This window comes from Sturnus vulgaris, chromosome 5 (genome assembly GCF_052056855.1).
Source record: "Sturnus vulgaris isolate bStuVul1 chromosome 5, bStuVul1.hap1, whole genome shotgun sequence".
In the NCBI taxonomy this organism is placed as follows: Eukaryota; Metazoa; Chordata; class Aves; order Passeriformes; family Sturnidae; genus Sturnus; species Sturnus vulgaris.
This window is the reverse complement of record NC_142247.1, coordinates 52,471,457-52,715,249: the sequence shown is the minus strand read 5'-3', so window position 1 is coordinate 52,715,249 and position 243,793 is coordinate 52,471,457. Positions and strand designations below refer to the sequence as shown.

General features: G+C 37.8%; 2 protein-coding genes and 1 long non-coding RNA gene across 23 annotated transcripts; 2 read left to right on the top strand and 1 right to left on the bottom strand.

The window, feature by feature from the left end:
* The first annotated feature begins 301 nt into the window (after positions 1-301).
* Positions 302-29,142, top strand: AASS (aminoadipate-semialdehyde synthase). Of its 3 annotated transcripts, XM_014877710.2 has the most exons (24): positions 302-364; positions 2,172-2,392; positions 3,473-3,649; positions 4,302-4,386; positions 5,109-5,176; positions 5,290-5,436; positions 6,429-6,507; positions 6,598-6,725; positions 6,896-7,044; positions 8,836-8,958; positions 9,109-9,220; positions 9,741-9,800; positions 9,894-9,961; positions 13,681-13,802; positions 15,983-16,112; positions 16,948-17,058; positions 18,204-18,312; positions 18,694-18,834; positions 20,700-20,867; positions 23,571-23,666; positions 25,268-25,383; positions 25,561-25,649; positions 25,979-26,155; positions 26,600-29,142. In XM_014877710.2, the coding sequence occupies exons 2-24, from the start codon at positions 2,180-2,182 to the stop codon at positions 26,716-26,718; spliced, it is 2,787 nt and encodes a 928-aa protein (XP_014733196.1). In that variant the 5' UTR covers positions 302-364; positions 2,172-2,179; the 3' UTR covers positions 26,719-29,142. The 3 variants fall into 3 exon arrangements, with proteins under 3 accessions (XP_014733196.1, XP_014733195.1, XP_088021840.1); XM_014877709.2 differs by lacking the exon at positions 302-364 and having other exon boundaries at positions 1,896-2,392; positions 26,600-26,851; XM_088165714.1 differs by lacking the exons at positions 302-364; positions 2,172-2,392; positions 4,302-4,386 and having other exon boundaries at positions 3,515-3,649; positions 26,600-26,851.
* Positions 29,143-34,126: 4,984 nt separating this feature from the next.
* Positions 34,127-167,495, bottom strand: PTPRZ1 (protein tyrosine phosphatase receptor type Z1). 6 transcript variants are annotated; one of them, XM_088165708.1, is made up of 31 exons: positions 167,329-167,495; positions 125,261-125,326; positions 91,499-91,678; positions 89,559-89,710; positions 88,055-88,150; positions 87,732-87,798; positions 85,113-85,270; positions 84,420-84,570; positions 78,680-78,864; positions 77,863-77,989; positions 71,541-71,584; positions 65,410-68,962; positions 61,642-61,786; positions 54,668-54,759; positions 51,242-51,327; positions 48,958-48,978; positions 48,699-48,795; positions 47,196-47,278; positions 46,341-46,475; positions 44,908-45,042; positions 43,761-43,924; positions 42,973-43,056; positions 41,380-41,515; positions 40,279-40,425; positions 39,575-39,668; positions 39,253-39,326; positions 38,143-38,271; positions 36,854-37,000; positions 36,395-36,537; positions 35,671-35,806; positions 34,127-35,169 (listed from the first exon to the last, which is right to left on the bottom strand). In XM_088165708.1, the coding sequence occupies exons 1-31, from the start codon at positions 167,384-167,386 to the stop codon at positions 35,029-35,031; spliced, it is 7,026 nt and encodes a 2,341-aa protein (XP_088021834.1). In that variant the 5' UTR covers positions 167,387-167,495; the 3' UTR covers positions 34,127-35,028. The 6 variants fall into 6 exon arrangements, with proteins under 6 accessions (XP_088021834.1, XP_088021835.1, XP_088021836.1 ...); XM_088165709.1 differs by lacking the exon at positions 167,329-167,495 and adding an exon at positions 140,031-140,076; XM_088165710.1 differs by lacking the exon at positions 42,973-43,056.
* Positions 167,496-168,367: 872 nt separating this feature from the next.
* LOC148223710 (uncharacterized) lies at positions 168,368-217,811 on the top strand. Of its 14 annotated transcripts, none has more exons than XR_015804022.1 (8): positions 168,368-174,207; positions 177,401-177,508; positions 179,680-179,780; positions 182,980-183,115; positions 215,830-216,036; positions 216,147-216,318; positions 216,970-217,088; positions 217,614-217,811. It is a non-coding gene; the product is annotated as an uncharacterized LOC148223710 (long non-coding RNA). The 14 variants fall into 14 exon arrangements; XR_015804017.1 differs by having other exon boundaries at positions 217,330-217,811; XR_015804020.1 differs by having other exon boundaries at positions 168,368-169,338; positions 174,086-174,207; positions 216,147-217,811.
* Positions 217,812-243,793: the final 25,982 nt, after the last annotated feature.

Sequence of the window (243,793 nt, the reverse complement as noted above, 5' to 3'; positions counted from 1 at the left end):
CTGGTAAAGATTCCAAACCTCAAGGAGTATTCACAGTTGACAGCTCTTGGCAAAGGAAGCCCTCTCCTCTCTGGTCAGCATTAAGTTCAGGCAAGTGCCTCCTCCTAGCATGCTCCGCTGAGTCGCCGGGATGTTTCCTGCTCAGTTCCCATAAACACGTTCCCAGAGCATTTCCTTGAAGCGCCGGCCCGCAGGAGCGGGGGGCGCGGGGCGGGCGGGCCGCGCGGCGCCATTGGCGGCCGGGGAGGTGTATCCCGCGCCCGCCTCGCGGTTGGCTGCGGCGTGGGGCGGCGGCGCCGCCGGACATCGGCCGGAGGAGGGGCCGGGGCCGCACGGCCGTGCCTCCGCTGCCCCGCTGCCCGAGGTAGGTACGGCGCTGCCCGGCGCTCCGGGTGTCAGCGAGCGCTGCCCGGTGCCCTCCGCCCTCCCTCCGCGGCGCCGCCCGTTCACACCGCTTCTCCCTCTGCCCGCCGCCGCCCCTGTGCCTTTCTCTGCCGCTCTCCAGGGATTTTTTCCCCTCCCGTGCGTCGCCCCTGCTGGCGGGAGGCCCCTCGCTGTGCTGCTGGGCACTGCCTCAGCCCCAGTGATGCTCGGGGTGGTGTGACCCGCTCCCAGCACGGCCGAGGAGGCAGCGGCGCGGTGCGGCCCCGCGGTCACTCGACGTGCTGGGGAGGTCGGGGAGGGTTCCCAGCTCTGCAGGCTTGGAATGCTGAAGTTAGTTTCACTTTTACAACGGGATATGGATATCGCTGTGACTGAGGCTGAGCACACACAGGGAGGCATGCAGACGAACTCCTGGCCTCCCAGGGGTCACCCGACTGTTTGCTCCCTGCCCGGACACCGGCGATCCCGGTGCAGGGCAGTGCACTCCCGCTGGAAGGCGTCGCTTCTCTCCCTGTGCAAGTCCTCAGTGTGAGGGAAATTTGCTTCACTGCAGGTTTGGATATGAGGTGCAGTGTTTTAGTACAAACTGCTCTCGTCTTTATGTTTTAGTATGTAGAGATAGTGACATGGTGTGATAAGGCTTCCTGTTTTTTGGGAGGGATCATTATGCTCTTTGAGAGCCCTCTTAAGCATGCTGAAGAGAAGTGTCGCAAAATACCTCCAACTTCAGTACAGTAACCTTTGCTGGTGGACAAATGTAGCCATGGTAGGAAGACCACACCTGGAATTGTTATAGATGACTGTGTGCTTCCCTTCATGCCGTCCTTCGTGTGCTGGTCCCTCTGTTTCAGCAAGCCTGGAGTTAAACAGGACCTCTGAAGTCTTCAGGTATATAGAGATTTTACAAGTTTGAGGCATGAGGACAAACAGGATTTTCCAAATGATTCAGATAGAGAGATTCATATATTATCAGTTAAAATTGTGTTGGAAACAAAGTTCACATTTTTGAAGCCTATCTCTGAGATTCACGTCTTTTAATCACACAAGTATCTGAAGGCCCTAGGCTCCCAAGATACTTGATGCTGGACCTGGCAGTGTCCCTGCACAAATAAGCAGTGGAATGTAGGCTTCCCTGGGAGTGAAGAGGATTGGATAGAAGATAAAGGGGTTTTCCTCTGCAGTGGGAATCTGTTCTAGGGAAGCTTTTCTGTTTTGCAGAAAATTAAGGCAAAAACTTTGTCACATGTATGCTGACTGCTACTCAGTAGTTAAGGTCTTGACCTTATCTTGAATTATTGGCAGGTATAAGCATTAGTTATGTAAAAATACTGTTTTTTAGTCAACTGCCTTCCATACAGCCTGTGTTCTGCTTTCTTTCTGTGTGTTTGTTACTTCTGACTGTTCTTGATGCAAGTATTGATGGTCTTTGCATGGTTTATGGTGGCAAATAAATATGATTGGAAAATCTAAGTTTCCAGAATTCTTTTTAAGCCTTGATAAAAATTAGCTGTATAGAAGGCATTAAAAGCCTTCCTTTACAGTAACCAAAACAATTATTCAAATTGGAAATTTGACTCTAAGGATACCTTATCAGACTGAGATGGAAACAAAATTCACTGAAACAAAATTCAATTCATGTCTCACAAAAGTAGGATTTAACTGGAATATGAAGTATCTGGTTTGTGTTTTACAGCAGATGCTAAAGGAGACCAGAACTTTCACACAAATAATGTCTGAATCGTACACGTACCTGTATTGTTTTATTACTTTGTCTTTGCTGCCATCAGGCTTTACCATGCTCCGAGCCTTTAGTCACACAAATGGTAGGTGTGTGTTCCACTACACCAAGTGTTGGCATCATCGTAAGTCTGTGCTGGCAATCAGGAGGGAAGATGTCAATGCATGGGAAAGAAGAGCACCTCTAGCACCAAAGCATGTTAAGGAGTTGACAAAGATGGGATACAAGGTCTTGGTGCAGCCATCAAACCGGAGAGCCATCCATGAAAAGGTAAGATCCCATTTCAAAAGACACAAACAACATCATAGTGCAGTTGTTAACCATAATAAAGGAAAAATAATATTCATGGCCATTCATGAGAAAACATATCAACCCCTCAGAAACATGTAAATTTTGTTGTTAAATGAGGAGTCATGTGCTAGTGGAAAGGAAAAGGATTGGTTTGTTTAGCCTTTAATGTAATATTGGTGCCATGGTGGGTTTTTGGAGTTGTTTTTATGAATTTCGTGTCCTGTCATCACTCTCCCTAGAAGTTCTAGGTTCTTTTGAAGTAGAAGCTTGGGAATTCCTTTAATATTGGTGTTTTTGTCTTCTGTTTGTGAGAAGGCAAGAACTCTAAAAAATCCTGTATTTTTTAAAAGATCAAGAAAGATGAATCTGGTGACTTCCATTCTTGCTTCAATCCTATTCCTCATGTGAAATGAGGAGGTTTTTTTCTTTAAGCTGTGAGCTTCAGGACAGAGAGGTTTTACAAGTTTTGTAGTATCAGTAATACTCCGCTGTAAGATGAACTGAGAAAACAGATGAAACTTGATACAAAAGTAGGGAATTAGTGATTACTTGCACACTTTTTAATTAAGCCACGGTGCTTTTTTCATCAAAGCACAGATCACACTATGTAAACACATTTCCTTAGATATTGCTCTTCAGCTTGGACTTGAGCTTATACAATTTTATAAACTCATATATTATCAGTCTTCATGTTTTTGAATTTTTCATATTTCTCTAAACTTATTTCCAAGTATTTGAGCACCTTACAAAGGACTGTTCATTATTGCAATACTACAGATTACTTTAAATTTAGTAAAATATTCTTTTGTAGTCTGTAAATTTAAGATTAAGTACTTTACGAATACATAATTGTAATTTGGCATCATATAATAGGATAATAGCATGGGAATTCAATTTGGTACTTGATACCTCTTTATCAAAAAATTTTGTGAATGTATCACATGCAGTAACTTTTTTCTGCTTGGTAGAATTATTTATTTTTCCTCTGTTCTAGTTGCTAATATCCAGAGATATGAATTTAAGAAAACAAAAATTTTCTTTGATTTTTCTCTTTCATAGGAATATGTCAAAGCAGGTGCCATTATTCAAGAAGATATTTCTGAGGCTTCTCTGATAATAGGTGTGAAGAGACCTCCAGAGGATAAATTAATCCCCAAAAAGAACTATGCCTTCTTCTCTCACACTATTAAAGCCCAAGAGGCAAACATGCCCCTTTTGGATGAGATTTTAAGACAGGTAAATTATGTCATGTTGAAGATCGTTGTCAGTTAACATGGGTTGGACACTGGACTTAATGCTTAAGTGTGATCAAAAGCTTGGTGCCTAGTATGTTTACTTCCAGCACATGTACTTGTAGATAGCTAACAAGGACAGTTTTCAGTATCCTTTCCTGAAACTGTGTATTTCTCAGAGGATTTTGTGTTTGCAGTGTTACTCTCTTTATGTGCATAAGGCAGATAAGTTGTGAGCATAGTGTGCTCAAGAGAGGCTCTTTCTCTCTGAGTGCAAAGAGTTGTTGGTAAGTTACTAAGCTGGAGTGCGTATTGGCGATTTCAGAGGAAGGCAACCAGTTCACGCAGAAATGAGCAGCCTCTTGGCAGAGGATGTGAATGGGCCTGCAGCAGCTGGAGTGGCACATTGGGAAGCTCTGTGCAAAGAGAACAGAGAAAGTGCAGGGACTCTTTCAAACAAGAATCCAGTGCAACTGCTATGTTTTTTATTTTAATGCTTAAATCTTGTTAGGATATATTTGCTTTTCCTATATTAGCCATCAGACTCTATCACAAAGAATGACAAAGGCATGTGAAAAGGTAGTTCCTGGGAGAGCAACGTGCCACAGACTGCATTCACTGAAAATTTTAATACTCAGTTTGCTGTGTATTTTCAGGAAATTCGACTGTTTGACTATGAAAAAATGGTTGATCATAAAGGAATGCGAGTTGTGGCCTTTGGAAAGTGGGCTGGTGTAGCAGGTATAGTGTATAAAGTAAAGGCAGGCTTGCATCAAGTGACTTCCTGTAATACTTCTGGTTGTCTGTGCTTCCTGAAAGTTGAGGCTTGCAATGTGTTTTTAACTGCATTTTAAAATCTTGCTTTTAACAGCCTTTTTCCATTCTGGTTCGTGCCTCCTACTTTGACATGAGACGACATGTCAAATAGTCATGTGGATTCCTGACAAATCTAATATTTTATGCTGTTGTCTTGAAGTCCTGTTTGTCCATTGAACTACCTGGAGCAGACTAAATATCAAGAGATCAACTGATTAGGCTTTTGATTAAAAAAAAGGCTGCTGTCATTCCCGAGAGCTTGAACAACATCTGTTTGTCACTGTTATGCATTTAATCTGATTTTTGGGTGGCATGGTTCTCATTTCTTTCTACTGAACTTCAACACTGTTCTTCAGGACACTCTTTTATTTCCTTCTTTGGAATCTGGTAGTGTGGATACACCTCATAAAAGGATATTAATGGTGCCTAAAGGCATAATGGGCCAAGAACAAGTTTAAGGTCACAGACTGCTATTAAATTGCTCCCTCTCTGGTTTTGTGTAGACTTTCTTTAGACGTGAAGTATTAATGTAAAAACATAGGAAAAATATCTGGGCTGATATGAGGCTTCAGTCAGTCTCTGCAGTTTCTAACAATGCATTTTTGTAATTAAGACTGATGGTCCAATTTTCTTTTTTTTAACAACAGGAATGATCAACATTCTACATGGATTGGGTTTACGATTTTTAGCTCTGGGTCATCACACTCCCTTCATGGTAAGAGTATGTTTGTATATATTTTTCTTTAGCTAAATAATATTTTGGCATCTGCTAATTATTTGTATTTGAATATGGAAAATATCTTGATGGTTCTGTGCCTTTGATTTCAGCACATTGGGATGGCACATAACTACAGGAATAGCAGTCAGGCTGTGCAGGCAGTACGGGATGCTGGGTATGAAATTTCACTGGGACTGATGCCAAAGTCAGTGGGGCCCTTAACGTTTGTGTTTACAGGCACTGGTAATGTTTCCAAGGTAAGAATTGTCTTCAAGATGAAATGCTATATAGTTGTTAATAGAAATTCTTGGCATTTGATTTCTATCAGGTTAAATGAGTTGATGGGTTCATTTTGTTTGCTTTTACTTCACATTTTCCTTTGACAGTAACAATTTTTAAGTACCATAAACTAAAATGTTTAATATGAGATCATGCTTGACCAGGTTGACATGCTAACTTCTTATCAATGAAAATGGATTAAATCTTACTGATTTAATTTGATTTATTTACTGATGATTTCTATCCCCTTCTCTCCCCAGTGTTGACTCTATGCTCACAAGATAAATGAAACACTCCATTAAAGTTTGGGGGAAAGAATTTTTTTTCTCCAACACTGGCTGAATTTTTATGTCTGCATATCATTGACTTGGCTTACAAGTGCTTGACTTCAGGGCTATTTTCTGTGACAGGGAAAAGACTTACCCCTGATTTTGGCAACAAAGATCAGTTAACAAGGCTCCAGCTATAAAGTGAAATCACTGTCTGCATAAATGTGTTCTTTCTAGCCAAAAGGATGGTGTGTCTGAAAATCTTTTGGTTGTGATTACAGTTCATTGAGGAAGTAATTTTGTAGTTCCTGGCTTTAGAACAGCTTGTTTGAGGAAGAGTGGCTTCAGGGATCTTTCCTAAAGAGAAACTGCTCCTCAGAGTGGCAGCAAAACCCTCTTGTGGCTGAGTGGAGGCCTCCCAGCTCAGCCACTAGAAATAAGAACCAGGCATTGGATTGTGGTTTAGGAATTCTGCAGTAATGGCGAATGATGTAAATTCCTTGCACACAATGCCCAGGCAGCTTAGTTTTGGGTGAGCAGGGGTATGTGTGAAACAATGTGTACATCTCTGGAGATGTTCTCTGGGAGGGCTGTCAAATTGTATGTGGCATTTTATATATTTTTTCAAACACCAAATGAGCAGTGTTACATAACATTTATGATCTACTTATTCTATTCTAAATCCTACTTCATGATTTCAGGGTGCTCAAGAAATGTTCAGTGCTCTCCCATGTGAGTTTGTGGAACCTCATGAGTTAAAGGAAGTTTCCAGATCTGGAGGTATGCAGTGACAATAGTGATTAAAAACACTGAAGCCCTTTTTGTTCAAGTATAAAAACTAATTTTTAATTATTGTTTTTTTAACTTCAGACCTTAGGAAAGTCTATGGAACAGTATTAAGTCGTCACCATCATCTTGTAAGGAAACGTGATGGACAGTATGATCCAGTAGACTATGATAAACATCCAGAAAATTACATTTCTCGCTTTCACATTGATGTGAGCATCTCTTTTGTTCTTTTATGAAAGGTTTTCCATGAATGTTTGTACTTACTACACTTTACCTATTCATCATTTGAGAGAGCATTAACTTAAAATGCTAGACCAGGTGCTTTCAGCTTCTGAAAGTACTAGGTGAGAGCATCAGGCATCTGTAACTTTCTTTGCAGATTGCACCCTACACAACTTGTTTAATTAATGGCATATACTGGGAACAAAATAGTCCTCGCTTGCTGAGTCGGCAGGACACTCAGAAGCTGCTGGTGCCAGTTAAATCTGCTGCTGGTGGAATGGATGGCTGTCCTGAATTACCACACAGGTAAGACACTCATTTCACATGTAACAATTTTGCAGCACGATGATTAACTTGTAATGTTGGGCAGTTTCACCACAGTATCTAGTAATTATCCTGTTTATTTTACATTGTTCCTTTTGCACATTTTACAGTGCCCCATTGATTTTGCTCTTGTTCTTTTGTGCTTTGCAGTCTTGTTTTCATGGTTTGAAGTTTTTGAAAACATCACAGTAGAAATGGTTAGCAGGTATCAGCTGTTTTTCTGCAGAGGTAATTCTGCCACTGATCTTCATACAGAATCCAATACAAACAAAAGTTTGATATCTGGGAATGTACCTGCTGCACTGGTATTGGTTGAAGTTTCTATGCCTGAGCAGAGTTTTAGGGAACGTTCTTCCTACCCTGTCATTTGTCTTGTACAAGTTCAATAGCTGTTCCTTAGCACCTCTTATTTCTGCAGCAGATGGTGGAAATGCTTCACAACCCTGAATAGTTTTAGGGATAGAATATGAGGTGCAAATCAAGGGTTAGTCTCCTTTCAATGGGGGTGGGAGCTACCCTTTCTTTAATAGCCCTATCATAGATTTGGAGAGGACACAAAAATATCACCATGGTGAAGAGTCAGGTCTTTGTCTCTTCTCTGCCAGCTCTTTGTGGGCAGCGGTGCAGGGGCTTTGCACCGCCTAATTAGTGAATTGTCTCATCTGTCTTCTTCTCAGAGCCAGGATTAACAGAAACACGGATGAAACAGTTTTTCTCATGTTCGGGCTTGGATGTTTATTATATCTTATCAGAAAGTACAGAAAATATGACAGCACTTCCAGCTCCTTGCTAGAAGTAAGGAAAATGGCTACAGAGGCAACTACTACAAGGTCTTTTAAGGCTAAGCAGTCCAATAGAGAATTAACACCTATATTATTTATACTTTTGACCCAATAACTACATTCCCATAACCCTTAGAGTGATACTAACTGACCAACCAGAAACTACTACCTGAAATCCATGAAGAAGAAGGAAGAAGAAAGATGAACAAAGTAAGAGACAATGCCCGAAAATCTCCATCTTGTCCTATACCTATTACTATACGATAAAAACCCGAAATTTAAAAGCCATCACCCTGTGAAAGCACACATTTCTAATTCACTGCACACTCGTGATTTCTACTTCACCACTCATATTTAGAACCATCTCCAAGGCCTCAGGTCAAAAGCAGTGTTTTGCAGGGGGTTTGTGCCTGAAAGCACAGAAAGCTCAAAAACTCCAAATTTCTGGGATCCAACAGCTCTTGACACCTTTCTTTCTCTCACATGACAAAGAGTTGAAGAGTTGATATTCAGTGGAGCCAGAGGTTGTGCATTAGGCTAATGAATGCTCCACCTGCACCTGCTATCTGTGAACTGGTAGAAGGCAGCCACTTCTTTAGGCTTCCCTTTAGGATGGGTAATTTCATGCAGGACTGCGCAGGCTTGAGGGAATTGGTAGATGGAAAAGGAATGAGAGGTGTTGGCAGCACATGGCATAGAGAGAAAAGATCATGGATGAATGGATTCTGCAAGTCTTTCCATGAAATTGGATGCTGTTGATATGAATGCAAACCTAATGACAACAGTAGGGCCAATTTCCCATTATATTTCTGGATACCATTGTTTGTGTTTTGTTGACATCTAAATTGGTTGAGATGAAGAAGGCTTCAAGTCCCACAGATCTTCTCACATTTCTTTTATTTTCCTGTTCACTTGTGACTTTACATACCTGTGTTTCTTAGCAATTTCTATAATGCTTTATTCCACTCTCTGTTTTTTTAAATTGCTTTAGACTTCTGGCCATATGTGACATTTCAGCAGATACTGGAGGATCTATAGAATTTATGACTGAGTGTACAACAATTGACAACCCATTTTGTATGTATGATGCTGACCAGCATATTACTCATGACAGGTGGGAGAGCCCTTACTTTTTATCGTTTCCCATTGTAACTTGTAGAGTGAAACATTATATTGAAAAAATCATGCATTTATAACACTTCTGAAAGGTAATACCTTTCACGTACTAAGAAGTAATTTAGAAAAGCCGTTTTCTCTCTTTCAGTGTTGAAGGCTCAGGGATTCTGATGTGTTCCATTGACAATCTGCCAGCTCAGCTTCCTATAGAAGCAACAGAGTACTTTGGGGATATGCTTTTCCCTTATATTGAGGAGATGGTAAGATCTTATGTACCCGACAAGAAGGTAAAAGGCTCAGAACTTGGTCTGCTTGTTTCTTGCTTTTCTGGTCTCCTGTATACATTCAAAAGGAATCTGCTGTAGAACATAACTGACTCTGTTCTTCAAAAAAAAAGAAAAGCTTTTGAAGTCTTGAGGCAATCCTTTGAAAAGGAAACATGTGAATGAGACATGAGTGACCTGGATGTCTTAGGGATTTGTCAAGAACCCTTTCTGTAGGCAGAAAACAGGCGCTGGCAGTTCATTGCTTCTGGACTTTGCACCAGATGTAAACATCTGATTTTCTTGGGCACTCCATAATCCCTCACAGTTAGGCTGCTGTTTGAGTTCTTGTATTTTCCTAAAAGTCAAGTGATGTTGATTGCAGCCGGAAGTATTTTAAATGTACAAGGTATTGGTATTGTTGCATGCATTTAAATTTTGCTTAAAATCTTAATATTTTACTTTGAGACATAGCTGGTGCTAAAATGAACTGATTTGAAATAACATATCTCCACAGCTATTATCAGAAGGCTCAGAACCTCTTGAGAAACAGAATTACTCACCTGTTGTTCGAAATGTAAGTTTTGCAACTTGGCACTCCTCTTGTCTTCCCCTGCTTTGAAACATGCAGACACATAAAGCCCTCAAAATCTGTTTCATGTGTTTCCAGGCAGTGATTGCATCCAATGGCACGCTGACACCTAAGTATCAATATATCCAGAAACTGAGAGAGAGCAGGTAATGTAGGCTCTTAAGGTTTATTCGATTCAGGATTTAAAAAGCCACCCTTCTGCATTCTGTCTCCCCTTTTACAGTCATTTATTCTTGCGTCTTGGTGTAATACATCTGTATTGCACTGTGTCTAAATGTCTTCTAGGGTGATCATTTCCTTATTTCTTCATGGACATTGCCTAAATCATTAACGCATGTTGTTAGTAACTTATATTGAAGTTGAGAAAGTGGTCATTTTTCTCTTTCTTGTATTATGAAAACTGTTTTACCAGAGGCAGAAGGCAGCCACATGCTAGTATCATTCTGTTACTCCTTGCCCTTTTGAAATGGATGTAGCATCCACTCATTTGAAAGGAATGGCTGAAAGCAAAAGGCTCTTGAATATTCCTTGAATCTAGTTACTTCTTGTATGGCTCAAGTGCTGTTCTGTGTAGCATTGTTCTGTGACTGGATGTATTGGGGAGACTCTGAGAGTCTCAGACTCAAGTTATATTCATGCACCTACAGCTTCAGCTACCACTTCATCCACACCCCGTCACAGCAGTTATGTGCCAGTGACAGCCTAGAGTGAATTAAGCTAGCAAAAGTATAAATAACCTGCACATCCCTTCCATTCCCCTTACTCCCTTACTCCCTTACTATTAACAAACATCTATAGTTTACATATGAAAAATGTTAATTTCACCATAAGTGGGTTCATGTTAATGGTCAGTGGCAGTTATACTGTAATTCTTATAAAAATTTCAATTGGTCTGACCATAAGCACTGCCGGCACTACACACTAGAAGTAGTGTGTTGACTTCTGCATCTCAATTTCCTTTGGGAACTTTAGGGCTTCTAGTTATGAACTTGTGCACGATGAACTATAGGTGAATTTTCCACACTAAGTGATGTGCTATTTGCTTCTCAGACGCTTCAGCTCATAGTGATTTTTGTTCTGTGCTCTTTGATAGACCCTCTCAAGAGGCTATCTTAATAACTAACTTTTTAATTTCTCACACAGTGCAATGATCTGATATTTTTTTAGCTTCCTCCATAATCACTTGCATGGTCTTGTGTGAACTACCATGAGAATCTGGAAATTATTTCCAAGGGTGTTTTTGTGGGTAGATTTTTGATATTTCTGGAAATCTGTGTGCTATATGTGATGCTCATTTGTTCATTGGTGTTGTTCACTTAGCTGTCAAAAAAGCAGGACCTGCTAACAATACCCTCCTTTATTTTGCAAACTTCAGAGGTGATGCAAATGAAAGAAGGGGTTTACTGCTTAGGGTGTGGTGGTTTAAATAGAGATGTGCTCTTGTCAGACCCTATAGAAATTATGTGGCTTTACCCTATAGGAAGGTATTATACTATGTCCAGTTTAGTTTCTGAGGGTTCTATTCAGACTAATTGCTAATACTCCTTTAAGTCTGTGGACATTCCAGATACAGGGCAGCCAGATTGAATAAGCTGAACTCTATTGAGTGCCAAGATTTACCAAACTCATCTACATCTTTGCACCCTTACTTGCTTCTTAACTCCTACTGGTTTCTCACCTGCAGCTGCAAAAGCACATCACATTAACAATGTAGATGTTATTTGTGACTGAATTATTTAAACTTATTTATAGAGAATAGGCATAATCTGGAGCTGTGTAGATTCTGTTCCTATACTTGAGGAGTCATTTGGCAGGTCATGTTTTTGCCTCTCCTAGAGTAAACATGCTGTGTTTGATTCAAGTGTGACTTCATTCTAGACACTAGAAAAATTTTTGTAAATATGACAAGTTGGATTGCAAAATCCAGCTTGCTTTCATATAAGAATTGCTCCTTCATCAACACTCCAAGCTACTTATCATTTCTGTTCCGTAAAACATGGAGAGGAATTATTTTCTTCTTCTCCTCTGTACCATAAGGGTACAGCTGTGGAAGATGTTATGATAGGGGGAGGAGGAGAAGGAGGAAGTCCTTGGATTTGCAGTATAAAAAGACATGGGCTTAGGAGACTATCTCTGAATGTATTAAATAATGATTTAACTTTTTTTTAAAAAATATCAAATCTGCAAAACTTTTATGAAGGTCAAAATTCACAGTAATCAACAGTAATATTTTATTAGAGACTTGATACATTGATACATACCATTCAGATTTAATTATCTGAAAAGAATGAAAGAAAGCCTTTTTAAAAAGGCTCTGAAATAGGAGGAAAGGAGGATGGAACATCTGAAATTTTGGAGAGTAATTAAGGCTTTACAGTACTGATACGGTAGGCTGGAATGTGCTTCAGACATATGATGTAGATGTATTTGGCATTAACTCTCTTCACTTAGAATAGTCTTTCAATGGTATTATTTGAGGCCTTGTGCCCTTAAATGTGCTCAGATACGTCCTGCCGTGCTTTAGGTTGGGCAATAGTGCTCTGTTTGTCTTGCTATTAGGTGTTGCTCTGGCAGACTTCTACATCATCTATCATTGTTACAGCTACTTTTGAAATGAAGAAATACAACCAACAAATTGACTTTCGGCTTCTATGAGAAGCCTCAAAAATATCCGAGGCAAATATTATTTAGTAGACATGTGGTAAGTCCTCTTCTAAGGTCAGCAGGTTACAGCAGAGTGGACATCAGGTAAAGGTCAGGATTCTTTCTGAGGCATAATCTGCAATGCTGGTATAAACTCTTAGTGGACAAAGGGGAAACTGAGGATCTTGCTTATATGCTTATGAAGATTCCCATGAGAAATCTTTGTATCTTTGAAAGTCCTACTTATTTATTGAAATTTATTTTCAAGGTATGGGATAAGAAAAGCCAAACTTCAACATCCATTAATTATATTAAACAGTAGGGCAGTGAACAGCTTTCTTCAAAAATAAGAAGTGCTTTAAGAGTTTTCTCTTTTGCTAAATAATTTTTGTCTATGTAGTAATATGTTAGACAGTTTCACAGTCCCGATTTTGCAACTTAATGCAAATTTAGGCTAAAAGGAAAAAACTAATTATAAACAACCAAAATGTGTTGATTTATGCATTTCTGATAGCCTATTTAAACAACTGCTGAGTGCATTATTCTGTTTGACAGAAAGAAATGCAAAATCTGATGTGAATACATTTTATATTGAAAGTCAACAGATCTACTTAAATTTATTTATGAGACTAGTAGTAGTTAGGTTGAAACACTGTGATGGTTTTCAAATCTGAGTCCTTCTCTGCGATGATGATTTCTTAGTTGGGCATTAACTTTTATTTGACTTTTATTGATTATCACGTTCCTGTAACGGCCTTATATGAACCTAGTATAATTTACACAAAATATGCTTTCACCAGCATAATTCTGTGTCCTTTAACAGTTACCTGTGATGTAAAGGGAGCAAGTTAGAGCTTGGACTCCCTTTCTGACAGCCTGACATGAAACCAGCGACCCTCAAGTTCTCAGATTACAATAACTTGGCCACTGGGAAAAATACAACTGAGGAAAGCTTTGATGAATAGCTAGAAGAAATTGGAGGAGCAGTGGGAATGTTGATGGATTTGATGATGTTTATGTTAGAGGAAAGAAACTAGAAGTTATGCAGCAGAAGAATGGAAGCAGTACTAGATACTCCTGGATCAGATAGCTAGGACCTTAACTCTTGGTCTGAATAGAGCTCTTGGTTTGCAGACTTACTAAAACATACTTCTTTTGTTAACCCTGGCAGATTACAGTTTCCTTCTGTGCAATTTTTAATTTTGCCTGTAATACCTTCTAGGGAACAGGCTGAGTCACTGAAGATGAGTGTTGAGAAGAGGGTTTTATTGCTTGGATCTGGCTATGTTTCTGGCCCTGTGCTTGAATATCTCACTAGAGATTCCAACGTTGACATCACAATTGGTATGTAAGAATTTGTTTTCATTTCAGTATTATGTCTTACTGAAGCATGTGGCAGAACCCTTCTCATAAATAATAAATTGGTGTGGTTCTGAGAAGAGATAAAGAAAATCTTTGTTATTATGCACAGCAGAAAAGGATTTTTTAGCTTTATGAGCATTTTGAATTTATATAATTGATTTGAAAATGACATAGCCATGTTAAAAGTCAACTGTTTGTAGGGAAAGTATTTTTTTCTTCTAACCTGCTTTGGGCTTGGGATTGGTTTTGTAGATAGTCAGTCACTTTGTTGGTGTTTGGCTGTGTTTTCAGCCTCACACAACAAGAATATGAAAATGTTTTTATAGACATCTGTATGAATGAAGTATCTGCTTTTCTTATAACAAGCGTCATGGTGGTAAAACTTCAGACCCCAACTTTCCCATGAGCACCAAATGCCAGCTTGTTTATTCCTCTGTTTTGGTTTTATCTCTAGTTTATTTCAGGCTGAGCATCTCAGTAATCCTTTTTTGTACCCTCAATGATGACTTAGGACTTCAGATTTAAAACTCAATCTCTATTGCCTTATTGCCTGAAAGCTACTTTTTCTGGGAAGTGGTTTCCCTTAAAACTTATTTTTATCACTCTTCATGTTGTTCCTGGTTTTAATATTTTTTTTTTCTTTATGCTATTTTCATACTTGGCTGCTTTCACTACATTTCATGTTCACAACCATAGTACTTTTAACCCCTGGGAAAAGATTTACTAGGAGAAGACGGGAAATCTAGGAAAGCTGCACCCTTGTTATGGGCAGTGCCAGAGATGGTGAAGAGGGAAGGATTATAGCAATGTGCAGTGCCCACCCCCTTGTCACTGCAGAGGTTGCATCCACTCCCTGCAGTGCAGTAGCAGGAAGGGAAACCAGGTGAACTGGAAGATCTGTTTTTCCAGGCACTGAACAAACATAGCCTCTTATCTGGGTAGCTTAAAAACATGCAGTTTCTACAGCACACACACACACAAATAGCATGGAAGGAAAGAGACACAAAGATATTACTTGTTTAATATTTGACAGCAGGCAATTAGGTGCAGAAAACACAAAATGCACATCACAGTGCCATGTTTGGTTTCCTACTTTTGGGCTACACCACTTTAAATCCACATGATGAAAACTTTAATTGGGAAACCTTCATGTAATCAACTTTTTTTAGTTTGAATTTGTAGATGATTTTGCCTAGCTCTTTTCCCTCAGCACAATTTGATTTGTAGGGTATAAAGAATCACCTTCTGGTAATGTTTATTTTCCATTTACTGTGAAAGGGCCATAAAGAAATAAGGCCCTAACTTAGCGGTACAGATGCTTTTAATTCTCCAGAAGCTTGTGCTCTGCCTGCTGTCTTCTTTGATTGTTGCTTTTCCTGCCTGTGTTCTCTGGTTTGTGCTGGCAGCATGGTGAGCTATGAAAGGAAATTAGTCAGATGTAACAAATACTGGTTGTGTTACTGTGGTTCTCTTTTTCAGTTCTGCTTTCCTTACAATGGTAAGTACTGATGCCTTTTAATTCCTCAGAAGCCTGTGCCCCACATACTATCTTCTTTGGCCACTCCTTTTTTGTTCTCTCTGGCTTGTTCTGGCAACATGGTGAGCTGGGATGGGAAACCAGTCAGTGGTGGCAAATACTGGTGGTGTTATTATGGATCTCTTTCAGTTCTGCTTTTTTTATAATGGTGGTTAAGTGAAGGCAGGCAGAGACTGGTTTGTCCCATTTAGTTGTAATACGCTATTTGGGATTGGGAGAACTAAGCCATATATAAATATTAAAAGTAGTCAGTTTGAACCTTTTACTCACACTTGACCTAAGCTAAAGCTTAATGTTTCTATCTTTGTCATGTTAAAAACGGTGATTGATATGAATTGTTTTTTTCTTTAAGCTATTTAGCTGTTCTTTACTGTAAATAGGAATTCTGCTAAAGTGTATTGAAAGAGTTTAGGAGTATTTCTTTTTAAACATGTGGAATGAGGGATTGAGTAAGTTTTTCTGAACATGTTTGTTTACTAAATGCCTGATTTTTCTTCAACTATTAGTGAAGGAACACATGCATGCAACTGATTCTCTTTGGGAAATATGGCACAATTATACATGGGTGTGCTTTGGACTTAGCTTCATCTGTAGCTAACAGTTTATTGTTTTACTTTTAAAACAGTATCTGTCATGAAGGAGCAACTTGAACAATTGACAAAGAAGTACAGAAATGTTACTCCAGTTCATATGGATGTCCTTAAACATGAGGAAAAGCTGTCCTCTTTGGTGAAAAAACACGACCTTGTGATCAGGTCAGATTTCTGTGTAAAACGTGATAGGCTCAACCCTAAGTCGTGCTGCTTCTTTCTCCTAGTTGATTGACCTAAATCAGCACAAACTTTTTTTTTTAAATGGCCAAGATGTGGGGTCATATTTGTGTATGTAGGTAGTTGTAACTGGCTGCTGCCTTCTCATGTAGGGGGACAGCAGAACTTTAAAAGAGATTTTGACTTCTTCAGAAGTGTTCGCCAGTTAGGTGGACTCCCTTGTTAATGTGAAGGGCCAGTTGCATCCACAGCTTATGTGTCATTCACAAGAGGAGGCAAAATTATGACCTCTTGGTAATTTCTTCTGAATATCCCATTAAGAAAGAACTCATTCCAAATATTGATACAGTGAAGGAACTTCATAGTCCATTTTGTTTCTTTTGCCGTGGTTGTCATGAGTGTTGCTTCCATTCCATGTAGGGTGTGCTTTTCACAAAATAGTTCACCAAGATCTTTGTAATGCAAGCTTTCTCAAGGACAATTTTGCATCTTCTAAACCTCCAGCATGCTTGTTTAGAACATGTCTTTGGAAAGAGGTCAGTGGTTTGTGTTTTACTGAGAAGTGTGACAAAAGATGCTGTCTCAAGGATGACTCTCCTATTGTTCAGTGCCCTGTTCTGAGTGCATACAGCAATGCTGTCCTGATGGTGTAGTTTCACTTTCATAGGTATGGAACTGCTCAGGGCAAGGCAGGTATGACTGTGTTTTGAACTATTACTTGAGCTCTTTTGTAGGCGTTAAAAACATTTGAATGTCTTTCCAGTGACAGGATAAGTAACTAGTTGGATTTTGATGTTGCATGATTCTCCTTCCTTTGTAGTTTGCTGCCTTATTCAGCACATCCTTTCGTTGCTAAGAAGTGTATTGACAACAAAGTGAACTTGGTAACAGCCAGCTACTTGACACCAGCCATGAAAGAACTTCAGGAAGGGTAGGTGTGAAAGTAGCATCTCCGTGGTGTTGCTTCCTTCTTTAGTGTGTTATCTGAATATTTTGCAGTCTGTTACACCTGCAGGGCTAATTGTGAATTACTGCTTTCTTAATTCTTTCTGCTTCTCTTTCTGTGACGGAGGACCAAGTAACTTTCCCAAAGGTGCATGTTGCAGAGTGGAGCAATAGATGCATACCCCAACCTGGTTCGACTAATGCTCTAAATAATTGAATATATTTTTCTGCCTGCATCATCCTATTTCATGTGCCTTTTCCTCTTCCCTCAGACCTATTAAGATGTTTGAGCTGGGCTGATATTCAAGCTGAGTAGCTGTTCTGTCATATTCTACCAGAAAACTTGTTTGTCATCCTTTGCCTTCCCTTAATAAAAACTCCTTCTTGACTTATTGTACCTACAGTAATCTCCTCCTTCATGTTCTTCTTTTGGATATGGCTACTGTATAATTTTCAAATTTTCAAGATTCTAACTACGCTAGTGTTTCTGTTGTCCTACTTGCTATATGCTTGGAAGTTGTTCTGTGCAGGGAGCTTCATTTAGGTGCTCCTCTGATTCACAGTACTGGAAAATCTGAAGTGCATTCAAGTGAAGAATTGTGCATGTTGTGTCTTTACAAAAAGAATATAGAAAAAGCTAGACTGGTAGAGAATCAGTGTTGCAAAAAGTGAGCAATATTTAGGGGCCTCTCCTACCATTCTTATTGAGACTATAGCATGCTCTCAGGAAAAAAATTAAAAAGGGCACTTCTCATTTGTCAAAAGACAAACTGATTTTGAAAATAAAATAAATCCTCAGATTGTGGTGATAAGTGAACTCCTCTGGAACTGTAGGAAACTTCAGGAAAAAAAAACCCCAAATACTTGTAATTTTGGAAAGCAGGCCTTTTTCTTTTTCCACCAGCACTTATGTTCAGAGAAGTAAGAGAAACAAAGATTAGAAGACTCTTAGATGGTTGTCACTTTTCAGGATTTAATATCTGCTTTTGTTTCTTTATTCTCACAAGCTGCAGACAGTGCCCAGAATTTACTGTGTTGGAGAAGGTTCACTGTGCAGATTGGACAGCTTTACAGAATAAAAGGCCAGTAATAGTGAATATTCTGATGGCTCTGTATTTCTGTTATTTTTAGTGCAGAAGCTGCTGGTATTACAGTTATCAGTGAAATGGGCTTGGATCCTGGTCTTGATCACATGTTGGCGATGGAATGTATTGACAAGGCAAAAGAAGTTGGTGCTACGGTAAGATTAGCGGGTAATGCGTAGTTCTGCCAAGATTATATTAGTGAAGTTGTTCTTTTAATACCATGCAGGTTTAGAGCATGTCACTGATGCCTAACAGACTCTGGACATTTTACTTTTTCGGATGCTTTGGATTTCATAGCTATTAATTCACTTGGCAAGATCATCAACTAAGATGGCCTTGCCCTAGTGTGTTCCTCTCCTGTACAGGCAGTGCCTGCAGTTTTCCCCTCCCCACTGTAGATCCTTCTGATCTCGCCTGTTTGGGGGATAACACAAACAAAAATGTTGAAGAACTGATGGGGATTCTTCAGGGTAGATCTCTATGCATCCTGATCTGTCTTCTCTTCATTGTTTCTTTCCTGTGGGTAAATCTGACAGGTTATATCGTACACTTCTTTCTGCGGTGGCCTACCAGCTCCAGAGCACTCTGACAATCCTCTGAGATACAAGTTCAGCTGGAGTCCACAAGGAGTGCTGCTGAATACAGTTCAGTCTGCTACATATTTAAAAGATGGAGAGGTGAAGTAATGGGAAAATTTTCATTTAAAACCAGACAAAACCCGCGGTATTTGGCTAAGGAAGGAATTGGGACTTGTAAGATGCTGTGTTTACTTTCAAGCCAGTGGCAGTCAGTTGCCTAAGCCAGTTGTATAAATCACTTAGTCCTGTGTTTGGAGCATGATGATACCTGGCTGCTGCCAGCCTTATTCTTACTTACTATGTGGAAACTGATTGCCAGGAAGGAATTTTTTCTAAAGACTAAAGCACTGGATTGGAGTTGATTTTTCAATTCCTTTTGGGTATTGCTTCTGCTACTTAATTGCCCTGTCTTTGGCTCTGTGAAGCAAAGGTGAGGGTGCTTTTCTACCTAGTTGTGTTCGTAAATCAAACAGCTTCATTTTGTACTTGTACAATGCATAGTAGAACTCTTGTTTGGTGCAATGTGTAATACCAATAACCCACTGAGTGGGTTTTGTGAAATGCTTTTTGGTCTATTTTATAGAAGCTCTGTTTTTCTGTTTGTGCAGGAGTCATTACACTTAACCTCACAAATGTCGGTGCTTCTGTTTTATGTAAACATTGTAATTGATTTGTGCAAAGCTATTGCAAGCCATTATCACATTTCTGTTTTCCAGCTCTATTTCCACTGCCACTTGCTCGGAGTAGATACTGCAATTGTCAAGGAGACTACCTTGTATAACCACTGTAAAGTTTAGCTAATTACCTAAAACCCTTTGATCTGCAAAAGTTAGAAATCTTTTGAAATGTAATATTTTATGTTTTATGACATTTTGGTGCTCTATTGTTCTTATTGAAGTAAGAAAGGAGAAATTCAGGGATTGTACCTTGGATCATTATTTAAAAAGCAATGAAGTATAAGTTTCAGATGAAAAGGGTTCTTGGAAAATGTTGAAATATTTCTAATTTAATTCTGATACGGTTCACCCATTGGTAGGAAAAATTAGATCATGCATATGAATGAGTCATTATGTGAGCACTAGATGAGCTTGTCAATAAATTCTGCAATTTTTCCTTCTTGCTACTAAATACTTGTGTCTTTGACTATTGTGTAGGATTCTTTCACACACCTGTCTTGCCTGGCAAACATAACAAGATCTTTTGGCATTGCTGCAGGCTTCACTAATTTAGTATTTCTTCTATAAGTAAACCTTGTCACTTTGCTCAGAAGTCAGAAAATGAGTTTGTATTGATGCTGCATAGCACATCTGGATTTTAGGTGCTTGAAGGAAGCAGGGTTCAAGGCTGTGGCTGGAATTGGTAATAAGAGAGCTAGTCACACATTTTTTTGTTTTCCTTCCATGGTGCTTTGTAGCTTCAAGTAAAGATACACATGAACAGTGATTTTATATCTATGTGATATCACTTGATCTATTTTAATCTTTTAAAGAAAAAAGGAACAAACATCCATCATTCTGTTTATATCTGCCTTCTCTCACATATAAAAAACACCAAACCAACCCTAAACAAAATTATAAATTCTTTGACCAAAAAGCAGGGAGCTCACGGGTGGAATCTCCTATCACACTGGTGCAGTTAGGGACATGCTCCAAAATGATATTAATGTAAAGTGAAATGGGAGCCTGCCATTTTAATATAAGTGCAGCAGAAATTAACTGTGTGTGAGAAGAACATGGCTTGTTTTAGCCCTTTAATTAGTAATGGCTGACAAATTGCATGCTCTTCCTGCATCAGATGAGATTAAATGGCTTGGGCAACTGCTTTATTTAGATTGAGCCTTTGTTTGCACTTGGAAGACCAAACATGTTTTTCCTGTTTTTGAACGTACTTTATCTTTTCTGTTCTAAAATAAGTTGAATATGACTGCAACAAAATAATATTTGCTGTTCTTTCACAAACTTTAGATTATCAATATTCCACCTGGAGGAGCGTTACTGGATTCTGTTACTCCAATGGATTTTTTCCCAGGATTAAACCTGGAAGGTTTTCCTAACAGAGACAGTACAAAATATGCTGAGCCATATGGTATTCAGACAGCTCGCACTTTACTGAGAGGCACCTTAAGATATAAAGTAAGTTGTTGGTGTTACTAGCAATTATTGTTTTCCTCAAGAGATTAATGTTATATACAAGAAAACTGTGTATTTAAAACTCAGCCTTTTATAAGCCTGCACTTGCTATTTATGAACTCCCCATTATCCCAGTTGAGAGACAACTGAAAGCAGTTATCTAATTTTTTAATGTATTTTACCTGCTGTATTTAATAGGTATTTGTTGCAAAATGGAAAAATTGTTTTATTTGTTTTAGACAGTTGGTCAGTTTTCTTGCATAATCTTTGTTTCCTCTTTTTATTCTGGTTCTGTATCTCGTGTCAGATCAGTAGATTTTAAAAAATTAAATAATTCTGTTTTCTTATATTCTCAAGAAAAACACGATGTAAAAATACTACAGAAAATTATGATTTTCCATCAGTCTGAGAAAGTTTTTCATTAAGTAACCAGAAATATTAAATTTGAGAAGCTTTATAATTTTGGTCAGCTAAGTAAAATGTTAAGAGATAAATGTGTTTTTTTTCTAACTGATGAGTCTTTTCCTTTCATTTGTTAGATGTCCAAAGCAGAATCAAAACAAAATATTTTTTTATTTCAGAGTTTTTTAAAATTTTTTTTTCTGTCAATATACATTAAGAACAAGTAAACCTAAAACCATATTGAAGTTTTGAAAAAGCTTTTATGGATGCTGTATTATGTCTGTTAAGGCTTATGCCAGGGTTTAAGTTATTGTTATTTGTCCATAGCCTGAGGAAGGTGTATGTCCTTTTTGTCTTAATTCCTCTGTTGCAATTCAGTAGGTTTTTTTCTGTATTTCTGGGAGGGAGGCTTGCTTAGATAAAGGCATGGAAGAAGATGGAAGGCCAATATGGGGGAAAAGGGTTATAAATTGCAAGAAACTCTCATTCTTTTCAGAATGTAAAAATATGTGGGGGGCATCTATCTTGTAATAGAATCCTAATATGACAATATCTATTCTACCATTTGGTGCCTGGTAAAACTTTCTTCTTTTGTATGTGCATGCACAAGGAACTGCAAAAATGTCAGGGTGACAGGTCAAGTGGTTGTCAGTGTGCTGCAAGAATGCTGCATGGTACTGACATGCCAGCACAGAGTGCTGAGCAGGACAGAAGTTAGTGTTGGCCCTTTGCACATGCTGCAAAGCATGCAGAGCAGAAGCCGATCTGTTCACTGAGGAGGCAATCATCTCCTGAAAGTGCCTTGTAGATAAGTTTACACAGCTAATGGAGTCAGTTTAAAAAGAGGTGTCACACAGAAGGATCTCACTACAAGGCCATCTAAACTGTTAACCTAGTGCTCGTGGAAGTGACTCCTAATTTAATTAGTCTTCTTTCCTCCATTCTACTTTTTTAATGTTTCTAGTCACTTGCATGTAAGTGCCCTCACTATCAAGCAGCTGTGTGGGAATGTTAATGGGATACAAAAAAAAGCAGAAATCAGTTAAGACTTCTTTTATTGTGCAGCCTAATACCATCTTTGCAGTTCCTTTTAAACCATTCTACTGCTTTGTCTGTCTGATATTCCTGAAGATGAGAAATAAGCACACAGGATTCTTACCTTTAAAAGCAGCCTATGTGAGGTTCCCACAATCCCAGTGGTGTGAAACTGGGTGAGCTGAGTTATGTGTTGTGCTCTATGTATTCAGTAGTTTCTTTGTGGGCCAGCTGGCTGATACAACCCCACAGTGACGGCCTGGGATTTCGACTAGTGCTGGCCAGCTGAGCCCTGTGATCTCAGCAACCAATGGTACTTGCCATAGAAGCATTCATGACAGAATAAGCCATTAAAAAAGATATTGAAAAGTGGGGAAGGGGTAGAGAGGGGCTGGAGAAGACATTGCTCTGTGGTAGTGTCTTGGTTTGAAAGACAGGTATTTGCTAAGAAAAGGCAAGAGCCCCTTCCCTGAGATAGAGAATGCAACTCCCTTCCAGTTACTACAGTTTTGGAATCAGGGTCTCTCAGGCAAAAGATACGGGGATAGGAATAACAGTTCTTCACTGATATCTAACAAGGCAGAAAACAACAACAGCTATAAAAATTGACAACAAAACAGAACAGTGTAGCTCAGTTCCAGTCCCTTTTGGCCACAGGCCCTCTCTCCCTGCGCTCAGTTCCCGGTGCTGTGGGCAGGGCAGGGCCCGCGCAGCTGAAGGCGCTGGGTGATGGCGGCAGGGCCCAGGGCTGAGAGGGATGGAGGAGCCGCTCCCCCCTCACGGTGTCGGTCGTGGTGCTCGGCAGAGAGTCCGGAGGTAGTAGGGTGAAGCGGGAAGGCAGCAGGGCGATGTCTGACAGCAGGGAACGTGGCTCCTGGCGTTGGGATTGCGGGAAGGGTGCTCGGTAGCAGCACTGGCTGTCTTCTTCTGACTCCAGGAGCGAGCGAGAGAATGAGAGCACAGGCGGCTGCCCCCACCTCCCTTTGCGGTGTTCCCCCTCTCCCCACCCCCTTCGAGAGAAACTGTTACTAGCTAGGGTGTAGCCACAAACACTTAGCATAACAATGGGAAAAAATTCCACAGAAAGAAAAGGGAAAGAATCAATCCCCAACAGGCAGTAACCTCACTGGCATCAGGTTGTTGTGGCCGACTTCCCAAGAGAGTAATACTTAACTGCCAGGATTATGTCTATCACTGCATTTAAACCAAGGAGAAATACCTCAGTTTCAAGCAATTAATATATTTAATGGTATTATTCTTTTGTTTCAGGGATACTCCAGAGCTATGGGGGGCTTTGTAAAACTAGGGTTAATTAACCCAGATCCTTATCCTTTGCTAAGCTCAACTGCGCCACCTCTAACCTGGGTGAGTTACTCTGCTTACTCTGCCTTCTTTCCTCTGTTTTATTGATGGTTTTCTTATTGCTAGACTTGGGTGTACTTAGCAATGAGAATCTTGTATTGCATCCTGATCTTTGATTTTTTTTTCCTGGAAATTAGGAAGACTTTCTTCAGCAGGAATGAAATAAGGTGCTGGAACAGGTTCCCTGATAGATTCTGGAATGTCTGACATTGGAGGCTTTCAGGCCTGAGCTAGACAAAGTCATCGCCATATTTCTGTGAATTGTCTTAGGTTTTTCATTAGTTACAGTCTAGTCCTCAGTGCTCTTGAGTTTTCAGAGTTCATATTGTTACTGGCTTGTGATCTTCAGTAAAAGTATTTTTTAGAGCATCAAGAAATAGGAGATCATGCATAAAGGAGTATATTATCATTTTTTTCTATTGAAATTCTGTACAAGCATTTTTATTGGTCTTCTGTTATACTGCTTTTTCTGTCTTATTTTGGGTGCCTTACCTCATCTTTATCTCCAAGCCAAGACATGACTCTGATGTGCTGCTTTTACATTTGACAGTCAATATTTTCATTGTCTCTGTGGACAAACATGGTATTTCATATTTCAGTATGGGGTGAAGAGAGCTGAATGTCTTGAGTGTTCTCAGAACCAAGAAAGCAGAAGGTGAAGAGGCCACAGTCTTGCTTGTATCTGACTAACATATAGTATTGGGAAGATGAACAAACTCTAGGAGTTTTTGGGTGGCCAGATGAGAATTACGTTTTTTTATTATTATTTTGAGATTATTTTTGTCTACTTTCAATTTTAGAGTTGATGTTTTCAAATTTTCTTTGTAAAGACACTGGAATTTCCAGTTCTTCTAGCCAATGAATAAGTATACAGTGTTATGTAATCTGTAAAAATAGCTATAAACCCATTGTTCTCACTGCAAATATTTTTTTTTAGTGATGTTTTTACGTCTTGGTACTTTACCTGCTTTGCTGGGGAAGTAGAAGACAAGGATTAACATGACTCTGCAGTTCTTGCTTATTTCATATCTTGCTCATAGTTCTTTTTATTATCCACTTTGCTGTGAATGAAGCAAGTAGTGATTAGCATCTAGGTGGCACAAAATGGCCTTCAGATATGCACAAGTATCATGAGAAATCTCTTTGGTAATACTAACAGGATTGCCAGAGCCTTGTTCATCCTATTGGTCTGTTTCCTTCCTTTTGAAAAGGACATTCTCCATTTCTAGACCAACTGAAAAATATCCCATTTCTAAGTTTTCTCTCTGTCAGTCTCCAGGTGGCTTCTCTTTCATTCTAATATTCTCCTAGTGTTCCTTGTTTATGTAGGTTGCTATGTTCTTTCTTTGCTGCCAGAGGAAGGGATAAGACTGAAAATGTAGGGGGAAGCAGCTGAGGGGTGGGGTACAAAGTCTTTTAGGGAAAGATAAGCCCCATTTTCACCTGCTGTGATTAAAATTCTCAAACTTTCTCATTTTCCCAGCTGTCTTCTCAGTAGTCCTAGATTTTTACTGATCTCAGTCGAGTAGTTCTCAAAACCTTGATGAGATGGAGTGGGAACAGATATGGTCAGGCCTTCATGAACGTTTTTTGTTTTCAAACAGAAAGAGCTCATGTGCAAACTGGTTGGAATTAAGTCACCTGCTGAGCACCATGTTCTTAAAGAAGCTGTATTTAGCAAACTGGAGAAGGACAAAAGTCAGCTGGAAGCAGTGGAATGGTAAAATGTTCCAGTGATTTTGAAACTTTAAAAATAAAAAAAGAAATGTTTGCAATTCTAGCCATTTTGGTTCATGCTGAGACTGTTAAACTGGCATGCTGAACAACTGGAAATTAAAAAACGGAGATGGAAATGCTGACAGACAATGATGTATGACTTCCTCATTTTTTCTGCCAGGTTAGGTTTATTGGGAGATGAACTGGTTCCAGCGGCAGATTCCATTGTAGGGGCTCTTGCAAAGCACATGGAGATGAAGCTGCCCTTTGGTATGTGAGAAATTCCTTTTCATGGATTTGAATGGAACAAGGCAATATATCTTTTATAAGCCTTAATTTGATTAGTTTGCTCACCTTCATTAATAAACCTTCATGATAGGTTTTTCAATGTACTGTGATGTTCCCTACTTCCCCAATTTATCCTTTTCTTTCCATGTTACGCTTTTAGTTTGATCTTAGTATTCTGTTCTTAATAGTCCTTTCCTTCAGTTGCTTCCCTGATATACATGCTGTGTATGTGTAGTGCCTGGTTCTTCAGGAACCTCATCTTCATGTGACTGAAATACAAGTAATGAATATTTTGTGTGCTTTTCTCTTAGGCACTGGAGAGAGAGATATGATTGTTATGAGAAGTGAAATAGGTCTCAGGCATCCTTCTGGCCATTTGGAAGACAAATTTATTGATCTGGTTGTCTATGGGGATAACAAAGGACATTCTGCAATGGCTAAAACAGTAGGATACCCCACAGCTATTGCTGCTAAAATGGTTCTAGATGGTAAGTGGCTATTCCAACTTCAGTAACAGTATTTCAATCATCTGTTATCTTCCTGCCTGTAGAAAGTAAATATATAGTCTTTTTAAAGTATATTTATGTGTATTTTTAAAAATTTGTCAGATTCTTCATATCTTCTTTACAGGAATTTTTAATTTGCGTGTTTGGCTGTTCAGTGACAGCTCTTAATTTACTGCTTAATCCAAAAGATTTTAAAATCATTTAATATTAAATGTTACACTAGTGTAGAGAACTTTTAGCTTGATAAATTGTAATTGATTATGCCACAGGTCTGAATGACTCAGCAGTTCCCTGCACCTCGATCTGGCTGTGTGCAGCACAGCAACCCCCACCTTGCCCACAAAAACCCCACTGTGCAGCTAGCAAAGCCTTTTCAAATAAACCCAGTAGAACACTAACACTATTGTTTTAATGCCTTTATTTCAGGTGAAATAACTGCCAAAGGCATGGTCATACCTTTGACAAAGAATGTTTACGGGCCAATACTTGAACGTGTTCGGGCAGAAGGCATTATGTACAGTACTCGCAGCATTATCAAACAGTAATTGAAAGCAGTGGATTTAATCAGGTTTTGGCTTTTTTTTGGTTCCCCCACCTCCCGTTTTAGAATCTCAGTTTGGACCAGCTAAAGGCAGCACCTGCCATTTCATGTGCAAATATTGTCTTCCATAAAACCTGCCACCAGGCTTGATATGGAAACTGTAGATACTCACAGATTGTGGTATTTTCCTCTTAAAATTGTTAAGCTTTCATCATGTTTCAGCATCAATTAGATCTTTCCTTATATATTTTCTAAAATATCTCAGAAAAGTTTTTTTTTTTGGTTACTAGAGTTTATCTGTTAATTGTATAGGGTAATTATTGTGACAAATTTAAGCTGAAAGAAAAATCTATTAGTGGGTTATTTTCTGGTGGAAAAAAATCTAGGTAATGAACTCCATTGATGAAGTTTGATTGTTCATGTGGTAATAATAGTTTTTCAGAAAAATGGAGATGAACATGATATTTAAATTTTAAGTCTGGTTGTCCCTTTCACTTTCGCAGTATTCATGAATGTTTTCACAATAAAAATATGCAAAAAATAGTTTAGAAATTCTGCACTACTAGCAAATAAGATCCTGTTGAATCTTGAAAATGTTCAGTTCTTAAATATTTGAAACCTAGATCTTAATATTTTTGATCACTTTATAATGAATGTAAATTTAAATTAATTGGAGGAGGGATGAAATTTAAAGCAAGCTTCCTCCATACCCTTTCTTGTTACAGAGTGGAAGCTGGTTGCAATATATTGAAATATCTGCTGTTACGTGTTGCCTTGTGCTGTGGAGAGAGCACATTAACATTTAGTTCTGCAGCTAGGAAGGGCAATCTGAAATACAACACAGTTACTGCGCTTAGAAGATGCTCCAAATGATGTGTTTGCTCTTCCCCCTTACACTGCGTGCCTCATCCAGGTTAAGTACTGTTACAAAGGGAACACACTGTATAGTATATGCAGCTTTGGAATGCACTAGGTTAAGAGGTTTAAATTGCCACTTTTTGAATTAGCTTCTGTCCTTCTGCTATCACAGTTTTGAAGCGTTCATTTGGGAACCTATGCCTACTACTCATTACACTGCCACTTTAGACTGATGGAGTTTGTCAGTGTACCAGCTCATTTGCTGCTGAATGCTGTGCTGTCAGGTGTGTCAGCCCTGCTCTAGCTGCAGTTTAGCCACATCAGTCCAGAACTGAACTTTAGCCCAAGTGCAGCTTCTCTGTAAAATAGCACCAATTACCTCCTTTCATTTCAGGGCTGCTTCTCTGGCTTTTGCTTAGGGATTTCTGCACCACCTTGTGAGTCTAAGCATGGCTTAGACTTCACCAGTCAGGTCTGTGAGGTGTAATGCTGTAAGCAGGTTGTTTTTGCACTGGTACCTGTGCACTTGCTTAGAGCTTACCTTTTTTAAAGCTGAATACCGATGCAGGAAGCTGTCTGCTTTCAGCTTTGCTCACAAATGCACTTTGCTGATAAATGCACAGCCTTTTCCTTCCTGAGAAACAGTGCTGTAATCACAGTTCTGAGAGTCTGGAATTCCAGATGTTGTTTTGCATGGTAGGAAAAGCAGCCATAACAAAAATTAAAGTTTTGATCTCCAGGTTTTGCTACTCAGGATTTGGATTTTCTTTGTGCAGATGCGAGGAAGCAGCAATTGCTAGAGTTAGGTGAAAGGAACCGAAGGCAGAATGAAGGGCAAAGTGTTGCTGTGAAAGAGAATACTTTTTATACTGAACCAGTGCTTTTGTAATGTAATATCAAGTTTGGATTCAGTTACAGTTCCATGCATATATCACATTATGCTCTGTCTCTACAAAATTGCTTTGCTTCCCACTTACCTTTGAGGCAGTTAGTCTGTTGTCTGGTTGGTAGATGCAGCTGGGGTAAAGATGGAGCCTGCAATGAATGTTCTGCTCTCTGCTGCCTCCTCCTTCTCCAGGTAGATTAATGGCCTACAACTAAGAGTTAAAGTTATACTTTTATCTTTTGGTCCGTTCCAGTCCAGTGCTTGGTAGGACCAGGATTTTATTTGAGAATTCTCTATTCCCTCCCTTAGCCCACAAATACTCAGCCACGGAGTTATTCCTCTGTATATATGTATGCACTGTACTTGCTTTTCTCCTTGGAAATGCAGTATGGGATGAAAATCAGACTTTTTACAAGTATCTAATATTTTTGGAGCACTAAAGAATGAGCACTGCAGTGTTTTCATCAAGAAACACTGCTAATATTTTTGAAACATTTTATATTGGAATATATTTCAAATTCCCAGGGCAATGCTGCATTTTTTTCCTATGTTTAAACTTAAATGAATTTATTGCTTATCTTTTTGTATGGAGATTATACTTCTCAGTTCTCTTTGCATATTACTGGAAAGATAATTGTATCTTATACATGAGATTGCTTGAAAAATAAATCTGAAATCCTCTGCTTTGTTGTCATGTAATCTTTACAGTCTAATAATATGTACCTGTATGTGATTTTGCTTTTCATATAGATGGTTATATTGAAAGGATGCCTACACATGGACTTCTCTATGTGCATGAAATACCTTTGCATACTTCTTGCTAGACTCACAGGAGTGAGGATTGTTTAAACATGCCCATCTATATATACATATATATAAATATATGTATATCTGTATCTAGATAATTTTCATCTATAATCTCAAGAGACTTTTTTTTCAGCATGTTTTATTCTTGGGCACAAGGATAACTACTGAAGTGGTAAGCTACAGAACAGTAGATGTGTGCAATCTCTCTGTGCCCCAGGAAGGCATGGAACCTTGGTGTCTCACAGCCTGTCTCAGCTTGAGGACCTTGCTCAGCTGAACACATGGCTTCTGCTATCACTGCCTGTGCTAAAAGGCTCTTAGGAAAAGATCAGGTTTCAAGGAAAAGTTTTTTTCACTGTGTGTCTCTCATTTTTTAATTTTGGAATTTATGCTATTGCCAGATCTTCATGACATGTAAAACACTGTTTCTTTCTGAGATGAAGATGCTTGAGCTCCATTACACTCAGACTGGCTTCTTTACCTCTGTGTTTTGCACCCTCTCAGCCCCAGATACTCCTACAGGTGGGAATTATATCCCTTGGAGGGACTGGAGTACAAAAGTGACATTGCCGGAAAAGCGTGTGAGCTCATAGCAAAATAGCTGTTTATGGGAGGGAAAAAAATGGACTCTAATGGTTGTGATTAGGCTGGAAAACTAAGAAGGTGACAGGGAGAAATAAGAAATTTAGCTGTGGGTGTCTAGCAGAATTTATCAAGGCAAATCACATCATCTCAAGTATATTCTTACTAAACTGGTGTGTACAGGTTGTGGCTTTCCGGAAACAAAGAAATTAAATCCATAAGCCATAAGAATTCCATTCCATAAGAGTTTTTTTTCTCCTCACTTGTTTTGGCTTTGAAGGGGAAGAATGCAATTTGAAATGGAGGGGAGTTGGACATGATATGGTCAAATATTGTGAGAGGCACATCTATTCCTTCTTGTCCCTTTGAAACCCTAATCCATCAATGCACAAGCCTGTGAGAAGTGGATGGTCAGACACCGGCCTTGCTGCAGGGAAGTAGTGAAAACTAAGACTGTAACCTATGATACCACAGACCTAGGGTAGCAGTGGCCTTTGTTTCTGTTTTTAACCCCCAACCCCCCTCTCCTCCTCAGCTATGCTTTATTTATACTTAAAAATGAGCAAGAAAGGAGTTTAACTTTGCTAAACTCATCTTGAAGTAAGCATTTACCACAGGGAATTTCAATCTGTCTGAAGTTACTCATGTTATCCTAGGACAGCAAAGAACTGTAAAGCCAGATAAAGCACTGTGATAAAACTTTGCTAACAAGGTTTGTCAACTGATTTTTGAAGTCCAATAATTTTTTTAAGTCTTTAGCTGATTTGTTGTTTTACTGATAGTGATGAGTTTATATGATTTCTGTTCACCACTTATTGCTGTTTCTTGTCAAGCTTTTCCATAGGTATTAAATCTCCACATCACAATCACTAAAGAGTTGGTAATAGTAAATTACCTGTTTTTTCTTTTTAAACTCTCAACTCTGTTATGATTTCTTAGGAGGAGCAATAATCAAATTTTCCCTGTCACACGTGACTTACAGCTTTGTAAAGAAAAAAGCTTAACCTGATGTTGTTTATTAATATCTTACTTTTTGCCAGAGATACATAACATCTTCTCCACACTTGACCCAGTTTGAAAAGGCAGGCTATATGTCTCTTGAGTCTGAAGCTTGGATTATAAAAAAAAATTAATTAAAATATGGCCTTTGTCTGAGGAGGAACTGACACGCATTTATTAAAATCTATAATCCACCACAGTTGAAGATTATAGAAGATTTTTTTTATTATTCTTATTTTTTTTCTAGATCAGAACCAATATGTGTGAGTAAAGAGATTATCTTAAGCACTTACGTTTTAAATAACTTGTCAGCCTGCTAAGATGATGAATGTGATTACTAACATCTCTGGAAGAAACTTTGAATGACAGCTGATTCCTTGGATTACAATTTTAAAATGTCTGCAAAACATTTAGGTTGAAAGGAACAGTTATATCAAGATGGGATTTTAGAAAGGAGGACTCCTTTTTTTGCTTTTGGTCCATAGATGCTTGAAAAAACATAATAGAATTAATTGGCCTAAAAATAACTTTGTATATACAACTATATGAAACTGTAAATACGTAAGCAGAAGGTAACTTCATGCTTGCTATTTGACATGTGAAGCAACAAGCCAGTTTTCCAGACAAGGCTGAAGAAATAGCACAATATGCTAATGTGGTGAACTGCATAAATATAGAATCTGCTAATAAGGTTATGGAATATGGTTTGCAATTGGCCATAAAATCACAGTTAACCTTTCTGGTATGTACACCTCTAGAGATTAGGATATCAAAATTTTTTCTATAATTATTGAATAAGAAGAGGGAAGTACATAATATTGCTGTCCTTGTTAGCCTAGATGTGCAAATGGATTCTGTCAGCAAATCTGAGTGCTTTAGAGGAAGTAGTAAGGAACCCTCAGGCCACCTGAAAAAGAAGATAATCCCTTTCTCAAAGCACAACCATTGTATGCACCCATTTTTGCCTGAACACTGTGAAAAATTTGTGTATGTAATTCTTACAAAAACATGCATCATTTGGTGCAATGCACCTGTACATTTTTAACTCCTGTCAATCCCCAGACTCTGCAATTTAAAATACTTCTAGATCCTATTCCTCGAAAGCATTTATCCACTTGGGATACATTGCATGTTTGCTTGCACTTAGGAGTCCTGTCTTAGTCCTGTTCTTCCTGAACTTCAGCATTACCAAATAGGCAACCATGTCAAGGACCACAGGATTAAAAAAAACCAAAAAACCCCCCAAAATAAAAACAACAACAAAAAACCTGAATAAAGATTTTTTAGCCCAGAAAAGTAGATTCCCTCTGAATTATTTAATGAACTTATTATAGCTTTGAACTAAAGAGATGAATACTTGTATCTGCAGGCACGTGGCAGGCACCCCTGGCCCAAGGCTGAGCTGCCTGTACAGATCCTGAGAAACTTGCTGGAGAGAGCAAGAATGAGCAGCTGACAGGAGTTAGGAAGTGTACCATAAAGTCTGGTGGTGCTACACAGGCAGTTCAGGGGAAGTTATATGAGGGAAGGCCAAGCTCTGGTGTATACCTTTTGGAAAGAAAAGCTTGTGAGGTAAGAAATACCAGGGAACTTCATAACACCATTGTGGCGAGATGACCTAAACGGCAGCATCTGAGGTTGCACATTTGGGTACAGGGTAGCAAAGCTAAGGTAACAACTTTTTTTACCTTCAAAGATATAGACAAGGTTGGAGAAACAGAGGCACTAAGGGGAACAAGGACATAATAAGCACAGGAACCAGGAGAGAAAAGGGGTAAAAGGTGCTTGCATGTGTATGTGCTGGCTGCTGGCCAGTACCTTCACCCATTCACACCTTGTGTCTGACAATGGCCTTCTGTCCTGCCTCCTTCTTTAGTCCTAGTCCTGTTCTCTATATTATGAATCCTATTTCTACCATCCTGTGTGTGTGTGTAAGCACGTGTCTCTCTGTGGAACATGTGCATTGCACGTTCCCTGGCTGACCTGCACAGGGCCATTGGGCTGACAGGGGAATCATCCTGCATGCAGCTCTGGTGAATGGGGAAAGGGAAACCTTCAGAGTCCTGAGTCAAATGGATTCAACCACTCTAAAACCTCTCGGACTGCATCGCTGTGGCTATAAAGAGGAGTGGTCAAAGGTCAAAGAGAATTCAAGCATACTAATACTTTAACACAGTTTTGTAAACCCCCCTATGTTACATGGTCTCAGTGACCTTCAGTGGTCCCTTCCAACCTTACACAATTCCTATGATTTGGTGATACATTGTTTTGTTTATATGATCTTTTTTCTTGTAATAAAAGAGGGTAAGAGCATGAAAATATCTCCCTCACTGCTAGCTATTTTGACATTCTGTGCTGGTCTGTCTCCTTGTCTAGGACCTTCACGCTCATTTCATGTACCAATAGTATGAGGATTCTTTAAAGTTTCTGCTGTTTAGATTCATCTAAATCAAAATTTATTTTGGCTTTGTTGCAGCTCCCACCAATCCTCAATCACACTCTGCTGAGGGGGTCTAGATCTGTCTGCTGACACAATGAGCTCCCTTACACATGCCTACTCTAGGAATCAGTCAAGTAAAATCTCCAAGCTCGTATCAGGCCTGTCCTTTCCCCTGCTTAATTTACATCTCAGATAGGGTCCATTATTTTCTGTGCATTCTACTCCAGAACAGTATTTCTGCTCTCAATATTTCTACATAGCAACTGTATATCCTATATAAAGTGAGAAAATAGTTGGTCTTGCTGCCCATGCTAGTTTTAAACAAAGATTTTACTCTTCTTCAGGCTCCTCCAGCTCCTCGGTGTTGCAACCTTCAGTACAATCAGTATCGTTTCTCACCAGTTCTGAAAGTTACAGAAAATGATTGAGGCCAATTTGAAACATTTTGCTTTTGTGCTTGGAGAGCCTGCTTGCTTTTATTGCTTCCCAAAGTTTGGCTGTTGCCTTGCCAAAAGAGGCAGCAAAGAGCTCAGGTGCTGAATGAATGACCCGCAGCCAAGCCTGCACAGAGATGTCTTGGGAGAGGTTCAGCCAAGGCGATTGGGACACCTGGGACAGCCCATTAACACGCAGGCAACCAGACTGGGAGATGTGGGACACTAGAGGTATGGGTAGGAACACAGATTTAAAAACATAGTTTTCTATAAATGTCTCCTGAACTCGTGGATTCCCTAGGAAGAGCAACTGTCTGCAGATCAGCCTTAAGTCCTTGCTCTTGCAGGTAAAAGCTCTTCTGCATGACACTGCAGACTGTTTATATGGAAGACTGCTAAGCAGAGATTGGAATATTTATATTTATTTTTGCAATACCAGGGTAAAAACAATTTAACAATGCCAAGTACAGTGTTAGTCTCATAAAAAGTTTTCATTTCAAAACAAAAGATTTCTAGTTCCCACAAAAAGTTAAAATCACATGCAGTTATATGAAGGTAGATTGCTTAAGATGCACAATTATATATCAGAAGACTTCGTTAAAGTAAAAACATACTGACTACATCATTTTAACAAGGCAATTACACAGAACTAGAAAACTGACTCTGTAGTAAAATATAAAAATCTACAATTATAAATATAAATTTGGTCCATGGATCACTACAGAAGTAGCAGTATTTACAGTAACTATCAGATTACTATTCTAAATGTCTAACTGAAGTCTTAAAATGTTGAATGTTATGTAGAACGGTATTTTATTTACAGCCTACTATATTAAAAGTTGCATTTCTACCAAATTTAAATTGTTATAAATACAGCAAATAAACCAAATACTAAACCCATGACGTTTGTAATTGAGGATTCCCTAAAATCTATAAATATGGTAATTTTAAGTTAAAAGTAAAGCCAGATAAATCAAAAAAAGTAATACTGAAAAAAACATACCACAATTCGATTATTAGAAACACTTTAAAAGTCAATCAAGTTAGTCCAGATGTAACAATGTATTACAAGAAATCTTTCAAGAAAAGGCACACATTGTTAATGATAAAAGTTCCACAGTAAAGTCGTATATAACAGAAATGACTTTGAGCAATGGTTTGAGAAATGGTTTGAGCAATGGTTGGGGTCTGATTATACATATACTGATTGGACAGATTCTCCCCACCCAAAGTATAAAACTGAAAATGGTAAACTCCAGGTGTGATTGGTGTGATGCAGTGATGTGCACATTTGATTTGATGTGCTAATTAAACTAAGGATTCTAAACTTTCAGCTGCATTTCCATCAGGTAAAGCTGAGCCATTACTGTCCATGGATGCTGAAGGGTTTTCTTCTTGTCTTGTGCTGACAAGGCTGAGAATAGCTTTGTACAGAAACTGGTACTGTTCCTGGAGAAGAAAAGAGGATACACTCAGGGTGTTGGCAGAAATAGTTATCTTGTGACACTGTTGCTCAAAATTAATTAACGGCTGATGTGACAGTCTCCAGTATTTACTGTGTTACTTAGCAGCTTTATTATTTTCTCACTAATGGCTCCCCCTGATCACAACGTAAAGGGTAACATTCGGGAACGCAGTAAAGGTAGGGGAGAAAACTGTATTTTAAAAGAATTACTATATGCTGAATCTGATCCTTGTTAAAATCAATTGCAAATTTGGGGATAGAATTAGAGTTACTGTTTGTCTGTTGGCTTTTTTCTTTTTTTTTCATCATCTGAATTCTTTTCAGGAAGATTTCTTTTTCTACAACACCTCTGGAAGACTGGAAGAGTTTTGATTAATTCATGCAGAAACTAAGATGCAAATAGTTCAGTGATGTTGCCCTAAGATCTAAGCATGCTAATAATGTCACACATAGGGAAAAAAGTGCACATTTTACTTATTACTTACAATGTCTGTAAAGATTCCAGGCCTCATCAGATTTATCATCTTTGCTACATGGTAAACATCCACTGAATTCTCATTTTCCAGTTGATGCATCAGAGTCGTTAATGCACAGAAAGTGCCTGCTGTCACCCCTCCATGCCTTTGTAAAGTAAAACAAAACAATAAAAACAACAAAAAAACCCCTCAAAACTGTAGAAACTGGGTCAGGTTTATAGCTGGAGAAAATACAAATTCTGGGGAAAACTGGTAAGATTAATTTCTGTCATGTGCTGTTTACAATATCTGAAACAGTTCTGCCCAGCACTGGCTTAAAATAACTTTCACAGCACCTTCATAGAGTTATTTCTGTACAATCCTCTACTAACCAAATGCTGAAGGCTTTGGGTCCTTCTGTCCTTTGAACATTTTGTTACTTTTTCTCATTATTGAACAGCTGGAGAAGGGTATGGTGCCTCATTTAGACTGTTAATTCTTTCAGTAAAAGGCAATGAAGTCTTATCTGACTTCCCTTCTAGTGACCCACCTGAAAACCATCTAGAGTATCAAAATGATAAAACTGAAATGAAGTATGATAAAATAAAAATGTTTCTCTTGTTGATGCAGCTGGAACAGAAACATCACCATTACTGTTAAGTGCAGACTTTGTGCCTTATTTCAGCAGGTTTGCCCAATGAAAGGATGGTTTTACAGAAAAACATTAAAGCAAACAGAAAAGTACAGTTCTTACTCATCATGTACTATCATGGGCCCATCATGGTTGGAAGCTTCCTCTTTGATGATGCTGATCAGTTCAAAAGTTTTACTAATGGGACTATCAGGATTTGGCCATTTTGGACACTGAAAATGCCTCACTTCAAGTACATAGTCATCCTAAATAATTAAAAACAAACAAACAAACAAACAAACAAACAAACAAACCCATAAATCTATTTTGTAAAAGATTGACTTTCTTTATTCTTTTCCTTCACCTTTTCCAGCTCCAGCCTCCAGATGCAGAACCCCACTGCTGTGGAGGCTGGACTACCCTATTCCCCATGTGATCATATTACCCTATAGACGTTACTCCCTCCATGGATGTTTCAAGGGCATGGACTGTTATCGGTCATTTACCATCAAAAATGTAACAAAATGTGGGCATTACCTTTAAAAAATTAAGTCCTGAGTTATATGTTTATGACAGTGTTACCTGTGTAGCTTCTAAAATGAAGTCTTGTATTATGAGCTTCTCTTCATTAGACAGACACTTGTGGTCTTCAGCAATCATAGTGACTTTGAAACTCTCACAGTTTATAGGCTCATCTTTGTTTGGCCAGTACACAAATTCATCTTCAGCCTCCAGAAAATAAAAACAAAAACTGGGTCATAAAATAAGTAACATTAAGCTCTTAAAATACAAAATCCAACATAATAATGTGTCACATATATAATCAATCCAGTCATCTAAATTGAAAAAATAAATTTGGAGTGGGATTACAATGGCAAAGTGATGGTTTCCAAACACCTCTGTAGTGATCCTGACCAGAAGATACTCTCTGGACCTACATAGCTATGAACCTGTAGTGCAGAATCATGCCACACATCTAGCCCGGCCTTCAGGCTGTGCTGTGCAGTGCATAGCCCTTGGTCATAAGTTAGATTTAGCTGGTGTGTTCTAATGTATGTGTGGTCTTGGGATTATCTGGAAGTGCAGGAAAAAGTTAATGGGAGCATCCTTTCTGTCAATAGAAATGAAGAGACTTTTTTTTAAAGAAAATCCCATAATTGTTGGAATAACCAAAATGGTCAGATGGATAGGGAATCCTCCCTGTCATGTGTCCTGTCTGCCAGCTATGTGTGTTTCAGGGACAGTGGGGTGGACTGCAGATGTGGTGGATGCAGAGCTCAGAGAGGCCATAGCTGTGTGCTGGGTGGATACCACTGGTGCCTGGTCAAGCTGGCAGGGCTTCAGTGCCCTTCCTGCACAACCTCCTGCAGGAACTGCTGCCCCATGCCCTGTGTGCCCACCATTCTGATAGTGCTCCTGGCCACTTGTACTCCCCACAGGTTTCTTTTATATGTGAGGAATGTTCGGCCACTGGTGGTCCTGGCCCTGCCAAGGTCCCACCAGATGCTGTCATGAGAGAAGCAACCTCACACTTCTGCCCTTATCTTAGAATGGCTAAGAAGCCAGATTACAAATAAGAAGTCATGTAGCAAAAACTAACCTTGCATAATGGTTACTTCTGCTGTTTGCTTCCTTGTATAAATTGTACAGAACTGATTCAGTATGTTTTCATTCCAGCCACAATCTGCCCAGACAAGGATTTCTAGATTTCTGATAAATTAATTGGGCATTTTACATTCAGCTTAATATTATTAATTTTTAACTGTTTTTTTGCAGAATTCAAGATATTTTCTCATATCCTTCATATTTCAAATTGGTAATATTAATAAAATTCATACATAACAATCATAACAATCGGCCACGGAACTCACCATATTCTGGCTATCAGGAAGCATGACTATTAACTGGGCATTATGATCCCATATCATTCTCCAGAAATCCTTTATAGTATGTAGTAAGGGATGCTGAGTAATAATGAATTCATTACTTTGATAATAACCCTGCAAAAAAAATACAATTGACAGATTCAGAATTGCTGCCCAAGCATTAACACTTAAAGGAGACTTCTAGTGGACAGAGCGAGAACCTAGAAAATACATTGCATACTTGTTCCTTTTTTGGCTTCCTGTAAATATTAGAAAAATATAAAACTTCCACTGAAATATTTTCCATATGAAAAGAATAAATTCAATTACATTGATACAATTTTTGAGACTTTAAAAAAATTGATTTAAAAAAAAGACAAAAGCGATCAGAGGAGACTCAAACAGCCAACCCAGAATAAAAGTAAATGATCCATAATTCCAGAGGAGATGACTACCTGACCAAATAAAAGAATACCTGAAAGATCTGCAAAAATCCCAGGCAGTTTCTTAATTTGTACAGATAGATTAATATCTTACCATGAAAGAGAGTTCCTATGCAGTAATGCACCTAAAAGATCATGTACACATACCACTGCACAGAGCTTTGCCATCTCTTTCCTGAATGTCCAGGAAGTATTTACTCTTCCCTCTCAGTTACTGAAGGGGGGAAGTGTTGAAGAAAACCCAGAGAGCAAAAAGATAATGGAAAGCTGATGAACTACAGTATCTTAGGCTATGCCAGTTGCAAAAGCACTGTGAGATGAAGAGGTAGGAAGACAAACCACAATACTGCCATTAAAAACTAACTTTTTAGTTAACACATTTAGACATCTAGTTCATCTCAAAAGATCTTTCCATAAACATTTAGCTTTACCAGTTTTCAAAACTATGATGTAATTTCTGTTTCTACAGATGGTTAAAATGCAATGCACTTAACCAAACTTAAAACCAGTGATAATGGTAATAGTACTTCCTGGGGGAAGTAACTCTTTCAGGCAGAGTGAATAGCAGAAGAAAGGAGCTTTCAAAATCAGGATTGTGCCACCCTAAATCAGCCAAATGGCAGCTCTGAAAACAGCTGTTCATTGTTTTTCACCAATCTATTAACCAACTTACCATAATATAGGAAGCATTGATGTAGTCCGTGCCTTCACCAGATAGTGATGAGATACCCACTCTAGATCTTTCCACTGTAAAAAAAGTTATGAATTCACAAGTATGTTGCAATTACTCATATAAAATTATAGTAATTATCTCACATCTCACAGTAATGATAATACTGGGCTACATCAATTGGAATAAAGTGCTATCCAGCCATCTATTTTGCTTTTCTATGTGTAATTCTTAATTCACTTCTTCTCTATATATACGCTACAGAACATCGCTCCAAACTAATGCAGGTGTCTTCATTTCTTGTTGAGGATTTGGACAAGCTTACCAGGAATGATAGATGAGGTTCGGTTCTTTTCTCTGTTACATTGTTTGAGTGCAGTTGAATAATCACACTGCTGTGTGTTAGACTGGCTCAGTAACTGAAACAATGAAGTTAAAAAAGGTCAGGTAATTGTAGAAAAGCCAATCCTACATAAGCTGCATTGAACAGAAGGCTCCATATATTGCAGGTATGCTGTCTCTCTTAATTTTAGCTATCTAGTTATCTGTCTAAACTACTCAGTAAGTCACCAGAATATTTTTTCTTCACTGTTCTTAGCAGTTCAAATTATTCTTGAACCCTAGATTAATAATCATATCTTTGAAGGTGAAGTCTGTCATCTAGCCAGTGCTGTACCCTGAGAGGAGTACACTGATTGATCAATATAGCTCATGACATATCCGCCACAATGGTATCTTTCCAGACTGCAGTTTTACCTTTGAGATCTTCCTGCAAAGACATGTAGTTAAATTTTCCAAAATCTACTTACTGTCCTATTTCTCATGATCTCTTTTTCTGGATCTTTTGGGTGGATTCCTTGTTTCTGTCCCAACTGACTGCATTCATTTGACAAATTTAATCTTAATTTAGACTCAGCAGTTAAATTTTAGGTAGAGAAAGCTGATGAAAGTTGAGTTGATATACCTACTTTTAAGTCATTCAGGTTTACAAACGTAAAGATTTTCACACTGCTATCTCAGAGAGCTCACCTTGAACTGTTTCTCCAGTCTGGTCTTTCCTGTTGGTCCAGGTATCAAGAGAGCATTAACATAGGCATGAATGTGAGTCTCAAGGACTTCTGTTTCTTTGCTGAGTATTGCTTCAACCAGTGCATCATGAATGAAGATATATTGCTCCTAGGAAAACACAACCAAACATCTGAGCTCTCATGATTTTCAGATTCCCCTGGACACCTCTGGTTAAGCTACCACTTCTGATGTGGTCAGTATTTTTTCACAGAGTTTTTCTCAAATGTGATCCTCTGCAGTGAAGGCTGTCCCTCTGCAATGACGGTACACACATTACAGGCACAATTGACAATTACACTTGCAATACATACACACACATATATATGTATGATATAATACCAAATCCTCATTACCTATGATCTCTCATGTTAACAGAATAGAGGCAAAAATGCAAGCACAGCCTTGAGCCAACTTTTCAAGCCAGTCCTACCCGTAGTTCCTACTGCTATACTCTATTTTCTCTTTCACATCCTTTGGAATAAGCACCCTAACTGTTGATTAACATTTTCTTTCTCTTGAAAGGCACAGGGGAATCTAACTCCCTGTTCTTGAAACCTGAAATAGGCTTTCAAATGCCCTGCTGTTGCCCTTATTTTTTTCTCTTGGTCTTTCAATATTCTATATATAATCTTCAGTTTAAAGCATCTATATTTAATTTTCTGTCTGAAACAGCTTTTTTCACATATTTTATTGCCTAATATAAACTGATGAGATTCATTGAAGATCTGAATGCCTGACAATGATGCTTCCTCAAAAAGCTCCATGACAAAAACACAAAGTCCTGCCAAGAAAGCACTGCTGTGGGAAGCATGATTTATACAGGCTTCCTTCTGAGTTCTCCTTAATAAACGGACAACAGCCCAAGGAAAGGTAATTTCTAATGCGCTTCTCTAAGCATGCCTAGAAGGATGTCTCTATAAAACCAAGGGAAGCAAAAGGGAAAATCCAGTCTGGCAACTGGTTTCTGTCTGTCTGGTGGTGCCAAAAAGAGGATTGCATTATCTCTCCTCCTGCAAACAGAAAGTTTGTAATAGTCTCATGATATTTATATTTTATTCTTACCTCAGTCTGCACCAAGTAGTTCCTTTGGGTACGTATGTGTTTTAAGAATCCAAATATGTTCACTGTCCCTTCATGTTGAATTTGCTGCAGCATGCTGTCTAACACTATGTATGTGCCTGTCCTTCCAACACCAGCACTATAAAACAAAAAAAAAAAGTAGTAGTCTTGAGCCTGAAGTAAAACACTAATGGAAAGAACTGCACCATACACATAGCTTTTTTAACAAACTGCTGCATACGGAAGATTTCCCTCTACAAATGAATTTATTGTATGATACACTTTGCTAAAGGTTCAAGGCTGATAATAATATTTTTCTTTGTGCAAGAAAAGATAATTTTCTCAAATGATTCTTAAACTATTGGCTGAAATAGAACTAAGGGATTTCCTGCAAGTCTGCAATTTTCATTCTTCTGATATTCCCTAGGATACTTTGCCAAGTATATCTAGAAAAGGTGGGCACAGTTAATGTGTTCAAATTCTTCTATGTTAAAACCCCACTTTAAAGCAAAAGTTGCATTATGCAACCCACTACAGTACAGGAGATTTCAAAAATAAACCCCAGGAAATGGCAGAACTGTTCAGAATATATCTGTAAAAGAAAAAAGCTTAGTGCTCTTTAGACAAAATTAATATGGCAAGCAATTTTTGAAAACCTTTTTTAAAATAGAAAATGGAGAAGACAGCGTTAATCAACTCATTCCTGTTATGAACTCTGATTAATGTAGTATAAACCCATCTGTATCATAAAATTAGAGAAAATATTTTCCTTTTATAAAATATCTGGGTAGGAAGTACAACGTCAAGAGTTCAGTTTTTGCTATCTAATCAGACATTGCATTTCCCCTCTAATATATGAAGGAACATCATGTATACTGTACACGTAACTTGAGAGCAGCACTGTGCTGGGTCTGCATGGTCCCCTATGGGCAGATCCAGCTCAGTACATACATGCTAATTCAGTCATCTCATTTCTGCCACAGAGGGGGCACAGAGCCCAGGTAGAGTGAGCTCAGAATGCTGTAATAAACTGTCTAAATAAGTATGATATGAAACTCAAAGGTCCAGGTTTTTAATACCTATTAGACACAAAGAAGTACGAAGATTACCAGACACCATCTGTACTTGTTATGAAAGACAAAACATGAAAAGTGCCAAATAAAAATAGCTAAAATAAGTTCCATTAATCTCTTCATTTGTCTTCCATATAGCCTGTAAATATAAATAAAATTTATATTTCAGGCACGAGATGATTCCTTTGAAATTCCATAGTGCATGTGGTCAGGCTAGCTAAAAACCATACGAAACTGCCAGAGGTGAGTCATACCTATAACCCAAAGAAGTCTGACTGAAGCCACACAACTTACCACTGTTCACTTTTCAAAAACTCAATTTTATTGACTCCTAATGTATTGCTGATATCTCAGCAATCTCAGACTTGACATTTTGAATTTCTCAAGAACAGGCAAGATGTAAATAGTAGCAGAACAACTGGACAATATGGAATTTTCATTTTCCGAGCTAAAAACAGATGTCAGATTAGATCATCCCACAAATAAAATATCTTCATTTGCAGCATTTGTGAGGTGACTTTACCTGTTGGCTTTCTCAGAGTCAGCTCCAGAAGGACAGAATTCATGAGGAGGTTCTCTTTCCAAATGTTCCATCAAAGGTGAGGTACTACAGTGGAAAACCAGAACCTGCTTATATATTTTACAATAACCTGGTCCTTCATGGGCATTGTGAAGTCATTCCAGGCTCTACAAGCCCTTTTTAACCAATTTTCCCTGAGCTGCCAGTTTTAGTGAGCACTGACAGAACACCTGCCTGCACACTGCGGCACATGCAGACCTCAACCATCCTCAACCACTCCCCAGAACTCTCCTGCATTGCAAATGATTGCTAGAACCCAGAGAATGTTAAGAACAGCAGAGTTGTAGTTCAGCCAGGAAGAGAGTGAGTCTTCTCTTGTGCATAGAGCTCCTCTTAGGATTACAGAGTATCCGTGCACCAAAGAAAGCGTGATCCAAAAGCATCCTAACAATATATTTGCAGAAATGAAACAATTGTGCCCACACATGTATCTGGTAAGTTCATACCATTCAAGATAGCAGTACAGAAATGTGAATAAAAAGATAAAAGTGGAAGCAGTTTAGCAAAAAAAATAAAAATAACATAGTGCCAGATTTGCAGAAGTGGCGCAATTGATTAGTTGGGCTTATGAAGAAGAGAAATATCAGATAAGAATATCAGCTAAGAAGTTAATCTTACTCCATCAGGAATCGTTAAATGCAAGAGTAAAATTTTGCTTAACCCACCACTGAAACATTATTATTTTCTGCAAAACAAAAGTGGAGTGAACCTTACAGCACTAAAAACCACACCTGCAATGAACCACAACAGGCCCAACAGCGTGGTGCTTCGCATGTGATGCCTTCCGCACGAAGGTGAGAACAGGCAGTGTGTATTCTGGAACACCCATGTCAGGCCACTGGGTATAATGGTACTGAGTCACTACACGTCCACTAGACCTCCCTTTCTGGGAGCCCTGCAACAAAAAAGAAAATCCACATGTAAGCAGCCCACATCTCCAGTACTATCCCTATTTAGTTCAAAACATGCCATCTGTCTCTGAATATTCCAGCCTTCAAAGAGAAGGGGAAGGACCAGTGCTTCCGTCTCACCAGCTTGCCCACTGAGTGGAAAAATGACCTGACACTGTCTCAGAAAGCCACAGAGAAACATTAAGGGCACTGGAGGGTAATAAGTTGCAGCTGCTCTCAAGAGTCACCAGCTCTTCCCTGCCACTCTGCTCCTCTGTTGAGTGAACAGAAAGAGTAGGATTCATCTTGCCCTGCTTTAGTGATCTACAAGGTAAGTAGCCTTGTGTAGGCTGCGTTTCTAGGCTCCCTTCCTCCATGGCCATTCAGAGGCAGGGATGCCTTCTGAAAGCAGGTCATCTCATTCAAAGATTGGTTCCTAAAATAGGCAGAATCAATTAATTGATTGTAAATGCTGAACGTTATGTATTATTTATGTAGGAAGGGCGAGAGGCTAGATGTCTCAAACATTTCTATGGCTGGAATAAATTAAGTTTTCAGAATTCTCCTCAAAGGAACTAACATCACCCTGCTGAGCTGAGATCATGCTGGTTCTGGTTACAATAAAACAAAGTGTGCATTCACCTGTCTTTAAAAAGGAAAATGGAGAGCTGAGGTGGATAACTTAACTCATACCACATTTTTTTCAAGTTGCTCTCTTTCTGAAAAGGTATCGTCCTGCTATCCATGAAGGCAAAGCTCACATCAGCTCTCCAATGTGATCACTGTTCTTTCCCTGATGGTCCTACAGTTTTCTGAGTTTGTTCATCTGGTCAAATTAACTGAAGTTGAGAAGCATCTTGGCTGGATGAGATCTATAGGATTAGGCTTTACATATATAGAAGAAAAGAGTTGTCAACTGCCTTAAAATTATTCTGAGCATCTTTTAACACTTGCTTTTGCCTACTTGTGTTTTTAGGATGCCACAAACCTTTTTGATCTTGGTGTTTCTAAGAGTAAAATTCCTCACAGTGTAATAGGCAAGTACATGAACGTTCTTCTGAGTAACCAAGAAGTTCCCATATTCTTCACTACCTTCGTCAGGCCAGTACTGGTCACATTTTCTCTGTTAGAAAGAAATTTTCTTTGTTAGAAAATGTCTCTATAAATGGACAGAAAACCCCTTAAAATGTCAAGCTAGTAAGCTGAAATGTTCAAATTTAGAGCAGATTAAAGCACAAAACTGTATCGGAACTGTCAATATACCCAGTTTATAACAGACATGATATTCTGTGCAGGAGAAGAGATGACAATTATTTTGTGCTGTGCAAAAAAATGCTCATTAGCAGTGCACAAATACTCTTTACCTGGAAAACTCAAAAAAGGGGTTTAAATCACACTATCAGAGTTAAAAGGGCCTAATATTGTGGAATTTTCTATTCCATAGACACTCTACAAACTAAAGAAAATAACATGATCTACAGGAAAATAGGAATATATACAAGTCAGTAGAGTTGTATGTGGCTTCTGATTAGTTTTTAATATGGGCAGAGTACATTTGTATCTGGTAGTGAGGGTAAGAGTGAGCCTGTGTATGGCTCAAATATACAGGAGAGAGCTGTGATACATCCAGCCTTTTAGTTGGGTGGTCATATAGCCTTCTACAAGAGTATTAGAAGAGTGCCTGTTTATAGCATGGTATTACAAGTGAAGTGGTATTCCCAGTGCAGCCCTCATCTGCAAATGTTGTCTGTATCATCTGAGAGATGCTTTATAGGTTGTATGATAGGATGTAGATTCATTTTAGGCATTGCTGCCAGTGTGGCAAGTGTGATGCAATGTGTCCTCATGTGACCCCAGGGTACAGGTATAATCCCATCACATAATCGGAAAAACACACACCCTGTGATGAGATTTGACCTAATTTTGTCTCACTGCACAGATGTGTGTCTAGTCATGTAGTAAGAAAGGAACTGTACCATGGAATGCTAACAGGGAGCAGACAGTGAATATCCAGAGAAGTTCACTTGAACTATGTTCTCCTTTCTGGGGTCCAAGGCAACCCTGACAAAGTGCATGATGGCAAGCAAAGCCATAAGCAGATTGGTAGCAGAATGTGGCATGTGACCCACAGTCTGTTCACTCATATTATATATAAGAAGTCGTTTTTTCAGTATAAGATTTTTTTTTGTGGTTAGAATATGGTATTTTCAAGATTTATTTAATATTTTCTTTAGTTTTATGCTACAAATCCTCAACAGGATGCTTCTGTAGCCAATCCAGGTACAAGTAACTACAAAAAACTATTGCTTTTTGCTCAATAATTGACTAAACCAGATTTTAAAAAGGAAAGACAGGAGTTTACTATAGGTAGATCTACCAACATCAGAGAAATAAAAAAATGGACAACAATGATACTCATACCCTTCCTTTCTCAATGAGATTAGTTATCATCACAATAACTTCCACGTTATGTTCCCATATCATTCTCCAGAAATCTTCTGCTGTTGATTTTAGTGGCCCTTGAGCTGCAATGTAGGCTTTTGGCTTGTTGTAACCCTAAATTGATATATAAGAAATGACACTTGTCAAATCTCTGTTCATGAGCAAAAGGAATTTGGAGGTGTACATGACATTTTATGTATTTATTTTTAAAAACTCTGAAAAGCTTTTAAGTGCTTTTGAATTTTTAACTATCAAAATTGCAGAAACCTCGTGGTATCAGATGACATATGAATACAACTGTTGCCTGTTTATCATTCCAACAAATAGGATATGTATGTTCAAATGCCAGTATTTAGGCAGAACATTGACACAATAGTAATTGTGAGACACATACATGTGTTGCAAATGTGGTTTAAAAAATGAATCATGATCATTCACATGTAAGTAATTATGTTATGAAAACTGGTAATGGTATCTTGGTGAGGCTCTGAGCCAAATGGCATCTTTCTCTCATGAGATTATCTCAGATGGGAGAATTAACCATTCAGACGAGATATACTTCTAAAATGACTCAGATGTGACAGGACATTTCTTTCTTTAAAAATGCCCCTCATTTAACTGCAGCTGCTACAATATCAAGATGGATTCAAGAAAGAATTGGCATTTTACCTTTGCTTTAACTTTGTAGGCCTAACTTAGACCAAAAAAGTTTTTTAACAGAATCTGTAATATTGTGATACTTTTTTTGAATTAAATCTATTAATCTCCATACATAATTTTTTTACAGAAAAGGCTGACAGAACCATAGGCTAATGGATTGAAAAAGGCACTTACATCGACGTAGTTGGCATTAATGTAATCAGTCAGTTTTCCATCCTTTTCAGCAAGCTGTGCTAACTTAACCCTAGTATGATCATCTGCAGTAAAACAAGAGAGAAAATAAGCAATTTTTGGTAAGAATTCTATCCTTTCTCATAAAAATAATGAAATGTATTTTTACAATATATAAGGCAAATGCAGTAACAAATGCAAATATTCTTTTAGGTATGAATTAGATTAAAAATTCGAATTGGCAGAATAATAAAGAAATGAATCCAAAGTTGGAAGGGATTCAGAATCTAGTGGCCTGAACAGCAGCACCTGGGGTCATTTTAGCCACTGTGACATACTTCCCCTGAGGCCTCTAGCTGCTGATATTAAAGGTGTCTTCCGTAGGTCTGTTTCCTGACAGCCAAGTCTGCTCAATGGGATGTCTCAAAATGACAGTAGGCACCAGTGTTGAGGAACTTTAATTCCAAGTTAGAAGAGTGGACTCTGGAAAGCAATGGGACTTTGAAAATGCTGGTCATCTGAAGAGTCAGCAGTGACTGCATCAGGGTGAGCTGAAGTGTTCTGTAGCCTGCACTGATTGTAAGAACTACACTTGAGTCACTTATAGAGGACAATTCTTGCTACTTTAGCTGCTCTAAGCTGCCTCTGCACTGCTCTTTAATAAAACCCCTGGGCTAACACCTTTTGTATGATCAGGTACAAACACAGTGGCAGAGGAAAATCCCTGAGTTTTTGTCCCTTTAGAGACATCTTTAGCGAGGGGGATTGACATTTTTTGTTGCTGGTTTACATTGTCTTCTGCCAGACAGCTGACTCTGCCAGCTTTTTTTTTAAGCTTTAGTGACACTGAATGCTGAAGATGTGTTTAATTTAGAGCTTTCTTGTAATCAGAACAAAGTTGACACGCTATAGAGAGTTTAAAAAAAAGTATTGAGCCACCAAATGATCGAAAACACAGAGGCAAAAGCTTAATAGAGATGAATAAAACTGAATAGATGTGTTTCAGAGAAGAAAAATCTGGAGGAGTGATGCAACGGGAAAACAAGTGTACTGGCTAATGAAGCTGCTGTATTACGTTGTTGCCAGGCATAATACAACATAAAACCAGAACACTTATGTTTATATATGAAAGTAAATATATCCAAGGATTTTGAAGCTCATAGAGACAATAAATCATCATTATTCTAAATCAAAGATGGATTAATTTTGACAATCAAAGCTTCTTTGGCTTTCTAATGGCATTATAATGAAATCTCCCAACTCCCTTTGGGTCATTGCAGAAGACACAAATATATGTTGCTAACACACGCTCACCAAAGCAGTAGAATATCAGAGGATTAACTTGAAGAAATGTGAAATCTGATGCTAACTCCTCTCCAAGGAGCACTTTACTGAACAGTAACTGGAGGTTTCAATGTAGAAATATTTTTGCTCCTGCTAACAATATATAAATCTATACTTGTTTATAATTTTTTCTCACCCAAAACAAGTGATGCCTTTACTTACAAGCCACAATGTTTATGTATCGATTCTTATTCTTGTTCTCAGGGTGATTAGAGGTGTCTGATGTAATACCTAGATCTACAGTACAGCTCTGGATTTCCTGAAAAAAAAAAAGTCACACTTTAGTAATTATTAAGATACATAAAATGTCTTTAAATATAGTAAGCAAGCATGAAAAGAACCACAACCTTATACCCAATTATCTATGATATTTTACAACTACTTCATTGCTAAAAAATAATGCAGTGAAATAATTCCTTACCTGATAAAACTCTTTCAGTGTCTAATGAGGGAATGAATGCAAAAAAAGTAAAAAAAAATCAAATTCCACAGCACAGAACAAATGGATAAGTGTTTATATAAATTACGATCACTATATGGAAAACAGTTATGGTCATGCAATATATCCATAATAACAAAACTGAATATTTTGACATAACTCCTAAAGGAAACGAGGTAATTTTCCCAGTTAAAATGCTGGCATTTCTTTTCCTATCTTGATCTTTAATGTTAGATATTAGGCCAATGAAAGCTTGTACATATGAGCAACATCACAGACTTTAGCCAGATTATCTATATATTTAACAGTTCACTGGAATTTTTTTATGTTCTTATAAATGCATTAGTTTCTCTGGGGAATGCTTTTGCTCTCTTTACATTCAGCTGCAAAACCTCCACTGAAGCAGGACTGTGTGCAGTTCTCACAGCACTCTGGGGAAACATAGAGTTACAGCCCTCACTCAGGCTGCCAGCGGTTTCACAGCGGTTTCACAATTCTATAAAGAGAGAGACAGACTTGACAAGACAGGCACAAAGCCTGTAAGACTCTCAAAATTAATTCATTTTATTGATTATTTTAGCTGGCAGGAAACTCAAGCATTTATAAGTTCCACAATTTTAAATAGCAAATACATTGCCATCACTAAAAGTACTAATGTTTCCCAACACCCTTTATAATTAATTTTAATGTCAATCACCTTAATCTACTTATATATGAAAAGTGGTTGTCAGTTTAAAAATTAGATTTTAAATGAATTCTTTTGTAGTAATATTAAAAAAACTTGCTGCCCTTCCCCCCCAAAAATCCGAACCACCCTTGTACTCTTCAAATATATGCTAATTATGCAAAGACAATTAGTATTTTTCAGTTTTTCCCATGCTTCTAATTTCTCTATCAGTAGAGAAAAGAACTTAACACTGTTTCCAGGGTAGTCCATAAAGCAAAAAAAGATCTCCAAGAAATGATGAGGACACTGATTTTTTTTGTTAAGTAATATTTAAGACCAGCATGAAATATTTCAGATGCTACTGCTGTAGTTCAGTGACATGCACTATACTTGGTCTTTAGATCATTGCTCCAATTTAGGAAAACTGAAATTGTAGGAAAATATCAATTTAGAATGAACAATCTGATTTCTGTATTGCTGTACTCACTAATGGTAAAAGAACTTTGTATCCATTGTATTTACATGCAGTCTTTTCAGCATCTGCTCTTATTTAATAGCTAATCAAGCTGGAGTCCAGTTCCATCGGTGCATATACACGTGTAATATATATGAATATGTACTGGACATTCACAAGTATTTACAAACTTGATCCCACAGGTAAATGGATATTCTGAATGTTAAATGAACTGAAGAAGAAATGCTGATGAATAAAGTTATATGAAGGATGTGGAATTTTTGATCCACTAGATCACAATACTGGCCGGGGAAACAAAAACAAAACCTAAAGATGCAAAACTCTGAATTTTTACTTTCATTATTGTTTTTGCAACAGGGATACTACAATTGTATTTTAAATTAATATAGATCTGTTAAAATACTTGTTTCCACCCCAATAGACTGATTTTATTAGAAATCTCTTGTAAAAATTGCTAATGGCACAGCTTTAATTACAGTATTTGGGGTTTTAATGTTTATGTGAATTAAATTAGAACATATTCTTATTTAATTGATTGCAATACATGAGTGTGAAAAACAATGAAGATCATTAGTTACCTATGATGATAGTAACATTATATGATTAGAGCATACATTTCAACATTTTGAAATACCTCTTATAGACCACATATTTTAGGAAAGGAACTGTAAAACTTTTACTACCACATATGAAGACTACATTAGCTCCCCTGTTAATCAGAAGTCTTGCCACGTGTACTCATTATTACTTCAATTTTATTTTCTCTGTAAATGGAACAAGCAAATGTGGGTAGTTTCTGCAAAATTCAATTGTCATTAGTATTTGACAAGCTTTAAATCTATTACTGTATCTGACAAACCCATACATTGCACTACCTTTGCACAGTTTATTCACACAGTTATTCAGCATTTTATCACAATAATAACCAGTCCCATTGTTAGCTATTGGGAATCTTGCTAGGCCTTATGCATAAACTCTATACTGGGCTCAAAGCACTCACATTTGCATGCATTCATGAAATTGGTGCTCAAGTCAAAATCTAATGCCCCAATTTTTGTTTGCAGGCATCTAAACTTAACATTATTGGTACGTGCTAATAAAAATATGACATCATAGAGCCATACCTCAAATTCTTCAGAAAAACCATTACTTGCATGTAAATCTGCAACATGTTTGGGAAAATGCTTTATTGGAATTGCTCCAACATCATCTTAGGGGTGGGAAAAGACAAAAAATATATTTATGTAGCATGAAAAGCCAGTAACATATAATGAAGTTCATATGTAGGCAATCCATATAACACCCTGAAATAAAATTCTTGGCATGAACTTTGGATATGCAACTCCCCAAAAAATACAACATTCTTTGACGCCATTAACATTTCTAAAATAATTACCTAACACTTGTACATTTCTAAGTTATTTGGAAAGAAGATAATGAAAATGCCTTCCTAGGTCTTGCTCTGTCTGTAAGCCCCCCAAATGAAGGTGCTGATTCTGCAAGATACTGAGCTTGTCTGTAAGTAGAAGAAAGCACAAAATTCCCAGTGAAGTCAAGGAGATACAGGAGGATTTTAGCTCTTTCCTACAAGATGTTCAAAAGGAGAGAGCAGAGCTCTGAATAATACTGATACAGTAGGAGTGATTAGGCAGAGTTGTCTGGGTGCTCCACGCTGATTAGTGTTGCACTGGAACTTGGATCCAGTATATGGATGAGCCACATAGTCCCAAGCCTACTAAATTAAAGCAGCATTGTGCCAGTATTTTCACATTAACTGACAGCTGCGTGTTTGCATTGGTGTCCAAAAGAAACAGGAATTAATTTTTGTCTTTTACTGCATTAGTGACTACCTTCTATACAAAATTTTCTCCCAGCTCTCCTTGTGATTCTATGATAACCTATTGATAATAATCTTATGTCTGATCATGGCAGTACTGACCACAGATTTCCACATCAGGCTTCATACTTCAAGGTTTAAATTAAAGATTTATGTTTAAGACTTTTTGGCTACCCACAAAGAAAAAATCTACACTCTTGAAGAATAAATGTGATTAATGTAACATCTCCATTTTACTTTAGACAAACAATACAAAAAACCTACTTGTGTAAAATATGCATCAGGAACCACATCAAAAACCTTTGGGACTTTTAATCTTCTCTTTACGACAAATACGCTGTGTAAACAAAGTCATCTCTTTTCTAATTATCTGCTAAAGGATGACATTATTTCACTTAATTTTGGTTATGAAGAATAATTTTGTTGGGGTTTTTTAAAGCATTTCATGGTTTAAAATATGTTTATTTCACAATCTGTAATTTCATCGCCATTTCATTTGTGAATGAAACGTCAGAAACATTGAATGAGGACCTATTATTCACATCAACAGATGTTCAGTATTTAGCCCACCTAATAATTTTAGCTTTCAGTTACCAAGAATTTGTTGGTTTGTACTAAGATCCATCTGGTCTTCCACTTATATGACTGGATCTGAATACAAAAAGTGAATTTATCCAGTAAAGCCTAAGAAAAGCTGAACAAATGTGTAACACAATCTTCACACTTTCGAGATGAAACCTAGCATGAAGTGTTTATCCTAATGATATGAAAACACAAAAACCAGAAGAGAAGGTAAATGACCCAGAGTGATTACAATAATGTAGAAATAGATCTTGGATTTTGTTTCCTTGGCTGTGGAAATCCCCCTGTTCAACCACTTCTGAACCTAGGAATGTATTTTATATCTGGATGACAGAATCACTTCAAACTACTTAAAAAGAGTTTGATAGTGGATCTGAATCCTACCCTGTAATTCATTACTATTTGAATTCGTCTTTGAATTGCGCTGTGAAGAGCCATGGCATTTTCTGTGAATAACTGCAGATCTCCTATCTCTGCCAATGAAAGGAAAGAGAACTTTATATAATTCTATGGAAGGAAAACTTAATACATAATGAGATCTGTGGAGTGTGCTTTTGGTCACAGCCATAAGAATTAAACTTAGCAGCTGGAAAACACTCTTCCTGCCTTACACTCTTTTCTAGTATTATATTGTAATTAGATACAATTGTAAAATTACATTGCCAAAACACTTGTGCAAGAGAAAACACATTAACTCTTCACTTGACATCCGTTGCATGCAAAATAAAACTATTTCCTCAATGCTTTCAGCTTTTTCCTTAAAATATTTTGTGTATCTTCAGTCACTTAGAAAAAAATTTCTCTTTAATATTTATCACTTCAGAATAATTAATATAATTAATATAATTAATTAATAATTAAGATTTAAATTAATAATTAATATTTATAATTTCAGAAGGCAAACCTCTATCTTCAAACAAGAATTTTAGGCATCAGAATAACTGTAAGTGAAATAATGACACAGGAAAACACTTTCCCCCTGAGGTGACCTGGTTAGGAAAAATTGTAAGAAAATTATACAGTTGTGGTGCAATATAGTTAATGATGGAGAGTTAAAGCAGAGATTTTCTATAATGATTGCCGCTTGTCATTCTTATATATTCATGCTTTCTGAAATCAAGCCATAGATCTGATTTTTAACCATTTAGTAAAAGATTATGCATCTATTAACAGCGGCAATCCATACAAGATGCATTTGAAGATGTCTACAATTCAGTTACAATGGAAGCCCAATGTTTGGGATTTATTTAATTAAATGTGTTTAATAGTTATTCACAAAAAGGCTGATTTTCTTCCTTTAGTCATTCCACGCAAATCCATCTCCTTGTATAATACACAATTTGCAAAAACATTACTTGTGGAACAAGACAACCTTGTCTCATAGGTGAGAATGTGGATTAGGATCTGCTTTGGAATTAATCTATTTTTAGTTTAAATAGATGAATGAAATTAATCTTTTTCACTCTACACTGAAAAAGCTGAAAGGTGGCACACACTCCTCTGATACACTTTGAGGAAAGAAAGGAAACAGTGTCTCCAAAGAAATATCGTGGATATAGAATCAGAAGATGCTAATAATATTCTGAACTTCTGTATTATTTTCATGAGAGGTTCAGTTAACTTTACCGTAGTAACTCTGCTAGTAAAATATGTAAGTACAAGAACATGCTGTAATTACAAGTGAAATGCAGACATATGAGGCACATCCTCATCCTGCTGCTAAAAAGAATAGGACATGTTCTATACACAGGTGACAAATCCAATTAAAGGCAGAAATACAACAGAGTAAGTTGCTGGTGTAGTCCCCTAGAGCTCAGATTTTAGTGTAGCTCAGATGGCTACATGAGCAGCCACTCTAATGAGGCTACACTTAAAATGGCTTACAAAGCACAGACTAACCTTGAGCCAACTCTGTAAGCTGAATATATTTCTCTTTTGCATTACCTACAGAAGAGACTATTAATAACACAAGTCTGCCCATATCAAGTGTACCTGTTTACACAGATTTGTACAAGAAGTTGCAAATCTCTGTTTTACAGATGTTATAGTATATGAAGAATTCATATTGACATATGTAAAGTAGCATCTTCCAACAGTTAACACCAATCCACACAACAGTTGCCAGAAATACCTGAGACTGGGAAGACTGGAGCTGGGGGAGCAGAAATCACTCTAGGGGATGTATTATCTTCTAAATAAAAATGAGCGGTCTGGAAACATTTCCTAGAGAGGAATAAAAATACAAAAATATTGAAAAAAAAAAAAAGGGAAGGAAAAAGAAACCAACAAAACCCCACCAAAACATTATCTGAGAGGATTTGGAATTCTGGCATTATTGAGTAAGAAAGAAAAATCATTGTTATGGAAACCAGTTTTCATGGAGTGTCAAATACTACTGCTACAATATAAATATTCCCCCAGCACAACACCAAATTATGCACATAACGTGAAGATACTACATTACCTCAGCATAATACATAGTTCATGCATCTTTACTTATACCAGAGGCAGAAGATAGAGTACACATCAGACATAATGACAGCTGAAAGAGAAACTGCATCAGGAGCTACTGTAGATGCTGCACAACTCCACGTACAAAAAACGCCACTGTCTTCCTTACTCATCCAAATTCGCTTAAATAATTACTGTTCCCTTTCATGTGATGGTGCTAGCCTGAAGATGGAGCAGTGTACGAGATCAGTTCTGCTAATTCATTGAAAGATGCTACTGCAGACATGGAAATGCAATAAAAGACAACATGCCATGTAACAGCTAAAACAGTGGCTCTAGAACTACTGGGACTGGGGCTAAACAAATTTTAATAATGTAATCACAACACTGAGGGACACCTTAACCAAGGAGGACTTCCCAAAGCTGACAGACAGAAACAGTGCAATTTCTAACTCCAGGAGATGCCAGCTTTGTTGCACAAACATTCAAGTACAAATACAAATGGAACCAACCTTAACTATGACCCACAATGTTATTTGTATGTGTGTTGCAATCCAGATGTGAAGATAATAGGAATAGCATCTGCTAAGAATCCAAGCTATTCAGGAATGAATAACCAACTGCTGCTGTAAGCATTGCAAAGCCTCTTTAATTAAAAAAATCTCCATATGATTAGACATGCTAATTGCAATCTTAACTTTGGGTCACTTAATCTCTCTGAAATATTATTCACTAATTATTAAATTTAAAAAGAAATACATGCATCATGAAAATACTAATCTCGTTTTATATTTACAAGATTCTGCTTCGTCAAAGCTGTTAGCTGCCACTGTTGTATGATTGTTTGTTACTTCGTGTAATCAATGTTATTTTAAATTCTGTACCATTCTTGGGTCATTGCATCATAAAAACCCTCATATAATTGCTATAAACAGAAATAAATTTTGAAGCTTCTTTGAGAAATACATAGGGAATACTTGTCTGTTGCCATTCTTTCCAGAACCATTAATATAGATAATAAAGACTTTGGTAAGCTTATTTGAATTAAGCCTCTGGGAAACATGCCCATATTCTTGGAATGTGTTGGGAATTTTCTATCAGTGTACAATACAGATTCTCTTAAACTACAATAAAAAGCAGACAGCTACCTAAAAGGGAAAACTGAGGCATGCAAAATAGTTCTGGTAATTCACATGACAATTAAATCTGAAGTCCAGCTGGAATTCTCTAAAAATGTATTTGTGATGTTCACAGAGAAACCTTGGCTTTGCATGAGATATTTGGAGCAATACTATCTGTTATGTATGTGGTTTTACTTAGAAGTGGGAATTTTGGATGCAGACCAAGCACACAGTCAGGAGGTACCTGGGAACCCCCTTCTAAATTTTGGAGTTTCTAGCATCAGAGTTAATGGCTGCTGTGAGAGGCTGTCTCAATGTTAGCATAAAACTCAAGAGTTAGTATCACAACTGTGTGTGAAATATCTGTGAGATGCAGGCAAGTCTCCAAGTCTTCAATTCATTAAACACTTTGGAAAGTCTGGCCCTGTCTGCTGGGCAGAGCAAATGGTGTATTGTGTTTATTAAAAACTGAAGCAACCAAACATGCCAAGCAGTCTGATGCTAAAGCTCCAAACCCAAAAAGTATCCTTCCCCCAAACGTCTACTGCTTGTGAATAACCATCATATGTAAGGTTTATATAACATTGTCACCTATTTGCTTGTGAAAAGATTGAGTTACAAAGAATTAGCGTAATGACTTTCACATCTAAAGCTGCATTAAAATGTCCTCATATTATGCCATACACTCATTATCCCTCACTGAGCCAAGGTATTTTTAATCTTTAAAAAGTTAATTGTAGCTGAAAATAAATTACACCCTTAACACATATGGGAGACAAATTCATAGCAGTTGACTTAACCTGTAATAAGACTCATAAATAGGCACTCCATCTGCTTCTGCAGCAGCACTGAAAGCCTTCATGGCTAAACCTAATGTTAATACTCACATCTCGTTAATTATCACTTGTTAACGAAAAAAGTGTTGACTATTTAAAACTTCTAGACAAAGGTTCCATCGCTCAATAACCTGATTATTTAATTTACACCTTTCATCACAGCACTTAGGTCTCCAACCTAAAACTGTAATTTGTAATTTAGACACTGCACTTGTTCGAACACACACTTTATATATGGTGCAGTGCTAAAGCATTGAATTAATTACAGTGTCTGTATCTGTACAGCAGCAGCAGCACTTTAGTCTGACAGGAGGGATACTAGTTCTGAATGAATACTTCAACGGGAACTACTTGAGACTACAAGACTAAGCCTCTGACTACGGGGGACATAGATTTTCTAGCATTTGAGCCCCTGGACCTTGGCTGAGAATGTCTGCTGACTTCTGTCGTGGGGGAGTGCTCAGAGCTTGGCTGGGATTGTCGTGGAGGCAGGCAAGGAGCACGGCACTCTGTGTGCACGGGGCTGTGCGTGTGTGCAGTGTTCCTGCTCCAGGCACTCAGGAAGGGAGCAGAGCTCTGCAAATCAGAGGATGTGTTCGTGCTTCTGTTGTGCATGCAGAATGGTCTTAGAGGCATTATTGCTTCTTTACATGAAAACTTCAGTGTCTTTTGAGCTCACAGGACTATCTGCCAGTAGGTATTCTCAAACACTTGCTAGATTTTTTTAAATGTTCAGATAATTTAAAGATCTGGTGAAACCAAAGGAGCTATAAGTGGATCCCCAATGGACGCCAATTATTCAGTTTTTAAATAGCTGCAATTAATTTTTATCTGTTTGTCAACTGGAATTTTAATTGTCAGATTTTATTAAGACTTTTCTTTATGTCATGGCACACTGTTGAGAAGATTTTCCTTTACGGAGAGATGAACGTAGCCTCTGTATATTTAAATCCAGTTGAAGTGTTTCTGCATGTGCAAGTTTAACTAATGCATGTGCATTAGTTCAAATCATGGCTAAGAAAATTAATGTCCTCTGACAGATATGTTTCAAATTATATAGGGTGGTAGAAGAAAATTAAAATTCAAATAACTACTCAGGGTGTTGTCTGCCATCAGGTTGGTAATTTCTGAAGTGTTGCTATCACAAAATGTCTAACAGGCTGCATGATAGGCAGCTGATAGTATATCTACAGATGCAAATGGACCTGGAACTGCATTAGGAGTTTGTGGTTCATGCCACATGTCTTTTACTACAACTCACATATGTTTGTTGAAAAAGAATTTTGAATGGTACAGCTCCCACTGATAACTGTTACCACGTTACTATTCTCCAAGCTCTTAAAATGTATATAAAAGTTGATCTGCACAAACATGAATCGTTAAGCAGAATGGTAATAATGAAGCCATCAAGAAAAGAAGAGATCAAGTATATTCAGGTATTCCTGCTGTATCTCTGCTACAAGAACTCAGAAAGTAGACAGATACTGAAAAAAATGGATGGACTCCAGATTAGGACAGGAAATTCTCTCTGAAGCTATTAAAAAAAGTCTATCTGGACAGCAAGACCACTAAACAGGGCAAAGGATCCCTTTGTTTATTCCACTGTAATCTTAATCATACTGAAGAACTGAAAGGAAGATGACATTGCTTGAAAATTACTTGAATTATGAAAGATACATAAAACCAGAGTATTTAAAAATTGTGTATTTTCCTACTGGTAATTATTCAATCTTTAACCACTATTGCCATTAGAAGTTTTAATCCCTGTCAGAGAAATATATATCTATCAAGAAAAGATTGAAATTGTGCCTAATGAGATAGTGAAGAGATTGGAGAATTTCCTCAAGTGCTGATTAACAATTTCATTTAAAAAAAAAAACCCAAATCAAAACCCAAACAACAGATGGTACAGAATTATTTTTCTGATACAAGTCATTAAATTGAAGAAATAAATATTTTTTTGCCTTTCTTTAACCTTGAGAAACTGGAACTTGTTGCTCTTGGTAGTTATTTGGTTTTAAACCAATACCATACCTTTTGCATATTCAAATAAGGAGCTAATAGTGGAAGCAACCCAAAGCACTATTTACTCAAGTGACCAGCTGAGAGAGACCAATAGTTATTCTGAACTACCATTGCAAAAGAAATATAGAATAACTTCTTATAAACCTAAATGTTTTTATGAACTTTAGTAAGGGAAAATAATTGGCCCAAATTAGGTGAAAAAAAGATGCATTATAAAAAGAAAAATTAACATCTAAGAGCAATTATTTCAAAACAAACAAAATCTAACTATTAGAAAAAATCTTACAGAGTTTATACTAATATTTTCCAGCTTAATGAAATCTGCATAGCAATGAAGTTAATATTCCGATTTTTTTTCCTATCTTTAAAAAGAGGTGAATGTTTTGGCAACTTTGAAAGAGGCTGTAAAGTCCTATCTATGATGCATAGTCTTTTTGTTGCATTCCCCTGAAATAAGAAATAGTTACTGGTGTTATCATACTGCCAAAATAATTTTGAGGATTAACAATAAAAGAGCTCCATATTTGATTTTGTAGTACACAAGAAATACAGAAAAGATTAGATTCAAGGCAAGAAGATGTTATTGCTAACAGGATTTTTGTTTTATTTTCAAAGATGTGTTTTACAAAATTGTTCATTCCCAGAGTAAGAATACAAAATGAACACAATGTTATTCGACAAAAACAAGCTTGTAACGTGTAGGATTACTAGAACTGCATTGTACAATCTGGGTCTTTAAATTCACGGCCTTCTTTGGCAAATAGAAGAGATTTCAAATACTGTTCAGTATCAGGGATGAAACCATTTGGAAGTTGAATATGAACAATCATGTTGCATAACATGAATAACAGGAAAAGATTCTCAGTATGCAAGTGGTTAGCTGGAAATCCTGGGATGGAGAATAGAGTTATCCAACTAAGCATAAACTAAGAAATCAGTTTTGCAATTATTATAGTAATTAACTACTACTTTGAAAAGCAAAAGAAATCTTTCTCAATGTTAATTGATCTAGTGACTTTAATCATGGCAAAGGTTGTCTGACTCACTAGCACACTTGCCTGGAAAAAAGGATGCTTGAGCTCTATTTCTCCAGCCTAGTCTGTTCAGGGATGGAATGAGTTCTGTCCCCAGGGTGGGACACACCCTGATAGGCTGACAGAAAACCAGTATCAGGAGACTAGAAGAAAAGTCAGTAAGCACAATCCTGACATCACAGCCTGGAGATTACAGTAGTCAGTAGTTTGGAAAGGGCCAAAGTTATTGGTTGTCCACCAATATTTTTTTTTCATTTTAGAATAAGCAGGATTATTTGGGATGAAGGAAGAAGAAACAAGCTCTGGAGGCATCTGAAAGAATATGTTTAGGCCTGTCTTCCCACTACTTTGTACAGTCCCTCTAAGAGCAAGGTCCTGTTTCTGGCTGCTAGTTTATATGTTAGCACAGCAGAAGCAGGATCAGGTTCCTGGCAATCGAAGCAAAAGTTTTTGCAACTTATTTCCCCCTTCTGGCCCACCACAGCATTTCCCCCCTGACAACCTGCACACTTGAGAAAGTCTTAGGCTGTGCAAGGGTTTTGAGAGCTTAAGCAGACATGTCCCTAGGAAGACTGACTTTAACTAGAAACAAGGGAAGAGTGCCAAAGTCTTGAGCATTGCCACACACTGCCATGTGGCTGACAAGGTTCCTGGTACATTTTTAGTTCAGGCATAGTTCACACAATGCTTGACACAGTTTGGGGGTAGCACAGGGCAGAGGCCATCCCCAGTAAGCAATATGAATGCAGCCACTCTTTTTATCCTCTCTGAGGGAAGTCATTACAGCTGTATGGAAGAGATCTCTGCCATGCTAGCTGGTCTGTTTTATTTCACAGTGTGGATACAGTTTTTTTGCTCTTACTGATTTTGTTACAATGACTCCTAATAACCATCAATTCTCTTGATCCTATTTTTGTTTTTACTGACTTATTAATTTATCAAATCACAGAGAAATGCATCCATGAGGAAACTGAGCACATGTGCACACGAAAAGCCTCCATAGTCATCCACTTGAAAGACTGGGGACTAATTTTAGTTTGTCAGAATCATAAAGCAGAATGACTTTTAATCACAGAACATCCTAAGAGCTACTCAGTAAGTGATCTTCAAACAGTTATACTATTATGGTATCATTAAACTATCCCCTTTCTGTCTTCCCCACAGGGTCAGCCACAGCACACTCCTACAGTACCATATTGATTATTTATATAGTCCTGTTGAGGACCATAGATTCTCATTCTAAAATGATAACTACCTTTTTTAAGGGATAAAGGACTGAAAAGATAGTAAACAGCCCCATGCCACATTTATTTTTCTTCTCCCTCTTTTCCCAATGATCTGTTAAGTCACTTGCTCTCTAGACATCAATCATATGTTATTGTTTACTAAGGTCTATCAATATGTGAATAAACTATTTGCAGTGGTTAAACCCTCTGCAAAAAACCCCCAAAAACTGTGGTTGAGTATTTTGGACAAAAACCACCTTATTTTGTCATTTCATGACAGTGAGCAATATGAAGACAAGATAAGAGACAAGATCCAGTCACCCTTCTGTAAACCAGCTTAATAATGCCAATCACATTTTTCAAATCACAGCTCTTTAGAACTGAAAAATAGATCAACGAAAGAACAACTTACCTCCAGTAAATGAGAATACCCACAAGAATCACTAGACAGATAAAAGTCAGGGCTGATACGACCACAAGTGGTATAACTGTCTTCTTCTCTGATTCCAGACTCTCAGCTAGACCAATACGAGACTCATGGCTAATATTACTTGCCTCTGCAGTCAGAGAAAATTGAAACAGTCCATGTTTAAAGAAATGCACAACACAGGTGAATGTGTCTTATAATGAGCCTACTTAGTATCACTTACCTCTATTTTTTTACTATGTACTGTGGAAAGTTTACACATTTGCAAACCAGCTTACAGAAGATAAGCAGATAGAGGGTAAAGCAAAGTGTTGAAGCTCATGTGACTCAGCCTTCCAGCAGTGGAGACTTCTTTGTAAGAATAGCAGACTGTTGTTAAAATTCAGAAGAAAGTTTTTTTTTTTTTAATCTGTTTTATTAGCTGAAAGCCAAATGAGTTAAGAAATCTGAATACATAATACTGGAATGTGCATTGGAGTTGATATTAATCTGTCAGTCATATAACACAAATCACTTCTCTGCCTAATAGGTTAACATGAAAATTATCTTGCAATAGTCTTTATGTGCTCGCTGTATCACAGTTTAGCTTTCTGTATTTTTATTCACTGCCCATTCTGTAAATTGCCTTATAGGTACACCCTGCTTCCTTTGAATCCAATTGCCTCTCTCAACTATACTGGAGCCACAATTAAATTTCCTGCCTCCATCTTTACAGGTGATCAAATTATTATTTAGACATTGCTTTGGTTTCATATTTCTGTGAGCCATATAATGTTGGATGACAGAAATATTCGGGCATACGAATCTGTATGAAGATAAAAACAATATATTTTATAATTTTATTAAAAAAGGAAACACAATGGTGAACAACACCAATACTTTATTTTTAGTTTTGCTCATACCTCAAGAAGTAAATATTTAAAGTTGTGACTTTGATGTAAAATAACTGACTTTTTTCAATCTGTGCAGTTTAATGTGAGCATTATTTGAGTTAAACTGTAGAAATAAGCACTTCTGCACTTTTTGGAATTAAACCCCTAGAATGTTTTCTGCTTTTGCGAACAGTCCTAATTCAATGAATTTTCTGTGTAAGAGCAGAATTTTGCTGTACGGAAACCATCTGCACTTCACTGGGATTTCAAGAGACCAGTTCTACACGAATGAAAAGCTTTTACACAAAGGGAAGAAAGAATGGAGTTTAATCTGGAAAAAAAAAAAGAAGACAGCAAATTACATGCTCTAAATAGGATGTCAAAAGACAAATGGCTTCACACAGTACAGATTTCCAGGCAGCTCTATTTGCTTCCATTTTCTTGAGTTCAGAGGCTTTTGGGATTTTATGTGCAAAAAAGTCTAGGCTCTAATTTTGCAGATGTCTTCTTAGTTTTAATTCAAAATACTGTTTAACACCCATATCAACCCCTTCTCTTTAAATTCTGCAGTTCAATGGGCAAAGTAATCGAAGGCACAAAGTTGCTTCTGAAAAATCTCCAAGTGTCTGTTGAGTACTTCCTATTGATTTCGGAGAAAAACTATGTGTATGCATGAGAAAACACAATCCCTTTGAAACAGTCAGACTTGCTTATCCAGCTCTGGACTAATTCACAGCATAAAATCCAATCCTATCTGTGTGATGACAGGGTTCCTTCAAACTTCATATTCTATTGAATGACCATTTCCTATTAGGGCTCCTCCAATGGGGAAGGAAGTGCAGGCTTCTCCTGTATCAGGAGGTTTCTTGCCTACTTGGCTATCACTCCAATGATGGCAGCTGAAAAGTCAGTCTCAGCTACAGCAGATTTCTTTGATTTCAAATAACTGATGTGTTTGGATCCTTCATATATTTCTTTCTATTAATTTGTCTTAGTTTTTCAACAGAAGTTGAAAGGTTTAGGTAGCCATAGAGGTCTTATGGTTAAAATCCTAGTTCAGACCATGCATAATTATGTATCGACTACAAGACTGGGAAAAGTTTAAGTGACAATTTTTTTCTGAAATGGTCACAACAAGAAGACATTTCACCAATTTCTGCAAAATCCACTGCAACGTATAAGTAAGTTCTCAGGTGAGAGATTAATTTTTGTTTGTTTCATTTCATTATAATTTAATTAAGCAAATATGCCTTTTATTTACAGGAGACCATGTTAGATGTGATGAAATTGAATGTTCAGTTTATTAAAAGCCAGCATTTGGCATCATGTGTTGGGAAAAAAGAAATGCACATGAAATGATACTATGGAGTGTTTTTCAATAATACCTAGAAGACAAACTAAGCCTGTTGTACTCCTCTTCCTCCAGCAGTGTATAATCCTTTTCAAGTTATTATAGGTAAAAATTCAAATTACACTCATTATGTAAACTCTAGTATTTTATGGCAACACTCACTCTTACCAATAACATAGGTTTTGAAATATTAACGCTATTTTTGCTTATTTTTGAAATAATGTTATGCATTTTACACAAAGTGGTAACTACTTATCAGAGAACTAATTGACTTATTGATTTAATATTGTAACACCTACCTTGTTAGGACTCTCAGTAATTTCAATGTGTTTTATTCTCTTAATTTTCATTTTCTTTTTTTCACATTCTCCTAGCCCCAACCATATCGAGTGCTAATTTAACATCTTTTCATATTATCATTCTGTTGCTCATAAGGAATACAAACTTATGAATTTCAACGGTTTTTATGTTATTTATTTGTAGAACTGGCTGAAACCTTCCCATGCTTTGTGAATCCCATTCCTTAATGGGTTTAGTTGAAGGATACTGCCCTCTACAGATGCTGCAAGTACATAACAGAAATTCACTTTATTTTCTAAAATACTAATTCAACCTTGCTTGTTGGTGGTTTTTTTGTTTGTTTGTTTGTTTTGTTTTTTTTTTTTCTGAAAGATCGACTATTTTTGGCTTGATTCTTTGATTTTCAATTCTCTAACATAAGAAGGAATGAAAATCATGTGTCTGAATATTTCAGATTTTCCACGGTGAATTTTTAAATACAAAGGAAATGTGTTATGAGTTTTGACTTCTGACTTTATCCTTGGAATCATGGGCTGCAAATACTGTCGCTGAATTTAAGAGGAATAAATAAAAAAAGAGCATTAAATACAAACAGCTACACGAGAATCTGACTCTACTTTGGGAATACACAAATCTGGCACAAAACCTCTGTATCTCACTGACATCTGAAAGTGGCATACACAAAATAAAAACGAATGCTTTTATGAGTTCAGAATCAAACAAGCATCTTCCTGTTCAACCTCTCAGAAAACCACAAAAAAATGTGCTGGTGTAAGTTTAAAAGAGAATATCAGAGGTATGTTTCCTCTGGCAGAGGCATGGTTTCATCTGGTGGTATTTCCATAAGGGCAGCACTTGTCTTTGTACAGAGAACTTAACCTAAGTCCCTCTCAAACCTTTAAAACTAAAAGCAACAATTAGCACAGAAACAATTCCGGTTTCAATTTTTGCACAACTCAAATTCTGCTGACAGTATGCATCTATCCAAAAGCAGAGCATCAATCATCTTACTGAAGAATATTTCAGGTGCAGTTTTAAGTAGCCAGAAGTAGCATTCACAAGATAGCCAGCTCGGTATGAACCCCGGTTCCCCAATGCTTCCTAATCACACTCATTGGAACTGTTATGCTCTCCCTTTATTATTTGTAGATAAACCTTCTCATTCTCCATGGCACAAATGTATCCCCTCATAGTTTCCCATGGTATTCATTAGACTTATCCATAACTAACCTGCCTCAGAGATGTTGAATACTGATGAGTGATCACTAGTAACAGATGAGGCTGATGACTGTGATGATCCAGGAGTTAAGTCTGAGTTACCTGCTTCAACTGCCCCTTCAGTGTCTCTCTCATTATGGTCAGGAAAACTGAAATCTGTTGAAGTTTCATTATCATTAAGGCTCTCTGAGGTACCTTGGCCAGAACCACTTTCTTCATCACTTGTCAAAACAGCCCAAGACTTAGAATCTGATGTGTTTTGCAACTGGACACTAGAAGTCTGAATGTGGTTCTCCAAAATTTTCAGGTTGTTGTGCTTCTCAGAAATCACATTTGCTGACAAAGTTGGTATGGCTGTATAATTATGTCTGTCCGTGGCATGGTTTATCTGACTGTTAGACGCAGCAGTAGAAAACTTCTCTTCTTCAGGTTTCTCAGAATGTGAACTTATAATTAGGTTACTCTGATCCTTGTTAACATTAACCTTTGTATTTTCATCCTCTACTACCATATCCTGATCTTCTCTATGGGAAGTGCATGAGATGCAGTTACTTACAGGGAAGCCATCATCATATTCATCGTAGTCATCCTCAACTACAGAAGACCATAAATCAGTACTGGACACGATACTAGGAGACAAACCAGAGGATTCTCTAGAAGGAACCAGTAACCTATTCAAAGTTACAGGGATCTCACTTTTGGAAGGAACAGCTGTAACTGAAATAAGCGTATTTGGTAAAGGAAGAGTATGATGAATGGACACATCAGAATCAGAAACAACTGCAGGCATATGAACAAGTGTGGAACTTGAAGAGACACTGTCAGCCTCACTTCTTTCAAAAACACTTGAAGAGATATGGCTCTCTGTAGGAGTAGCTACATGTGATGATGTGTCACCTGTTAGAAAGGGAGTTGTTACAGCATTCGCTGCCTGGGACGGAAAGGCATTTGTATTTTCTAAACTGGTCAGCTGGAATGAAACATCGCTACTGTACAATGAAGGCATAACCTTCTGAACATCTTCACTGTTAAATAAACTGGATGAAACGTATTTTTCACTTGCATAAGAAAAAGATAAACCTTGAAGTGACGCTGTGGGCTTACTAAAAGCGTTTGACATCTTATCAGCAACAGAAGGTGCAGAGGTAGAATGCAGCTTGCTTTCAGTTGTAGCAGAACCTGGGGCCATTTGATGCAATATTTGGTCAAATGCAGAACTATCTTTTTGAACCCTTGAGCTTTCAGCCAATATCGGATCACTAGGCACAGAGGCAGCTGTGTTAAGCAGAGTGCCATCGCCAGAAAATTGGAAGGAGGATTGCAGTAATGCTTCATTATTTAATGTAGCTGAGGTCTCATAGAAGTACAGCTGAGTCGAGGATAACATCTTGCTATAATCAGGGACAGAGTGAGCTTGATCTGAGCTTGCACTAAGCATAGGTTTAAGCAAAGTGTCATCAAAGGCTGGAGTTGTAACATGCAAAGGCTGAACAGAAAGGAGCTTTTCTGTAAGTTTACTAATATCATGATCAAATATCTTAGCAGTGGGAAAAGCAAGAGAGACTGGAAGGATTCCCTTTGTGCTAGAAACAGGAAGTGGACTTTCTTGCAGAGACATATTCTGCCCAATTGCAACATTATTAGAAACAGATGTAGAAAGTTCATGTATCACTTTACTTTCAGCACTGGAAGCCATTTCACTTAAAGAGGAGGAAATTTTCACTTCTCTCTCATCTGCATTTATAACATCACCTTTTTGAAGCATATTAACATCACTAAACCCAGATGATTCATATGGAATCTCATTAACAAAATCAGAGGAAGAACCATTAAGTACTGTCAGAGTATCTGTATCAGGCAAAAGGGACTCACTACCAGAGTATGCTTCAGACCAATCCGTGTCACTAGATAGAGAGCGTGTAGGCTGCAGCAAAGCATCAGTTTGTGATATTACAGAAGAAGGTTTATGCACCAGTACATTATTATAGCTGCTAAATAAAGGACCTCGATGAAATATATCAATAGAATCATGCACAAATTCTGTAGAGTCATAGGAAACAGTAAAGCTTTGGAGGGAGCCCACATTACCAGACAAAGCATAAGGAAGTTCAGACATTGTAGATAGTACATGCATATTTAAATCACTGCCGGATGGTTCAACTTGAGAAAATATGTGAGCTCTATTATGACCAAGTATCAGTGTCTCCGAAGCAGCATGAGTGGTCTGATGTGGCACCACATCAGCAAATTGAGCAAGGCTTGGCTGTATTAATGAATCACCCTCTGCCAACGTCAAAGAAGCATGCAGGGACACCTTATCGCTTGCGACAGCTGGAGTAGCACTTTGTGGAAACATTTGAGAAACTGTATACAAACGGTGAAACATTTTACTACTGGAGGAAGCAGAGGAAAATGTAAGCAAAGGTACATCATCATAGGAAGACAGGGTGGGTTCAAATGACACATCAACACTGGGAAATACAGGTGTAGCATGCAAGGTCACATCACTATCTGATGTAGCAGGGGTAGTGTCGAGCATCTGAGAGTCAAACAATAAAGGGGTGACTAGAGGAAACACTTCACTACTGTAGGAAGGTTGAAGAGGTATCTCACCATTATAGACTGGTTGAGTTGTCTGAGAGAGTACCTCACTGGCAGCAGAAGCAGAACCATATTCTCCAGAGCTTGAAGAGATAGAGTGAGGTGATAATTCAGCAGAGGGGAAAGCAAAGGTAGAATAATGTGGCAATTCTAAATCCGCATCTGAAGTGTCTTGTGGAACCACTGGGCTGCTTGCATAGGGTACTGTGGTTGGCTGTAATCCCTCCATATAAGCATCAGTGTAGCTGCTCTGAGACAATGGCCCGCTAGGCAATGTATCAACAGATTGAGTTGTTTGATCTGTAGTGTTATGAAACCATAAATTTCCATCAGTGGAAGTATGCTTTGGAGGCTCAACGGAGCTTGACAGTGCTACGACTTCTGAAACATATTTAATGGAGCCTTGGTTAAGAACATCATGCACACTTATATCTGGACTTCCTGAAGGAAGGGTATCTTCTTGAGAGGTCTCCTCTGTAACCAGCTGTGATGAAGAAGTAGTAGGAACTGAACTCCAAAAGTCATCAGATTCCTGATGAGGTTTAGAAGAAGACAATAAGACATCTTTGTCACTGTGACCAGTGGTGGTTGTTCTTGTTGGCTCAGTGCCTGAAGAAAGATATATAAACTCTTCTTCTCCGCCTCTGGTGGAGTCAATGAGTTGAGGAGGAATTCCAGTAATTGTTTGGGATTCCAAAAAAGGATCTTCCTCTTCAGAAATTTCATCAATAGATGGAGAAGTAACATAATAAACTGCTTTGAAAACATTATCCTTACCATGCAATTCTTCTCTTGTTAAGTATCTATTTGTTTTGGCTTCACTGGGTTTTGTTCCCATTTTTTCTTGACTGTAGCTGGATGTAATCACCTGAAAATCTCTCCTCACTTGGTTCATTGTACTGTCAGTGCTAGGAACCACTGCAGTTTCTTCATCCACCTCTATTTCCTTTTCATCAACTTCATCCTTTGAAAAAATATCATAGCCGAAGGCAATTAAAAATGTTTAGAGACTCTGAACATAAATGGAAACTAAAACTATAATAATACATATTCCTGGATCAATAAATCAAGAGGGGTAAAGCAAAACAACACTTGAGAAGACTGTTAGTCTTAAACTGAAAGTATTAACTGCAAGAACAGGTGTCCTCTTTTATCTTGAAAAATATTACTTTTTTGCAATAAAAACAGAAAAATGCTTTGTCCCAACAACTTCTTCAATATTGCATACTTAAATTGTGTTTGAGAGGCAAAAATCACTCACAGTATTTATTTACTTTATTAAAAAAACTCTAACTCTTTCCTAATAAAATGCAATTGTATATGCAATATATAGCATATATTGTATACACAGCAATGAAAAAATGGTTTTGCTATCAGAATGCCTTAGAGGTTTGCACTAATATTCTGATGGTAATTAAACTTTAATAATAACAGAATTTGTAAAATATATTTATGACCTCAATTCTTCTGAATGGTCAGAGTTTTCCGGAAAAGAAGATTTCACAATCCTCAGCATGACTGTCAGATTTTCACAAGTGTTTTGAGTCCTATCCCCTAGTCCTGTTATGACCCTTTGTTTCTGAATATGAATGATGATGAATAAAAATACTTTGTGCAAAATATGGGTTAGTTTTGTGTTTTAAGGACAGATCCAAAAGAAAAAAAACAATAAAAGCCTGAATGCAATCAGGACTTAGGCAGTGCTTGAGGATCTAAGGTCAAATCTTTTCATTCCTTCTCCAGTTTTCCCTGCACCAAATCAAAAAACATAACATCAAAGCACCTAACTCACTCAGCAAGTATTTTTGTTTTGATTTAGACACAGCAGTCACCACAGTTCTGTGCTGTGCCCCCATCTAGAGCAGCACCAGAATCAAACCTGTCCCAGCCCGACTCTGCAATCTAGATTGAGGTACACCTTCAGTTTCTGAAGGGATTTTGACAGACACACATAGCCCTAAGAGACAGAGCAGCACAGAGCCTCTTGCAAAATAGTAGTGGGGGGAGGGTTGGTTTTGTTTTGGGGTTTTTTGTTTTGGTTTGGTTTTTTTGTTTGTTTGGTTTTTGGGTTTTTGTTTGTTTGTTATTGAAAGATCTGGCTTGGTGATGTGGTGGAAATGCCACTGGTTTTTATTCAAAAGCATAATGCTGAGAGAAAACACCCAGTAGACAGGAGATAGGCACAGTTATCAATCTAACAACAACTCCTCAGTTTCCACTATAGTTTAGGTTGAGTAGATCTCCCATTCCCCCACTGAACAGGGCACAGCAGGGACAATGTAATGTAAAAAATCAACAGCCTTTGAAAGAACGTGCCCAAGATAAAGAGCTGCTGAATGCATTTTTGACTGAGGCACTCAGCAAACGGGAATTGTGAGCTTTTACCCAGTCTCACAAGAGCAGGGCTTTACCCACTAGGCTAGAGCTGGCTTCACATTGCAGTCCCTCTTTGAACCAGGAACCCCTCATGCATTCACACAACATAAGGTACCTCAGACATGACTGTCAGGTGTGGATTTCATTCTAAGGGCTAAATACCTAAAATGTAGGGACAGCAGCACCAAAATGATTGTCTTCAAACCTGGGCTGGACTGGCCAAGCTCTTTTTTTCTAAAGATCTGCTTTATGTGAGGCAATGTATGCACTTTTAAACTTTCTTGGTTCAAGTAAAAATCAGTTGATGTTCACTGGCACCTAACAGATGCAATATAATAAAGGATCTACATACATAGCTTACAAGAACAGAAAAATGACTGTATTACTGGTTATTCAGTGTCCACAAATGCAAGGGAGGGTAAATAGATAGGCTGTCTATTTAACTAAAAGGACTTGTCATGCAGTGAGAATATTGCAGCCATAGATTGAAACTAGAAATTAAAAATTCCGAGAGATTACTTGGTATTACTTGATAATATCAAGTACACCAGAAACCTAGTTACTGAATATGAAGCCTCCAAAGGTTATCGTAAGATCATAAAAAAATTTGTAAAACAGAGCTCTACTTTGAAGTTTAACTTGAGTTCAAGAAGCAAATGACCCTCCAAGAATTTTTGAGTAATGGTTAAACCAATAGCACACTGATAGCAGACACGCTTGAATCTCACTCTTCAGCACAACTATTGTCCTCTCTTACTTTCATTTACTACATAAGACCACCACAAAGCAAGGACAAAGCAAACTTCTGTTTAACTAAAAAGCCTAACACTAGATGGCAGCTTTGATTCTGTTAAATGAACAATTCTGTCAGACTTCACAGAGGAGTGATTGTAAAATGATGCCTCATCTTAAAAATATTTAGGAATATTCTGTGATATCCTTTACTACACCATGTATTTCCAGCCCCAGAGAAATACTGAGGTATTTCCAGTTATCTAGGGAGAAATATAGCTCAAAGGCTATATATGCAGGTACATATATATATTTATACATATATGCAGATAATACACTCAATTGGTTTTGTAAATTTTCACAGAATATAATTTCAATCTAGTTGAAATGTATTTATTTTAAATACTCTCTTAAAAAACAAATTAATGCTATACCTCATATTCTTCAGCTTCACTCAGTTCAGGAATGAGGTCAGCCTCTATAAAACAAAAATACATACTGTATCATCCACAATTTTAAGTAGACTGATTTAAATTCAGAATTCTGGATTCTGCAAGGACTCAACTGATTAATTAATATGGTTATTGAGACCATCTCTAAGATTTTTGGTAGGATTGTGTTTGGAGAAGTGGCCAACCCCCTGGATTGTGGACTACGGGTAGCAATGCTCACTCATCTAGACAGGACACATTCATTCAGCCATAACAATTTTATCTGGCTCTATTTTGATACCATTGGATTTGCACTTTTGGAGGAACCGCATGTTGGCTGGGGAAAGCCAAGTTTACAAGAATGTTTTCAATGAGAAACAGTTTAATGCAGAAATACAGAAGAGAGAAAAAGAGTAAGTCTGGGTATCAATTATTTCTCTACATTAAATCTGGAAGCTCTGAAGATATTCTTGTAAAATGATCTGTTCTGTAATTTTCATATAGAAAATTCCTTATTTGTGCACCCAGGCTTGGACTTAGGTACCAGAGCAGCAGCAATGCCATCATAGTCAGTATGCAGCAGGCTGCATGCTCCCAGCAAGGCAGACCAAAGAGACCCACCCTCCCCAGTGCTTAGAGCCTTTTTCAAACTCCCACCCTACTCGATTTAATATAAAGACATGAAGTCAGTTGAATCCCATCCCAGAAAAAGTCCCTAACAAACAGGTACTGCAAACTCTGTGAAGAACTACTCCAGAGGCTTTTGAGGCATTCCCTATTTTCAAAAATAAAAACCAGTTGAAACAGGTTGAAGAAATTAATTCCTACAACCTAGCTGAAAATCCATCTCTCCAAATTTAGAGATAGTCTCTTGCTTTCTTTCTCTCTTTTTGGCCAAATCCAATGTTATACTTCTGATGGTGGTCAGAAAGAGAGGCTTCAAAGCAGGTTGAAAGAAACATCCACCTCTCTGGTAGGAACTGGCACAGTGAGGAAATCTAAAACTCCTTCCAGAGCACTAATGCACCTTATTGCTCCTTTGGTCCACAGAAAGGCCCATATCCAACCTGAGCCTTTCTAAGAGTTTCTCCTAAGCCATGTTATAGCACTCAAGTGCTAATACATATTCTGAGGGCTGATTTGCTCTAGGTGAAAATGCCAAATCCCTTAGCCTGGAGAGCAATTCTAACAATACCATCACACATAGCTCCACAGTCTACATTTCGTCCACAGCTCCCAAATGTAGTTTGTTCATTACATTAGGATAAAGGTGCCATCTCTATATTTCTCATTTCTGCAAAGTCAGATGGGGATCTATGACTTAATCTGTATTCTATTTGGACTTCCCATATGTGCCTTTCAAAACAAATTGAGGTGTGCTATATGCAACATACATTAGATGAAGTTTATCAAACTAATAAGCTCATACAGTATTATTTGTAGGTTATAGTATGCAAACAAATTTTGACTAAGCAATTCTGCACAAAATCTTCACAAATTGTCCTTTACTAACAAACACCTATAAATTACCAAGTATGGAATTGACCTTTCTTTAGCTAGATAGATAAAAAAATTATCTTACCTCTGACTCCTGAGGCCTAGGAGGCTCTGGGGCAGGGTGGGGAGGGGAGTGGAGGGGAGGAAGGGGTGGACGAGATAATGATATTGCCTGGCTTCTCAATGATATAAATCAAGTATTGACATGAGTCTGAATGCCTTCCCATAATAGACCCATACCATGTACTAGGTATTCAACAGACTTCTCTTAAACTTTTCTTTAGTACAGAGGAATTCTATCCATTCTTTTTGTTGTCATTATTCTTCAATTGAGCTTTAATCAGACTCAGTCAGAAAAACAAACTGTACTGATTGTGCTAGAGTTTATATATTATATATATATAGATAAACTTGTTTATTAACAAAAACAAAAAAACCCCAACAAAACAAACAAAAAAAAATCTCCACGAACTTTATAAAGAATATTTAAATTTAGATGGTTATAGAAAACTTACTTGTCAAAAGTATTAGAGACAAACACTTACAGAAGTTCTGTAAATCCTGCTGCTGAGGTTTTGATTTGATAGGAGATTATAGAAATATAATAAAATCCCCCATCCAAGGTGAAGAGCCACACCCTCCAAAAAACAACCCATTGATATAGGTTGATGAACAAGTTTGTTTATTTTTTCTGGAACCACATATTGATTATTCTATAGTACACATTTTAAAATAAAATAATTAAATAATTAGAGTTCTGTAGAGGAAATTTCATAGTCCGTTTTAATGACAGAGGCAGAAACAATAGAAGAAATACAGAACAGGTAACTATTTCCCTACATTTTTTCAATGGAAATATTAAAAAAACCTCTTTAAACAATGTGATTTATAATCATAGAATAATGCACAGAACATAAACTCTTTTCATTTCTCTACTGACTTATGTAATAAATGGCATTGCAAGAACAAAAGTAAAGCCTGTTTCTTTTGATTAAATTAGTTTTCAGATTTCTACTTTTATCACTACAAAATTAGAAAAAAACATCCCCTGAATCAGACATTTAATATATGCTTAGTGCTTTTTAGGACAAAACTCACAAAGACTAGTTACAAAGAATTTGCATAGTTAGTCCCTCACAAAGCATTGCTGACAGCATGAGCTGCCAGGCAGGGGACAGCATTTGAGAGCTATATCCCAGTATGTTGGGTTTTTTTTGACAAACACCAACTGAAGTCTACACAAAGGAATAGGAGTGGGGACTTACATTCTTATTTTTCCTTCCCTATGTCAGCAAAAGCATGTAAGTACCACCAGTATTAGCTACACAATCAACTACTGCACAACCTTCAGTTCTGTACAGATGTTATCTAGAGACTCAAAGCACACATTTACATCGTTATTCAATCCAATTTTAGTGAAAAATTAAAAACTTGCAAGTAAAGGTTGGATTTTATCAAAGCTGATTAAAATACTCTGTACACGATTCCCTAAGTTTTTAATGGAAATTGTGTAGCTACATCAAGTAGTGCATATGTTGGCTTTTATTAAGTGGAGACTAACTGGAAAATAATTTTAACTTGCACACACAGTGTATTACGAGGTGAAGGGCTGCAATTCTGAAGAGTTCAGGAAAAACTGAAAGAGCAGAGGTTTCTGCTATGGTGGCTTGCCCAATGTCATTACATTACAGCTCCTGAGGCTTCCACAAACTGAAGCAGAGACTGTGGCCCCAAAGAGGTCCTTCATCTTTTACAAAGCATTGCTGAGAACAAGAGCCTTGGATCTGTGGATCACCAGAGCCTGCAGAGCCCTCACCAACCATATGATAGGCACCAGAATGAGTGGGGACAAGGCATGAGAAACACTCTCTTGCAAGTATCTCAAAAATGGAAGTCTAAAACAATTGTCTTGAGCTTTTTGAATACCAGATCGAATTAGAAGTGGCCACTCCAAGGATAGAATTCCTTCTGGAAAAGGGCCCATCTAATGGCTATGCATGACTCATGCATTGCTTTAGGTCTTAACAGGAAGACTAACTGATCTGTAGGAGACTGTAGTGAATTTCATCTTAATTAAACTGGATTACTCGAAGTAATTCTTGAAAATTAAAGATTTAATTTATGCTTTATGTGTGTCAACATTATTTCATGTCTTCACGGTGAAGATAACTTTTCTTTCATAAATTCCCAAGCAGGAGCTCCAAGAAATCCCCTTTTGCCTCAAGATCTATAAAGCAGATCACAAAACCAATTTGATGTTATAATTGTAGTCAGCAAGGTGCTCTGAAGAAATCTTTCTTATTAGATATTTACATTCTCATATGTCTGTTGTCTAATATTAGGTATATTATAATTAAATATGAAAATATTTGAAATATTTGCATCAGTTAATTCAGGTGTAAATAATTAGTAAAAGTAATTATGCAAATAAACATGAATGTTAGAAATTAATAGAAGTTTTTTCATATTTTAAAATTGTATCCAGAATTGACATAGCATGTAAACAACTTATTTATAGAGCAATGTGCACTCTTAGAAATCATACTAATTACATGAGAGGAAATTTTCCCTGGATTTTCTTTATTCAACACTTTCAGAGGTACCACTGTGGAAGTGCCTAAATAAAATAACCAAATTAAATTTAATAACTTTGTGTCCATATCAGATAAGGAAGCATGCCAATGAAACTTTTGTTTGTTTTTTTTAATAGGCAAATATTAATTTCAGTATTTAATTTTTATTTAAAAGCTTCACTCTCTTTTTATTCATATCGTTTAAAATTTAAAATATCAAAGTAGAAATTAATGATTTGTCTGTGTAGAAAGGCTTGAGAGTATCAAACATTCAGTCTGATACATAACATTTATTATAACAAATATAACACAGTCTGAAATATAACATTTATTGTACCAAATTCTCTTGTCTGAGCATACAAATGTCAGAGAAATTTCTGCTTATACTGGAAGGTGAAGTCAATTTTCCAGCATGTATTTCTCTCACTCTTCCTTCTACCAGTATGAATGCAAAACCTGTGTTTTGCATGACTTCGGTAGAAGAGCAGCAGGGATTCTGTGCTGGGCAGCACAGGCTGCCCATGCCTCATCATCCTCTTGCTGAGCCTGTTCCCCAGCAGCATCTGCTCATGCCACAGGTGCACTGACAGTGCTTGCCCAACCCCAGGGCTCTTGTCCCTCTCCCTGCCTCTGCAGCCTTCTCTGTCTCCTTCCACAGGGACTCATGGAACACAGGAGGAAGTATGCAACTCATCCTTACAGCAGGGATACAGCAGTAGCAGGAGGAGGGAAGTTTATCCTCTGGATATCAGCTATACTGGACTTTGTTTTGCAATATATATATCTGGAGGTTTTACATCTGTGATGGCAGCACTGTACTGACTTGATATGTTGAGCCGTTGCTAAATGATGATAACACTATGCTGCTTATTTGTCATTCCGTGTAGAAATGGATGTAGGGTATGAAGATAAACTCTCATCTGAGAAAACTCTTCATACACAAACCCAGCAAATTCTGGAAAGTAAGTGGAAGTATATACTATCTAAGAAATGGATAAAAGGTAGACAGAAGAAGTGAAGAAGTGAAGAAGTGAAGTGAAATGTTAGGCAGAATGTCACAACCTTGTTGTGGACTTTTTAGAAAACTAAAGAGAAATAGGAAAATTCTGGTAGGTATTAACCTAAGACCCCAAAATGCATTATTCTTAATATATTGTGTTTGAAAGACAAGTTAAATCTTTGTTAAAAATGTGTATGTACTGTACCTGATGCTGATGCTCCTCCTCCTACAGACAAACTCACATTATTACAAGCCTATTACCCTTATTAGTCCAGAATTCATGTGGTAGAAATTTCTGAGAATCACATTCTCTCTCACTGTAAAGGCATGTGGCTCCCTTGACATGAAAAACTGGCCAGTTTTCCCAAGTGTACCACAACATTTTTCACTAACATTTTCCACAGACATACAGAAGCATAAAACTGAATTTACAGAAGACATAAACAAACTAAAAAATCCAGGCTCTTAGATAAAAAAATAGCTCTTAATATAATAAAAAAGCATTTGACTTTTTTTCTATGATTAATTACAGTGTTCTTAATTAAAAACACAGCTCTCACTCACTTTCATAAGAACTGAATCTGATGCTAAAACTTACATCGAATTTAAGGAATTATTAAGGACAAGATCAAGCTTCATGCTATAATTTCAAATTATTTCATATTCACCAGCAGGCAAAAGAAGCAAATCTGGCTGTGAAATCATTAAGACTTGTTTGTTAGCCTTTTGATTTTTTTTGCGAGGCAGCCTTAAGAAGCAAGGGAACTCCATCATCACAAGCCTTTTGAAATCAAACTCCAAGTATAAGAAATCAAATTTCAAAATCATTAATCAGGCTTGTAAATCATATATTGGGGTTGTATTGCTTGATTCCTTAATAATCTGGCTGTGTGGATTAATTTTGAGAGGATGCTCGAGCCATAGAGAAATAATACCAAACATGGTTTTATTTCCCTACATTTCTAAAAGATACACTTGTGAGATTTGAAATCAAGTAGGTGCTTGATTGGTAGTAGAATATTCTTAGAATTAAAAATATTAACATGCAGTTTTTTATGGGTAATGCTTACAAGGAATTATGCAGTGTAAGATATCATTAGCAAGGGACATGCTGAAGGTTAACTGCAGCGATTTTGAAATTTCATTTTGGCATAATTTCAAAGTGACACATTTTAACTGCTTTGCAAACAAACTACTTCTTCAAATACAGATTTTTTCAGCTAAAAGGGATCACTAAACTCAAAAGACCACTTACCTGAGTCCTCTAAAGGCATATCGACAATAACTTGGTCACTGTATTTCCCATACAGACCATTAGAGCAAACAGCAACTATCTGAAGAACATAACTTGTATTGGGCAGCAGATTATTTAGAATAGCCCCCTAAACGAAAAAACACATTTAATCATTTACTTGCAAATAAATATCAAGTTAATGTTAATTTTTCTGTAACACATTTTTCTTATGGAACATAAAGCTCCTTTCTTCTACTATTATAACGTGTGCTTTTTATATTTTATTGTCACAAATAGTTTTCAGTCAAATTAAAAAAAAAAAAACTTGCGATGTTTTACATGGAGGATACCAAACCAAATAACCATTTAGCATTGAACACAAGTTTAGGTAACATTATGTCTGATGAGTCTTTGAAGAGAGTTAGAGAAAAAGATCTCATTAGTAAAATACCATGAAGATGTAATCAGCAACTTGGTATTTCTAGCAGTATAACTGAATTGAATCTCATTAGTTGCTTGTGTAGGTCATCCTTTCACATCTATGAGCAATGAAATACCAATTATTATTAATTGCAATGGGGTTATGGCTAAGGAGCTCTGTGATTGACATGGTCATGGCAAGTATATGAAATCAAAGCAGCAATCTGTAGAGTTTTTCCCTGTTCTAGACAAGAGAAGCGTTTTCTTTTGTTTTAAATTGTTTTTGTGGCTTTACAGCCAAATATGAGAAAATTTCTCTTCAATCAGCTCCCAGCTACATTTTAATCTGTCACAACAATTAACAGTGAGTTGTTACACCATCATCCCTTTTTATGAAACTTGAAGAGTTTACAGTTACCAAGTCCTGATACCCATCTGTCAGAAACTCGTGCTTAGTCTGGTCTTCTCCATCCAGCTGTTGATAAAAGACAGCAAATCTCTCAATTGTGGTGTCGTATACAATGCGAGGCCTTTCCCATGTAACAAGAAGACTAGTATAATTCTTTGGATCAGATTGAACATTTTCAGGTTCTGAACTGCAAACTGAAAGAAAGAAAAGTGAAAATAATATGTTATTTTTAAAATGGTACAAGTAACTCCACTAAAATATTGAGATATCTCCTGAGAAAACTAATGAAAGTCTTTTTGTGTGCCTCAGTTTTAGCTTTCTACTAAAATATTTGTAATGCCATACCATTATAAACAGAACAAATATTTTAACACTAGATTTCCAAAAGCAAATGAAGTTGAGGAATGAGTCTCCTCTCCTTGCCTCTTATATCAAATTTTGTGAAATAGTAGTTTCCAGTTCCCAAAAAATAAAATATAAATTATAAAACATAAAGATTCTTATATCTGTCCTGGGAATCAAAATAATCTCAACCATTCTGTCTTAATAGCTCTATCAAAGTAGCACTAAAAGAGCTGCACACTTTTGCACTAGCTATAATAGACTAATCTAGAGTAGATTGTTTTTAATGATTAAAGATAAACCTATCACCTGAATTTCCTCTCAAGGCAGTTTGAATCTTTTTATAGTACTTAAAGAAGAGAGAAAAGGCAAATAAGAAGAAGTTTAGTATTACATTAGCAGTAGTCATTTAGTGTTATTATATTTTAAAGCTTGTTACTGTATTTTCAGCTTGACTTTTGCACAAGCAATTACACAGTCATTCCCCATTTGGAATAAATGAGGAAGCATTTTTTACCTCTCATAATGCGCCTAGAGCAATATATGAGTATCTAGAAAAAGCAAGCAAAAAACCCTATTCATCTAAAGAAGAAAACAAGTGGATCCTTCTAAAAAGAAGCAAACATCAAGATGCCCCAACGCCTTGGGGGACAATGCTGCATTTTGAAAGGTCCTTCAGCTTTGCATTTTGCCGCTTGAACACAAGGGGGCACTCAAGCCCCGTCAAAATATGTGTCAAAATAATTTCTCCAGTTCCCCAGGGAAGGTGAGCAGCTCTGAGCAGCTTCCGCTTGAGCTAGTCAATACATAAAATAAGCAGCGAGGCTTTTTTAATTTTTGCGTTTGTGCGTGTAAGCTAATAGTAGAGGCAGCGTTAGTCTGTGTAATTTAGGTGAATTCTGTTGCCAGGTTTTGAATCTACCGTGCTATATAACTGATACACCATTTTATTAATTACACTTAATTATTTTAATTGATGCAAAGGAAGAGCAAATTAAAAAAAAATGTCTCATGTTGTGTCCATTCCATTCCTTTCCATACCATTGCATTGCATTGCATTGCATTGCATTGCATTGCATTCCATTCCATTCCACTCCACTCCACTCCACTCCACTCCACTCCACTCCACTCCACTCCACTCCACTCCACTCCATTCCATTCCATTCCATTCCATTCCTTTCCATTCCTAAAATTTATCATTCCTCCCTCTCCTCTTGCTATTTCCACCAGATTACAAGGAGAAATCATTAGACCAGCAAAGATCACCCCCTTGTCAATTCTGAGCATTAAGACAGATGATTTAAACAGATTTCATTCTTTTTCAATGAATCTAAAGACTCCTCAGCTAATTCTCTTCAAAGGTGTTTAAAATACTTGTCAAAATGCTTTTTTATAACGTAAACACCAAGCTTCTCTGTATTCCAAATTCTTCTCCACAGTCCTTTATCCTCTCTTCATCTTTTTTGCTTATGAGTGAATTTGGTTCTGAAATCTGCCTGTATTCAGACTCAGAGCAGTATTATAAAACTTTTAAAGGTACAAGGTTGGTGCTTTCAGGATTATTTCTTTGTTTTCTTCTTTCCTTTTCCAGATGGTTCTTCTATTTTTTCCCAAGAAAAAGTCTTCCCTTTTGTTCTCTTCCTTTTGATGTTCATCTCAGCAATGACTGACAATATTACTACGTGACAATAATCTACATATTATTTCACCTCCATTTCTTCCCAAAATGTTTTCTCTTACTCTTCTTCTGATGTCACTTCATAAATCATCCTGCCCATCCCTTTTCTTTCCTACCAGTCAGTAACACAGAGGTACTTTACTGCCTTTTCCCATTTTCCTTCTCCAGAGACTAGAAAAAAAAAGGAGACCATATGATAACTTACCTAATTGAGTACTTCTGATGTGATACTGACTTTTAGAAAATCTGAGCAAAGACACTGCAAGAAAGGGAGTTCTTGAGTCTGTTACTAGTCTGAAGCCACATATATTAAACTGGATTACAAGTCACAAGCAGAAAAATACAAAATAGCAAAAATTTCACTGGAAGTCAGAGGCCTACTCAAACCCATGCTAGACTTGAATCCAAGTCTCTGCTTCCTCCAGGTGAATACTTAGATTCTGGTTTTGCATATGACATCGTGGCATGGTAATGCATCTATCTTTGCTTATTCTTCTGTAGAATAAAATGCTACCTATTTTATTTTAAAGTTGAATTTAGGAAACTTAGTTGAACTTAAGTCCCACATAACTTGGGAAATTTTCATCTAAACTTAATTGCATCACGGAGAACCACTAGGGTACATCAGCCAAATCATTGCCAAAAACTGCCAGGGCTATGTTTTTGACCAGAAGACCTTTATAAGCTGCCCAAATTTGGCTTTTTCTCCCCCACATTTGTTGCTTTCTTCTACTTTTAGTTAAATCGAATTCAGCTTTTTAATTCAGCTTTTCAATTGTTGAAGTCATGAAATCACTCCATTTACATTCAGATATTTCAGGGCTTTGTAGATCCCTGACAGTGTGTGGCAAAAAACAATTTTTTATATTCCACATCTACATTGTCTCTGTAATGAAGGAGAGGTGGAGCAGCATAGCAGATGTGTGCTGGGTTGACCTTGGCTGGCCACCAGGTGCCCACCCAGGCACTTGTCCACTCCCCCTCCTCAGCAGGGCAGAGGAAGAAAGCATGATGAAAAAGCTGATGGGTCAAGGTAAAGGCAAAGATTGCTCGCCAGCCACCATCATGGGCAAAAGAGATTTGACTTGGGGAAATCCACCACTAATAAAAAGAGAGTACAATAGCGAGGAACAAAACCGAAACTACCCACGCTTTCCTTCTTCCCAGGCTCAACTTCACTCCTGATTCTTCCACCTTCCCGGTCCCAGTGGCACAGGGGAACATGGAATGGGAACTGTGGTCAGCTTGTAACACTTTGCTGCTCCTTCCTCATGCTGTTCCTCTGCTCCCCTGTGGGGTCCCAGCCACAGGACATAGTCTTTTGTGAATTTTTCCAGCCTCTGTACAGTCTTTTGGGAACAGATTGCTACACTGTGGGTCCTCTCTAGGGTCAGAGACCTGACAGATAATCTGCTCCTGCATGGGCTCCTCTCCACAAGCCAGAGCCAGGAGCCTGCTCCTGCATGTAGTCTCCATAGTCTGCCACAGGACAGGCTGCCTCACCATTATCTTTGCCATGGGCTGCAGGGGAATCTCTGCTCTGCTACTGGAGCACGCTCTCCCCTTCCTCCTTCTCTCACCTGGATGTGACAGAGCCGTTTCCCTCTCTCCTCACTGCTGCACAGCTTTGTTTTCCCAGGGGTGCCTCACCATGGCTCTCAGTGCCCTGAGATGGATGGGTGGGCTGGGACAGCTGGAACTGTGTGTGTCTGACTCGGGGCAGCCACAGGCTCTCCTCAGAGAGGGCCCCCCTGTACCCACCACTGCCAGTGCCTGGGCACCTGCACCCCACACACTGCCAATGAAGGAGTCCCACGCATGCATCTGGCAATCCGAGAATCCGGGAATTCACAATGAAGCCATGTGGGCTGAGGAACATGAAAGGGTAAACGCACGAGTCCTGACCCCGTGCCTCACTAGAGAATTTAACTGAAACAGCCACTGAACTTTATGTAGTTGTATCTTTCATGGGAAAATAGTCTAATACTTTTTATCAATGTGTATTGTCCGTCTTGATTTTTAAGAACCCACTCTTTTTTATACCTTACTAAATCCAAGAAGAGAAACAAGAGTTAGATTTCAGCCCTTATTCCCAGGGCCTTACCAGAAGGGCGGAGCAGATGGAAAGTCACCCAATGTGCCCAGCAGCCACCACAATGTTTTTCAAGTTAACAGGAATAAAAAAAAGATTTTTATTATAAATGGATTTGCATGCTAGTTGAAGTTGGTGGAGATTAGGCAGAACAATTTCAAAACACTTTTCTTAGGGGAATCCTCAAGTAGGGCTGTAAGGATTAGCTATTTTAATCTTCTTAAATTGCTACATACATATCACATAGGGAAATTACATGTATCACTAGGCAGGCTTGGGGAATGAAGCCCATGCCCTTAGTAGGACCATGCTTGTATACCAAAAATGTTGGGGATGGCACTGTGAGAAAATTCCTGAAAATATTTTGAAAATTCCTGAAATTACTTTGAGAATTCCTGAAATTACTTTGTAATGGAATAGAAAGATTCTTCTAGCTTTTCTAAGGAAACTTAGTTCTACTTTAGAAATGTCATTTCCTAATTACAGCAATAAATCCAGCATTTAATCCTACTGCCTAATGAGAGTCTGCACTGAACGCAACAGGAGAAAATTTGGATTCTAGGTTTCACAACACAAAATAATTTTTCAGTTATCTAATAAGTCAAAATCAGTCTTGGCATTTCTCATACATCCTCTAAAAGGATTAGTTTTTTCTGTTGACTACTATGCAATATTAAACATGACTAGGCCTATTGACTCTTAGAAACTTTGATATTCATGTTACAGCTCTTATATCTGAACCTTTAAGTTTAATGATTCCTTGGGTTTTAAAATTTATCTTTAAATGGAGGTAAAAATATAAATTCTCTAATGCTCTATGTTAAACAAATCCTATAGTAGCATCTATGGGTCGATATATATGTGCAATGACATAAATATTAAAAGTACATATATGACCACATTTCTAATCTGGAAAACACCTATAGCTTCTGTTTATGTCATCTGTTTGTGTCTAATTAAACATAGTTCAGTGAAATTGAGTCAAAGAATCTATAGGTATTCCCATCCAAGTAACAACATAGTGCTTCCAGTTTAGATGTTTCCTATATATTCTTTTATGCTTGTTAGTATAGGAATCATTGGCTTCTATATTTAGTGACAAATCTTGATTCCCATTACATAATGTACTATTTTGGTCACATAACCTTCACAAACTTCCCTGAAATTTTAGGTTTTGACTGAGAACAGCATCTGGCTTCTGGAATTCTCTCCATCTATCACTTTCTGAGCAAACTACATGAAATTAATGTGGTGACTTCACTTCAGTCTCTGTTGAAAAAGCATCCACTCTATATGATAAAGACCCAAATGGGTTTGTAAAAAAAAATACTCTCGCAGTCTCTGAAAAGGTAGCTTTGTTGAAGTCTCAAACGCATTAAAAGGGCAGTGTAAGAAAGCTTGAACTGACATGATCTTCACTGAATGCTTGGTCAAGACAAGCATTTAATTTTCCACTCCATTTAATTTGACATGTTTTATGATTGCTGTTTTTTTCTCTGAAGTGATAGATTTATGACTAATAACACAGTGTGCTACTTTCTACACAATTTAAAATGAGTAACTTCATACTTGGATGAATCTTTTACTGAAAATTGCCTTTTAACTTGTGAAGAAAGGATTGACTACTCAGTAAGTACCTGCTTCATGAATTTCTTCTTGTCCAGTGTAAGAGGAAAAGACTTGCCCGAAGAACTTATATTGCTGTTCTCTGAAGTTGTTTTGCAGGTAGTCCATCAGCATAACATAACCAGACTGCTGCATTGTAAGCACTTCACAGAATACAGCTAACTAGAAGATGAGAGGAAAAAAAGTTAGAAGTCATAAAAAAATGACCAGATTCTGCTAATAGACAAAAACTCTAGGGAAAAGATGTTGGATAAAGCCTCACAGTTGAGTTATCCTGCATGGAACTGAACTTCTGTTCTTCTGTACTATCAGTATATCTAACTCCACAAATATTGTACAACCACTTTGCTGTTGGAGCTATGCTCTGCTCAGCATCACCATGTGGCTGGGGGAACATCCAAAAAATATTTAGTACTCTTCTTTATCGGAGCTCCAAGACCAGACAGTTTGGAATATGTTCTTACCCTATTTTAAGACAAATTACTCCGATTCTAGTGTTAAATTATAAAAAAGGTAAAAGATAACACAATTAATATAGATGCTTTCTAATTTAATGGCTGCATGAAAAACTTCTAGCTAGATAAAAGAAAAGCTTTGTTGTTGGGCTGGCAGTGAATGCCATGAGCTTCTACCATATACATGGCAATTGCTTTTTCTTTGGTATTATGTATAGTTGTTTGGCTTTACTACATGAAACAAATTACCTGGTTTTCAGAAATACTTATGGTATCTTTAAACACAATCCATTCAACTGTTTCAGAGCATGGAGGAGCTGATAGAGACCCATTATAAGTGTAATATTTGTCTGTTGCATTTGGCAAGAGATTTAGCAAAATAAATGGTTCTAAGGCGGCCTGTTTTCCTGAAAAAAAAAAAAGAAAAATAGAGTTTTAATGTTTTTTTTTAAATTTAACTAATAGAGATAGTTAAAATACTATAGAAGCAATTAATAAATGCAAATCACACTCTCCAAAAGAACTACCATCATAGGAACATGCTTATTTAGAGGCTTTTTAAAATTACATCTCCAGAGAGACTAGCAGACAAATAAATAATGAAGTATTCAATTTATTTTGAAAGAGTACAGCTCAAACCCAACTTCATTTACTTGGGGAAGGTGTAGTAAGTTACTTCAGTAACAAATAGAGTAATTTTAGCATATTGGTTCACAAGAATTTTCTCACTTAGATGCAAGATGCCAAACCTTCGTCTTATTCTTGAATTTCAAAGAAAAAAAGCTTGTTATATCTTTGTTCTAGGTCTCATGACATGGCTTCAAACTCTCCTCAAATTTAATTGTTGAGTTTTTTGCAGCATCCAGACTGCTGCAGAAAATCACTGCCTGGGGAACTGTCACCATGTTAGACCCGAGGGTTAATATTACTCATGATTGCAGAAGCAGAGTTTCTGTGGATCAGGATTCTTTTTTAAATGGTGATAATATAGTGAAAAACTGTGACAGCTTTAGACAAATCAGGAAACAATGCAAAGACCCCCTCCAGGAGAATGTGTTCTGTGAAAATAATATCACATCTTTCAGTCCAGCAGTTTGGTGGGTACCTTGTCAGTTGGGAGAAAGCATGAGGGATTGCTGGAAGTCCATCCACAGAAAGCCAAGTGTCTGCTGGTATGGCAGCAGGGTCCAGCAACAGAAATTTGATATAAATGGCAACAACTTTAGCAAGGCAGACTTTTCAGACTGTGACAATTATATGCTTTACTGTCTGGTGCATCCAAAATAATTCTGCTTTTCACACCTTGCAATAGTGTAGATCCTTATACAACTTATTTCAATCTAAAGTTACTTATTTCAAGTTCCTCCCTAATTGGTAAGTATTTACTTCCGAATATCTAATAAATTTTCAGACTGTGAATTAACTCATGCTTTTACAGGTAGGTTACTTCTTCAGCTCTGTGAATATTTCTGATCTGTCTTTGTCTTCATAGTTCCTTACAAATTCGGTGGGAGCAGCAAATTGCATTAACAGTTGACTACAAGGGCTTGATGCTTTTCTGCTCTGCAGTGACTTCTCTACTGAGTTAAGTTTTAAGAGCTGATTCGTTCCCTCTCTCTCATTCATGTATTGTGAAGAGGGAACATTTAGCAGTGTCGAGAAAAGCACATCCTTACGTTTCTCCTGCCAAAATGCTAATCAGCCTTCAGACAGAAGCTATCATTGCTATCTGCTATGTGTCTAATTAACATATTCTTCCCTCAGCAACAATGAAGTCCATTTTATATAAATGGTTGGGGACATGAAACTTCTCATTCATAACAAGAATCCTGCCATACACTCTGCAACTTCGGATTTTAGAATAACCTTTAATGAGACTGACAGCTTAGATTCTCAAAATCAAACACCTACAAAGAATGATGAAAACCAGGAAGTTTGTCTAGAAGGAACTGGAGTGCTCCTCTGCAGAGCTTGAGAACTCAGCAACTGTGATTCAAATAAGCACAATACAAATATGGCTGACAAGGACAATTCATGTATATCACAGACAAGGAGAGACTGTGTGCTTTTCAGAAGAAACAACTTGATCTAGTCATGACCTGAATTTCCTGAGCTCATCTGCATTTTATTCAGGAAAATTTTATTCTAAGCATCGTTGAAGTGCCATGTAGTGGCTGTATCTTGAATCTTGCTGCTAATAGTTTTACAACTCCTTCCAAGGCTGTAGGACAGCATCTGTCTTGATGTATAACTAGTTCTCCTTTTTGTTTCACAGAAGATGACACACAAAAGTAATGAATCTTAACTACTTTATATCTCCATCTTCTATTTCTTTCTAATTTATGAAAGGTGTTCCCTTTAAAATTTGTTGAATAGTGTTTGTTTTCAAGAGGAAAAAAAATCTTGATCTTAGTGTAACACTTTTGAAGGCTTTTAAAACAGCTTTTTACATTCAAGCACCCTTAAATAAAGTAAAACTGAGACAAGGTTTCCTTAAAGCCATGGACATGTAATAATATATCCCTGTTCAAGACAGTGCTCATTCATATTTATTCTTCTGCAAAGACACAATGAAACTGAGTTGGAAACTTTTTCCTAAGGGATCCTCTTCAGATTGTCAGTCCTGGTTTGTATATATAACCAGGATTACACTTCCTCAGGAGCAGAATCTGGCACTTGCTTATGTTAGATTTCCTGTGGTTGGTGATTGTCCGGTTCTCGTCTATCCAGATGACTTCTGTAATTTCTAACAAAATAGACATGACTGAGCAATAGAGAACCATGCTCCTCAATGTCTTAAAGGTTTCATAATCACACTGAAGTGGAATTTAGTTAATGAGTAATCAATAAAACATAAGGCAAACTTACCAAAACGACTAACACTATCTACTCCATTAATGATTGGATTATAATCTGGATTATCTTCTAGTCCAATCTGTTAAAAAGAAATTGTATACGTTAACAGTACAGGCTTCATGCAAAAAAATTGGAAGTTACAGTTTACCACTAAAATTATAGATGATTTAAAGCCAAACGATTATTTTGCCCATTTGCTTTTCTGCAAGATTAAATTGGAAAGATACATGCAGTTTTTAAACTCAATGATCACACATTGGAGCCAGTTAAATTCAGTTTGAACAGCTGTTGTGTTTCAAGGCTTATTAAATGACACAAAGATATATTTTGTTTACCTCAAACAAAATTGATAAAGCTCTTAACTTTCCACTTCCTTTAACTGCCTCTTCAAAATCTGTAAATTCATCTGCATCATAGCAGTAGATTTGCATCTGCAATAAAAAATATATTCACATGTTATATGTAAAAAGTTTGTAAAGATTAAACAATACAATTATTGATATTCCCATTTTGAGGAAAAAAAATCAGAACAAAAAATTTTAAACAAGTGTAGGGATTTGTTACCTATCTCGTTTGTGTTATCTGAGAATGCAGAATGGAATTAATCCACAATTAGCTGTGTAAAAACAACCTCTCCTGGAAAACTATTAAGGATGCAGGAATAACCTTTTCAAGGAGCACAATTTTTTCCATGAAGTAAGCTTACTGGACAGCTGACCTAGAGTACTTGGTGAAATGAATCTTTACATCAGTGATAAAACATGAATGATATGTCAAGATGTCCCTGCTGCATCTGCCTTGCAGTAAGTGTAGAAAAGCACTGGAATATAAGATTACCAGGCACTTTGAGCCCACATCTGACTGCTGTCATGAGCATTGGTTTTGTTGCACCCCTTTCTCTCTTTCTCCAGATTCCGCTGGGAAATCTCCTCCATTGCTGGGTGACCAACATGTACAAGGGAGTGACCTGCTCCTACTAGCTTCTATGAGATGATGATGGAAGAGAGTATTCTCTGTGATGTCTTGTCAGGACAGATGGAGTGTGATTGGGAATTTTTAAGTGGTTAGTGAAGTAAAAGAAATTACACTGTCCAGGTACTGCTCCTGGCTTATCATTCTTCCCCATATATAGACCAGCCCTGGCACTATTGCTTTGCTTTCACATAGAAGTTTAAAATGCTTTGAACGAGGAATAGCACAGTTGCCTGCCACAACTGCCTCTTTTTAACTGGAAAATGACACAATGCCATGTTGAGGGAAGAGAGTTTGGCCTTTGAGCATCCCAGGAAGAGCTGCTTCTCTCGTCCACCCCATTCCCATGCTGCTGCAACCCATTCTGCCAAACCAAGGGGACACTGGCCTGGCTACCTATCAATGTGGCTGTACCCAGGACCTCCTCACATGGCTCTTGGCACACCACTACCAGCTCTTTCCAGCCCAGCAACGTGGGTCATGCTTTGTATCTGTAAGGCCCAGCATCTCCCATGGGCTCTCAGCAAAGCCCTGACTTTGAGGAGTCCATTATAATTTAAACAATGAACTGATGTGGAATATGATGGGCCAAATTCATAGGAGCTGAACATTTAGTGGGACCTTTGTCAGATTAGCAGAACTGAGATCTAATATCATCTTAGAAGATGGGAAAAAATGCAGTTTAGACATTCTCAACATGCCACTAACACATTATACTGCCCTTCTAAAATGCATCATTTATTCTTAATTTGGATTAAAGTCTATATTTGCAAATGGACTTAAGAGATAAACAAAGGAATTTTGTAGATTAGAAATGCACAGAAATGTCAAATGGTTGAAATTATCAAAATCAATTCTATACTTTACCTCAAGAGGAAATTTTTGTCCTTCTAGACTATGTTCTGATCCATCTGATGACGCATTGCATTTTCCCCAGTGAAAAATGATCTTGCTTGCTTTGAATATGGTGTCTAACCCACCTCCACTCACATAATAATCACTTGTCAGGTTAATTTCCACTAAAAAAATTGAGAAAGAGGGCAAAAAAAGGAGTGTCAATATAAAAGCCAGCCAAAGCATCTATAACTCTCATATTTCAGTGCTAGAAGTTAAATATGATATGTTTATTTCTCTGTGTTTCATAAGCAGTTCGACAGGAAATTGGTTACTTAAACTAAGTAACAAGTGTGGTAATTCACTATTAGCATGGATAATATGTTTCATTTCGTGCTGCAATTCATAAATAGTAATTTAATGAAGTGCACTTGATTTCCTGTTATCTGAAACTAGGCACAGAACTACACTAAAAAGCTCAGAAAGCTGGTCTAGCCACCAAGTGACTGTCTAAGAAAATAAATTACTGAAGTACATACTTTCCTGCAAGGGTCTGTGTTTCTAACCTGTGTTTCTAACAAAAAGGAAAATACACACCTGCCCCTAATTTTTACCACAATTCTATACACAAATCATGAAGATGACATGAAGAAAACATGACAAAGCAATATTTTAGCCAGTTCCTAGGAGGATTGTCTTGACATAAGACTCCTTAGCTGTGGAGCTGTCTCCCATGGGAAAAAGCAATGACAGATCTTCAGCTGGACTTAAACTGCATTTGTCTTCTGGAGAGAATAAGCAGGATGGGATAGACTGAAGCCCCACATTTTGGCTTTCCCATCTCCAGCGGCTGTAAACTGCTTGACTTCTTGATAAAACAGCACCAATGGAGTTCATTTCCACTACATTCCTTTCCCCAAAACCTTGAAGAACATTTAAAGAAACTTAGCAGTTCCTTGTATAATATCCGGATTGCTCTAAATGAGAAACTCAGTTCACTTTTAAGGACTTTAAAGAACATTTTCTCAGGGGCATCTTGAAAATACAAAGCCATATTTATCTCAGCTAGTAGGGCAGGAGGGAAGTAAGGGATTTGTGTAGTGGTATGTAGGAAGTACATGACAGAAAGAACAGAAATTAGGAACAATGATGCTGAAGTGAACTGAACTCAACTGAACTAAACCAAAAAGGCTGATCTGGGAGTGCCACTGGAACTGGTAGAAGGTCAAAGTGAGTTGTTAAGAGTTACCTTCCTCCACACTAATGCCCAAAACCAAGAACGGTAGTTCTAATAAGCAGCTTTTAGTTACTGCTTTCCTGGATTTATAAGTGGTTGTAAAAAGATATGTCTGACAATTTTGATGACACTGTAAGCTTTTTTCATGGCTGGGAAAAATGGGCACTTGTACTTCTTTCTAAAATGTAATTCTAAGATTGATAAGACAAATCAGAACACAAAAGCACCTATTTATTTTCTTTGACTGTTAGGGGGCGTCTATGTGAGTAATTCAGATGAAAGGTTCTATATTATATGTGTCTATGTGTGGGTGAGATGAATCTCAACCTGAGTTTTTTGTAACTTCAACTCATCCATGAAGTATTTTCAGATGAGTATGTAATTTATTCGAACTTTTAAAAAATCACTTTTGTCTACCCATTACAGACTCTAGATATATAGTAATAATTACCATAATTTCACAGCAAATGCCAACTTACTGTTTAGATTTAATGATGTGCCAATGATGTGATTGTATTGGTTGTATCTGTCCATGCACATAATTTTTGTTTGCATGATTTCTGTTTCATTTAGCTACTGTCATCACAGTTGTTTCGTTTATTTATTTAATAGATAAATTCAGAGTGCACCAGCTAAGTGAAATGAAAAGGATCCATTAAAAGTCCTTGGTTGGTTGTTCATCCTATATCACTTTTTACACCTCTTAACTCCAAACATGAAATCTGACTTTTTTTACCTGTTTTGCCAGTGTTGCGGATGAAAGTATCTTCCAAAGTTTCCTTTTCCCAGCCATGGAATTTAAGTTTCTTCAGATTCACATTAACTTGGGTAAGGTCTTCATCTATATTAATAGGTGATTGTTTGGCACCATTACAGGCAGAATATTTCTTGCCCCAGTTCTTTTGGTTCAAAGTTCCTAGAAATCAAAACATGTGGGGTAAATATGTTTAAATCCAAACTGCTATCCATACATTTTTTATTGTGGTAATGTTAAAACACAGCATTCAATTTGAGACCAGAGTACCTGCCCTTCTTTTAGACTTTGTCTGTAGCAATATTTAGCACTACTGCTACCACTGATTCCTACCTTCAGCAGTTAAGTCACACTCTGAGCACTCTAGACATCAGCACATACATTCTTATGAATCTCTAAGGAAAGCATAAAACAACAACAAAAACCTCATTAACAATATACATAAAACAAATAAAAGCTTCCAGATGAACAGAATCAGCATACAAAAACCCCATAGGAATTGCTGGAAAACTATCCTATTCAAACAACTTTTAATCATACCAATGTTCATGTTCCTTTTGCCCAGTGATGTCATTTATTCAGTAAAGTTTTTAAACATAAAGAAGCAGTAAGATGTTTTAAGAATTTCTCACCCAGAGGAGAAAAGGTAAACTGATTTTACCCTGGAAAAGGAAAAATTATGAGTAATTCTCTGTCTGGCTGCATGGCCCAACTGGGCACTTCCACTCCAGCCATCTGTCTCCCTGTGCAGCTGCCCAGCACAGAGGAGCTCCTGTGCTGCAGCAAGGGCTTTCTCCAGGGCACAGAGGCTGCGTGCCATTGCATTGGGGCCAGTCCAGACACAAAACAGGGACACAGACAGCATGCCCTTCACCAAAGCCTTGATTATTTTCAAGAAATGTGCAAGTACTCCACAAATCAGTATGATGCAGTAGCAGCAGCTCTGACATCTTTTGTTTATATAACATACTAATATAAATGGAACAATATTTTGTGTATGTTAATGTGTTTGAAAACATATAGATATTTTTTCCTGACATGGAATTCTGGCAACACTTCAAAATGCTAATTAAAATGTAAGAAAAAACAAATCTTACAGATGTAAGAAAATTGAATTACTTCATTTAACTTCCCACTTACTAGTAGTTAAGAATCAATATTAGTGTATGTAGTGCCTATATTTGAATTCTACTAGATATGTTTAACTAAACCAATGCTAATTTACAGGCCAGTGTGCCACATCCAAGTCTGTTCAGTGAAGATTTGTTATCTTGTACTCCAGGCAAGGACAGCTCTCATATTGCACTCAGAAAACTCATAGAGGGAAGAAAATATACAGTCAGTACTGTAGCCATGACAATAGGCAGTAATACAAGATGCTCACCTGGATAGCCAGCTAGAAACAAACCTGAACTAAATTATTGAACAAACACAAGTCAAGTGAGTTACCAGTATCACCTCGCTGCATCAGAATTACTGCAGATGGTATACAAACACATTTACTGCCTGCAAATAGCAACAGAAGAAACTGACAGGCACAACAGTCAAACAAGCTAAAAAGAGTTCAAGCCACAGGCTTACAAATGTCAGCATCCTACAGGTGGGGACTTTAGCCCTGTACCAAGCAAGCACTGGTTCCATTGGAAATGGCACACTGGTAAGCTTTCAGCGCCTCCTCAAGTCAGACTTGTCCTGGACTTTAGTTATCACTTATAATTTATCACCTGGTAAAATAATGCAATATCCTGATTTGTAATGTAATCACTTTCCCAAGAAAAGAGTGACTAATATTTAATCTCTTTCAAAAGTGTCCCTTATGAAATTCTGAGCTCGAGTCAACCAATACTTGGATATTACTCTGCTTAGATCTTCTATATGAATTTTCCAACAAATATTGAAAGCTTTTCACATCAAGAAAGAATTTTTTAAAAATATATGAATTATATTAGCTAACTTTTAAACAAAGTTTAAACGAAAATCCTCCAAACAGAGTCAGAAAGGACAGAAATAACAACTCTCAGCTTGCCCTGTGCATTGTTGCAAACAGGCTCCTGTTTCCAGGTCTGATTTCAGACAGCTCAGTGATTTTCCAAGCTGCAGGAAACTCTTTAAAACTCTCTCTGCCATGTTTCTGCCAGTTTGGGTTGAGCTGGCTGTCTATGGTCATCCCTTGGAGTTAAGCTGCACTCCCTACTCCATGCTCTATTTCTTTTGCTCCTTTTGCCAAAGCCAAACACTTCCCCAGACTCCTGCAGTTGCCCCAAGGCAGTAGAAATCTCCATTCTCTTTCCACTGACATACCTAATCCCATAGCCCACTTGCAGTCTCTCCTTCAGAACACTGTATTCTTTTTTCCAGCATGCATTTCTGTTATTCTGCTCTTCCCATCACTGACATTAGAACTGACGAAAAACATGACTCTTTTCTTTTTCCCACTATGGTGTTTTTGGGAAATTTCTTCCATGCTTCTTTTGATGAAAGACATTATTGCATTTTTTCATCTTGTCTTTAAATTCTCTACTGTCTACAATTATGTTCAATAATAACAAATTTTAACTAGAGAAACTATAATCTCCTTCCAACTTCCACAATTTTGTATTTTGTGGTTTTGTGTGTAGAACTTAAGTTCTTCAACTTGGTAGTCATTACTTGTGGCTCAGCGTGTAATAAAGTCCTAACATGCATCTTGTGATAAAATTTGCAATCTTTGCTCATCCCAGAAGACAGTGTGTAGTTGTAGCATTGATAAAAACTAGGGAATAAAATGTACAAGAAATCAATGGCAGGGTCTGACTGGGGGCAGGAACAAAGGGAATCCCCTAAGGAATGAAGTCTGAGAAGGAATGGAGAACTAGAGTCTGGCCACGATGACCCAAATTACATTTGAGCAGCAAAATACATGTTTATGCATGAATTCTGCAAATGCTGGAACAGGTATTGGGTGCGTATATTAGCAAATACTGCTGAACAATATGAGTAGCAATATAGAGGGAAACAGTTGAGGTTGAGGACCAGATGTCCAGACCAGATGTTTTTTCAGAGGCTTTTTATCTCAGTCTAGCTCTGGCCGGTCCCATGGGCTGAATGCCCATTGGCTGCTGAAGGGTGTAAGGTACTTGCCTGCAACACAATTCCTGTTTAATACCAGTTAAGATGAACCCATGCCACACACTGTGTGACAACTCCATCTTGCAAACCAAAGCTTAATAAGTGGGTTGTAGACAGAAGATTTGCTTCAAAAGTCCACTCCTGATCTGAATTAAAATCTTAATGTAAATACATCTGGTGTAGGCAGCAGGTAGAGGAACTGCTGCAGTTTACATAACTTGATGAAAGCCAAAGTAAAAGTTGAAAGAATTGAATGTTTTTAAACAGGGGCAGATTGTTTTACTATAGGTGTTACAATGGAAATCATAAATCAAAACTGTGCCAGCCATTTTGAAAAATATTGTTGGAAGTGAGCTTTGAAAATGAATTCTCCCGTACTGTACTTTGGAAATCTGAGGAGAAAAAATTATGCACAATATATCTTTAAGAGTGCACAGAGGAAGAATGTTTGCCAAAGGTGTCAGATCTGAAAAAGTAACTGGCAATTCACAAAAAAATGGAAATAAAACTGAACAAAGTAGATTAAATGGAGGCCTGCCTAAACCATAACCCTTACCACTTCTGTCCAGGGCAGAATGTCTGAAGAAAATTTTCCCAGCCTTTCTTTCTAGGAAATGTTCATATCTAACTCTGATCCTCGACCTTACTCTTGAAGATTCCACTCCTAAAACAAGCATCGAGTTCTCCTTTTGGCTTCCACTTCAGCTCTCACTGAAAGAAAGAAAGAGAGGTGCTGGAGTGTCCCAAGAAGGGCAACAGAGCAGGTGTAGGCTCTGGAGTCCAAATCTTATGAGGAGCAGCTGAAGGAGCTGGGGCTGTTTAGCGTGGAGAAAAGGAGGCTCAGGGAGGACCTTTAATAAAATGTATGTGAATCCTAGGGTTTATTTTATAGATGAAAGACAGCAGAAAAGACAGATGGATTCTTTACCTCAATTTCTTCCTCTCCATTTTTCATTAACATTTTCTTACATGACATTAGAATTACTTCTATAAATATAGATTGTATGCACATAAGAGATTAAAGATAACCCCTCTGTTTGGACTGTTAATAATGGATTTGTTTTATCAAAAAATGTTACTGACTTATCACTTCGAAGTTCTAAGTATTTAAATTATTTTCTTTTAGCAAACGTGTTTTATCTACGGTATGAAAAACCAGAAATAAGGTCACAAAGAGATATGCATACTTACACTAGGACAAAATTTAAATTTAGATGCCAAATCAATATTGCTCTGAACTTTAAAATATAGAGTTAGTATACTGAAAGTTGCACAATGCACTCTCTAATCCTCCAAGGCAGAAGAATAATTCTAGTTCCCAATCTGGATGAGTGCACTTCTGGCCCAAAGAGAGAAATTCTGCCAATATGGGTCTCTTGGGAATCTTACCACAGCTTGTATTCCAAAGGCTATAACATAAACTTTGCACTCTAGGGAAACACTACGGTCATCAAAAAATGGATGACTTAAGTTTTACACATTACTGAGTAGAAGGCAATACTTCTGTGTTATCCTGATCTTCACTGTAAGGGTTTCAGGGTTTTGTGTTTTTTCCCTCCAAAAGCCCCATCCACTCCTACAGCCTGATCATGATCAGTCTCGTAAGTTTAAAAAAATTCTTAAGATTGGAAAATCCCTGAATTTAATGGATGAAATTAATTGTCCAGGCAGGGTTGTAACTACAGAGAAGGAGTTTTGGCTTCCAGGTTCAGGCTTAGCCATTTATTATGCCTGCCTAGTGATCCAGTTGCTTGGAAGTTTTCCAAGGATTTCTCACCAACATCTCAGTCAAGTTTTCAAAAGTAAAATTGTAATGGTTTGGTTAAAGAAGAGTCAGCCACAGAGTAAATCCAGAAAAATTTAATAGCACTTAAACCCTTAAAGTTCAACACTAATAGAGTAACTTGCTTTTAAATGAGCAGAAGTCAATAATAAAGAAGTAAATAATATTTATCATGTGGACTTTTTCTGTCACTTGTACATGACAAAGAAATTAATTCGACACATTTTCTTACTGTGGGGTGTAATATCTCAAATCAAACAGAATCAACAGAATTCAAGCTGCTTTGCAACCAGATGCATTAACACAAGCCAAATTATCTAATCTCCTATTCCATTGAGCACTTTATTTGTCGTTTTTGTATCTAAGTATCAGCTTACCTAGACTGTATATTGTGCATTGTGTCTACGTGCACATAAACTTGGGTTATCTGTGAGAATACCCTGAAAGATGGCACAGCACTCACCTGTATTCAGCTGAACCCTATCATGTTAATCTTTCCTGCTCCTCATCTAAAATGTCCTACACCATTTATGTCTTATTAAAATCTGTCATAGAAGATGTGTCAGGAAAATACTGATTAAACATTTTGCTATCTTCAGATTATGGCTCTTTCCTCAATTTTTGTTTGCTTATTTTTTGAACATAAGCTATATGCTTTCTTCATATCTACAGTCATGGAGACATTGCTCAATAAAAGAGTTAAAAAACAAGCAAGTAAGAAAAAACGTTTTGGTTTTTTTCACTTTATCTCCAGATAGAATAAACTACAGTTGTTGAGATACAGTGGAAAATGAATCAGTTCTATTAACACAGAGGCTATCTGGTATTTTTTCTTCCTGGGACTCAGTCTGATGATTCATAGACTAAGTGAATTACTGAGCAAAATGCATAGGATAATGAATGCCAGTGGACAGCTTTCTTTCATAATAGTAAGCCTTTGCTGTTCCTCTTCTTTCATTGCCTAAAAGATCTGGCCATTTCAGATTAGTTATAAAATACACAATCAAATACTTCTGTGCTAGAGAAATGCAGATTATCACAGATGCTCCATTTGCAGGGCACTCAATGGGACAGCTGCTCAGACTAGGAGAAGGATTATGGGAGAAATTCAGTCAACCTTTTAAGGTACCTGTTTTCTATTATTCTCATCTCATTGCTGCTGAATCTGCATATGACTGCAACTAGAGATGCATGTAGTTATATATAATGAAAACTTGCCACATAATTTTTTATGATTACTGTAGTGTTATGATCTAAGCAATATTTTTCAACTAAGTATTAAGGAAGTTTGGTACAGTGCCAAATGAGAAAACGTCCAGTAAAAAGTAACATATTCTTCTTCCTGCTTTATTTAATTCTTGACAATATACAAAGCCCTAATTGGGCTTCATAACTTCTAACCTTGTTCCAAGGAATTCAGATTGTATCAGTTATTTCCTTTACCTTCAGTAATACATTAATGCACGAAATTGAATACAACACTGTTGAGTGACAAGGATCAAGACCATAAATAACCAGAGCTGAAAACAGAACTGGAATACATGGAACTGACTCACTTTTAGACTAAGAAATAAGCACCAAGAAACATGGCCTAAGGTTTATTTTCATATGACATACACACATTTTAATTAGCTGCCAGTGTGTCATGGCAACATTTGGTCTCCCACATGAGAGTGTTTGGTCTTCCACAGGAAGAGGACTCCCCACCTGTTTTTCAGCTGTTTCACATGCTGCTAGCAGGGAAGGAATAAAATGGGGCAATCACAGGCTTTTCCCCCTCAAACTGCCCCAGATTTGCAACACCAAACAACATTTTTCAAACATGGTGTGGCCCCATGAGCAGTTCATCTGTATTTCCTAGTAGAGCTTAGTCGCAAACATGCGACTACTGTACATAGAACAAGTGGATGTTTATTGTCTTTCTGTTGGTGAACACGGGCATAAATGAAGCTTATGGTGATATCTCCCTTTTCCCCATATCATGCAAGTACCATTTTATGAGAAATGGAATGGCTGCATATGAAAAAAATTGCATAGACACAAAGGTTGCACCAATTTTAAACAGGCCTAAAAAATGCACTTTAAAGGACTCTCAGCTGGAGCAAAGAAAGAGGAAGCTATAATCTACTTCAAGAACAGCATTTAGCACCAGTCTGATAAGTGATAGTTCATGCAGTCCCAGGAGATGAGCACAATGAAACTCATCTTCAGCAGCAAGAAACCTCATTTTTGCTGGAGTACAGATCACCTTCTATGTCTAATGACTCACATAATGGCACTATGTTAGTCTTCATTTTTCTCTCCTCATTACTACAAAGTAGACTATATTGTATTTTAGAAGTTATCTTGCATGACAGAGCCAGGCACTCTGTAAAGAAACAAAACGCAATGATAAATTTTAGAATAGAGTATATAGCTCAGCAGATCTAACAATATTGGCTTTCACTGAGAAAATCAATAGTCTCCTTTTGTCTTCTATTGCGGTATGACCTCCCTTCTGTCCTCTTTCTTCTTTCTTTCCCCTGCTTTCTTCCCTCTATTCTCCCTCCCTCTTGGACCATTAAATGTTAACAGGCAGTCTGTTTAGCTCCATGGGAAGTCCTGTTGTGGTATAGCATAGGGGCACTTTTTACTGTTATCAAACACATGCATTACTATGTCGCTACCACCTAGGAAAATAACTTGGGTCAGCACAAGCCTATCTAGAAGAATAATACATTTCACAAAGGCCATAGTCATGAGTTCTGATCCAAAGCCTCGTGAATTATAAAAATAATCCACAAGTAGATTCTCTGGGCTTTGAATCAGATAGGCTGTGAGTATATAAAACATCACTATTGAACAACAGTAGTGAAACTGTGAATGCAAAAGTCTCACAAATAGCCATCAAAAAGGTCAGCATTTAACTCTGAATAGCAAAAAGGCATTTATTTCAGCTGTAAATAATAACATAAAGATCATAAAAAGAAAGGAATAGATAGATATAAACCAAATAAAGACAAATATAAGTATAGAAGACTATCAGATTACATCACTGGCCAGGGAGTCCCAGAGGCTGCCTGCAGATAAATTACCTTAATGTCCAAAAGGACATACCAGTAATTCTGGTTCTTTGCTCCCCAGGTTCTCATTTTCACAGAGTTTCTATTTTTATAAAATGAAGTTCCTAAATACCTCCAGAAGAACATAATACCATAGGAAATTTGGATTACTTTTAGAATATTTTATCAGGATTTCATATAACCCTTCTTTGGGAATTTCAATGCACATTCTGTTTGCATAATAAAGATAAAATGAGGTGACGGGCAGAAATGTGTTATACAGTATTATGTTGAGCTATATGGATTTCTTACACAGAGCCATAGCTTATGCATGCTTATCTAAACAATTGCTTATCATATTTTATTTTCTACTTTAGAAAGACAATTCCAGTTCATAAAATGGCCTTCTTGGCAAGGATTTTTGATTACAATGACTAAAAACTTTAATTTTCTTTCTCTTATCTTCACAAAATAAAAGAAAATCCTTCAAAAAATGTTAAAAAATCAACCCCCTCCTAACATTACACAAAATATCCTTCACTAATGGCATTATTTTATTTGGACTAAATATAATTTCAGCATTACCATTATGTTTGCATTTTGTTCAAAAACTTTGTACAGCTTCAGAACTTCCATAGCAATGTCAGTGGATGTACATAACTGTTTCTCTGATAATCCATGTTGTTTAAATAATACTATTACCTGATTAAACTTTTTTGAGATTATCATATCCTCAAAACCACTCTTTTTAAACACTTCCACTGAGATATTTTACTCAGTCTTGATGTGATAACATCATTATGCAAATTACACAGTAGATATTTCTTTAAAGTACTTTTTGCATAAACAAGTCGTGCAGATCTCGGTTTTTCCTTCGCAAATGTATAAAAAAATCCTAACCAGCCTTTAAAACTTCTCAGTATTAAGAACTCTCAAAGTCACTTTCAATGCTGAGTAGTTATTCTCAAGAGTGCAGAGCTAAAAGCTATTCAGCAGTAGGTGTAATCCACCTCAGATTTGGAACTTGCTGCCATTGATAGCCTTTTCCTTCACAACTTTTCAATTCTCTCCTACAATGGGAAATATTTGAAATGAGGATGGAAGTAGAATTAGCTGGACAGAGGTACACAGCTCATGCATCTTTGGACAGTTGTGGTCTCACATCTATCTCAATCAGCCAGTAGGTAATTGTACTCTCTTTAGCCTCACTGTGATTTGCCTAAAATGTCTTGCTGCTTTTAGGAGCACAGCTTTTTACTTCATATTTTCTGAACTGAAGATTTCATTGCACTGCTTGTGTTGAGAAACAAATAAAAACTGTCAGCTACCTACTCCATCTAGGACAAAAGTTCAGAGTGGGGAAATTTTCATATCAATATTAATTTGAAATTCATTAAACTCTTAAACAGTTTGGTTGTTGTTTTGTTTTGTTTATAAATCCATGGCTAATACACAGAACTACACAATGTAATAGACAATCTTCTTCCATGAAGATTGCTATAATATTTTTTCTTTGTCATTTCTCCATGGAGAAAGAAAATATATTTTCATATACAAACATGAGAAAGTAGGAGGGGATCTATATGAGAAGGTAGAAGGGGATCTGAAGATCATGTTTCTTATTTTTGTCACATTATTACCTAGGGATCAAATATATAAGGTACACTCTGTACACCTGCAAATATTGCATTTTTACTTTTTACTAAATAAACCATTTAAGCAGGAGGAGATCTAGCATACTTTATCCCAGTGGTCTGTTTATCTATTTTAATCAAGAAGTTATTCTGGAAGGATCAAGAGTAACACATGGTATTCCTGACCCACTAACATCACCTAACTATCAAGTGTCTCCCCAGTGCAGAGCAGTAATTTTCTTCTGCACAGAATTATGCTATCACTCACATAAAGGATATTAGTGAGTCCTCACACAACTAACTTCAGTACCAAGTCATCCCCAGTACTGAAGAATCCAAACACTTCTTGATTTGTAGAGGCAAATTAAATATTAATGAATTCTTGCTCCTGTTGGAAAGTACCAATTTTATACTCAGGAAAAAAATTATACTAGCTGAAACATTATGAATTTAAATATTTTGAAAATACACTTACATATACTGAAATATTCCAGAATAAAATTTTTCAGACAAGAATCATGTCCATTCAGTTTGCAAAGAGTTGGACAGCCATAACTGAAGCAGGTCTGTAAACTGTTAGGACAAAGTCACCCCAGTAGATGTCTACTGTGCACCTAACTGAATTGCAGTTAATCAAGGTAAAGAGACCAAGCTACATTAGAGTTCATTGATACCCAAATTTTCACCAAAAGCTCCCTTAAATATTCTATCACTATTTGTGCCCTAAGGTACTGTCGATTTGACTAAGCTGAGGAATCAAAATCAAAGCTCATTTTAGATACACAGTCATCATCCCTTGCCACAATCTCTCAAGGCACAGGTCCAGCTGGTATGGGCCTTGTGACCATCAGAGTACACAGCCAACAGCACCAAGAGGTTGCAGCTGAGCCTCCTGCTCTCCAGGGACATTCAAGGCAATGCCCATTTTAATACAATATCCCAGCAGTTACAGCCAGGCAGTATATTTGGCACAATGTGATTATGCTCCTCAGCCAAAAGAAAATTATTCACCATCCATATTTTGCATTTCCTTGATAAGGCCTGAGAATAGTTAAAAGGGAAGGAGAATAAGTCATCTTCACTCATTCTGCCAGTGCTGCAGCATGGTGAGGCTAGAAATCCAAGCATCATTGGGCCTTAAAAAGATAAGGAGAGGAATGGCTGATTTTGTAGCCCAGCAGCTGGAGCATTCAATAGGGAAAGAGCAGGGATGACACAGATGGGCTGAGGCAGGCACCTTTCTGCTAGTTGGTATATTCTGAAAAAAATAACTCCCCCTTGTGCTATTTATGTGCCTAATGTAGGTGCCTAACTTTGATTTGTGAAGTTAAAGATATGCTATCCCCACCATCAGTACTACTACACTGGGACCTACTAAATCTTCGTGCTCTTGAGAAGTCTACACAGAACTTACTGCAAAATTCCTCATGGAATTGCCTCACTGGCACACATAAACCCTAAGTCAGAGTCTATTTCTTCTGTAGTAATTCTCTGGTGTTTTGGTTCTCATTTGAATTAGGTCTCAGCCTCACAACCAGTTTGATGTGCACAGCTATTCTGGTCACAGAATGTACGGATGGCCACAAAACACCTTGTGTCTGTTCATATAAATAAATCATATTTATGCAGCAAAACAAAATCTAATTAGAGCAAGTAATTGTTAAAAATTATTAAGTATAATCAATTTCTTGTTGATTTATAGTTCTTATTCCAGCTCAATGACTAGTGTAGGCAATATGGCAACAAATAGCACTGCATACATTTAGAGTTTTCTGACACAGTTCCAAAACTATTTAATCATTGAACCATAGAAGTCCAAGTTTGAAGGGATCTCAGTGATCATCTGGTTCAACCTTTCCTATCAAAAGCACAGTGTAGAAAAGATAGCCCAGCACCCTGTCCAGCTGAATCTTACAAGTGTCCAGAATGGGAAATCCACCACTTCTCTGGGGAGATTATTTCAATGTCTGACTGTTCTTAGAGTGCAAAATTTTCCTCTTGTGACCCAAGTAACAAAATCTCTATTGACCTAAATTTGCATTAAATTATGATGCCGAATTACTATATTCTCAAGCAAGAAACTCAGACTGCATACTGTCATGATTTAAGCCCCAACCAACAATTAAACACTGTGAAGATGTTTGCCCACTTCCCACACCCAAGTGGGATGGGAAAGATAATCAGAAAAGAGTAAAACTCATGGGTTGACATATGAACAGTTAAACTGGAAATTACAGTAAATGACAATAGTAATGTTAATAATACTAATGACAACAGTAATGAAAAAGGAGAGAATGAGAGAGAGGAATAAAACCCAAGAGAAACAAGTAATGCACAATAAACTTGTCATCACCCACTGACCCCGTTCCCCAGCAGCAATTGACTCCCACCCATCCAACTCCCCTGAGTTTACAGACTGAGTCTGAAGGTCTTTAGGGAATACCACTTTGGCCAGTCTGGGTTACCTGTTCCAGCTGCACTCCCTCACAGGTGCACCTCCTCACTGGGAGAGCATGGGAAACTGAAAAACCCTTTACTTAAGCACTACTTTGCGATAACTAAAACATCAGTGTGTTATTAACGTTATTCTCATACTAAATTCAAAACACAGCACTGTAGCAGCCAAGAAGCAGAAAATTAACTGTATCCAAGGACACAAAGCCAGGACACATGAAAAATAATCAGGGAAATTAGAGAAGAAACCTCACCTATTTTATGAAAAGTATAAACCAAACACTTACTGAAATATTTGAAATATCATTTCCTGTAAGAATTCATCTTTTGCTTACCATGTGTATTCTACACCACAATGTATCAGTTCTCTCCTCTCTTTCTAATTCTTTGAGGACCTGTGTATGTACCGTAATTAGGGTAGCTGTGGATGACTAATGCAGGCATTGATTACAATTGAGGTGGAAAAAGTGGCAAAAGGTTATGATCATTAAAGAGAAGATACAAGACCTGAGTTTCTAGCTAAGGCATATCACACAGGCAAGACATAGTAAAGCCCAGTACTGAATCTTCATCTCTTGATACAGTGTTGAAGATACAAAAATGTTAATCTCATTCTGGAAGAATTTTCACAACATTTACACAGATATCTGTCTGATGGACCAATCAGAAAACTCGATAGGTAAATTACATGATTCTTCTGCATCCATTCTAAAATAGTGAATAATGTATTACATTAGAAAAAGGTGGGAGCTTGAGGGTGGGAAAGCAAGGCAAAAGAACTATGCAAATGAAAGCTACTGAGAAAATGCAGAGACAGATTCCTGCATATGTAATTGTGAAGTCTTTGAAAATAATTTCTCTATGCTGTAGGCAACAACAACTTTTCCCTTCATAAGAACAAGCTCTATCTTGGAATATTACCCAGAATCTTTTGTTTCCAGTAAACCCAACCTCCCTGTGGGGTAACATCAAATCTAGAAGACTCAGACAGTGGAGTTTCCATAGAATTGTTTCTGCAAAAAAAAATATGTTTTCGGCTTCACAGAAAGTACTGCCAGTTTGTGACTGTGAGTCACAGGAGATCTGGTGAAAATTATTTTTTTCTATATTGCCTGTACTTTTGCTAATATCCTGTCACACTGCAGTTCTGATAAATAGTTCTTTGACTCGTTGTATTTGAAACTCTTATTCTGTGCAGATTTACCACTGTATTGAGACTTACTCACCTTTATCATCTCTTAGCTTGCCATGTTCTTTTATTTCCTTTCTTCCCTGGTTTCATAACGATCTTATTTTTGTGTGAGATTCTTGCTTGGAATCACAGAACCACAGAAGGGTTGAGGGCGGCATGGACCTCTGGGGCTCATTGTACAATCCCCCTGCTTAAATTAGGTCATCTAAAGCCAGTTCCCTAGGACCATGTGCAGATGGCTTTCGAATATCTCCAGGCATGCAGATTCCACAATTCTGGACAACCTGAGTCAGTGTTCAGTTCCTGTCACAGGAAAAAAGGGGTTTCCCAAAGTTTAAAGGGAACCTCCTGTGTTTCAGATTCTTCCCGTTGTGTTCATTGGACTCTCTCTAACCACAGAATCATAGAATCACAGGATGGGTTGGGTTAGAAGGGGCCTCAGAATCATCTAGTTCCAAACCCTCTGCCATTGGCTGGGGCACCTTTCACTAGACCACAATACATCCAGGAATCCTGTACTGAGGAATCTACAACAGTACTCCAGGTGTGGCCTCACCAGGGATGAATATAGGGGAAGAATCACCTCCTCCTTCCTGCTGGCATCACTCTACCTTATGCAGCCCAGTCAACATCAACCTTTTTTTTTTTGCTGCAAGGACACATTGTTGACTCATGACCACCAGGACTCCCAGGCCTTTTCTACAAAGCTGTTTTCCAGCTGGTTGTCCCCCAGCATGTGCTGGTGCCTGAGGATCTTCCTTCCCAGGTGCAGGACCCTGCATTTTTCTATGTTCGACTTCATGAGGTTCCTGTCAGCCTATTTCTCCAGTCTGATGAGGTTCCTCAGCACTCCTCAGAGTTGTATATCATCAGCAATCTTGCTGAGGGTCCACTCCACCCTATCATCCAAATCACTAACCAAGACAAACAGTATTATTCTTTTCCAGTATTACTCTTTTCCCAATAGGCTGAACCTTGTAAAGAAAAAAATAATAACTTAATAAATCAAGTAAGAAAGAAAATGTCTTCACCAGAACTACATAAATTGTATCAGAGCTAAGAGCTCCTGAGGTATTGCAGGTACTCTGCATGGCCATCCTGGGCCACTCTCATTTGTGAGATGAGTTGAGCACACTACTCCACAGCTTGGAAAATCATATTCCATGGGCACAGCCTGAAGAGCACTGTTCTTGCTTCTGCACTGTCAACCTGTAATATTACTGCTATTTCACCAAACTGAAATACTGAGGGACACTCTGAGGGTCTCATGATGCTGGCATTAAGTCTCTTATCAAGGAGGGATTTTTGTTGACAATTGTATCCTTGTCCAACTTCTTAGCTGAGCAGAATTTAATTAAAAATGTCTCCTGAGAACACTTGATCACTGTTCAAATAATCTGCAGCTTCCAGACACAGAGCACTAAGGGATCTTTACTCCCTGCCCTTGCCCACTTTGCATTCCCATGTCCTTTGACTTGGCTGCAGCTGTATATCTGCATAAACTCATCCCTTCAGATTAGGTCTGACAACTCCCTCTTTGACAATAAGTAGAGCCCATTGAATGACTGTAAAGCCTGATCTTATCTTTAATTTGGTACATAATTTAATTTGATATTAAGACAAACTCTTGGTTGCATAAAATAAGTATTGCCATTACACATATCACAATGGTTCCTTTGTTAATGATGCTGCTGATGATTGCTAAAATTTTGGCACATGTCCTTCTCCAGATGTGCTACTTAAATAGCCATTTAGGATAGAGGATTTCCAATCTTCTGCTTTATAATTTTACAGTTCTCACCCCTGTACACACTGGGCATTTTTCAGAGCACAAATATGTAAGAACTCACTCCATTTTAATTGGCTTCGAAAACAAAATGTTTTTTTACAAATACTGCAGTGTCATTGGCAGTATACTGTTGTCTCTTCTGTATCTGGCCAGGACTGAAATGGCGGTAGCTGACATTGAAAACAAATTTGCCAATTTTCAGCTGCAGTGGTCTAATGAGTGCTTAAGGGATAACTCATGAAAGCTGAAGAAAGGGAGAACTTGAGTTCAAGAAAGGTGATTAGTGTTGTGGGTTCCTGTGAAGCATTAACTTGACAACCATGTTCAAGTCAACAATATTTTTGTTCTCTCCTCCCTACTGAGAGTATTGTTCCAAAAAGGGTCATCAGTTTGCAAATCTGGCATCTACTTACATTGTTTAAAAATCTTACAAGACTCCCATTAGAATAATGGGTCCTGACATATATTTCCTAATTTGCTGTATGATATAACTACTTTGGACAACTATAATCATACTCCAATTGCTGCTTTCAAAAGAGGTTTTTAAAAATTGCTCTATTGATCTGAGATGTAAACTGCATCTGTGATGGTATAAACAGCATGTCTTGTGAGACAACAACATTAATATTTTATTACTAACTTCTTACATAGCCTCCTACATGAGCTGTGGAATGTAAAAACAACCTTCATGGAAGCAGAGGAGGAAAAACAAAAAATGTGTATATAAATAACTTCTGAGAAATATTTAGTGATTTCAAGATTGCATAAGCTGCATTTCTGCTTAAGATATTGGCTTTTAAACTGCAGGTTTGCTGCCCTGCATAGAATTTTAAGAATGCTCATTGCCAAATCAAAACCTGGCCAGCCATTTTCAAGAAAACCAGATTACTTGGTTCGAAGGAGTACATTTGTTGTTTGACATCACATTTTCTATTTTTAGAGGACGCTTTCTCATGAGCATTCATATGCCATTGTTTTACTCAAACAAAAAGAAGAAACTGAGGGGGAACACGGACAGAAGTTTCTGGCCATCTCTCTGCAGCAGTGCACAGGCTCAAGGCAATATATCTAATGCGTCTGGTAAAACACACTGTGCAGCTGGAGGCAAAAGGACTTGAAGGGGAGAGCCAGTGTTCATAAATTTATTGCCTTTTTCTCTTCACTGGCTATATTGAAGGCAGGCACCTTTCAAAGGTCAGTCCAAAATGTCCAATCTATTTTCTCTTAATGGCAATGGGAGTGATGGCCACAGATCATATTCCACGGAATCTGCACTAGTGATAAGAGCACCGGATGAGGAAGCAGTGACTTGAATTTTTGGGTTTATTCTTCCTGAAAGAGTTATGCCAAGATATTGATAAAAGGCTAACCAGTAAAAGAGAGAAGTGTCCATCCTTTCCAAGAAAGCTGGGCTGAGGTGGCCTCTGGGCAGCAAGAGACCCCGGTTCTCAAGCTGAAAAGAAGCCTGACTTCACCTTGTGAATTTAGGGTAGGGAAGGAGGACAAGGGATCAGTGTGAAGTTTTGTCTCCCCTTTTAGGTCTTGTTTTTGCCTTATACTCAGAGATAATATAATCTGAGAGATAAGGAAGCTTCATCTGGAACTTCAATTCCAGTGAGCTGTGCTAATTTGCAGGAAAATTGCACCATACTGTGGGAAGAAGAAAGGAGCTGTACACGGTTAGATAAGACAAGTTTCAGTTCACATAAGAGCTAGCAACTTTGTAGACTCTAAGGTGCAAATTTATGTGGAATGTGCAACACAGAGAGCACAAATATGTAAAAAGAAAACTGAGTATATCCCTGAGGGTCATTTCTAATGGAAAAGTTTTGCTTGGTTGTGTATTTTATGTCACTTTAACTAATTAATAGCAGTGGATGCTTCATTTGAAAATAAAGAAGAGGACAGGTGATACTTGAGCCTGATGAACATGATGCCCTTATGCAGAGATAGACAGCCCTGCTCCTCATACACACCAACACTTCTGTACTCTGCTGTCAGAAAATGCCCCAGTGATTACTAACAACTAGAATAGTCACTCCATGGGTTATAGAAATATATCAGAGGGAAGAATAAAGATATTTTGGCAGTGACAGACATTTTTTTCCTGACTGTGCCTCTGCCTTCCAATCAGCAAAGTGCATATGCCTGTAAATTGCATTGTCTTAAGTTTCCAGTAACCTCAAGGGACTGCATAGCTAGAATCAGATCCTGAATGTGTATATAAATGTATCTTAGGCTAAAAGAGCATCTGCTTAAATGTACTCCTATAATGTACCAGTTTACAATAAAAACAGTTTACAATAAAAACATGTAAAAAATTTACAGTCATGTCAGCGGTCTGGGCTGCTCAGAAAACAGAGAGTAGTTTGTATTTTTAAAGAACATATACAAAAAGTTTGTGAGGATATGTGGATGCAAGCCTGACATTTCAAAAAGTGACTACAGTTGTTTTTTTTAGATCTGCTATTGTCGTGTTGGCTTTGTTTGTAACTATTCCATTTCTAGGCATAAGTTCTGGCTCTATTATGCAGTATCATTATGACACAAAAAAGAAGCCTAACATTATCCTCATAGGGACGTGGATTCATCATACGCCACAGTGCAACTGCCTCTGGGAATATTATAAGGAATGTTTCAGCTAACCAGAAAGAAAAGGTGTGACATAAAAGAAAGTGATTCACCAACAACAAATGTGTGAGCACTAGTGATGCACAGTGATACTACTGAAGGAAGCTGTTGGAGGAGTTCTGAGACAGCAGGCTGGAAAAGCTGATTTCTCATTTCATTAAGATAAAATGTGAGTGGTAGAACAAATACAAAGCAGCCACTAGAAACTACTAGTTGAGTGAACCGGTGACTCAACTATTTATGGGCTCTGTGGAATAGGGCCCTGCTAGTCCACAGAGCACACAAACTCAGCCCTTGGGCTCCTCTCACAGTGAAGTCAGTACATTCCAGCTGCTGACAATCCAGATGATCTGAGCTGCTCAGTGGCACAAGAAAGAAAACATTGCCTGTCTTCACTGTTCTGACTGCAGGCTTGCAGTAGTCCAAGAGATAGAAAATTAAATTAAATTAAATTAACTGCATTTAATCTCAGATTTTCTGCAACAAAATGTCCAAAGAAAAACAAATTATTTTGGATTTCAAAAAGGCATCCAAAAATTTTGGAAGAGTAAGCGATTGATAAAACCCACAAAAAGTGATCAACTTAGAGTTACAAAAAATCTTTCAACATTAAATTTGAATTGTAGGTGAAAATCAGGCAAGCCCCAGAAGCAACTCTGAGTGACTTAAGAATTTGCTTTTCTCAGACAGAGGTTTCTATCCTACTGGATTCTACTGCAATTCCATTCAAAATTACCGTAGTCTAAATCACCCAGATAACATTAAATTATTTCAACAAATATTTAATGTCAGGGCACGGCATCAAGAGCTTGCCAAAGAAACACTTGCCTTGTATTGAAACTGATTTGATAAAATAAAAGCTACCTCATCCTTCCAGAATCCAGATCCAAAATAAGGACATACCAGGCTTTCAGAGAAAATTTTGTGCTTTTTTTTTTTTTTTTTCCAGAAGAGGGAACTTGTACACTTTTCTGTGTCTCCTTATAAAAACCCCATAATTTTGTCTGGAATACTCCCTGCAGCCCTTCCTCCCACAGCCTCAAAATGTCAAAATTGAGGAAATCACCCAGCATAGAAAAATATTTTCTTAGATAAATGTTTAATGATTAACAAAGTAGTGAAGGTTTGATAATCTGGGTAATTTCAGGAATGGTTGGTAGTATTCTCTTTGTCTAAGCAATGACGTAGACACAAGGTGCTGTTTGAAAAATGATTAAATTGGGTCTTACATTGCCCCAAAGCATCACAGATGTGAAAGACTGAAAGGTCATCTGAGTCCTTTCCTTCATTACAGGATCAAGTATAATCAGATTTAATAATCTCTCCCTAATGCTTGTCTTCCCCATTTTTTTGAAAGAACTTCAATAAGAGGGATTCCACAGCCTTCCTAAGCAACCTGAATGGAACTATTTCCACAGCTATATTTTCCTATTATTGCACCTCAACCTTTTCATCTTCGGATTAAACTGATTCAACCTTGTCACTTCAGTGGAATTGGGAGCAACTGACAACTCCTAAATATTTGAAAAATATTCTATTATCCTAACCCCCTTTTCTACACTAAAGTATTTCCTTCAGTTATGTTCCAAGGATTTTGGGCTTTCTTAGACACCAATCATTCTTTTTGGCTCTTCTCTGCACCTTCTCTCTATTTGTCACTGCCTTTTCTACACGTGTGCAGCCCAAGGATAAATACAGAAGTACAGCTGAGATATTCCTAGCGACAAATAGAGCAGAATAATTACCTCCCATGCCTTATATATAATTTGTTAATTCACCTCAAAATGGGACTGCCTTTTCTGCAATGACAACATATTGTTAATTCAGATGCAATTATGGCTAACTGCCATACAACCACCTAACCAGCCAATACCCATTTTGCATCTACATGTTTGATTTTCTTTCCTGGTGGGAGTAATTTGTGCTTGCTGTTACCACTTTATTGACAAATTCTATTTGATTAATTTCAGAACATTTCTCATTTTGAATTCTTAATATGTCATCCAAAATTCTTGCAACTTCCAGCATGGTATCTTCCACGAATTAGCAAATACCCTCCCTTCTGTTATCTGAGATACTAGTGAGAATGGTGAAGAAGATCACATCTAAGGGGATTCCTTACATAAGTCTTGAAAGGATTTATGAAACTATTTTTTATTCTCCCGTTACCATAAATTTTGTAAAAATCTCCATCATTCTTGATTGTGTAGAAAAGGCTGTATTTGCATGCATTAATTAGAATCTCATATTATGATAGACTCAAACAATAGCTCTGGAAAGTATAAACTTAGTTGTTCATCTTAGAGAGGTGCCAAATATGAAGTTTCATGACAATTTGATATCAATGTCAATTTTCACCGATGATTAACTTTGCAGAATAAAGCTAATATGCTTGTAATTTCTCTTGGAATGTAAAATAATGAGGGATCTGCATAGCAACAGCTAATTGCCATTGGATGTTATGAAGTGATTCCTCACCTAACTGCCAAATACTCCTTGTTTTGCTATAATAATTTTTAAAGTAATTTGATAATTTTTACACACTGAAAGTAGAATAAATATTTGCACCCAATTTCTCAGAATTTTTCCTACCCGCTCCATCATTGCTAAGATCCACACATAAAACTTTGTTGAGAAACATGCTCGACTGTTAATGTGATATAAATTGGTCATAACTATAAGGTAGAACTGAACTGTAGTTTAATTTTATGGTAAGGGATATCTTTTTCACAGATTTTAGTTGGCTTTAGTTCAAGCAATAACATTAAAGTTTGAAATCTGAGTACAGGTAATTAGTAGTAGTTGTAAAATTGTGTACATACTTAGCAATAATTTAAATGTTGTTTACATAGAAATTTATAAAATAAATTTTTCAGTGGGTGATAGAATAATAAAATTACTAACTGGATATTTAGTATTCATATAACCATTTTAGACTATAAATCATTTCAATGTAGTGAAGCTTGAACAAGAAATAGACTTACAAGATAAGCGATATTTCACCTAAAATATAGAACATTTTATAAGCCAGCTTCCTTATATTGACTCATGATCATAAAGGCAATGGAGCTGGAGTGATATGCCTGTAGAGTTTGAATGAGAACACAGATGACTGTTTAGGTGATTTCAAAACTGAGATATTGTGGAAGAAAGAAAAGAAATAAAGAAAGGGAGGGAGAGAAGGAAGGAAGGAAGGAAGGAAGGAAGGAAGGAAGGAAGGAAGGAAGGAAGGAAGGAAGGAAGGAAGGAAGGAAGGAAGGAAGGAAGGAAGGAAGGAAGGAAGGAAGGAAGGAAGGAAGGAAGGAAGGAAGGAAGGAAGGAAGGAAGGAAGGAAGGAAGGAAGGAAGGAAGGAAGGAAGGAAGGAAGGAAGGAAGGAAGGAAGGAAGAAAGGAAAACGAAAAGTATCTGGAAAACCAGAAAATGTGCAATTCTTTAATTGTGCTGAATAGGTCAGTAAATACATCAAATTGTTCCCACAGTATCTTGTTACTGTTATCACCCAGTACAAACAAATCAGTTTCTCAACTTTCACTATGAGAAAAGAAGAAAAATAGTAAGCAGCAGCAAATGGGAAACACTAGGTCGTGTGTGCGCACAGGAAGCTCTGGGGATTCTCAGTTCTGCTAGTTTTTCACCTACTGATGACATGACGTGTGAAAACACACCACCACAAGGAGGTTCAGTATAGCATATGGCAGCATATAGCTGACCTTGAGAAAAACAGTATTAGATATGGCATGAAATACAACAATGCAATTTGTAAAGAGATACATTTAGACAGCAGTGGGAGTTTTTGCTACTGGTAAGAATCTCAACATAAGAAAAATATGAGGGAGGAGGAGACTCAGACCATGTCTGACAGTCTCAGAGGGCTGTAAACAGTATGATGGAAAGGCAAGTGTGTACTGAAGCTCTGACCATGCAACTCCTAGTAAAGATAATGAAGTATTGATGTCTCTGCAAAAAGTTCTGGAGAGAGTTCATGAAGGAAAAGTGCATGAAATGCTGGTTGAAGACCAAATAATTTTAGCTGAAACTTAAGTGAGCAGAAAAACGCTAGTGCAACAATCAAAGGGGGACAAGAGAATAGATAATTGCGGTTTAATTTAAAAATGAACAGGAAAGGGATATCAATGCTGGTAAATTTTGCCAATAAAAAGAAACTCACCAAAAAACAGGCAAACAAAACAATCAGTTCTACCACAAGAACCAGATTATCTCAATGGTCCACGAATTCTTGGATTTCCAAATCAGTTTGGCTGGATGGCCAAATACAAAGAGTGGTGGTGAAAGGAAAGTAGGGTTCCCTAGGGCTCAGTACTGGGGCAGATCTTAAAATTCCATTTTAAGATCTCAACCAATCATCTGAATGAAGGGCTCAACTGCACCCTCAGTCAGTTTGCAGATGACACTGAGCTGGGCCAGACTATTGATCTGGTGAGGGGCAGGAAGACTTGGCAGAGGGATTTGGACAGGCTGGAGCAATGGGCTGAGTGCAACTGGATGAGGTACAAAGCAAAGTGCCAAGTCCTGCCGTTGGGTCACAACAACCCCATTCAATGTTCTAGGCTGTGGCACAGTGGAAAAGGACCTGGGGGTGTTGGTTGACAGCCATCTGAACATGATCCAGGATGTGCCCAGGTGGCCAGGAAGGGCAGTGACATCATGGCCTGTATCAGAAATAGCGTGGCCAGGACCAAGAGAGGGAGTGGCCCCCTGTAGTGGGCACTGGAGAGGCTGCAGCTTGAATCCTGTGTCCAGTTTTGGCCCCTCACTACAAGAAAAACACTGAGGTGCTGAAGTGTATTCAGAAAAGAGCAATGAAGCTGCTGAATGGTTTGGACCACAAGTCTGATGAGAAGCAGTTGAGGGAATTGGGTATGTTTATTCTGGAGAAAAGGAAGCTGAAGGTAGAACTTATCACTCTTTAAGTCCCTGAAAGGATTCTGTAGCCTGGTGGGGGTCAGTCTCTTCTCCAAGGTAACAAGTTACAGGACTTGTCATGATGAAATGGCCTCAAGTTGCATCAGGGGAGGTTCAGATTGGCTATTAGAAAAAGATTCTTCATCATATGGGTTATCCAGTACTGGTAAAGTCTATTCAGGGACGTGGCTATCTTGCCATCCTTGGATGAATTTAAAAGATGTGTTGCTTAAGGGACGTGGTTTAAGTGGGGGACTTGGCAGTGTTAGGTTAGCAGCTGGTCTCAATGATCTTAAGGTCTTTTCCAATGGAAATTAATTCTGTGATTCTATGAAAAGTCAAGAATGGGTTTCTGAGACAGTCTTTCAGTGAAACTATGAAGCACAATATTACACATATTTTTAAAACATATTTTAAAAATTTCAATTAATTTTATGAAAGAGTTAGATTGCATGATTGCCTGTAGCAGCAGTGTTGGAGTTGGAGAGTTCATATATGGTGCCAATAGCAAAACACTGAACATTCAATTAAAGGAGCTAATCACACTGGAGAATACCACTTCATTCAAAACAACTAAAGCTGAGCAACTGGGAGAAGAATATTTTGTCTCTATAAAACATTTATCAAGGATACAGATCAAAGTACACTGTAGTTCAGAGTTCTTTATTTTGTGATCACTGAATCTCCTGAAAGGTTTTTCCAGTCTACCTAACCATTTGTTTAAGAGAATATTACCAACTTACACTGAAACAAGTGACTGACTAGAACAAAATTTACTAGGAGCTTATTATTTGGAACAAAGCATTTATTCATATTTATGTTTGAAATCTGTTATTGAAGTAAGTGATATATTTTAGAAAGAACAATATGACTCAGTTGCATGGAATTTCAAAGGAAACTTTAAAATCTGTTGTCATTTTAAAAAGGATTTTGTTATTTCAGCTACTAATCTATCTACAGATTGCTAGTCATAAACCTGAGGTTTAAAAAAATCGTGTTTTCCAATGGCTGGATGCAGGATGTACTTCATTTGTATTGACTTTCACATCAGGAAACCATATTGATGAAAAGTTTCTTTTGCTAATAACGGTATTTCAGATTGAATAATAAATTATAAGGAAAAAGAAAACGTCTGAAAATCTTTTTATAGAAGATAGTTCATGAATATAGCACAGTAAAAATCTCACTGTTCTCCAGCAGCCATTACATTTATGACCTTTTGAGCCAGGAACTCACCAGCAGGTTTATGTACGTTACTTGTAACACATCTATAGATGTACCACTACCCTCAGAAACAGAGTCACAAAGAGAATATCCTTAATTGATTGAATGAGTTTTATGCTGCTAAACTGGAGACAGTCTTACACAAAGTACACACCGAGAAGTACCTTTTGATATGTTCTATTTAACTGTGACACAGCAGATAAGAGCCTTCTCTCCTGGTATGTTCCTATGAAACGTGCAGTGAGTGTGCTGACTCTGTGAACCCTTGCAGGCATGGCAGATGAAGGCACCATGGTAACCACGCTGCAGAGTGGCTCTGACATTTAGGAAAAGGCAGCTGGGAGAGACTGCAAGATAGTCATGGAAACACTCAGCCAGTTCTTTCTCCATTAGTTACTCAGAAGGAAAGTTTTTCCTGGAAACACAGGAGATAAAGTGGCGAACTGACAGTTACTTCATGGAGCTATTAAAAGTGTCATGGAGAAGTAGGTAACAAAACCCTACATGATTATTTGATAGTGGGAAAAAGGAGAATTTTGTAATGCAAAAAAGAAATAAGTCGTTGCTGCAGTCTGAAAGAAGAAATAAAACAATATGACAAAAACTGTTAAATGGAAAGGATAGGAAGATTTCTTTTGAGAATGGGATGAAGTGAGGAGACATGGGAAGTCATCCAGAAAAGCTCTTTTTAGCACATGCTCTACAGCTTCTCTAAGAATAAACCGAATTATTTCAAAGGGAACTTCAGATGTGTGATCAAGCCACTGCAACAGATTCTCATCAGTTGCTTTCACACAGAGGAGAACAAGTACTGCTCTCATTTTGATCAGATACACATCACATTAGGACTGGCAGGTGTACAGATCTCATCTCAGTGGCTAAATGTGTTGGTAAAGATTAGCCATGATAATGTACTCAATCTGTGTGAAGTGGGTTTCACTTACAGCTGAAAAAATGAATGTTTGCCTTTTTAAAAGTATGTTCTTGCTCCTTAAGAATGTACATTACATATTGTCTACTGCCTGTTTGTGCTGGCCACTTTGCATCTGTTTTGGATACTTGGAAAGCAAGTGAGATACAGATTAAAAAGGTAATGTGCTAGTATTCTTCTGTTCACACACATCACAGCCCTACTGTAAATCTAGCTTTCAAGAAATTATATTTGAATAATAATAATAATAAATCTTTTAGCTTGTAATTTTTCACTAACTAGAATGCCGGCCATACAGGATTTGCTTTCCTGAAAAACAGCAGAGATTGATCACACTGCGCTGTGTATATGCAAAGTGGTCAAAACATGTACAAGCAGGCAGAAAATCCACTCTTTTCTGAAACAGGAGAAAAGAATTTATTAATCATTGACCCACTATTTGTAAATACTCCAGTGACGATTTTTTTTCAGTTTTTCCCTTTCAGTTCCTCATGCAGGGTAATAAAAAAAAAAAGGGTATTTGTTGTTGTGGGCTTGTTAATGCCACTAATGCAGTAAAAATAATTGCAACCAGTCTATAGCTATGCACTCAAGCCCTGAATTGGCTTCTTACACAGTTAGTGAAACATAAGAAGTTGGGAAACAAATTTCAAAGTCCTTATACATAAATGATTCTTTCTTTTTTCTAGCATTCAACACATTATCCCTCTCTTTGCTTTTACATTTTTAATACCTTAATTTTCTTAACTACCCTGTGAAAACATCTCTTGTTAACACAGTTTTCATCAGATAAAGTGCACTGACAGAGGAGCCACCGACAGCGGGAAAACGGCTTAGGTTTCAAATGCAGCATCTATGATAAAGCATGAAAGAAGACAAGTCAATTGTTTCTGTGGCTCCTAAAACAGGATCAATGCCAGGCAATATCAGATCAAACCACAGTTTACTCTCTTATAAAGAAAGCTCTTGGAACAGACCAGAAAGAGGCCACCACAGCTTGTATATGGAGTTTGTTTCAAGCACAACTATTGAAGCATAGCAGGAACCAGCTAAATATGTATGCAGAGAGACCTGGCTTCTCGCAAAAAAGGACTCGTACACTTTTCACAGTTGGAAGAGATGCTCAGAACTGAAATTCTGTGATTCCGGCATTCGAATGACTGAGGGAACAGTTCAACTGATAAATCCAGTGGCAAATGCTGATTATTCCAAGACAGAAATGCTGATGGGTTTCCTAGTTTCTCAAATTGAAAAGTTTTGGAAATTTTTTTTGTGGGAAAAGAAGTTATAACATTTGAATATTAAATTCCATAGTACAGCACAAAAAATTGAGTTGTTTGTTTACAGTAATTTGCAGTAATTTAGCATTCAACATTTAGAAACTGAAATAGTATATCCTGCCCCTCCTATGCCTTCCTCAACCAAGTCAAGCTCACTTGCAACGTGCCAAGCTGACACCATTCCCTGAGCTTGTGGAGGCTGTGGCTTCACAAAATCACAGAATATGCTGAGTTGGAAGGGACCCATCAGGATCATTGAGACCACCTCCTGGCACTGTGCAGGACACCTCAAGAGTCACACCATGTCCCTGAGAGTGGTGTCCAGATGCTTCTTGTATTCAGACAGGCTTGGTGCTGTGACCACTTCCCTGAGGAGCCCATTCAAGTCCTCAGGGGCACCCGAGACTATAGGAAGGCTTTGTGCTGTCAAGAGAGAAGCTACACTCCACTGTCCCCTCCTGCTCAGGATCCTTCGTTGTACCCTTTATCTTCCTTCTCTCAGAGGTTTGTGTAACCCTGCCCTTTGGGGGATTGCTTTAACGCTTATGGGTTAAAGAACATTACACGGAAAATCTACCTAGAAGGGTTTGATATCTATTGAATTAATGAGATACAGCAAAATCAGGAATGGTTTCAAATTTTTGAGTAAATTGCATAGAATTATTTATTATGTATTATCAAACTGTGCAGACTGAAATGAGTGGGGTTTGAATTCACTAGGAAAAATCTAAACTTGTTATAAATGCAGCAGAATAGCATTTGAGTAAAAATGTCAGTATGGAAGTCCTAAATGAATTGGATGGAGCAGATAATTAAATACGGCCTTCTGTAAATGTAAGAAATGTGAGAATTATGTGCTGAGCTCTAAACCTCACAAACCCACAGATCATTTTGATATGGAGGTCATGAACTCAAAGTAATCATTGTGCCTTTGGTAAGCAAGTGGTCCTCACCTTCCTACTGCAGCATAGAATGAATGCACTTGTAAATGAGATATAATACAGTAGTATGTGCATAAGGATAATTATATGATCATTTTGAAGGGAAAAGAGGCTTAACCAGAGGCTGCAGTCTGCTATGAGATAGTCAAAATTTGATTTTTCCATTTGACTTTGGTATATTCTCAAAGACAGCACTCCTATAAAAGCTTTTCATTTCCAAATGCATTTACTTAATGGGAAGTTTCTACATCTTTCTGACCCCTGAACAGACCTTGGCATAACAGCAGTGCCACCCTATGTAAATATCTCACACTTAGACTTCTGTACTTCAGAAGCCAACCTTGCATTTGAAAAACCTGGATGATGCTCAGAAAAAGTTGCTGTGCATTTTGTGAAAATGATTTTGTTTATAGCATTAGAGGACTGAAATGGAGGAAGGAACATTCTTATCTGCGTTTCTTACTGGGAAACTTCGGAAAATTGATCACTTTAATATTAATTTAAATAAAAAAGCTATAATTTAGCAGTGTTGAGACAAATATGAATACCTACATGTAGTTTTTCACATCTGTCTTACAGGCATCCATTTTTGAAAATTCCATGAATTTGGGGTCCAATTCTCATACTTCTGCCCCCAAAATCCCTTGAAAAGTTTTCCACTCGGTTTATCCTGGAAATATTACTGATTAAAAGAAAAATAAATTCCACTTTGCTGCTAATAACTTTCTACTGCTCAAAGATCAGCTTTCTTCATTGAAAAGAAAGCTTCTTGTAAACAGACTTCTGAACCATATCATTAATTCAAAATCCACAAATATACTTCTACAAATAGACATCTTCTTTGTGTTGAATAACGTGCTTTTTACTGTTGATTCAGTACACTCAGATACCTTAAAAGGAATTTCTTGATGGCCAGAAATGCCAGCATGTGGTTTTTCACTTGAGAACACCTTGTCCCTTTGATGCAAACAAATGCATAACTATGTAATTTCTGCTGTGGAATCATAAGCTTTCGAAAAACAGTAACAGTGTAGTAGGCTTTTGAATTAGTAGTCTTGTGAATTTAGTGATGAAAGACTGGAAGCAGGAGTGGCTGTGTGATCTGGGCGTTATCAATACATGGAAAGAGCTGTCATGTGAAAAAAGGTATGACAGTCCCTGAAGCATAAGTTCTAATAAAAGAGAAAAGACCCTCTGCAGAACTATTTTTATGAGTTAATAAAAGAAAGTATGTTATTTTCATTTCTTATGCTGCACCCTTTATTGAAGGAACCCACACAGCCCAAGAGCACAGGCTTTTCTTTACTACCCACAACTGATACAGCACATCAATTATGATTATACCTGGTGAATAGAAAGCACAAAATTATGTATTTGGCAGGAGATCATAAAAAGTCTAGATCTTCTCATGAAGTTATGCTGATACTGCCATGGTAATTACTTTGCAAGGAAAAAAACTTTAATTTGGTATGCACCATCTACCCAGAACACAGTTTTATCACGCCACTGAATGCAGAAGGTTTCATCAACTCTTGGCCAGGGCTCTCTTGGAGCTGTTTCAGGCTGGTCTGGCAGATCTGTCCATTAAAGCAGTCGGTTCAGCAGGCAGCTCCTGGATCCCACTTCCAGCAGATTCCTGCTGGTGCATCCCACTCTCCCACACAGGCCGACTGTCAGGATTTGGCTCACAAAATGGCTCGTCTATCATGCTGCACCCTGGGAGGTGATGGCCCAGACCCAGACCCCTGCCCTTCCCTCCCAACTCCCTTTGCCCTGCTCCTGGAGCTGTCTCACAGGAGCATGCACCATGCCCATGCTCACACAAACTCATCAGCACAGCCTCTCCGTCACTGTAGCTGAAGGGCAGGGAGCAGCACCTGCATGCTCCCAGCAGATGGCTGCTGAACAGAGACACGGTGAGGATCAAATTTTCCACTTTACCTGGACTGAATTGGTGGGTAGCAGAAGCAGCAGACATTTTACAGAATAGGCAGAGTTAGCTACCAGTGTTAAAATCATTCTGTTGAGCCACAGCTGAGATAGTGTAGATCCTTGCTCACTTTTTTGGCTGAGTGAAAAGCAAAATACTCTCATGCATTGTTATGGATATAAGCAACAACATATTTTTCTGTAAATTTAATGAAAAGTGACTTTGAAATAGAATCTCTTCAGTATTGAAATATGATAGAACATTTGAAATCAAAATATCAGCTCTTGTTTGGGCAAGAAAGAAAACGGCATTTTGCCAGTACCACTGAAAACAAAGGCAATTTTAATTTCTGAGCCAAACTACAGGCATGAAAATTTGAAACAATCACAGCACATTTATAAGACCTGAGGTGGAAAACCCAGCCTTTCAAATAACAACTGAAGTTTTGTCTGTGTAGCAAAAGTAATGGGAATGATAAACCAGGGGAATATCTCCAGGAGGCTGTTGAATCAGACACAAGAAGTTAACAATTCCAGGTTTACCAAGATTAGTTCAATTAGTTCAACAGGGGAGCAAAACAAAGAAATCATGAAATTTAGTCATCGTTACTGAAGGAACTATTAGTGCAAGTGCCAGAAGAGCACTATCACTATACATTACTACTGAGAAACATCAGATTAAAAAAAATATCTGGAAATATCTTAATTAATAACCCTAATGAAATGAGTTGCATGCGTGTCAGCAGTGTGCCTTTGCAGTCAGGAAGACAAACACGGTCCTGGGCTACTTTAGCAAGAGTGGAGCCAGCAGGATGAGGGAAGTGACTTTTTCCCTCTATTGCACACCGGTGAGGTGACATCGAAAATGCAGGGTTCAGTTTTAATTTCCTCCTGAACCCAATACGAGATGGATATTCACAAACCAAGGGCCACTGAGCTGGTCTGGGGGCTGGAGTACATCATATATGAGCAGAGGCTGAGGGAGCTGAGTTTGCTGAAGCTTAAGCTGAGAGGGAACTTATCTGAAGTCTAATACTTTGTAAAGGCAATCTACAGAGCAGTGCACAAGGAAGGGCTGAGAAGCAATGGCCACAAGTTGCAATAAGACATATTGAAGCTGAGCAAAAGAAAAAAATATTTTCAAAATAACAATGGAATACATTGACCAAACTGCAGCATCTCCTTCTTTGGAGATTTTCAATACTTTTCCTGTTTCAGCTTTGAAGTTCATTCTGCTTTGAACTGAGGCTGGAATCATATGATCTCCAAGGGCCTCTTCAAACCTAAATTGTACCGTGATCTATGATTCATCATGCTTCTCCTTAGAGAAAGAGGAAATATTATTCAGATTCTGCTTGCAAATAATAAAAATGTTCTTTGAATCCAGGGAGACCAATCAGTTTATACCAAAATTGCCCTTTCTGCAAGATCACAGTTGCCAATATTTGTAAGGCAATTGTGTAACAGTGTATCACATAATAAATAGCAGCACAGGCTGAACATAACACTCCTACATGGTAAGACAAAGAACACTCATCTGATTATGGTATTCATTTACATAGAAATTAAGTTTAAAAAATGTTTTAAACCCTTGGCTTTGCTAATTCCTGGAAGACTGTTTAGAATCTCTTGCTTTTAACAAATTTCAGCTGTGGTTTTTTTCCCCTAAAGTACATAACTTGTTTGTTGTGAACAAGAACCAAAATCCCAAGAGAGAAACCCAACAGAAAGACATTTCACTGAGGAAAAAAAATAAAATCTTTTTTGTGGTATTACTTGCCAGTTTAACATTTAAACTTTTAGACTTGGACCTTTGATAGATTACTATCAACCAGCCATGCTAAAAAAACCCCCAAACATCAGAACCAGAAAACAGCATTATATCATTCATTCTGTTAAAACCAATGCAGATAAGCAAAGCATAAAAAAAAAATTAATCTTTCACCTCTATGACAGAAAGAAACTGAAGCTCAAATTACTTGTTTTATGCTTTGAAGTAATATGTATTGTACACTTAGTGGTACAGTTAAATATTGTCTAAATAACCTTTGCTTATCAATAGTATATAACTGATTAAAGGAAATCAAATTTTCACAGTACACCGGGTTTTTCTACAACAAAAAATGGTTGGATTCACTTTTTGCCATATGATACAATTTTAAAATATTAATGATATTTTCTAAAATTTCTATGACGGTTTTAATGAAAAATACAATCAAAGGCTGTTAAAGTAATTTTTACAAATAGGCTAGTTTCAGGATCCCCTTATTCCAGAAAAAATTGGATGCATCTGTAACAAGAACTTGCACCTTCCAGTTCTTTAACATTGTATTTGTTTATGGAAATACAGGCAAAGTCAGGATACAAAAGATTAAATTAATACTTGCAAATGCATATTTTGTTCATGGCTTAAAACAGAGCTCTCGGAAGTACAAAATCTTTCCAGTAGCATTTATGACATCATTATACATTTATCCAAGAGTCAAAACCTGATGATGAATCACATTGATTTCCAGCACATGAAATTGCTTTATTATGAAACTTCACCTTCAGAAACTGGATGATTCTAGCAGGTAAAACTCTCTAGTTCAATTTTACTTTCACCTCACAGCACCATTCCAGTAAAGGAGTATATTTACCCATTGTGGCAAATGTATCTAAAATTTCTTATTTAATGTAGAGAATTACATTGCTCAAGCTCAGGTTAATTTACAAGCCACTTGGATTTCTCTTACCCATGGTGGATTTGACTCTATGGGCTCAGGATCCCCAGGCCCATTCAAAACACTTCATTGGCACATTGGGTCTAATTTTTCACTTTCAATGAAATATTTTATTTTCAATGAAAATTTTCACTTTCAGTGAGTAAGTTATAAGACTGTAGAATATAACTGGTGTTTGAGAAAAAAATGTACTGGCAAAGTCATTCCGAAGTGTACATGTTGGTCTAAGCCTCACAACCATAATAAGCCAGGGCTAAGTACAGTGCTTATACATATAGTACCTAATCTTGCTTGCCTCAGGAATAAAAGAATTTAAATTATTATAAATGAAGGTGATCAAAACCAATACAGTTCCTTCTCTAGACTTCTGTGCCTCCAAAGCACAATGTTAAAGTCTGTAATTTTTTTTCACATTCAGGAAGGCCATCTTTTTATTAGTGAAAGCTGTGTTTGTGTATTCCACTTTATGCCATGAACCAATCACCCGGTATTTCAGCAAAGCAACCCATAATACTCAGCTTGCAAACAGTTGCTAGCCTCAAGATCTGAGTGCCTAATTTATATGCAGCCTTCCCCAAAAGCTTTGAATATCCATTTTTGAGCACAGCTGCAGTCAGCTGTTTAAGAATGTGGTGGCATACAGAGCTTGTGCAGTAGAGGCCCAGGTGAGGCAGCAGGAGCAGGGCAGGATGCATCTTGAGCAAGTGGCTGCAGGAGCAGCAGGATGCTAGGCAGGGCTCACAGTGCTTAGCAGGGCTTCTGTACAGCTCTAAATGGGGAGAAAGGCTTTGCCAACTGGGAAGTCACTACAGCAAAGCATATGAATTGAGATGACTACACATAGGTATCTCACATGTTAAGGGAAAGAAACAACAGGTATGGATCATATGACATGCCAAGTCTGTGCTATTTTTCCATACAAAATATCCATTAAGGGTGACCTGTGGATGCTGTAGCCAGCTGCACAGTGCATGGGTGCTCTATGCAGCCTAGGGAAGAGCTATATCCTCTGATATCCTAAACAAACCCCATTTGCTATCCTTTAAAGATTGCCCTCTGGTCACCAGGAATCCAGGATGTTTATCCTTGTAGTCCTGTAACTACAATATTAAAAAATGGATCGACTTTGAACATGAAAAACTGTATTGATTTATCTTATGCTTGAATTTTGCACTACAATCTCTGTAAGTGGGAGTTTTCATTATAAATCTCATTTGGAAGGGTTTATGGCTAGCCGGTTTCAATTCTCTCTAGGCTTAAAACTTGCAAGATATGTTTTACACTAGAAGATAAAAGCTGTCTTGAAACTGAGAGTGAGAGAAATAAAAAGAATGTTGTAATTTTTCTTAACTACAGGAACATATTTTGAATCAAATTTATGAAAGATTGAAATTTGACAGTCCTTATTTTTCATAGTTTGGTATTTTTGAAACAGTAACTTAAGCAATTTAAAATGTAAGAGCCTACACACATCCATAAGAACTCACTTCCTACACGTTGGGCAAAAGACACCTAGGATAAAATTACCTTACTGAAAGCACTTGACTTGACAAGAACGTAAGAGGCCAATTGTGAATTTTCCATTGTTCTTTAATGAGGCAATGGTCATGAAGAATTTAATGGTATATCTTTCTTACTCATGCAAATGAGAGACAATGTGACTGAGTTTTTAGGAGAGTCAGGGTGGGACATGGAAAGGCTGTTCAAGTGCTCACAAGCACAGGGTAGAAGTTCATATGCAGTATACAGAGAGCTTCTTTTTCACATAATGTGCTGTGCCTTGTTTCAGCCTTTCTGAATGCTTTTCAGATTTACTAGAACAATAATATTGATAGGATTAAGGAGCATATAACAATTTACTGGTCCAGCCTTCAACAAATAAGTCAGGTCTCAGGTTGAGGTTTTAAGAACAAGGACTTTCTCTTTCCAAAAGTAATAGATGCAATCTATTACTAAGTAGATTAAAATACTAATCTAAATAAATGAAAATACTTTCCTATTGTAAAAGTTCCTGTATTTTTCAGATTCCATATCCTACACTTTAGCAATTGTTTAGGCACATGGCAAGTGGTATACAGACACATGAGGCTCTTAAAATTGTAACAATGAACATGTAAATAGCAAAGCAAAATAAGTTATTCAATAGACAGCTTTGCTTACCTGTATATGACCAATCAATCTCTTCAATCAATTTCCTCTGTTGTCTGTAGTATCCGTACAGCAAATCTGCAAAATAGAAATAATTTACAATATTAAAACCAGAAGCCTAACAGGACCTTGCAGTGTTGATGCCATGCTCCCCTCCAACAAGATAATCACTTTTTAAATTAAGGATGAATAATTTACTCTGTCCTAATCTTGGACCTAAAATAATAAGTACTGGTTAAACAGAATCTAAATATAATTAACATTGTAGCATATTAAGGACACAAGGAAAGCAAATAGAAAATTTCCCGAAGAAATCCTATTTTGTGATTTCCTTTGAAAGAACCATTCTAGATAGCCTGGATGACAGTGACAGTTAAACTTTTGCTTCAGTGTGGTCACGACTTTACATGTTTTCTGTAACTTTGTATTGATGATACAAGATAAATTATATATTGAATGAATGAAATATTCAAAAATATAATTTCATTGTGTTCTATAATTATAAAGTATAACTTGTATGTCCATAAATTTGATGGAGAAAGAAGGTCAGATACTAGTCACTTTTAAATTATATTATATTTTTCTAGAGAAAAATATCTAACTGTATAAATGCTCATTGACTTACTCTGACTACTGAATAACCTTCACTGTTATTCTCTATGCCAGTCCTAGGGCGATTCTAGTAACACAGAGATGTGGGCAAATAGATGACTATGCCCCCTAATAATTACTAAAGCATGTAAATTGCAGATTCATGCTTTTTGAGACCATCATTTCAAGAGCCATAATGTTAACCAACCTCATTACTGTTCTAGAGAAATACAATACAGATTATCTAAGAAATATTTGCCCTCAAGCGTGTTGAAAACATATATGGATTGCTTCCTTGAGAAAATGCCACAGAATTCTGCTCATACTCTGCAATAAATAATTTAATGAAAGAGCTTCATAACATTCATTTATTTTTCTTTCATGCAGAAACGTTGTACTGATTACAGGATGTTAAATTATAATTGCTCTTTGCAAGTTTACACGTTTGTGTGTCTTACAGTGACTTTCTGCTACTTATCTGAAGTCCATGTTTTATAAACTTCACCAGACTTCTGTTTCCTCCATGTGATGTGATTGTCCTTTAATATTTTTCTCTTCTCCTTCTCCCTCCCTGCCAAAAAATACCGAAGTATCCCTTGTAACAATTCACAACATTCACTCCTAACTGAGATCAAACCTCACAGGTAAGGAAGGGCAGTGGAAAAGGATTTACATGCACCAAAGCTGTCTTTGGACCACATTTCCAAGTCAATGTGTATTGTGCCTACTCCTTCAATTAATTATGGAAAAGAAAGCTGTGTAAGTTGTGATTCACAAATGTCTCCGTTGCCTACTTTATCCATTGTCCTCCCAGTTGTTACTTCCTGCAATCTGTTGAGCAGTCACATGCAAACTAAGCCAGGGCATGAGGGCTTCCCACTACTTTATAAGTTTCACAGGGAGTTCTGATGAACAAAGAGTGATAGTTTCAATGAATAAGAAAATAAAAGGGCAAGGTTTACTTTGTTTGGTGCATTACACACTTATAGACCCATTAAATGTTACAGGAAATCTTTAAAGATTCCAGGAGGTGTCAGGAGTTGATACACCTTCTTTCCTCTGTTATTTGCCAGCTGTGTGTCCACAGTCCCTACACAGCACACTCACAGCCATGAACCTTCTTGCACCTGCAGGGACTCTCAGTGGTTTTGGTCTTGTCTCTTTACATTTTAAATATGTGGCAGAAGTCGGGGAAGAAAAGCATATTTCATCTGGGAAATGACTGAAAATTCATCGCTAGCATGAGTGGTGGAGCAAAGTGCTGTGTGAGTGTGAGGTTGAGCCACACAGCAATTGCTCCTTTGAGCTGCTGGTGTAAATTGCCCTGGGTAACACAACCATGCATTCTATTGCTGTTTAAACTGTCAGTGTTAAACAGCTAATGTGTAGAAACCACCTGGAAGGAAATGATTTTATTTTTTAGTTTATTTTATTTAAAGCTAATCAATCAATATCCCTTTTGCTGATGATATATGACTGCAGGTACTTCTGTTTAAATACCATATTTAAATTCCTTGCATTTAATTTAAATGAAGATGGGAAGAACATCTTCACAAAAAAAAAAAAAAAAAAAAGAGAAGGCAAAACTGATGTCAAGTTTGTGGTTTTATACGTAAATCTATGGTACTGATTGAACTTGATCAGCTTGACAGTCTGCATGACTCCTGTGACACTGACTGACGTCTCCAGCCAGTGACCAAAATAGTTTGAATTTCGTAGATGAGGTGTGGCTTTATGAAGCAAAAAATACGAAATATTCTTTTTCGTTTCCAGGAAGTGATTGAACATGTTTCCTTAAATTGTTGATTTATTCACAGAAACAGGGCAGCTTGGTTTTGAGATCATGTCTTAAACAGTTTTATGAGTATCTTTCTATGCCTATTAAGGAGACATGCAAGATATCATTAAATGCTTTTTCCCCTCTCTCTTTTACTACTCTCATTCAAAGTAAAATTTTTCTGTATGAAGCTGTAAGACTTGTTTCTTTTTATATTCTGTCAAGTACGTGCCCCAGTGCCCAAGGCCCATGAAATCAGAAGTAATGGTGGCAAATGCTCCCCTGCTATTCATGGGTAGCAAGACTGACTGATTTGTGACTGACCCTGCCTCATGTTCAGTCACAAGGCCAAAGAGAGAACATGATCTCTGGTTAAAGCATAGTGCTAGGAGTAATAAGATCTTATAGATACTTTTTCCTGTTTAAAAAGTATAAATAATCAGATTTTCTTCTTTCTGACATTTCTTCTTTTGTACTTACTTGCCTCAGTTGAGTTTCTTTAGATTTCGTGCTGTGAATGAAACATTCTAATCCTCAATATGTTTATGCATATTTAAAGGTGAAAAATTATTAGCTTTAATGATTAACAGAAAGAACTGTATGTGAGGGAGATCCTGTTGATTTGACACTCGTGCCAGAAAAAAGAGATATAGAGGAGGAAATGGGACCTTAAACCTCTGTTGGGCAATTCTGTTGGGGAAATTCCTCTCAGAGGTGCTGAGGCAACGAGCTCCAAGTATCCACCAGAGATCCCTCTCCTGAGCCGTGGTATAAAAGGGCTTTCTAAGGAAAATGCTCAAGAGTCTGTGGATGCTGCTTCGCTACAAAGGATACAAGCTCAGACATAATCTGGGACTGATATTTATACCAGGATACTGTAATGTTACCACCTATGTCCTTTGTGCCACAGCAGTGTCAAGACATACCAGTTGCCAGACTCAACAGGAAAAAGGGAAAACCTCCTTGTGGTTTTACCTCCACTCAGTCTGAACTTGCAGTGAAGCTGGCATTTATGAGATTCTAGCACCAGAATGATTTATCTGTGGGAATTGGGACACATTAAGTAATGCCAGGTTTAGTGAGATCAACAAATAGGACACTAGTGTTCTGCATGTACAGGTAGACATTATGAGCTATGCATTTAGATTACAAACATTATTTGGTCACGGAATACATGGTCCATTCAATATTTTCTTCCTAAAATCTGATTTGAGAGAAAAGAGGATAGATTCCAAAGTCATAAGCATTCATCTGGTATAAGTGGATAATGGCAATGCAGTATAGCAATGGAGATAAAGCCTTTTGTTGGTATTAAAATTCCAATTTATATGGGGAAGATCCAATGCATGGTTCTTGGGCCAAGGAAGTGCACAGGAACTCTCGGAATACCAGCAAGGATGAGCAATCACTGAAAGCTGTGATAATCTTCTCTTTGAGAAACACAGAAGCTCTTGTTTCAAGTAGATTGTGTCTCATGAGAGCTCAGCTATGTACACTGGCATTACTGACAGCAGAAGTGGGAAGCTACGAATATCAAGAGGATTACACAGTTTTGGAAATTATTTAAAAATCTGTGAAGGAGAAATCCACAAACACTTCTTAAATACAGTGACACCACTTTTGGCTCACAAAGTCTGTTGATGAAATTGGGAGGATTACACTGGGTAATTCTCATTGCATATTTGCCCTCTTTTAATCCACTTGCCTTGTCAGTTGGCATCGGTTATTATCAGAGACAGGTTATCAGGAAAGTGGCTTATTTGCAGATTAAGATAACATATCTTCACTGGAGAAGAATTAGGAATTGTAGAACAAGATGAAATGGTATGGTAATAGCAATGCTTATACAGAGTAGCTGAAAGAGAACCTGTGCATGGCTAGTAGCTAAGAAGTGGGACACCAGACAAAATTGCTGGAAAGAAGTCAAAGAGAGGAAGAAAAACTGCAAAAATAACTTTTTTAAAAAGAAGATACATGTAATTAACAAAAGAGATGCTCAGTGCTTGTTAAATATGAAAAGAATACCATTAAATAGGTCCCATAGAGTTTCATTATACAGGTTCTGATTCTGAGAACGCTAAACAGAGGTAAAACTGTGCAAAATCATATCTGGTAATAAATTGATTGCTTCTTCCACAATTTAAATTCACTTATTTTAGTCTCTTTCACTGACAGGAAGGTCATAGAATCCACTTCTATATCTTTCATAGACCTTATGATGGTGTAGCTTCATTGCCTCAACTGAAATAAGTGAATAATAAATGAAAAGATTCAGAACAGAACCTGGTAACAGTCTTGATGTTTTAAGACAGTAGCTAATTATAAATCCCTTTAAGTGATCTACATTTGCCTGAGTAAGGTCTCCCTCTTCTTATGAATGTATTTAATTCTGCAATGTCATCTGTAAAATTCTTAACACCACAGAAATACTTTAATAACCCACCTCTACCATGTCATATATTCTTTTTCCTGAATGTGAAAGTGTCTAAGTCTTCTGTCAAGATCTGCCTGAGAACTCTCACACCCTTAGAGAAATTTAAAAATTTTCTTTTTACCCACAGTTTCTTCTGTGTAGGCTTATTTCAGGCTTTGGTACATGACTCCCCTCCATCACATTTGAGTGTAGGCTGCTCCTTCCAATACACATTGACAAGTGAGACCTTTCCTGCACTAAATATAAAGCCAAAATAAAACTCTTCTCACAATTTGGTCATTGTTGTGTTTATTTGCTAACACAAATTGTGTTTAAGTTAAAAAAAAAAAAATAGAAGAAAAAGTAGAAGAAAAAGATTGACTGTTCTAATTTAAAAGTTATTATTAAGCGCCAGAGAATTAATAGACACACTGCTTACTTCACCTGTCACAACTTTACAGTGAATAGTGCCACAAATTAAAAATATAATACCTGTGGCATAAGCTAAGGTTTATAAACTATATTTAATCACGATTTTCCAACACATTTGTACATGCAAAGGTAACATGGGCTCCAGTTTGACCAATTTAGGTTCTACTCCTCTGGAATTTTACATGCTGAGGTGGCCCTGAAATTCCTAAGCAGCCAGTGGAAATTGGCAGGGATACTCTAGGGCATGATTCAATACAGTTAAATTACGAGCTGCCACCTACACTCTGACTACAGGCAAAGTGGTAGGAAATGTTAGATGTCTCCTTCCACTTGGGATCTTGTACACCCAAATGGTCTGATAGAATTCAGCCTCCCACACAGCCATTTCCCAACAGTTGAAGCATTATCTATAGCAAACTTTAAGGCTTCTCTGGTCACTGACATAGCCTTTAAGTGTCTGCTCACAGAGAGCAAGGTAACAGGACAGCTTTTGGATGGGAGAATGGCACTTATCAGTGTTTAAATTAAGTGCCTGTGAAGCCCTTGGGCTAAACACAAAGATTTATCAATAATTTAAGGACCTGCAGAATGAGACAGCCTTGCAAAACTACAGGATTAGATTGGTGCTGAAGCACCTAAAAACATGTCCAAAGGCAAAACCAGGAGGGACTTAAGAAGACTGTAATTCCCCAAAAATGTTACAGCCTTGTCCCACGTATGAACTGAGACAAGGTGGTGTTTATGATAGAAATTGGAACTGATATTGAAAAAAAGAAGGTACCAAGGAGCGATTCCTATCACATACTCTTTTATAACTCTGTTGTTACCCAGATTCTTTTCCCCATACCCGAAGAGTCTTTTAATGTAATACATGCAAAATCATGGAATCATACAAATAAAAAGTAAATCCAGATCAGGCATGAAGAAACAAGAAATTAATCAAGTCGGGGAAACTACAGATATTTGATTTCAAAATTAATTTATTTCTCTTATAGCAGTACCAGAGAAGTAAGAAATAGATATAAATAAAAACAACTGAACTTTGATTAAATATAAATAGTTAAGGTAACATAATTTTATTTGCACAATGCTCTTCAACATCCTAGGTATTCCAATAACTTAAATGATCCCAATTGCTAGCAAAATCATGCATCAAGAACTGTAACAAATATAATTAGGAATGAAGAATATGTGCTTTGTTTCTTATATTTCACACCTAAGTAAAAATATTCACAATTCCCTTTCCAGCAAACAAGAAACACTGTGATAAAAGTACAATGAAAAATAAAACAAATTTAACTCCTACATCCAAAAATCCCAGAGTTCACATTTAACCAGCTTTTGAAAAGTTGTGTTTTTAAAATTACTATGTTTCTTCAACACCTCTCTGCCTGTTAATATTAGCAGCTATCAACCAGCAAAGCTCTAAATCTTTGGCAATAATTATCTAAAACTCTTGAGAGTAAACCTTATGCAAGTCATCCCAAAGGAGCATTTACTGAAATAAATGTTTTTTTAGTAAAGTAGGGATTGTAAAGTCAAGCTGTTAGAAACTTTGTCTTTTGCAAAATATCTCAATGGCTAAAATCATCTTGGGGACCTGAATGAATAGCCTTAGACTGGCTCCTTTGAAGATGTTGGTGGAGAGAAAGATATTCCTTATAAGAGAAGTTTTTAATTATACATTTTCCTTTCCCATTTATTTGATGCTGGAATTGCAAATTCTACTCAACCATTATCCCTCCAGTCATATTACAGTCTCAATGAAATTATTTTTCAATAACCATGGGGAAAAGAGAGGTTGCTTGGGATGATTTGTGGCTATTAGGCCCAGGAAAACCTCTTCTGAGAATTTTTCCAGTCCAATTTTCTCAGGCTTAGCTTGGGTTCGTTCCCAAGCTACCCATTTTTCTCTAACGTAAACATAAGAGAAGAATTAATAACAAAGATAAACACCTGCTGGATACGTGAGAAAGGCCTGGGAAAGAGGTGTTACTTTCTCTGGACCAATCAGTTGTATTCTGTCCCTGGGGTAGCGAGTGATTCTACTTAAGCAAGGTGTGTTAGAATAAATTGTCTCCTTCCTATCCTGACCATGTAGCTGTGTGTCTTATTTCCACCGCTCCAAGGGTTAATTCCCCTAACATACAGCCACATTATTTTCTTGTAAGTATTCAAACAAGTCTAGGGATTGTGCCACATACCTTTTATAAAACAATACCAGCATCATTCTACTCCCTTGAGGAAACTACACACTGCAACATCAAGACTGAAAAATTCCAAATCTCACCATGAGAACCCAATAGCAACTGCATATCTCTAAAAATATCTATTTCATAGAAAATATACGAACATAATGAAAACAAAGCAAATAAAAACATGTCAACCAATATACAACCTGCCATTTTTTGACAAATCCTAACAATTATATTATATATGTGCATCAGTATGTCCACATAAATGTTCATCTATAAGGATTTGTCAAAAAGAAGTATATAAATACATACACACACATTGTTCTTCTTTATGATAACATCATATTTTAAATGTCATGTTTACTCTTTTCCTTTAGCCATTTTCCTTATTGCAACTCATCACAGAAACACATAATTTGTAAAAGAAAAGTGTCTCACGATTGATAGGGACAATAGAGAAAAATATGACAAACACTGGCACAGCAGAAACACAAATCAAAGACATGTAATTATGGGTTTGTGTTATGATTTTTTAAATAATTTTCTTTTTTTACTTGAATTCAGCAGATTTATTAATATAGTGGCATAAGGGAGATCACAGAGAAAATAATCAGAACAATGCAATTACTTTAAAATTTATTCATGATACTGTATTTAACAATACACTGAGTTGATACAAAATCTATGCTGCCTTTTACCCTACAGGTCCTCAGTTCCCCTCGCCCTGAGCAAAGGGCAGGACCTTCCCTCTCCCCCTGCAGATGCCTTATACTTGTCTTTTGGGTGCTCTTCAGGAGCAATTGCTCCATAGATTCACCTCTCCCCTGTCAGAGGAAGAAGAACCCGTCTCCAGATATTCATGGAATTTTCAAGCCAGTAGGATGCAGCGGAAAGAATTTGTGTCAGCAACAGCTTACATGAAGCTTAACAGTACAAATGTGTCTTTTAACCTATTCTGATAACGTTTAATTTTTAAAGGATGCCTGAAAGATCATTAATTTTTAAAATTAGAAATAGGAGTTAGATATGAAAAAGACTCCAGGCTGCTCCCTGCTATCCAGATTAAGAAATTCTCTAAAGCAGAATTTCAAACATTCAGGAGACTTTCAGGGTAAGAAGTGAAGTATCTGTAAAGTCAGGCATTTATTTCTCAGCACTTTCAGGACTTGGGTAACTTTGGACTTGGATGTCTGTCTTTTGCCTAAGTGTCACTTTTCAGTCTGACTCCTGCTGTATAAAATTACAAAAGCCTTTTGGAAACTTATTGTTGAATAAGCTGAACCTTACCTGCTGACTCTCAGTCCAAGTACTATTTCGAAGTGAGATTTCACCATGATATATTTTAAATATAACCTAAAAATTACTGGAAAAAAGAAGTACATGTCACATAGATCAGAAAAAAAAAATTAGTGTACTCAGCCGGAATTTTTCCCAGATCTTTGAGCTTTGCTTAGAGATGGTGGCAGTTGGAAGGGGCTGACTGATGATGGTCTGGTGTGGTTGGGTGGAGCTGAAGTTCCCATAATCCTTGTCCAGGTCTTACAGCTACCAAGGACACACAGTCACAAGCTTAATTAGTATGGCCTCTGCTTTTGGTGGGATATCATTTTATCATTTCACTTCAGCTATTCAGAAGTTTATTTCAAAAATTTAAAAGTCAATATGGACAGATTAAATGACATTGTTTTAGCTTCTTATTATTACTTTGGGAAGTTACGTAAAAATAAGAGCACCAAAAAAAGGGGGATGGCTTGGAGTTCCAGACGATGGTCTGGAATTTCCTCTGTGTTTTGCCAACTCCTGCACCATGCAGGTAGTGTTTATGATAGATTTAGATAGGTAGAGTGCCTTACCACTGCTGTATTTTCATACAACCCAGGCACTGAGAGTTCACACTAGACTTTTGCTGACCAGCATGTTTTACTTGTGTTTTAAAAAACAAATGCTCAGTATCTGGTCCCCTACTTCATCAAACACACACAAATATGGTGTATTGTTCTACAGAACAATATTTCTACTTTCACAGATTGCTGAAAATATCATGGTGTACTGATTGCTCCTGGAAGTGATTTTTTATTGTAGCTAATTACAGCAATATTAACACTTGATTTTTTCTTTTATGATGCAGATTTAATTTTTTAAAAAAAGAGAGGGGGGCAGGATATCAAATAAAATAAGGCCAGGCAGACCAATTTAAAATCCCTTTTCTTCACACTCGCTTTCTTGACTTTATTTTTAATTCTCTTCAGTTACTTGTTATCTACTTTGTAGTGACCATTTGATATGGTTTTAGGGTCAAAGTCTGTCTCATGTTTTATATAAGCCCAAGACAGTACCAAGAAGGAAATAGGAATCTCATCCTAGTCCTGTACCAATCACCTACAAAACTGGAACTTCAAAGACAATTTTGGAATTCAGATACTAATCATATTTGGAAGTAGAGTGAGATGTTTAGATCAGATTTTGCACGATCTACATAGTTATGTATCTTGCTCATTTGTATTTCATCAATAAGCTCTTCATCTTGGAGTGGGATGGTAAATCTTACTGGGAAGCAACATAAGACCTATGTGAATGCAGACAGAGCACAAAACCACTGTACAGTCGCATACAACTATCACCTACCCATCCTCCTCATGTCTACTTCATGCACATTTTACATAACAGTAATAGAAGGCAATGCAGTTTTGTGATTTCAGAAAAAAAAACCCCACACCAATATTTTGTTAGTTCATATTCTTTCAGTTCTAATGCCAGTTGAATTCTGACAGAAGACATAAACTGAGTTAAGCAAGATTTGACCCAAAATATGGAAATAATAGCCCCATAAGGCGATAGTACCATGATTTGAAAAATCATTGTAAACAAGAAATTTCACCTTCCTGCAATAACCATTTCCCATATAATCCAATCTTTTGCTAAGGTAGTAAAAAACGTTTTCACAGGTCTCAGATGGTGATGGCACTCCATGAAAAGCCTTAATTTGTGCACTGAACCACAAAATGGAGGTTCTGACCTCTTGTTAACTTGCAATCCTACACTGAGTGTATAACATAGTTTGAACTGAGAATCCTATTGCAGAACTCGTCCTAGGCTCCCATTAGCTCAACACAACTGAAAGTTCATACTTTGGCAGTCACCTGTCAACACTCAATAACCGACTGCAAATCGACTGCGACTTTCTAATAGTGAGAAATTAAATCTTTGAAAAGAAAATCTGGAAGCCTGGGAATGTCATTGTGATTCATAGGCAAATTTGTATTACAAACTATACACTGAAACGTGAAGAAGTTAAATACAATGTGCCTAACTAGAAAAACATGCATTTACTCATGTACCAGGATTGAATTATTTTTATAGCCAATAAATAAATAAATTAATTGCTCCATTAATTAACAGAAACCAGAATCAGGAAAACATTATCTAAAAATGTAGGGTAAGCTAGGAGCATGGGCATACTTGACTCTTGTACTTAAGTTTCAATGCACTAAAGAGGCTAGTGAATTTACACCAGGACTGATAACGTCATTCCCTCACTGGGAATTCACCTGCCCAAACTCTTTGCTGGTTCATATCTCAGCTTCCAACACAGATAAGAGGTTTTGGCTCTTCAGTGATGAACTATCAGTACCAGAAGAGGATTTTAACACTGAACTCCCACTGCAGGCTCTTCAAATCCTCAAAGCCCTTGATAAACACAGCCTGTCCTTGGTTTAGGTGTAGAGCAATAACACCGTGGGTAAAGGCATTAATTAACAGCTTGTGAAGCATGTCTGCCTGTCTCCCTCTCTCTTATGAATATTTATATAAAGGTTTTATGGTACGGGGAAAAACTTGAATAGGCTGGATTCAGAGTGTCTGCCGTGAGTACTCATTGGGCACATAATTAGGGTGCTTTGTCCTAGGGCCATTTAGACACTTCTGCCATTGTGCTAGGGAGGAAGCCTGACTTACATATCACGCCTAGTGATGCAGAGTTATGAATAGGGAATGGCCTGAAAGTTTACCTATGGCCTTAAAAAAAGCTCTCTCTCTCTGCCTGTTTTCTTATAAATGCTTCAATTGAAGGGTGCAGGCCTAAATAGACAAAATGAGCAGAGTGCTAAAACTCACTTCTTTAAGTGAGCAAGGAAGGTTTAAATTTCTAGGTACTGGAGGCTGCCTTGAGGAAAAAAAACTGCTGAGAGGAGAGGAACATGTAGCTGACTTTAAAAGAACAAGTCTGAGCCCTAATAACAGATATATTATGTACATATATGTAATATGTAAAAATATAAATATATATTTTATATATACATATGTATATATGTGGGTATGTCACAAAGGCTAGCAAAGAAAAGCAAACTGAATTCCAAAGGGGGAGCAGGATGAAATAATCAGCACAATGTAACAAACCAGTATGAATTCAATGGCCACATGTAAAATGGGTAAATGGCTCAGCAGGACAAAGCTTAGAGTAACACTGCTGGTGCAAATCTGAAAAGTGCCTTTTGAACACAAACAAGCCAAAGCGTTTCTTCTAATATCCACAGCAGACAGGCTACCCAGTGAACATTAGATCAGTCATTAAAGAGTGATGATGGCACCATAATTCAAATCGACCTTCAAGGGACAGCATGGGTGGCAAAATTCTAGTCTGACATCTACCTTAAGTAATTAAATGCACAAGCTTTTTAAAGAGTTCCCCAAAATAAAAATATTTCCAGCTTAAATAGAAATGCAACATTTCTTCAAAATATCTACTAATTTTCCAGAAAGGGAAAAGATTCAAGAGGATATGGGAAAACATTGTGATGCACTGAGATTTCATTTAGTCAGACTGGCTAAGACTAGGTTTCAAGAAATTCAAAGAGCTGTAACAGGCAAGGAAAATGTGCAACAATTCCATGTGATGATTAACTTTGACATAAGTAGCAGCAAAAAGTGATTGAACAAAAGCACTGAACAAAACCCTGCTTTAACTTTGTCAGATTTCTAATTAACTTTATCAGCTGATAGCATAGACCAGGGTATCCCTGTACAGCTAAATCAAGTTCTTCATTCAATGCATAGCTGGAGTCCAAGCATACATTTGGAAATATCTGAGAAATGGAGGAGAAAAAAATATTATTGCCCCTTAAAACAAATCATCAGTGTGCCATAATCTGGAAAACTTCTTTCTGTACTGAACTTGCCTTCTTGAAAATAACTAAGCACAATTAATGTGGGTGAGAGGGAACATTGATAAAAGTGGCCATGGAAAAGTTCTAGATAAGGAAATGGAAAAAGTTAAGAATACTTGTTTTGGAAAAAAACCAAATATAAAGAATAATGAATGTTGGTAAGATGAAGACTGGGAACTTTTGTTCCCATCTCTTTGGAAGAACAAGAACACCCGGGGGCATTAATGAGGAGGCTGAAAGTAAGAAAAGCAGTAAAGGGATTCAGTTTATTCACATCTGTCTGGGCAATTATCACTGCAAGAAATTGCTCAAGATAACAGCTAAATGAAGACTGAAATAACTATAAGGATATACTTGGTCTTATCGCAATACATTTTGAAAAATACCTAGCATAGATGAGAAACACGAGAAAAGATTGGGGAATATTTAACTTCTACCTACTGTATGATTTCACGCCAATTCCTCTGAAACATCTGCACTACCCTCTGTCACACAATACTGAATTCAGGGATAACCCAACATGGCTATTCCTACTATTTGCACACTGCACATGAATGATCCATGGTGTTTGAAACAGTGGCAGCATTTTGCCTAGAGGAAACACAACTACTATTTAAACTTAAAATTAATTGATCTACTGTTCTGTGATAGACAATTTACTTTCATATCCAGGTAAACAACAAAGCTAACTTTGAGAAGATGGCTGGAGAAAGTGCTATGACTGACTCTTGTCTTGCTTCAATTCACAGAAGTGTGTCCCTAGATGCTCTTCAGCAATGTGCCCCTTAGGTCTCTGAAATTCCATCAGGGAACCAAAACATGTGAAATGATATACTTAATAAAAGGAAAAATCTCTGATCCATCAGTTGCAGCTGCCTTATAGAACTGGGATCACATGATGCTTACTTTGGTGTTGCAGTCTTTGTTCAAAGAGCAAATGCTGGTTTTAGACAATACTGTCTTTCACTACCCTTGTAAGAGAATAGGGTAGAGTGGATTTCAGCCTAAATAACACTGCAGAGTACACTCTTTATGTCGTGGGCAGTAGCATTTTCAAATGCTCCAATTCTGTGATTCCTCACTGTACAGTTCAACCCAATTACTGTACAAAGTTTTATTTAAGTGACTATTATTGGCAATATTGCTTTTTCCTTTGAACAGTTTCTAGAAATTCTGCTTTATCTGTGTTTGACATGAAGACCCAAGAGAATCTGGCCATTGATCCCTATTTCCTCTTTAAAAACATCTGAGATATTCCCTAACAGTATACCTCTGCCTACGCTCTTATCTTTTGTTGCAACTTTTAAGGAAATCTTTGCTGCTATTGTCTGCTCCCATGGAGAAAGAAAACAAATTTCCAGTAAAAATTCCAGCCATTACAGTACTTAAGTGTTTTTCCTCTGCCTGGATGATTGTGATTGTCCATCAATGGTCTTCTCTCTTACACCTGGAGCAGCTACCATGTTTCCTGTTACAGTTTTAATGTCCAAACATCTCCACTGGTGGACACACACAGGGCACAGTAGTTCTTATGAAAATAATTCTGCGAATTTACAGTTCTTAAATTGAAATTGAGGCAAGTATCAGGTGTCCTTGCTGTATTAATTCAGAGCTCTGCATTGAAAGATCTGCCTTTTCCCACTGTTAAGCTGTTGGATAATGCCATTTTCAAGGAAGGCCAATAAATGTAGTTACAATGCTGCTCTCGGGCAGCTTCATGCAACAATAAGGAAAATGTATTTAGCTAACATTGGTAACATGGAAAATGTTCAAATAGCACTTGATAGATACTGAAAAAAACCTTGCATGAATAATAGACACTGAACTGTTTATTTTCTTACATTATTGTGTTTTTACACTGTATATGACTATTTTTAACCTTGTCATCCTTCTCATCATCAAAAGCAAGCCATCTCTAATACACATCTACCATTAATCTCTGGAAATATTCTGCAGAAGGCTAATTAAGATATGGAGCAGAAGGAACTTTTACTTTCACTAGCTGAAACAGATGAAGCTGAGACAAATATTATTCAGTCTTGTAAATTAAATCTCGGCTCAATAGCCAAATAAACATAGGTTGCCTAATGATATTTCTCCTAATATTTGTACTGTAATTTCATTCAAATGCAGGGGAAAAAAGCCCAAATGTAACATGATTTCTTCTAGTAAAGACAAAAGAGAAATACAGTTTCAATGTCTTTTTTCTTACCAGGGCTGTAAGCTGTACCACACAAAACCATTTTGTCTGAGGTGGAGGACTAGACTTCTTCTTATATCCTCTGATGGATATATGACTCTGAATTCCCACATTTGCTCAAACCCCTCTGTCTTGCCTATCAGGTATGCTGGCCAGTCTTGCCCAGGCAAGACTCCCACCACAGTGAGGAAGTCAGCAAGGACATGCACTGCTGAACTCCCATTCCTAAAGAAGCACAACGTGAATTCACTCAGCTGCCCGTGGCTGAAGGCAGGTAATGAGTCCGGATAGCTGTGGCATTTTCATGCCTCTACATGCCCAAGCAGAGATTCTAAATTACTGCAGGACTTTTTTTCTTTTGTTTCAGGGATGTATCCATTCTTCAGCTAACTGTTAAATTTTTATGCCCCTTTACAGATGAATGATGTATTCTGATTGTAGCAGGTGACCAGCATTCAGCTCTTTCAAAGAGAAACCCTTACAAAACCAAGTCCAGCTCTGATTAAGTTGACTATCTGAATTCAAAGCATGTCTTGACTGCTTTCCATGAAAACAACTGATCCTTTTCATGGGCTAAGGCCATTGTAACTTCCTCTACACATTGAACAGATTACCATGGACACAAATTCAGACTCCTTCCATTCACACAAGGTCCCTGAAAATTTACATAAGTCTGCAGAGAAAACAGGCAGCCAAGCTTTCAGTGGCATGAATATTGTGATGAGAGTTTCAAACAATACAAACTTTTTTCTCCTAAAACACAGTTTGCAGCAAAAAAACTGCAAATCAGTTAAACAGCTAGGAAAAAAATAGTTTGGGTAACTGTTTAAAATGATCTTTTAAAATAAACAATCCACTACCTTAGACTAAGTAGCCGCAAAATTTAAAGAGTCTGGAAATATCCTATGTACAATAAAAATGCTACTCTCTTATATCATAATAGTGAACTTCTAACATCAAATAATTACTCTGCAAGTCACAGCAGTACATCTGTTAGACATAAACCAAAATGAAGATATAATATCTTCATTTGACCAATAAGGTGTCCTCAACTCAGTCTGGCTTGGCTGACTTTGCCATAACTAGACACACAAACATTCTGTTCTCCTCAGACGCTTTTTTGTTCTAGTTTTTGTTTAAAACACACAACTGAAATCAGTTTTGGTCTATAAGACATCACTGAAATTTTGCATTCCAGGACTCTGAAATAGGAGAGGCCAGAAAAAGGCCTCCCAGATACTAGATTCACTATAAATATATTAATATATCATTATTAGGAATTAATTTTTTTAAAAAAGACATTGTGAGAGTCAAGACTTCCAAATTAAAATGCTCCTACTGTAGGATATTGTGCACTTAAATGACATGAATCCTTTCCAAAATGTTTCCCTGAAAAGCAGCAATACACCTGCTGGTTCCATATACCTCTTGAGGAGAAAATCAGATCTTTATGAGGAATCTGGCTTGGCCCTGTTGGGCTAACCTTCTGGTCAAGGGTATGTTATAACACGAAGGTCAGTGTTCTACCTGAACAATCTCTCACTCCAAAGGCACTGAGGAATGCAGTGTGTCCAAAATGGTTCCGTTTATATTTCTGAGTTTATTGTTGCCTAATCGTGAGTCTTCCATCCCTCTGAGTTCATCTAGGACTAACTGATATCACGTCTTCCCTCCACAAAACCCTTTCTCTGCTGGTTTACAAACCTTCTTCATCAGCTTCTGCTCCTAAAAAACCTTTCCTATGACTCTGCTATGCACAAGTGGAGGAATTTTCAATAGTGAAATACATACTTGTGGGGTTTTTCCTAAGAGAATCACACTGAGGTTTTAAGTTGAACAGTATTTTCATAGTAAAGGCTTTTCCATCTAACAGTACTCATGGGGTTAAATGAAAGGAAATGCTTTTCTTTATCTGGAGCCTACCTTTTTAGAGCCCCTAAAGACAATTACAAGCTGAAGAGATCTCTCTTTTATATTTAAGGATAGAAATTTTACAGAGTTCAGAATTAATTGCTAGTTTCTTTGACAAGTCCTGAATACTTTTAAGTCAGACTACCATGTAACAGTTTTAGTTGTAAAGCTCCTTCCTGTCTCCCTTACACACCCAAACCTCTGCACAAGAAACTGTAGCTCCATTAAAGAAACAGGAAGTGTTGCCACATTTTGATGAGATCAAGTTCAAGTATGATCTGAGAGTACAAAAAATTAATTATCTAAAATTTCTTCAATTCAAATACCTTGAACACAAATTCCACAAAGGAACTGAAAGAAATTTTTATCTTACCCTATTCTTCTTTAAAGCAAAACATCTCTTAATGCTCTAAATTTTCTGCTTATCCCAATACAGGGTATAAGAATGATTTAGAATAAAATACATTTCTTAGGGTAAAGGAAAATAGGAAAATTAGTAAGAGGCATTGATTATTAAGAGTAAATTGTTCAACCATTTATTCTGTGTGTGAGAATTCTAGAATTCTTAAAATGACATCAGTAGTCTGGGGCTTCAAGGGTAATCTTGAAGTTGTACCTTAAGTTCTACTCTGAAAATGAATCTGTAAAGAAATTGAGTATCTTGACACTTATCTGAAAAAGATGATCTTTCTTCAGTCCATAAATACCATATCACTAATAACAAATATATTTCATATATCCACATAGCTTTCCTACAATTCAGCATTTAGTACTTCACACAATATTCTCTGATACTATGTATCATTAACTTGTAACTTCAGTTTTACCATCAGCTTCAAGGGATTTACATCAGAGTAAGTCTTTCCATAAAAATAAAATAGCTTTTCTGTGAAAAAGTATTATATAAATTATATATGGTTTCCTTTATAGGAAATGCAAATTTTCCAAGCTTGAAATGTTGCTTAGTTGAAGTTATATATAATGTCTGGTGAACAGTACTGTCCATTTCCAAAGCACAGGTTCCTGCACAAGTATACCAAAGCAAAATAAGAAAAGAACATGAGAAATTAAACCTTCCCCACCCACCACCCACTCTAAAGACTGGCATATGAAAGAAGCAGGAAGTAAACTCTCTCTTTAGAAAAGTAAGGCACATCTCTTGGGGGTGTGCTGGCTACATACAACTTGTGGAAACAGTGCCTTTTTAAAATTTTCAGGAGGCATGTATTATAGGCAACTGAATTCAACAAGAAGTAGATAACTGTATCAAAGTCTGCGTTAGAAAAGAAGTTCTAATATTCATCCCAATGGAGCATCTTTGGTCCTTGAATGGATAGAATATATGGATCAGCATTAATTCTCCCCCTTCTTGTACTCTGAGGCGCAACAGGGGAAAGGGCCCATCACAGCATCAATCAAACACATAGCTGAGATTAGAAAGAAAAAAAAACTAAGAATGCTCTAACCTTCTACTGTAAATTCCAAATTTTATGAAAATGTATCTTAGGGAATTGTGGCATTATGAAAGGATTGTGGCTTTTTATAAATACTTGAACCAATTCACTTTTGAGGCCAACATGCAAAAAAACAGAGTGTGTATCTGCCCATTTTTATTTCTTCACTGGTAAAACTTACTTCTGGGCTGAAGATCAAAACAAAATCATCATATCTTTCCAAAACAGGACACAAGTGTTTCATCTCTCATTCTAGGAAAAACAGAATCAAAACTATAGCATGTATGTGAAGCTTAAAGTACAAAAAAAAAAAACAAAACCCAGAAGACTTCTCAAAGAAGTTTTTTGTTAATTTAGAATAGGACCCAAAGTTCATTCTGCTGTCTTCTAGTTTATTTTCTTTCTTCTTTATTTCCTTCCTAATTTTTCCTGTTAATTTTGCTTTATTTTGCAGCTTGAAAGTTCAAGATTTCACCATTATGTCAATTTATGTCCATTTAACCTTCTTGACAAATTTTACTTCATATGCATCTATTTCCAGATTTCTAATATTTTAATTGCTGTTCCCATACACCTACCACACAAAGGCCAGCCTGGTGCAGGCGCCCATACCTTCATGTACTGCTAGGGCAGGCTCCTGTGTCACTGATGAGCCAATGCTGGCAGTGGCTAAGGGATGGCTCACCTGTGAAAGAATTCAGATCCCCTTCCTGGGGCCACCTTGGGAGCTGACCAAGAGCTTCCTTAATGGCCACATTGATTTCTCTGGTCCACTCTTGGTGGCTCTCTCTGTCCCAGAGTGGCAAACACCTATCTGTGTATTCATGCTGGATGTCAGGTGAGTGCAAAAAGCCTGATTGTGGTAGGAATCAGCTTCTCAGCTCCCATAAAAATGACAGCTAAACGCAGGTGGTTGCCATCAAATTAACTCCCCAGGGAAACTAAGCTGTCAGCAGTTAACTGAATGATGGATGGATTGTTCTCTGAGGTCACATATTACAGATCATTTCTCAAACATTTCCTTTTTCTTATATCAAATCGAAGCTTCACTTTTCACCTATATGTTTGTGCCCACATCTCAGATTCGATTAACATCATTATCTTCCTAGTCCCCAGGGTCTCATTTAGATTTGTAATTTAGCTTTATGGTTGTCTTTTTTCAGCATACCTCTCTTATACTGGTGATTTACAGGCTGAGCCTTGTCATCATCAACAAAGCAAACTCCCTCATATCTACCTCACTTTTTTATTAATTGTCACACACTTATTTTCTCAAGGCTTGCCATTATTAATCTTGTCATAATTAGATTAAAGGTGAAGGAATATCTCACCTATGCTGAATGCAATTGCAAAATAACATAAAAAATAACAACCTGACTAGGGATTTTTTTTAGTAAATAGAGGAAATCCTATCAGAATTAATTCTGCCTACTATTCAGATATGTAATAAAAGAGTTTAGAATATTAATACAGAGAAATCACATTCTGTACTCTGCCTAGTGCATGTTTCCTCGTTTGAAGTCAACTAATTGCTAAATCAAGCAGTGATGAAAGAGTTGCATTTCAATTTATCCAGCAGTGCCAGGCTTATTGCCAAAACAATCGGCTCACTGCTCTTATACAGGCAATATATTAGTACATTTATATTAGCATCAAATTTTATTAGTTCACTAAAATGTGTCTTGTTTCTTATGAACTCTATATTTGCACTGAAAGGAACGACAATAACAGAATGTAACTGTAGGAAAAAGGTTTTTTTTCTTTCTTTGCTGTCTTAAATCTACGTATATGTTTACAGTTCTTGAGGGGCTACACTAGTGTATGCTGAATAGGTCATTTTCATGCAAACACTGATTACTCCACATATTTGGCCATGTTTTGGTTATTTTTCTACTCAAAGAAAGCAGATGTTCATCTGTAATTGGAATCAATCCTCTTCTTGAAATTTAGCTTGCTATATGGTCATTTGCAGCAGTTAACTTTTTTCTAATTTCTTTCTGAGCATGCAAGTCACTTAAATGCAGGAGTAGCTCTTGGATACTAGTTCTTGCCCTATGTCCTGGTTTTGGCTGGGGTGGAGTTAATTTTCTTCACAGTGGCTGGTATGGGGCTGTGTTTTGGATTTGTGCTGAACACAGAATTGATACTATACAGGTGTTTTTGTTGCTGCTGGGCAGTGCTTGCACAGAGCCAAGGCCTCTTCTGCTATTTGTACTGTCAGGTTTGCAAGGAAGTTGAGGGTGCATGGGAGTTGGGAGGAGACACAGTCAGAGCAGGTGATCCCAGCTGACTAAAGGAATGTTCCAGAACCTATGACATCATGCTCAGTATACAAAGTGGAGGGAAGAAGAAAGAAAGGAGGAATGTTTGGAGTGATGGCATTTGTTTCCCCAAGCTACCATTATGTGTGATGGAGCCCTGCTCTCCTGGGGATTGCTGAACATTTGCCAGCCCATGGGAAAGGTGGGAAAAATTGTTTAGTCTTGCTTGTGAGTGGGACTTTTGCTTTCCTTATTAATCTGTCCTTATCTCAACCCATGAGTTTTCTCATTTTTATCCTTCTGATTCTCTCCATGATCCTGTTGATGAGGGAGTGAGCAAGTGGCTGCATGGGGCTTAGTGCTGGCTGGGATTAAATCACAACACTCCAATATTGCCCTGCTCTTAGAAACTTATTTGTTGTAAAATATACATCAGAAAATAGTAACACCTAGTAGATGTACATCAAATATATTATGGACACATCTTAGAACTGAGCAGAAGAATTTTTTTTTATCAAGATTTGCACTAGTATGCCTTTTTTCCTGCCAATTACTTTCTTTACTTAATTTTGTTTTTCCATAGGTAATTTACAGCTTTTTTCTCTTTTCATTTTTTTCCACGGAAAACTAAGATATTCATCACAGCCATCATGGAATTCTGGCATGGAGGAAAAAGAATGGAGATTTTCTCTTTAGAGCTGCAAGTAGAACATCAGTTTTATTTTATAGAGTGAATGCAAGTCAAGTACATGTTCTTTCATGACTAAAGCCTTGGGTGGATTCTTAAAATAGTACTTATTATAGCTATTGCATTGAAAAGAATTTAGAGCTGTTTTCTCCAATTAAAATAATTATGAAACTTAGATTAAGCTTATTTCTAAATACTGTTTCCCTGAAAAACACTTAAACTTCCAGAACTTACTGCCATGCCAGCCTGTCTGTCCCCTGTTGCATGCAAAACTCTTGCCAACATAGTCCTTAGCAGTCCAAGGTTTTTACCTCCCCTTCAAATGTTTCTTCACAAAGAGTTACTACCAAAGGTCTGTACATTTTGGTAAAAATCAGCAGCCCCTGTTTAATCTGTAACACACACCTATGTCCTGTCCATAGAGGCAGCAGTGTGTCATGCTTAGGAGGAGTGAGTTTTACACTCAAACCCTGGGGTTGTTCAAGGACGCAGCATTGGTTTGCGATGTATTCATTATAAATTAAATGTATTATTCCAACCAAATTACCTTTCAGCCTAAGAACACACATTTCTCCTTTGAAAACAAAAAAGCTCCTTGGAGGTTTTTAGGTTACAGTGGTCATTACAGCTTGAATGGCACTGTCAACACTCACTTTTTAACAACTATTATAATAATTTACTTGTAATATTGCCAACAAATCCACAGAACTTGAGCTGCATTAAGACTGTACATTGTTCAAATAGAATTTATATGATAATCTCAGATATGGATGCTCGCTACAGGCAGTGAGTGACAATTACCCAGGATCTCCTTTGCAGTATTCCCTCCTACGCTCAGACAAGAATTGTTCATGCTTCTAGAAGAGTAAGGTTTTCTGAAGGGAATCTGGTTCACACCAGATGTGGGGCTGAGAAAGAGAAGGAGGGGAAGGGGAGTTCATATGGTTCCCTGTGAGGAGGGAGAAGAGAGATGGGACTGAAGGCCACCCTCAAAGGCTAAGGCAGTGTGAAAGTGTGGGAAGTGGGCAGGGAGCAGTGTCTCTTCCTTCCCCAAACTCATGACTGTTCCTCCTTTTCTCACTCCCTTCTTCACTCCCTCCTTCCTGTTTCTCCCTTTTCCTTCCTTTTTTTTTTTTTTTTTTTTTTTTTTTTTTTTTTTTTGCTATTCTTTTCTTTCATTTACTCTCTCAGTCTCTGGGATTTCTACAAACTCTAGAGTAAAGATTCTTGAAACTACCACAAAGTCTCTTCTTCTTGTTAGTAGAGCCCACCACTTTTCTTAACTGTTTCTCCCCTCATAAGTTATCATTTGTCAGAAGACATCAGAAATCTGGAATGGTCCCTCGGTTTTTTAACATATATTATTTTTTTAAAGAGAGAATGCAAAGAAATGTAGGTTTTTATCCACTGTACCTGTGCAATTTAAAACTTTTGTTCATGTCAGTACTTGGCCTTATGGTCACAACTTAGAAGTCAACATTTATCTCTGAAGTACAAGTACCAAATGGCTATAGAGCATCACCTCCCTGAAGTCAGAAATGCAGACAGGAATGTGCAAGGACACTGGAGTTACTTTGCTGTAACTGGAAGCAAATATGGAAGCATGCAGGGTGAGCCATGAAGAGGCAGTCTGGATGGATAAGAGTGAAAAGCTGTACCCATTAATTCAACTAGAAAACGTGTGTTTGCAAGACCTTGTGGAACTGAAATGGCAGCTAATGGAAAGCAGCTGCCAACAGCCCCTACCCCATACCTGTGCTCACATGCTACCTTTGTAGCATGAAGAATGATATATGAAGAAAAATGACACAGGATAAATAGTATCATTATTTTTATTATCATCAAACATGACACATGGACCCAAGCTTTACTGACTGGTACACATGAGGAAAACACAACTTTTCAGTATGTTATGACTGTACTACCACATTTCATATGAACACTAAATTACAGCCATTAGATAAAATAACACCAGTGGTACCCCCATTCAGTACAATCGCTCCTTTTGTGAGATGTTAGAGCTTTGTTTTACACAGCAAATGCCTACCTGATATTCCTGCATTTCTCCATGCTGATATTCAGGGATCATGAGGCATGAGATCTTGCAGGCCATAGTTTCTGGGTAGCAGTGGGTCACACAGGGTGAGAACCCCCATTTAGGATTATGAGTAGAGACAATCCAGCACAAGATAAATGTTCAGATCATCTGTTTTGACTCATGTTTTCAGGTGTAAATGTTCATGCAGTCGTCCTTAAGTGAAGTCAGACACCATTAGGGAGGCTGTACACAGGCTGAAAGGGATCCCTTTTTCACCCAAAGCAGCACACCTCAGCTGCTCACACGCCTGTTTGCACACTGTGCTATGTCTGTACCTTGTGTGTATGCAGTACGTTTTTCCTGAACCAATATAAGAAACTATGGGTATATCATCTCAGCTTTGCAGAAAGCAAACAAGCAAAGAATGCTGGAGGTGATATTGCCAGGTTCCGTTCCAAGGTCTCATGATTTTCAGTTTCCTATTGAACCACCAGGATACAGTAAGCCTCCAGGTGAATGCTTCTCCTCACCTCCTAGTGTTGCCTGGGGCTGATAGAGCACACAAGGGGCTGCACCAAGAACTCCAGGGAGCTGCAAACGGAGCTGCCTTCACACGTGCTTGGGTCCTCAGAGGCTGCAAAGGCTCCCTGCACAACCTCCTCACAGCTCGAGCACTGCCCCATAACCTATGACTTTGAGCCAGGCTTTTTACTCTTGAAAGAACTTCAGAAATGTGAACATACTCCTGTTCACACAAGATACCTTTGAGTAAAGTATTACTACCTCTACCTTACAGATGTAGAACTGAGACAGACCCCTTCAACACCTCTTTGAAAACTGTTACTCATAGGAACAGCTAGAAAAGATGACAAATTGCTGCTTCACCAACTCAACTGCTTTCTATGCTAATATATGACTTTTTCTTAGCAGTAACACCCATTTTCTCTGTCCTCTCAGCTTCTCTTTCTGTATACTATTTCTAAATTCCTTAGAGCAGGTGTCATATTCCTGCTCTATGTTCATATGGTACCTTATGCAATGAAACCCTGGTAACTGACAGATGCACTTTAACCTTGTCAATACATAAATAATAAATGATAGCAATTCCCTAATTATACAGCATCTCCACATATCAGTTTAACCTGAGATCTCATTTTTGTGTAAATATCCAACATATGTAAAAGCCCAGTTAAAGGATTCATGAAATAAATATATTGCACACAACGAAATAAATACATTGTGTATTTTAAATGGCTGTATTTCCAATAACCAGTTATAAATTTCCCAAATGTTTGTGAAATTTCTGAAGTATACTAGTACTGCATCAATGGGCACAGTGCTAACAATCTCTCCGTGGAAATCTTATGGACAATTAGAGAGAGACCTTTTTGCTCTCCTTTTAGTTGGCTATAACTTTATTTTATTATGATATGAAACCTTTACAACAATATTTGCTCCTTCAAGAAGCAACTTGTAGCATTTTTCACTTAATCAAACAGCCACTAGGGAGAATTTATTATGCAATTAATCAAGGTAAGTAAAATGTTTCTGAAGATGCCTCCAACATATGCATGTTATATGCAGGTGACAGCACTATAGTAGCATAAAAAGACCCCAGACATCCTTAAAAGCAGAGTCTTTTTAGAATGCATTTTTATTTTCTTAAAACGTTCTTATTTTCTCTCTTCTATACATTAATAGTTGAAAGTTATTTGAGGGAGATTAATAAGTTTACAAGCAAATACCAGACTGCTTTATACCTAAGAACCTTCTTAATTTTAATGATCTCATTAAAAAATGAATAAGTTAGGGAAACAGCTTGCTGGATGGCATTGCTAAACCCACAACAAGCATTAGTCAAGCACAGAAGATAGCTTCACGTTTTGCTCTCAGAAAACAAAAAAACCACAGCAAAAATGAAACTTCTAGACTAGAACCAGTTAGTTTCTCTGCAAAGTATTCCTACTGTTGAAGAGAAAACAATAGGCTTTCAGATATATTTAACACCTTTTTTTAAAAAATCACATTTAAGTGCCTGCGACAGGACAAGTCAGATTTTCATTAGGTTCACTTCTAGAGCTGTGTCAGAACGTAGCCTTGTAATTGCATAGGTATTTTAAAAAAAATGAACAAGACACGAAAGCAAAAATTCTTCAATTAAGTCTTATCTTCAGACTCTAAGCACATGCAACTGCAGACTTCCTAGAACTTGCACAGTCGTTTATGCAACACAGAAATACTTAAAGGAGTTCAAGTTGAGTTTTGGAAGGAGCAACAGCAAATCTTCCTCTGGCTCTCTGCCATTCCACTGTCTTTCACAGTTTGATGCTGTTCTGCCACTGTATCTCTCCAGTTTAAGTCATGCATTTATTTCCTGCTCTGGCGTGATCAAAGCTTTCTCATGTAAGACAGAGCATTATAATTGCCAGTTTCAAAGGATTTAAAGCAGTTGCTTGGTAGATTTAAAATTATTAGCAAAAGACTTAGGACTCATATAGTGAGGTATCTTCTAAGTCTAACACAAGCATTAATTAATTAGAGGTTTGACTAAGCCTTTAAGGTTTTGACTGTACTGGGAGCAGTGTAATATGCTTCACCTCAGCTGAAAGCCTTGGAGATGTGGGGCTTTAGGGAAGCTCAGTGACTCACCGGGGAAATGCATCTGTTGTCTCTATGCCATCTAAAGCATCTGATTTTCTACAAAGGGAGCACATGCTGTATTTTCTTCCAGGGCACTGCAGCAGTTGCTCATTCAGTTACCATACCTGCCTGCGGCAGAAAACCTCCTGCTAGTCCAACGGGGGTGGTGCAAATGCAAACACCCATTTCTTTCACAGACTAATGATGCAGCTACACGCTTTTCTGGGAGAGTTACAATGCACTTTTGTATCTAACTAGTTCACTTTCTGCAACACAACAAAATCAGCAAATGGTTCAAGACTGAAAGATGCAGAGATTTCATGGGTGCAGAGTAAGCAGATGACTATTCAGAGATGCCCAGAAGACCTAACACCAGATTGAGCACCTGACCAGGAGATAGAGCAGCATTCTTCATCGGGTTTCAAAACTACAGAAGACAATATAAATCCTGCTGTTGTTTACATTGGATAGCAGCTAGATAAAAGAGAGAAATATGACAGAGACTGGAATCCCATGTATCACTCCTTTTATGACAGACATAACCCAGCATGTGCCAGCTGCTGACCCAAGACTTTAAACCAACCTATAGAACATATTTTCTGGCCCACTACCCATTGCAGACAGAGCGGCCCTTCCAGCAGTACATGCTGCCAAATGCATATTTGTGTCCATCCCAGTAGAGATATCCCTACTGCAACCACAGAATGACAGTATTGTGGGGTGTAGCAGGGGGAGATGGAAGGGAGCCAGAGCAGAAGGAGGAGATCAGGGATTTGCTGACTGGGATTTGCTGCTCACAAAGAGTGGCAGCTGCTGCTCTGGAGAAGGGTAGCAGGGGTGCAGTAAAGAAGAAAGGGCAAAAATCTAGATTAGCACCTGGAAGTGCTACACTGAACAGCCTTATCCTACCCATTGGACTGGATAGTTAGGTTTTCGCTTTCAAATTTTTCTACAATTCCCATCTTCAGCCTGGTACGGATCAGCAGTGATGCCCATGCCCAACGGCTGTTCTGTCAGACTCTGGATCATATTGCCCTCTACAGCTGTGGTTCAAATCCCAGTACACGGTAATTGTTTAGGATTGCCATCTCTTCTTTCTTCAGCAAATTAGATGATGATGGAAAGTGTCCAGTATCAGGATCATATAGCTGGTTTAGGGGTAGCAAGATCAACAATTGTGAATTTCACTAGTCTAGCCATCTAAATAAGATGTATTAGCATAGTTATTTCCAATATGTGGCCCTGAGAGACATGTCTTAGTTGTTTTTTCACATTTTACTAGCTACACTGATCTTTATTTCACCAGCCAAGCTTGCATCTCCCAGTACAGTGCATGCTGGCTGCTGTGAGTCCCAGTCTATGCACACCCAGAATTCTGAGTTCCATTGCAAGTGATGAAACCTCTTTGATTTAATCATACTTAGAGTAGGTTAGATTTCCTGTTGCTTTCAAGTGAACAGCAGATTTCAGGGTTACATGTGTTTCAAAAAGCTCTTGCACATCCAATGAATTATTTAACTAATGAAGCAAACCATGAAAACCTGTATTACAGTTTTTTCAAATGCACTCTTTACAATTGTGATAGAATATGTAGATCATATTAGAAAAAGCTGATTAACTCATATTGCCTTATTCACCAAAAACAGGACTTGATTTTCTGGTTGCTCTATATACATTTTACTGCATTTCACTTGACTGCATGCAACCTGAAACTATTTGTTTTGCATCATTGCCTTATTAGCTTCACCAGATTTAGCTGAACCTGTCATCTTCTATTCAGCAGGGTAATAAGGACATTTTTAATCTGCACTAAATTGTACTTGCAATATGTTTTACTATGATGAATCTCTTTTCCTACAGTAAACACATATAGTTGCAAAAGCTAATTGGATCATATAAGATTCACACATATTACTAATAATAGGGCATACCTGTTCCTGCTGTCATTTTTCAAAGTATCATACAATCTTTAGTATTGGAAAAGCTCTAAGCTGATTGAGTCCAACCACAAGGTCTACCACTTTATCATATCCCCTAGTACCACCTTTACAAGTTTTTTTTTAACACTTCCAGGAATAGTGACTCCATCACTACCTTGGGCAGCCTGTTTCAATGCCTGACCACCCTTTTAGTGAAGATATTTTTTCTAATATATACTCTAATCCCCTGTTTTCATGAGTACAGCCATGGCTCAGACAAATCTTTAGAAGATTTTGTCACAGCCTTATTGCTTACTCAAAAAGTTTGGAACTTCCCATACAGAAAGAGATGACTACTGCCACATGGAAACATAATTTGTCTGCTGATTCATGCTTTACAAATCCCACAGTGGATAGCAAAAACCAGAAATACTGAAAAATAAAATACTCAGATAAAAGGATATCTTTGCATAATTCTCAGGATTTTTTCATGTATGTATTTTTCACTAACAGATTAAAAGAATAAATTCTAGTCTAAGTATTCCTGAATGAATTATGTTGAATGTAATACTGTCTTGACCCCTGTTCAAATACATATATAACTTCTAAACACAGAAATCTTTTCTGTCTCTCATCAAGACATACCAAAAAAACAACCTTTGAAATGGATTAGGCAACAGTGCAGAAAATAAAACTCACAGAGAAACAAAATAAGGAATTTACATATTTTACCCAGTGTTTGGTTAGTTCTAATACATATTGCTTTATGTTTGTTTGATTTTTTACCATACAGAGAAAGCAGTAAGCAAAACACAAATCCCCTTTTCTTCATCCCAAATAAAGGAGGAACAAACAGGGAAAAAGAATTGCATCAGGTATATAAGTATTACACTTTAAAAGGGGTGCAGAAACCAGTCAAGGAGAACCCTTACAAAGTTGCTGGAGTAATTTTACATGAGTAAACTACCCCATAACTGCCTGTGTCTTTGGAGAAATGTGCATGTAGTGAGAAATGGAGCTGACAGAGATGCCACACCATTTAAAGGAGAATATGAGAGGTGGACGTGGAGAGGATTAATGAGGAAAGGGCAGATGAGCCTGAGAATGCTCTCAGAATTCAGACTGCAAAATTTGACACTGAAATAAAATGAATTGAAATCTCCTATAGTTTTATCAAGTGTGAGAGTGAGAACACTGCCAGCTCTCTAAGATTTTCAATTTTTTAGTATTTTAACTCTCCTGCTAGCCCCTGAAGTCATGCAACCATATGAACAAATTCAAATACTTTCCTTTGAAGGAGGTTTCTTACCTTATACTTCTACAAGTAATCTTATTTAAGACAGCAAATGGTCAACAGCCTCAAAACACAATAATCACGCCCAAAATGTAAATTTTTAAGTCTCATGATTTATATAGTATTTATGATACACAGTCTCCTATTTATATATTTTTTCTTTACCTGTATGGACTTTGAAATGCTGAGAGGTACTTGAGATGCTAAGTGAGCACTTAGTCCTTAGTACCTCAGCTTACAAATGTACTAGTCCATCACAAGAAATGACTGGTTAATGTTGTTTTGGTGGGCAGCTGGCTGTCACAGCCAGATGCATGCTGCTCAGTTTTGTTATTTAGCACAGTTTGAAACTGTGCCGTGCTACTCATTGACAGGAACTCCTAGATCATTGACAGGTTGTCTCCTGCTTCAGGTGCCACAGACTCTTATAAAAAACATAGTACTCTACAATTTAAAAACAAAACAAAACAAAAACAAACAAACAAACCCCCAAACCAAAACAAAAAACCAACAACAAAAAAACCAACAACCAAAAACGAACAAACAAACAAAAAAGCACCAAAAAAAAAAAACCAAACAAACCCCACCAGAAAAACAGGTTGGCTTTTTGCTCCCATATTAGAAACACTTTTCAGAATTCCACTGTTGTAATCACAGAATCAATAGGTTGGAAGAGACCTTCAAGACCATTGAGTCCAACCCCTGCCCTAACACCTCAACTAAACCACGGCACCGAGTGCCACATCCAGTCTTGTTTTAAACACATCCAGGGATGGTGACTCCATCACCTCCCCAGGCAGACAATTCCAGTACTTTATCACTCTTTCCATAAAACCCTTTTTCCTAATATCCAACCTATATTTCCCTTGGTGCAGCTTAAGGCTGTGTCCTCTCATTCTGTCAGTTGCTGCCTGGAGAAAGAGACCAACCCCTACCTAACTACAGCCACCTTTCATGGAGTTGTAGAGAGTGATAAGGTCACCCCTGAGCCTCCTTTTCTCCAGGCTAAACAACCCTGGCTCCCTCAGCCGTTCCTCACAGGGCTTGTATTCCAAGCCCCTCACCAGCCTCGTTGCCTCCTCTGGACACACTCAAGCGTCTCAATGTCCTTCCTAAACTGAGGGGACAGACTGGACACAGAACTCAAGGTGTGACCTCACCAGTGCCAAGTACAGGGGAAGAATGATCTCCCTGCTCCTGCTGGCCACACTATTCCTGATACAGGCCAGGGACCATTGGCCTTCTTGGCCACCAGGGCACACTGCTGGCTCCTGTTCAGCCGGCTGTCGAGCAGTACCCAGAGGTCCTGGGCACTGTCCAGTCACACTGTCCCCAGCCTATAACGTTGCATGAGGTTATTGTGGCCAAAATGCAGGACTCTGCACTTGGACTTATTAAACTTCATCTTATTGGACTCTGCCCATCCATCCAAACGTTCCAGGTCTCTCTGCAGAGCTCTCCTACCTCCCAACAGATCAACACATGCTCCCAGCTTAGTGTTGTCTGCAAATTTACTGATGAAAGACTCAATACCTTCATCCACATCATCAATAAAAATATTGAACAGGACTGGCCCCAGCACAGACCCCTGAGGGACACCACTGGTGACTGATTCTCAGCTGGATGCAGCACTGTTCACCACCACTCTCTGGGCCCAGCCATCCAGCCAGTTCCTAACCCAGCAAAGAGTGCTCCTGTCCAAGCCATGGGCTGCCAGCTTTTCCAGGAGTGTGCTGTGGGAGACAGTGTCAAAGGCCTTGCTGAAGTCCAAATAGACAACATCCACAGCCTCTCCAGCATCCACCAGGTGGGTCACCTGGTCATAAAATGAGATCAGGTTAGTCAAACATAAACTACCCCTCCTAAACCCATGCTGGCTGGGTCTGATACCCTGGCCATCCTGTAACGGCTGTGTGGTGACACTCAGTATAAACTGTTCCATTACCTTACTGGATACTGAGGTCAGGCTAATTGGCCTATCCTACTAGAATCCTCCTTCCCAACCATTTTATAAATGGGTGTCACATTGGCCAGTCATCTGGAACCTCCCCAGTGAGCCAGGACTGTTGGTAAAAGATGGAGAGTGGCTTCACAAGCTCATCTGCCAGCTCCCTCATCACCCTGGGGTGGATCCCATCTGGTCCTATAGATTTGTGAATATCCAAGCGGCTCAGCAATTCTCTGACTGCCTCCTTCTGGATAACAGGGGGACCATCTTGCTCCCTGACACCATCTACAAACTATCTTCCCACTAAAGACTGAGGCAAAGAAGGTGTTAACCACTTCTGCCTTCTCCTTATCTGCAGTTATTAAGTTTCCTCCTGCTTACAGTAGAGAACAAAGGTTGGTCTCACCCTTCATTTTGTCATTAATATATTTGTAAAGATATTTTCTATTATCCTTTACAAAAGTTGCCAAATTAAGTTCGAACTGACCTTTGGCCTCCCTAATTTTTTTCCTACATGCCCTAGCTACTCCCTTAAATACTTTCTGAGAGACTCGACCCTCCTTCCAAAGATGATACATCCTCTTTTTATTCCTAAATTCCTTCAAAACCTCATTGCCCATTCAGGCTGGATGTTCACCTTGTTGACTTGCCTTTCGGCACATGGGGACAGTCTGCTCTTGTGCCCTTAAGATCTCTGTTTTGAAGCACTCTCACCTTTCCTGGACTTCTTTGTTTTTAAGGGCTGCTTCCCAAGGAATTCTCTGAATAAGTCTCCTAAATAGGCCAAAGTCTGCCCTCTGGAAGTCCAATGTCTTATTGATGTTCCTCCTGATTTCACCAAATATAGAGAACTCTATAATTTCATGATCACTATGCCCCAAGGGGCCTCCAACCACCACATCTCCCACTAGCCCATCTCTATTTGCAAACAACAGGTCTAACATAGTCCCACCCCTGAGGTGGTGAGGGTAAGCTGGGCTCACCCACCAGCTGCGACAAAAAGTTGTCCTTCACACAGTCCAAGAACTTCCTGGACTGCCTCATTTCTGCTGTATTAAGTTCCCAGCAGATGTCTGGTAGGTTAAAGCCACCAACAAGAACAGGGGCTGGTGATCCTAAAACATTCTCCAGTTCCTTATAATGCCCACCTCTTCTCCCTGGTTGGGTGGATGATAACAGACTCCCAGTAGGATGTCAGCCTTGTTAGCCTTGCCCTTAATTCTTACTGTAGACATTCAACTCCATCATCATTAGTTTCAATGCCCATATCATCAAAAGCCTCCCTAATATAAAGGGCTACCCCTCCACTTCTTCTCCCTTTCCTGTCTCTTCTGAAGAGCTTGTAGCTATCCAGTGCAGTGCTCCAGCTGTGTGAGTCATCCCACCATGTTTCTTGATGGTGATTACATCATAGCTCTGCTGTTACACCGTGGCTTCCAGGTTTTCTTTTTTATTACTCATACTGCATGCATTGGTACATATGCACCTCAGCTGGGCAACTGATTTCACCCCTAATTCAGGCTTACCATCCTTGGGCTTGCTTCCAGAGAGCACAGCTGCATCCCCTTCCCCCTTCAAACCTAGTTTCAAATCCTCCAAGTTCTGTTAGTTCATGAGTTAAAATCCTTTTGCCCTTAACAAAGGGATGGAGCCCATCCAGTTCCAGCAGGCCAGATGCAGAAAAAGTTGCCCCATGATCAAAGAACCCAAAAGTCTGCTGATCACACCAACCCTTGAGCCACTTGTTGATAATGCGGACTCTCCTATTCCTTTCATCATTTTTCTATGTCACTTAAGGGACTGAGCAGAACACTACCTGAGCTCCTGCCCTATCAACGACTTGACCCAGTGCCCTGAAGCCCCTTTTAATTGCCCTGACACTCCTCTTTTCAATCTCATCACTGCCAGCCTGGAGTATCAGCAGTGGGTAATAATTAGAAGGCTGAATCAGCCCAGGAAGTTTCTCAGTGATATCCCATACCCAGGCCCCAGGGAGGCAGCAGACCTCCCTGTGAGATGGGTCCATTCCACATACAGAATGTTCCCCTCAGAAGGGAGCCACCCACCACGACTACCCTTCTTTTCTTTTTAATGTTAGAGGTGGTGATCAATCTGACAGGTGAAGCGTTATTGGGCCCAGATCATTTTCTTCTACACCATCTGGCTGGCCCTCTAGGTACAGGGCCTCATACCTATTCTGAAGCAGTGCCTGGCTAGGTGATGGGGGTCGGGAGGAATTTTTATTACCTCTCCAAGTAGAGACCCATTTCCCTTCCCCTTCATCCACCAGGTGTCCCCCTATTGCCTGACAGTGGGAGACATAGGAGTCCTCTGACTCCTGGTGGGCCTCCCTCAGGGATGGAAGGGCAGAACTCCACCAATCCTTCCCTTTCACTTTCCCTAATACTCCTTAGTCTTTCAAATTCCTCCCTAAGCTCAGCCACCAGCGAAAGGAGATCATTCACCTGTTCACACTGCAGGCAGGATTCTTCTGCAATGCCCCCAGGTACCACTCATAAGCTCAAACGCTCCCCACAAGAAGGGGTATGGATAAATGCATCCTTTTTGGAGGGTTCTATTTGGTTACATACACATGTACTAACTGCAGTTTTTGATTGCATAAAAACCATTACTAACAAAAAAACCCAAAACCAACCAATCAATAAAAACACAACAAACAACAAACTAAAAACACCACTAGCAGGAGGAAACCTGCAACCCTGCCTGCTTGCCCTGCCTGCGCCAACTGCCAGGGAAACACCCTCAGACACCTGCCACGCCCCTTTGTGCCCACTCCCATGATTAGGAACCTTCTTCAAATTCTCAGTATAAATTGCACATTGCCAGTTTATAATCATTTGGGTTTGTGTTAGTGCTATCCTAAAACTTACATAGATTTTCTGGAAATTTTTCTCTTTGCCTTTTTTTTTTTTTTTAACAAAAACTGAAAGTGTGTTAGTCAGTTTTTCTGCAACGTTGCAGGATGCATGAAATGCAAAGGTAATGACCAAAGCTCAAAGATATAAAGAAAGAGGTAGGCACAGATCACACAAGATTCTCCCCAAACTCTGTGCAAGTGACAGGTGGATGGGTTGTGTGGTGAGAGCACCATTTGGAATGACATATCACAGACACATGACTTGGAGTGCTCCAAGAAGCTGGAAGAAGACTCCTGGGCCTCCCAGGAAGTCCCATCCTGACAAAATTGTTAGTTGTCAGACTTAGACATGCCTATCAGAATAAGACTTAGAAAAGGTACTGACAGAAATATCTGGCACACACTTGAAACTAAATGGCTAGAAAGAGATCAAATGCAGTTGGTCAGTTTGGGGATGGAACCAAAAGAAAAATTTCCTGGAGTAATATTAGGTCCCTTTTATAAAGCCATCTGTTACTCTGATCATTAGCTATTTAGTCGCAACAAGCAGATGATTTTCTTTTTGGGAACTTCTCCTGAAATCATGGAGTTCAGCATATAAAGCAATTGAAGAATCAAGTCTTTTTTTAAATGCTGATTTTAAAGGCTTAATTTTTCCTCAGAATATTTGCTTTAGCTTTCAAAAAGCTTTCAGTTTTGTCGGTATATGCTGCCCCTGCAGAACATTACAAATTTGTTTTTTTTAAGGATTTGACAGTTTTGAAAAATTACATTCTTTTTGGAAAAAATGTATTCTGAAGAATTATTATAAAAACCAGTCTAAATCTCAATGAATTCAATAAAACCTTCCATTTTCTTTAGGAAAATATTTCATTTGGTCTGGATAGTTTATTTTTTTAAAAAAATCTGTTGTAATTAAAGAACTTATCATGACTTCCAAGAAAATTTTAAATGAGTCAGGAATTCTTTGTCACATTCTGTTACAGATTTTTAAAAACCATGTCTTTCACTAAGATACATTTGATGTGATTTATTTTTATGCAACATCCTTTATTTATAGGATTTTGAAGACCAATTTTTTGTAACATGATTTTAACACAGTAAAAGTACTCTGGACGTCTCTTATCTTGCCCTTTCAATGTCACTGTTTAACCACCTCTTCCCTGTTTTACTCTTATCCTATCTCAGCAAACAGATAGATGAGGCAGTGAAGATGGATAACTTTTCAAATATTACCTGCTTTATATTTCAGCCTTCAGGTAATCCAATATTTAGCAGAAGATTTTGGCAATGAGGATGACAATTCCCAACCAAATTGCTAATGGATATAGTGCTCCCAAAAACTCCTAAAGAAATCTCTCGCTTGTCAGGTGAGAAGTCTTACTAGCTTCATATAGAAAATATAAGTATAGTGAAACAGAAAGGATAGTAAAAAACCCCAAACACGTCACCTTGTATGTCTAACCGGATGCTGTAAAAATCTAGACAAGGAAATAATGCTTTTGATATGGCAAGTAGCCAGACCACATCTAGCCTATTTTTTAGCTGCTGAATCTGGAACTGTGGTGCAAAAGATGTATTCAATATATTTTTCTAAGCCTTGACTTAGAGAAAAATTTAAGTGCAAGATGGCTTTAGGAGAATTACCCACCTGCCAGGCAATAGCAGTAGTTTCCAGGGCCTTGAAGTTGGGCTGCTCCACTGTCTTTAGGTGATCTAAGCAGCAAAAGTGACTGGCTTGCCCAAATGGTACTCAGCTGACCAGACAGTTGATGTAAAATGATGAGTTGGTGGAAAAATATTTGAGCTTTGCATGCGAAGCTTTGAGAGGTTAGTCTTTCAGAAGTGCAGCCTAGAGTTCGCTTCTTTAAATAAGTATCTCAAACTATTAAAGAGACAAGCAAAATCTGATCTTTTTTAGAGCACAACCAGAGAAAAGGCGGGGTAGTGATTTATGCATTGTGTCCAGCAAGTAGACAATGAAATACTGAGTAGGAGCAGGCATAAGAATTCATATTTCCTATCTTGCTGTAGCATTGTACTAATTCAGAATCCTTGCTTCAGAAGCCTGAAATGGATGCTTAAGGAATAGTGAGAAAAAGGCAGGCTTAGAGGATAGAAATTTTCTCGCAAACTCTCCCAGGTTCCATTTCCGGCTCCAAAAATTCCTTAAATAGATGTAATTTCCAACTGCTTAGCACTCTTCTTTCAAGACTTTACCCAGAATCTTCTTAATTTATTTAATTTTTTAAATTCAAAAGAATAAACTAAATTGCTTCATATTACACAAGAAGTACGAAAAGTCTTCTTATTTGACAAAATCTAATGTTTGGAGACAGAAGATGTAGGTTCAAATCCCTTTATCTCAGATCGGGCCTTCTCTCTAGACTGTCTGGGTAAAAGGCTTCAGTGACTGGGCTACAACATGAGAAGGTGGCACAGCCATCAGCTTGTCCATTATCTTGAAGAGAAGTAGCAGCAACCAGACCAAGACACCTGTCAGCATATATTTAGGGAAGCCTTATGGACTTCACGTTCAGGAAAGTAATCTGAAAGGATATTTGCATTTAGATCCAATGAAACTTTGTAGTCAAAGAGGCACTTAGATACACACAATATGGTCAGGTAAGGCACATGCAGGAGAGGAACTATAGCTGCCTGAAAACTTCCCTGGAAGCCATCAAGGTATGAGATGAGTCAGGGAACCTTTTGATTAAAATTTTGGCTTTAGACACCGAAGTTCCACAGGCATCCTACTTCCACTGCTGAGCGTTCCTCATCAGATATAGAATAGTACTTTCATCATCCTTGCAACTTTCATAGCAATAATGATTTCTGAAACTAACTAACTCAAACAATAGCTCCTGTGGTCTTCAAATAGTAATGAAAAATGCTGATTTGTAGGGTGAAATATAGCTACTTCCGGTGGATGAAAGAAAACCAAAGTCAAGTATGGACAAGATGTAGAAGGCAATAGGAGGTTTCGAGAGGCATGCCTCATGTAGAATAATCTGACACTTTTACACAGTGTCTGCTTTACTTAAAAAGTCTATTATTTCACCTCTATCAGATGAACCATAATTACCAGAAATAAACCATCACCTTGTTTCTAAAATTTCCAGTTATTTCCAGTTGAGCCTCAAGACTGAATGGACGAACATCAGTAATTTGTATTCAACAAGCAACCTGCACCACACCTTCCTACAAAAGTATTCTGTCACCAACAGTTCCTCAACAACCTGCAGGAGCCAAGATTCATTTATAGTCCTAGCCTCTTTGAAATATTTGCTATCTTTCATTTAGTGGATCTTGTTTATTTAATACTGTAAGTCCTTTTCTTCCTGTAGATTCATCTTTCTAATACAGAAGGCTTGACATGTATTCAAAAAGGTAACTTTTGTCTTTATGGGAAAAGAAGCTTATTGAATAGCCAAAGGATGTCTTGTACAGGAAAGCCACATAAATGGTGCAAGAAGCTGTGAGAACGGAGCTGTTAAATGGGAGCTAGGGGCTCCGGAACTGCCACAGACTTCCAGGCCCTACGGGGAATACTGAGAAGCACAGCACATTTGAAGAGGAATTGAAATTGTCAGGGAACAGAATCTGTTCACCCTTAAATTCCTAATTAGAGATCTCATAGTGGGAAGTGGCCACTTAAATGATGAGCAGTGAAAATCTAGGAAATAGCCTTCCTTAAGAAATGGGCAAGTGCCTATTTTCATAAATTAGCATCCTAATTTACAATGCAGATTGTAATGATAATATTTTCAAATTACCATCTTATTTTTGATATATCATTTAGTTTCTCTCCAGGAATCCAGATAGAAGGTTAAATTCAGAGATGAAGTAAGGCCAAATGCAATTGAGAAAACTCTCCTTATAAGTTGTATTGATTCAATGTTGAAAACTACATAACTATTTTAGATATGTCCCACAGACAACTAGTGTGCTGAATAAATATTTGGCTACACTGACATTAATTTTTAAATGCCATTCATTTCATCACTTTTCATGCCTGCCAATATTTGAACCTAAAATAAATGCATATTGTATATTTAGATTTTAATATATATAAATCTCTATGGTACAAAAAGGCAAAACATATATATGGCCATAATATAGATGGTTAAAGTAGAATATAACCATATTTACTAAATAACCAAATATTTAACTATAATATAGATGGTTAAAATCAGTTCTAAAATTCTTATTTTTTGTTTTAGCTCTTATGTTTAAGATACAGCAGGATTACATTTCTCCATAGGAGCTATGTATCATCATCCAGAGGAACATATAATCTTAAGAATAAAATGTGCTAAAGCATTAGAAGTAGTATACATTAATATTACTGTGTAATAATTAAGTTTGAAGTGTGTCAAATAACTGGCTTACAAAAATGCTGTCAAAATATTAGGTCAGTGCAAAAAAGAAGGATCTGATCCCATAGCCCTTTAACAGTCTAAGTTAAAGTCTAACTGAGTCTAAACACGTGGACAGGAAAATGTATGATTTGATTTAGGAAGCCAAAAGGGTGCTCCACTTTAGATTGTCATAATTTTTAGTTATGACCGTCCAGTAAAGAATGCAGAGAAGTTGCTTTCATGTTGATAGTGAGATGCATGCCTGACAGCTCGGAAATACTGTCCCGATGTCAGTCGCATAAGAAAAATAAGAGTATTTAGGGAACTATTACCACCTTTGTGCAAATAAAGTCATGGATGACAGAAACAAACTAAAAAATGAGAAATCTTTTCTAGATAGTGAGAAATTAAACTGAGACACAACTAATTAAGCAATTCATAGATTAATGAGTTGCTTTTTGAAAGGCAAAACACCAGCTGAGGCCAGACAGTGACAGCAATAGGATGCAGATTAGCAAATTCTAGAAACACTTTTTACTGTATTTGTGGAAACTACCCATATATTTTGCTAGTGAGAGCATGGAGTATTTTTAACTCTTGCCTAAATGTTTACACTTCTTTGACTGAAATTTAACCCCAATTATAGTTTAATTTGTAAAAATATGTTCCTTTTTCTATGAACATTTTCTTGTTTACACAGATTCATAAATAGTCTACTTATTGAAAAAGCTCTAGATACTATTTCCTTAGGAACAATGTGACAAAAGGCACAAATAGGGCACACCACATTGACTTTCAGGTTATATGGAACACATCAGTAAGCTAGGGCAGTTTTTCTGCCCTGAAGAGTATCTGAAGAGTATCTTCAGTCTGAGATCTATGAAGGCATATATTCCTATTTATGAATATTACATATTCATAAATTTCTCATTTAAAATAAAAATGTAAAAAAAAAAGTGAATTGTCCATGATGGGTTGGGGTTTTTTTCCCCTTTAATCTCAGTAAAAGAAAGAATTTAATAGGAAATCTCTATCCATACAGTAGGGTTCACAAACAATTGCATAGGATTTCTTATGAGCTCTCACTTGTGACTGAATAGCATCTCACTCCACAGGTTTCATTGAACTTCACTGAGTGGCACTCGCTGAGAATACTCAGATAATACCCTGCTCCGTAATTACATCAGTACTTGATGTAATCAAGTTCCTTGGCTTCAGTCAGACTGTGAAGGAAGGTTCTGTTCATATCTCAGCATGGATATTAGAATTAAGCTCCCAAGCATTTCTTCAGTAAAGCAAAGAATGAGCTGTCACTGCCTTGTCATTCCTAGAAGAACTTTATGCCTCCATCTGCTCTAACAGTTTATTCTTCAGTGAGGCTGACTTGGCTGCCTTGTCTTTTTCGAACACATAATAGACAGATTTCCCTTATGAATCTCCCAATGTCAGCAGCAAATCTCCCAATCAGATTCCCCCAGGAAGGACCACGTATAAAGCTCTGTACCAGATCAGCTAAGGACTCAACAACATTTTTTGAAACAAGCAAATGAAGCTGGGATCTACATGTTGTCTAGCCTCACAGTAATAAGCATAGGCTCCACAATGCAAAGGCAGAATTCCATACTCTCCAACAATCCATTCAAGAGAGCCCTGGGTCTGGTTTCTTCTGCACCAGAAATATTTAATGGTAAGAGACAGACAGTCCCATCCAGTTCTTCTCTCTCATCAAACCCTTGGAACCATACATTGGTGGAATGCACAATTTATTTTATATTTTATGAAAAAAAAACTCAAGCAAAAAAAAAAACCAAAAAACACAGAAGAATATTATATCAGGATTCTAAATATTTGTTTCTATTAACTAATGCTATCAGATTATAGCATATTTGTTATGGAGGAACATATTAAAATCAAACAGGAATATATTCAAATGAAATCTGATTAAATCAACCTAAAAGCCTGTACAGGGTATTCATTCTTGGAAACAATCATACTCTTGAACATACTGAGAAGTCTAGCTCATGAGTCTTCAGAATGATGCATCACTGAGACCAAATCACATCTAGAAAGGGGGTCCACTCCAGGTCAGGTTTGAAAACAATAGTGTATCAGTCTAGGAAAATAAAAAGTAGCTGCACTTACATCTTATGCCTGAGTAGAAAACCTTTTTCCATCCTGTCAGATCTTGTAAATTCATGAATATAACATACATATGCACAGGGAGTACCTAAACATAACATTACATAAACCCAGCTTATTTCTAATAAGATGCTAGATGAAATTATTTAAAACAAACAAATAGAAAGTTACAAATGTTACATTTATGTCTTGCATTGCTGCCAGCGTGATAGGATCACCTGAATAGAAAAGTTCTTTCCAAAATTTGAGTTGTATTATATTATGACCATATCATCATATACTTGATCTGTTCTCAAATATTTTCATATACCTCCACACACATGTAAAAGCGCCTGCTAATTTTTTTTTCCTTTAAACAGACATGGAATACATCTGATTTTAGGAAACAGGTTGGCAATGTAAGAAAGACATTATTAAAACTTAACAAAAGTTTTTTAACAGGCCATTCTTTGCCATAGTATTAAAGAATTATTGGAAGTAAGAGAATTGGAGTAAGCATCCTGTTTGTAGGAATAGGTTAGTTTAAAAGTGACATTAAAATATTATTAATGCCCTTACAAAGATGATACATTTTAACTGAAGGTCAGTTACATTCATCACGTTTATAGTTGAATCATTCCACAGTATTTCCTGAAAAGAGGCAAAAAATATTTTTCCCATTAAAAAAAAGTAGTTTTTTCTAACTAGCAGAACTTGGTACAAAATTGCTTTCACTGAGAGTGAAACCTAACCACGACCTTTGTTTATAGAGCTGTATGATTTCAGAAGCAGCACCATCTATTGGGTGACAAATGTAGGTTAGTGACTACTTTGTCACCGCAGACCTATTGTAAGACTGGTTTTGTACACAAGGAGGTGAAGCTCCCAAGTTCCTCATACTGAAATATAAGTAGCCAACCGGTATTTTCTAGTGATCTGTTTGATAACAGCTTATAAATTCAAAACGATCATACAACAGGATACAAACGCTACCACATAAGCTGCTAGTGTATATTTGGCAAAGTACTGAAGAGAGCTCTTCTAACAGCATCAAGTGACTCATCCTGGTTTTAATAACCATTCTATCATGTAACAGGGAACAGCTTGAATTTTAGGATGCACTCCAGTTGCACAGGTCTGCATGAGCTGCAAATGAATTTGGTTATGTAAGCAGTCCTACTAACATCTATATATGAATCCATATGCTGTATGCGGGGCCCACGTGAATGAACGACTCGTATTTTGCATGGTTTAGGGCAAGCACTGACGTTACTCGTTCATGGAGAACGAGTCCTTTTTTGAAGTGAAATTTTGCACCATCCCCTTCTCTTCGGAACAGTTCATGCGAGACCTTCAAGTAACATCTCACATCCCACGTCCCCAGAGAAGCTCGGTATCAGCATTGCTGGGCATGGATTTTCACTCTCCCCCAGTCACCGGCGCACACCCAGTCCCTCCCCAGCGGGAGCCGGCAGCCCAGTGAGGCCGGACCCCTGGGAGTCGGCGGGGCACGCTGGGGGAGCAGAGGCAAGGTGGGCTGGCGAGCTTCGCTCGGAGCAGCCCGCCAGTGCTGGCGATGGCGTGGGGTACCGCGCATCCTCGGAGCCGGCGGCTGAGGTAAAAGGGGTAGGAGAAACGCTCCCACCCGTGGTATTGACAGCGTGTTTTCGCTGTGTGGAACAGGCACGGACTGCGCCTGCATATCTAAGGAAAAGGGATCTGAGAGACCAAAACCCACTGGAGCCCGGAGAGAAAAGTTGTTCCGAAGCCCGAAGATGAATTCATGCAGAGATCACTCACCCACTCTGAGGATACAGATGAGCTGGATGCAGGCAACCAAGCGCCCGAGAATGAGCATGTCCAAATCGTCCCTCGCCTCCTTCCGACTGCCTGCCTGCCTGTCCGGCTATCTCAGCCTCCTGCCCGCCCGCCGGCCTCCGCGGGCTGCTGCACCTCTCCCCCGCGGGGATCCGGCTCCGCGCCGCGACCGCGCCCGGCGGCCGCCCCCACGCCGCGGGCGGGCGGGATCAGCGGCGCTGGGAGGTGGCGGGGCCGCGGTTCCGCTCAGCGCATGGCAGGGGCTGCAAGTGGCTGCGGGGGAGCGCGGTGTGTGCGGTGTGCCCGGGCGGGTGCGTGTCTGTGCGTGGGTGTCCGCTTGATGTATCTGTCGCGAGTGTGTCTGTTTGCCGAGTGTGTCTGTGTGTGCCGTGTATGTGTGCGTGGGGGGGCGGAGACCGCGCTCCGCTGGGCGGGCGCGCACGTGTGCGCGCCTGTGAGAGTGCGTGTGTGTGAGTGTGTGTGTGTGAGAGTGTGTGTGTTTGTGTTTGTTTGTGCGTGTGAGAGTGGCTGCGTGTGTGCGTGGATGGGGGTTGCGGGGGTAGCGGATGCGTGTGCGGGTGTGCGGGGGTGTTGTACGCGGCGAGTGCGGTGGCGCGTACCCTCGGGAGGGACGAACAGAATCCCCCCGCCCCTCCTAAAAAGCAGGAGGGAGGGAACGGGGGCCTGGGGACCGAGAGGGGTTAACGCGGCCCCGGGGTTGAAGACTGGGAAGCAGCTCCGGCGCTGGCGGGGGTAGAGCGGCCCCGCGCGGGAGCAGCCCCCCAGACACCTCCGGCCTCCTCTTGCCGTGGGAAGAAAAGTTTATTTCGAGGCGGAGACGGGGAGATGACTCTGGGGTTCTTGATGTCTCCGAGGGCAGCGAGGTGCGCGGCCGGTCAGTGCAGCCTGGGGCACGCGGAGCCCAGCGAGGGCGGGTGCCTGTTTGGCAGCAATCGGCCCGGGTCGGGCCCGCCGTGGGTCGGGGCCGGCTGCGGGCGCACCGCGGTGGGCAGCCGTGGGAACGGGCGCGGGGCACCGGCGGCACTGGGAGAGGAGCCGCCTCTAAGACAGTACTATTTGCCGGCTGCTGCCTGCTCCGGGAACCGGAGGGCTTGCGTGTTCCCTGGGAATTGGAGTGGCAGCGGGGGAAGGGGCTGGAGCCGCGGAATATCATTATCCGACAGAGAAGTGGGTCAGGGCGCAGGCACTGCCACCGTTTTTGCGGGAAGTCAAAACAAGACCAGAAAAAAAGAAAGTAGATCCCACTCAAGCCAGAAGTGAAAAACGAAGGCAAACAACGCCTATCGGGGGAAGTGCGGGCCTGACACGGGGCCAGGGCGATGCGGAGCAGCATGCGTGGGCCTGGTGCGGGGCCCCGGCTGAGCCCCCCTTGCCCTGCACACACCCCGACCCGGCGGGGATGGGCACCCTGCCCTCTGGGTTGAGCCTGCCTTCCCACGGCCTTCCCGCGCCGAGTTGAGCCCTCATGGGAAAAGACAAGTGGGGGCTGTAAACACGCCTGACAAACACGAGATTTTGGGAGCGTTAGATGGTACACACGGTCCTCGGCTTCATCCCAGGCTCGCCGAAGTGCAGCCCAGGAGCCGTGTGAATGCTTCCTGTCTTTGTGATACTGTTTGCATCCGAGGGAAACGGTCTATTCTGCACGGATGTGATGCGACTTTTAATAGTGGGCAACTTAAGTGTAAAAACACTTGGTGCTTTATAGGTACCCTACTCTAACCAGCCTCACAGTCCTCAGGCACCGGAGCTGCGTTTGCCAGCTTGTCCTTCAAAGAAAACTAAAATACCGTCTTGCATGTTTCTCATTTCAATTTCCACCTGCTCTACCTGGCTTTTTGGGATGTCATGAGCTATCCTGACATTAGGCAAAGTGGAAATTTAAGAGTGAACAAAAGTTAAAGGAGAAAGTGCCAAGATGCTCAAGCAGTCAATTGTAAAGCAGACTGCAGACGTGTCTTCTCATGCAAGGTCAGCATCTTTTAGGTTACTACAGTGTAAATACAACAGAGGTTGGTTCATTAGGAGAAAATAACTTGACTGACAGTTCTTGTTAAATGGACTTTTGGTATGAGAAGGAACATGCTTCATGTGCTGAGCTCCACCAATAAAAAACAATTTTAGGATTGTCCTAAGGGAAAATGTTAAAGATTTTAATCACCTGATTTTCATGTTATTTAATGAACCTAAATGCCAGGAAAAAGTTATTGTGATTTCCAAACCCATACACAGACAAGCATGCACAAACACACTGATTCACATACAGAAGACAAGATACTAATACAAATAGTTAATATATTTGAGATAAACTCCAGCTCCAACACCATTTTGCAATTGTCTTAGTTTCTTAGTAGGAGTAAGAATGATACAATATTGCATAGAAGTATGTATAGTTATTATTGTATTATACTGAGGTATGGTTGTAATGTACAGCAATGTACAATATAAAGTCAGAGCCTGCAGTAATGGCTGCCTCACAGGCTATACTTGTGCTTGGCTTTTCTGTCAAGTTGATAGATAGATGTAACTCAGTTGTGCTGCTTCTAAGTATGCACCAGCTTGCAGCAACTCCCACGTTCCTCCTCCATCCATGTCTTAAGCAACTTTTGAGCAGTTTGGTGACTTTTAATCTCCAGGTGCTCAGCTGTGGCCAGCTGTTCCCTGGTTTGTGACTGTCTAACAAGACTAAAGGACCTTCTCTTAACAGCTGCTAACATGATTAATTGCCCAGGTACGTGCTGGAAAAGCTTTAGATAGGTCAGTGTCTTCCTTTCTAACAGGGTTTCTTTTTATTTGTGCCGTAAGTTACCCATCATGAACACATCCACAGTGAAGGTTAAGTACAGCATTCACAGAGGGCACTACTATTTCCTAGTTTTTCACAGTAAATTACTACGCAGGAAGAATTTGGACTGACATGGTTGTTATGCTTATGGTTTCCCTGGTGGTAATACACTGTAGCATTTTACAAGGTGAATGATAAACATTTAAGACAGGTCACCAGTGAATGTGTTAGACTCTCCATAATTTCAAACCTTTACATCAAAATATAGTCTCCATAAAACATGACCCCAGCTGCCTACACTAAGCAACTCATCTGCAGTTTTATAACCTATAATACAGAGATAATTAGGATGAATTAGAAGGTTCTTCTCTGGCCTTTCAGTGTGTGTGCATAGCTGGTCAGAATAACAATTAAATTATAATATCCTGTTGTGATAATATTTTACAGCTGCTTTGAATAGGTGTGAGTGGTTTAGAAAATACACAGGACAGAGGCTAAATACTACAATTCCCTTCTGGTTCTTGAAATAAGGAACACCTGTGGAGAAAACTATGGTGTAGGAAGCACTTGGCTGTGATAGGGTGACACTTCGTATTTGTGTTCAGCTGTCAGTTCATGATATTTTAGCATGTACTGTGACAAGCCAAATTCACAGAAATTAATTTGGAAATAAACAAACGTGTAAAGAGAATAATTAACTAGCTCAAAACATAATTTCTATTACTGCTTCTTCTCTTTCTTTTATGAAGCATAAATAACTCAGAACATGTCACAGGAGCAAGCAGATATGAAATGGACTTGCAGCTAACATTACAGATTTCTGTTTCTTTAAGACTTACTGTTCTTATTGATGACTTTGCAATGAAAATATGACTTACTTTCTTTACTATACTGTGTAGTAGATATGTTGTGGATTTTCATAAAGCTTTATTTAGCACACAATATTTCTACTTGTACTATGTGAAACATTAGCAGATCTTGATGAGAAGCTCTTCTCTGTTTAATCGATAATGTTGATTTCCTGTAGCATTTATCTTTTCTTGTTTTCATTTTCAGTAATGTCTTTGATATATGTCAAATCATTTTTTGGGTTTACATGCTTCTCCTCTTCTCTTCTCTTCTCTTCTCTTCTCTTCTCTTCTCTTCTCTTCTCTTCTCTTCTCTTCTCTTCTCTTCTCTTCTCTTCTCTTCTCTTCTCTTCTCTTCTCTTCTCTCTCACCCTCACTCTCTACTGGTGTTGCACTATAACACCAGTATGTCTTGATATGTATGTATAGTAGGTTAACAAAGAATCTGGTGGACTTCCACCTCTAATTTCTAATATGCTGGAGAAACCCACATGTAAATACAAAATATTTAAAAGGTGTGTTCAAAACATGTGTTGTCCTAGCAAGTTCTGCCACTACCATCGTTAGGAGTATCATTCAGATACATGATACAAAACCAAACAAAAACTCAAATTAATTAGGAGTCATGCTGAAATCAAATGTGTCAGATCTGTCAGGTTAAAATACTAGTTTTCTTCAGAGCATTTACTTACTGCCATGGATGTTTAATATTGAATGCCCCTTTACATGAAGAAGTATTAGCTTAGGATCTCAAACTTTTGTTTTGGCAATATTAAGATAAAAAATGAAAGTAAACTGACTGTTTTTGTCTACTTCAATTTTGTTTGGCATGTTAGAATTTCAAGATTATTCAAAACCTGTTCACAGATAAAGATTTTTTTTTTCATATTTTAAATGAATCCCAATTTTTGCACTCTATCTAGTGTTACTTTCATTTTTTAAAATTGGTCTGAGGCATTACTTTCCCAATTCATCTGCCTCCAAGAACACAAAAAGACAAGATAAATGATGACTTTAGAGCCCTTTTTTATCCCTTTCTTAAAAGAGAAGATGTAACCCAATTTATTTTCAAAGCTAAACAAAATGGCAGTACATGTATATATTTTGTCTCAGAAAAAGATCAAAATTTGACAGTTTGATAGCAGCCAGGTGCCATCAAACTCTGGGAAGGATTGTGTGAGAGACAAAGTCTATTCACATACTCTGGTTTTATTATTTTACTTCCCTGTAAGAACCAGTTGAAAAAAGCTGAACTGTTAGATGCACTAAAACTGTTTTTTAGACAGCTATCTGTCTGGCCTAGCCATGGAAAAGGCTTCAACACCACATCTTCCGGCAAAGCAAGTGATCTAATGAAAGGTTTGTGGGCTAGAAATCTTATATATTGGTTTCTTCCAGCTTTACCAGGTGATTGTGAAATAAACTCCACATTCCCCTACCAACTCTGTCTTTTTTGGCAAAACCGGTCTCTGCCTAGATGATTATTTTTACAGCTGCCCCTGGTTAAGTCTGCTGAAGAATGACTTTATAACCCCATTATGTATTGGAGCAGAGTGATTATAGAGTGTGAGAAGTGAGCAATGATAGACTGAAAGGGAAATTTTGAACATTTTATATATATATATACACATATATATGAACATATACACACACACATACATATATGCATACATACATACATGCATGAGCACTGAGTCAAATTTGTCTGCATTTCCTTCATACTTGTTTTTGGCTCTTTGATCACAATTTACCTCTGCTATGTAGCACTCACTACTACTTGACACCCACTGCTACTACTCAACACTTGTTATGAACAAGTGTTTCTGACATATTTATTGAAGATTGGTTCTATCTTTTCTACACAAAACCTCTCTGTGAAGAAAGATACTCCAATAGCTGAGTTTCTGACTATATTTTCATCTCTGTGAGAACCATGACCGCGCTGTAAGATGTTCTTACTCCAGTTGCAAATCCTTTCTGTGTTCTAGACAAATGGATATGCCTCTAGGGGCATTTGGTTATCATCCATCCTGCTACAGAGCAAAGAAATGGAAGGAGGAAATAAAAATAACGCTTCATACTCCTATTTAACATTCCTATTAATTTCTGCTTGGATTATTAAATGTGAAACTGGAAAGACAAAGCACAGTTTTAACCACACTATCACATCATCCCACTGCCTGGTTACCTGTTAGCAACACAGTAGTTTCCTGCAGAGACAGATAAGGCTAACGTCTGAAATGGTAAATGAAGAGTGGGCAGGAGTGAATTATTTAACATCCAATTCCCCCCAGTCTCTAAACACAAGGTAATGTGACCTCCTGGGAGGTTTAACTTTTGCTCAACTTTGTATGGAAGGCCAGGTAGAAGCAGGTCTGCCTTACAGCTGAGGACAGTGGCAGCATGCAGAGCCTCTCCCAGCTCCTCTGCAGCCTGCCCAGGCACTGCATTTGGCCCTTCACTTTGAGACACATAAGGCACCTACTGTCTTTCATGTCACTCACACAGTGAGCTGTGCCTACGTTTTCACGTGTCCCCTACCCCTCCTGCTCTTACCGCTGGTAGAGCCCTCATTACAGAGTGTAAAGAGGCATTTTTGTGCCAGTGAAGAAAATTCTTGCAGTCAGTAACTGCAGAATAAGGCACTGTTTTCAGTGGTGTTGATGATTAAAAGGCTCTTTTTCTGCTGCCTTCTTTAAAAGAGAGAGTACATCCTGACAGGAAATCTGGACAAATAAAACCAAAATGTATACTTCCAAAAACACCAATCCAAAATGAAAAACTCCGTGCATGCTTAAGCTATGTATTAAAGGCATAGACTCAAACAGTTGGTCATGCAGAGTAAATCCCATTCCTACATATGCAGCAGTCTTTAACAATAGCCCATTTAATAACAAATAAAAATTAAATAAATAAATAAATCTCCCTGGAACAAGCCATTAAGCTGAAATCTACTAAGTTGATTCCAGCCAAAAGCAAGTTGGCTCGTTTTCAGATCTTATCAAACAGTTTTTGCTATGCTGATGTCACATTTGTCTTTTTTTTTTCTCTTTTATTTGTGAGTTTGGTGGCATTCTTCTTACAGTAAGTGCTGACCTACAAGCACAATAGATGTGAACTCCCTGGAACAATTTATCATAATCATCATGCTTCAATAAACGTTGATGATGCTGCACAGAGGAGTTTTCAAATAATGAATATTGAATGGTAAGAATAGTTCACTGCTAGAAAATGAAGCATGGGAGGTTTTCTCCTTAAATGCATGTTTATAATTTTTCTCCTGCTTTTTTTTTTCTTTTTATTTGTTTTTTGCTTATAGCAAATTTATAGCACATTTACAATATATGTTTGAATTTTAGCTAGAGTAAGAAGCTACTTAGATTATGGAAATGACTTTGCATATTATGACTGGCATTATTCACGTAGTTTAAAATAAGTATGTTTGAAATCTATTATTCAACTGGGGATAAAAGTACACAGTATCAACAACAAAACCATGCTGATATGCTATAGCCCATATCAAAAATAGCAGCTATTTGTCAGTATTCAAGGTATCCACAAAATAAATTCACAACTCCTCCTTCTTTTGATATCACATGTTTCTCATTCATTGACAGGAAAAATAAACAGCGTTAGACATGTTGGATTCTAGTACAAAGAAACAAAATGCCTTTTTCCCAAGAAGGGTAAGGAATAATTAAACAATGTTCCTTCTTAATTCTAAAAGCATTTCTGTCAGTCATTCCATTGTAAAGGCTTTTAAATTTCAAAAGCTCTGTTGTTAGAAAGAGAAACTTCTGAAATTTAAACAAAATATTATCAGAAAACATAGACATCTTAGTTTGCTACTAAAACTTCAGAGCTGCCTATCAGCTGTGGTAACTGAAGTATATAAAATTTAATAAATACAAATAAATATGTGACACATATATAGAAAAGAATTCTATATCTTAAAGGAAAATGTTGAGATCTGAGATTACTCTTGCCAATCACTATTTGGTATTCAGGGTTGTAATAGACAGTTGTATGAAAAGTCTTGCTCAGTACTTGGTAGATGTCAAAAAATGGCAAAAACATTCGTAATAGAGAACAAAACAGAGAACATAATTACTTATGTCACTCTATAAATTCTCTCCTTGCTTGGAGCTTCTAATTATGACTGAAAGAAAATTACTCCTTAGGTTCTATTATTTGGGGTTTTTTTCCTCACCACACACCTTCAAATACCAACATTTTCTTCTCCAAAGAAAAACAACCTTCTCCAAAGAACACCTCAAAGATGAGGTGAGATGGCTTCTATGTTCAGGAAACAAGAAGGAATACATCTGAGGGAAAAGAAAGAGTTTGACATTCTTCAATCGGGAAGAGACATCCCATGACTAAGGTCTGTAGAACCAGATCAGGTCATGGAGAGCATGGATGGGAATTGCTCACTTGTCCAACAGGAACAACTGCTGGCAGCAAATGAATCCAGCATGAGCCAAGTTTGAAAATATTCCAAACCCAAAGTTCTTTCAGTGATTAGATTCAGGCCTGTGAAAATCCTTGACTATGGTGTTCTGGATTCAGTGTATTTAAGAGAGTTCAAGGACTGGCCAACAAGAGTTTAGAAGGTTACTAAATGCACATGTACCATCAATCTTAGTAAATCTGAACTCAGGATTAGTCAGTGGTTGCAGGTTACCTGGGGGAAGTATTGTGTACCAGTTCTCTTTTTCTCTTTTGTGGGGACCTGCTAACCACTGGAGAAGGAATGGTTGATTTCTCTGAGCAAAATGACACTTTTGGATTGCATTGTTACAGGTTCATTCTTCACAGACAGCTGAGACCTTTAGAGGTCTTGTTGATGACAGGTGTGGTCCTGGCTGATGACAGAAACTATGGTGTATTTAAATATGCCAGGATAAAAAAAGTTAACAGTGGTGTTTATCACCAGACCATCAAAATATAAAAGGGTGTGCCATTAGGTTATGCTTTTATCAAATGTCATTTGCTTATTTTAAAATGCATCTGGAAAAAATGCAAACATGTCCACGGGACTAAATTGCACGAAAAGCTAAATCCTTAAGTAATTTTTATCATTAAGGTAAGGGTTATGGACCAATTAAGTGAAGGCTAAGCAGCCAAGTGTAAGGTATGCAGGGAGATGACAGAGCCCTGGCTTAAGGTTCACCTAATTGAATGTGGCATGAGACATTTTCTTGTGGAACATAATGAATAGCAGAGTGAGAAGCTGTCAAAAGTTAGAAATAGTACTGCAAACGTTGGCTGTGTTGGACAGTTGGTTAAGGATGAGTTACATGTGTTGAGGGCTGACCAAAATTCACAATAATTGGAGGACAATGGTGGCATCTTTTGAGAAAGGAAATCTTAATGTCAGCAGTGCCTAGGTAACAGTATTAATAAACTTTTTTAAGGTCAAGACTACCTAGATAACTATAAAAATGCCAGATTTGAATACATATATATGTATGTATATGAATATATATATATGTATGTATGGGGCAAATGGGGAAAAATAACAGGGTTGGTTGATTATCTAGAGGAAGACCAGAGAAGAAAGGGGAGGATTGAGGAGGATGGGGGAACATGCTTGGGAAAATGCTGATGAGGAGCATAAACACGCTTGCATATGTGAGTAGGTACTTAGTCAATAGGTATTTTTTTCTTTGATCAAGCTGACTGAAACATTCCCAGTTGGTAGTATGAATCAGAAGTATTTTGTGAAGACACGTGTGATTTCCTGGATTATCACTTCTATTGTGATCTTTCACTGTTTTGAAATATTGAATAATATAATTTGGGCAAATAATTGGAGTCAATCCTTAGCGCCAGATTAAATTATATCATCCTACCAGAATCAGTAAGATTCCTTGTTTTGTGGTTATTCTTGAAAAGCCCATGCTGAATTCTAGGTTCTGTTAATCTGTCTTACATTGTCTTGATGGGGAGGTTATAGTTTGCAAGTAAGCATATGTAAATGTAAGGGCCTCCAATATGACTGTGCTCCCATTATAGGACAAGGAAAACTGACCAGTGTGTTCTTACCAAATATCAGTGTCTGCTTTGCAGGACATATTGAATATGTCTCTGGATGCCATTTCACGGCTCAATTGGAATTTGACTGTGAGAACTTTGAAAACTCACATACATGGAGACCTCTGAGGGCTCAATTCAAGTTCCTAAATATAGACATTTAGTGCTATTGCAGAATCTGAGAACCTCAATGACCTGCACACTGTACTGTTAGTTTGGCCTCAGGACTTAGATGAGACTTAGAGCTGTAAGCATGAAATTCATTCATAAAACATCTTGAGTGTCATCAGATGCCTATACATGGGTACATGTGCTCAGTTATCATCTTCAAGCTGAATCTTCTTCCTGGTTTGTCATCTTCCAGGAACTTTTAGGAGCTAAATCCCCAAAGGAGTGCTAGTGTATGGGTGTTGAGTTTCATTCCATACTGCCTTCAGATGTCTGGCTGTTGGAGAAAGATTCATGGGCTGAGGTAAGTTCTGTGCCTCTCGGAAGTTAGGGATGGCCAGACATTCCCTCTTTCTCCAGATAAGTACCTATCCTCCCTGCAGGGCTGACTGTTGTCCATGCATAGTCAAGGACACAATCCTTCCATGTGCTTAGGGACATATGTGCTTCTATTTGGCCTCCTCCTTCTCCCCTGGTGGAGATGAGGCAGTATCTTTCATCCTGCTGTGGTGCTTGGCAGAACAGTATTTGGGCATTTGTAAGACAGCTGGGAGAGAAAGCAGATAGTTTGATTTAGCCAGAAATAGGAGGATGGAGAGACAGGCAGGCTTTCTGCACTGTGCAATTTGGGACCTGACTGTGTAAATGCTATGTGTGAAAGGGGGGCTACCCCTGTGTGCAAGTGGAAACTGAGATGTCAACGAGATGAAAGAAATGTGCTGGGGAAAAAGGACAGATGTGATACTTTAATTGAAAAGGAGGAAGAAATAGCCTATTCTTGGGCTTGGAGCGGAGAAGCATAAAGTTATCTACTTATGTGATGAAAGAAATTACTTAGAGCAGAAGTGAACACAGCTGCAGTAGGTCCTACAAACAAATCTGGCAACCATGGCTGCCAAGGCTTAACTGTCCTGTCTAAATCATCTCTCAAGGTACAGACAATTAGCTCACTTCTGGAGACACCTGAAGAAGGAAATGGCTGCTTTTTGTGTACTAGCTGAAGCTCTCACATAGGCAATGGTAGGACACTCAGGTCCTCTCCATTGCTTTTGCAACATTCGCTGTCTCTTTCCATTGCCACACTTTGCCTGAAGGTCCTGAGACCCATTAAGTTGCATGAGTGGTTTTGTGGAGTTTACTGCTGTGTTTTTTTGCTGTAAAGGTTTCTCTCTGCTCAGGGAAGATACCACTGCTAATCTGCTCACATGGGGATTTTTGGAGATGAGCACAGTACAGACAGCTCAGTAACAGTATTTCAGACAAACGTAGGCTGTGCAGCACTTAGTGTCATTTGTGGCAACTCCAAACTCTATATAAATTAAAGGCTTTGTGAAAAGGAAGATTATTATCAAGATACTATACCCACATCTAGTATAATTATGTATGAAAGTAGGAATACTCTCGTTGAAATATCTCCTATTTAGAGAAATTTTTATTAATAGGAGACAGGGAGGCTTAATAAGTGGGATTAGCACACATGAGTGGCTACACTAATGAACTGTTAGCATAAATGAAATAGTTTGAACTTTCATCATTTGGAACAAATAAGCCTGTTCATTCCTGAGTGATTTTGGAATATACCAAAAATATCCTTCACCCTTTGATGTGCAAGATAGCTACTTTAACATGGGAGGGTGGAGAGAAGTGTGGAGGTTTGTATGTGTGTGTGTTTATCTGTGTGTAGTATAGCAAACTCCCACAGTATTTATTTGTTTTTGAATTTTGTGATCTCAACGTAGATTTCAGATTCCAGAAACAATAAAGAATATGGAAAAAAATTAAAATACTTGGACAAAATTGAACATTTCTTCCTCTCTGACCAATGTCACTAGAGTGGTGTGAGCTGCCTTGGCACTCCACCCTGAGGGATTGTGAGCTGGGCAGTCAGTCTTGAGAAGGCCTCCCCTATCTTAAAATTGTCCTGAAGTTGGACGTAGCTTTAAAGGACTTTCTGTGTGTAACAGTGTGAAAAATTCCATAGCTAGAATTGGTACGACTGTGAAAAACAGGTCTGTTTTCTCATACTTTTAGAGTACATGCTCAAAGCTTCCAGTTAAACCAAGATAAAGGTTTACTCTGTCAACTGCTCAAATCAACTGAAAAGGCACAATTTACATTGTGCAGGTAGCAGAAAGAATATCAGAACACAGGGTCACACCTCCAATACTTTTATTAAGTTGTAGGTAAATCTCACCACCAATTTATAATACCGACAAGCATATTTGTCATAAAATTAATGATTTTTTGTAACTCAGATCTTGAGGGGCTGGATTAAGTCCAATTGACACAGGCAAGAAATATGCAGTAGCTATAAAACATCTTGGCTTTTTACTGAAATAACACTTTTGGATTTTCATGGTATACACTGTAAGTAAGTGACTAAATTTGAAATATTTTGCATGAGTTTCTTTGTACTCAGAGCATTAAATAACTGACGGTTTTCATCTCATAGCTGTTTTGTCCTCACTTTTCTAGGGCATACATGACTGCTGTACTAGTCAGCTGGCTGTGAAGCACTACAGTAACATAAACTGTGATGCCTTAAAATGCAACACTACTACACATCTGTAATATTGGTGAGTTCAAATTTAAAACATAATTTTGTTCATACTTGTAGTGTTGGACTGTAAGTTCCCTACCTTAGGACCTGCTATAAATTATTCTGGGAGGCACAAAAATTACTCTTCCTCAGTACAAATAGATTTTTCTGAACTGTACTGTACAAAATTACAAATCCTGGGCTCAAATGCCATTGCCCTTATACATCTCTTCCACAGATGCTAGACAACTGTTGTAAAACCCGGCAGTGCTTCTGGCATGGGCTTTTTAGTGCTTCCTCTAGGTCAAGCCTGGGATAAGAAGACCTCTGAAAATACAGATGACCTGTCTATTCTTAAAATTTCCTACATTATCTACATAACCCGCATATAGCCACTTCCTTGTGAGGAATGTTCTCACAAGGTTCAGGTAGGACAATGGCAAGGGCGAGGGCCGTGTGGATAAGACAGTCATTGTCAAGTCCCAGGGTATATTTGTAAAAATACACCACATGTCTTAGTTAGGGGATTGACAGTGCTGTTGCACTACATCTCCCCACGCCAAAACTATTTTAATTTATATTCAAGTAGGAGAGGGAAAATTCAGGCTCAGATTCTATTTATAGATCTTTCATAGGATGCAATGAGGATGAAAGCCTGGTGTCTAGTAGAGTCAGAGGTACAGTTCTGTTGTTTCAGAGAGTTCATGGTTTAATCTAACCCCCTGTACTTTGTAAAATGCGCTTGTGCGCTACAGGTTAAATTTCTTTACTACTTGGTGACTCCTGTTGAGCTTTGAAATTGTTAGTAGAATAGGTACTGCCCTTATGCTTTTAAATGCTGTCACTTCCTTTGTGACACTTTTGCCACTGCCTTTGGAGTCCAAGTGGGAAACAAATATTTTTGGAAGGCAAATAGTAGATACAGAGAAATAATACAGAAATATGTTGTTCTTTTTAACAGTGACAAGCAAGAAAGATTAGAAAAAACACTGATGGAATTATTAAAACATGTATCATCATACATAACCTAACCCATGCCCCCCAAAACATGCCTATTTTTTTCCTCCGCTATGTCTTAAATACTACAGACAAACACTTCTATCAAGTGTTATTTATTTATTTATTTATTTATTTTATTTGTGGAGGTTTTGTTTTGTTTTGTTTTGTTTTGTTTTGTTGGTGGATTTTTGGTTTGGGGGTTTTTTTGCTTTTTATTTTTTGGGGGAGGGGGAGTTTCTTTTGTTTTAATCTAGAGCCATGCCTTTTTAGCTATGATTGGATTCTATCTACAAATGACTGGAACTGTATGCTGACCTTCCAAAAATTTCTGGAAATCCTTAAAGGAAAAAATATTCTTGAATTGGGTTCATTTATTAAAACGCAGGATTACTGAAAGAGATGAGGTCCCTGAAAGTTTACTCTGAAATGTTTGACTACCCCAGTACACATTCAGGCTTTTGTGTGTAATTTGTCTGGCATACATAATGGCTTCAAGGATATTAAGTAGAAGAAGGATATTCTCTCAAAAAATGGGCTCTTGTATCAGCATGTTCCCTCTACTGCCTGAGTAGCTTTAAAAAACGTATCTGCATCATGCAATTCTAAAATCCTCAAAAGTTTAGGAAAGAACTAATTCTTAGTGCATAAAGGAAAGCCCTCTGTAATTTATTTTTACATAAAGGAACAGATTGTTCTCCTAGTGCAAACTTATTAAAGGCAGTTTTCATCCAAGAATATTCAGTTGTTGGTAATACTTGTGCTGTTTCTCTATACATGAATGAAATATTTCAGGATATCTGTGAAATCTGTGCACATTTCAGTAACTGATTCCAAATTGTAATGAGTTTTAGGAAGATTGGCTCAGCTTTTGAGGAATAAAATACAGCAGATGGTGATCTTTTTTTGAAAATTTTAGAGTAGAAGCTGTATTCTATAAATTGAACAGAATTTCACTCCTGTGTGCACAAAGGCATAGAAAAAACCTCCAATGCAGGTACTTAATTCGATTTTCTTTTAGCTGAGTAGTCTGAATAGAATTAGTATTAGTGAGATGCTTCAGCTGAAAGTTGACAAATGTGTATTTTTTAAGCCTACTGTCTCACTAAAGGCCAAACTATGCAACTCTTTCTCATGCTAATGAGAAGCTGAAGTCAATGAAGTTTGACATGTAAGTGCTCAACAACTTCATAATCTTGCCCTAAATGCTTTTTCTTTGATAGATCTCTGTCTTGTTGTCTTGCTGTCTCTCTGTCTTTTGAAAACAGGTTATCTATAAAAATTTTTCTGGTGATATATTGTGAAAAGAGAGCTCAGTAGGCTTCCTGCCACTTTTGAAAGCCTGTTAACAGTACATAGTAATTGCCATTTGCTCTCAAGTTCATTATAAATATGATTTTATGCTGATATTTCAGCTCCATCTGACAATGCTAAGCACCATAATATCAAGATATCTACAGCATCCATCAGCACGACTGACACAGATTAAACAATTGTACTTTTTATCAACGAGATTTTTGTCTCTGAAGACACTCTCAGTGCAGTGTAAAGCCAAATAAAATGGAAACAGCCCAGTGTAGTCTACCCAGTGCTTCAACATCTCTTTTGTGTGTTTTTTCAAGAAAGAGACTAGCTCTTAGATATCCTTAAGGAGGATAAAGGTTTTAGTGGCCAAAGAGAGTCCTTAAATAAGACAGGATCATTCTGGCCCTGGACCTAATGTTTCTCCTGCAATGATATCTTATCTATGGGTGTGTGGGATAATAACGACTTAAAAAATGAAACTGAGTGAAATTCACACAATTAGATAGCATGACACTTATTTACTGGATGAGACTCTTTCCTCTGGGAACAGGGAACCATGCCTGACTGTTTCCTGAAGGGCAGCTTCTGGCACACAGGACTACGACAGTGAAAAATGAAAGTGATTTCACTGATAAAGCCTGGAGCTAATACATATGCATCCCTCCTTACCATGCTGCTTGTGGGCTCAAGTTTAGTTAGCAGTGCTGCACCTGTGCACCAGGAGTCTACAATGGATGTGTTTTATAAACCAAATTATCAGTAAAAAGGCAATCTTTAATTTTATAGACTACAAATTAAATGTGTCTGTATTGTATGCTTAATACAGGGACTGAATGGTATCTGTGATATCAGGAAAAGGTTTTTCACCTCAATGAGATTCAATCTAACCTGCATTCTTGGCCTCCTTGTTTATCCCCTTCCTTTGTGCACATAAGAACCAGAAAATCAGCCATGGCTGACCTTGGACCAGGGTCATAGTGCTGTCACTATCAGTCCTCTACAACTCTCTGCATAGTTGGAGCAGCAGAAGGGACTCCCACATCAGAACAGAGCAGAGCATCTCCAAATACGGTAATTTGTATTTGCTTCTGTGGTGGTGGTGTATTCTTCATTGAAAAGCAAGGGTTAACACACCTCTATCTCCAGCTATGCTAAGGATGTATGGTCAAGCCCTGGGGACACAGAGCCCATACAGCAAATATTTGAGCATATTGCATCTGCCAGACGATGAAGTGAGAGGTGAGCAGGGCTGCAGCTGATGCTCAGCAGTTTCCAGGCTGATGCCATTCCCATGCTACACATCTGCTGCAGGCTGTAGCTGCTGGGGATGGAGGCATCACAAAGAAACGAGATTAAGTATTGATAAAGTAACTGTCTGGGCTCTGTCTCACCAGCAGCTAAGCTGTGCTTCTTTCAAACCAATTTACTGACCAACCCTCTCCCAATCATTCATGTGTTGTGCTGCATTTGTACAGATATTGGCACATCAGCTACAAAAGAAACATGCATTTAATAGATTGAGATGAAGATATGGGTGAAAAGGCTTTACAGAAAGGAGAAAAAGTACTGTGAGCCATGATGATTTCTTCTTTTAGAACATAACACATCTTTCTGCCAGTTCACACACAAAAGACTAAATTATGCTAATTTTTTTCTCAAAATAAACAAGATAAACAAGATATTTTTTCTCAAAATAAACCTCTCTTTAACTGGGTGGCAGGTACTTTTTTGTGCCTTTGTTGATGAAGTTTCTAAGCTCCCTCACTTCACTAAATTTATTGAAGTTTAGCCTTACTGGCTCACCAGTGAAGGCAAGACATCTGCAGGTGAAACCCACCTGCACAGCAGAGCATACTTCATTCTGTGTTCCATCTCATATCCTGAGAAGTCCAGTTGTCCTTATCCTTTTCCCTTGGAGAACATCAGAAGATTTCTACTGGTCTTCAACGCAATATATCTGTATTCTATATTTGTATTTCAAACAAGAAGCTGATTAATTAATTTGCACTGAAGTAGCTTCAGGATGCTACTACTGAAATAAGCAGATTTATTCAACATAAACACTACCTGAGCTGGCTGCATGGTTTTATTTACAGAGGGTCATATCTGGAAAAGTCAATGTAATTTCCAAACTCTTGTAAGACTCCAATGCCATTCTCAGATACCATATAGTCTGTGCAAACAGTTGATATGAAAATAATGAATTCAAGGAAAAAAGAGCTATTTTTGGTTAGATACAGCATAAATCTAAGGGGTTTCAAATTAGTAATATTTCAGCAGTTAGAGAAGAAAATAAATATCTAGTTCCTATTTGTCCTTTCAGGATGCAGAGTGCAAGAAAGCTCTCTCTAAAACATTTTATTGAAGCCATGGAGCACAGTTAGCAACAAGGCACTGGCTTTATTTGTGGGATACCAAATCCACACAGTCTGCTCTGCATCCTAGACCTGTATCTTCTACTTCTGTCAGAAAGAGCCACCCACCAGGCTACTCTTCTGGACAGAGCTGAGATAGGACCTCTCAGCAGCAGAGGCAAAACTGAACGCTTCTTTTCCAAAGATGAAGTGCTGGACTGCTCCTCCTCAGGAAACAGCACAGTAAATAGGCTTGCTGCTCCTGCAGGGAAGGACCAATGAGGACAGGAAATGCCAGCTGCTACCTCTTCTTCCCGTAGCTGCTGCCCTGGCCCAGTATAACCTGTCTGCTTCCTGAGAAGCAGAAGCAAACTTGGGTTCTTAGAGACAGAAAAGGAAGAAGACTGCTGTTCATGTGCTACTCTTTGTAATTACCTGTTGCAGAAAGCTGTTTACGTGTCCTTTTCCTGAGTTCGTGCCAAGGTGAAATATTGTTTCAACTAGAAACTCTCCTTTAAACTGGGAAATCTTTCCAAAGTATATCCATAATAGGACGAGGTATTGTTAGACTGTCAACCTTTGGTTTTTGTTTGGAAAAGAAATGTCAGAAGAAACTCCTATACAGCACTGAGACTTATCTTTATAAGAAAACAAAAATAACACTCTTCTACCCTTTGAGCTTTTCTGAAATTTTGATTCATATATGTGAAGAGATTTGAAGATCTGAAGTAGGACAAGCCGAATGTCCTGAGCATTGAATAATATCTCTAACTGTTGAATATTTGACTCCTCCTGGAGTTAGGATCAATGGTAACTTTCTCGATAGCTCAACAGAAAATATCAGAGCCAAAAGCAGAGCCAAAAAATGAATATTTTTATTAGATTAAAAAAAGAAAACTTGCCGCATCAGTTCAGCAGCTACAGATCATCAGTTATATTTCATTGGCCATATTATTTTTGAACTGCCTCTAAGAAAATACTACAGACTTTTGACTTGTGTTTGGAGAAATGAGAATAATTGAAAAAAATGTATGTGAGTCATTACAGAAATAGTAGCAGTCCAAGGGATTGCCCCTAGAAAGTGAACTTTGGTGGCATACCATAATATTTTATTAATTTAGTAACTTAACATTTACGTAAAGCTCAGTCAGAGCTATTCCAATGAATTATGTTGCACAATAACTTCAGACATCTCTACTAATCCTACAGAACATCAAAAGCAATGCTGGCTGCTATTCAACACTGGGTTCAGTGCCATGACAACAGATGGAATTCATGGCTGAGGAGTAAAAAAACAGACTTCCATACCCCTGACACTTTCTGTAAGAATCCCTAAAGAGAAAATTATGCAAACTAGTTGAAACTGAATGTAGAACAGGAATGCCTCTGACCGTGTGCTATCTGCATTTACACAAAACCACTTATTTGTGAAACTGAATGTAAGTGGTAAAAGTAGATAAGAAAGTTTTATTTAAATTCTTGCAAAGGGCAAAGAGGAGGAGGAGGGAGAATGGGCTGGATTTCTCTTCCTCTGAGTTTGTGGAGAGCAGATTGAAATTCATAATATTATGGTCACAGGCATATGACATGAGAATGATTTTTTTATGTTGCTAAATGAATGTTCCTATGTTTTGTGAAGAGATCATTCTGAAACATTTTATCTAAATCTGTATGTTTTGCCGTACAATTTAATTTGGCAATATTGTGATATCTATAGCTTGGACATTTTGGACATTACTCTCCTGTAGTTAAGAAAACTATAAATGAAAACCTAAAAGTTAAAAGGACTTGTTGATTTATATTATCCATTAGCAAGAAAACTGTTGAGATGTATGGGAATTGTAAATGTAAAGGAAAAGAGACCTTTCACTTATTTTTGTTGCTGATTTTTTTTTTTTATCTAGTCAACATCCCACAGATATGGTGATGAGTTAGATGTGTCTACTATGCAACTACTAAAGACCACTACTACTTCAAAAGACCAGGCAGTCAAGTTTACTAAGTTTACAAGAAAAAATAACCATAGTGATGCTGAAAAAGATCAAGTAACATAGGCTCAATGTTGCAGGTAGAAATGAGAATTCTAGAAAGTGAGATGAAAGTAATAGCAGAAAATTTAGTCTTAAGACTGGATGCAGCAATGCATTGTTCAAAGATTTGCTAAGCTGTTTGCATGATCAGATAATACATTTGCAGAAGAATATAAATGGAAATGGGAACTCTGTAAAGGTACCCTCTGGCTACCTATCCTTGTGTTGAATAGAAGGACAGTGCTCCATAAATAGATTTTCAGAATTGTCTTCACATTTTTCTAGGCAGTAGAAATGTGTTGTCCATCAGAACCATTTGTAGTACAGAGCAGAAGCATGAGTGATTTTTTAATTGCAAAACTCAACGTATAGTTCTACATTAATTTTATTTTGGAAGGCTCTTTAGTACCCTGGTGATTGAGTGCTGCAGGAAAAAAAGGAATGTTTTAACATTACCTCACCTAGCTACAAGGTCTGTAGAAAACTTGCAGTGGTTTGCCATTGAAAGAATACATAAGGAGCAAAAAGCTTGACTAAATATATTATGCCTATATGGGTGACCTTTGAAGAAGTTTGACTCGAAGTCTTGTTTTGTGGCCTTTGTTGTGTCGCTGAGGATTTTCTTTAATTTCTTTTTTTTTACATATTGTGAAAGAGAAAGGCTGCAGCCTTTGATAATATGTGCAAAATAGTTTATTTTATTTTTTTTACTTGTTCTTTAATTTATTGCAGTAGTTATGACTCTGAAGTACCATAGTAATTTTTTTCCTGGAATACCTGATGTTTGTATCTGGTTCTTTGGTCTGACCTATGACAAAGAACAAGAACAGTTATGAGAGACTTCTCTGCTCAAGCAGTGTGATTAGATGCTCAGCTGTGCATAGTTGCATCAAAGGGCATTCAGTTGCAGATTTTAGATTTGAGGGGCATTTAAAAAATATTGTCAAGAGTATAAACTATGTGTCAACCTTGTTTTGGATTCCCAGTTCCTATACTAGAAAAGCATTTATTTGGCCTTTAGTGAGACTACTTCTTCACCTGATGTTTTACATAAAATTTCATGTATGAAAAGATCAGCCTTGTTAAAGCTCACCCTCAGCTGACTGGAGACAGAAATTGATAATGATAGACGAGTAGAGAGAGTTATGTCTTTATAAGTCTAAAGAGGATTTTCATGTGCTCATTAGAAAAGAAATTCACTAACAAAGTTAACATTGTCATACAATAGAAAAATTTCTAATTTTGTGATACACAATGGGGCATCCAATTTAGGAAGGGTCAGTGAGTTTCAGAGGTCCCTTTCCTCCTTTCTGGAGTGAATACTTTCTTTGGAAACCTACCTTTTGAGGAGAGGGTGGAAGGCAGCGAGACCTTTTGAGATGACAATGAGATCAAAAAAGAAGGAGTGATTATTCAAATCCCTCAGAGAAATAAAAGCCTGAAGTTAGAAGAACGGAACCCAAAAAAGGACCAGGCAGGGCGGGTAGCGGGCAAAGGGGAATGAGAAGCAGAAACTGAATGCAGAGGGCAAGGCCTGAATGGGAAGCAGTGAAAGAATTAGGAGTTGAAAAGGGAAGGAGGAGGGGAAATTAGGGCTGAAGAAGAGAAAAAAGCAGTGAGAAGCACATCATGGTAAATGAAGCAGAGATGGAAAGTATTTTTCTCAGCCTGTAGCAGCTCCTTTGAATACTTTATATGATGAGTCTATTTTGCTAAAGCACAGCTAAATTGTGTTGCTTGTCCTGAAGTCAGATTTATTAAATTTTCCATTTTTGCGTCTGTTGTCAGAGTGGGCCACACTGGTGAGTGGCAGGTACTGTAAAGTTTCAGAAGGCCATGAGACAGCACATGCAGTCCTCCACTTGGTTGCTTAGATACACCAATGAATTATATTAGGAATTTTTCACCTCACGTTTGCACTACCCTATGGTTCAACTATTGCATTTCAGACAATAACATGAGCAGACTCCAGAGATGCAAAAATAAATTCCTTTTATGAATTTTTTTCATTTTTTATTAATAAATTCTTTTTATGAAGAAAGCTACTTACAGTACAGTTGAAATAGCAAGCATTAGATCAAGTAGTTTTTCTCACAATTTTTCTAAAATTATTCTTTTGCAACCTTTGTATTTAATGTCCCAATTAATTTCACTCTAAATGAACTTCCAACTCTTTAAAAAACATCATTTCACTTATTAGCCAAAGAAAAACCTAAACTTATAGTAATTTTCTTCTGGTTTCGAGAATAATAGTTCAGCTGTAAATGCAGTTTCCCTTTCAGTACTGGCATGTAATAAGGTGGAAATTAGTGTCATCTCCAGGCATGGCCTGTAGCTTTGAAAGAGTCAGCACACAGGAGCCTTGTGGTGAGTTATCTCCTTTTGTGTCATTTAGCCTGTTTTATAATTTGGCTCACATTGAATCTCTTTTTGGCTGCTTAACGATCTGAGAGAACCTCATGGGTCCTAGACATAAATTGAGTCTAACCTGCTTTGGAAAAGAAAATAAAGTAAAGCAGTGTCAAAAAGGAAGAGGAGAGGATGAGGATGATGAGGACAAGAACAAGGAAGATGATAATAATGTGAACAGGAAAGAGGAAAAGAAAGAGAAAAAGAGAGGGAAAGAGGAAGAGAGAAGGAGCTGGTTTATTGTTCCAGTGAAGTTTAGCTAAGAAAAGTTAAGGAATGATGATGGATGGCTTAGCAGTGAAAATCCTGTTTTACAAATACTTAAATGTATTTTAAAGCTTTAAATGTATTTTAAAGGTTTTATTTCATCCCATGAATTTAAGAAAATTAATTTCAGAAATAAAGAAAATGCACAAGTCTGGCTGTGTTTTTATTTTTTTCAATTTATGAATAACCAACAATTCATGACACTACACTGACAAATTAGACATAGGTGCTAAATAAATTGATTAATATAACTGTGGATATAATGAGATATAGTGAAGTGTTTGATTAAGTGCAGTCTCTGGAAGAATGAAATAATTTGAGCATCTTGTTACAATGTCTGGTAGGGAAGAATTTAACAAACAATAGTTATTAAAAAAGAAAAATTGATTTACTGCAGGAAGAGCTGGAGAAATAAAATCTCCCACTAAGTCACAAACTTTTATTTTAAATCAGGATAAAATATATTTTGCTATAGGTAAGAATACATTATTGTGTGTCCTGTAAGTTTTGGTTTGTTTTGGTTTTTTCTCCAAGTTTAGTTAAACTGCTAGAAGTTCTGTTGTACATTCAAATTCTTCAAAGAAATATTGGGAAGCTTGTGCAAGGTCTCTATCTCTTAGAGTCCTGAAAAGAATAGAAGATGGCCACATCTGCAATTCTTCTGATTTCCGTTATAGCAAAGTGAAGCTATCAGTGTTTCACAAGGGAAAGTGTGATTCAAAACACACCAAAGATTAGCATCTGCAGACTTTCTCCTCCCTTTTAAAGGAGGTGACCTATTTATTAATAGCATTTCCAAAGAAATTAATGAGTTTCTATTCATTCTCCTTCTCTCCCCATATGAATGCTATACTCAGTGTTCCTATGTTTCTGTGTGTTCATGAACCCTGAAATGGAAATATCTGACAGAGAGTCTAAACTGAGTGTTAACCACTTTTTCTTAACAGCTTACTTTGACATATGCTTAGATGAAGCCATTGCTCTCAGCAGAAAAAAAAAAAACAAACCAAAAAACATTGTCTGGTCACTTCTATAGATCTTTTTTCCCCCCTTTTTTTCAGTAGAGTGTCTATTGTTTGTTTCCGATTGGTAGTAGACATTAATAAATGAGTAACTAATACTTGTGTCCAATGAAAAATTCTCCTGAGTAGAATTCCTCATGACAAAATTGTTGCATTCCAAAGAATTCTGTGTGTGCCAGGTATAAGACTGCTGAGCAGTCACTATGCATCAAACACCCTTGAGAGCATGTATTTGTTTGATCTCACCAATTGCTGAAGGTTTGATAGGGCCTACACAATGAAGTCCCTTCTGTTTCTTCTGGCTAAAAGATGTATGCATAACACCTTGATACTATACTCAGTTGACTTAACATCTGGGCTCTTTCCTGAGCTAGGGAACAGTTTAAATGGTCCGGCTTAGAGACTTTCAGTAAAGGTATTATGACTCAGAGTTCCACACCCCATCATGTCATTATATATAACATTTGACCAAGCACTGGCTGAGTGTCAGTAGTTACCTATATACACATCCTGAAATAACAGGGAAAAGAAACTTGAGTTTTATTAGGCCACAAAGAAAAAGATGCAATCTAAGTTGAAACACCTAATGTTTACCCCAAGATCAGAGCACACATCCTCACTAATACAACTGCTTTACTGACAAGTGAAGATCTGAGCAGCTGATGCAACCTATATGGAAATCCAAACTCTCAGAGTGATTATTGTCTTCCAGTCCCTTCTTGGTTCTTGGAAGGAGTCCTCTGTAACTTCAAAGGATGCAAGGCTGATATCCTACTCTGGCCACTGACAGGTAGGTGGAGTACATTAGAGATATGTCTCTGTTCAGCCTACTCATCCTTCCTACTCTCATAACAAAGAAGTAGAACATCATGGTCTACAGCAGACCTGGACTTAAAGCAACATACACAAAACAGGATTCTAACTCTCCAGTTGAGCTAGAAGTTGCATTTAATTTGCAGAAACTTTCTAATATTGTGCAACAATTTTTATCATTTGACTGCATATAGCTGCTTACTAAGACTTGATTGTAAAGTCTTTGGTAAATCCAGTTTTACTACTTGAGAGGGCGCACATAATTGTCAGCATTTAGAAAGAAGTGCTTAAGCTCTGTGTGGAGTTGTTAAAGAGACCTGACTCATAACATATGGTTAAGAACTGAAGAGTAGGAAAATATTTATTTAAACAGTGAAAATTTGCAAACTCAAAGGAATACATATGAAGACAATAAAGATTAGGGAGAGAATAAATTGAAGCAAAATTTAAACAACCATTCAGACAGAAAGGGTGTATGAGAAAGAAAAACTCCATAAGAATGATGAGCTATTTTCATCCCCATTATACAAGTAGACAACTGCATATGACATAATATAAATGGGAATTTTTTTAATAACGTACTCCTGGTAGGGTTACCATGTGAATAAGGTATGTAGCAACTGATACAGTCTATCTTTCCTGAGTGACTTTCATATAATCCATATTCACCAACTCTTGCTTTCTAGCAAACAATGGGACATTCAGCTTATATGTGAGGGGAAAGGGCATTCCAGTGAAAAAAGAGGGCACAGAATGGGAAAGAGAAGCAACATTGGCACAAAAGAGTCAAAGAATGCCAATTCAGAAGGCGAGTGTGAAAGTAAAATCTTCTTCCATGCCTGCTACAGCATATATTACACAACTGGCACTTACTTGGCAAATCATCCACTCAGGCACTGAACTTGGCAGCACCACAGGGATAACCTCTATGTGAGGAAGGACTGTTCCTCAACAATATCTCTAAAATGTTTGGCACCAAAGCACTTTTTTTTTTTTTTTTTTAAGAAAGCAAGTATTTCTTTCACTTTGTATTTCACTTGAAAATGAGCATTTTTTTTTTCTCTGCAAAGGAGACATCCTGTCAGTGACTTTTTGTATATTCTTCATATGGTGTTTCAGATTACTTAATATTGTGTACAAATGCCATTGCACAACCATCCCATTTTGTAGATGTTCCCATGTTGAAGAGCAATGGGTGTATTCAGAGACTTGCTCAGTTTAAATGACCTCCTTGTTAATTACTTGAGGAATTATGACAGAGTGCTTGGGGCTGCAGTGCCCTGGTAGAAAGTCTACAGATGGAAAAATGAAAAGCACTCAAAATAGTGATGAAACTGAAATGTATTTTTTTCCACTGACATACTATCTTTTGCACAGTAGTGAAATAAAGATTTGGGCCATTAATAAGAGGAATAGTTTTGGGGTTTTTTTATATTTAGCAAAGGAAATCTATTCACTTTAATGGTTTGCTGCAGGTTATATACTTAAATTACATAGTCATGTAGAAAATCAGTGCCCAATTCAACAAACATAAGAGTGAATGCTATTAATTTGTGCATGAAAAGTTAGGAACATGTTCAAAGCACCACAGGATATAGCTTTTGGACAGTTGCTTTAAAGATGGATGGGATCACATGATTCCCAGAATGAAATAGTGTGTTTCTAAGCATACTCCAAATATGAAAAAATAAGTCTTCTGGATAATAACCTAAGAAAGCAGGGGTTAACTTCTAATATGGCTGGGATTATGATTGCTAGAAAGAAGCAAATATGTTAGTCTTCTAATTTGCAATGAAACATAAAAGTCAGCAGAGGCAAAGATGTTTATTACTACAGACTTGATTTTGATTTACATTTAGTCTCCAAGGAATAATGGAAACTTTCAGTGAAGTTAAAAATAGGATGTCTTCTTGCCGTGCACGACAAATTCAAAGTCTTTGAATCAGGAGAACGAAAATCACATACAAATACGTAGGCATTGTAAGTGATTTATACTCTATTCAGTACTTCCCACAGAAAGCCTGTTCAGGTGGAACATGGACATTACTTTTAAATAATGGAGATGTAAATGTTATCATGAGCTTTAGAGGATATAATCGTTCTGAGAATTATTCTTGCTAGGAAAGGTTGCAGCAGTGAACTAGTAGATCTTTGTAGGTAAACATTTTAAGAAGCCTTCTAAATAGTGTTTTCCCATATGCATCCCCATACTTAGTAGCAGATGGCATAAAATAGCATCACATGTTGATCTCTCTCTTTTTCTCTTTGAGTTCCACTGTCACTCATTTTGATGAATAGAAGGTCACAGCCAAAATGACACACAGATGACTAATGCCTGACAGATGAGGAAACAAGACTCATTTCAGGTCTGAACTTGACCATTTTAGTGATGATGGAAAGAGAAAGAACTATGCCTGATCAGATGGGACAAGCAGCTGACTTTCACTCCCTTCCTGACCTGTAATGGACAGACATTTGGTCTTGACAGGACCTTTGCCTTGTCTCTTCCTCTGTCCCCATGCTCTGAGGCAGCAATATGTTCTGTGTTGGGTGCTAGCACTCCCAGAGTGCTTATGCTAGCCTTGAACATTCATCACAACTATACTGGGTACCGATTTCCTGAAGGACTTCACATAATATTAATTTGATTCTGTTATCTTCAAAAAGAACATCTCGCCACAGAAGGCCATGAATCATGTAGGTGAAATGGGCCAGAAGACCAAGGTGAAGGAAATCTTAAGCTTCTGAGATTGCTAGGTGAAGATTTTCTTTGTAGTTGTTAGAGACGTTTTTAGCACCTCTTCCTCCATTTATCTGCCTTGGAAATGAGATCACATGGAGATACAGGATCTTCTCATTTAAATGATCTGCTCTTCCACTGTCATATAATTCAACAGCAGGGAATTGCAAATTCTGCTTTCCTGTCCAGCATATAGTAAGGCCTGCTTGTATCTCAGATCTAGAGGTGTCTGGTCCCGTGTGCTAGCACAAACAGTACTTGCTGGGTAAATCAAGGAGCTTTCTCTCTCACAGCTGTACTGCTGTGGCTTATATCTTGCACAAAGGCCTTAAAGTAGAAGATTTCTCTCCTTTATCCAAAATAATCACATTCAGCTTTTGGATTACAACTGAGATGGAAGCTTCACAGTCGTTGCTGTTAAGTCACAGCAAGCAAAATAGGATCACATGAAATTCAGCAAAGATTTTTTGATTAAAAGACATCAGCAAGCAACTATAGATCTGTGAACACCAGTATTATTTAAGGTTCTTGGACTTCTTAATTTATAGTCATTTCTGTGTCGTGCCACTGTGCTGAGTGGCTCAGAAAACTCCCAGAGCAAAGCAAAGAGTGATCCCAGTTGTGGGAGGAAGAATAAAAGAAGGCTGAGAGAAGTGACTGTCACACAGAGCATTTGCAGAACAGCCAAGATCACAATCCATGCTTCCTCCCCTTTATGAATTTCCCATCCTTCCTTCCTTTTACTCAACTGTTGGCCAAATAAATATGTGCCTTCTATTCAAAGGTCTTTCTCCTGGTTTTATCATCATGATCAAGCTAATTGGGAGCAGGAGGGTAAATGAGGCATAGCTGATGTACATGGCATGATGCCCAGCTGACTCTACTATTAAGCTAATGCCGGAAAAGTTAGGAAACCATAGCCTGGCATTGAATAATAGGCCTATTGCAACTCAAGTGTGGGGCAGAAGGAGATTTTCCTGCAGCTGGCACCACGTCTACAAGTGGTGTACAAGGGAAAGTAATGAATTACTTGGCTCTTTATGTTTCCTAGGTTCAAATCATCACAGTTCATCAGGCAGCCATGAGTCTGACTGATGACTCCATGTAGAAAGCAACAATCATTTCCCTTAAGAGTGACAGATGAAGAATAGATTGCAGTTTTAGTCTCCCATTTCATGGGTAATGTTGGCAATTTAATGGACTGTACTTATTATCTGATTTAAGTTCCAGTTCCCTGTTTTCATATCTGATGTGAATACCTATAAATTAAACATTGCTTGTGATGAAGGATAACAATTAACAGCTGACATCATAAACACAGTACACTGGAGACAAGCTAAACTTTCATTTCAGAATGATTTTGCTCCATCAAAACAAGGTCCTGGCATCTTGCTCAGCACTTTTTCCATTAAAAGCCCATTTGCCCAAAGGGGAGCATCTGTTGAGATCACTGCTACCACATGGAAGCCTTTTCCCATATGTACTACATACAAAATGAAATGAGGACAATTTTTTCAACACAAATGAAATGTGTTTTGTAAGCAAAAGAGAAAAACAGCTATGTATTCTGCTGGTAAATTTGGGTGAAACCTGCCTTTATCCCCATCTCTAGTCTGATTATCCAAATATGCTAATCTGCTTTGAGTACCTGACTTTGGAAGGTTGAGTTTCTTGGATTAGATACTCAAACCACCACAGAGTTTTATGAAGATCTGGAGCTGTTACTGAGTATATTACTGCTTGGTTGGAGATGTTGATGATTTACAGGAAGGTTGTGGGTAATTAAAGGCTTTATAGAGTGGTAACCATTAAAAGACAATTATTTACTATTGATTAGCATGTTATCATGGGGCTAATTAAGCAGAGGAACAGCTTATTCAATGTTTCAATGGATTCACCTTTGATGGGAATTTTCTTGAAGATAAGCTACTTTTCTAAGAGGTTTGGGAACATTCCAACAGAAAATCATAGCTAAAGTGTTTCTTTTGTAAGGGGTTGTGTTTGAATTAACATAGTGGTTCCTTCTGGTTTTTTCCTTTTATGGTGCTAGAAATGTAATAGGTTCTTATGCACTTATAAAAGAAGCTAATGCAATGTTTTTTTGGGTTGAGCAACTATCTGGTGAAATGCTGTTCTTTAATATTTGATCTACATTTGTCTCCCTTTCCCTCTCACCACAAGTAGGTGTAGCCAGGTGGGACTGAAGAGTGGAGGCTGAGAACTGACTCAAGGCTCCTTTGCTCTACTGCTGGTTGTGTGCCACACCAAAACCACCTCCTAATCACAGAGCTATATATAGGGAACTTTCAGATCACGTACAGAACTGGTTTTACAAGGTCATTTGCCTGTCATAAAAGTAGACATCTTAAGAAGGTTGGAGAGGCAGAGGACAGAAACATGGCCAAGAGAGATGTGAAGTTCTTGTGGGTCAAACGAGTCATAACCAGGAAACTACTCCTTTGACCCTGCAGCACTCCACTGCAGTGTTTAGAAGGAATGATTAACCCATGTTCAGAACTCTAGGAAGAATTATAGCTGCATGGGCCCCCCAGCATCATAACATTTTTCTATTCCAGGGCCTTTATAAGGGTTTGCTATTCCTCAGTCTCTTCCAGCAGCTGCTACTGCTGTGGATTTGCAGCTGCTGTTTCTGTGTGGGTTTTACTGCCATATGGCACCATAATTCTCACTTACTTACCACAGCTCTGCCCACTCTTCTAATATCCAGTGTTATTGAACAGTACATCACTTTGTTCTTTGAAGAGAATGTTATGTGTTTGGGCTGTTAATCATGAATCCAATGTTTTATTCCACAGACCTGAAGTCTTAATTAAGTGATGCAAGTTTTTTTAATCAATCGTCCCTCATTTTCTGCAGTAGGTGGGAAATATTCCTCTTTACACTGATCCTTACCTGGACTGCAAAGCTCTTATCAGTGGGAAAAAAATGTCACCAAACGTGCAATCTTTGAAAAGTGCAGTTTTTGATAAAGCATATCCTAGAGAAAGATCAGAGATAGTTTGTTTAACTGGGCTGGGAATGTTCATTGAATATAATGTGCCATGAAATAAAACAGACTGGAGGTCACCTGGGCTCGTCTTTCAGTCTATCTGTTTTTCTGTTTAAAACCAGAAATGCCAGTGTTGTGGGCAGGTGGGTGGGTTGATCTGTCTCTGGGCTTTCAAGCTTTTCTCTAGTACCACTGCACCTGGAGTAGAAGTCACCCAGAGACAAGAATGAAATAAAGGGGAATTTGATTTTTTTTTCTCTCATTCTTCTACTTTTTTGTTATTATTCCTTTCTATGTTTGCTGTGTGTATAAAAATAGCAATGAGCTGTAATGGTCTCTCATTTCTCCTGCCAATACCCTCCATTAACAACACAACTGGATCAGACACATGGGTACATGCTTTTGGCTGTCGGTGGAAAGTAACACTTTTCTCAACCAAATGTAGTTATGTTCTTTTTTAGAACAAGAAAGAATTTACTGTGTAGATATAATGATATACATTAGAAAAATTTAGACTATTATTAGACTAGAGACTTGTGGTCATTTAATCCAGTAATGTAAACTATTCACCAGGCAGCAAAAACACCGCTAAGTGGAGAGCAACCTATCTGAAGGGCATGGGATAGAACAATTTAACTTTTTTATCCAGAGTTGCAAGTTGTCAGCTGATAGCATCTTTGCTTTCTGCTTTGTTGCAATGTGAAGTGCCACATACAGAAAATGGGGATGGCATATGAATAATAAATATTGCAGAGTAACAGCTGGAGTTTCTCAGGGTGCCAGTGTTCCTATCTGTAAAATGCTTCCCTGTATAATCTATTAGATATCTCTGATTAAAGTGAAGATAGTATATACAATTACACCTAACAAAGCAATACCTCCAAACAAAAAGGGTCACTGTGTTGCCTGGAAACTGGCAGTCTGTCTAAAAGTGAGCACCTGCAATTGCAGACTAGTGTTAATTTGTCCTGCTTTTGGGCAGGAGCAGACATTGAGTTCAACCCAAGAGCAAGACACTTGTTTGTAGTCAGAAGGAACCCTGCCATGGCAGTGAGGATGTCCTCCCTCCACAGGCAACATGGACAGAGTTCCATGTTCTGTCAGTACTGGACAGAGTAAATGGCATTTTACTGCACACCATGAGGCTGCATTGTGGGGGTAAATCCCAAAATCTCAATATGTAGGAGCCAAGGAACAGCCATACATGTTTCTTATCCATTCTGGATAAAACATGGCTGTTGTGATGTGATTCTGGATTCTGTTCCTTTCAATGTGGGCATAGCAGCAAATTCTGGCACTGAGCATGAGGCAAGGATTTAGCTTGAGGATAAATTTTGTGTATATATTAATATGTTTTTTTCTTAGATTCACTGCTGGAGGAGCATTATGAACTTTTTCTTATGATATAATGTCACAATTAGTTGTGAGAGCCATTGAGCCTGTTATAAAGAACATTTCATGCCATCATATTTTCTGAAAAATTTTTCATGCTTCTAAGAACAGGAATATATACTAAATTATTCTTAAAGTGGCAATTATCTCCATGTGGATTTAATTAGAAAATTACTAAAGAGAAAGTAGGGTACTTTCTTTTTACAAATGCAAGTTTCAGGAAAAAAAAAGAGTAGTTCTTGCTATCTTGGTAGCCTTTAAAATGATAATAATAATAACAACAATAAAATCTTGTTCTCAAAAGGCCAGGAAAGCATTTGATGTAAACAGATTCAGCTCCATGGAAGCACATGGTTTTTTGCCAGCTGATACCAATTTAGAATCTGTCCTGACCTTTCATGCGGGGATATAAAGTAGCCCTATGGCAACTGCAAATTTTGAAAATGACAGATTCTTTTAAGACACATTTTACAGAATAATTGACCCTTAAAAAGAAGATTTGATAACAGAAAGTCTATGATAAGTAGGACGTTTTATTTTTGTTTTTTGTTTTGTTTTGTTTTGTTTTGTTTTAATTTGGGAGGGAGGTAACACAGTGAATCATTTTCTTGACGACCATGACTGTTACTCCAGGTTATATCAAATTCAGTATGTAAGAAAATTCAATTGATTTTGATAGACTTGTTCAAAATTCAAGGGGATTATTCAATGACAAGTTGTTAGAATTGGATCTTGTCATAAATAGAAAGAAAAGTTTATTTTTGAAAGACAGATTAAACAGGGTAACATCTTTTCAGCTAGCTACCTAGCCCCTTAAACACTAATATTTCTGTGTCATTGAAGGAAAGCTTGTAAAAACCTTCTTGACACTCACATACCCTCATCCTGAGGTGGCAGGTAACTGTTTCCCACAGTGAACCTCAAACAGCAGTCATGTCCTCTGCATCATACACTGCCGTTTTTTCTTGGAAACAGAAAACCCTGGATCCAAGTCTTCTTTATCTGAGGAAGATTCATTCAGACCCTATTGCAGGATGACCATCCTTCCAGTTCTGTAGTGTCCTGGATACCAGTGTACTGGGCTCCCATGGTGCAAAAGGCTGTGCAGTGTGCAAAAGACAAGTGAAAATGTTGTTCTCTGGGTAGAAGGACAGAACCCTTCCCCTTTCAGGTGTTCCTCTTCTGCTCCTTTTTACTGTTGGCATGTGCCCAAAGTAGAAATGTGTCTATGCCTGAATTACATGCCTCAGTTGGGTTCGTTGTCTATTAAAAAGGGCAGTGGGATACACTCTGTATCCAAACACTATATTAGCCATCCTATGGCAGTATTTGAGAGGAGCTGTGCATGGAAAAGAGCTTCACATTGTTCCTCTGTGTCTTGTCATCACATAGCAACACAAGTGGATTTCTGATCTTTCTCCCATCTGCTTCGTTTTTCTTTCTTGTGGTAAAACACCTTCACTGTCTCACTTACTACTTCTGCCTCAGCCTTTACCTGGGAATTTCTGCCCACATCTTCTCTCCTTCTTGATTGCACACTTCTTGTTTGTTCCATTATACCTAAGCAACTGAGGACAGCAACCTTCAAGAGCTGCTTTTGTGGCCCTGCCTAGGATACCTCACTGTTCATGGGGTAGCATTCGACTGTGCTTTGCAAAGTGATTTGGAAGTCTTAGCCAGAGCCACTGTGAAGATTTTTTCCATGGATGCACATTTCCATGTCTGTTTGACATCTCTTCACTTACCAGTGGCCATGCTGAGACTAGCTGGAGAAAGGTAGTCTTAGTTTGCTACTCATTCTCATGTCCCACAGGGTAAGGAGGCAAGAACACCTCTCATATAGGTATAATGGTCAACTTTGTTCTGATTCCTGGCAAGACACACAAATTATCAAGGATAGTGTCTGAATCAAATAATGTAACACACAACTTACTTCCTTCTTAGTTCTCAGCCTATAAACACAAAACCTGCAAAAGTGTGTTTGATGGGAAGATCAAAAGAAAAACAATAGGATATATTACAGAAAAGGTCTATTTTAGCAGCTATGGCATGAATTGCACAACTAGTAACTTCAGAATCAATTAGAATATTCTGTTTTTTAGATAAATGACAGAACTATAACTGTGTGTGGTTTGGACTTAAGAGTGAAATGAAGTCTCTGGAATTTGTTTCATAGAGATGTGCTGGCAATAAGACTGGGATGAGGCTGAATATAAAAACCAAATAAGGCAAGTTTTTGAGGGATGTTTAAAGGAGAAGAAATCTTGTTTAGTACTTAGATTACAACAAGTGAGCAACATTATTTGGAGAAATACACATGGGAAACACACATAAAGGGACTGCATTACTCTATCACTACAAATTGTGTTAACTTAACAGTAGAAAGATAATTCATTATCTCACCTTTTGTAAGAAAAATGCTGTACATTAATAAAAATCACAATAGTGAAGCTAAGGTATTGGGAGTAGAGCAGCATGTTTATTACAAACCAAGGAAAATATAATTTAAAAAGTAAAAAGTATGAGGAACAGAGAATTAGTGTAGTGCTTAGTGCTTCATAGGTAAGCACTGATTTATTTAACTGGCTCCATCTTAACTCTGCTCCAGAATTTAAAAGAAAGAAGAATCAGATCTTTGCATATGTAGACGTGAATGTAATTTAACAAAACAGGCTGAGTCATGAATTTAATTACACAGCAAGTGCAAGTAAAGTGTTTGTAATGCTGTTATAGAAATGTGACTGTGATAAACTCATTCACATTACATTCTGTTTCTAATTCAATTTCCACGCACAGGCCCAAATTCCAGGGTTTTGTCTGTCGCTACGGATATAACAAAACCATTATAAAGGAGGACGTGTTTTGTCAGTCTTTCAATACTTGGATATTATAAAGCTATGTCTACCTTCCTAATAAATGCTATACTTACAGTTAAACAAATAAAACCACGATTTTATTGCCAATCTATCTTTATGTCCATGCATATAAACTGCATGAAAATAAAATTTGAAGCATCCACCATAAAATTGTACATGAAAATTCATACTGAAAATGAAAGCAGAATAAACTAGAGTAGAATCTTTGACATACAGCAAATTCTATGGAAAAAGAAAATTCAGTCCTTGAACTTTCTTCTTCTCATCATCATCATCATCATCACAATTTTAGTACATCATCACTTCACAGCTATAATTTTGTTAATTAGTTATGTTATGAATGTCTTAAAATGAGTCTATGTATTTGTTCTTTGCCTCTGTACACTATACGAACTGCTATCCCTGTCTGCCTATCTTGGATTTGTGTTACAGGTGGTGAAATGTCTATGCTGTAATGATCTGATTAGTTTTAGAATGGACAGTTGTCCAATGATGAATTGTCCAGAGAACATAAAATTTTCATAAAATACCCATCTTTTTTGGTAACACTTTTAAGCTCCTGGTTTGTTTTTTTTGTTTGTTTGTTTGGTTTTTTTTGTTGTTGTTTTTTTTCCTCCATATCAAAGCTGGATGTAAGGGTCAACAGTTGAATATACAAGCAAGCAATTTCCTGCTGGGAGGGGAAGAGCAGTGCACCCCTGGTAAATAGCCATGTGCTTATTTTTACCCACTGTTTTTATGTAAAAGAAGTGTGGGAAAAGGACTGTAGATTAACTAGGCAGACACAGGAAGCAGCTGATATTGGTAAACCCTTTCCTTGAGATGAGTTGTCTGATGGTACGCTAGTCATACCATCACAAGATCCCATCCAGAGTCTTGATGATGGAGAGTTTGCTAAAAGAATTTAGCAATTGTTTTGTTTGTTTTGATTTGTGTTCTACAAGATTTACAGTTGGCTAAATAAAAATCCTTATTCTTTGGCAATCATATGTGCACTGTTGAAGTATAGGTTTCTGGTGCTGTACATACTTTTGATGATGATATAAAGCTTCTGACACTACAGTAGCAGCAGGAGTGTTATGCCGAGTATAATCTATACTGTGATTTGTAAGAAGAAAAAGCACATTTAAATTGTGCAAGAGCAATGCATGGCCAAGTTCTGCATCAGAAGAAGCCCTTTTTAATAAAAGGAAACATTTGGGCTTTGACTTTTGTTTGACATTTGGCAGTAAAGACTGTTCTGGGCAAGTAAACATGATGGAAATGGTGTATTGAAAGTAATTTTTATCACTTACCCAAGCAGTAAGTAACAAGAACATGACATCCTCACAAAAGCTTACATCAAGGTTAGTCTTTGACTAAGGCAGGAATAGACGTAGTCCAGAGCTACTATCTCTTGGAAAGGAAGGAGTATGGAAACTGAAGCCCTCTCTGCCTGTTCCATTCCAGGAGTAATCCAAAAAGACAAGAAATAAGCAACTTAGCCTGAAAAATGCATCATTGCCCCTCTTTTTTGTGCACAATTTACTTTAGTAAATATGTGTTTTTTATAGGTGGAATATAATAGATGAAAAAAAAAAGTATTTATTTTGATTCCTGAAGCCATTTAGTTTCTCTTTGGATAAATTAGGGTTCTGCAGATTCACCACCTTAGCATGTCCACTGCTGAGCCAGTTATGTCTTTTCAATGCAATCTGTTTGGATTTCTTTTGCTTTTTCTCAATACAGAAGAAATTCAAAATGAACCTAAGAAAGTACTATATAAAAATAATTTTTTATATACACTTTGCCACACAGATGGTGCAAAGGAAGTTAAATAAATAGAAGTGGAGATAGTTTTTTTTTTAAGCTAAAGAACATAATTCAAAATATTTAAAAATCATATAGCAAAGGAATTTGTTTATCAGACTTAATTTGTGTGTATAAAATTCATCAGTTGCATTTGCACTTCACAATTCCACCTTGCTTAAAGTTGAACTTAAGCCAAAGATCTCAGAAATAGATGAATTGATGGACTTTTAATATAAATTAAAAACAAATTCAAGATTCTTTCTGTAAGTTACTTCAGCCTTTTAAAAAGGATGAATACTCATCATGACTCCTTCAGGATTCACTTTAATACATATTTGATGAGATTTGAAAGAACTGAGACTTAGAAATTCTCTTTTATTTAGGCTTTTCTAAATACTGAAGTGGAATCAACCTTGGATTTAAAGGAATATTAGCTCTCTCCTCACATATTCTGTCTAGTCTTGTGAGAGCTGCCTATTGTACCCAAATACAACAGTTTCTTTAGCAGTGCTGAATTTTAGAGACTAAAGACAGCCTCTCCTCAATGGGGGTTACTACAAGGGGAAAAAGAAATTTTCAGTGTGTCAGGGAAGGGACAATTTAATCCTCTTTGCTGGTACATCTGCTCTGGCAGTTTTGCTCTACAAATCAAAAGACATCCCATTAATTAAAGTTCCTTTTGCTTTCATTTTTATTCAGCTCAAGAAATGTGACCACTATTCAAAAAAAAGAAAAAGGTTTCAGCCCACTTTACTCACAAATATTCACCACAGAAGTGCACACACTTTGTGTGGTTTCTTTATTTTCTTTCTTTCTTTCTTTCTTTCTTTCTTTCTTTCTTTCTTTCTTTCTTTCTTTCTTTCTTTCTTTCTTTCTTTCTTTCTTTCTTTCTTTCTTTCTTTCTTTCTTTCTTTCTTTCTTTCTTTCTTTCTTTCTTTCTTTCTTTCTTTCTTTCTTTCTTTCTTTCTTTCTTTCTTTCTTTCTTTCTTTCTCTCTTTCTCTCTTTCTCTCTTTCTCTCTTTCTCTCTTTCTCTCTTTCTCTCTCTCTTTCTCTCTTTCTCTCTTTCTCTCTCTTTCTCTCTTTCTTTCTCTCTTTCTCGCTTTCCTTCTCTCTCCTCCTTTTTCCTTCCCCTTTTTTATAGAGAACCTTTTCCTTTAGCAAAGTGCAATACATTCAAAGAGTCTTATAAAACAAAGCTTTCAGTTCCTGGTCAGCAACAAACTCATCTTTGTTCATGCAGCTCTATTAAGGAAAGAAGGCCAATTTTATGCAAGTTTCTATGGTCTGCAGCACAAAGGCATCTATCTGCATGCAAGCTATCTGGCAGCCACACAGCAGACTATGAGATCATCTATTTTAGCAATCGCCAGCTGCAATGGGGAACTGTAAAAAATTATAAACTGGTTTATATAGTGCCTTCCAATCCCCCCCCCCCGCCACCCTAAACAGGCAGCACTACAGATTTATGTATTGTTTTGTGGACAGATAACAAGTACAGCTCATGGGGTGCCTTCACATCTAGATCTCAGGATCTAGTCTGCATTTTCCCTGTGTGTCTAGGTCTGTTTTCATTGGACACTACTGTCATCTATCTTAAGCAGGAAGTGATGCTCGACTGCTTTATCCCTGGGGTTTTAACTGTTGTCTAAGGAATTCTGGCCCTTTATTTGATGGACTTTTACTGTGCTTTTGCTACCATCCACTATTATTCCACAGTGGGTGGCCAGCTATTTAACACTTGCCAGTTGCATCATACACTGCCCATAAAGACCACATACTGTAGTTTCACAGCATGAAGAAAATGAGAATATTTCAGAATATCTTCTCATGGAAGTGAAATATGTTTTTAGAAGGAAACTTGAAAGGAATTGGGAAGACTTTTATACAGAAAGATGAGCTGTCCAGGGCAAGATGCATACCCTGATCTAAAACACAATGGAAAGACTCCCTTTCAATCCAGCTGGATTTGAACCGTATCTGTGCTGTAGATGTACTTATAAAAATGAAGGGTCTGGGCTGCATTTAGATACACAGTTCAGTGCATTTCCTGGTTTATTAGCATAGGAAGAGGAGAACTGAGTGTCTGAGTAAAGAAAGAGTTAACCAGAGATTTCCTGATTTCCTGAAGGACAGTTTTACTGTTATGCACAGTGCCCACCTTATGAACAGATACCATAATAAGGTATAGTGGAGAATTATACTATGTCAACCCTTGTGCAAAAAAAAAAACCACTTTGAGCTTGTTTTTATCATGCAGTGACTGCCAGAAAGACAGTGTCTTATTGATGGAGGATGCCTCAGGGTTGTTTCTCCATGTAGTTAAATTAACACTTCCCTAAATTTGAAGGCTAAGCATACTGTGTCAGAAGTATTCTCCTGAATTTATCAACACAATTCTAGAATGGTAAAGCCACGAGGTTTAGAATTTGTTTGCCCATATTCTCTGAATATAATGTTTTGGTATTTTTAAAGTAGAAAACTCTAAAAGACATAAAAGATGGTGGAAAAAACAGGATAATAGTCATGCTTCCTGTTGAATGTGATATATATTTACCTGAAAAAGAAAAACTAATATAAGATGCTCCCTTTCAAGCATGTTTGTGTGAGAACTTTATGACGCAGGTATAGAACAGATTTACAAGCTTTTGTCATCTAGCGGCAATATTTTGGAAGCAATAATATTCTGCAAATAGAGAATAGTGTATACTTTTTATTAAAACAGGATATTCAGTTGCAGCTAATTTGAAAGAAAAGCTCACCATGTTAATGAAAACAAACCATTTACATCCAGCATATTCTGACTTAAATAGTGTGGTTCTGCAACGAGTCCAGTGATTGTTCATACTACAGCATCCATTCTGAAGCACAGAGCAATAGATGTAGAACAAATGAATACATCATATTTACAGAATCACATGATTTTGCCTGAGAAAAGAAATTCTACAAAGCATGACATTCACTGCTGTAAAAAGGTGACTGTCTTCTTTCTCCTTTTCCAGATGAAAGGCAGGCTTTGCCTTAGGTTATACACTTGTGATGCCCTAAGCAGTAGGAACACATTATTACTTTGTATTATTAGCAATACTGTATCTTTAGTTCGTATTAACATTACTGTTTACTAGCCTCAGCCCACAGCAGCAGATGTTGTGTAAATGCTTGTGGGAACTCTGTGTGTATTTGAGAAGATGGGTTCTCACATCGGTTTTAGCATTTCTTGTAAAAGCCAAAAAATAAGCCTTGTTTTGTTCCCAACTATGAAAGAGAATTCATGCCTTCAGTAACACCTTCGTGAGTGGGTGAGAAGTGAGCTATATTTCAAATGAATTATTTAGCCACCCACACACAGATCTAGATGGATGATTAACCCATTAGTATGTCTTTTCTTAGTACATTATTCATGATTGCAGTTGTAACACATGTGTGTGCATGCACACCAAGAAGAGACGCAGCTACTTGAAAACTTGGGTAACCTGACATAAGTAGAAGAAATGCAGGAATACAAAGAATCACAGACTCTCAGTAAACATTCTCTTTGGAACCATATTAAAATACACACCTGTGTGTAAGAACATTTGGAATAATATTTCAGATAATTGAAAAATATGTAGCTATTTCTTAGGATAAAGCAAGGTTTCAAGAAAATATATTTGCATATCTGTTCAGTGAGCTGCTATGGGATTGTTGGAGGAACTTCTGGGTGAAGTTCTTTCTAGGCTGTGAGTCAAAAACCTCTCATGAGCTGAATTTACATATAAGCTTTGAGGTCCTATGATTTATTTACTAATCATGAATTACTATAACTTAATCTGCTGCCACATGTCAAGTAGGCCTTCATAACAGGCTGCCTACCTGCTACATGGGAAGTAAGAAAAATTAGACTGTACCTAACCTGCAAAGGAAGAGCCACCTAAGCCTCATATGCAGAGCTTAGCAGGTTAAGTATAGCAATTATAGCTGCTCACCTGCAATGAAATAACTCTTAGGCTAAAATAATCATGAGGCTTCTATTGGATTTATGTTTCTAAGTGCGTAAGTAATTTTTGAAAACGAGTCTTCAATGGCCTAAGTAATTTAGGCACTTCTGAAGATTTTACCTTAAGCAGTGATAATTCCTTCCAGCTTTACAGGAATCAATCTATCCTGTGCTTTTACACTGTGAAGGGTAAATGCTGAAGGGTGCATTTTCCTACTGGACCTATACGCTGTGAAGTCTTCATGAAAATAATCCTTTATTCTTCTTTGCAATGTAATATCTGAGAAAGCAGAAAAAACTCTTCAGTAGAAGAAAGATTTGGTTTCCCTAGGAGTTTTTACATGATAAGTTAAATTCCATGGGAATAGCTAGCCAGGAAAATGGATACATAAATCAGGATGTTGGATATTTCTAATCCAGTTTCTGAAGCTCAGAGATCAGTCAAGTTTCCCCTTTTTTCCTGATCTCAGATGCTTTTCAATTTGCAAAGAAAGGGTTATATACCCTGCAACCAGTGGTTCTCTCACTGTGCTAGAGGGAAAGATACCAGCTGGATATCTAGATATTGGTATGCACCTCATAAATTATGTTCAAACAAAAGCAAACTTTGGTTAGGACCAGTATTTTCGAAGTTCTATACAGCTGCTCTAAGAATGTAGAAATCCATGATCTGATTTACCCATAAAGGGAAAGGCTGATTGTGTGATTAAGCTTCTGCTAAGGTCTGAAGCAATGTTATGTCAGTTTTTAGCAATCTGTTTTCCCTTAAGTTATAGGAATTTTTATACTGTTATACTGATGCTTGGAAAGAAAAAGGAATGAAAGTAATGTCTCCAAGTGAAGTCTTAATTTATGCAAACAATTAATTGTTCTTTGTTTTAATAGATGAAACAATCTGTTCATATATGTGTCTAGTATAGTGGAGCATAATTCGTCATTGCTTATTTAACACCAGATATTCTGTGCTATTTGAAAAACATATGTCAAGCACAGAATTATTTATTGCCCTTCATGCACAGGAAGTTCAAACTGCCTGACTAGGAAAATGTGTACTCCTATTTGGTGCTATTTTAGAGAATAATAGCATCTGTCTTTTACCTCACTCAAGTTTTGCATAATCATATTGATTTAAGAAAGTCAGTATGTCTCAAATCCTGAAGACACCACACCCAAAGATCAAACAGCATGGAATTAATACTTCCTTTTGAGTAGAAGAACCAGCAAAAATTCTTCCTCTCAGATCTGAACTGCATTGTAAGTCCAGCCTTTCAGGGGATGTAAGTAGGTTCAAAAAGAGGGTCTCACAGGATCTTCATGGACTAAAAAAGCAGTGTTCTTTGTTACTTGACAGATATGACTGTTTCCAACAATTAAGGGCAGAAATATGATCCAATTCTGCTTTTAGGTGACATCATGAGAGGCTTTTTTGGGCTGTGGCATACGTTTTCATGCTCATATTCCATGAGTCAAAAGATATGTTTGGACACCTGGCTGCTTAAAACCAGGATGATGATTCTTTAGCTTATTTGCCTCAGCTGAGTTGCATGATGCCTTCACAGTAAAACTTTCTCTTTCCCCTACCCACAGTACTGTGTTTTGCAATGGTCACATTGCAGCTCAACTGTTATTTGGCCAAAAATTCCTTGTTCCTTACTGTCAGATGACAGAGCACATATTTACAGAGCAGTTTAACAGCACTATACAGGGAGTTAGAGGCTTTGATGTGCATTTGAAGGAATAAAAGGAAAAATACCTTTTTGATCCTATTAAGGGCTGTTTTCTAGAGTTTTAATTGCTACTAGTTGAGCTAGATGTAAATATTAAAACTTTCAATGCAACTAATAGGGTATGATACTTTATTTTCTCACAGTGAAGACATTGCATTAAAGCAGATTACACTCATCAAAAGCCACCTCTTATCAAATAAGCAAGTGTTCATATGTTACAGTGAGGTAATTTTTCATAATTTATTTCCATGAGCAAAAGAAAATCAGATCACAACTTAGATATTTATAAAAATATAAACATACATATACATATTTAAAAAAAGGAGATATCATTACATGCAATCAGTCTCTAATCTAGCAGGCAAAGGCAGTATCTAGAAGTTAAACCGGATAATTAGGTAGAGGGTATATATTTTTAGGGGTTTTTTTTGTGCTAGCTGGAACAAAACTTCTAGGGAAATGATGCCTGACTCAAACTTCAAGCCTTACTGATATGCTTGAGACAGATTTATTCACTATAGTGGTGTTAGTGGTCTGTTGTCTTCTTGGTTCTAGAGTAAGGGATTCTATATAATCCATTATATTTTATATTACTTTGCCTATCCCTAACTTTCTCACCTCATTCAACAGGTGGAATATCAGTTATCTATTAGTTCTCTATCTTTTAGGGGAAAAAGGATCACTGGATAATGCCCTGTAGCCTGTGCTGGGCATGGTCATACTGCTTTATATATCTCAGGTCTCATGATGAATGAATGACAGAAGTTGTAATTCATCCCGTGTAACTTCAGACATGTGTCTATGCTGAAACTAACTGTCCATGGCTTCACTTACATGAAGTAGCTGTTTTCAGGATGCAAGTAATCGTTCTATGATGACAATGTAAGTAAAAATGAATAAAAAACCATAAACTCAAAACATAATGTGCTGAATTTTGGGGAAGTAAGTGTGGTCATTGGAAAATTCTGCCATTTGATGTTTTCAATTGTAATTTATGACAATATTATGACATTCCATTAATTCCATTAATGGAATGTCAGAATTTCTTTGATCTTGAGGAATTTGTCATTCAAAAATGTACAGTTTTAAAATTCATTGCCATAGGACTTAGCAGCTGTTCCACTGAAAAGAGGGGCATCTCATTGCCTTCAGTGGATCTAGGAACCCATCATGGCATCTGATTTTTAAAACACACTTTGCACATGCAGCTGCCATCAACTTAAGTCAAATCTGACATGCACTTCTGAAATAGGGTTTATATGTTGGGATGGAGTTATCTCACTAACACAGGGTCTGCTAAATGAATGAGTAGGATGCATTGTTCCTTCACTTACGCCTCGCACCCCTTAATAAACAATACCTGCTACACACTTAGATTGTCACTAAAAGAGCAAACAGTTACTGATTCAATCTTCCTACCCTGATGAGTCTCCAAAAACTAGTCATGGTCAGTATTATTCATTATTTATGATAGAAAAGCCTTCTGTGTTTTACATCAAATAGTATATATCCAGATTTGAAAAGGTGAAGCAATTTTGATACTTTTGTGTAAGTGTGCATACTATCTTTAAAATGGAGATGAGTCATAAATTCAACACAGTGTAACATCCATAGAAACAGTCACATGGGAACATCAGTATGATTGTAGCAGCAGGGAAAGACTCAAGGCAGTCTTGAATGAAATACTGAAGAAGTGTTAGTTTACTTAAGTAATTAATAGAATTCAGTACCTAGCTGATTGAAAGTCTTGTGGAAATATAAATTCTGAATTTGATCAGACAATATGTAGTTCCTTAAGCTGAAGAACTATTAGATCTTTTAGAGCAGAGTACTTGCCATTCCAGTGGAAAGGTTAAAAACCCAGACAGAAAGCAATGCACCTAGATGCGGAGGTGTACGTCTATAAAAGTTTAATGGAAATACTGGGAGCCTTGAGAGAAGCCAGCTGTATCCTGGGCTGCATCAAAAGCAGCGTGGCTAGCAGATCCAGGGAGGGGATTCTGCCTCTCTGAAAAGAGAGGGCTTAGGGGTGACCTAATTGTGATCTTCCAGTAAGGAACCTACAAGAGAGATGCAAAGGGGCTTCTTACAAGAGCATATAGTGACAGGACTATATGTCGGGAGGGAATGTCTTCAAACTGAAAAAGAATAACTTTAGATCATATATTAGGAAAAAAAGCCCATATTGTGAGAATGCTGAGACATTAAAACCAGTTATCCAGAGAATTATGGATGCCCTATCCCTGGAAGTGTTCAAGGGCCGGTTGGATGGAGCTCTTGTTGCCAGATGAAAAATTGTTTGCACTTAGTGGATTAATGCAACACTTATTCTTCATAAACCACTAGCCTATGGATCTGCACAATGCTTATTCTGTAGGACGATGTTAAGCATTGAGCAAGAAGAAGAACTGGAGAGTACCCAGCCCAGTTATGCTTACTTTTTCCCAGTTGACCAGTGAAGTATGACTTTGGGGTCACTGACCACTCAGGACTACCAAACAGATCTCCAGGACAGAAGAACGCACGAGCATAGGGGAGGAAACAGATGTTAATGATCTTTGAGAAAACGATTATCATATTAATGCTTATTCCAGGAAAATCAATTAATGTGTGTGTAAAATATAGTATATGAACAGAAGCTCTTTCTGTACTCAGGATGAATGATATTTCAGAGGAGATATCTGCTTGGGCGTCTGGTAGAATAAAGAATACCTGTTTCTTAATCCTACATTGGTGTTAAGGAATTTTGTTTTTACCTATTTTTGATTATACTCTGAGTGACTTGATCTAGTGAAATGTGTCCTTGTACAAGGCAGGGGAGTTGGAACCAGACAGTCTTTAAGGTCCCTTCCAACTCAGATCATTCTATGATTCTATGACGCCAAGATGCAGGAGTGGAGTACAGGGAGGAAGAAATAATTTCTGAGGATCACTGCCAAGTAGTGGTGATCATGAGGCTCATTTCATTCACTGGTTGTGTACCCTGAAATCTGAATTCACCTGGATTTTTGCTCTGAAAAGGAAGTGAGAATTATTTTGTTTCTTCCAGGGAACTGAAGTGGGGAAACTGACTGAGCCCAGTATACTGTGAGCAAGGGCTACAATGTCTGTCAGAATGATGGGGAGCGAGTGAAAGCTGAACGATTGAGAGCCATGCTGCTGATTGGGAAAGAGGGAGCTTTATTTCAATGTCTCATAATGACCCTTAGAACATGCCTTATTATGAGCTCTGTAAATGTTAACCACATCACTTTCAGCTTCCATTTACTGTAACTGGAAGTTATTGTCCAGTACATGAAGCCACCTACCTTTTATGCTTCCTTCAAAGGCTAAATACAGTCATCTGAATAAACTACCCAAAGCCCAAAACTGTCAGGTCTGGTGCTAAGCACTGTCCACAAGTAACTTGAGTTGAAGGACATTTAAGATGTCATGTTTCACCTCGAAAATTACTACTACTCTCTACTGTGCTGTCATAAACATGATATTTCTTTTCTCCCATCTTAAGTGGTTAGAAGTTTCTGAGAAGCTGCCTGGCGCTCCATCTACAGCTGGCAAAGGGGCAGAAGTACAGCTCAGTAAAGAGGTGCACTCCACATGTATTCATGCAGTTGCAGTTTGGAACTTTAAGATTTTATAAACAAAGTACAAAAGTACTCTTGAAAGTGTTAAATAAACTATCCAGATGATAGGAAAGCATGAAATGTGATTTAGTCCAGTCTTGAAACTAAAACTAATTGTGAGGTCAATTTTCCATGCAGCAATTTGAGGTAACTGCCTCTTCTGGTTTCCTTTAAAGTCTTGTAAGCTACTATGTAAGATATCCATCAACATAGTAAGATAACCATCCTTATTTTGCTACTTTTGAGCAGAAAATATGTTCCTAAATTTTCAAACTGTGTAGATTAATTTTGATTTCAGGACATGTAAGACAATGTTTTGAAACATTTTGATGAAGAGTAAGAGATGAGCAAACTAAGTTGAACTGGAATTCAAGAAGTGACAAAGGGATAAAGGGATTTCTCTCCATATTCCAGCCATAGATTGTTCAGCAGGGTCAATGGTAAACTAATCTTTGCTTATCTGTATTTTTTCTTGGAAAGATTTTTGTACATTATTTTGTAATTTATATTTTCCTGTCTTTTCCTTAATTCTTCAATATTATTAAATCTTTTGCAAACATTTTATAGTCTGTTCCAAGAATGGTCTGTTCTTTTTTCACTATATTTCTTTCTCTTTTGCCGGTTCATAGCTGGAGAACTGTCTTTTCCTCTGCACTCCCTAGGCACCACAGGTTGAATTGTCTAAGAGGAGAGTGACTATGCAATTGCTCATATAGAAGCAGTTAAAGGCAATTAAATAAGGCTGCTGAATACAAATCAAATATTTGACAGTCCACAGTATCAGTATGTCTTTAAGTGAAGGGAGACAACTACAGCTTCTAAGTCTTGAACCTCAGGCGTTATCAAAATTTACACCTCTCAGACATGAGTTTCTGCACCCTACGCGAGATGCAGGTTTCGCCTTGTCTCAGTATCTGGACCCAAGTAGGAGAAATCAAACATGTATGGCTGTGACTGTATCCTTTTGCAGGAGGTAGAATGTAGGGGTTTGGCCAGAAAAGATGGCAAAAGGTGTTTTGCCACTTCTTTTTAGTGGTTAATCCAGCTGGGGAAGTGTTTTCTCAGTAAAATCTTGTTGACTCATTATTTCTATTAGCTGCAAGTTGTGTTTGAGACAGCTGTAGATATTATATTGACCAAGCTGTTTCAGCAGCAACAGAGTTGTTCAAATTAAAAGTGCTAGAGCTATAAAGAGCTTTTAAAGTCAAAACACATCACTTCTTCCTTGCATATACCTTGCTTTTTAAAAAGTGAAAGCTCAGGTAACCCCTCGAGGATTAAAGCCATTACATTTTCAAATAAATAAGGTCATTCTTTGGGGCATATAAAGTTATTTTTCCTCATAAAGCCTTTGCTTCTGCAAAATTCTCTAACTTTGCAAGCTACTTGGGATCACTTCAGTCTTAAAAGCAATTATTTATTTTGTTACTCTCAGTGAAAAAAAGGAAAAATCCTAAATTGTCATTGGAAAATCAATCAATCAATCAATCAATCAATCAATCAATCAGTAAATATTTTTCCCCCAGTAAAAGTGAGTTCTGCTTATATAAATACATCAGACTTTTATGAGAACTACATGGCTTCACTGTAGTTTATAATCTCAGTAATTTTTGGCTCCATAGTGAGTACTTCTTTACCTGCTATGACTTTGCTATGGCTGTGGTAATGCAAGAGGGAAAACAAAATGCATAATGAGTTCTGGCTTGATTTAGACGAAACTCTCTATCTATCTGCCCTTCTTTTCCCTGAAAACAGATGTGTTACTCTGCAGGGAGAGATTGTGACTGATATTGATACTAGAAAAAGACTAAAAATTCATTGGGGAAATCAAATGAGACTCTGAGGAGCTTCCGAATAGTTAATAAGAGTAGCTATGAAGGAAATACATTCTTTAAATTTCTTTTAATCTTCCTTTTAATTGCTCCATTTGCACACCAGTGCTTCAACATTTATACTTCAGGGAAATTTTAGATAGAAGAAGATGTTTTTCATGAGAAGGGATTTAGGTGCACATCTATGTTTTAAATGAGCTTAATAAAAAGATCTCCTGTGGTGCTAATGATAGCTGGAAGGTTTTGCTCTTTGGTCTTCATAATTGGAGTCTGAGATAACATCTAAGTACTTTGTTCTGAGCGCTTCTATATAACTGATTTTCCACTCCTTTGCAAAATTTGCTAAAATTACTGAGAATGCAATAATGAGTTATTATTTCTGAGACTTAAATTTATTATCTTTCCAAATCATACTGAGACACTTAGAGAGTAGACCTGAATGAAGCATCATCTCTTCCTTTATTTCTGTGCAAAAACCACAAGATTTTTACATCTTCCCAGTATAAATAATTATTCAAGGAGTTTGTTTATTTTGTATCATATGGATTTTTTAGTGGAATGCCATGGTCACACAACCTAAAAACATCCATCCAGTTTTTAGAAAGAATAATTATTCATGATTCATCCAAATGATAGTAGCTGCATTTTAGTAGACTTCACAGAACCTGAATATTACTTTCCATCATAACACTTCACCAGGCTTGATCTGAATTTCCATTTCTCAAGGAATTCTGAGAGATAAAACAGGATAAGGAGCCAAACATTCCAGAATTCTTGAAAAATGAAAAATTCTAATCAATCTCCTTGTGATGTTTCATATTCATACATGGAAAATGGTCTGTGTGGATAAGATTAAACTGCTAATTCCTATGGTATATCTACTAAGAAAGCCAAATAATTGTTTTTTTCTTTATGATAGAATACACATTTATATTTAGTGTAAGAATTGAAGTGATGACATAAAAATGCATTTTTTTTCCTTTGATCAAGATGAAATATAGTTCAGATCTGTTGAAGTGAGCATTAGATAATTTTGGAATTGCAACGAAAGTAGAGGAAAATAATTAAACATTTCTACTACATTGTGATTAGCTTTGATCAGAGCTACACTATTGTTTTTATTGAGGTTGCTTCGATGTATCTTCTACTTGCAAGAAGAGAAGACAGTGATTATTCCAGAAAGACATTCATGTTTGTGTGAAGCATTTTACATAAGCTGAAATCAGCATTTTTTGGAAAGAATATTGTTCCCTGTACACTCAACTTTGAGCCTTCAGAAGCCACATCAAAACCATTGCTAACTGAAGTGGGGTGATAATTATGGCTATTATGTCAATAAATAAAAGCATGAGGTAAAATTTTAAAACTGCTCCCTGAACAGGTGTGGTTCAAGTGAACTGAACAGATCTCCAAACTTTAAAGGAGTAAACTTTAGTAAACTTTAAAGGAACAAAGTTAGACCAGATTAATTGCAACCACAATTACCCCATAAAATTACACATAGCTTGCATCTGATGAGTCAGGCTGATCCCCGGATCTGGCAACGGAAAGGTGTCTTGCCTCCAGGTGAAATTATCTGGGGATGGCTACCTCAAGCATAGGTATTTACACTGCAGACATCTGAAGTGAGGTGCAGAGGAACCCATCTGTGGGAGACTTTGTATGTCTTGCTCTTCCTTCTCTTGTAGAGGAGCTGAAAAAGCTTGTGCCATTGCCAGTCATCAAGGTGTTTGCCCAGAACTCAGCTGGTTGTCACTACCATCATTTTACTACCTATTGACGTTTTTTATACCTTTCCTTAGGTGACTTTAATAAACATGAAGAGAATAACTTTGAATGTATGTGATACCTTTATATCATGAGTCAGTTTCTCCCAAAATTTCTAACAGTATCACTGGCTATTATAGCAACTAATTTCTTTTCAGATTTTCAGCATCAACTGAAATTATTTACGCATTTGAGAGACTGAACAGGACCGCACTTCAGGTGTGAAGAGAACTTCAAGTTCCAAATACTACAAACTACAAACTTTCACAGTGTTGTGAGAATTGAAGGCAACAAATCGTAGGGAGAATAAGTCCTACAGCAGCAAGATCCCTAACTTTTGCTTCTCTCAGGTGTCTTATTCAAAAGTAAGTAGCTGTGTAAATGCATACATATGTGTATACATGGGATAGTTATTTGTGTACACACATACATGCATATATACTTATATATAAAAATTGTGTCCCACTTCTTGTAGAAGAAGGAGACCTGAAGAGCTGTACTGCATTCAGCTCTGGGATCCTCAGCACAGAAAGGACACAGACCTGATGGAACAAGCCTGGAGAAGGCTATGAAGATGATTAGAGTGATGGAGCACCTATCCTATGAGAAAAAGCTGAGAGAGTTAGGATTGTTCAGCCAGGAGAAGAGTAGGTTTTGATATGCCCCTATTGCAGCCTGAAGAGAGCCTGCAAGAAAGACATGTTGTCATAGGACAAAGGGGAATGGTTTCAAACTGAAAGAGAATAGGTTTAGATGAGCTATCAGGAACAGATTCTTCACTGTGAGGCTGGTGAGGTACTGAAATAGTTGCCCAGAAAAATTGTGGCTGCCCCATCCCTGGCAATGTTCGAGGTCAGGTTGGATGAGGCTCTGAGCAACACAGTGGAAGGAGTCCCTGTCCACGGTAGGGAGGTTGGATTATCTTCAATGTCTCTTCCAACCCAAACCATTCTATGGTTCTATGAACTATGATGAAGAAAGAATATAAATGCAGGGGAAAAAATGGTTATAATGAAAAAACCTGTCATTGGAAGGAAACTGATAGCCAAGGCAATATTTAGAGGAGGATGAAAAAGAAAGCATTACCTGCTCTTACATAAATACTCAGCCTGTCAGATTGTGGTTTTCACATTGCTTTGACTTTCCTGTGATATGCCTGCAAGTAGGGTCCGAGCATGTTTTGTCTGATCTGCTCTTTATATTAGGAGAAACAGTCTGAAACTCTTCACTTCCGTGATAATCTTCCCATGGGTCAGTCAGCCAGGGAACAGCACAGTGTTTCTCCCTCTTGCTTACAGGCTGTACTTTCAGAATAGAATACCAGTAGAGGTCTCCAAGTATTCCTTGAGGAGATTTAATATGTTCAAACCAGCCCACCAACAGCTGACTTAAGCTCAATTGCAGCAGAAACAAAAAGGTGAGTCAGTCCTAGACTGGGCAAGGAGGAAAAGAATGCATCCACAAGAAAACTAAACCTAGCAGAAAATCATCCCTGGCTGGGATGGGGTGGGGAAGGCCATAGCCCATACAGGCCAGGTTTGCACAGTCTTTCCCCCCTCCTCCCCCAGGAAGGGGAGAGGAGGTGAGTTTTGGGTGTATGGCATAACGTCTGGTCAGAGGCAGTGAACACCCTTCCTCCCTTTAACAAACCCACCCAGCTATGGAACCCCCAACTCCAGGAAGGCCCCATCCACAGGACATTCACATGAGAGGAAGCTGAGGAAGTGTCATAATCCGTCAAAGAGCTCCTGAAATGCTCCCCAGGACTCATTCCTGAGGCCCTGCAGCAGAGGACTGCACATGATGCAAAATGATGCAAAAGATCCAGAGTCTGTTGTAAGAAACTGTCAAAACTGCCCCACTCCCATCCCCCAGGGGTGGTACCTGGGCATTCCCATCTGGCCTGAATGTATGCTAATCCACTGGATTCTATGTTTTCCAGGGGACCCTCAGTACCAAGAACACCAGCTGGAGAGGATCATTTCATTCGCCAGGGGAATCCATGGAGTGGTGATATTTTCTTTAATCTGTCTCTGTCACCATCTTTCTGTCCTCCCTCCTTCAATTTCTTACTCCTCCTTTCTCTTTTTCTCTCTCTCCTATTTACTATTCAATAAAATCCATACTATTGACTTTTCCATATGGTCTCATTTGCATCTTAATTTGATCAGAGGCATTTCTAACAATTTTAGAACTGGTTCATAACACCTATAAACCAGGATTAAAGTGTGGGAGTGCTTTGAGATAGCAGAGCACAGCAGCAGCTGTTTTTTACATTTAATGACTTTTTCCTACTGTTATGCTGTGAAAAGGACTTAGGGGCAAGAACAAGGTCTCAAAACAAGAATGATTCTTCTTTCCTGTCACATGCAGCACTGACCCATGACTTGCAGGAATATTCCTGTTCTCAAAATATCTTTTTCTTATAAAGTTGATGCTTGTCTTTTAGTATTTTGCAGTTAAGTTGTCTCTTCTTTACAACTCATTATCCAGTTCTTCTCCCAACTCCTTTCTTCTTTGCAATTTGCCTGGACCGTAGATGTCTTTTCATTAAAATTTTTGAATTCTTTTGACGCTCTTACCTTGTTTTCCTGGAGCTCATAACTTCTGGCTGCTTCAGTGCAGTGGATCTCTGCTGAACCAGGGGGAGCCTTTCTGGCAGACACAGACTCGGGATGGGGGTGTCTGGCAGCAATTAGCTTGGGCCATCACCACCTGGAATCCTGAAGTCCAAGCTTATGTGTAGGTGATGGTCCTGCTCCCAGCAGGCCTTGAACATCACCAGTTACCTCCCCAGTCTGGGGGACAGCATGAGGCTAAGCCTCCCCTGTCCTGCTCTCCCTCAGGGGAGCGCTCTAGACAGCCAGGGATAAGCCTAAGATAAAAACAGCTTGTGGCTGTACAAATACTGTACAGCCATCTGGGTAAACTTAGGACACTGGATTTAATTGATTATTCCCATGGTTTCATTTACCCTTGTGATCTTGCCACCCTTTTCCCTACCACAGTTTTTGTGTCTTAGGTTCAGTTCTATATTTTTCAGATTTAAACTTTTTAAGGGGGTAGTAGGAGTTGAATTTACTGATAGTTGAATTTAAAGTTAACATAATGAATCCCTTGGTTTGTGTAAATTTCACTTGTAGAAGAAGGTCTTTCTGTTTTGGGAAAAATCTTGCAACTTAATTATAATTTTCTCCTACAAAAATGTCAGTCTGTTCACAATAAGACACAGGTTTTCACGCTGAAGATCTTTACCTTTCTAACTTGCATCTTTACCTGCAAAAAATGCTTGCGATCATGTTGAAGGAATTCAAGGTGAAGTTGATTAGCTATGTAGAGCTGATTTTTTGCTAAGATTATTATAGGTTAGGAAAAAATTTCTCAGTAGAATTGTAGTCAGAACAGATAGAAAAGACCTCATTTTCCCTGCTCCTCTGATGTCTTTTAAAAAGTAATTTCAGAACTCACAGATCTTTTTGTCAGATATAATCTACTATTTCTTTCAAAGTATTTTCCCTCTGCTTCTTTTAATGCTGCTGCCATTTGTGTATATATTCATTTTATGTGTATTGATTTTCCAGTAAAGACTATCAGATTGATAATCTAGAAGTTGGAGAAATGTATTAAGCACCTTGGGAAGATACAATTTTTTGTCCTCACACAATCTCTAGTGAATGTGACTCAGACCTTATTTGTAAGGGTTACTAAAAGCATCAGTGACAGGTGTCTCTTGGACCTTCTTTCAAAAACTGTGTGTGAGAAAACTGAATTGACCCTTTGCCTTTGATAGAACCTCCTTGTGCAGCAACTAGACTGGGATCATTACACATGGACACTACAGAATGGCCGTGACAGTGTGGGATAGTTTAGAATGAGTGGCTTTGATATAAATACAAATTTTTTATCTCTCTAAGAAACTTCAGTTGAATGTTGGCACCCGGACTTTTGCTCAGACAGAAGTCTCAGAGACATCTCTTTCTATTTACTCTAAACTCATCTGATCCTACTTACAGTAACTCTAATACACAATTTTAGATTTTGTAGTATTCAGAAATAATGGCTAGATTCTCTCAGCCTAGCTTACCTAAACTAGCAAGACTTCATATCTAAGCATTTATGGCTTTAAATTCAAGGTCCAAAGTATTTTCAGCCACAGGGTCTAAATGCTTGGGCTGTCCTACCTGCCAGAGTAAAGCTGTCGTGAAGCAAAAGGCTATAGATTCATAAGGTCAAACTAGAACTCTCAGATTAAGACACTTAAATTTATGTGTTCACAGATAAAACTTTGCTAGATTTTGAATCTCCCAAAAGAGTCAGTGTAGTTTCAGTCAAAAGCTTTAGAGACTAGAGTGGTTTTAAACTGACCTGTACTTAGGCAGGGACCATTTCTGCTTAAGAGAAGGGTCTTCTATACCTGAACTTGGATACACAGAGAGGAGAAATAGGAACTACCAACAGAGCTGGCAGAGCAGATAGCAAGGACTGCCTCATCCTTTTCCCAGGAACAGGAATTTCCCATGAATATGATGAGTATCCCTCTGAAGGGGAGAGGAGACCCAGTTTGCCAAGAGCACCAGCACAGGAAAGAGGCAACAGCAAACAAAAGAGTCAGCAGCAGGGGACAGGATTCTCCAACAGCAGGTTTTAACAAAGGAGTCTGGATCTGGCTGTGATTTCACTGTCCTGAACTGAGGTTCCTCCAGCACACCCTAAATAAAGGGAAATGTTTTTACTCTTGCCTTTAGCTACAATTCACGAGTAATTGAAATAAGGAAAAGTATAAAGAAACTGAAAGAATATAAAGTAATTTGGACAACTTGTTGAAGCAGTATGGCAGTCAAGATCCCTCTTAAAAAGTCTGGGAACTCTTGATACCAGAGGCAGCCAAGATTGCTAAAGAATTATCTATTTTATATTCTTTTTTTCCTGTTCTTCAGTTTATTCATTTTGCTCAAGTGACACAGTCAATTTTACTCAATTGCTGATACAATCAATTACTGTCTTATTTCGTATCTCCTGTTGTTTCTTTTTGGTAAGGGGTTAATTACTGGGGTCATGGTGGGATATGACTAGTCCACGACTCCTCAGCCTACGGGTTTGCACTGTGGGAATGCTCAGAAATCCTGGTTCGCCCAGCTACAGGATCTGCAAGCTTCACCTGGGTCTTCCTTGGGTCTCATGTAGCCCGTATGGCTGGATCTCATCCACACAATAATTAGTGTGGGGAGAGCTCTAGACAGGCAGGAATAAGCCTAAGATAAAAGCAGCTTGTGGCAAAAGCATTGGCCTAGACCCTGGAGATCAGAAGCACCCTGAGGACTTCTCAGTTTAGGAGTCAGCAGTGCAGACTGGGAGCTTGCAGACTGCCCGCAATCATTTCTCCTTCAGAGCATGGTAACGGGAACCTCAACAGGACAGAGAAGATTTTGGAAAAATAGGGAAATTACTGCACAGTTATAAGAGCAAAAGGAATGCAGGAGTAAGCTGCTGAAATTATGTTTAGCTAATTTAATTTTTTTTAGTTGACCTAGTTTTCAAGCAGAAATACAAATGTGTTCTCAGGTTCCTTATCATTAAGGACATACATGGGTTCTTTGCTGATTCAGAACCCTGTGGCTGTAAGAGCTACATTGCTCCACTCATATGAGGGCAGAATTATTTCTAGTAATGTGAAATTAGGGGAAAAAAAGTAAAGGCTTTCAGTAATTGAGATTGTCCCTGAATTCAAATTCCAATTTCATATAAGAAGAAAGGTTTCAGATCTACCAAAGTAACTAGTGAACTTTGGGATCAAATTTCAATTTTTTAAAATAAAAATGTATTGATCATTCCTTGCAGAAATCAAATTCTCCTTCATTTATTAAGAGAAAAAGCAACCAAACTAAACACCAACAAAAAAGCAGCTACAAATAATTTTTGTAAACCTAGAAGTTCTTGAACACCAAATATTGTTCATACTGCTTTTTGTGTTAGCAAAAAAAGTTAGCAAAATAAATCAGTTCAGGTTGATCTGAAACACATTAGAAAATATTTTTTAGGTTCAGCCACCAAATTGAAAAATCAATTCTTTGCTCATGTCTAATTAAGATTGTAAGAAAAAGCCTTAAAGAAGAGGGGTATGAACTATTTTCTACAGCTCAGTGTTCTCTTTTTTTTCCTGCTGTATTCCTCACAGGCATTGCTATAGCCCTTTCTGTTACAGTTAGTTATGCAGGCTCCAGTGCACCTTTTTCAGTTATTAGCAATACACAGTATCCAAGCTGTCTCTCCTTTGAGCCCCATTATTAGACACAGAAAGGATCTAAGTAGCTCCTTTGCGTTCACAGGCAGGAGGCAATTTTGCATGCACGGCTGCCTACTTTCAGTAGGTATGTGCCTGCTCCGTGGATGATAACCTCTCTGTGAGTGTATATTTCATGAGTAAAACTTAGCTTCTGATGTTTCACTAACACATGCTTGACTCACAAGTTCATGACTTAGCCTGAGCTGCTGCTGGATTAAAAATATCAGTTTAATATTTTATCAATTACATGGCCGGTGTACTCAGGTTACTGGAGCTGTTTCCTGGTGCTAATATTCTTGGGCAATCTCTTTTGCTTAATTAAGACCTTATGGAAGACCTGTACCTGGAGCACTATTATTTTCAGCTTGGCCTTTTCACTTGTGATACTTACCATTTCAAGATGGAATTACCATCACTTTGGCCCTATGTTCTGCACTTGAATCTCTTCTATGTAGCATGGGTTTTCTTTCCTCACAGTTGCTTTCCATTTCTTCTAAATGAAGTTGTGTTGCTTGTTTTGGCAGTTCTTAGAATTTCTGAAAGGCTTTACTTAAAATAATTTCAATCCACTCTGCAGTTTTCTGCAGCGTGGTTTCTGCTGTTGTCCCCATGATTTAAAATGGCAATGATGTTTATTTTACTGCACAATGTGCACTTTTTTGTAGTACCACAAAAAATATCACATAAGGTCTTAAAGAGAATCTCCTTTTGATAGTATTGGTGATATCTGGTGTGAGTCCCAAAACATTTCACATCATTGCATTTACAAAATATAGAGTTCACATTTCTATTTTAATACTGACTGAACATGGGACTGAATACCCTGACAGTTCCTTTGAGTTACCTGTAATGAAATGCACTCTCCTTCTTTGCATCTAGTTTCACATTAGAGTGGAATACAAGCATTTTTAAGGACAACAGAAACATGAGGAGATATGCACTCCTGTATAAGTCTCTTTCAATAGGTTCTTATTTTTGCACCTATTATTTTGGTTTCAACCTAAAAAAAGAATCCAACAATAGCTATAAAATAACATCAGTGCAATTGTTACCTATTTCGGAGGATAAAATAGAAACTCTCCCCACATTCTGTTTAGCTTTTAACTCAGAGAAAAATATCGGGTTTTAGACCACCATCTCCATGAAATCTCCATGAAAACATTTTACACTGGTAGCCAGCTTCTAAGCATTAATGAGCTCCTCCAAAGCCTGGGTCTGGGCTATAAGCGGAGTTTCAAGCAGTTTTTGCCAGTGACTTTCCTGAGGACTTTCTCTGAGCCTGACAGCAGGGAGAAAAGACTGAAGGGATAAAGAAAACAACATAGCTGCAATGTCTACTGGGGTGAGCAAACTACTAGATAACTTCCAATACCTTTCAAAATAGGTAAAATAAATAGTATTTTACAGCACCTCAGGTCAGAGGATTGAGTAAAGAACTGATTTCCTGGAATTTATTAGATTAAAAGATCTGTCTTGTTTCTTAATTCTCATGAAAACACCATCTATTGCTTATTTTACAGTAGTAGCAACTTTGCAGAAAGTGTTTGTAAATACTTTTTTTCAAACACAGTCTCACAAATCAGACTCAACACGCCAACATTTTCTCTTGGTTAATTTAGTTTCAGCCCTCTCTCCTGTGCTGGAAGCTGCTACATTTCCCCTTGAAGCCATGGATTGATTTGAAAGGTTCCCCAGGAGTTTGCTGTGAGGGGCCTTTCTTTGTTACCTGATCCTGGAAGAAGGGGTGTTCTCTGTGTCTGCCAGGAACAACTCTTTCAATAGAGTGCTTGGCACTCCCAGGCCCTGGCTGACCCTTCCAGCCTGGCTGAAAGCATTTAGCACCATGTCAGAGTGCACCTCATGGGGGGAGTATTAGACTGATGCTTGCATACTTTACCTCCAGAGACAGAACATGAGCCAAATTTGTCAGCTTCCCTTGGCCTCAACTGTAGCACTGGAAAGATGATGGGGAAAATTAATGAACGCTTATTTGAGCAAAAGAAAATCTTATATTCTTAAAATCAGGGCTGGAAACAAAATGGTGAAGGTAAAAAATGAAACAGCAAAATATGATTCTAACTCACTTCCAACCAAGCTTTCATGTGTCTTCTCTCCACACTGACTTCTGGAGAAGAATTTCAAAGTTTGAAAGTCATAAATAGCAGCAGGGTCTTCCTATCTCCTTACCTCTATCCCTTTCTATGCAAATTAGGAATTAATTGCTTCCTTGAGGACATCCATAACATTCTTCAATTATTTTCATTGCTGCTACAACATTTCAAGCCTATGATATGTTATATCATAAAGAGAATCATATGTATTTACATTCCTAGACACCAAGCTCATCTTTGTCTTTCAATGCCACAATTTTGTATTGGAGCTCTGTCATAAGTACTTTGCATTTACTGTTAATTTGGGTTTCGAGGACCCTTGTTCACAAGCTCCAGGTAAGTGAGGTTCTTAAGTGTGTACTAAATTTTTAGCCCAAGAAGAGTAGTGCTATTTTGCAGTATTTTATTTTTATAGGGTTAATGTCTAGAAGGTTTCAAACTAGTGTCTCACAGTTATGTAGCTGAAACCTGCACAGAAATAGATATTCTAGCTTGAAGAATCTTACATGAAGTGTCACAGGTCATGCTGAGACAGAGGACAAGAACGTGCACTTGGACTTCGTGTATCAAAAGCTAGTACCTTCACAACTTCTGATGCCTGCCTTCACCTTGTCACCTACAACTTTGTGAACCATGAAACAATATCAAAAATATCTGTAACAATGCTTTGAATAGAATTGTTGTTCTGGGATCAGTTATTAAGGGTAATTGTACTGCTATCAGCATAATATTTAAATATAAATACCTGCTCCTGTATCACATAGAATTAGGCCAAATCCATGATAACAAACAAGTGGAATAATGCTCAACATGAATGGATCCCAGAGTACAAAAATGCCCAGTCTCAAAAGAGGCAGCTTCTGTTCTCCTGGGGACAGTACACCAGGAGGGTCATGGCTTTCTGAGGTTAATATTTCTTTCACTACTCAAACTAAACTGTGGGAATATTGAAGAAAGATGGTGACCCCACTGAGGGCTGTGCTATTAAGTGTTATTTAACCTAACTAAGACACATGGGCTCAGCAGGTCATTTAGCATAAACAAGCCTGAAGTTCTTATTCTCTCTAGAGAGCACAACATCTTGTATAGAAACAACTTTTATTCCCCTCTTATGTACCTCCCATATAAGCAGTCTCACAACTTTGTCAAAATACATGTTTAAAAATTTGAGTCTCTAAAATGACAGAATAAAGTCAAGGCACTGGTTTACAGTCAGTCATATTCCAGAGTGCTGGCTGGCCATCTGCTGCTGTGTACTGCAGGAAGCACAAGTCTGGAAAATGGCTTTTCCAGTAGTCCTTGGAGAGGCTTTGCTATATTGAGGTCAAACAGTTTTCTTCTGGCTTTGTGCAGATTATGTATACCGGGGCATACCATGGTTGTAGTAATTGCCAATTTGTTTTTGTTTAAATGACAAATATCTATGTGCATGCAGATACTGTATTGTCAATGTGAGAATCTGGAAGGAGATTACTTCTACCTCAATTTCTACCTTTAGAGAGTTATATTCCTCCACCTACATGTAAAGAAGGTATTTTTTTCAGGAAAGTGAATTCACTCAGCACTTTGAGGCCTTATGCTGGCATTGCACTGCTAAAATAAACCATTTCCATAATTCCATATCCTGGAAAGTATTGTGTCTTCTCTTAGCTGGAGAAATATCACTAACATACTGGTCTTGGCAGCGAAGTCCCCTCAGATTTTATCATGGCTCCTCATCTGCCAGGATTTTCCTTTTCTCTCCTTTACTAGGCTTGAGATAGATCTCTTCCAGTAGTGGTTTGGAGTGGCTTCCTACGAAAGCCCTACTCAGGAAAGGGGTAGGGGAACTGGATTACCCAGACATCTATACAGTCCTTTTCCTCAAAGAGCTCAGTGTAACCAGTGAACAAAAACATAAAACCAAAGCAGAATGCTTGATTTTTCTTTCTCTCCACACATTTGTATTCCGTAGAACTTAAAGAAAACACCTCCTAAATCCCTTCTGAATAATTTAGCTAGAAATGTTTACCCCTTGACAAAAAGGCACAAAATAACTAGGAAATACAAAGTCCTGAAACTATTCCCAGAGGCCACCATTGCATACACTGTCTACTTATTTCAGCTCCTTTATGCCAGGAAAGACCTTACGCTTTCTGTTCAGGGCACAGGAGAATACAAAAGACACTCAGCTTTCCTTCCTCATGGGAATGGGAATCTCAACAAGAGAAAGAGAACCAGTTCACTGTGCAGGAAGTTACTTTAGCTTACAATGAAAGTAATTCTCCAGTGTGTGCCAATAGATGTTCAACATAGCTTCTCATGTAAGGAGAAAGTTGCAAAGCAGTGCACATTTTTGATTTTCATTTTTAGGATGCTTATGATTTTTATGATGATTAATCACCACAATCTATGACAACACCTTCTTATGACACAAGAATCTCCTGTTCTCCTTACCTCCTGAATGTAAGTGTCTGAGCAACAGGCTAAATAACAAAGTTAGAAAACATATACAACAATGTATATAGATCAAATATGTATATAGTATATAACAACACGATAGATCAAAAATGAATAGGCTTTTTGTGTTGGCTTCCATGAAACCAAAGACCAATCTGCTGAAAGTCCTTGGGGATGTATAAAAGTAGAAGTAATCTGTAATGATGCAATTGAGCCAAGAGGTTGAGCTACTTGAGACACATTATTACTGTTAAAAATTGTTATTACACAAAACAAACTGATTCAGAGCATACAATGAAATACTAAAGTTTAGGTGACTAGCAAGTGAAGAGACAAGAAGAAAACCTTCTAATTATATCTTAGAAGTAAATGAAAGGGAAATGAAAGAATGAGCTGAGTACTTACCAGGAAAGGGAAGGAAGTAATGAGCAGAGAAATTAAAAGTCTTTTTTTATTTCAAGTACAACAAAAAATTAGTTCTTCTATATGGTTAAAATAATTAAAATGAAAAACAAATGTAAAATCCTAGGCTCAAAAACCTTTGATAATTTTTTAGTTATTCTCAAATTTGGGAGTTCCTGATGAAGTCTATTATAGCAACTCCTAAACCTGCAGTGATTTTCTTCCAGAAATCATGGCATCCAAGGAAACCTGATGACAAAGATTTCCAAATTTGAAAAGTGTAGAATGAAATTATAAAAACATGCCATTTGATAGCCTGGAAGTATCACAATAAAATGATTAAAAGCAGTCTGTAAGTATTTAAAGGACAACAATGAATGAGAAAAAAAGAGAACTGATTTTTCAATAATTAAACATTAATCCACTGCAGTTTCTTTCTTCTCCAGAGAAAATCATGTTACATACAGAAAAATGGGCAACAGCAGGATATGTCTTGACTTTTGGCTCTTGAGATCTTTCCATATGGCACTTTCTCTGAAGGAAGTAATGTATACATGATGGTTTTGGCAGGCTCACAGCTAAAAGCATACATCTCTAGAGCTATTTGTCAACTATTTCTTATTATGTCACACTCCCTAGGGCTCTGTCGTGTGCTCAGTATTCTTCAATATTTTTTAACAGCGTGAATGAATAGATTTTAGATAGTTTGAAAAGAACTTTAATGAAAAACTGAATGAATGAAGAGAGTAGGCAAAGCTCACTGAATAAGATCTTGACCAGCTGAAGTATCATCTGATATAAAAAAGAGAATTTCAGTAAAGGTGAAATTCAATATATTGCTTGTGGTGTTTTCATGCAGAAAAGAGCATTAACTGATTGGTAGCAATAATAGAAAGGGCCTAGAAGTTAGAAAGTTTACTAGGGTAATTCTGAATCAACTATATCATGCTGTTGTAAAAAAAATGTCATTTTGTGTTGTCAAGAAGGTCACTGCTCTGCTGTATCTGCCACTGGTGAGGACTTACATGGAGTACTACATTTAAGTGAGCCATCATATTTTAAGAAAGATGGAGTTGAAGAAAATCTAGAGCAAGCCAGGGGAAAAAGAGTTCTATAAACACGGCCTATAAAAAGTCTGGAAAGATATGGTCATGTTTAACATACGTATGAGCAAACTGAACAAGGGAGGAAGGACATGAAAAGCCTTCCAATCCTTTAACAGTTCTCTCTGTTGATTCTTTTTTTTGGCAGAATAATTCTATTTTGCACTCCAAGTCCACAGAGGGTAGGGAAAAAAAAATATGTTATCTTAAACTTTTTTTGTTTTGTTTTGCTTTTTTGGAAATACTTTAAAATTTTAAGGTGAGTAAAGAACTAAAAATGATAGCATATGGTCATTGTGCAATTTTAATACCTACAGAATTACAGGTGTGTTTAAACAAACACTTCTGAAGAATTCTCCGTTTGCATTTGATCGTGTTGTAATGAAGGTACCCTTTCTCAACCTTTGTTTCTGAGGAAAATTCTTTCCATGTTCTGTGTTTACAAATGGTGAGCAACCAATGTAAGATCATCACACTTCATTCAGCCCTAAAGACATCTTAATGCCTGCTAGGTATAGATGTGGAGTTTGTCCAGACAACTCCCTGTAGGTCATTGCCTTGCTACAAGCATACACAGGCTGGCAAATTTAACAGTCAGGAACTATTTTCTGCCAGCCTCCTTCAGACCCAGCTGTAACCCCCCTTTTAGTGGGCCACCCACAAGGCTCTTTCATGGCTGTTATAGACCCCTTTGCCAGAAATATATAGTTTCTCATGCCAGCTCGGAGCCTTTCATCCCAATATCCAAGAACCAATCTCTCTTTCTACAGCCAGCTCCCATTCTATTTAACTTCCCTGCTACTCCAAAAGTCACATAGCCTCTGGCTTTCTGCAAATGTTGGTGGTATTTCCCTTTCTATGCTGGAAAAACTGTTAAATTGTCTCATGGATACGCACCAAAACTGAATTATGTGAGCCTGGTGGCCCACTGGTCACTCTGGTGAGTGATTACAGGGAAAAACACTGCCTGGGTTGAGAAACTGCTTGGTGGGCTAAAACATTCTTTGATCAAATTTGGCACCCTAAATCTGTTTATAGATAACAAATCTGATTTCCTAAAGAGCCTGTAACTCCACCATTATAGCAGGTAACTTAAATGTTAAAAATAGATGGTTTTTAGGTATTGGTACAAAAAGCAGATTATTTGGAAACAGACCTTTAGAAAAGAATTCAGATGTCCTTTTTTAGATGCTCTGTACAGCTAAAACTTTCTTGAAGGCACTAGAATTTCCCAAAGCATGTTTCACTGCTTAAAATTAAATGGAGGCTTCAAGTGAGAGGTCAGTAAGCAGAAGTGTTAAGCAATGACATGAAAATCTGTCTTGTTTGAAAATTGAAGTCATTACTGTGAGGTTTCGGCAAACCTCCGGGTGCCTCTTGGGCACCCACACTGTCGGGCTTCTTTTCTTTTTGTGCAAAAAGCAAAGCAGCTAATAGTTGCTGTAAAGTTATTTATTGTAGAAGCACATCAGTCTCAAAAGCAAAAACATAGCAAAGCAAGGCAAAGGCATAAAGCTATGGCAAAACCGCAGTGACAAAATGCAATTGCAAAATGCACATGGCATAAAGCCATGGCATAGAGCACCAGCTCTCCCTGATGCATGTTCTTTTATAGAAACTTTCCAACTAGCTAAGACACAAAGTCGGACCACTACTCCTTAACCTATTAGAATTCTAGTTTTTTAGCATGCCAGGCTACGTATAGACTATGTACATGGCCTATCTTGTTCTAACTGAAAATGTAAGCAATATTCTTAACTCTAACTCTATTATGTCTGAAGCTAGGTTCTTGGAGCCTCTAAGGAAACTCTAGTATGTTTTTTAACCTTCACTAGAACATGTACTACTTCTCAGGCAGCTAAGACCTTTTACTCACTAAAAGCACTTCAAACTTATTCCATTTACTTACTTATTTATTTGCTCCATCTATTTACTTACTTATTCCATTCAAAACTTTAATTCAATCCCTGCACTCTGATTTCTCTCTGAAGAAATCAGAGAGACTCCTGACTTACTGACTCCAACAGTTACCATTCTAAAAGGCTTTGAGCATAAAGATACTGATAAGATGAATGCTTGTATTATATTTAGTGAATTTTTAGTGCTAGTAAAGAAATGCAACTATAAAAGAGACAACTAACATATATCCGAGAGATGCCTTTTTACAAAAGCAATATTTTACTGTTATTTTATATTAAAATAAACAATAGGGCAGGAAGACTGAGGGGAAGAAAAAGGATCTTTTGTTATAAGAATACCTGGGAATCAGGAAAATCCTTTATCAATATGGGTAAGAAAATTACATTAGTATGTAATTCTAAACCCAGTAAATTTTGATAAAGCACCAAAATAAAAACATTTTGGTTTTAATCTCTATGCTGAGGACTGTAACTCAAGCTCATAGGACAAAATAGCTGGGCCAGTCTTGTATCAGAGCTCCATTTCTATCCATCCCAGAGCTTTCCAGGCTTGCAATAAGTTTACCTAAACAAGATGTCCATCAGCTTTGCTGTCAGTGCAATCAATGGGAAGACAAAAGTATTAGAAAGTTATCAGCTGTTAACACATTTCTCTCTTCTCTCATGTATGGATTTTTGTTCAAATATCCTGTATACAAATGCTTGATTTCTATCCACTGGCCTGAAACAAGGATGACTCCACCAAAATCGCTGGCATGAGACTCATTCATCTGAGATGGGAAGTAAGACAAGTATATTAGAGTGTCAATATGTATTGCAAGTTTTACATGCTGGTCAAGGTAAAGAAGAATTTAAAAGGCAGCAGTGGTTGTTGAAAAGCTTTGAAAATGAATTGGGGAAACTATTGGTTGAACTCCTATAACCAGAGAATTCCTCTAATCTTCTTGCTATAGCATGTATGTTTTATAGTGTTTAAATATTTAGTCCTATCCAAAATGGAAAGGGAAAAGGAAAAGTTAGAGAAAGTTAATTCCACCAAACCACATGAGGTGTAATCTATGTGAAAACTAACAAAGCACTTTCCAAATATAAAGTCTCCAGCATTGTTGCTTTTTCTTGCTCTTCACTGCATGTGAGAATAATTACACGTGCACTGACACAGAGAAGATGCTTTTCTTCCTTATTCAATTTGATGAAAACTTCTGGTTCTGATAACATAGTTACATATTTTTATTTGTTCTTTTTCAGAGCTAAAAATGTAGGCTGTGAGGTGAGAAGGTGTGTGAGACAGAAAAAGGAGAAGATAATGACAATAAACAAGAGTGGTAATTATGAGGACCTGTGACCATGGATTTTATTCAGACGTTGTGCAAACCATTCAGGGTTTATTCCTGAAAAAGCAAGAGGACCAATGTAATCCTCAGCTAAACATGTCATTTTTTTTGAGACAATACAGCAGCTCTTCTCTTTTGTGTTGCAGTTCAAAATGAAGATGCACATGTGTGCTCACAGATGTGCCTTCCAGTCTTCTTCTTCATATAATGTCAATACATATACTTAATGACTCTCATCATATATTCTCTCTCTTCATATACTCTCATACATACAAACGGCCCTAGGCAGGGAAATTTGAGCAAATTATTTGACCTCTAAAATCCTGACAATCAGAGCTAACAGAAGTTTGCTTGGGGTATGTTTCTAATTAATGGGGACAAATCTTCATATTTAGAAGCAATTTATCACATTTTTAAAGAGTAATGGTGTGAAATAGTCGCCATTAAGACAGATAATGTATTTCTGTATTGACAACAAATTGGCCTAAGATATCAGTTGCACAAGTATTCAACAGCAGGAGTCCTGTTTAAACTCATTCAGTACTCTCCATAGAGAAATTTGGATTACATGTCTGTATGTGTTTATAGCACATATTTAAAATACTAATTTAAAATATTTATTTTTGTGATTTTTTTATATTTAATATTTAAATATTACAGATGGGATTAATTCAGTCATTTATAACTTATGATGTCTACATGTGTGCTATACATGTGCTATACACACAGCACGTGTAATATTTAAATATCTGAAATTAGGAGAGTTAACTCTCAATTTCTTCTTTGAAGTTTTCAAATAATCAAGGTCAATAATCCTACATGAATGCTGAAAGACACTGAAAAAATAATGAGGCCTCAGCTAAGAGAACATATTGAATGCTTGGGCCAGAGAGATTACCCTGGTGTCACTCCTTTCCTGACTGTGGAAATGCTCCAAAGTATACATGCGTAGAGTAAAGTGTATTACTGAATTTTTTTCTGAATACTGAAAATGAATGTATATTTCTGTGTGAGTGCTCATTTGAGTTAATGACTTTTTTTTCATTCTCTGAAAAGTTCGAAAAGGCAGTTAGCACTACTTAAATGCTTTCTTGATATTGCCTGTGTTCAGTGTCTGACACGGCTGTAATTTTACAGCAAGACCATAATATTGGGTGAAAGGAGGTCAATATACAAGATAGGAACCGCACTGGAATATGATCGGATTCTGGAAAGATTTGAGAGACATTTCTACAAAGGAAGAGATAAATTTTCACTGGTTGGAATAATTATCCATAAATTCGACAGAAAAGCGAGGGTTTTGTCACGATTTAACCCCAGCTGATGAGTGAATACCAGTTTGTTCACCATCCTTTCCTCCCCCAGTGGGAAGGAGGATAAGTGAAAAAAGAAAAATTGTGGGTCCTGGGCCACTTCCCCCAGTTTATATACTGGATATGACGTAATATGGTGTGGAATATCTCTTCGGCCGTTTCAGGTCAGCTGTCCTGGCCATGCTCCCTCCCAGCTTCTTGTGCACCTCCTCACTGGCAGAGAACAGGAAAATTATGGCAGAGAACAGGAAAATTAACAACAACCAAAACATCAATGTGTTATTAACATAATTCTCATATTAAATCCAAAACACAGCACTTCAGGAGCTACAAAGAAGAAAATTAACTCCATCCCAGGTGAAAGTGGTATTGTTTTCAAAGAAATATATTTTCTTTCATAGGGGTTAGAAAAGTGTTTCAAATAATTCATAAAAATACCACAGCCGTAACATGTCATGCTATACAAGCTGTTGCATGAAACACTAATTTTGATCAGCTGGTCAATTGTGTGGTATTGTGAGATTTGCATGTTGGAGCAAAAGAATCAATCAACCACATTATGTAAGACTTATAGAAGACATGCTGAAACACAACCAGCCCAACCCAGGAAAACCTGTTGATCATCCTACAGAAGCAAAACAAGAAAATTGCTTGGGCAAGTTCTGGGTGTGCTGTTTATCAGCATAGCCTGCCTGAGCTTACAGAACCAAAGCAATGGTCTTGTAGGAGAAGGGTCTTGTGTGAGTCAACACATACAGGTAACCGAGGGGAACCATCAAACCACAGCCAAAATACAAAGAGTAGAAATAAATATTTCATTACCCTGCTAAAAAGGAAGGTATTTCATTACCTTTCTCAGGTGGCTGAAGTACACGGTGGGGACACAGGCTCTGTTCCCCTCAGTTCCAGCTGGCGGGCAGCGCGGGGGCTCACTGCTGCCTCACCATAGCAAACGGCTTCACGCATGTTCTGTGACCATGTGTTGTCTCTCCATGGGAATTTTTATCCACCAAACAGAAGGCATTAGAAATGCAGTTTTCCCGCACCAACACTTTTTAGCATTCTCAGCTGCAATATCACTTTGAGCAAAACTATTCCTTCCTCCTTGCCAAATCTACCAATTGTAGCCCTGTCCTCCCAATAGATCTTATAAGTAATTATTCACCTTTTAATGCAAACATTGACTTCCCTAAAAATGACAATCCTCATAGCAAAGTCAAAAGTACTAAAACAGCTTAACAAGACTTTAATTTTATTTACACACTTATACTTCATTAGGAAACCAATCACTGCCGTCATTTGACTATCTGAAACTACTGACTTTTCCCAGTGACTGACTGTGATATCTACAAAAACTTAACTGCATTCCTATTGAGAATTACCTAGAAAAATATCTTAAATAAATCTAAGTAGGTACTCCTCAGTTAATAATTTGGTTATTTTAGCTTTTTCTCATAGTCAAATCACCCAAAAATAATTTAAGAGCCTTTTTTCTATTTTCAATTTAAAAATGAAAATTTTATGTGATTCGAATTTATTCATCAGATAATTTTGTAAATAATTTTTATATGTAGACTGCTGGCAGGAATATGTTAAATCTGAACAGTGCTAGAACATGCTTATCACGTGATGTTCCTTTCTTGCCCAAGCTGAATGAGTAAAACATAAAAATGGCTTTCTTCATAAGGAGAAAAACATACATGTATTTGCTAATGCTTCATTAGAAGTCCATAGTTTAACTGATCATTCTTGTTTGAAACTGCATCCAATGGGAAATAAATAAAAGAAAAATTAGGCAAAGCATCTTCAATCTGACATTTTAAATGAATATGCGTAATAAATAGTGCATGTGCATCTCTGTTCAGTTCTTGCACCTGGATTCAGGCAAAACCAGTAAATGACAACAGTGAAAGAAGCTGCCATTACATTGCATTCATGTAGACTTTAGTCATTCAGATGAATTGCTGCTGTTTCTAGGGTATGTTCACTATAAAACACTGAATTGAGAAAATCTGTATATCCAGTTTGGCTCATACAATCACTCTCATGCTACCTTCTAGGACCAATAAAGACTGACATTTGCAAAACCCTGCTCTCCACAGCACCACAGTAATCCACCACTGACCTATTTTTGTATCGTATTTCTAATAGCTGGACTGCCTTTCATTATACAGAATAGCCATGTTTATTTAAAAAAAAAATAAAATAGAGGTTAAATGACAGTTTTCAACTTGTCTCTAATTACTTTTTTGTATAAAACTGCCACATATTATGCTGTAAGTCCCTCCTGCCAATAAAATTGTATTTCCTTAGTATAGGCATATCTTCTGTTCTTAAGCAGTTTTGAAGTAGAACATAACAATGTGGAAGATTAAGAACATAAAAAAACCCTTTAAAATCTCCCAAGAGAGGCCAATAAGAAGTCAACAAATATTTTTCTGAAAGTGAAGCTGTCGATTCTTGACGTATATGGAAATATGTGAAAACCTGCTATTTTTATGATTTTTCCCATTCCTCACAGATGATTCCCTGAGCAATTCAACTATAATGCTGTGAAGAATTTGCTGTCAAATATGTGAAGTAATTATAATTCGGCAAATAGTTTGGTACAAAATGGTGGAAAAGGTGACAATTGCAATTATTTTTTTCTGAAAGAAGAAAATTTTTAAACCATGGTAAAATGAAATGAAGAAATAGAAAAATATTTCCATATCTGAAAAATGAATCTATAATGAGTTAATGTAGCCATGTCTACATACCTGCCTGTGACCTAATCTGACACATGGGCAGTAGAGTCTCAGTTGCCTCAGAATAAACTCAGGCACCAGCTCATGATGGAGGCCCTGGATGGAAAGCAACTTTGCCAAAAAGGGCCTAGGCATCCAGTGCTCCATGATTGAGCACTGGGCACAGGTTGCCCAGAGCAGTTGTAGAATCTCCCTCCTTGGAGATATTCAAAAGTCATCTGGACAAAATCCTGGACAGCCTGCTCTAGGTGACCCTGCTGGAGCAGGGAGGTTGGACCAAATGACCTCCAGACAACCTTTACAACCTTAACTGATCTCATACTATATGAAAATATTCAAGAAAAAGGTAAAAATATTTAACCCATTGAATTAAATAGGAGAAGGTGTACACATTTTGGGAATGTGAAATATGTTTAAGTATTCACCAGTCCCAGGTGAAAGAAATAAATGACTGCTATAATCTGCAAAAGCAAATTACTTTTAAACAGATATTCTAAAACCAAGGCAGAATTTCACATTAATAATTTCTTAAAAGAAAGGGTTGTCTATTACAGACACAGTCAGAAAACTTTTTTATATATGAGAAAGCATATAGTGGTGTTTGACAGCAAAGGTATTACTAAGAATTTTGGTGTTTTGTGAAAACTTTTGGAAAAACATGTAACAGGGCTATACTACCTTTCTGTTTCTAAAAGCAATGAATGGAATATATTTCTCAAGAGGTCCTGCGGTAAATCTTGTAATAAGTAAGAAAATAATCCCTGTCTATGTAATGAAAACAGCTATTATTAAATTATTCAGAAGAAACTACTGGGTCAAGATATCTAAAACCTGTTGTCATATGCACACATAAGAGACACATAAGAACCTGTGGAATATGCCTAAATGCAGATTATAACACTGATGTGAATTTGGGACTACCCATATGTCCCATGTCCAGACTGAACCTTGGCTTGAATATGCAGACTTTTTCTGCTTATGTACCAGAATGGTATCCATAGGTAAGAAAATTCTTTGGCTTAAGATAGATGAATTACAGAGAAATTTTTTTTTCCAACTGCTCTGCAACAAAGCAGCATCTGAGACTTCTGGATTTCTCCAAGGGCAGAAGGGCAAAACAGCTGCCATTGACAACTACCATAAGTAAAAAGTAGTGAACAAGATAACTAACACTGACAGAGGAATGCTGGACAGCAGGGAAGGGACATGAATTCTTACAACACAAATTTATGTCTACTGGTATATTCAAAGTAATCCTCATGCAGCATAAACTACATGGATTTGATTTCTTTCTCTGTTTCAGGCTTTGCCGCTTCCACTGAAGCTTATGAATGGATCATAAGATGCTTTTACAAAAACCCCAATAATGCAGCCAGATATGCTTCAGGTGAGCTTGCCATTAACAAATTTTCCTACTCAAAGTTTATATCACATCACTAAACTGTAATCACGTAGTTAGTCATAGCAGGTGAGAGAATCCAGGGAAGAAATACAATTCCTTGCTTGAAAGCAAGAAAGAGGCCATGAGTGTGGTGGGAGCTTGCACATTAATCATGGAAGATCCTGGATTTCTCAAAGGATGTCGAAGTATATAAAATGAACGTTGAAAAGAAGGCAACCCAGGTGGGGGAATTCTGATAGATCTGTGTATGTTTGCAATACATGGACTATATTTATATTTGGGACCACTGTAGTCTTGTATCTGCTTACTTTCAGTTATTGCAGTGTGGTCAAGAATAAACCCAGAGTCTTGGATAAGGAATAGCAAAATGCTTCAATCTCTTCATACCAGGAAAGCTTAAGAGCACTCATGACTTACATTTAACACTGATATGTTCCCAAGCTGCAGTTTTGTGTGATGGCAACAATCCACACTGAGCCATGAAAATCTGTTGGTAGACTTTGATACTTAACACTCCCGAGTTATCTAGGCCGAAAAGTATAAATTCTGGTTTATGAGTTCAAAATGAGTTCAAATCAATCTCACCTGCTCAGAACGCAATCAGGAAAGAAGAAAACCAGAAGATATGTTGTGTAAGGTGATTGATGTTGATGTGAAAATTTCAGAATCAGACCTCCATTAGAGACTCTAGGGAAGAAGGTTTTGTTTTCCTTGCCCCTCTAGAGGTAACTCTGTGTAGATTTGGACATTAGTTCTAGCGGCAGCAATTGTTATACTTAATAGAAAATGCTTTTTATTTCCCTGTAAAAAGCACATTACATGAGAACATAACTCTAACATGGTAACAATCAAAAATCATTTGCTTCATGGCCCTTCAGCATCACATTTAAATGTCACTGCATTACTTACTGTATACTGATGATCAGTTATTTTTAATGTCATTGATAATTAAGAGTTGGCAAAAACTGGGAAAGGGAAACATAATGATTCAAATGTGCTTCAGTGCTATGCTTTTGGTATAACAGAAGATTTACTCAGATCTGAGAGTGGAAGTTAAAAGATAATTCAGGACCTTCATCCTTGCTCCAGACAATATGCAGGCTAAGTCAAACATGAAGGTAGAGCTGGTGTGAACTATTACACAAACTTTTTATCTAGTAAGCAAGATATGGAGAGAAGTGTCACATCCCTCCCTGAAGGTCTACACTCTCTTTCAAAACACTAGTTAATCCTGAACACAGACATATCTAGACAAATCTGCTTTTTATAAAGATATATTAGAAGATTAAGACACAGAGGTGAGTAATTGAAATATAATTTAACAGCACAGATATCATCTCTAAGGTGCAATTTGCTCTCAAGGCCCAAGAATGTGGCCCAGAAGATGCAGATTCAGACACCAGAATGGGAGGTAGGGTAACAACCCTGAAATATAGAAATTAGTCCCTTCTGTCTATATAAAAGCATTATTTCTCAGCTTTACAATAGTAACAATATTTGGAGTTAGAGGTTTTACCTTTGTAGAGGAGTACACCCGTCACTGCAAACCGTTATTAATAAAAGTTGCTCTTCATTTGTGGCTTACAGAATAATGCAGGTGTGTTTAAAATTCTTTGTGTATGATCATTAAAGGTCAGTGCATATATTTTCAGTTCTGCTGCACAAAGATTTGTTGTTGAATATAATTTTAGATCATAGTACTAACATTCACTTCAACTCAGGTCAGAAAAGAGGAAGAATGAACTTGGAGACATAGGTGTTATAATAAAAAAAGACTGTAAAGAAGGAAAACTATATTATTCATTTGAGGCAAAACACAGAAGCATTGAGTCTGAAAATAGAATCTTTCAGAATATTATACACAGTTAGGAATGAGGTTAACATAGAACCTTAAGTATAGCTAAAGTAATAGTGCAAGTAATTTTAAAGAATCTTTATAGGTGGAATATTCGTTGTAAAATTTGTCTTTTTTCTTCGTAGGTCTTTTCCTATTATTGTTGTAGTTCACTAGATGTATTGAAAATGTAGATTCCGTGACCCCTGCAATGTCCTGTGGCCTGGTCCCTCTCCCCTCTGGCCATACCTAGCTGGCCGAGATCCAATTTCTTCCCACCCCATTACAGACCCTAGAAAAGACCTGTGCCCCCTGACCTCGCCCTCTTTCGCTCCTGGAGGACCACAAGAAATAAACCTCAGATTCTCCCCGGAGGGGAAAGAGCCTCTTTTGTTATCTTTTACTCATGTCCATGCAGGGGGACAGAGGCTTCTTCCTAGGATCTGAGCAAGTCTGGAACTAGCGGGAAGTCTCTCTCCTACCCCTGCATATTATAAAGATGGTGGAGTTTTATTCCATGTTGCGTCATAGAATGGTATTCAACATAAAATTACAATGTCTATTTAAAATTTGCATGCCAAAAAGGCTCTTAAGGAAGCTCCATGATTCTAATAATACCTTAACTGGAATTGGATAAGTATTTTCCTTTATATAAGCTAAAGAATCTGAATGTCCTTCTTGAATACATTTATTGTAATTAATATGTAAGTTTCTTGCCATTGTATCATTAATATTCTCAACATGTGGTTGGGTTGTTCCTCATTGTGTTCCACATATGCACAAGGCAGGGCTGTATTTTAAAATTTTGGTGCTTGGGTTAAAGGTGACTGGATATAAGAAAATGGATGCACTTTATAGATACAGGATGAAAATTACAGGAGCACAATGACCGTTTCCACTAAAGAAAGAAGACTTCATTTATAACCACAAGCAAAACCAAAATTATCCAAAAGACAAAGAACAGAAGGAGAACATTTTTATATATTAGCTGACCCACAACATTAAATTTCACTCTTAGGAACACCTATATTGATCATAACTCCCATTTGTTTTCATGTTAAAGGTATAGGACAAAAAACCCAAAAAGAAATAAACACAAAGGAAAACAAAGCTAAAAATTAGTTCAAGTTACATAACACAGGAAAGTGTTGTGTTCGTGTCAGAGAAAATGTTTATCATTAGTTTGTTCATCAGATTCTTCAATACTATTATTCACACTGGTATAAATTAGAATGGAATGATACTTAACAATTTTCAAAAACTGAATATTGGCTCCTGGTCACTATTTAGGAGATTTATGTTAAACACACATGATCTATCTGAGGATGAATAAAGCTATGTGGCCATCTCATTCCCAGGTCAGTGAGTTTTGCAGTAACTCTGCTCAGTAGAAAAAAGCATATCTTTACCACAACAGCTTTTTGGTTATCTGGGCAGAATTAATTGTTGGTCTCTGTCTCTGGAAAAACACATACAGAAGAGTTGCTTGGCTCTGACATTGCAATTGTACTCCATAAAAGCTGGCATAGAAACTCCTCGCTCATGAGTGTAGCACTGACTATAACACTTTTTGCTACAGAGATGGAGTGTCTGTATAAATGAGCCGAGGGAAGTGATGCAGCCATGTAGTCTTCCATCCCTCCCTTTCTGTCTGTAGTTACACATTGTAAGTGTAGAGGATTTTTGAGGTTCAGCTGACTGTGAGTTCCCGTGCCAGAAATCAGCTGGTTCAGCTCTTTATAATGGGTTTCACTCGTCAGTCAAATCCAGGCATGTTTTAATTGATCCTCCAGAATCTATCTCTAGAGAGAGAGAGAGACACGGAATCTCCTCTCTGTATCTGCAGCCACAACGAGGCCTGCATCAACATTCAGCACACTTCCATGGGTTACAGAAACCTCAGGGTCAATTTAAATGCCCCTTTATGAATTTAGTCCCTGGGTGACTTCTCCAATTATTTTAAAAGCTTCTGGTAAAGCAGAAACTTAAGTGATGAGCTGAATCTTCATTTAATGTTTGTAATTTTTCTCCACTTCATGATGATCATATAATCAAAAACCTTCTCTTTTTAAAACTTCTGTGGCTCAGCACTTTTTACAGTTTGCAGTTTGTGAGTATTTCTGTTCAGCTTCATGTTAATTGCATAGCAAATTACCATTTCAGAGGGCATTAAAACAGACAGTATTTTCTTTTCCCACCCTTTCAAGTTTTTCTGCACTTATTGTGAAATATGTTCAAGCTGAGAGAAGAGACAGGTTCTGCTGCTTAAATATGCTTAAATAAAGCATACTTTACTTCTTGAGCACTGTTATGTTCTTTGTGCCTATTCACTGATACCCCAGGGTTCTCTCAGTGACAACAAAGTCTGTGGTCTGGCAGGCTTCTATTTGAAAAGGGTTAGGTTACTTCAAGTAAGAAAAGATTGGGAAAGAAAAGAATTTGACAAGAAAAAGCTTGTTTCATATAACTAAGTGCAAATTGCTAAGGCTTTGTGTTCATCTTAAATTTACCCTGGTTTGAGATAGCATGCACATACACATCTATATCTCTATATTTATCTCTTTATACAAAAAATAGAAAATTAAAAAATACATCTTTTCAGGACAACTGAGTTCAATTTAAATCTAAGCACAGATCTTATTCTGAATGAGAGCACATTTTCCTGGCATTATCTACTTCCAAAACACTTTCCTCTTGGGATAAGTGTGTTAATTTGGATTTTTTGTATAAGTAAGCAATAACAAAAGAAGTCTACAAAGACAGACATTATAGATGACTGCTTGTGAAAATAAATTTTTCTTGATTAGAAACAACAGAATATTATGCACTACAGCTCAAGAAGCACCAGACTGAACAGTAAATTTAAAAGATGCAGCAAATGTGTTTTAAGAAAGATGTTATGGGATAAGTTCAAGGCTCAAAATGCACAAAAGTTCATATTTATCTTTAATTGCAAGAGAAATCTAAAGATGTTAATCCTGATGCTGAAATGTATCCAAGCATTAAATCCACTTACTGACAATCACTGGTGCTGATTTAGTCACCTAAACACAAGCATCTGATGCATATATTTTTAACTTTATCTATTTGCCTATGTAATATTAATTGTACACAGAACTATGGAAGTCCTATCTTGAGCAGCAGCTGGTAGCCAGTGCATCTCAAATGACAATAGCTACCTCTGTTTAAGTGATGGAATCTCTTTCTACATAAAGGAAGCTATGTTGTCATGTTCTGATTAAGAAATTAAAATATGTAATCAATGTAGTCTAGTTTCTTTGGAAATAAAATACAAGTGACACTGATCCTATTTGGCATGGTCTTAGATTTTAGCAGAATGACTGATTCTATCAGTCTCTGAGTGGCCTTTGACTGCTAGCTAAAAGCTCTGCTTTTCAGGTTCTGGTCTCTTACAGCTTCTTACACCACCTGTCTATTTTCATCGACTCTAGTATAAAGTTACTATTGATACACACTGGGGAGCACAGTCTGGCCAAGTGTCCACAAATTAGTTTGTGTATCTACTTTTAAAGCCAGTCTTTACTATCCTTATAAATTCAAATGTCAAAGCTGATTTGTATTCAGATTTTAGTTATTTCCTATGTGCAGATACTTTTATTGATATTTTGATAAATTATTAATTTATATATTTAAAAAATATAGAGTTTAATAGGTATAATGAAAATTAGTTATGCTGCACTATTTTAATAGCTTGAAGCTGCATTGCTGTCAGTGTAACTTAAAATTTTGATATTTTATTGTAAATTATAATTATAAAATAGACTAAAACTCATCCAGTTGTGACAGCTGCTGTCCTGACCAGAATGGATAGAATTATTCTCTATAGCTGGAATTTCACTGTTGGTAAATTTACCTCAAGAAGGAGGCATATATCTAAGCAGGCGAGACATTCAGTGGAAGCTGTGCTAGGACATGAAAAAAAGATACGGATGGGATGAGGGCTGAGTGGGCAGGGTCAGCACCAGTCCCACACTGCAGACAAAAGAGTGTGGACAGAGAGAAGGAGGAACAAGCAGAAATAATACATGCAGACACAAAGTAATGACAGGGCCTTAACACATTACCAGACCACAGAGTCCAGCAACTGGGAAGAAAACATGGAAATGGAAGAGCCTTAATGAGACTGTGATGACTGGTTGTTTACTCAACTACAGCACAAAACTCATTAGTATCAGCTGGCTGCCCCTGCGGTGTACTGTGACGGACCTCATCTAATTGCCTGAGCTCCTAGAGATGAAAGATCTCTTCTCTTGAATAAGCAATGATCTAATTAGTGCACCTCTGTGCAGTATTTCTGGTTCTATATCTTTCTCATATTTTGGTAACCATATTATGCGGTATCAAAAGGCAACAGCACTGAACTCTTTGGACACTTAATATTTGGTATTAGCCTTTAAAAAAATGGTTTTTTTCAGAGCTGGAATGCCATGGGAAATTTTACAAATAAATGTACAGATTTTGTATTCTGCTTTGCCACAAAGGTGTTCAGAAAGCTGCAAATTAAATAGATTCTTAAAACAGCATTTCTTTGTAAACAGTTGGACTGGTAGATTGTTCAGGGAGAATCCCACACAGAATGTGAAAGAACCAGAAACTTAGATAAAAATGGTTTTCTCAGTGCACTTGACTTCCTCGCAATAGAAGAGTAGAAGAATTTATGAGATGCCTTCTGTAAGACTATCTACAGTGAGATTCAGCTATGAATTCATCTAGGATTACTCAGGTGAAAATATGTGTAACAAAACTGTCATATGTCTGGATTTAACAACTAGAACAGAGAAAGTACAGGATGAATGACAACAATAAAAAAGGTCTAAAGGAAAAACGTTCTTTCAGGTGGAAGTGACTGGCAGGATATACCTTATATGTATATATGAAGCTCTTTTTTGGGCTTGCTTTATAACTTCTCTCACTTACTTTAGGGATGTTTTATACACCTGGGTACACTGGTGAGTCATTGGGCCAGTCTGAGCTTCAGCATCTTCATCTGTCAAAGTAGAGAATAATACTTCCCTGTCTTGCTAAATGTTACGACTCAGAATTCCTAAAACACTCTCAACTTCAACATGGGAATGTAGAGGATGGTCATTACTTTAATTGTCTCTGCTGTGGGTGTTTTGCCCAGAGACCTATCTACCACAGGTATTTCTTTGATAAGCTTGTTTGAAGTGGTATGTCAGAACACCATCCAGTTTGCAAGAGAGACTATTTGTA

Coding starts and splice junctions, on each gene's coding strand:
- PTPRZ1 (XM_088165708.1), bottom strand. CDS start 167,386: ATGCTCATTCTCGGGCGCTTGGTTGCCTGCATCCAGCTCATCTGTATC. Junction 91,679..125,260: donor GATTGATTGGTCATATACAG/GTAAGCAAAGCT, acceptor TTTGATTTCTAG/GAACTTTGAACCAAAAGAAC. Junction 71,585..77,862: donor TATGCCTTTAGAGGACTCAG/GTAAGTGGTCTT, acceptor TTTGTTTTATAG/AGGCTGACCTCATTCCTGAA.
- AASS (XM_014877709.2), top strand. CDS start 1,985: ATGGAAACAAAATTCACTGAAACAAAATTCAATTCATGTCTCACAAAA. Junction 5,437..6,428: donor GCACTGGTAATGTTTCCAAG/GTAAGAATTGTC, acceptor TCATGATTTCAG/GGTGCTCAAGAAATGTTCAG. Junction 7,045..8,835: donor TGTCCTGAATTACCACACAG/GTAAGACACTCA, acceptor AAATTGCTTTAG/ACTTCTGGCCATATGTGACA.